The sequence below is a fragment of the Acartia tonsa genome, chromosome 1, assembly GCF_053477335.1.
Source record: "Acartia tonsa isolate MP-2025a chromosome 1, ASM5347733v1, whole genome shotgun sequence".
Classification (NCBI taxonomy): Eukaryota; Metazoa; Arthropoda; class Copepoda; order Calanoida; family Acartiidae; genus Acartia; species Acartia tonsa.
Genome location: NC_137260.1, coordinates 9,567,553 through 9,855,127, shown reverse-complemented (window position 1 = coordinate 9,855,127; position 287,575 = coordinate 9,567,553). Strand labels below are relative to the sequence as shown.

At 32.5% G+C, this 287,575-nt stretch overlaps 5 protein-coding genes across 10 annotated transcripts; 2 read left to right on the top strand and 3 right to left on the bottom strand.

Moving 5' to 3' along the window:
- Positions 1 to 28,712: 28,712 nt before the first annotated feature.
- LOC145324289 (uncharacterized) lies at positions 28,713 to 36,163 on the top strand. The gene is made up of 6 exons (XM_080166939.1): positions 28,713 to 28,816; positions 33,909 to 33,983; positions 34,686 to 34,764; positions 35,087 to 35,146; positions 35,555 to 35,635; positions 36,042 to 36,163. The coding sequence occupies exons 1-6, from the start codon at positions 28,763 to 28,765 to the stop codon at positions 36,161 to 36,163; spliced, it is 471 nt and encodes a 156-aa protein (XP_080023065.1). The 5' UTR covers positions 28,713 to 28,762.
- Positions 36,164 to 36,387: 224 nt separating this feature from the next.
- Positions 36,388 to 41,008, top strand: LOC145324186 (uncharacterized). Its single transcript, XM_080166841.1, has 8 exons — positions 36,388 to 36,430; positions 36,712 to 36,819; positions 36,950 to 37,158; positions 37,273 to 38,415; positions 38,896 to 39,049; positions 39,700 to 39,812; positions 40,347 to 40,474; positions 40,930 to 41,008. The coding sequence occupies exons 1-8, from the start codon at positions 36,388 to 36,390 to the stop codon at positions 41,006 to 41,008; spliced, it is 1,977 nt and encodes a 658-aa protein (XP_080022967.1).
- A 15,702-nt stretch (positions 41,009 to 56,710) lies between these two features.
- LOC145312705 (uncharacterized) lies at positions 56,711 to 58,387 on the bottom strand. The gene is made up of 2 exons (XM_080151966.1): positions 57,254 to 58,387; positions 56,711 to 56,907 (listed from the first exon to the last, which is right to left on the bottom strand). Exons 1-2 carry the CDS (start codon positions 58,270 to 58,272, stop codon positions 56,865 to 56,867), a joined length of 1,062 nt encoding a protein of 353 aa, XP_080008092.1. The 5' UTR covers positions 58,273 to 58,387; the 3' UTR covers positions 56,711 to 56,864.
- A 45,187-nt stretch (positions 58,388 to 103,574) lies between these two features.
- On the bottom strand, positions 103,575 to 106,670 carry LOC145312695 (uncharacterized). The gene is made up of 2 exons (XM_080151957.1): positions 106,096 to 106,670; positions 103,575 to 105,447 (listed from the first exon to the last, which is right to left on the bottom strand). The coding sequence occupies exons 1-2, from the start codon at positions 106,101 to 106,103 to the stop codon at positions 103,575 to 103,577; spliced, it is 1,881 nt and encodes a 626-aa protein (XP_080008083.1). The 5' UTR covers positions 106,104 to 106,670.
- A 7,901-nt stretch (positions 106,671 to 114,571) lies between these two features.
- Rsod (superoxide dismutase family protein Rsod) lies at positions 114,572 to 276,130 on the bottom strand. Of its 6 annotated transcripts, XM_080152001.1 has the most exons (8): positions 275,584 to 276,130; positions 189,662 to 189,817; positions 189,562 to 189,606; positions 184,166 to 184,280; positions 183,789 to 183,866; positions 163,152 to 164,551; positions 125,503 to 125,762; positions 115,668 to 117,116 (listed from the first exon to the last, which is right to left on the bottom strand). In XM_080152001.1, the coding sequence occupies exons 3-8, from the start codon at positions 189,591 to 189,593 to the stop codon at positions 115,693 to 115,695; spliced, it is 3,309 nt and encodes a 1,102-aa protein (XP_080008127.1). In that variant the 5' UTR covers positions 189,594 to 189,606; positions 189,662 to 189,817; positions 275,584 to 276,130; the 3' UTR covers positions 115,668 to 115,692. The 6 variants fall into 6 exon arrangements, 1 of the variants encoding a protein (XP_080008127.1); XR_013877096.1 differs by lacking the exon at positions 275,584 to 276,130 and adding an exon at positions 114,572 to 115,274 and having other exon boundaries at positions 115,501 to 117,116; positions 189,562 to 189,817; XR_013877099.1 differs by lacking the exon at positions 275,584 to 276,130 and adding an exon at positions 114,572 to 115,263 and having other exon boundaries at positions 115,501 to 117,116; positions 189,562 to 189,817.
- Positions 276,131 to 287,575: the final 11,445 nt, after the last annotated feature.

Here is a 287,575-nt window from a genome sequence, read left to right as displayed (position 1 = left end):
AAGTGCCTAAAAAGCAAGGCTTGTTAATTTGTTATGTAAGAAACTTGGGGTATAGTCCCTTTCGCGGCAACGCCTCTTGAGGGACGTTTCTCCGTACTTTCACAGTATATTTTCTCCTATTTCTAGCAATAGACCTGCGGGGCCAATGGCCTAACCCTGCGGGACAATTACCTAACCTAACCTAAAATAATCTAAATATAAACCATTTGGAAATACGACGATCGCCCCTTAAGAGGCGTTGCCACGAAAGGTACTATACCCGAAACTTGTTAAAATGTATCCATTTATTTGTAAAAAAAAGTATGCCATTTTTTAGTAGCACATCTTTTCTGCATAAAATGTCTTATTCGTTGGTCTGTATACAAGAGTGATGTACTCTTACTGTCATGCAAATATGTTTCAACTCACAAAAAATAATACAGTATATTTTGTGTTGGGCAAATTTTGTTTAATGTGTGTATACCATATTGATGGATGTAGGATAAAAGTTGTACTCAATTTAGGTAGCTTTCCCGCTGTCATTTATTGGTCAGTTTGTTCATCTAGTGGGAGGGGAAGGGCTGGGGTAAAGGGGGTGGAATAGCCATCTGTGTGTTTCATTTTATTAGAGACCATGAAAATCTGGTGTAAGATCCAAGTAATAATATATTCATTATAATATTATGCTATCTTTCTTTAAATTCTCAAAGCTAAGCTACTATTTGATTTAACAGTCCTTGTTTTTTGTTGATTTGTTGTAAATACTCATTTATAATTTTTTTTATTACAAATAAAATAAGTTAAAATTATATTAGGTAAGCAAAGTAACTTGTGGACTGAAAAACAAGTTTCCAGTATGGCTTCGAAACCGATCAATGTCCGCTGGATTAAAACTGGTTCTCAGCCATACTGAAAAATCTTGTAAAGCATCGTATTACAGACAATTTTCCATGAATACTAAAACAAAAAAATCACTTGCATACCTTATGTAATTATAACTTTAATTGTAAAAAAATAACTTAGAAAAACTTACAGGGTAATGAAAATTATTAACTGCTTTAAAATCAATCGAGAATATTCAACTAGAAATAAAGTATCGAGTCAAATGCCTTTTTAAGTCAAAAAATAAGTGCTACTCTTTCCTTTAAATAATTTTCGACGTCACCCTGTATTTCATTCATAGAAAAATTTGCCAATGTGAAATGTACAAATGTAAAAATTTAAAAACTTATGTATTTCTCTATTAAGTACCGGTGAAATAAATTTTATCAAACTGTTAAAATTATAGAAGTTAACATTTTTACCCTAAATCATAATCAAATAATTTTAACAAGATTTCAACGTCTTGATCATTAAGTGTTAACCAGAGTTGCTTTAAATTTTTAATATTTTTATTTAATTTCTTTTCAAATTTTCTTTTTTTAGTATCTAAGCTACTCTATAATTCACTCAATTTTATGTCTATCCGTCCGTACCGCAATGGGGTAAATGTGATTTGTTTAGCTTCTAATAAAAAATGAACGGGTCTGTCAGTCATGCAACAAAGTATGAAAATTAAAATTATGTTTAAAAGTTTCGTGATTTTTCTTTCGAATATATCTTATCTTGTTTAAACAAAATGCCTTTTGTTCGCATTCTTACCCAAGGACGTCCAAGAGGGGGTTAAACTTTACCCCAGCCAACAGATTTCAGGGGGGGTAATTACCCCCCCTCAAGCAAATTTTAGGGGGGGGGGGTAGATATACCACACTTTTCTGGGATCTTGCTGTGTCAAGTATCAACTGTTGGGAATATCAAAGGATGACTCCATGCAAAATTTGAGCCGGATCCGGCCAAAACCGGCCGTGAATTTTATGAAAAACCGTTTTTTTTCGGTTTTTAGGGGGTATCTGTAAATCGATTCAGCTGGAGCAAAACCGGTTAGAGGTACAAAAAATTTTACTTCACATGAAATTTAGCCAATGCAATTGCCTACAAAATTGTACTTCATCATCAACTTGATTGGACAACTCTTTCCCCTCCTAAATGTCCATTAAAACCTCGGAAACGGCAAAAATCGCCAAAAATCACGCCTTCGGCGGCAAATAACGGCTAAACGGTCAGCCGGAGGCGAATGAAACATAAATAAAGAAATGTCTGCCTCAAAAAGTTGTTCAACATCAAAGGGTTGCTTGAAGTCTCTAAAACGACTCCTTCCCCTCCTTTAAGGGGAAAAACTGAAAAAACGTGATTTTCAAAAGTATGCCCACTTCGTGGGTGTGGGGGGCACTGAACCCGTCACCCCAGGGTCACCAAATATAAAGTCTAGGCGGCCCACAATGCTGAATTTTCACCAAGTGAAAGTCTTGTGTCATTATCTTTTATGAGAAAAAAGTTATTAATTAATTAAAATTTCAAATTGTGATTTTTTGATGGATTTCTTTGATGAAATGACAGGCTGGTCAATTTTTAGGCCATTTTTTTGCAGTTTTCGGCCCGCCACGCCCAAACGGTTTGAGATAATCTCACTGGACCTTTTGCCCGACCTAAGCCTGGTTATTTGTAAGGTCTAAGAAAAAAAAATCCCGGATTGGATGAAGCACGACGTCGCTGCGTGCCGTCAAAAATCGCTGGTCGGCTCATTTTGCCCCATCAAACCCTCACCTCGTGCCATTTTTCTGTGTAAAGATTATAATTATAATCTTTTGCGTAAGTCTGTTTTTTTTTCCTAGACCTCACAAATAACCAGACTTAGGTTGGGCAAAAGGTCCCGTGAGATTATCTCAAACCGTTTGGGCGTGACGGCCCAAAAACCGCAAAAAATGGCCTAAAAATTGACCGGCCTGTCATTTTATCAAAGAAATCCATCAAAAAATCACAATTTGAAATTTTAATTAATTAATAACTTTTTTCTCATAAGAGATAATGACACAAGACTTTCACTTGGTGAAAATTCAGCATTGTGGGCCGCCTAGACTTTATATTTGGTGACCCTGGGGTGACGGGTTCAGTGCCCCCCACACCCACGAAGTGGGCATACTTTTGAAAATCACGTTTTTTCAGTTTTTCCCCTTAAAGGAGGGGAAGGAGTCGTTTTAGAGACTTCAAGCAACTCTTTGATGTTGAACAACTTTTTGAGGCAGACATTTCTTTATTTATGTTTCATTCGCCTCCGGCTGACCGTTTAGCCGTTATTTGCCGCCGAAGGCGTGATTTTTGGCGATTTTTGCCGTTTCCGAGGTTTTAAAGGACATTTAGGAGGGGAAAGAGTTGTCCAATCAAGTTGATGATGAAGTACATTTTAGTAGGCAATTGCATTGGCTAAATTTCATGTGAAGTAAAATTTTTTGTACCTCTAACCGGTTTTGCTCCAGCTGAATCGATTTACAGATACCCCCTAAAAACCGGAAAAAAACGGTTTTTCATAAAATTCACGGCCGGTTTTGGCCGGATCCGGCTCAAATTTTGCATGGAGTCATCCTTTGATATTCCCAACAGTTGAAACTTGACTCAGCAAGATCCCAGAAAAGTGTGGTATATCTAGGGGGGGGGGGGGGGGTATAAAAAGTTTGTTGCGCGCCTCGCGCGCCATTTTACACCCCCCCCCCAAAAAAAAAAAAAATTACCCTTCCCTTAAACAAGTTTTAACCCCACAAAATAAAAAGCTTAGACGCCCCTGTTCCCCTCCATGATTTGTTTGTGCTTCGCTACTTGTGGATGTTATCATTCTGGTTTCTTTAGATTTCCTGTTGCGATTTTATTCTTGTTTTTTTAAAATTAATTTGCTGCGAAAGGATTAACTATTTTTTGTACGTTTAATATTGAAATTAAGTGCGTCATTTCAAATTTTTACGTCAAACGCCATATTTTGTGGCTCCTTAGAAACAGGAACTATTTTTCAACGAATTTTAAATCGACTTAAGTAATGATTTGCGTATTTTTAAATACAAATAAGCAATTTATATAACTTTTTGGAGAAAAAAAATGTTTGTGTGTGTTGTCTGTGTTTGTTAATTTGGCATATCTAAGTCAATTTTCAAAAGAATTTTCAGTCGTTCTATGCATATATTATATGGTTGCCTGTCAAAGTAGTAGGATGATGTATGTTTAAAACTTCTACTCTATACATACAATGGGGTCTTTGTGTTTGAAGTCGATGGGACAGTTATTTTTTTATTTAAAAGGAATAAGTTTTTATGAAAACTAATCTTGTTCTTTTTTCGGGTATAGTCGCTTTCATGGCAACGCACCTTTAAGGGCGATTCTTCGTATTTTTCACAGTAGCTTTTCTCTTATTTCTAGCCCCTGCGGGAGGCGGGGGAGGCGGGGGCAATCACCTAACCCATTAAAACCTAACCTAACCTAAAATAACCTATGAAAAGCCATTTTAAAAATACGACGAATTGCCACGAAAGAGACTATTCCTCTTTTTTCAATTCAAATGAACTATTCCAGGCTAAAGGTAGGAAAGGAACCGTTGCTTTACTGCAACCTGGGTAATAGCATTAAATCCTTGTACGAGCCGCGTCACAACAAATGATGTAAAAACTCTAAATGTGTTAAATGTGCAGTGGTAAAAGTAAAACGTTAGGAAATTGTCTTCGCCTAAAAACGGTTGCAACTATGTATTTATTCTTAACTTAAGACTTCTCTACCATGGGTCATGCAATAAAACAGTTATTTGTCTGTACAGTAATCAGGATTAACTACAAATGGAGGGAAAATTTGAGGAATCATCATACATTTTTTAAAAACTCAAATCATTGAACATCAGTCTGTGTTCTATAATCTGCTTCTTTTTTATGCAATTATTTTTCATTGATAGGGCTTCGTATTTTTTCAACACAGCAATATATCAATATTTACACAGCAATCTCGCTACAAAAGAGCAGAAAGCAATTTACTATCAGATAAAAAAGCTGCCCACGACTGGAACCAGGTAGTTATCTAAGTGTTACATCTATACATTTATTTGTATTTATTAAATAGAGCATATTCTAATATAAATACCATAAGAGATTTAAAAGTTGTTTAAATCATATTACATCAGTTTCTTAAATAATCTCTTCTGTAGATTAAAAGTATTGGTGGAAAAATTTGGACATAGCTAGTATATACCAACCAATCAATATTTAGTAAATTGCCATTGCTTTTCAACCAACGGATTAGTACATGTGTTGCTAAAACTTTGTTTACCAGTACCTACTACCTTTGTAAATATCTGTCTCTGGAACAAAATATTATTTCCCTCAATCCTCCTTAAACCCTGATCAAAAATACATAGCTTGTTAAATTGAAAATATAATTTCCTCTATCTTTAAAACATTCTATAGAATACATATAATAATATTTCCGGATTTGGAAGCTGAAAAGATACAACTCTTTGTGTATTTATAATTTTTTTGCATCTGCAAAAAAATCACAAAACCTCGTAGTTCAAGTTTGCAGGGAATACGAAAACATTATTCAAAAACATATAAACAGTCCGATATCCATTAATTGTGGGGTATCTAAAACAGCTAAATAGCCATATGAATATTAATTATTTTCCACACTTAAATTCTATTTCCAACATGAACATCAGGAAATTAAACGAACAGACAAAGTATACTTTAATGTGGGGTGCGATTGTTCAGTTTAGAATTAAGTCTTTTTTCACTTAACAGCATATTAGATCATGTTTGTTCAAGGGAATCTTTACAAAGAAATCTCAGAAGATTTGTTAAATATTTATTCACAAAGATTTTACGGATTGGCAGTATAACATATAGTAAGAAGGACAGTTTGATGGAAAAGCTTCGCAGCAAAACTTATAGTTGAAACTTTAATTAAACATGATTTTTATCACATATCAAACAATAATGGTTTGAAATATTAAAACTTAAAATATTTCTAAAATTTTACATTTTAATTTGTCAAACTTTTCCACATCTTTTGATGGATTTTGTAAAATGGAAACGTTGTAAGGTGCAAAAGGATCAATGAATGTTCAGGTAAAAGAGGAGGACTAATTTGCTTGCGGCTAAGGATTATGATTAAATTGCTGATGTGGCTTCAATAGACACCTCAATCAGATGTTCTTTGGAGGCTCCTGCGCCTTTGGATCTATAAAAAGAAAGTGCGGCATTATGCAAATGAATAAATACCAAAAAATATTTGGTAATTTTAGCTAATTTTTTCGTGATTTTGGGGGGGCAACACATTATTGTTGTTGTTGTAGCCCTAATTCTCTGAAGTTAGGACTCAGATGCACATGGAGACTTGAAGTTAGAATCCTTTGGCCAATCTTAGATTGGTAAGCTCTGCGCAGAGCTGATTGTTATTCTATGTTACACAACGTAGTAAAGATAACCTTTTTATCTGTCGCCCTAATTATTTTAGGTTTTTTTCGCTTGTTGTCTATTCTTATCCCTGGCCTTTTTGTGAATGTGGATAAAACATTTTCATAATTTGCCACTAAAATGAACCAAACTTGTGTCTTCCTGTAATAAAACCAGCGCATCCCTAGATGTCAAAGATGTATAAAACTTTCTTAGGCTACATTTTCTTTTATCTTTGTCCAGAACAATGAGTAATACTCGATGGTCTATATATTGATCTATTGTCTTTGCTCTAAACAGTAACCGTTTGTTTTTATGCTCAAAGTTCATGCAATAAGAATATGTTTAAGGACTATATTACTTTGTAAACTTATAGTTCCTTTTCAAGTTAATATGTCTATAATTGAGCACAATTTATGCGCAAAAAAAAAAAAATTTAGTCATCAAACAAATTTATTTAATCAAATTTTAGAAAATCTTTTTCTACATTATTTTAAAGGAAAATCAAATTATCATTATTTGATGAAATTCAAAACTAAATGTAAATTTTTATCGAACGGGGAAAAATATTTATACCGTCATACAATTATAATGATAATTTTCAAAAAAAAACAAGTGTCATATATTTATGTTGTGATGTCATATATTTAAGTTTGCAGACATATGTTAGTTGTTACTCTTAATTACTCTTTAATTGCTCTCAGAAAGAATAAAGAGAAAATATATTTAAGTCAGTTGATATTGAGAGTCCTAACACAGAACATTATCTGGTTTGGGTTCGAGTCTTTATTAAGACCAATACAGCTATTCACAGACATCCTACTACTTTAGATAGTTGGTATAGGCAGATATTCTACCCCTTCAAAGTGCATAGTTAATTAATACATTGTATTAATTAAACAGACAGTCATCCTGTTGATTGGTGTCCTGATATACAGACAGACATCCTGCTACTTCAGAACTATCCAGCTTTGAATAATCAGTAGTTTTGACTTATTAACATATTTAATCATTTCTAAATATAGTATAAATATATAATCTTATTTACTCAAAAACTGCATTTAATCCAATATAATAAATACTTAAAAATCTGTTTGCATTTTGAATTGAACATTAAGTCTACTCTATCATTAACTTATGTAAGTCTGTCTATATCACATTTGGCGCAGTCTTATTGTGCTACGTGTTATTTAGACCTGCTGCTGAGTTAAGGGTGGGGGAAGTGGTGTTTAATTTGAAGTCAATCACTTTTTGAGATATTTTTTTGTCTCGGATTTTTCACAGTTTTGTTTTTCACAGTTTTGTTTTAATTTTTATATTTCTAACTTGATTTATATTTCAGGTTTCTGTGGAATTTCATTCTTTAACTCTTTTGATCTAAATTTCACGGCGGATCTAGTTCCAGTGCTCGGATATGGCTGATGGAGAAAAAGGAGAGCGGGGTAAAACTGAAGGCAAGCGTGGACGGCCGCCTAAACGTCCTCGGGAGAATGACAGTCAGGATGATGATGGAACTCCCGAAAATTGGGAGGAGGAGGATGCTGTGGCTGAGGATGCTGGTGCAGGTGCCAATGCGAATGTGGAGTTGGCGTTGGGCGAGGTGGAGAATGACGTTGTGCCTGAAAGCATAAAAAAATATGTTAGGGCAATGTTGCAGGAGCATACGACTGTCAAAGGTCAGGTGGATAAGTTAACGGCGGCGAATAAACGGCTGGAGAATAAGGTGAAAGAGTTTAAGAACTCTGATGAGCATAAGAAGTTAGGTTATGATGTTGATTTGGCTACTATTAAGAAAAAGGTGGCGCAATTGCCAGTGGATGGGGATATTAGCGGTTTTTTGTATGAGACAAGTATGGGGGCTAGTGTATCTGCAGTCAAAGCGACGGGAGATGATTCGTTTAATACATCTTTCATTAATCGTTTGAGTGTGGAGGCTAAATTGGATTCTACAAATTTTGAGGCTAAAAGGGTGAAAAGTGCTCCTGGACATTTGAAGTTTTCGCAGATTGAGTTTTTGGGTCCTGTTGGGAATGGAAATTGGATGAATGTTCGTGAGAGTTGTCTGACCGAATATGAGAATCAATTGTTGGATATATTTCCTTTAATTGAGGAAAGGGCTGAAGTGCTTAAGGCCTATAAAAAGGTGGCCGGCGGTAGTGTAAGCCAACAGACTGTAGAGGAGCAGTTTAAGGAGTTTTGTCTTGTATTAGGAGTCAAGTGGGATAGTGATTTTGTGCGGGATGCTCCATTTTGGGATGGAAACATTGATTTTGAGGATTATTTCTTATCCTTATGGAGGGTTGCTAGGTTCGCAAAGTTGGAGGATCCTATGCTTTTCAAGGATGTCCTGTACAATAGGATTTTTGAGTGCAAAGGGAAGAAGATGGGGAGGCTTATTACGCCGGAGGCTAATGCTTCCTTAAGTGCTTTAGGTTATTACCTGTTGATAAGAAGGTTGGTGATACCCTTTGCTGATACAGAGTCGGCTACCGAATTCTTTTACGCCCTGAAACAAAAGAGTGGTCAGAATGTGGATGTGTTTTTCAATGTTAAGTTGCAGCTGTTTAGGCTTATGCATCCTGGTCAAATTTCTAGACAATCTTGGCGTGATTTTTACAATAATGTGGCTAAGAATTTGCTGTTTTCTGATTTAGCTAGAGATATGGCTAATTTCATTGAATCTATGCATTACCTGGAAGATTACAGTGCTTTCTTGACTTATTTGATTCGCAGAGGTCAGCATTATATAAGCTGGGCTCGTTCTGGACACGTGTCACCTGAAAATGTAACGTCCTGTTATTCTCAGGCTATGGAAGGGTTGAGGCTAGAGGATTCTAGGGAGGTAAAAGCTAGGCCTGTAATCAGTGAAGTGCATGTATCTGATATGGAAGGCAGGACTGAGATTGGCGATAATAATGCGTGGATTGAAGGGGATGATGATATTCCTTGGGATCAGGTTGAGAACGTGATTGGGGCTCTGAATTCGAAGGCTAAAACTATGATTTGTTGGTATTGTGGGAAAAAAGGTCATGTAGTGGCTAGTTGCTGGCAGAAGAGAGACGGCAAGCCGCCAGCTCCTGATTCTCGCATAGGAAAGACCAAAGCTAAGTTTTTCTCAGCCGGTAGCGAAAAGAAAGAGGGTCCTGGAGTGCCTAATAATAGGGTAATACCTGAGCAGTTTCTGAAGAAGACAGTCAATCAGGTGGGGCCTGTTGTGGATAGGTGGGGCAATCAGGTGGGGCCTGTTGTGGATTCTGAAAAGAGCAGAGATGAGAAACAGTATGAGGCTATGATTGCTGACATAGCCAGAAACAATTTTCAGCAATATCCTATGTAATGGATATGATTGATTCGATGTATAAATCTCATTTTAGGATGAAATTTATAGATCGTTCTTTTATTCATATTCATTATATAGGCTATAGTACTGTAAATAGTTAATTTTGCTGTTTTGTATTCACATTATTGCTCTCAACTTTATAAAGTATTACTGTCTTGTTTATTCTTCAGTCAAGGTGTGATCGTGTTAATGAAAACATTATATATATATATTTATATATATATATATTTACTATATATTATATTTTGATAGGTACCTATGCAAGGTAGAATACTTCGAGAGGTACTTACTTGTATAAGAAAAGGCTTGGAGTGTAGCTGTGTGATGCTGGTAGTCTGGGAGATGTACAGGATTTCATAAATTGAACAGTATGTTGGCGGCTGGTGACAGATGGGGGGCTGACTGCTGTGTAGTGGAATGATGTATATCTAAAATATATGGATATATTAATTAATTATAATGACTAGTGTTTTCAAGAGATTGTGGAGTTTTTGAAGATAACGAAAATGCCTATTTGTGCGGATTTAGAATTTCTTGTGCCTGGGGCTGATATTCCGGTGAAGGAGTTAGGAATTATTGATACAGGAAATAATTTTAATTCTTTGACATCTAGAGAAATTCTTGATAAACATGGAATTGAGTTTTGTCCTGCTAAATTATCAGCGTATTCAGTAGATTTAAAGAAAGTTAATATTATTGGATATGTTGAGTTGAAATTTAGATTTGCTGGAACTCAAGCTGTGTTTACGGAGATATTTTATGTACCTGAGGTGACGAGTAGGTTGGTAAATCTTGGATCTGATTTCCTGAAAAAGAATAAAATTAATATTTGTTTGGATGAAGATAAGTTTGAATTTTGTGGGGAATCTGTTCCTATTAATTCCTGTTTACAGAAACAGGTGGTGGCGGAGATACAGAAAATTCCTATTTTGTCCGGACGAATGAATTCTGAAATTCCATCTAAACCTACCTTGCCAGGGATAAAGGAGGGGGGTGGGTTTGGAGAGTTATATTCAACGAAGTATAATGTGAAGTTGCTGGATAAAACTATTTTTTATCCTGGAGGATCTACCGTTGTGGTGCATGTGACTGGATTAAAGAATGATGGGCTTTGGTACGTGTCCCCTAATTCTTCTAAGATGACAAGTGGCAATGGGATTATGATTATTGAAGGGGTGTATCAGCCACGGAAAGATGGGTCCTGCGTGGTTAATGTGGTTAATGCGTCAATAAAACCTATTACCTCGCTGAGAAATGTGAAGATGGGGCATTGTTTCATCATGGATAATCAAGATGTCACCTGTAATAAAACAATTAATGAATTGGATAAGCCAGAAAAGTTGTCGGGGCAAAAAATGCATGAACGGGTACAGTTTATTATTCAAAAATTGAAGTTAGATGAAAACCAGATGATTAAGGAAAATCCAGAATTGAAACCCAGGATTATTAAAATTTGTTTGGAAAATTTTGATATCTTTTCAATGAATGATTCAGATATTGGTGATTGTAGATTAATGACATATAATATAGAATTGTTACCTGGAGCTAAACCTGTGAAGGCCAGAAATATTCCTTTGAATCCAGAGTACGATGCTAAATTGAAGGAACAGTTAACCAAATGGCTGGATGCTGGCATTATTGAGGAGGGTTTCTCGGATTGGTCTAGTCCTATTTTTGCTGTGAAAAAGAAGGCTGCACCTGGAGCAGAGGCTAAGTTGAGGTTTGTCATCGATTTCCGCAATCTGAACAACGTGACTAAGCGGGTGGCGTGGCCGCTGCCACTGATCTCGGATAATCTGACGAAGCTGGGTTCTGGCAAGGTGTTCAGTACTCTTGATTTGACAGCTGCCTACCATTCGATGACTATGGATGAAGACTCTAAACCGTTGACAGCTTTTAGTGCAGCAAACAGGATGTATTTGTTTAACAGGTTGCCATTTGGGTTGTGTAATGCACCCAGCCTGTTCTGTGCTCTGATGGATAAGGTGCTGTCTATCCTGCCAGGTATGTATGGATTCTGTATCAGTTATTTGGACGATCTGATCGTGTTTTCATCAAGTCCAGAGGAACATGTAGAGCATCTGCAGGCACTGTTTCAAGTTCTTAGGCAGGTCAACCTGAAATTGAATTTAGATAAGTGTGATTTATTGACTAGAGAATGCCATTATTTGGGGCATATTATTAGTGCCGATGGATTGAAAATGAATCCTGCATATTTGGAACGGATTAAGGATTGGGGCAAGCCTAGAACAGGGAAGGAGTTGCAGAAATTTTTGGGATTTACTAATTATTACAGAGGATATTTTGCTGATTATGCCAAGAGGTCGTGCATGTTGGATAGTCACAGGAATGACACTATAATAAAGTGGACAGAAGAATTGAACAGAGTATGGACTGAATTTATGGAAATGTTCAAGACTGAGATGTGTAAAGGCTATCCTCAATGGGATAATCCTAATCTTTTTATCGTGGATGTAGATTATAGTTCTCAGTATTTTGCAGGGATAATTTCGCAAGAACAGGATGGTGTGGAGAGAGTGTTTGGTGTCTGTAGTAAAAAGTGTAATGCTGCAGAACAAAATTATCCTTCCTATAAAGGAGAATTAGGTGCATTAGTATATGCATTAAAGAATTTTTTACACTTTTGTAGGTTTCGTGAATTTTTGGTTCGGACAGACAGTATTTCACTAGTGCATTATAAACGTTGGGCTAAAGGATCAATAAACGGCGTCACCTATCGATGGATAACTTTCTTGCAAAGTTTTGACTTTGCAGTTATCCATCGACAGGGGACTAAGCATGTGAATGTAGATTATTTGTCGAAAACTGAGTTAGATTGTAAGGACCATCGACTGAAGAATTGTCAGGAGTGTAGAGAGACAGATAATAAAATTTTGGATCCTTACCTGGATGATTCACCATTTCTGGATCAAATCTATTCTATTATGCAGGTACATTCTGCAGAGGATGAGGCGGATGTTGAGTTTGTCTGGCAAAGTAGTCTTCAGCAGGACGAGATCCTAAATGAAATAAGGTTATGGATATTGGAAAGGAGACAGTTGTCGTCTTATGAGAGGGCGGAGCTATCGGGCAGAAAAGAACTATTGTACAATCTTATTGGCCATATGTATGTGCTAGAGGGGGTTGTAATTTTCAGACAGCCTTTGGCCGAAGGGGGTTTTGTCGAGAGGCCTGTAGTGCCTCTTTCTTTATACAATGATATATTTGATTCAGCTCATGGTGGATATGGTTCTGGACATAGAGGTGTGCAGGAGACAATACGTAAGATAAATGAGAGATTTTTTATGCCTGGCGTGAACAAGTTTGTGGAATCGAGAATACGAAGTTGTATTACATGTTTGAAAAAGGCTGGAAGTAATCCTAAACATGTTTCACCTATAACTCATTCTGTTCAAAGTAGTGAAGTTTTTGCTAATATGTCAGTGGATCTAGTTGGACCTTGGACTCCATGTTATCATCAGGGACAGACGGTTAAATTTGTCTTAATCATGGTTTGTCTATTTTCTAGATATGTTTTTACATGTCCGTTGGTTGATGCTAAAACTGAAACAACTGTAAAGGCTATATTGGAAAATTTTGTACCTACCTATGGTTTATTTAGAGCTTTGAGATCGGATAGAGGTACAAATTTTACAAGCAGTGTGTTTAAAGGCGTGATGAAAGGATTGGGGGTTGATACTGTCCTAATTCCCCCCAGGAATCCAAATTCGAATCCTGTAGAGAGGCAAAATCAAAGTTTGTATGCTGCTTTGAAAGTAGATGAAAATCATGGAACAAAGGATTGGGCTAAAAAATTACCTTTGGCTACGTTGGTGATTAACTGCTCCAAGAGTACTAGAACTGGATATTCTCCATTTTTTCTAGTTTTTGGTCGGCAGCCACGTATTCCCCTCGATTTTCTATCACCAGTCCCGTCTGTTGAATCTTCATCCTCGCGGTCGTATTTGGAATTTCTGAAAAATATGGAGGATGTAATTAAGAGAATTTCTACAAAATCCAAGTTATATTTAGAGGTTCAAAATAAACACAGAGTACAGAGGGAAGCATTAAGAGTGACAGATGTTTGTTATGCTTTCTTTAATATTGTGAAAACTGATGTGTCCAAGAAATTACAGTCTTTCTATGGAGGGCCTTTTATTGTAGTTAAGAAATTTTCGGATGCATTGTATGAGTTGGCACCTTTTGGGAATAATCCTATCAAGAAAAATCAGGTTGTGGCTAGGGATAAAATTCGAAAAATTCATGCTCGAACGGAAGTTTTAGGGGAGGAGGTTAATTTTAACGTTTTTCCTTTACCTGAAATTTGTCCGTCCGATGAGATATTTTTGGAGGTTGACAATATGCCTGTAGAGAGAGAAACTGTAGAGGAGAGAGAGAGTGAAGATGTTGTGTATTTGTCATCTGAAAATGATGGTTTTGAATTGGCAGAGGAAAGACAGAGTGACGAGATTCAGGAGAAGGGGAGTGAGGTTGAGGTTGATAATGACAAAGTTTCAGGGGATGGAAATAGAGAAATTATACCTGTAGGTGAAGGAGTAGAGGTGGGAGTGACAGATGAATCTGTGGTGCCTGCTCCTGTAGTTGAGGGTAATTTTGACGAGGTTGAGCTTCCATCGGAACAGTCGTTTTTGACTACGGCGCCGCCGCAATCTTCACCTGAAAGATTAGTTACAATTAAGAAAAGTGGATCACGGGTGGCGAAATATTTATGGGACACTGGGAGGAGGTTAAGATCTCAGGTAGGGGGTCCTGTGGTACATGTTCAGATAGGAACTCGAGGACGGAGAAAGTAGGGAAAGGAGAGCTGATAATAATTATTTTTGAAAAAAAAATATTATATAAATACATATAAATATTTAAAAAATATATTATAATAGGAGTTCATGAATTGTTATTTGATTATTTTAATAACAAATATGTGCTGACAAAGCTAGTAGGTAGAAAGTTGTCCTGCAATGAAAGGCTAAATCAGTTGATATTTGCGGGTGAATTGGTGAACAGTTATCAGCTAATAATGTCTGGTCATAATAATAAATTCAAATCAGGTAAATATTTTTTAATTTGGGGATTGTGTTTGATACCCTGTGGGGCTGATGTGATACCTGTGCTAGTAAAGGAGTGTGTTGGCGACGGTCCTGAGTTGAGGGCTTCAGAATGTACAGTATTTGGTCAGCATGAGTTTAATGGAACAATCAGCGGTCATCTGTTAAAAAAAGTGGGAGTGAGATTTTTGCCCGCGGTACAATGTCACGTCGATAGAACGGTTCACACCTGGTATTGTGGCAAATATAGCCACCTACATTTAGGGGCACCAGCTGTTGTTAGTAGTGATGAGTTAATTTCTAGTGAAGATTGTAAAAGGATGGAGGAACAGAGGGTATTAGACATAGATGGACGACGGTTGCCTGTAGCGTTTTATGACCGGTCACTGACTTATTTCATAAATGGTACCATCCTGTATGATGATATGATGACGTATGGGATTGACCCTCAGTGCAGAGGGGATGGTATTTATTTAAATAATACATTTGTGCCTAATACTTTTCAAGAAGTTCAGATTACAAGTTATTTGAAAAATATACAAATTTCAATGTTACCTGATAACAGTTGTTTTCTTGAGGATCAGTTCATTGGTGCACATTGTCTGGAGTCTGATCTGCGGCTTGGGCTTGATCGAGTGATAGTTCACAATAAATCACAGGAAGATAGACGTTATTTTAGTTATTTTCGGACTGTTGAAATTGTAAATTTAACTTTGTTTACATTTTCTAATATGGCGGATGATGCTAATAATCAGGGTGGCCGAAGTTGGTTGGCGATTTCTCCACAGTTTTCGTTGGGATTGAAACTGGGGAAAAAAGTGGAGTTTTCTGACTTTCTGACTGACTTGCATTACTTTCATACCAACGTTCCTGATGTATTTTTGTGGATTACAACTGCTAAAAAGAATTTTTTTCCTTGGATGCGAAAAAAGGAGGAGGATGGTGCTTTATTATTACAGTTAACTTCTTCATATCATCAAGTGGAAAGGATTTTGCAGGCAGAACAGGGGTGTTGGGAGAATAATTTGTTTCATTCCAACATCAAACAAGTCGGAAATTTGTTGGTACAACATCTAGGGGAGATGGAACTTGTGTCTGTATGTAAAAAAAGATGGTTGAATGTGACTATAGGAGCAAATTTGCCGTGTTATCTTGGTCATTTTTCTTTGTTTATGGATGATAGAATTGTTGCTGTAGAACCATTCACAAGATTAGTTAAAAATGTTTCCTTGTTGATGGTTGTCGAGTGTAGGAAAAATCCAGTATTTGTGAGAGTTAAACCTGGATTATATCTAGGCAACAAGGGGGCAGGAATGCAGCTGGTTCAGACTAAACGGCTGGAGGATAGTTGGTTGAAGGTACCATTGAATTTTGAGCATCTGCTGGATAAGGGAGAGAAAGGACAGGTGTTGGAGTCTGTGGAAGAGGCTAAACTTTCGGAATTGGCTGCTAACTCAAATGCGTTTGTTGTAGAGGTGACAGAAGATTGGTTTGTACATTTGTATAATTCTTCAATTGATTGGTTGACTAATAGTTGGCAGCATTTTGTTATGGCTGTGATGGGTGCTGCTGGGGTGGTTATTGGATTGCTGTGTGTTGGTTGTTTAGGCAGACTGTGTAACTGCGTTAAATTTTCGCGTTATCGGGAAAACAGTAATTAAAATTTGGCATCCCTGATAAATGTAATTTATGTAAAGTATTTCGTTTCGAATGTCGTCTTATATATGAAAAATGTTAAAATATTAAAATATTAAAATGTTAATATTTAATTATTGATTATTATCAGGAAATGGAGACGGAAACGAAAGGCGGTATCAGCGGGCGTCTGGTCGGCGGGAGGAGCGTGAACCGTCTGTTGAGATGTTGGATGCTGGTAGATCTAATCGGCGGCATGTTGTGTATAGAAGAGATGATAGGAGGCAGTATGATGTAGAATCGCCCAGGTATGAGCCTGGATATGATGATGAGGACGATGTTGGCAACGTGAGTCTTGAAGTTGAGCTTGATTCCAGGGATCGTCTGCCTAGTGAACAGAGTGGTTCAGAGGTAGACAGTTGGATTGAGCCTCCAACGGACAAGCCTGGAAAGGTGGCAGATACTGGTTCTGGTGAGGGACGGCGCAGGTTTGGTAAGTTTGTGCCAAATCAGGCTGCTGGGTCGATCAGGACTAAGGGAGCTAGCAAGGCTTATGATGATGCTGGGGAAGGTACTTCCAGAAGGGGAGCCAGCAAGGCTTATAATGATGCTGGGGAAGGTACTTCCAGAAGGGGCGTGGTCAAGCGGCCTGCTGGGGCAGATTCTCTTGGGCCTAAACAAAAGAGGGAGTTACCAGATTTACGTGCTGAGGTTGAGAGAAATAAGGCTGAACGCAAGAATGACAGACAGGGCTTAGCGCCGCTCAGTGATGAAGATATAGGTAGAATCAGTAATTCTGTTGCTGTGACTCTAAAGCCTATGATTGAGGAAAAAATTCGTGAAGCTGTAAGAGAATCAGTCAAAAGTTTGAACACTGCACAGAAACTTTGGCAGACGGACAGTCATAATCGGGTTAAAGATATGTTGGCCTCGCATAAGAGGGATCTAATGGACTGTATAAGGAAAGTCGATACGGAGATGCAGCAAATGGTGGCTACTACTGCACAGCAAAAGGCTTCTTATATGGTACAGAGTGTACAGACAGCAATGACTGATAATTGGGAAAGTAGTTCAACCAAGTTGGGACAGCAGGTGGGCCAACAGGTGGAAAGTGTTTTGGCAGGACAGGGAACTAAGGTTCAAGAGGCTATTTCTGAGATGGCCAAAAAAGAGGCTGAAGTGCAACGGCACCTGTCTAATATTTTTAGTGAGCTTAGCGAGATCCGGCGCAGAATAAACAATGACTTACCGGCGGCGGCATATTGGCAGTTGCAACAGGCTGGAACTTCTGGTGGTGCTGAGGCTAACAACGGGGTGATGTTGGTTTCGGGAGGTGTTCAGGTCACTGGTGGTGTTGATATGGAGGTGGCAATGCCAGCAGATGGACCAGCGGTTGCTGCAGAGGTGGCTGTTGCGAATGATACCGCCTCAGTGGTAAATGATGCTGTGATGGTTGCTGTAGGAGGGCCCGTAACTGCTGCAGCGGGTAATGCTGTCATGGCGGCAACAGTGGGTGTCTCGGCTGAGGTTGGTGGAGGGACGCTGAACACTCCTCCTCCAGTGGGTGAAGGAGAGGAAGGACTTGAGGCCGGGGTTAATTTCGATGTAGGTTCACCCAGTGAAGACATTGATCCCAGTTTATTGGATCAGCCTGATGGATGGTGAAACCATGCTTAGCTGGATGGTTTCAGAAGGGGGTAAATGTCATATATTTATGTTGTGATGTCATATATTTAAGTTTGCAGACATATGTTAGTTGTTACTCTTAATTACTCTTTAATTGCTCTCAGAAAGAATAAAGAGAAAATATATTTAAGTCAGTTGATATTGAGAGTCCTAACACAGAACATTATCTGGTTTGGGTTCGAGTCTTTATTAAGACCAATACAGCTATTCACAGACATCCTACTACTTTAGATAGTTGGTATAGGCAGATATTCTACCCCTTCAAAGTGCATAGTTAATTAATACATTGTATTAATTAAACAGACAGTCATCCTGTTGATTGGTGTCCTGATATACAGACAGACATCCTGCTACTTCAGAACTATCCAGCTTTGAATAATCAGTAGTTTTGACTTATTAACATATTTAATCATTTCTAAATATAGTATAAATATATAATCTTATTTACTCAAAAACTGCATTTAATCCAATATAATAAATACTTAAAAATCTGTTTGCATTTTGAATTGAACATTAAGTCTACTCTATCATTAACTTATGTAAGTCTGTCTATATCACACAAGGATGACAACATCCATAAAAGCGAAGCACTGAAACAGTAGGACAAACGGACATTAACACTTATATTGTGTCAGAACTGAATAATCAGAATATAAATGTATAAGAGTCGAAGCAAAGTTGTAAGTAAATTTGTTGATAAACTACTTTATGCAGGATTATGTTTATGGACATACTTACATTTTTAGGACTTAATTATAGAGTTGCTTCGCTAATAACATTATACTTTGTTGTCCCAGGAATCGATATACCAAAAATCAGATCAATCGGATATTTAGATCACATAAAAATTAGTTGTTTAAAAAGTAAAAAAACAACATGTTTAAAATGGACGTACGGACATTTTGGTAATGAATATAGAGTTGCTACGCTTTCTAAATCGTACCTAATTACTACAGGAATCACCATGCAAAATTTAAAATCGATAGGACAATTCTAACTTGCCTAAATTAACGAAAAAAGATATCCGTTACGAACGGACGTACGGACAGACGGATAGACCCTAATTATAGAAAAGCTTCGCTTTTAAAAACATTTTATACTTTTGTAATGTTACTATACAAATGGATATAAAATATACATCGATATTGTGACAGTGAAAAAAACTGTCATCAATTTAGGTTGCTAACATGGACATCACTTATTGGTCAGTTTGTTTATCTAGTTGGAGGGTAGGGTTGGTAGTGTGAATAGGGCACTTGGCCATATTTTAGTATGACGGACGCTCTCCCATGAGTACTGCTAAAATTTAAAATTGTAATAATTTGTACTAGAAGTTCCTATATGGTTCATATATGTAAATATCTTACTTGAAAACAGGCATAAAAAGGCCTAAAAAGAACATGTTTATTGGCTTGAAAAGATATGCCTTGCATCATGTTAATTGGAGTGTGAGCTTAAGATAATTACATGAAGTTTGCTTGTCAAAGTGAGTTTGTGCTTGTCATAAATATATATAGATATATATTTAGACTACCACTATCTTAGAAGTGTAGCTTTTAGGTAAAAGTGATGTATGTATGTTCAATTTATTTGAAACTTATCTGGCATCTACAGGGTATAAAAGGGATCGTTATTTTAGCCAGCTACAAGTTTCACTTTATTAGAGTACATGATAATCTGGTGTAAAGATCCAAGTAATTGTAAATCAATTACTATATATTGATTTTCTTCGTAGGCGTTCACACGATTGTGGTTTGGGGGGAGGATCTAAGGAAAGTCCACCCCGTCCCCCCAAAATTTTACCAGGGGAAGTTTTTAATTTAGAGGAAAGAGGCAGGGGGAAAAGGTTGTGAAGGGCGTGTATGTAGATTCTGTAAATTTATAGTCTGTGGTTTTCAAAATTATCCCCTTCAGGTAACGAAGCCACTCTTCGACTAAGTCTTAAGGCCAAATTCTATAAAAAATTTCAGATTTTTTCCTTAAGAAGATAAAAGGTTTTTGTAAACAATAACTCCTTAGCTAACCTGACATAATTTTTTTTTTCATGTGCATATTTAGAGAAAATTACTTTTTTATAACAAAAAAAAATACTTTTTCTGACAATTACCGAAAAACGGCAAATAACGGAAACCGCCATTTTCGGCGGTTACGGCGGTAAAACGGCGGTAAAACGGCGGTAAAACGGCGGTTGGCGGCGCCAATTTATATTTTTCTGTTTCTGATCACAATAAAAAAAACAAAACAGTAACAAGCCCTTTTCACTCCACAGGGGGAGCATAGGCCGCTGACAATTTGTCAGTGTTTCTGTAACAATGTGGCTTTTTATGGATATGGGATAGGGTTGTCAGCCCTAAGCCCTATGATTGCGGTGTAAAGCATCCATTTGCCCATCAGACAACCAACCCTTTGATTGCACGACCTTTGTCTGAGAAGTCCTAACTGTGCATGGTAGTGAGTTGCGCCTGTTTTGGGCCAAGGCATTCCCCCTACTCTAATTATTTATGTCGCGCACCTGACATAGCAGCAGTAGGAACCATTTTTAACGTCTTTAGTTATGACGCGGTGTCGGACCGAGATTCGAACCTATCACCTTCCCGACGACGAGCGGATGCGCTACGTGTTGAGCCCGTGTTGATCACAATAAAAGACTACATAAAAAATTTGGTTGGTCTATAGCTGTTTTGAAATTCGGCGGCTGGCAGTTTACAAACGGCAAAATTACAGGTCAGTCAAAAATCGGTCAAGGAGTGGTCAAACGGTCATGACCTTACTACTCACGGAAGTTTATTAGTGCTCAAGGATGTACCACAAATTTTTTTTAGGTTTCTAGCTGTAATAGAAGCCACGATATACATGATATGAGTCCATATTAAAAGCAGGACATAAAATCGGTCAGGAAGCGGTCAAACGGTCATAACACCACTATTCTCAGATGTTCATTGATATCCCAGTAATCACCAAAAAAATTTAGGTCTCTATCTTATACACAAAAGTCATAATGAAGAAATTAAGATTAATTTATAATTTTTTCTAAATTTTGTGCCACATAACCGACTTTGACCGGACGCCACGACCGACACAAACCAGATATCCTTATAAGATGAACTCTTGCCGACGTATTATTACTAAACTTAAAAAGTCATGAAGTCACAACTCTCTATCTTATCTACAAAAAAAATGACATTGAAATTTGACCCCCCCCCCCCCCCCTTGATCTGTAATAGTTAATATTTAAAGAAATCAGAACATAAGAAAAAAGAGAGAAAGAAAAGGATATTCCATTTAATATTCAGTAACTCTATTCCTATTAAATAAATGATCTGTATTATGTAGAAAGTCCCAACTAAAAAAAACCTATTTATTAAACGTTTTTCCGTTTTATTTCTAGTGGCAGATTCACCAGCATATAGTGGCTTTATCTAATAAATCAACGTAACTCACTAACTCCCAAATCCCCTTTAAATTGAAATGGCATGACCAGGGGCGTCCAAGCTTTTTTTATTTGGGGGGGGGGGGGTAAAATTTTGAAAATACAAATTTGGGGGTGGGTAATCTTTAGTTCATAGAGGCATTTTTTTTATTTGGGGGGGGGGGTAAAAATTGAAAATCCAAATTTTTTTGTGGGGGGGTAATCACCCCTTTACCCCCCATTGGACGTCAATGGGCATGACTTTAAACAACTGAAAGGTTTTCTTTATGTTAAGAGTTTTTAATTGTTCTTTAAAGACAAGCTTCCTATGAAAACCAATCTTACAAATAGTCACGTTTTTACTTGTAAACAGGGAAAAAATTTATTTTTCTATATATAAATAAATATATATATAAATTCATTTCAAATTTCATCGAAAATGTTCTTAATATTTTATGAAAACAACATATTCCCTTCTTTTTAGTAGCGAAGCTACTCTATAATTTGAAATGTCCGTCTGTCCGTCTGTCCGTCTGTCCGTCTTAGTTTGGGGGAAACGTGATTTTCTCGGCTCCTATAAAAGATAAAAGGCTGAAATTTTTTGACAACATTTCCATTATCCAGGAGCACAATTAACTATAAAACATCAATGGCGATAGGACCGCTTTTTATCAGGTTTTAGGCTATTTTTGTATTTTTCACATTTTTCTCCATATCTTTGGTGTTTATGGTCCGATTTCCAAAATTTTTTCAGTTATAGAATCAAAATTAAATTTCCTATCGTTTCAAGAAAACAACTATGACGGACAGACTGCCTTTAAGCAGGTTTTAGGCTATTTTTGTATTTTCACATTTTTCTCCATACCTTTGGTGTTTATGGCCCAATTTCCAAAGTTTTTCAGTTATAGATATCAAAATTAAATTTCCTTTCGTTTCAAGAACACATCAATGGCGGTCAGACTGCCTTTTTGCAGGTTTTTGGCTATTTTTATATTTTTCACATTTTTCTTCATATATTTGGTGTTTATGGTCCGTTTTTTTTAAATTTTTGTAGTTAAAAATATCAAAATTAAATATCCCGTTGTTCTGAGCATCCAGTATGTAATTTACTTTGACCGTCAGTCTGTTAGTCATAGTACTGAAATATAAATAAATATTAAGAATTTAAAAACAAATGTTGAAAAGGTTTCGTGATTTTTTCCTAATATACATGCTTTTGTCAACTAATATCTAAATTCTTATTTAATTGTTTATGCTTCGCTACTTATGGATGTTGTCATCCTTGTTTCATATTAATGTTATTTTTCCCAATTTTTAAAATAATATATTAAACAAAATAATACTAGAGCAACCAAAATTCCGTAAGCTTAATTAATTATGTGATATGTTTTTCTCGTATTCATTCGAATCCGGTTCTCATCCATACGAAAAAACTATGTCTAGCATCGTATTATATCCAGCGCTCTACGAATTGGCACCTCGGGGCTATAAAAACTGGTACTAATCTTTTAAGTACATTATAATAGTACATAATAGTACATTTTATTTCCGTGAAAGCTGTTTATAATACGATGCGACAAATAACTATTATACCAAATGAAATAAATGGAGTTGCTACGTTTGCTAAAAGAAAATTAAAGATTGGGGGTCAATTCAGGATCCTATTTTGTACAATGTAAAACATTAACCAAACAATTATTAAACTTTTTGAGCTGTATTTTAGTGGTAATTCGTGTACTTTTTAAAATTAGTGTATATTCTTGATCTAGTCAGTGTCTAACTGTCATCGAAACCAATGACCTATACTACGTACGTAATGGATGTAGAATATACGTGGATATTATGACAAGGGAAAATGGAACTAATTTATTAGTTAGTTCGTTCATCCATTAGGAGGGGAGATGGAAGGGGAGAATCTTTATTTTAGCCCGCTGCATTTTTTACTTTATTAGAGAACATGAAAATCTGGTCTAAGATCAAAGTATTATTAAATCCAATGTGTACGTTAATGCTGACGGACAAAAACCTTCCATTACAATTTTATAAAAGCTACACTTTCAAAAAGGAAAGCTGTAACTCTAATGTAAAAATTTCCAAATAATATTGATCAATCTATCTAGAAGCGAATTGATTTAACATTACATAAGGCTACAAGTATGCACGGATTAGGGACAAAAATAATAAAAAAATATTGATGATTAATTTAGGTGATAATATTCATAAATTGGTAGAAATTAGTAAAAATACTATTTCAGAAATCAAGTAAAAACTTGTTTAGATCAAAGATTCTTAATTTTGGCAATTTAATTACTTTTTCCCTTTTTTTTTATACATTTCTATAGTTAGAAATAGAAATAGTTAGAATTTAATTACTTTTTCCCTTTTTTTTTATACATTTCTATAGTTAACTATAGAGATTAAATTTATATTTATGGATTTTCTTTAGATAGTAAATCAAAATGTATGAAAGTCTTATATGGAAATATATCATATCCTATAATTTTTTAGCTTATCTTTACCCCTGTCTGGGTATAATATACATGATTTTATTCCCTTTATGCTATGACTAAATATTTTTGTGTTTTTCAGTTTTTTGCTTTCTACCATTTACAGGAGTTGTTGTCCTTTTAAGGACCATTATTATACAAGCACTGCTAATCTACAATTAAAAATTCTGTTCGTTTAACCTTTTAAAATTTTTTAATAAATAATAGTGCTACGGTGTATTTCAAATTAAGGGGGGGGGGCGTAATGACATAAGCTCTTAAACCGTGAGCAAAATGGTCTAAATATTGAGCTAGACCCTTCAAACTTGGTATATAAGCTTAGTCCTATAGGTATTACATCTAAATGGCAAAAAAATCCAAAATTTTTTATTTTTAGGTTAGGTTAGGTAAGAAAAACCCTGCGGAAATGGGGTTTTTAGGCTTTTTTGGTCTATTTTGATGTGGAAACTTGCCTTAAATTGTTTTTTCTTAGGGTTTAAACTTAAATACACTGTATCTATTCACATGGACATTATTTAAGATGATTCAGCAAGTCGTGGACCGACCCCAGGGGGCTAGGTGGGTAGCCCGCAGGGGTTAAGTTCATTTTTCCCAATATATTTGTTGTGATACATCAAATTATAGGTTTTTTAGGTCAAGGAACTCAAATTCAGAGCTAAAATAAGCATTAGACTAATCTGAAGCTAGCCCCAGCGGGCTTAGTTGGTGGCCCGCAGGGGTTAAGTGCATTTTTATCAATATATATCTTGTTATATATCAAACTATAGGTTTTTTAGGTCAAGAAACTCAAATTCTGAGCAAAAATTAGCATTAGACTGACCTGAAGCTAACCCCCCCGGGCTAGGTTGGTTTTCTGCAGGGCTTAAGAGCATTTACCTAACCTAACCTAGAAACTTACTTATATTTTTATAGGTTTCTTTCTTGAATAAACTGTGTCTATTAATGAAGACTTTATTTAAGATGATCCAGCAAGTCGGGGACCGAACCCAGCGGGCTAGGTGGGTGGCCCGCAGGGGTTAAGTGCATTTTTTCCAATATATATGTTGAGATACGTCAAATTATAAGTTTTTTAGGTCAGTTAACTCAAATTCAGGGCTAAAATAAGCATTAGAATAATCTGAAGCTAACCCCAGCGGGCTAGCTGGGTTGCCCACAGGGCTTAAGTGCATTTTACCTAAGCTAACCTAGAAACTTACATTTATTATTTTTTTAGGTTTTTTTTCTGGAATAAACTGTTCATTCATGAGGACCTTATTTCAGATGATTCAGCAAGTCGAAGACCGACCCCAGCGGGCTAGGTGGGTGGCCTGCGGGGGTTAAGTGCATTTTCCTTAATATATATGTTGTGATAAATCCAACTATAGGTTTTTTAGGTCAAAGAACTCAAATTCAGAGCTGAAATAAGCATTAGACTAATCTGAAGCTAACCCCAGCGGGCTAGATAGGTAGCCCATAGGGCTTAAGTGCATTTTACCTAACCTAACCTAGAAACTTACATTTAATATTTTTTTTTAGGTTTTTTTTTAAAATAAACTGTCCATTCATGAGGACCTTATTTCAGATGATCCAGCAAGTCGAAGAACGACCCCAGCGGGCTAGGTGGGTGTCCCTCAGGGGTTAAATGCATTTTTTTTAAAAAGTATGTGTTGTCATACATCCAACTATAGGTTTTTAAGGTCAAAAAACTCAAATTTACAGCTAATAAAAGCATCAAACTAATCTAACGTTAGCCCCAGCGGGCTAGGTGGGTTGCCTGTAAGTCTTAAGTGCATTTTACCTAACCTAACCTAGAACCTTACTTGTTTTTTTATGGTTTTTTTCTGGAATAAACTGTGTCTTTTATTAGAACATTATTTAAGATTTAAGACCCCAGCAGGCTAGGTGCGTGGCCCGCAGGGTTAAGTGCATTTTTAGTTGTCATACATAAAATTATAGGTTTTTTAGGTCCAGAAATTCAAAGGGGTAGTTTCACGAAATGCATTTGAACTTAATTTAGTGAACTGCATATTTTTTCCTGGTTAATTAGTTAAACTACATTTATATGGCATATATTTGAAAAAATTTAAATTTTGATAGTACAATGTTAGCGGTGGAAGAATTTAATTTGCTAATGGGATACAATATTTAAATTTTATGTATACCACATACCACGAAAAAACTAGCATCAGGTTGCTATTGTGTTTTTTTTTAGCTCCAAATTGACTTAAAAAACCTATAGTTTGATGTATAACAACACATAATTTGGAAAATTTACCTCTGCAGGCCACCCACCTAATCCGCGGGGGTTAGGCTTAGGTCAGTCTAATGCTTAAAATAGCTCTGAATTTGAGTTTCTTGACATAAAAAACCTATAATTTGATGTATGACAACACATACTTTAGAAAAAATGCACTACACCCCTGTGGGCCACCCACCTAGCCCGATGGGGTCGGTCAATAACTTGCTGGATTATCTAAAATAATGTCCTCATTAATAGACACAGTTTATTCAAGGAAAAAAACAAAAAGAATTATAAGTTTCTAGGTTAGATTAGGTAAAATGCACATAAGCCCTGTGGAAAATCTACCTAGCCCGCAGGGGTTAGCTTCAGGTAAGTCTTATGCCAATTTTAGCTCTGAATTTGAGTTTCTTGACCTTAAGAACCTTTATTTTGATACATAACAAGATCTATATTGGAAATAATGCATTTAACCCCTGTGGGCCACCAACCTAGCCCGCTGGGGCTAGTTTCAGATTAGTCTTATGCTAATTCTAGCTCTGAATTTGAGTTAACTGACCTAAAAAACTTATAATTTGACGTATCTCAACATATACAGCATGACCCTCAAAAAAGTATTTTTAAGCATCTGCAGCCCTTATTTCTCAATGAATTATTAAAAAATGCATATGTCCTTGTTCTCTATAGTATTCCACGTAAGTAGATATAAAAATATTTTTTTTACCCCCATTAACACCGGAGATTTTTAATGCTAAAGTTTTGAAAAAGTGACTGAGGAAAAAGTAACTTTTAACTAGATACGACTTTTTTTAGCAAAATTAAGCTAGAAATCCTTTTATTTTTGTTACTAGCAAAAACTTTATACAAAAATGAAATAAAAAATTTAGTTTTTGAGTAAAAAGCATTTTTTTACACATATTTTTTGAGTCTTTTTAGTTTAATGATATTTTGAAAAACTTACTTATTAGGCAAAATTGTTTAAGATTAAAAAACCAAATAAATCTCTATGAATATAGCAAAAAAATTGTTTTTGTTTCACAATCCTAACTTTAATAACAAAAAAGTTAAAAAGAAAATAAAAATAAAACATAATGATTTTTTAGTCTAAAAAGCTTAATTTACCCCTTATTAAATAATTGAGATGTCAGAAAAGTAGGCGGAGCAACTGTCATAATTAATCCTTTTCTATAAATAAGGGTTAATAAATAACCTAAAATTTGCAAATAATCAATTCATTCAGTAGTATTTTTTGCCATTAAAAATTTATATTTTTTGGTGGAATAAAAAAGAAATATTTAGTTAACTTGTTTTTCTTTGTGTCTCATTATTCAATTGCCAGAAAAACATAATATAACCATCCAAAAAATAAGAGAAACAAAAAAAAATTCTTTTTCTCAGTCACTTTTTCAAAACTTTAGCTCTAAAAATCTCCGGTGTTAATGGAGGTAAAAAAAATATTTTTATATCTACTTACGTGGAATACTATGGAGAACAAGGACATATGCATTTTTAAATAATTCATTGAGAAATAAGGGCTGCAGATGCTTAAAAATACTTTTTTGAGGGTCATGCTGTATATTGGAAAAAATGCACTTAACCCCTGCGGGCCACCCACCTAGCCCGCTGGGGTCGGTCCCCGACTTGCTGGATCATCTTAAATAAAGTCCTTATGAATAGACACAGTTTATTCAAGAAAAAAACCTGTGAAAATATAAGTAAGTTTCTAGGTTAGGTAAAGTAAATGCTCTTAAGCCCTGCAGAAAACCAACCTAGCCTGGGGGGGTTAGCTTTAGGTCAGTCTTATGCTAATTTTCGCTCAGAATTCGAGTTTCTTGACCTAAAAAACCTATAGTTTGATATATAACAAGATATATATTAGAAAAAATGCACTTAACCCCTGCGGGCCACCAACTAAGCCCGCTGGGGCTAGCTTCAGATTAGTCTAATGCTTATTTTAGCTCTGAATTTGAGTTCCTTGACCTAAAAAACCTATAATTTGATGTATCACAACAAATATATTGGGAAAAATGAACTTAACCCCTGCGGGCTACCCACCTAGCCCCCTGGGGTCGGTCCCCGACTTGCTGAATCATCTTAAATAATGTCCATATGAATAGATACAGTTTATTTAAGTTAAAACCCTAAGAAAAAACAATTTAAGGCAAGTTTCCACATCAAAATAGACCAAAAAAAGCCTAAAAACCCCATTTCCGCAGGGTTTTTCTTACCTAACCTAACCTAAAAATAAAAATTTTTGGATTTTTTTGCCATTTAGATGTAATACCTATAGGACTAAGCTTATATACCAAGTTTGAAGGGTCTAGCTCAATATTTAGACCATTTTGCTCACGGTTTAAGAGCTTATGTCATTACGCCCCCCCCCCCTTTAAATCCTCCTGATTTTTAATTCTCCGAGCAACTTTGCTTTGCTCTTTAGTTTATATATCAATTAGTTTCCGTGATAGTATAGAAAAGTTATACCCCCCGTCCCCTCCTTATACTTATTTTTATTTTTTTTTAATTGAGGGAGGGGGGGTGCTCGCTAGGTATTTTGTTGGATATAGTTATAATTTTGCAGATTATGAATGAAAACTAGGAGAAAAAAGATAAAAAATTTAACTTTAAAATGATGGAGGAAAAAGATGATAAATTTGGTGACATCTGTTTGACAGGAACACAGGTAAATACCAGGGATCTAAAGGGATAAGAAAATAGCAGATAAATTGATGTACATCCCTAATGGTGTTACAAAAAAATACCCTTTGTGTAGAGTACATTTGGTAGTTGAAATGTTTGGATACTCAACTAAATGAACCCACCAATCAAACTTTTTAAAATTTGTTAAAAGTAAATGGAGAAATTCACTAAAAAATCATTATTATTTGATTCTTTATTTGTCTTAATTATTTACATAAAAAGTTTACATTTGAATTATAAGAGTTATTATAACAATATCAAATTGAAACTAATCCAAGATATTCTCTTGTAAAAATAAAGTGTCAGTTGATTGTAAAGCAGAAGTAAAAAAAGAGAGAGAAAATTGCCGTCTAACATAACAAGTGTACATTTAAATTATAAATTTCAAGACTAATTCAACATAATATAATATCTTCCAAAATATGTCAAATTATACAAAAAAATAGAACTTTAAAGTGTCCTAGAAGGAAAAATAAGCGTCATTGAGAAGGAAAAAAAAATTATGATACAAATATTAGGTCAATACTAATCCTATATATACTCTCATTAAAATGTGTCTAATGGATACAGGGCTGAACTTAAAATTGTCAAAGTGGGATAAATAAATGTGGCCTGTTAAATGAAAACTGCATAATGCTTTAATAGGCAGATCACCAAAAGCTCCACCTCATGAATATTGTGTAGGATGTATAGTTATACTGACCCTCTATTGTATGAGGTAACTTATCTTGTGGGTCTAATGTCACCATGTGATTAACAGGCTAAAATTCGCATTTCCTAGAGAAAAAAAAATAAATTGAACAGTCCTATTTATGATAAATAATCCTGCACAGTCCTTTTATAGCAGGTCAAATGAAACATTATCCTTTACATTAGATTGTTCTAAGAATAACTTTAAATCAGTGTATAACAGTAAAGTTACACGGATATTTTAACGATATTTTGGTGTTACAAGCCTGACTAACAGTCACTTTTAAAATCACCTATTAGCTAAACATTGCTCACACCTCGAACAATTATTCATCTTATAATAGCCTGTAATATTTTAGGGTAATGTCGGTTGTTTCAAAGTTTTGGTTTTAGCTTATTTAATCATTGTTTTTGTAGAGTAGTTTTTGCTACTAATATTAGTTGTTTAATAATTTCATCATATATTACACAAAAATACTTGTGCAATGGGTTAAATAAAATACACACTGACGTACAAAGTGAGTTATATACCTGATCATTAAAAGACAGTTTATATGCCTTCAATAGTTAGCAGCCATATAATATATCCTTTGAACATACAGATTCTTTTTTTCCCTTATAGCTATAGACTGAAAAATTAAAGTCAAAAGAATCTTTACAAGAAACTCATAGCTCTAACAAAAATAGCAGCTGAATCAATTCGATTTTCCTTATTAGCGTTACAGACAGACGCACGGACTGTCGAACAGACATTGTAAGTAATACAGCTTTAATATTAAAATGAAGAAATTAATCCTATATTTTTATGTGATCATCTATATAAAGTACAGAGGATTTTAAACAAAGTCCATAATATTTAATATAAATTTTTCATGAAATTTATAGAGAAAAATTAATAAAAATGTTTTTATAACCATTATTATTGAATTCCATTGTATTTTAACATAGAATTTTATTTTTACCTTATAGATAAAAGTAAGAAAATTGACATTTTTGACAGTTTTGCTATGCAATATCAGTAGATTTTTTTATCAGAATATCCAGTTTTATTTATTCTAGTTGTTAATCTACACTAAAACTATTGTATGTTCGAAAGTAATTATGTCACTGTGTTACATATCTGAGGTGGATTCTTAAAAAAAATTAGTGAGGCTCGCTAAAAATTTTTTTTTAAATCCTCCAAAATTGCATAAAAAATCTACAAAAAAAAAGAAATCTTAATTACCCTTTTATGTTTTTAGTAGCGAAGCTACTCTATAATTCACTTTGTCCGTCCGTCCGTCAGTCCGTCAGTCCGTCAGTCAGTCCGTCAGTCCGTCAGTCCGTAACGCTATGGGGGAAATGGGATTTACTCAGCTCCTATAAAAGATAGAATGCTGAAATTTTTTGACAACATTCCCATTATTCAGGAGCACAATTGACTATAAAACATCATTTGCGGTCGGACCGATTTTTAGCAGGTTTTAGGCTATTTTTATATTTTTCACATTTTTCTCCATATCTTCAGTGTTTATGGTCCGATTTTCAAAATTTTTTCAGTTACAGATATCAAAATTAAATTTCCTGTCGTTTAAAGAAACAATCATGAAGGCCAGACTGCCTTTTTAGCAGGTTTTAGGCTATTTTTATATTTTTCACATTTTTCTCCATATCTTCAGTGTATGGTCCGATTTTCAAAATTTTTTCAGTTATAGATATCAAAATTAAATTTCCCATCTTTTAAAGAAGGCAACCATGACGGCCAGACTGCCTTTTCAGCAGGTTTTAGGCTGTTTTTTTTATATTTTTAACATTTTTCTCCATATCTTCAGTGTTTATAGTCCGATTTTCAAAATTTTTTCAGTTGTAGATATCAAAATTAAATTTCCCGTCTGTAAAGGAAATAACCATGACGGCCAGACTGCCTTTTTGGCAGGTTTTAGGCTATTTATAAATATATTTAACACTTTTTTCCATATCTTCAGTGTATATGGTCCGATTTTCCAAATTTTTAAAGTTTTTAAGGATTTAAAAATTAAATTTTTTGTCGTTTCAAGAAAACAACCATGGCGGCCAGACTGCCTTTTATCAGGTTTTTGGCTATTTTTATATGTTTTACATATTTCCCAAGATCTTTGTTTATTTTGATCCAATTTTCAAACTTTTATGGGATATCAGTATCAAAATAATTTTCCCCATTGTTATGAGCATCTTTTATATAATTTACTTTGACCATCGTCATCATACAAAATAAAACAAGGTTTCATATTTATCTTATCCAATAAATCTATTCTTGATTTTAGTAAAAACCTTTTAAATCTACCTGTACGTATTCCCATCTACGATTTTTTGTGCTTTGCTACTTATGGATGTTGTCATCCTTGTTATTTAATTTTTTTTGTAGATTTTTCATGCGACTTTGGAGGATTTTTCACTGCCTCACTTTTTTTAGTAAGGCAGTGAGCCAAAAAGTTTTTTTGAGAATCCACCTCTGGTGACAATAACTGACTTGTTCTTTTATATATCTCTGAAGCAGTACAATAGAGTAAATATACCTAAACTAACCCTAAATGTAGTTCATATGTAGCTAGTTCATATGTTCTATCCATAAGGAAAAAGGATCTACCTGTAGATACAATTATCCACATAAAAAAACTGTCTGTTATTTTTTAAGTCGACTCAAATCAAAAGAAAACGAGCATATACAAAAATGAAATATGCACTCTAAATTTAAATAAAGAATATTTATTAATAAGCAACAGTAATTTGATTTATAATTTATATTGTATAAAAACCCCAATCTATCTAGTTTGTTTATTTAATTTTAAGCATTTACAATTTATTACGTATAACTTAAGATAAATATCCTAAATTACTCAAATTTTGTATGCCTCTTTTAAGAAATGAGAGTGTTTTTTTCAAATCTACAAAAAAAGCATAGATTAAAAAAATGAACCTCAATAAAAATGGTAGATATAGTGTGACAAGGATGAAAACATCCACGAGACTTAACAAATCATGGAGTAACCATTGGTAAGTAAATGTTACATCAATCATCTACAAATGTTTCAAATCGACAGGACAATTCTTACTTGTTAATTACTGATACTTTTTTCTCCAATCAAATGTAGATATAACGCCACGCATAATCTTTTATTTTTCTACTAGCGGCTACGCCCGAGTAGCATCTAGGGGCACTTAAGGCAATACTTTGCAATACAATTTTCAAATAGTTTCAATTAGTTTGCTAAGGCGATTTCAACATGATTGATCTTAGATTTAAGTAGTAAAAACCATAAGAAGCATAAATTAAATATATCAAAGATAAATAAATATTTCCTCAGATTCTTAAATGTTAAAATGCTTTGTCCAAGCTGATTAAATATCTACAAAAAGACAGACATACATCATGTTACTTTATTAAAAGGATTACTTAATACTCCTACACATCTTCGTAGTATTGTATGCACGTATTAAATATGTAATTTAGTAAAGATAGATTATACCAATTTGACCTCTTCTCACACAAATATTAATCTCGATCCAAGCTTTAAATAAGAAGAAATATTTACCTCTCATCTTTTACAGGTCGGCAGCAGGGAGAGAGGGGACATTAAAATGTTTATTACATTTTTCCCCAAAGTTTAATTATAACGTCTTCTTATTCGTTGGCTTAACATCTTTAGGAACTATTGTTGAATTTTAATGGGTTGGTTAATTAAGTTTAGTGTCCATACGTTTTAACCACTAATTATAATCTAAAGAAGGGGTAATTTTGTGTATCATCATTGGGGATGTACATCAGTTTATTGGACATTGTCTTATCTCTTTAGATTCGAAAAACTAAAATAACTGTAAAAATAAATAATAATAATCAAAAATTGTTATATTAAGAATATAATTTTCTTACATAAAGAACCAGGATATAAGATTTACGTGTCTTTACACATAATATTAATCAGTGTCGTGTACATTATGGGATAAAACGGACGTTTAGGCAAATAATTATTAAGTTAACACTTTTAATTAATGACTTCTTATCATATAAAAACCACTTTATTAGCAATGTATCTAATTATCATTTGACAAATTAACATCTTAGTAGTATACCTCTGTAAGATTGCGTGATTTTTTTTGTAGTAAATCATCATTTCAATACAACTGTATACATCTTTTTGTACTTTTCTCATGGGATCGAGTCAATACTAAAGACATTAAAAATGGTTTCTACTGCTGCTATGTCAGATGCGGGAAATTAATAGTTAGAGTAGGAAAATGTCTTGGCCCACAACAGGTGCTACTCATTACCATACACTGTTGGGACTTCCACACAAAGGTCGTGCAATCAAAGAGTTGTTTGTCTGTTGGGTGTTACTTTTTGTTAAATTATTCTATATTTTGCCTAGGTGCCGTCAATGCGAATAGTAGTGAAGAACAAAGCATCTGCTAAAGAAAAGTTCTACACACTAAACACTAAAAAGGTAAATAACATTTGGGTTTATAGGATAAATTCGAACTGTCCGTCCGTCTGTCTGTCTATAATAAATGAACTGAGTGGGCATCCATTTTGTAATTTACTTTGTCCTTCTGTCAGTTAGTTCTTATGACACTGAAAATCTTCTCGATAACTGACTTCGTCCGTTTTTGCATCTATATTAATTGTTTGTGCTTCGCTACTTTTATATGTTGGAATTCTTGTTTGATTTTATTAAATAAACATATAACTTTTCATTTTAATGTCCGTGAAAATATGTCTATAAATTAATACGATTCGATAAAAACTATTGTAAATTGTACTTTGGGATTTTTGAATACTTTTTTGAAATGAGGGTTACAATGTAAAATATTTTTCTTAGGTTGCATTACAAATACACATGGCTTCATTGAATAATGATTTTATTTAAATTTATACTATATTTTGCACAGAAATTAGAATTTGTTCTATTGGGATTAAAAACTCATCAAAAATCAATCAAGAAAAAACGAATTTTATTAAAATCCTAATACTTAGAGGAATTATCAATATTTTATAATCAAAATTGAGTTTATAAAAAAATATCTACATTTAAACACTGATGAAATTAAACTAACTTATAGAATAACATACAACCATTAAAGTGCACCTGTCTTTTAGGCCTTTATACCTAGCTTCTTTTCATTTTATGGGAATTTTTTATTTTTAGGAATCATCAAGTACCACACAAGGAAATGTTCGACCCAAGACTTCCAAGACTCGTCCGTCCAGCAGCAGACCTATGCTAGGTAAGGATTTCCCACTTTTGCTTCGAATCCAATCAATATCTAGTGGATTAGAACCGGTTCTCAGTCATACTGAAAATTATGTAGAGAATCGTATTATATCAAATTTTCGAATAATATCAGGGGGCTAAAAAACATGGTTTTAATCCTATAACTGTTCATTTTTATATCCGCGGAAACCTGTGGGTTGCTGAGGCTTATAGTGGCCAAAATATTATTTATAAAGCCACATTATTATATTCTATACATATTCATTTATTTTTACAAAACTATTAGTAAGTGAGTCCTTATATGAAGTCCTATATGTTTTAATCTTTAAAAACAGGAAAAGGACCAACACCAAGAGGAATGAAACATAGTGTGGAGTCAGAAAATACATTTTCAGGTAAAATTATAAACTGGAGCACAAATCAAAAAGTCCTTTCGAGTTAAAAAATGTGTTTAGTTCATTTCAATTAATTTAATCTAAACAAACAAACATAGAAACATAGAAAGAAAATTGTAATGTTTTTTGGCCTTTTCACCTCTTTTAATTTTTCTTTTTTTAGGACTGAACCTAAGCATTTCAGAATATCTTTTCTTGTTATATCCTATTTTATAAAGTAGTACTTTTTTTTTGTCTGTAGTGAAGGATCTCAATAACTGCTGAACCGATATGGTTCTCCTTTACAGTGAAGATTTGTATATTTATAAATAAATCTGGGTATGGTTTTAGGCTATTATGCCCTTCCATATCCCTAACATATAGCCCCTAGATGCTATGGGCAAATACACTAGTATGGTTATATTTCAGGTAGCTTTATAGATGAAGAAGATAGTGAAAGCACCCATGATCATGATCCACCTTCTAAATCATTCCATGCTCCAACCTTAGGTTATTGTTAGAATTGTATGAAAAAGATAGTTCCCTACGGTTTACATGATGGAGTTACTTACAATGGCTTTTTGAGACGTACTAAATGGATCAGCTTAAGCTCAAATAGCTTTAAAACAGCCCTAAGATATTTATAAAGCTTCCCTGGAAAGTATAACCAATTTAGAATTGTGCATAAAGAAAAATACATTAAAACTACTTTATATTATAGATAGGATTGTAGGATAAAGAAATTATGAAAGTATTTCTATTTTGATAACATTTTTGGTTAAGAAAGGGATATCCAAGCATGGATAATGTTCCAGTTGATAAATATATGTATTAAAAAGTTAATATTTAAAGAGTTTGAGGTTATAATGGTCCAGTTTTCTTCTAAAATAAATATTCTAACAATACAAAACTTCAGGACACCATTTTCATGATTATATAAATGATGTTATTGATGAAGTTTTGGTTGGGGAGAATGAACCCAAAGATAAGATGAATGCTACCTATGATAACTTTACAGGAATTTTCATTTGTCATTAGAATGAGAGCTCATCTCTTTTAATTGTTAAAAAAAAGTCTTTTTTTTTATGTGGAGGTGGGGGCCGGGGGGGAGTTGGATGTAATCTTTTCCTATATATGTAAGAAGCTTCACTGCATAGAAGAACCAGATCAGTCAAGCAGTTATTAACATTTTTCAGTACACAGACTGACATCCTGCCTCATCTCTAGAATAATTATTTTTCTTCTTACAATGACAAATAAAAATGACAGGTAAAGATGAGACGGGTAGCTCAAGTGACAGAACAGGTAAAGTTATTCAGAAGCTTTTACATAAATTTTTACATAAATTAATCTTTCTATTTTCATTCAAATTTTTATGAAATATCAATAAGTTAAAATTCAATATGATTTCCTAATGGCTGAATTTGATTGCTTGTCAAGTTCTTAGTTTATCAATAAAGAAAAAAATTACTTATCATCTTTTAACTTCTTAGGTTATCTTAGTATAACTCTGCAAAAGTTACAACAATAATAATCTATAACCAACAACTGTATACATATTTATACTAGTCTTGTTATGTGTGTAGGTAAATTGTGTGACATGGATGATGATTATAATGTACCAGACCTTCCAGTAGATTCTCCTCCATATTACAAATATCAAGAGGATGAAGCTGATGACTCCTGTGCTCAAGGTGAACACATTTTTAGATAAAATTCTTTTCATGTCCAGAATGTTACTTCATTGTGCACTTTAAAACATTTTTTTTAATAGAGGTAAAGGGAGATGATATACAAAAATTTATTATTTATTATATTCAATAGATCTATCCTCTGGCCAAGAAGACGATTTTGAAGCTGATAATAATTCTAACAGAAAAGAAGATGGTGAAAACTTAGAGGCTTTAGGCGCAATACTCAGCAAACAAACTAAGCATGTTGTTAATAATTCTATGTATTATGAATTCCAAGTTCCTGAAAAACTAACAACTAAGCCTAATCAAGATGTTGTTGTGCAAGAGCCAAGGCAAAAGGTAATACTAACTTGTAAAAATCTAAGAATTAAAAGTTTGTAATGAGTCTGGCTCAATGATCAATGATTTTATTATATGTAATTATTATATGTAAATCATAAGTTTTTACTTTAGGAGATATCTACAAAGCATGAGTTCTTTGAAGAAATATCAGTGGAATCAGAACGTATTGCCAATATGGTGAAGTCAACTTGCTCTTTGCAAAGAGAAGAAACTTTTGTTAAGAGTTTAACAAAAACTGAAGATAAATTGGATGGTGATATAACTGCTGATGAAGAATTAGAACAAATTAAGGTACGATTCAGTATGCAGAAAGTAACAGATGGACTTGCCAATGACCAAGGTGTTCTTGTTACAGAGGTGGATAGTGGAGCAAGCAACCAAAGCACTCCTCTTGAATATAAGAAATACTTATATGATTATGATGAGGAGGGAGATGATAGTCCCAGGGCTGAACCTGAAATGCAGCATTTGATGCATGAAGATACTTGTGTGAATCCTGACATGTTTCAGAATGACTCTGAGTTTCCTGCTCCAGGGAATGAGGATATTTCTGAATCTGGAGTTGGAATTACTGAGGATAGAATTAGAGAGATATTTTTGACCTCATATACTAAAGAAGCCAAAGAGGATAATGAAGCAAGTGACAATTCAGAAAAGGGTGATGATCAAGACATAAATGAAAATGAAGATGAAATTGATTCAAATGAAAAGGAGGACATTGGATCTTCTAATGAAAGAGAAAACATTGAAGAGTTTGAAAAGACCAAAAAGCTTGAGGAAAAACTTAACAAAGCTCTTGAGAATATTGAAAAAGAAGAAGTTGAAAAGGATGATGAAATGTCAGAAACTGAATTGGAACAACTGAAAGAGAAATGTATGAATCGTATGAAAAATGCTGAACAATTATGTGAATACGCAGATGGACCTAGCATCAAGGATTTCAGCTCCAGCAAAAGACTGCTTGACTATCTGGAGAAATCTGTTGAAAAGGATGAACAAACGAAATGTAAAGTAAAGACAGCTGCATACAGCATCAAACCTGATGTTCCTAGAATGGGAGATCTTCTTGCTAAATCTGTTGCTGATCTATCTGAGGAGATTCTCAAGCTTAATCTTGACTTGGAAGAGGAACGGAAGAATAATGAGACTCTTAGGATTCAGTTTGATCAAAGTACTAAGATATCTGGGGATACTGTTCATCAGTTGAATAAGGAACATGCTATGAAGCTGGAGGCACAAAAGAAACAATATCAGGTATTATATGATATTATATTGCTTAGGTATTTTTTGAAAATTTACAGTAGCTGTCATGAGTCATGAGTCATGTCTCATGAGTTAATTTGTATAGAAAGGTATTAACATTAGATATGATATGATATGTTTTATAGGGTATTAGTCAATTTTAATAATTACTGTTTTTTTATTATACTTTTACCACATGATCATATTATTTTTTAAGCACTATATAATAAACTAGCGGCTTCGCCCCTAGAGGCCTCTAGTGGCATTTTAAATTTTTTTTTGGTTCAAATATTTACGATTTTTTGTGATTTCTCTTGGGAGGGTGGTGGTACCCTCCACCAAAATAGTTTTAACCCTTCCCAGTACCTATGAGAAGCTACCCTGTTAAAGAGAGCCATATCGGTTCAGGGGTTAGCGATATCCTTCGGTACACACAGACAAGCAGACAGCCTGTTACTTTATTATAAGGATATCAATGATGTTATCTTTAAGGATACAATCAGTCGCCATCAGATATTTATAAATCAACTGATAGCTGACAAGAAGGTGATCAGTGAGAAGTGTGAGCATATGGCTAAGGAGTTGGCTTTCCTGGAAAGAAGAAACAGGGAGAACATTAAGGAAATGGAGAGTCGTCATGCCATAGGTAGATAATACTGAAGCTCTTTATAGTGCTTATGAAAAAATGACGTCATACAATAATTATGACTAATGATAGGGTGATACACGGACTAAATTATCAAAGGCAGGCCAGTATACATATTAATGACCAATGGTAGGCCTGTATGTAAGTCATTATTAATAGGCAGTATAAAAAGCTTACATAACGCTTCTTAATTTCACCAATCTTTTATTAGCCTGTATTTCCAAAGTAAAATTGTTTTGCATATCTAGATTTACCTCTAAATAAAGCAAATTGTTTGTCTAAAATCTTACTTGGACCAATGTAAAACTTCCCTGTCCAGCTGTTTACAAGTTCGTAGTTGACTGTCTGACAGAGAGACAGACAGACAAACATATATTTAAGAATAGTTATTTTTACTTTTGGTAAATTTTCAATAAATTCGAGTAAATTTTGTGTATAACATATTTTAATTCATGTGATATGTGGTCTATTGTAGTCTAAAGAAGCCATTTTATGCAGACAAAAGACAGAAAAATTTAGTTCTTGAAATATTGGGTTAAAATTTGATATTTGCAAGGTTGTTCAATTAGTGATTTAAATATTAAATTCGTTTCCAAATATTTTAAAAATTAAATGTAAAAAACGTTTGGACCTTTTATTCTTTTTTTTAGAACTATCCAAGATGAAGCAAATGAATGAAAATTCCAACAAATTAAAAAGAGAAACTTGGCTTAATCAGAAAACAAAGAAGATTAAGGAACAAACTGTTAAAAGCCTTGAACAGGTAAATAGTTTGGTTCATATAGTTGTAATTCTAAACCCATATATAACCTTCAAAATAATTATTGTTTTCAAAGGTCTAAATTTGAAAACCATTTTGGAATGGCTATTTAGTATTTCTTTCATCCGTGAATTAGATTGGACTTAAATTATTGTTAAATTATTGCATCCATATTCCTTACTATTCGGCTAATAAATAAGGAAGACATTTTTTTTGAAATTGTCAAACGTTGTGTTAAAGTCAAATTGACAAGAACAAATATAGAATTTTAAAGTATATACAATATCTAATTAAGTTGATTGAAACTTCATATGGTTCAATATAACAATTTTATCATGATAAAGTCTTTTCCACTATTCATGGAGATAAAGCAATACCAAGTTTTGATTCATTTATATATATATAAAAGTCCACTTAAACAAAAGAGTGTATGCCTGCCTCACATTTACCCTCCCCCCCCCCCCCCCCCCCTACTAAAGCTCAAATATGTCTAGCAAATTCCTTTGAACGCCCCCTTTAAGAAATTGCTATTTTCAGGAAGTTGAAAAACTGATGAGAAAGCATAATATGGAAATATCTGAGTTGAAGTCCAAGCACAAACGAGAAATGGAAGAACAAGAACAAAATTTAAGACATGAATTCAAGAAATCTTATGATCAATACAGGTGCGTTTTTGTAGCGCCGCTACGTTACAGCTAACCTTTGTCTGTCACAAGCAAAAATTTAGTTGTGAACATAAAGCTCATAAAAAATAAAATGATATTCATGTTTTTAAAAAGATTTTTCTCTAAGGTTATATCCAATGAAAATAAATTTAACTGATATTCAATTCATCAAAGAACTTTTCCTTTTTTGAGGAGGAGTGTTTAATGATGTATATATAGTAGTGGCTGCATATATAGAATCTAGGTTCTATTTATCTATAGAATTAATATAATATCCCAAACCATTCCAGGGCTTGAGTAAAAAAATAGTCAGCAACCTATTAAGTATTGATTAAGCTTCAGACAAAAAGAAACCTTACTACTTTATATTATTGGATTATAGAAGTCAAAAGGCAAAATCTGATTGACATATCTTTTATTAGTAAATACAAATTATAAATGTGTGATCATTTTAGAGTGACAGTTGAAAGAGAAAAGAAGGAGATGATTGAAGAAGAAAAACTTTTACAATTAAACAGGAATAATAACAGTTAATCATGGATTTTAAGGAATAAGACAATTGCCAATATATTGATGTACATGATGAAACACAAAACTACGCCTTCTGTTGATTTAAATTCTTGGTTGGAATTCCCAAAGTTGTTAATCCAACGAATAAGAAAACGTTATTGTAAAACTTTGGGAACTAGTATTATTAACATCACATTGTCCCCTCTCTTTCTGACAACTAATACAATTAATTTCTAAATTCCAAAATTATATTTGTAGATGCAATTGTCATATAGTTTCTTTTTGTGGGAGTTCTTATTGCGCTTTGTATCAAAGCATTTTAAAATAAGAATTGTTGTTAACTATTTTGATTATTAGGTTTAGACAACAAGCTGAACAAATTCAAAATATGCATGAGGTAAAATCTTTAAAAATATTGTCCATAGATAGTCTACAAAAACAAGATTTAACATTGTTGATATACAAACAATATTCTATTATATAAAGTAGTAAGGTCCTTTTTGTATGAAGTTTAAGATCTTAATAACTACAGAACTGATTTGGTTCTCTATTTTAGGATATCTTTCCATAGGTTCCTTAGTGGTATACTCTATCTCATTTTTAGTATTAGGTCTTGAGATGGTTTCTGGCTATATTTTAGCCCCTTTAAATACAGCTCACCTAGATGAAAGGGGCGTAGCCGCTAGTACTGTTATAAAGTATTAGCATTAGCAAACTAGGTCCTATCAATGGTAATTTTGTATTTTTATTTGATAATTTTAGGATTATAAAAGTATAAAATTAAGTGTTTATAAATGATTATTTTAGTCTACTATAGAAATTTTTTGAGAATGCGACCTTAGCATCTAGGGGCTCTGTATTCAAAGATGTAAGAATAAAGCAGTAAAATAGCTTAAATCCAAACCAAGGCTTAAATCTAAAAATAACATAGCCTAAAACCAGGGACTCGAGATCTATGTGAAGCTTTCCTAAAAAGGAGTTCAGTAGTTATATAAATCATGAGCCTCAGATAAAAAAAAACCTTACTACTTTATAATAATAGGATTACAATAATATAATTCAATATTTGTATTTAGGATGAGGTAAATAGGCTAAAGGATGAAATCATCAGGGAAAGAGGAATGAGAGAGGAGGAGAGAGAGAGATGGGTGAAGGAGACAGAACAAGTAAGAAAGATTGCGCGAGAGCGGGCTGAGAGTGAGATACAGACCATGAAGGAAGATTTGGAGAGCACTAAGAGATCTCTGCATAAGAGACATCAGACTGAACTCAAGAATATGAAGTCTACGGAAGAAACTGATAGGAATGGATACTTAAATAATTGAATTAATTTGTTGGGGAAAGGTTGGTTATGCTGTTTTTGGGTATAGTCCTTTCCATGACATCGCTCCATATGGGGCGATGATTTTCTATAGCTCCTTCAAGGAGCTATAGCATAGCCTCTTATCATATGGAGCGATGTGATAGCCCCTTTTAAGGAGCGTTCATATCGCCTCTTATGATAAGAGGCTATGCTATAGCTCCTTCATGGCCTCTTAATAGCTCCTTTGAAGGGGCGTTAATATCGCCTCTTATGATAAGAGGCTATGCTATAGCCCCATGATGGCTCCTTTATAGCCTCTCCATCGCCCCTCCGTAGTCCCTTACCTTAATTTATATAACAACCCACTTGATGGCCCCTACATCGCTCCTCCATCGCCCCTTCTCCAAATTTATATTACATTGTACTTTGATGGCCCCTACATCGCTCCTACATCGCCCCTTCATCGCTCCTACATCGCTCCTTCATCGCTCCTTCTCCAAATTTATATTAAATTGTACTGTGATGGCCCCTACATCGCTCCTACATCGCTCCTTCTCCAAATTTATATTAAATTGTACTGTGATGGCCCCTACATCGCTCCTACATCGCTCCTTCATCGCTCCTACATCGCCCCTTCATCGCTCCTTCTCCAAATTTATATTACATTGCAACTTGATGGCCCCTACATCGCTGCTACATCGCTCCTTCATCGCTCCTACATCGCCCCTCCATCGCTCCTACATCGCTCCTTTTCCAAATTTATATTAAATTGTACTGTGATGGCCCCTACATCGCTCCTACATCGCTCCTTCATCGCTCCTACATCGCCCCTTCATCGCTCCTTCTCCAAATTTATATTACATTGTACTTTGATGGCCCCTACATCGCCCCTCCATTGCCCCTCCATCGCTCCTACATCGCCCCTCCATTGCTCCTTCATCGCTCCTTCTCCAAATTTATATTACATTGTACTTTGATGGCTCCTACATCGCCCCTCCATCGCTCCTACATCGCCCCTCCATCGCTCCTACATCGCTCCTTCTCCAAATTTATATTAAATTGTACTGTGATGGCCCCTACATCGCTCCTACATCACTCCTACATCGCTCCTTCATCGCTCCTACATCGCCCCTTCATCGCTCCTTCTCCAAATTTATATTACATTGTACTTTGATGGCCCCTACATCGCCCCTCCATCGCTCCTACATCGCTCCTTCATCGCTCCTTCTCCAAATTTATATTAAATTGTACTGTGATGGCCCCTACATCGCTCCTACATCGCTCCTTCATTGCTCCTACATCGCCCCTTCATCGCTCCTTCTCCAAATTTATATTACATTGCAACTTGATGGCCCCTACATCGCTCCTACATAGCTCCTCCATCGCTCCTCCATCGCTCCTTCATCGCTCCTACATCGCCCCTTCATCGCTCCTTCTCCAAATTTATATTACATTGCAACTTGATGGCCCCTACATCGCTCCTCCATCGCCCCTTAATAGCCCCTTACCTTAATTTATATAACAAAGCTCCTATATGGCCTCTCTATCGCCCCTTAATAGCCACTTAATTTAATTATATAACATTGCCCCTACATAGCCTCTCCATCGCCCCTTAATAGCCCCTTACCTAAATTTATATAACAAAGCTCCTATATAGCCTCTCCATCGCCCCTTAATAGCCCCTTACCTTAATTATGTAACATAGCCCCTACATAGCCTCTCAATCGCCCCTTAATAGCCTCTTACCTTAATTTATATAACATAGCCCCTATATAGCCTCTCCATCGCCCCTTAATAGCCTCTTACCCTAATCTATATAACATAGCCCCTACAAAGCCTCTCCATCGCCCCTTAATAGCCCCTTACCTTAATCTATATAACAAAGCTCCTACATAGCCTCTCCATCGCCCCATAATAGCCTCTTACCTTAATTATGTAACATAGCCCCTACATAGCCTCTCCATCGCCCCTTAATATCCCCTTACCTTAATTATATAACATAGCTCCTACATAGCCTCCCCATCGCCCCTTAATAGCCCCTTACCCGATTTTATATAACATAGCCCCTAAATAGCCTCTCCATCGCCCCTTAATAGCCCCTTACCTTAATTTATATAACATAGCTCCTACATAGCCTCTCCATCGCCCCTTAATAGTCCTTTACCTTAATTTATATAAATAGCCCCTATATAGCCTCTCCATCGCCCCTTAATAGCCAATTTATATAACATAGCCGCTACATAGCCTCTCCATCGCCCCTTAATAGCTCCTTACCTTAATTTATATAACATAGCCTCTCCATCGCCCCTTAATAGCCCTCCATCGCCACTTAAAAGCCCCTTACCTTAATTTATATAACATAGCCTCTACATAGCCTCTCCATCGCCCCTTAATAGCCCCTTATATCCTCCTTCAAAACAGTTATACACCTTCCCAGGATCTATTGGAAGCTACCCTATAAAGGAGAACCATATTGGTTCTGCAGTTAGCGATCTTCTTTGATACATACAGACAATGATCCTGTTACTTTTTATAAGGATTAAAAATAAAATGGCCTAAAGCCATCTCATTACCCATAGGAAGCTTCACTGTAAAGGGGAACCATGTCGGTTTAGTGGTTAGCAAGGTACAGACAGACATACATACAGACAAAGATCCTGTTACTTTATTATAAGGATTAAAATAAAATAGTTATTAACCTCCCCAGGACCTATGAGAAGCTACCCTATTAAGGAGAACGATCTCAGGACCTTCACTGTAAAGGAGAACCATATTGGTTCAGCGGTTAGCAAGATCCTTCGGTACAGACAGACATTCATACATACAGACAAAGATTCTGTTAATTTATTTTAAGAAATACAGATAAAATTGTTATAAACCTTTCCAGGCCTAAAACCATCTCAGGACCTAATTTCTGCCGTTGACAACTCGAGTTAAGTTACTATATTATTTTTACAATGTTTAACTTATCTGTTATTATTGGCTGACGAAAAGTTTGGGCAAAAAAAAAATTTATTCTTCAATGAAATATCTCTCCAGTATAATTTTGCCAAGTGCTAATTTATTAAGAATAAAGTTTGCCACAAATTTACCAAAAAATCTCATTGTCATTTCGCCAGGGAGGATTAGGATAGTTCCCAAAGTGTTATAAGTTGGCTTATCCAAGAGTGCTGTCTAGTCTCCAAAGTTTTATAATACCGTTTTCTTATTCGTTAGATTAACAACCTTGGGGACTTTTTATTGTTTTGTGATTGTTTAGTTCATTAAGTTGAGTGTCTAAATGTTTCAACCACTAATTCTAAACTAAAGAAGGGGTAATTTTGTGAATCATCAATGGGAATAATTAATATATAAACATACATATATATACAGTGTTTTTTTTATGAGAACATTTTTGAAAGCAATTTTACCCTACTTATAGTTATCAGAATTTAATGATTAATGGCTTATTCTCTTCGTTTTTTATAACCATTAACAGAAAAGCAAAAAAATATTTCAGTTTTTATTTAAAAAGTACAGTAAATTCAAAATTTCAAAACATGGGTGTCAACATCTAAAATAGTTATTTCTCGCATCGTATTATAAACGGCTTTCCGCGGATATAGAAAGTACAATTATGAGATTAAAACTAGTTTTTTTAGCCCCGAGGTGCAGAAGGCACCGGCTAAAAAAACTGGGTTTAATCTTATGATTGTACATATCTATATTCGTAGAAAGCTGGATATAATACGATGCTAGACATAGTTTTTTCGTATGGATGAGAACCGGTTCCTATCCACCGGATTCAAATGAATACGAGAAATGGTTTTAGCGCATTTTTCTTATGCTCAAATCTTCTACCCTTTCCAAGAATGGAGGGAGTACATTGGGGGGCCAGTATTCCCTCCCTGGTTGAGATATGGCCTTCAAATTTCAAAATGTTCTAGTACATGTCACAAGTAGTATCTATATAAATTTTTAGCTCAATATCTCAACTTTGAAGCGTTTTGCAGCCATTCTTGCAAAGGTAGATTATAAGAAAAATGCACTAAAACCATTTTTAGATGTTGACACCTAAGTTTTAAATTTTTTAATTTACTGTACTTTTTGAATAAAAACTGAAATATTTTTTGCTTTTCTATTAAAGGTTATAAAAAAGAAGAGAATAAGCCATTAATCATTAAATTCTAATAACTATAAGTAAGGTAAAATTGCTTTCAAAAAAGTTCTCATAAAAAAACACACTGTATATATGTATATATATCATTTTATCGACAATCGTCTTATCCCTGTAGATCTCTGATTATCAGAGCATTTTTGAAATATTTTCTGCTTATTTTTTGGCTGCCTTTGGCAAAATAATTTTTTTTCATAAAAAATGTATACAAAATTATCGTATTAATTTGGTAAATATATCATTGCACTTGAATTATTTTTAAGTCACTAACGGCTAATCCCATAGATGACCCTAGGAGTACTTTAATGAATAGATGTGGTGGAGAGGGGGGGGAGGGGGAAGGTTAAGAATTTAAGGGAAGTGATACCTTCCGGGGGCTGAAAGTGTTAGTCCCCTCCCCAAAATGAAAACTTTTCCTGCGAGTAAAATAAGCTTCAATGTAAAGGAGAAGCATATCGGTTCAGTTGATACTGATAAACATCCTGTTACTTTAATGTAAATATTAGTTTAAGGATAGTCTGTATAATCTCAGGGATAAAGGAAACATTAGGCAATTTTTACAATAGTCTCCAAAGTTTTATAATGAAGTTTTCTTATTCGTTGGCTCAAAACTTTGGGGACTTTTGTCATATTTTGGTTGTAGTGTTGCAATTTTGTGTATCGTTATTAGGGATGGATAAAAATTTATCGGCCATTGTCTTATTCCTTTAGATCCTTGGTATAATCAACTGAATAACAGTTCCAACAACAAAAATTAAGATATTGCTTCGCTTTTTATGGACAAATATCCTGTTATTTTATTATAAGGAAAAAAAATAAACTATCTTAAAATCATCTCAGTACTCAGCGGTTAGCAAGATCCTACGGTATAGACAGACAGACATACATCATATCGGTTTAGCAGCAAACGAGATCCTTTGCTACAGACAAAAAAAAACTTTGTATATCGACTAGCGGCTACGCCCCCAGCATCTATTGGCTCTGTATTCAAAGGGGAATGAATAAAAGCCTAAAGCCTTCCCAGGACTTAAAATAGAATAGCCTAAAACCATCCCTCGACTTAAAATAAAATAGCCTAAAGCCATTACAAGACAAATATTAAGCTTACCTGAAATAGAAAGCCCAATCTGTTTAGTAGTTATTGAGATCTTAAGTTTCAGAACAGAAAGCCTTACTAACGTGGACAAACACAGGATATTTCGGACAAATGTCGGAGTGGACATTATATAAGTAAAACGCAGAAGTGTCTATAATATCTTAAAAATTAGGTTTCAACAACATTTGTTTAGTTATTTCTACACAGGTTAGGTTAGGTTAAGATATAAATATACAAATAAGCCCCCTGCAGGGGTTAGGCATATAAAAAAACATATTTGACAGTTGTAAACAATGTGAGAAAAAAATATGTTTTAGTTTAATGAAATGTTCTATCTGTTTCAAACCTTTGCCTTTCGATAGAACTTACCTACTTTGGAAAACTGTTAGACTGATTTTAAAATTTCAGTCTGTGAGAAAAGATATTCAAGATTTTTTTGTTTTGAAAGATTTTTATCTTATAAATAAAATAAAAGACACTCCTGCGTTTTACATAAGCAATGTCCACTCCGACGATTGTCCCATTCCTAGGTTTGTCCACTCCAACGTTTGTTTATGTTTTACTACTTTATATAATAGGATAATATGTATTCTTCTTTTATATTTCTCTTTTCTTATTCACTTGCAGCTGCGCTCTTTTTAATGTAAGGAGGCAGAAAAATAGCCTAAACCAATTAGGGGCTTAAATCTGAAAATGAAAAAGCAAAAAACCATCCCATGACCTATGTGAAGCTTCCCTTAAATGGAGAATTTAGTCAGTTTATGAAATTTTTAAGCTTCAGACCAAAAAAAATACTTTTTTTGTTAAAAGAGAGACTTTTCTACAATTAGGGCTAGTCCTTTCGTCATTGCTCTTCTCATTAAGTTAAGCATGTGGTTTTCTCTGCTATTGTTAAAGATAGACTGTTGAGATTTTTAGTGAATATTCCCATGACATATGTATATCCAGTCTATAAATTATTTTGTCTGTCTCTCAATTATGCTTCAAAAGACTTAGGTTTCGTGATAATCTTTGAGTAATAGCATATTCTCTTAAAGTCTGCTCTATAACTTACTTTGTCTGTTTGTCCATTATATGATCCTTATTCAATATTCTATTTAACTAAAAAATTTCATTCTCTTAGTTTATTTTTTTTCTTTATTTCATTATGTTATTATATTATTTATATTTATTTTATTAATTCATTATATTTTCATTATAATTTTCCTTTTTAAATGCGAAACTTTTCTATAGTAAGGATTGGTTTGTCCGTACGTCCAAACGGTTAGACGACATTTTCTTTAATTTAGACATGTTATAAATATCCTATCGATTTCAAACTTTGCAGAATGATTTCTATAACAGTTGGGTACAATACTATATTCATTACTAGAAAGTATGTACGTCCATTTTTTTTGTATAATATCATTGTCCCATTCATCTGGGTTTTGGAGTAATGTTTCTTAGGACAACAAGGTTTAGTATTATAATCAAATACTAAAAATAAAATTATGCCCTTTTACTATATTCTATACTAGCAGATTCGCCCCTAGCCTCAGGGGCTTTGCCCCAAGAGGTGATAAAATTTTTTTTTGGCGAAATTCGTAATAGGACCAAGAAAATCTTCAGCAAAAAAAAAAATGGGGGGGGATTTTTTTGTTTTTGGGGGGGTTGGGGGTATCCCACCCCCCAAGAAAATAGCCTAAAACCACCACAGGACCAGTAGGTATATTCCCTGAATAGTAGAATATAATCGGTCCAGTGGTTACCGAGATCTTAAGGGACTGACAGACGGACAGACAGACGGACAGACAGACGGACAGACAGACAGACGGATGGACAGACATCATTCTACTTTGTATTATAGATTTACGCTAATTTTAACAAAATTTATGTTTGACCTCCTGATTTTAGAGCTTTGCTTTTGTGAATGTTGTTATCCTTGTTATCTTGCTTTTTTTTCCTTTTTCATAACCTATTATATAAAGTAGTAATCTTTTTTTTGTCTGTAGAAAAGCTAACCGCTGAACCTATATGGTTCTCCTTTACAGTGAAGCTTCTTTTAAGTTCATAGAGGGTTTATAATTATTTCGAGGGAGGGTATCTCCACCCTCCCGGAAAATTCACCCCAAGAAAAATATTACCCCATCCCCTCAAAAAATCTTTTTAACTTTTTAAAAGCAAAGCTTTTCTATATTAAGGATCAGTCCGTACGTCCGTAACGGTTAGCTATTTTCGTTAATTTAGGCATGTGATTCCTGTAGTAGAAAGGTACGATTTAGAAAGTCTATAATCATTATCAGAATATCCATACGTCCATTTTAAGCATACTAATTATTAACTTACAACAAATTTTTATGTATCAAAATTATCCGATTAATCTGATTTCTGGGATACTGATTCCTAGGACAACAAAATAGAATGTTATAAGCGAATCATATCTATAATCAAGTCCAAAAAATGTGAGTACGTCCTTAAGCATTTTCCTGCATGTAAGCAATTTCTCAATAAATTTACTTACAATTTTGTTTCGAATTTTAAATTAATGTTCTGACTATTCAGTTCTGACACTCTACATTATTAATGTTCATTAAAGGACGCCTGCAAGAAATAACACGCTTTAACTGCTAAAAGACTGCCACAAGAAGACCCAATACCCCAAATTATAAGCCTTCAGCTTCAATAACAAAAAAGTTCTAGGCATTTCAAAATAGCATTTTATGTACAATGGAATTTTTGAAAGATTTCCAATGCTCATAAAAGAAAAAACAATATTAAATTACGTTGCCTAGACATAAAATTATAACCTTATCTTTGTCAGAAACTTAGATTGCCTGTAACTGATTACATTTTTACAATAAAAACACCACATTTCATAGTCAAAATCTATGAAAAAAAATCGATTTAAATTGCATTTTTAAACGAAAATCATAGCGGAAACAAAGGGGTAAACTAATACAAGCTTAGCTGTGATTGGTTGTTAAGCTGATTCAGCCTTCTGATTGGCTACAGTACATTCGGTACAACGCAAGTAAAACTTATTTTTTTTTAATGATTTTGACTATAAAAATGGGTATTTTTATTGTAAAAATATAATTAGTTACTGGAAACCTAAATTTATGACAAAAATAAGCTTATAATTTTGTTTCTAGGCCACGTAGTTTAATTTTAAAGTTTTCAACATGAGCATTGCAATTCTTTCAAAATTTCCATTGTACATAAAATGTCATTTTAAAATGCCTAGAACTTTTTTGTTATAGAAGCTGAAGGCTTCAAATTTGGGGTATTTGGTCTACTTGTGGCAGTCTTTCAGCAGTTAAAGCGTGGTATTTCTTGCAGGCTTCCTTTAAGCCATAAAGGGCCTATGTTATATAAATTAAGGTAAGGGGCGATGAAGAGGCTATGAAGGGGCTATGTTATATAAATTAAGGTAAGAGGCTATTAAGGGGCGATGGAGAGGCTATGTAGGGGCTATGTTATATAATTAAGGTAAGGGGCTATTCAGGGGCGATGGAGATGCTTTGTAGGGCCTATGTTATATAAATTAAGGTAAGAGGCTATTAAGGGGCGATGGAGAGGCTATGTAGGGGCTATGTTATATAAATTAGGGTAAGGGGCTATTTAGGGGCGATGGAGAGGCTATGTAGGGGCTATGTTATATATATTAAGGTAAGGATTATATAAATTAAGGTAAGAGGCTATTAAGGGGCGATGGAGAGGCTATGTAGGGGCTATGCTATATAAATTAAGGTAAGGGGCTATTAAGGGGCGATGGAGAGGCTATGTAGGGCTATGTTATATAAATTAAGGTAAGGGGCTATTAAGGGGCGATGGAGAGGCTATGTAGAGGCTATGTTATATAAATTAAGGTAAGGGGCTATTAAGGGGCGATGGAGAGGCTATGTAGGGGCTATGTTATATAAATTAAGGTAAGGAGCTATTAAGGGGCGATGGAGAGGCTATGTAGGGGCTATGTTATATAAATTAGGGTAAGGGGCTATTCAGGGGCGATGGAGAGGCTATGTAGGGGCTATGTTATATATATTAAGGTAAGGATTATATAAATTAAGGTAAGAGGCTATTAAGGGGCGATGGAGAGGCTATGTAGGGGCTATGCTATATAAATTAAGGTAAGGGGCTATTAAGGGGCGATGGAGAGGCTATGTAGGGCTATGTTATATAAATTAAGGTAAGGGGCTATTAAGGGGCGATGGAGAGGCTATGTAGAGGCTATGTTATATAAATTAAGGTAAGGGGCTATTAAGGGGCGATGGAGAGGCTATGTAGGGGCTATGTTATATAAATTAGGGTAAGGGGCTATTTAGGGGCGATGGAGAGGCTATGTAGGGGCTATGTTATATATATTAAGGTAAGGATTATATAAATTAAGGTAAGAGGCTATTAAGGGGCGATGGAGAGGCTATGTAGGGGCTATGCTATATAAATTAAGGTAAGGGGCTATTAAGGGGCGATGGAGAGGCTATGTAGGGCTATGTTATATAAATTAAGGTAAGGGGCTATTAAGGGGCGATGGAGAGGCTATGTAGGGGCTATGTTATATAAATTAAGGTAAGGAGCTATTAAGGGGCGATGGAGAGGCTATGTAGGGGCTATGTTATATAAATTAGGGTAAGGGGCTATTTAGGGGCGATGGAGAGGCTATGTAGGGGCTATGTTATATATATTAAGGTAAGGATTATATAAATTAAGGTAAGAGGCTATTAAGGGGCGATGGAGAGGCTATGTAGGGGCTATGCTATATAAATTAAGGTAAGGGGCTATTAAGGGGCGATGGAGAGGCTATGTAGGGCTATGTTATATAAATTAAGGTAAGGGGCTATTAAGGGGCGATGGAGAGGCTATGTAGAGGCTATGTTATATAAATTAAGGTAAGGGGCTATTAAGGGGCGATGGAGAGGCTATGTAGGGGCTATGTTATATAAATTAAGGTAAGGAGCTATTAAGGGGCGATGGAGAGGCTATGTCAACATCAAACATCAACATCAAATATTTATTTCAGTCAACATATTAAAATACAGTGATAATGACAGATTAAGAATATTTACATATAGCATAAGTTTATATAAATCATTGATACTAAATAATAAACATAAGAATATGTTGCTAGAGGCAGGATCTAACGCAAACATAGAGTGCAAGCTAAAGTTATAAAGTCAACAATTTTTAATTAGTAACCCTAGGAACATGCGGTGAAAGGATCAAGCCTTATACCAAAAACTAAATATAAAATATACAGATGTACTTAAGTGAATGGAAAAATTAAAAATTTAGTGCTTTTTTTATAAAACTCAGGAGCAAAAGAATAAGGTTTAAGGTTAAATGTTAAAAAGTTTTAAAGATTACAACAAAGCATAAAAAAGAAGTTGACGGCGATGTAGTACGTTTAAGACCTAGCAAATTTTGCTTTCTAATTGAAACAATTTTGATCACAGAATAATAAAATGACAAGAAATAAGTTAAGGTAATATTCTAACCAATAAGTTTAAATTGCATTTAAATGGCAAATATGACAAAGAAGTCTGTTGCAGTTTGTTTCAATATTTTCAATCAATGTTTTTTTCAAGTGTTTTTTAAATAAATTATAATTTGGCCTATTTTTTAGATCTTTTAAAATTTCTTCATATTTATTCCATGTTTTTGGTAAAGAAATAAAAGGCAATCTAGAAATTAGTGCAAGTCTGGAAAATGGTATAGCAAAGTCAGCATGAGTTCTTAAAGCATAAGGAATATTTCTATCTTGATTCAAAGTCCAATAATTGCTTATTCTAAATGATTTAGGCTGCAAATCCTTTATATAGAGATACATAAAATTTAATTTAAAATAATCCACAAGTGCTGGAAATGGCAAAATACCCAACTTTTTAAATAAGATTCCTGTGTGAGAATTATATTTGGCATTAGAAATACATCGAATAGCTTTCTTTTGTTGCTTAAAGATGTCATTAATAAGGCTATCATATGTTGAAGAATATGCTATAATTCCATAGATTAAGTGACAATGAAAAGTTGAATAATATAAGGATCGCATTGCTTCAGGATATAATATTTTTTGACATCTGCGTAAAACAAACAATGATTTTGAAAGTTTTGCATTTAATTGTTTAATATGGTACCTAAAATTGAGGGCTGGATCAAAATAAACCCCTAGAAATTTTATAGCAGGTATTTCTGATTCATGGTTGACAAATTCTAATTTTCTAATGAGTTGATCATTAGGGGAAGGGCAGTCAATATTATTTTCATTAATGTAGATATTTATTTCATTCCATGGAATTAGATGAGGGGAGGGATGAAAAATAGTAAACTTAGTTTTTAAAGGATGTAGAGACATTTTGTTAGTGCGAAACCAAGTAGAGACTTTTTGCAACTCTGAATTTACAAATGTGACCAAATCTGCTAAATTCGGCCCTGAGGCAAGAAGGGTAGTGTCATCACAAAAAAGTAAAGAATATAATAAAGTGGACTTTGGTAAATCATTTATGAAAATTATAAACAAAATTGGGCCAAGTATCGATCCTTGTGGTAAACCTAGAGTAATTTCACTTAGTGTTGAACTTATTGAATCAATACAAACAAATTGTTGTCTATCTGTCAAATAGTTTCTAAACCAATTTAGAGTGGACCCCCTAATTCCTATCTTTTCCAATTTTTTACACATTATGTCTACAGGAACCATATCAAAGGCTTTGGTTAGGTCGCAAAAAATACCAATTGTATATTCATTATTATTCATTGCAGTTGAAATTTTGTTAAGCATGTGAATCATAGGATGAATTGTACAATTGCCTTCCTGAAAACCAAACTGATTAGGGTGAATAATGTCATGCTCACTTAAATAGTCTTTCAATTGAATTGAAACTAATTTTTCCAAGATTTTGCTAAAAACCAACAATAGATTAATTGACCTGTAATCATTAAGGTTTTCAGGATTTCCACCCTTTTTAAAAACTGCAGAAACTTTAGCAATCTTAAATTGAGAGGGGACCAAACCATGCCTAAGAGATAAATTAAAAATATGTGCTAGTGGCTTAGCAATTAGCGGCAAAATTATTTTTACAAATTTAGTGGATAGACCAGTAAAATCTGTGCTAGATTTGCTTTCAAGATGGCTAAAAATTTGCATGATTTGTTCAGGGGAAGTTAAATTGAAAATAAAATTTGCTTGGACCTCATCTAAATAACTGTCAGGGGGGCGATCGGTTGGTGGAATTGACTGCTGAATATTAGTAGTTACACTTGTGAAGTGTCTATTAAAATTTTCAACAATTAGTTCAGTTTGATTTATAATATTACCATTTATATTCAAAGATTTGGGTGAAGAATTTTTAGCCCTCCCACTCTTATTACATGCCTCTTTAATAATTTCCCAAGATTTTTTAAGATTGCCTTGATGTGAAATAAGTAGCTTACTATAGTGAAGTTTCTTCATGGCTCTAAGTAGTTTATTATAAAGATTCTTATATTTATCAAAAATTTGTTTATTTTCAACTGAACGGTGTTTAGAATAAATTGAATAGAGTTCTATTTTTGTTCGCCTGGATTTTAAAAGACCCTTTGACATCCAAGGTTCTATTTTATGTATGTTTATATTAAAGCGAACAGTTTTTTCTTCAAAATGGGCATCAAAAAGGGTGAAAAAAATCTCATGAAATTTGTCATAAGCTATTTGTGGGTTTTGTTGCTCGTTAAACGTACTTTGAAAGTTAGCCTGTTCTAAAAGAGTCTTAAAGGAATTTATATTTTCATTAGAAAAATTTCTGGTTTTTATAAATTTGGGCCTATTTACAACTTTAGAATTATTCAAAAAATGAAAAGGTGCATAGTGATCAGAAATATGTGTAGTTATTATCCCTGATGAATAAAAGTCATTTAAACTGTTTGTCCAGATATGATCTATTAACGTTGCGCTACTACTATTAGCATGGCTCGAAATTCTTGTAGGGTGATTTATAATTTGTAAAAAACCAGAGGCAAACATGTTATCAATAAATTCTTGAGTTTTTCTATGATTTTTATATTGTAGAATATCAATATTAAAATCTCCTAATATATATACTTTGCTATTATAATCTGAAAGTTTAGACACAACATTTGACATTATGTCAATAAAAGAATCAAGTTGCACACTTTGAGTCATATTTTCTATTGGAGAAGGAGACCTATAAACGTTACCAATAATAATCCTAGTTTGATCTGGTAATTCTGTTTCAATAAATATAGATTCAAAAATCATTTCATGAAAAATAGAAACCTCATCTAGAATTTTATATTTTATAGCTTCAGAGAGAAAAAATCCCACCCCTCCCCCCCTTGATAGAACTCTATTCTTGTTAATCAATTCATGGTAGCCATTTAATTTAAAGAAATCTTTATTAATTGTAGAATGTATTTCTTGAAGACCAATAATATCAAACGAGAATTTGTGACAGGCTAATTCATTCAAAAATTCTTGGAAATTATTAAACTTGGAAGCAAGACCCTGAATATTTAAACTAAGCAGAGAAGTAAGTTTAGTATCTTAATAAAGGTACTAAGAAAGAGAGGGAATGTCTGATTGAGCCAATAGGAGAATCGCATCGGAATTTACATTGGATCTCATTGGTTGAAATTATGTACACATTTTCCTACGAAGGCATGTTTTTTTTCATTTCATACATACATAAAAGTCAGCTGTTAACAGTATATTTTCTTAGTAGAAAGCTTTGCGGAATCAGAATTAATTGCCCAAAAATTTCATTTACAATTTGAAAGCTTGAAACAAAGTTGGATTCTTAAAAAAAAAGTTAGGCTGGCAACTCGCTGGTGAGGCAAAATTATTTTTGTGAAAAATCCTCCAAAATCGAATAAAAAAATTTACAAAAATGAAATAAAATCTTAAGAGGGTTATTAACATATGATTTTGTTTAATTTTTGTAGATTTTTAAAGTGTTTTTGGATGATTTTTCACAAAAATAATTTTGCCTCACTATCGAATAGCGAGTCTATCATTTTTTAAGAATCCACATCAGCTTGAGTCGAAAGTAAACAATACTTTTGTCTGCTAGGAATGTTCTCTCTTAGATTTGACGAAAAAAGGGTTCAGAATATTCTTCTACTCTTCTATTTCTATTAGTATCTTTAAAGCAATTTGCAAACTCATCTTCACTATAATATGCACAATTTAAAAAGCAATTTTCGTAAGGAGAATCAAATATATTAATATCTTCATTTCCAATGCCATTTTCATTTTGAAATACTGTATTAAATTTAAATTTATTATCGGCCAGTATACTACCCAAACCTAAAAGGTTATCATCCTGGATCATGTTTGAGCCCTAGGAAAAAGTCACGCCAGGTACGTACGTCCACCGCCACCGCCTTCATTGCTCCTGCAATAAGAAAAGAATTAGATTCAATTTTAAAAAGCAAAAGTGCTAAAGAGAAAATTTGTTTAAGAGAAAAAAAGTAATTTAAACCAAAGGCGGGCCCTAACTTTACAATAAAAATAAATTTAAATAATAAAATTAAGAAATATATTAATAATAAAAATATATATACATTAAGTAAGTGCAAAGAATGTATTTTTGTAATGTTCATGCAAGAAATGTTAAATAGATTTGTTATATATGGGATTTTTAAATAGATAGATAGATAGATTATTAACATAATAAGATGTGTAATATCTCGGGTTGTGTATCTGTGTTTACTTAGGTATAAAAAATGAAAACTTATCACTTTTTTTTGTTGGTATCAACCACAGCTCTGGTGCCAGCCCTGCGTGAGCCAATGGGAGGCGGTTGTCGTTGGCCTCCTCGCATCTCTGCTGGAACTGGAGACCTGCTGCCCGTCCTGCCAGGAGACCTGCTGCCTGTCCCGCCAGGAGACCTGCTGCCTGTCCCACCTGGAGACCCGCTGATCTCTCTGTCCTCGCCACTCTCTCCACTCTCATCAGGTGTCTGCATATTATCGCCATCAGTGCCTCTTTTTTTGACAATTGAAGTCAAATTTTCGGCTGATTTAGAGCCGGCTGTGGCACATGAAGCAATAATCTCTTCAACTGGGCTAAACACGTCCTTTACTTCAAATTTAACTTTATCATTAGCCAGGAGACAAAATCGAATATGGCCGTCGATGGACCAGGCGGCTTTGACCCTAGCATCTCGTTTTAGGTTTGTTAGCAGGTTATGGTTGGATCTTGTAAGATCTGGAGTCACAGAATAGTATAAAATACCTCTGGTAACCTCGGCGTCTGTAGGGGTAGGCATGTGGTTTCTTTTCAGCCTCAAAAACAGGTTTCTCAGGTAACGGGATTTAAATCTGCAGATAATTGCAGGAGGTAACAGTAAATCTTTGTTTTTTCTCGACTTTGTTGGTCCGCCTAAAAAATGGGCATTTTCCAGGGTAGAAAACAAGCCAGGAACAAAATCAAGTTGAGCTACTGTTTCTAAATTTAGCTCCTCAACTTTGTTGGGTGTTGAACATTCCAACGTTGGTTTCACTAATTTGTTGTATACGTAGCGCATACAGCCTCCATCCACCCCGTAGGTTCTAATGAGTTCTCTTGGGACACTTAGCCCGCTGATACGCACGCACCAATTGCGCGCGTATTGCTCGCGTGCATTTAAGGATGTCCTACATTCACTAATGTCACTTTTTAAACTTTGAATGTCTGACATATCACAGTTTTCTTGCAATGTTTTAACTTGTTCGACTAATTTGTCGACAATGACTTTTAGAGACTTTAGATCACTCATAATGAAAAAAAAAAGTGCAATTAATTTGTGTAAATTAACACTAAAAAAGTGCAAGAGAATAAAAAAGAATTTCCTAAGAACTCACACAAAATTTAAAGTACAAACGTATAATAGTTGTGTGTAAACAATAATAGCGTCCCCAGTAACAAATCTATAAAAACAGGTTGTATCTAGTCGGTCATTTGTGCGTGTGTTCACAAGCCATAAAATAATTGCCCAATTACTTAAAAATACTTCACTTTAACGAGTAGTGATTGTCCCAATTAAAAGCTACTTTTGGTATGCTATCCTTGCAATTAAAGGAATAAAGGGGAGGTATATTTTTATTAAGTTAATTTATTTCACTTAACAGTACATTTTTACCCCTTCACACACTTTTATATTACTGGATATAATGCAACATTTCCTATAATAGGGGCTATGTTATATAAATTAAGGTAAGGGGCGATGGAGAGGCTATGTAGGGGCTATGTTATATAAATTAAGGTAATGGGCTTTTAAGGGGCGATGGAGAGGCTATGTAGGAGCTATGTTATATAAATTAAGGTAAGGGACTATTAAGGGGCAATGGAGAGGCTATGTAGGAGCTTTGTTATATAAATAAAGGTAAGGGGCTATTAGGGGCGATGGAGAGGCTATGTAGGGGCTTTGTTATATAAATTAAGATAAGGGGCTATTAAGGGGCGATGGAGAGGCTATGTAGGGGCTATGTTATAAAAATTAAGGTAAGGAGCTATTAAGGGGCGATGGAGAGGCTATGTAGGGGCTTTTTTATATAAATTAAGGTAAGGGGCTATTAAGGGGCGATGGGGCGATGGAGGAGCGATGGAGGAGAGATGTAGGGGCCATCAAAGTACAATGTAATATAAATTTGTGGAAGGAGCGATGAAGGGGCGATGTAGGAGCGATGGAGGAGCGATGGAGGAGCGATGGAGGAGCGATGGAGGAGCGATGTAGCAGCGATGTAGGGGCCATCAAGTTGCAATGTTATATAAATTTGGAGAAGGAGCGATGAAGGGGCGATGGAGGAGCGATGTAGGGGCCATCAAGTTGCAATGTGATATAAATTTGGAGAAGGAGCGATGAAGGGGCGATGTAGGAGCGATGAAGGAGCGATGTAGGAGCGATGTAGGGGCCATCACAGTACAATGTAATATAAATTTGAAGAAGGAGCGATGAAGGGGCGATGTAGGAGCGATGGAGGGGCGATGTAGGGGCCATCAAAGTACAATGTAATATAAATTTGAAGAAGGAGCGATGAAGGGGTGATGTAGGAGCGATGGAGGGGCAATGTAGGGGCCATCAAAGTACAATGTAATATAAATTTGGAGAAGGAGCGATGGAGGAGCGATGAAGGGGCGATGTAGGAGCGATGTAGGGGCCATCAAGGGACTAAGATATATATAATAGTGAAGGGGCCATGAAGAGGCGATATTTAATTAAATAGCCCCTTGGGATAAGAGGACATATCATCTCCTCTTTAGAAGGGGCGATAAAGGAGCGATAAAGGATCATTTAATCGCCTCTTAGGGCAAGGGGCTATCAAATCGCTCCTTTCAAGGAGTCATAACATCGCCTCTTGTTATAAGGGGCTATTAAATCGCTCCTTTCAAGGAGCCATTACATCGCCCCATGTCATAAGAGGCGATCAATTAAAATCATCGCCCCATATGGAGCGATGTCATGGAAAGGACTATACCCCTGTTTTTTTTAGGGTAAACTAAATTTTAAAATAACACAAACAAATTCAAAAGATTCTTTACCTTATTAGATACTACCGAAACCCTGGAGGTGGGGGAGAGTGTAGTCGACCCCTGCCCCTTTAAATTGAAGTTTAAAAAAGAAAAAGTTTCTGCACGAAAAGAAGTCTGCAGTAAGTCATACAGAGGATCCGCTTAGCCGGAATTTAACATATTTTTTTAAGGGCAATTTCTAATGTAAGGGTGTTGGTACCCTTCCCAAAAATAGTTATAAACATTTTCAGGACCTATGAGAAGCTAAATTGTGAAGGATAACCATTATATTGGTTCAGCAGTTAGCGAGATCCTTCATAACATACACACAGACACACAAAAAGATCCTGTTACATTTATATAAGAATTTTAAAAAGTTGTACCTTTTTGTAAATTGTTGCCATACCTCAAGACTTTGTTGTATACCAAATATAGTTTTTATGAAATGTTTTATTTCATGGGGCGATATTAACAAAAAAGCACAGAAACAGCACAGGACAATCAGATTAAAACAATATTTCCCCCCATGATTAATTAATATAATGCATTTTCCATACTGAATAAGTATCTATCATACAGAAAAGAGTTAGAGCTAAGCTTGAAAACAAAGTTTGACAAAGAATGGAAGGAAAGAGAAGAGGAACTGAGAACAAAGCTGTGCAAAGAAAGAGACCTTGAAATTGACAGGTATTGTTTAAACAGAGATTAACAACAACAAAAAAGGATGATAGAGAGGGAAACTAAGGATAAAGATATATGGATTTTGAAAGAATCATACCATTCTAATCAAAAGCGTGGAAAAGGGGGTATAGACGAGTGTATCCAGCCTGTGAGCGAAGTTAAGGGGTATATACACCTCCCTATGTCTACACACGACAACCATATAAACTCCAAATGACAAGGGTCTACATACAACCTTAAGATTCACAACTTTAAGAAAGAAATAAAAAACGTCACACTCACACTGTTGAAGTTAGGGGCTGTGTGAACAACAAAATATCATTCCTCGCTCTAGAAAATGGCTGAGTACGTCACTGATTCTACACAGAGCGTTTGAATTTGCTTTAACTTTTGTGTCAGAACCTAAATTGGAACATAGTAACTTCATTTCTCTTTTCAATAAAATCTAAAATGCAGCCGTTTTTGAGAAAATTATATTTGAAATTTCAAGTTCAATTTTCATCCCCTAGGAGTTACCGCATAATCATGACAAGAAAAGCAAAGATTATAGTTAATTAATGAGTTAATTCATGGCCATTTTTATCAGTTGCATTGCTAAGGTCACGAAAATTCAGCCTTAAATAAATCATATATAGAGAGGTTTTATGACAGACTTTATAAAAGCAAAGTTGTTCAAAATTTTAAATAAATAATATTTGTTTTTCTTGTCATGATTATGCGGTAACTCCTAGTGGATGAAAATTGAACTTGAAATTTTTTAATCTAATTTTCTCAAAAACGGTTGCATTTTACATTTTATCGAAAAGTGAAATGAAGTTACCTAACCTAGGGTAATGAAATGCACTATGTCCCAATTTAGGTTCTGACACAACAGTCAAAGCACCTTCATACCCGCTGTGTCTAATACAAATGATAAAAAAAATTAAAGTAATCATTTCAAATTTTCCATACATTTTTTTTATTTTCTATTGCTAACATTTATTTCAATTATATTATCATTTTTAGGGTTATTGAGAACCTAGAAATTGAGATGAAAAAGACTCGCGACGAAGCTGAGAAGAATTTTGACCTGAGAATCAACAGGCTCTGTAATAAACATAATAATGAAATTGAAGAAATGGTCAAAGAGATTGAACAACTAAAGGTAAATAGGTGAGACAGCGGAAAGTGTCATGTATGACGTCATAAATATACATCTAAAAGAAAGGATGAGAGGAGAAGTGGGAAAGGAAACCCCTAAAAAAGAAATGGATAATAGAACTATTTTATGATGACGTCACACGTAACACTTTCCGCTCTCCATAAAGTTTTCAGTTTCTTTGCAGGAATCTATCAGCATTTCGTTAAGGTCATTCATTTATGTCTGTTTGTGCCTTTGTGAAATTATTTTGTTTATTCAGTAAAAACAAAATATGCATATATCTGCCTGTTTACTTCTATGCTTGTTTAAATACTAATTTTATCTACTTTTCTTAAATATGAATGTCTGCAGTACTATCAAATATTTGGATCTAAGCTGTATTCTTTTTCTTATAGAATTTATTGGCTTTCAAATCGATTAACATCCTCTGGATTAGAACCGGATCTAATTCATACTGAAAAATGATGGATTGCATCTCATTACAGACAATTCTCCACGAATATTAAAAAAAAACTAAAAATTGAAACCAGTTTTGTTAGCCTGGAACTTCATCCCTTTGGGGTTGAAAAAACTGGTTTTGATCTTACAATTTTTAATTTTGATATCAGCAGAAAGTGATAAATAACAAGGACAAATTATATTATAGGTAAAAGTGGCGGAGCTAAGGGAGTCCAATATAAAGCTGGAAGATGGAAATCATTTGCTGGCTTCCCTCAATAACAAACTTGAAGTCAATGTTAAAGGAAAATTCTATGATAAAAAGGACTTACTAGTAGTGATGCTTCTTAGTGTGTCGGCGTATCAGAAGTATACTTAAAATACATATAAACTACTTTTAATGCTTTTAATAAAAATCGACTTATCATTAGAAATTAGCATGGTATTTAGTTCTTAATATAAATGGAAATTTAATAAAGTTAGTCATGTCAGAGTTTTTTTGGCATGCGTTTAATTAAACTTTTTTTTAAACACCAGAATATCTGTATGGATATCAGTGTTGGTAAAATTACAGAACTAATGTTTAATAAGAGTAGAAAAAGAAAAAAATATGAAAATTTCTTGAACAATTATTACAGTCAAATAAGTCTATATTGCAAAGTTCAAGCTCAAATTTAATAACTCTAAGCTAAGATTATTTTATCATAGAATGTTTTCAAATAGATCTAGAAGAGAGCAAAGTACGCATGGAGCAAGAAAGAAAAGACATGGCTGAGGTTATCAAGAAAGACTTTGCTAAACAAATTGATAATCTTAACAAAGAGAATGAAAATCTTACTGACAAGATCAACACTCTCATGATAAAACACAGGAATGAAATAATAAGAAATATGATAGAAAGAGTAAGCCTTCAATATAGAGCGAGTGGGGACAATGAGCTGTTTATTAAATACATTAGTTCCTAAAGTTTTATAATAACGTTTTCTTATTCGTTGGCACAACAACTTTCAGGATTTTTTATTAAATCTTTATTGGTTGTTTGTTTCATTTAGTTAAGTGTCCCAACGTTTTAACAACAAATTGTAATTCACAAAAGGTGTAATTTTATGTATCTTAAATGTGGTTGTACATTAATTTATCGGCTATTGTCTTATCTCTTTAAATTCCTAATAAAATGCAAGATGTACATGTATTTGTGTTACCAATAAACCACAGAACAGCTTTATAAAGACTGTAAACATTAATTCTCTCCTTATAAAGTTTGATCATTGATCTACACTTTTTAATTTTGTTTATTTTGGGACTCCGATGATTATTATTCAACTTAAACAGGGGTGAGCTACAAGCAAAGGCTCAGGAGCAGCGAAAACTACGCCTTGACTTTGAGAAAGAAATTGAGAATCTAGAAAACAAAGTTGAGGAGGTAGTGAGCAGGAAAGAACACATGATTGAAGATATTACTGAACAGCATGAACTGGCCATTCAGAAAATCCACCAACTTGAAAAGTTGATAAATCAACAAAGCTGTAATGGACTTCATCAGAACAAAATTAAAAAGCCTGGCTCCAGTAAATCTATTAAATAATAAAAATATCTAAATAATGGGATAAAAAAATTAAATAATCAAAAATTATTCAATAATCTCGGTTCACCCCCCCCCCCCTTGTTTTTTTTATATGCTTTGTATACTCCTGTTTTGTACTGTTTGGAATAAATCTTATCCCTAACTTTTTATTTTATTTATCGACTTAAACCTGTATCATTGCTATAAAAATCAATATTGCCTCTTTGGTAGGAATTTAATCTTGTTATATGAAGGAGAAGTAAGTTTTTTTTCTCTGTAGTTTAGGATTTTCAAAGCTACTAAACTGATTAAGTTCTCCGGTATCAGGAAGTTTTACAGTGGTCTTAGGATGGTTTTAGGCTATTTAATTTTTGAATAATTCTAAGGATGGTTTAATGCTATTAATCCTTTCCCTACCTCTTTTAATAAAAAGAACCTAAATATTAAGGGAACAACTGTTAATTCTAAATATTGTTGTACCCTATTGAACTAATCATTAAAGATAACAAATTTTTATTTTAAGTATTAACTACTGGCTTAAAAAAAGTTTTCCTTTTGTGTTATATACATCTCCCTTGGCAGCAGGGAGGGAGGGGACATTGTGTTATTTATTACACTAGTAACCAAACTTTATTATTCGTTGTCTTATAGTTTCTTGGCGTTTTTTTGAATTTTGATTGGTTGGTTCATTAAGTTAAGGGTCCAATCGTTTCAACCACTAATTAAAATCTTCCTAAAGGGTATTTTTATGTGTGTAATCATTTGGTAAGTCATGTGCATCAATTTCTTTTTCATTGTCTTATCCCTTTAGATTCTTGGTGTGTAGTATGATTATTCATAAACACTCCCTGACTTTACAAAAACTTTTGAAAGTTATATCTCAATAGTAAAAGAAGGCGCCATGAATAAAGTGAAAAAGAATTGAATTTTTGGTCCTTATAAAATTTTTTAGTGCTTATTAATTCAAATTAACAATTAAATTTAACACATATAATCATCATAAATTTTGATATTGGAAAAAATTTTAAGACAATAAAGTTTTTGACCTCTTATGATATAATTGCCTTTTTTATGTAGTTTTAATTTTGCTTTGTTTTAATTGCCCAGAATAAACTATCATATCTGGCTCTTTGATTCGTGATGTGTTTATGACCAATGATTTTAAAATTAGACTATGAATCATGCATGATAAAGTTATAAAAAGGTTATGTTTATACAATACAAACAAATTAAACTTAGTGTAAGAGCAAAATCCAAATGAAAACATAACAGAACGAAATATTATAAAAAAAAGTCTGTAAAAAAACTTTTAAAGTTTGGTTTGAAAGAAATCTATATTTAATTAAGACAACAACAAGTTAAAGTTAAACTATTACAAAATCATTTTGGGAAGGTTTGGGGAAGATACAAAAAAAAGTCTCAAAATGTTTTTTTTCTTTGGGGGGCGGGGCAAGGAGGTTAATTTTCATTTGGACGTCCTTGACCTAGAGTTATGAGATATTCCGTAATAAATAGTTTCTTTAATAAACTTAACCTTTAACAGTTGAGCCCGTTTCTGGACCTTTATAGTTTGCGGAGAAATAGGTGTTAAGCCAACCCCCTCTCCCTTCCTATAAATTACTATTATTCTGACAGAGCTAGTGGGCTAGAACTTTATTTGTATATTCTTAAAATTTGCTTAATACCTGGAGGAAAAGAAAATACAGTATCATACCTGGAACCCTCGACCGCGGCTTAACACGTATTACATCCGCTCATCGTCGAGGAGGGGATAAATTCGAATCTCGACTCACACCACGATATAACTAAAGACTAAAAATAGTTACAGATGTGCGACAGATGTGCGACATTGATAAGAGTAGGAGAAATACCTTTGCTCAAAACAGGCGCAACTCATTACCATGCACAGTTAGGACTTACAGACAAAGTCCCTTTATATATACTTTTATGTTTTTTTTCTGCTGTATTTTATGAGCACAATGATACAAAGACATGTATGATATACAAAGGTTTATTTTTGATGAATAATTATGCTATGCAAACTTGATGCCAAATTTATATGCAACTTTTTATATATTTCTTTTTGCGTGACTAACCTGTAATTGTTTTGTCCTGTGGTCTTTGTGCAGTTTTACACTATAATAGACCACCTATGATATGACAATTATAATAAAATTTTTATCAAGCAAACATATTATCAACTGCAGTGTCAAAAATATTAGTTTACGGAAAATGTCTGTACAGAAAATTGAGGTATATATCTTGTTACAATAAAGGTAAATTTCTTATATTGAGATTTTCGTAGTGACTTACGGATATTTATTTCCGCACCTAAAAAGTTTTGCTATCTAATCCAATAAAAAATCTATATAAATTATGATATTGTCCCTTTAACTTTTGACAAATATGTAGTCTTTTAAAAGTATTATCTCTGTCGTCTTATTTTGTAGGATTATCATATTTTATTATTGATTACATTTTATGCTGACGTCAATTTGTTGATCTTATATAGATTTAATTTGATAATTATTATATTATCAAAATCAATTCTAATCCAGTTTTGTCCAAGAAAATCCAGAGAAGATCTTTATTAAAAATTCTCATTGAATTAATTTCTTTTATTTAACTATTTATTAATAGAAAAGTTACTGAAAATAAATTATATCCTGCAAATCGATATATTATTATTTGGATGTTGCAACAGTTTTTCATGTACTCTAACAAATTGAAACTTGAAAGCTGGCTAAAATAAAGACCTTTCACTATCCAACCCTTCACCCTATCTCCTCCCCTCCTACTGGATTAACGAACTGACCAATAAGCGATGTCTCTGTTAGCAACATAAATTGACAAAATTTCCCCATTTTCATAATATCTCAATAATAAATATTCAAAACAATATCCAAAAATAGCGAAGCATAAAAACATGGATTGACAATATTTGACATTGAATTATGAAGCAAATGTTCAGTGGTCATTGAAAGAAAAAGACGACCATATGAAGAGAAAATATTAATACTAATTAAAAATAATCAAGATATATTTATATGTCAATTGTTTAATGACCTACGGACAGTCAAACTAAATAAGTTGTATATTATATGCTCTTTAGAAAGGGGTACCTGAAATTTTAAAAACAGCAAACTATCTTTAATGTCAGCAGAGAAAATGTAAAACTAAGTTATATGCCCTTTCATCTACGAACACAGAATTCCAGTAGCACGACGGAAAATGTAATTACCTACAAAAGTTTTGAAAATCGTACCAAAAACACCAAATATGAATAGAAAAGCGGCTAAAATGCTGCTTTAAAGAATATACATACTGAAATATTACTTTTAAATACTTTTAATGGGTATGTTAACAAGAAAACTCGTGTTTCTCATTTTCTTCATAGCGTTTCGAACGGATGAACAGACAAAGTGACTTATAGAGAAGCATTGCTGCTAAAAATAGAGGGAAACGTTTTTTTTTTTATAAAATTACCACTCCTAGAGGTGCTCACTGTAAAACAATAAAGTAGGGTAGCTTACAAATGTTATGTTTAAAATTATTTTAGAGAAAAAAGTGTTTACCATTGTCCCCTCACTGCCTAGATCTGACCAAATGAACATAAACAATTGTCTTCCAACTGAGATTTGAAATTGTTTCATGTTATGTGTGGTGCAGGCTAACCTATCTGAGGATCTGTTTCTACTTAAAAATCATACTTCTAAGATTATGGTTTATTAGAAAGAAGGTTATGTACAAAGAAGATCATTATGAATTCTTTAAAAATACAGATATTACTTAAAAGAAAATTTATAGTGTTTTCATTTAACTTTATATTAATCTTATTAATCCTATTGTTCATGATAAATATTAGCTTTTACAAATTATGATTTTTTTTTAAGTTTTGGTAGCGAAGGTACTCTATGATTTACATTGTATGTCCGTCCGTCAGGACTTTCATTCAACCGTAATGCTCAAGGGAAAATTTGTTTTTCTAAGCTCTTATTTATGAGAGACTGATGTTTTTTTTCTCTCTAAATGTTTGTATATATTGATATGTAAAGGTTTCGGGATTTTCTATGCTTATCTTATGTTTCTCTTTTTGTCGTCTTTCCACTCCTTCTTTTTTATGACGACTAAACGCCTGCTTTATAACTCACTTTGTTCATTTGTCTAACACTGCTTTTTGTGCTTTAATGTTGCCATCAATAATTTTAGTATCAGTATAAGTATACTATCAATTATTGAATTCTAACATATTATATGATGCAATGTTCTAGATCTAAATAATAAATGTGTATGATATACAAAGTACATGGCTATATTTTGTTGCTACTGCTTACAACGAGACCCCTTCATTGCATATGAATATACGAAACTTTTTATCTTAGAATTTGTACTTTGAAAGGATAATAAAAACAAAACTTATCAAGTCAAGAAATATTAATCACTAAAAAACATCTATTTACCTTTAATATATATTTTTTACAAATTAAACAGTCCAATTTTTTGAAACATTAAATTCAACTTCAATTAAAAATGTATTTTTTAAAATACTTTTTAAAGGGTTAGGTTAAGTAAGTCTTAAGAGAGCGCCACCAGAGTAATACAAAATTGTAAATAAACTCATGAGAAAAAATTCTGTATAGTTTAAAACAGGTATTAATTTTAACATAAAGCTATTTTTTCTCAATCTTTCTCTTTATCAAAATTTTATATGATCTATAAAAGGTTAAAACAAATTATGTGTCTTGACAGAGATATAACTTTTATAGACATGTTAACTTTATATTTCTCAAAAACTCTCAATAGATTTTGAAAAGTATTTTCATATAAAATTGATTATGATGAATAAAAACACTTATATAAGTGTAAAGTATTGATGTATTTCAATTATATTTCTAAAGAACTAAATTAAAAATTCCAAGAAGCAAATTACATATTTTATACAATAATACAGCATAAAGCAAATCTGAAAACTGCTAGTAGTATCATTATATTTTTTTAAAGCAGAACATTTTTAGTTTGTCTAATAAGCAATAAACTGATGGTATTTGCCATTTTGGGTAGGCTTTATATGAGTCCTTGGATGGTTATTAGCTTTGTAAATCCAATCTCTCCTTGTTCTAATCCATGGGCATAAGATTCTAGCACAGCATCTACTGGCCATATCCATTACAATGTTTTAATATTGCAGTTCATTAATATCTCAAGCACAGCTTTAAGAGGATGTAATACAAAAGACAAAAAAGGGTCTTATAGTTTCCTCAGGGGGGTACAGTTAAATATTTACAGACATAAACATGGAAAAAATTTAGATAAAAAGCTTTTTAAAATAGTTGGATAAATTGGTTCACCAGGTGTAAATTTTGGTACACCTCTTTAAATTTCTTTACTTGATTTTCATTCTTCTATGAAGATAGTTAAGACTGTCATGGGTGACTTGTAAAGTACCTTTTATGTTTTCTAAAAGAAAAACTAAGAAAAAACCCAGCCAAAACAAAATTCAAAAGTTTGATGTGTTTGAATGAGTTTGATTGGCTCCCTGCTGTTAAGATAGTTACCTAGGTCAAACAAAATCCTACGCACAAACTCAACAGGAATATATAATTGAGATACAATTTTTTTACTCCAATTATGTTTTTTAATCAATACATTTATCTCTTCTATATCTTTTTTCTATATACAATATTGAGACGTTAAAAATGGTTCATACTGCTGCTATGTCAGGGGCGCGACAGAAATAATAAGAGTAGGGGGAATGCCTTGGCCCATAAACAGGTGAAACTCACTACCATGCACAGTTAGGACTTCTCAGACAAAGGTCGTGCAATCAAAGGGTTGGTTGTCTGATGGATGTTACTTAACCTAATATCCTTGGGTGTTACAGTATCGCATCCCATTACATGTAGATGATGCTCTGGATTCTCTAGATGATCACTTAAAATCGATTGTAAATCCTGCCCTTACGAGGTAATTTATTATTGTTTTAAATAAAGTTATATGAAAATACTTGATCTATAAAATTGGTCGTTTGCGAAACCATGAATCTATGATTTTAGAATAACAAAGAATGCCAATTTTTTTTTTTGGTTTAAAATCTTCTGAAATTCACAACAATATTGAGAAGTTTTAAGGCTCCTCTACCTATAAACAAAATGATCCTTGTTATGTTGTAAATTCTATTTTTAGATGAATTTTTTACATCATTCAGGGTCATTAAAAAGTTAGGTTAGATAGATTAACAATTATGAATATTTATTATTAATTCCATTGATTATTTATTTTGAATACCAGATAATAATCATAAATAAAAACAAGGATGACAACATCTATAAAAGTGAAGCTCTGAAACGGTAGGACAAATAGACATTAACACTTGTATAGTGTTAGAACTGAAGAATCAGGATATAAATGAATAAGAGTCAAAGCAAAATTGTGAGTAAATTTGTTTAAAAACTTCATGATACAGGATAATGTTATTGACATACTTACATTTTTAGGACTTGGTTGTAGAGTTGCTTTGCTTATAATATTGTACTTTTTCGTCCCAGGAATCAGTATACCGAAAATCAGAAAAATTCGATAATAAGATCACATAAAAATGTGTTACTAAAACAGTAAAAAATCAACATGTTTATAATGAATGTACGGACATTGTGGTAATGATCATAGAGTAGCTACGCTTTCTAAATCGTACCTAACTACAACAGGAATCACCATGCAAAGTTTGAAATCGATAGGACAATTCTAACATGCTTAAATTAACAAAAAAAGCTTTCAGTCCCGGACGTACGGATCGACTCTAATTAACGAAAAGCTTCGCTTTTAATAAGCTTATTTATGATACAATCAAAACCCTTCTTCATAATTCTTGCCCTAATGTCTTTATTGAATCCTCATATAATTTATGGCATGTTTATATGAATACTAATAAACAATTATCACATTATCACTTTAGTAATAAGTAATATTTTTTTGGAAATTAAATTTTCCACAAAAAATGCTGTCCATTTAAGTCTTAGATTTCGTATCTATTATTATGCAGTCGCATGCTAGAATTGTTTAAACAAAGAAAAACAATACTTTATTTTGTTATTACAGAAAATAAAAAAAGTTTTTGTTTTTTAAATTTAATTTAGAAGTAAAGAGTGTTTGTGATGATCTTATGAAGTAATTATTTTCAGTAAAGATGCTACTTGCCATTAATCAAAATAAAAGTTTATTTATGGCCATAATTTAGAATTCTTTAAAAACATCTGAACATCTAACTATATTTTTTTCATGGATCTAAAGGGATATAAGTCAATAGCTGATAAATCGATAAACATCCGAAATGTTGATACACAAAATTACCCCTTCTGAAGAGTTGATTGTTGAAACATTCGGACACTCAACTTAATGAAAAAATAAATCAAAATTTCAATAAAAGTCCCAAAATTTGTTGAGCCAATATATAAGAAAACGTTATTATAAAACTTTGGGGACTAGTGTAATAAACTGCCCAATGTACGTCCCCTCCCTCCCTGATTTTTTCCTGTTTAACCTTCAAATAATATACATTATATATGTATTTTTTTGTGGAGAGGCTGTCCTCAAATCAACTTCTTAAAGTGTTATTTTAAGAAGTTGATAGACAACAACTGCCAGTTTAATTTTTAAATTTTCTATTAAAAACTTTATAGAGAGGGTTTGTAAACAGAGAGATATAGAACAGACTAAGGGCTGTTTATTAGTTTTCTTATTTGTATGCCGAACATCTTTGGGGACTTTTGCATTTTGATTGGTTGGTTAATTAAGTAGAGTGTTCAAACGTTTAAACCATTAATTTTAAATTGGACAGAAGGGGTAATTTTGTGTATCATCATTGGGGATGAACATTAATTTATTAGTCATTGTCTTATCCCTTTAGATCCCTGGATTATATAACTTCCATAAGCCAATCCTATAAACCCTGCAAAATTAAAGTTCTCATGGGTAATTTAGACACACCGAATTACCTAGGAAATATGATGCTAAGCTTTTACAGGTTCTAATTTTGTACAGTACTTATTACTTGAAATAGGGATCAGTCTCGAGTTTATTAACTAAAATTACGTAGGGATTATGATGCTAGGCTTTTACAGGTTCCAATTTTATACAGTACTTATACTTGAAATAGGGACCAATCTCAAGTTATTATTTGAAATTAAAAAAAAACAGTTTTTAAAATCAAATTTAAATTTTTAGAAGCAGTATCTCAGAGGTAGTTATTTGCCTTTGTACTTTTTAAACTTGCACACATTCTCGGTTAACTAATTCTCTGTAATCAGAAATATATCTCATAAAACTTTGATATTAAACAATTTTACCAAAATTGATTGAGTGATGTTCATACGTTTTCACAGATTTTTGAATTGAAATAATAAAAAGTGCTACAATTTTTGAATAAATCTGATGCAATTGGAATTATTTAAAATGCTAAATTGAATTTCAATGAAAATAATTTTTAATATTATTAGTTTACTTATCAAAATTTTCGGTTGAGGATTAGTTGTTTAAAAATGTATCCAGTTGATAATCGCAGCTAATTCATAAATGTTATTACCTATAAAGAACATCATAATTATAAAAATCTAACAAATTATAAAATGATTTTGACATTGTTGTCAAAACACTGAAATACATAAAAACTTGGATGACCCCATCAACATTTAATTGACCTAGAATTCTTCAAACAATTATCCCTGTTGAATCTTAGCACTGTATTGACACATAATGTTCTTAATTTACATCGACAATGACTTTGTCGAAATGATATTGATAAATTTATGATGACGAAGAACCCAATCGGTCTAGCTTAGCTTCATACTGATGACCAACGCTCTTCTGTATATCATATATATTCCTATATTCCAATTAAATTTAGTTTTAAAGTGATTTTAATCGATTTAATCATTCAAAATTTCATGCTCTAGCTACCCACTTCCTTTTTTAAGGGAAAGCACCAGAATGCAGGTATATAAAAAAATAATTATTTTATTAATTAGAAACAAAAATAATCTTTTCTGACCTTAGGTCTTTATAATGATTACTGTTTTTCATATTTTTCCTTATTGATGTTTTATTTTCATGTTTTATTATTGAAAATAATTAGTCATGATAAGAGCCATTATATTAATTAGGTAATTAAATTAATCGCTTCTTTGGCTCCTTATAATGTTCAAATGGCAGGGAGGGGTAATGTGAAAAACAATTGACGGATCTGAATATGTTAGAAGAGTTATTTTGGACAGGGATCTAAATGGACAAGACAATGGCCGTTAAATTAAACCACATTCCCATTGCTGATTTTCTCTTCTAAAGTGGATGAAACTTAACGTACCAACTAATCAAAATTTAACTAAGTCCCCAAACCTAACTAATAAGAAAACGTTGTTATAAAACTTTGGGGACTAGTATAATAAACACAAACAGCCCTATGTCCCCTCCCTCCCTGAATTTTGGATACATACCTAAGATATTTTAACTAATGGAATTATATGTACTTGTCTGTGTGAAAAATACTTAAATTTTGTAGTACTTATTAATTGATTATTCTTCTACTTCGCCATTTGTTTTAAATAATTCTTGTCTATTGATCTTTTTTAATGTTTCAATGTAGCGCCCACTGATTTTATCGTTTGGATACCATTTATATTCAGGGGCATAGTGATATTCTGTTTCGACTGTGACCTTTCAACTGTGATACTTTATTGGAATTATAATGTATAATGAGAACAATTATTTATTTGTTTATTTATATTACTTGTAGCCTAATAGTAGCTATTGTAGCCTGTGCGTAACTATTTGGATACGCACTATGCTAATAACGTGTGATTGGGGAAAGTCGCCACCCTCCTTTTCAATTTTAGTTTTAAAATGAAAAAGAATAAAAAGATTGGGTGGTTATTTTCTTTGAGGGGGTAGTTATACCCTCACCCAAAATAGTTACAAACCTTCTCAGGACCTATGAGAAGTTACAATGTAAAAGATAAATATTTAAGTTCAGCAGTAATCAAGATTCTTAGGTACTTAAACTTAAACTTACAGACTTCCTGTTATTTCTATATAAGGATTAAAATTAATTTTAGGATTATTTACATCTCTCACTCTTGTGGCTACTTACTATAATAATGATTAAAAATAACTTTATTTACCATTTACATATCCTTGCATGCCTAACTATTATGGCTACTTACTATAACTATAATTAAAAATAAATTTATTACCATTTACTTATCCTTGCATGCCTGACTATTATGGCTACTCACTATATTAATAATTAAAAATAATTTTATCACCATTTACCTATCCTTGCATGCCTGACTATTATGGCTACTCACTATAATGATAATTAAAAAAGATTCCATTACCATTTACATATTCTTGCCTCTCTGACTTATATAGCTACTCACTAAAATAATGATTAAAATACCTTATTTACCCATTTACCTATAATTGCATACCTGACTATTATGACTACTCTCTAAAATAATGGGAAACTTATTTACCATTTACATATCTAATAATAATTAAAATTAACTTTTTTTTACCTATTTACCTATCATTGCACGCCTGACTCTTATGGCTACTCACTATAATTATAATTAAAGATAATTTCATTACCATTTACATACCCTTGTTTCTCTGACTATTATAACTACTCACTATAATAATAATTAAAACTAATTTTATTTATCCCATTTACATGTCCTTGCATGCCTGACTATTATGGCTACTCACTATAACAATAATTAAAAATAAATTTATTTAACCCATTTAAATATCCTCGTTACTCTGACTCTTATGGCTATTCTCTATAATAATAATTAAAAATAACTTTATCTACCCATTTACCTATCATTGCAGACTTGACTAACATAGCTGCTCTCTAAAATAATGATTAAAGATAAACTTTATAGTGCATCTCTGACTATTGTGGCTACTCACTATAATAATAATTAAAAATAATTTCTTTCCCATTTACATATCAGTGCCTCTCTGAGTATTATGGCTTCTCACTATAATAATAATTAAGAATAATTTACATATCATTGTAGCTCTGACTATTATGGCTACTCACTATAATAATAATTAAACACAATTTCATTACTATTAATATATCCTTGTATCTCTGACTATTATGCCTACTCACTATAATAATAATTAAAAATAATTTTATTACAATTTACATATCATTGTATCTCTGACTATTATAGCTACTCACTATAATAATAATTAAAAATAATTTCATTACTATATACATATCATTGTATCTCTGACTATTATGGCTACTCACTATAATAATAATTAAAAATAATTTCATATAATATTTACATATCCTTGTATCTCTCACTATAATAATAATTAAAAATCATTTTATATAATATTTACATATCATTGTATCTCTGACTATTATGGCTACTCACTATAATAATAATTAAAAATAATTTTATATAATATTTACATATCCTTGTATCTCTGACAATTATGGCTACTCACTATAATAATAATTAAAAATAATTTCATATAATATTTACATATCCTTGTATCTCTCACTATAACAATAATTAAAAATCATTTTATATAATATTTACATATCATTGTATCTCTGAATATTTTGGCTACTCACTATAATAATAATTAAAAATAATTTCATTACTATATACATATCATTGTATCTCTGAGTATTATGGCTACTCACTATAATAATAATTAAAAATAATTTCATTGCCTTATACATATCATTGTATCTCTGACTATTATGGCTACTCACTATAATAATAATTAAGATAATTTTATTTACTATTTACATACCCTTGTATCTCAGACTATTATGGCTACTCACTATAATAATAATTAAAAATAATTTTATTAACCCATATTCTTGCATGCCTGACTTTTATGGCTACTCACTATAATAATAATTAAAAATAACTTTATTTACCCATTTACTTATCCTTTTATGCCTGACTATTATGGCTACTCACTATAATAATAATTAAAAATAATTTTATTACCATTTACATATCCTTGCATGCCTGACTATTATGGCTACTCACTATAATAATAATTAAAAATAACTTTATTTACCCATTTACTTATCCTTGCATGCCTGACTATTATGACTACTCACTATAATAATAATTAAAAATAATTTGTTTATGTTCCAAACATGAACATTGAACATTTTAAATTTTGGTTCATCCGATGTATATTTCTTCTCAGTATGGCTTCGAAACCGATTAATATCCACTGGATTAGAAACAGATCTTATTACATAAAATTTTCCAAGAGTATTGAAATTTAAGGAATAAAATTAATACCAGTTTTGTTAGCACAAGCCTTCGGTCCCTTCGTAACTAACAAAACTGGTTTTAATGTTTAAATTCTAATTTCAATCTTATAATTTTTATAATTCAATTTCATCATTTTGTATGAAGTATAAAATATTTATCTTTATTATAGACAGCTTTTCGTGGATATTATAATTTAAAATTATGAAAATAAAACCAGTTTTGTTAGTCCCGAGGGGCTGAAGGCCCTAGCTAACAAACTAGTATCAACTTTATGATTTTTATTTTAATATTCGTGAAAAATTGCTTGTAATACGATGCTATACATGATTTTTCAGTATGGCTGAGAACCGTTGCTAATCCACCGGATATTAATCGGTTTTGAAGCCATACTGGAAAAAGTTCTCTGTTGTTATAATACTTTTTGCTAACCTAAAATTACATTCATTTACTTTACAAAAACAAAGTCAACATTTGTTTACAACAATTTTCGGTAAAATCCTCTTATACAAACAAAAATGATAATGTCACCCACCTCCCCTAAACTTAGGCTATCTCTGTCAAGAAAGACGTTTGCTTAAAATGATTTTATTATTATATCATTATTAGAATAGCATAAAAAATCAGAAATGGAGGGAATATTGGGCTGTTTATTGCAGTAGTCCTCAAAGTTTTATATAAACGTTTTCTTAATCGTTCTCTTAACAACTTTGGGGACTTTTAATGAGTTTTCATTGGTTGGTTCATTACGTTGATTGTCCAATGTTTCAACCACTAATTGTGAAATACAGAAGGGGTAAATTTGTGCAGCATCATTGTGAATGTATTGTACATCATTTTATTGGCCATTTTCGTATTCATTTAGATCCCTGATTGAAATTAGATGTATGCTTTTTGATATAATTTATTAAATGTCATATGGTCGACTTTGAACTTGAGTTTCAACATGGAATATTTATTTCTAATTGTCATAACCTTAAACAAAGTATGTATAACCTTGCGGGAGGCCTTTACTATGAGGGACCTATACCTACGGTCCTAACCCTGCTGGATTTTCTGAACCCAATAAAACCTAATATAAGTTAAAATACAAAAAAATACAATTTATTTGAAAATAATGGGGGGGATGATAGTTCTGTGCCTTCTAGGCACTTTTGGGGAAACATTAGAGTAAAACACTAGATGGGGAAGGGGTTAAGTAACTGTATCTCCCCATTGCAGTGTCCTTGTCCGACTCTCAATTAAGTCATTGAAAATCAACCAATGGTGTTGGTTATATTAACTCAGCAAAGTAGCAGAAAAAAATTTGGCAGCAGACATAAAAAGGCCATTTAAAAAGGGAGGTAGCTAGTTATCTGTATATACATGTACCATAGATTTGTTAGGGAAACATCCAAAAATTTCAAATAGTAAGTCGGGTATGCTGTGAGTTTCTAAAGTCGAAATAAGTGAATAGTCCAATTTTGTGTTTTATACATGTATTGGTAAGAAGCTTGTAATTACTGTTCACTTCTTTTTGTTTTAGGTAAAGTGTTTTCGTAATGAAGTTAGCATAGAAGTGAGATTTTAAAATGTATTCAGTATTTTGTATTTATACCACTAATTGTAAACTACTGAAGGGGGTATTTTTTGTATCATCATTGGTGATGTACATTAATTTATCGGGCATTGTCTTATCCCTTTAGATCCTTGGGTTTTTAGCCTAATTCAAGCATACCATAACCTCTGTGGCATCGAATCTACCTGCATTTTTGCCATATTAGATCTAATTTAATTTTAAAAAGGATACCAACATCCATAAGTAGTAAAGCTCAAAAGTTATAAATGGCCTTCTGAAAAAAATATATAGAGCAGTGCCATAAAAATAAACAATAAATTTGATGAAATAAATTATGAGAAAATCACGTTTCCCCCATAGCGTTACGGACGGACGGAGACGAAGTTATTTAAAGAGTAGCTTTGCTATTCAGAAGGCTTCTTTATCAATTATTCTTGGCTGGTATGTATAAGCATTTTTGTTATCCAGGGTTTGCTCATAAAATGTGTCATAAATTTCATTAAAAGTCAACATTTCCCTACACAACGATATTTTTTTCCATTCATTAATTTTTTTTCCAAAAAAAACTTTATTCTTTTTATAATAATTTTTTTATCGTAAAAATGACTGCGATATTTACACTTTTATAGTGCCTATAAAAATGACGTCATACTGTTCTACAATTGGTCTATTAATATGTATACTAGCCTGCCATCTGGTAAGTTAGTCTGTGTATTGGCCTATAATTGGTCATTTGTATTGTGTTACGTCATTTTTATAGGCACTATAAAGATCTCAGACTTATAAAACTAAATCTCTTTGGAAATAGAGATTCTGCATATTACTGCCCATTTTAATGAAACTTTTGATTTTGTTTTTAACAAGGATGACAACATCCATAAAAGCGAAGCACTGAAACGGTAGGACAAACGGACATTAACATTTGTATAGTATCTGAACTGAATAATCAGAATTTAAAAGTATAAGAGTCGAAGCAAAATTGTAAGTAAATTTGTTGAAAAACTGCTTGTAGCAGGATAATGTTTATGGACATACTTACATTTTTAAACTTGATTATAGAGTTGCTTCGCTTATAATATTGTTCTTTGTTGTCCCAGGAATCAATATACCAAAAATCAGATCAAACGGATAATTAGAACACTTGAAAATTTGTTGTTAAAAAAGTAGAAAAATCAACATGTTTAAAATGGACGTATGGACATTCTGGTAATGAATATAGAGTTGCTACGCTTTCTAAATCGTACCCAACTACTACAGGAATCAGCATGCAAAGTTTAAAATCGATAGGACAATTCTAACATGCCTAAATTAACGAATAAAAGCTATCTATCTCGGACGTACGTACAGACCGACCCTAATTATAGAAAAGCTTCGCTTTTAAAAAATTTCTCGTATAAATTTTAGTTTTTTAATCAGACGATGATTAAAGTCCTTCCACAGATTAAGACGTCATACGATAGAATAGCCAATGAGAGGCCAGCATAAATTTTACCATCGGTCAAGTGTGTACTGGCCTTTCATTGGCTATTCTATCGTATGACGTCATAATCTGTGGAGGGACTTTAATTATCTTCTTTAAATCACTCTCTTTTTAAAAATGTTTTATCTATTGAAGCAATATCTAACTTTCTAATTTTTTTTTCGGGGGGGGGGGGGAGGTTTATGGATGTGTCAACATTCTCTCCAAGGATTTTGACATACTTGCCCTCCCTTTTCATCAATATAAAAAATCTACTCCCTCCCCCCCCCCCCCCACCCCCAACCTTAAGATATCTGAGCACGTGCAAGTTCCTAATTTATTTATTTGTGAATAATTGGCTGTTAGTCATGTCATCAGCACATTTGCTACCACTCAGGGAGGGAGGGGACACTGGGATGTTTATTATTCTAGTCCCCAAAGTTTTATAATTACACTTTCTTATTCGTTGGCTTAACAACTTTGGTGGCTTCATTGAATTTTGATTGGTTGTTTCAATAAGTTGATTGTCCAAACGTTTCAACCCCTGATTGCAATCTACAGAAGGGGTAACTTTGTACATATCATTTGGGATATACATTAATTTATCGGCTATTGTCTTATCCCTTTAGATCCCTCCCATTTGCTACCACCACACTCTGTCTATCTATCTATTTACACTATCTAACTATAACCTTATTTTCTATCATCAATCAATCCTTTTCTTTTCCACAAGTTGGATGTTGTTTAAAAACAGGATAAAATTTAAAAAATATTTAAAGCACTGAATAAATGCAGATTATTGCCAACTGAATTATTGGCCTAAAGTTGATCTAGTTATTTTGAAATGAGTGATTATCGCCTTTAAAAAAATTCAAATTTTTGGAAATATTTTACTTATTTATATAGTAAATCTCTAAAGATATTATAGTTTATTTCGTGTTATTTGTATTTTTACTGACATAGATTATTAAAAAATCTGGCAGTTGTATCTTTAGCAGTCAGCAAAAATTTTGCAGCTAAATGTATCGTTTCGTCGCAGCGGCTAAGTGTGTCTTCGCGTAGCTGCAGCTAAAATGTATGGACACTTTTGAAAGATAATGATCGGACTGCGCCAGTTTTTGCAGCCATTATGGGAATACACATGCTAAAGTGTAAGCACGCTAAAGTTGGAGATTCCTGAACCCTTGGCCAAGCAAATTTATTTGCATCAAAGTTATCCACAAGTAAATACATTACATCATTTTGTCCTTGGCATTAATAATAGTTTCCGCCATTGTTCAAAAAGATGCAGAAGAATAGTATATTTTGTCCTATTGGGTTCTATAATTGACGTTTCTGTGTCTGATATTTATACTAAACCCCGAACCAAATCTGAATTTTCAAAATAGCAGCTTTATTATTCATTTAGGATAATTTTACAATAAATATGAAATGTAGATGCCTCCTTTGGTTACAAAATTCCACTGTTAATTTTTTATTAATCAGCACCAATGAAGCACCAGATCTCAAAAACAGCATTTGGGGGAAATACTGGTGAACCAAAAAGATATGCAAATCAAAAACAAATCAATGGAATTTTTTTTCTTCAATTTTGAATTTTCTCCTCTTTTAAAGATTGATATTGATAATTTAACAATTTTTTAAGTGTTCTATGCATTAATTATAATGAAAAACAGTATAAGGTAGAAATTAATGATTTTTCTAAATAAGAAATATTTGTAAAAAATAAATTTGATTCCTATCACTTTAGATGACAGCTGCTTAACCAAAGTCCAATGGATGTACCTTAATACATGCTAAAGATAAAAATTACCCTCAAAAGTATACCAAAAAAATTTTGATGTTAAAAAAAACGTTTTTAAATCTTGATTTTGAGGATGATGACCTTTCAGATGCTCCTATTGGCGGTGATAGTGAGCCAAATGTTATCTAAGTACATGCCCATTACAACAACTTGTCTATTAACTTATGTACCATTTTTTGTAGTCATAGCAGTCAATTCAGATTTGCCCAATTTTTTGGTTCGGGGTTTATAAAATGTTGAAAACTATTGAAAAGTACAGTAAACTCTAACCCCAAAGTTTGGTATCCTTGCAGTATCTACTCATTAACGCTACGCAAATCTAAATCAATTTTGCAGGGGTGTGGGTGTGTTCCTTGTGTATAATTGTGTGTGTGTGTGTGTGTGTGTAGGACTATTCCAAGAAGACAAGGAACGGTCTGTCAGTAATGCAATTGTGACGTCTTGTATATATGTATTTGTTTTTGTTTTGTACAATTATGAATTCTTGGTACTTTCCCTCAGATTGTCCTTCGAGTACTAAACCCTGCCCCCATATTTTTAAATAAATTGAAAATACCTAAAACCTGCTGGAGGACACAACTATGCGGCCAGATCCAAACCTGAGATGTCCTAACCTTGCGGTGGTCAAACCTGCAGGGATAAAAAGTAGCACCGTAGTACTCTATATAACCTAACCTAACCAGACCTAAAGTCAGAAACAAAAAGAAAAAAAACTACTTCTTTTCCCTCCTCATTTCATTTCAAAATAAGGGATTGGGTGATTCTGTGCTAAAAGGCACTGTCATGGCCACATATATTTATGGTCATGCATTGACTTTTGATAACCACATAACTCTAAGATATTTTGCTAGAGACACACAGCCAAGACCAGGACCAAAAACAACATGTTTGAGTATAGATTTATTGACCAAACTCTATTTACAAGATCCTGAAATAACAACGTCAGTTAGGTATATTATAAAAATATATATGATAATCATTTAGGTCTCAACTAACGGCTTGAACTTAGGTTTACTTTAATAAAAGACGAAGCTCGATGTTAAAAATTTTGGGGTTAAAACTCAACAACCAAAGATATATTAATTGAATTAATTTGCTCAATACTCTTAATAAAATGTAGCAAGGTAACTTTTTAGTATATACATAGGATCAATTAAGAATAAACTTTCTAGAATCACAATTAGACTCTTTTACTATTGTGGCTAAAATGCCTTTGGGAAACCTAGTCATATTTGCCCTATATGCTCATACTTAAATTCACGGGTGGGTTCCTACGCACCTGAAGTGTGTTTTGGTGTAGCACCTGGTCTACTACTGAAGATATTCACTCTCTGGGCTTACAGAAGCTTTATCTTAGTCTCACAACATGTTTCTCTTTCTTTGTTTCTATCAAAAGTAACATTTTAGAAGCAGACAGAATTTCCCCTCACCTCACTAACGGAAAAAGAAAGAATGTTTGTAGGCCCATTTTATTGGGATAAGAAATTTAGCAGAAGTTGATTCTGAACTAGAAGAACAAAAAGCGTCTCTGAAAAGAGGACAATACAGGCACCTCGAGAGAAAATGCTGAATTTATTAATCAACATTGTTTTGCATTTTAAACTTTCTATATGTATAAATTATTCTACGGACGGACAGACAACCATTGTTGTAGAGTTGCTGTCGTACAAAAACTGCATATCTTTATGCACAACGTTTTAGTATATTTGTTAAAGTTTCATACATGAATTATAAATATTGAATAAAAATATTGTTATATTCCCTATAAATATTATAATATTCAATTATTTCAAGCACTCTATTTTGTTCCAGTAAATATAAATTTTAACAAAATTACAACATCTATGTGTGTCTCTACATTGCAGCTAAAAATTTGAGTCATGTGAAGAAAACGAAGTTGCTGGTTTCGTCATATTTTTACAGTAGCTTTTCTCCTATTTCTAGCCCCTGCGGGGGGCTCTAAACCTGCGGGGCCAATAGCCAAACCCTGCGAGGCAATCACCTAACTGTACTTAACCTAATCTAACCTAAAATAAACATTCATAAGCTACCGTGAAAATACGACGAAACCCGCAACTTCGTTTCCTTCACATGACCCAAAAATTCATGTAAATTGTGTTTCAGCTATTTACAATAGTTAGTGTTAACTAGTGGCGTTCACAGTAATTCACCAGAGGGGTGTTAAACCATCAGGGTGTGAAAAGTGGGATAGGCAGGCCTTTCCAATTTCAGTCTTAATTAAGGGCGGTATTGATACCAATCTACACCTCCCTACCCCATGCCAATGATGTAAACTATTTGGTCCACTTTGTTGCTTTTATTTGCTGGGCCACTCTAGACTCTTCATTCTAAGAGGGAGTGGAAAATACGGAAAAAATAGCCTAGAACCATTCAAAGACCTAATTTATAAATAAAATAGACTGAAGCCATTCCGAAAAATGAATTTGAAATTAAGCAAGTCTGAAGTTTGTTTGATTGCTTGGCTGTTTTTAAAGTCTTGAAGGTTCCCTAAAATAGAGAATTCCTTTAAGTCTTTAAGCCTGGAAAATTTTGGTTCCATTGGAATTCAACCCACGGAATTCAGCCCAGTGGGATTCAACCCAACGGTATTCAGCCCACACGGGATTCAACCCACGGGATTCAGCCCACACGAAATTCAGCCCACATGGGACTCAACCCACGGAATAAAGTCCATACGGGACTCAACCCATGGAATTCAGTCCATACGGGACTCAACCCATGGAATTCAGTCCATACGGGACTCAATCCACAGAATTCAGTCCATACGGGACTCTACCCATGGAATTCAGTCCACATGGGATTCAACCCATTATATAAAAAAATTTAAGAAAATAAGAATTATTTGCTAAAAATTTGTTTCTCAAATTTGAAAAAAAATATTTGTTTTTAAAACTGAGAATTAAGTCCACACGGAATTCAACCCAATATATATATAAAATTCTTAGTTTTAAAATAAATAATTTTTTTTCAAATTTGAGAAACAAATTTTTAGAAAATAATTCTTTTTTCTCAAATTTTTTTATAAAGCGTATTTTATAAAATAATTTCTACAATAAAAAAATTTACATAAACTTTTTCAAAACTAAAGATTTTGTTCTCAAATTAAAAAAAAAATATTTTTTTTTTCAAACTGGTAATTTTACATATATAATGGGTTGAATCCCGTGTGGACTGAATTCCGTGGGTTGAGTCCCGTATGGACTGAATTCCATGGGTTGAGTCCCGTATGGACTGAATTCCGTGGGTTGAGTCCCGTATGGACTGAATTCCGTGGGTTGAGTCCCGTATGGACTGAATACTGTGGGTTGAATCCTGTGTGGGCTGAATTCCAATGGAACCAAAAATTTTATAGGATTTATCCCAAAATTATAATGCAGCAGCTTATAGTCCCTATAAAAAAAATGACGTTATACAATACAAATGACAAATGATAGGCCAGTATACATTTTACCATTGGTCAATATTTACTGGCCCTATAATTGGTCACTTGTATCATATGACGTCATTTTTTATAGCAATATAAAATGCTTCTTTTAAAATAAAACATTACAAAGTGCAAAATCAGTTAATTTTTCCTAAAACAGTTAAAACTAGAATGTTAAAACACATAAAAAAAGGGTAAAAATATCAGTTTATTATTTTTCTGCATTTGAAAAACACCAAGCTAACCTCTTATCCTTACACGAAGATTACATATTTTACTTACCAATAATACAACCTTGTCAAATTTTCAATTGCCACGAACTATAGGTAGAGAGATAAGAAAATGTGCCAAAAAATTTAAATCTAGAGTAATGAACATACCGAATATACGTGAATATATTGAATAGGTGGGGAGGGGATGTGGTAAAGGTGATGAATAGGGTGAAGGTATTGTTATTTTAGCCAGTTGCAAATATTACTTTATCAGAGTACATAAATATCTGGGGCAACATCTAAGTAATAAAATATAGAGTTCGCTTGATAGCATGGCTGCAAATCAAGTCTAGTTTGTCGTTCGGTTGTTGATCTCTACTAGACTTGCACTTTTTATGTAATTTCAATTGTACAAAGCATACAATTGAACATATTATTCATAGTTGAATTGGAAGAAGAAAATTAAAAATGGTTCTAAAAGTGAAATAGTAATAACTGTACCTGGTTCTTAAAGATCATTGAACAGGGGTCAAAGTAAAGAATATGACATTGACCAGGTTTCAAAAGAAATGGTAAATTTCATATCCTTTCCTATAAAGTGAAGACGAAGAAAGTCCCTAAAAAAATCAGCATGTTAAGTCATAAAAAAGAGGGATTATCCATCCTCCTCTCTTCATACCGAATTTTTAAGACGTCATTGAAGGACTTTCTTCGTCTTCTATAAAGTAGTAAGTATTTTTGTCTATAGCTTAGGATTTCAATTACTACTGAACCAATTGTGTTCTCCATTTTAGGGAAGCTTCACAGACAGAGATCCCGGGATCAATTTATTTAAATAGCTTTAAATAGACCCATCTTTTGCAAAGCCCCTAGTTTTGAAGGAACAAAATAAAGAAAGTAAACATACCTTAGAGAGTTAAAATACAAAAATTTTAAATTAAAGATATTTTTTTTTTAAATTTAAATATACTTTATCCATGATTATGCAATGTGCAAAGTTTAGGGGAATATATCTCTGAGAGCTCACTGTTGGAGTGAAAACAAACATTTCTTCTTATTCCTGACGAAACCCAAAAAGCTGCAAAATTATTGAATTACAGCGAGCGCTGCAATTTTTGATGCAGAAAAAAAAATATCTTAATATTACGTCAATAGTTATTGCAATTTATAATTACACTGCTTTGAAAAACAAACAATTAAATCTAAAAATATGTATTTTCGTGGAACAATTTTTAAGCTCTTTATAGTGCCTGTAAAAAAAATGTCTTCGAATTACGTGATATTTTGAATCATTGACTAGTCTCATGTAAAATTATTCGGGATGTTTCGGCCAGAAGTTTTTTTTTAATTTATCCCTTTTTTATGGGCACTGTAAAGAGGATTAACAATTTTAGCAAATTAATATCATAGATGCCTATTGTATTGCCATTTATAAATCAACTTTTCTTTATAGATTTATGAGACAAAGTTTGAAGAATCTGTATATAGATATTTGATCAGCCTATCTTAAATAATATCCGAGGAAATGAAACAATACACAATTGTTGAAAAGAGACAATCCACAAAAAAAACATACAATTATTGTCAACCATCTATTAAATCCTTTCCGTACATACAAAAGTTTGTTTGAAAATTTCTTCAAAGAAGAAGAAGGATGACAACATCCATAAGTAGCGAGGCATAAACAATTAAATAAGAATTTAGATATTAGTTGAACTTGACAAAAGCATGTATATTAGGAAAAAATCACGAAACCTTTTCAACATTTGTTTTTAATTTTTTAATACTTATTTATATTTCAGTACTATGACTAACAGACTGACGGTCAAAGTAAATTGCATACTGGATGCTCAGAACAACGGGAAATTTAATTTTGATATTTTTAAATACATAAACACCAAAGATATGAAGAAAAATGTGAAAAATATAAAAATAGCCAAAACCTTCAAAAAGGCAGTCTGACCGCCATTGATGTGTTCTTGAAACGAAAGGAAGATGCTGTGAGTATTGGTTTAAAAAATATGACGTAACAAAAAAAGTTAGCCAATGAGATGCCGTTATTGACCAATGGCGGCATGCGTAGTGGACTCTCATCGGCTAATTTTTTTTGTTACGTCATATTTTCTAAACCACTACTCACAGCATCCGAAAGGAAATTTAATTTTGATATCTATAACTGAAAAACTTTGGAAATTGGGCCATAAACACCAAAGGTATGGAGAAAAATGTGAAAAATACAAAATAGCCTAAAACCTGCTTAAAGACAGTCTGACCGTCATAGTTGTTTTCTTGAAACGACAGAAAATTTAATTTTGATTCTATAACTGAAATAATTTTGGAAATCGGACCATAAACACCAAAGATATGGAGAAAAATGTGAAAAATACAAAAATAGCCTAAAACCTGCTAAAAAGCGGTCCTATCGCCATTGATGTTTTATAGTTAATTGTGCTCCTTGCTAATGGGAATGTTGTCAAAAAATTTCAGCCTTTTATCTTTTATAGGAGCCGAGAAAATCACGTTTCCCCCAAACTAAGACGGACATACGGACAGACGGACATTTCAAATTATAGAGTAGCTTCGCTACTAAAAAACAGAAAAACTAAGAAATTAAATGTGTGGTGTTATCCTATTAGGAATTTTTAAAAGCGAAGCTTTTCTATATTTAGGGTCGGTCCGTCCGTCCGTCCGAGATAGTTAGCTTTTATTCGTTAATTTAGGCATGTTAGAATTGTCCTATCAATTTCAAACTTTGCATGGTGATTCCTGTAGTAGTTAGGTACGATTTAGAAAGTGTAGCAACTGTATAATCATTACCAGAATGTCCGTACGTCCATTTTAAACAGGTTAATTTTTTACTTTTATAATAACAATTTTTTATGTGATGAAAACATGCGATTGATCAGATTATTTTATTACTGATTCCTATTACAATAAGGTACAATATTATGAGCGAAGCATCTCTATAATCAAGTATTAAAAATGTCAGTATGTGCTTAAACAGAATTCTGTATTTAAGAAGTTTTGCAACAAATTTACGTATAATTTTGTCAAACCTTATATCTAAATATTTTGTATATTCAGTTCTGACACTCAACAAAAGTTAATGTTCGTCTGTCATATCGTTTCAGAGCTTCGCGTTTATGGATGTTGTCATCCTTGTTTTTTCTAAATTTATACCTCTGTCTAGCTCTAATCCATGCCCAACAAAGCTTTTATTGGAGTGGGGTGGGGGGGGGGGGGGGTGTATCTAACTTACTTAAAAAAAAAGCTGTAAGTAAGTTTAAATGGGACGTTATTTTTTTTCTTCAAAATACCTAACTCTTAATTTATCATTCTTTTGATTTCTGTATATTTTTGGTAACGAGCAATTAGGCTGTAGGTCTCTATTTACCACTTTTTCAACCAAAAACATGAAAAGTCCATTCATATGTATATGAGGATGGTGTGGGGTTATCTCAGCTCGAAGTATAATATTAAAACTATAGATATTAAAAGTTGAGAAGAAAGAATCTATATATGAGAGTAAAAAAAGCAAATGTTATTTTTATCATAGTTATGTTAGGTTTAAATATTAATAATTTCTTTTTAGACCTCATGAAGGAAATATATATTTTTGAAAGCCCTACAATCTTTTTTTTTATTTTGAGGTATTGTATTAGGAGCAATTTTAGTTTAAATTTTACTCTTTTTTATCTTACTGTAGTATACCCATTTTTATATAGTGGTAATAAGTTTTAAATTATGTGTGCGTGTTTTTCCCTGTATTCGTGTGTGTGTGTGTGTGTTCGTGTGCATGACAATAACCCCTATATAAAGAGTGAGTGTCCATATAATTTGCACTTTATGAAATGTGCTCATATTGAACAAGTAGCACCAAACTTGAAATTTATTTCCACGATTTTCTGCCAGCGACCTCTAGCAGGAATTAGGCATGGTCAATTCAAATAAATATTTGTCAAAACTGAATCGTCATGTAACAATTTAACATTATATTTTTAAAAAATTACATGCAAATCGTTATCTAAAAGCTTCATTTTCCCTAACTTTGATTTCTCACAACTATTCAGAGTACAGCTTCTCAGTAAATAGGTTATTTTACTACATTGTCTAAAATTACATCAACAATTGTTTAATGTGTACCAGTAGATACTTGACTTAGTTGGTTTCCTTGGTAAGGCTGTTTTGGTGTGTACCTGAATATATGTTTCATTTAATTTTCTCTTAGTGTTTTGAGGAGCTTCTAAAAAAAACAAAAAGCAGTATATTTCATAATTTACCCTTTACTGTTTTAATGTAAAACACATTTGGAGCAAACCTCCTGTTTTTGCTGGAATTGGAGCCGTTTAAAATTTACGGCAGCTCCTCATTTGTTTTGCATTGGATTAGAAATCTACAATTCGCTGGAGTCGGAGCAATGCCGATTAAAAAACATGGCAGCTCCACATCGCATGAATATAAGTCTACTGATAATAAACAATAACCTATCCCATTGTCTACAGAAGTGTTAACTAGTTCTGCACAGTGATGCAGTGATACAAATAAATTTTGATCCTGATTATTCTAAACAAAAAACTACATCTAGAAGATTTGCTTCCTGAGGTATGGTATGTTTTTCACATTGACTTTATTATCTGTCTTTCGTCGAATGTATTATAGTTGATTTCAACGGATATAAACAATTTTAGATTTTCAAATTGAATTTACAAATAAATCTACTCATTTTTTAGATAAAGAATTTTATTCAAATGTAACTCATATATTTTAACAGATGTTATTATTTCATTGTGTGGTATTCGGCAACCGTGAGCCATGCCTATGGCACCCCTGACCGGGGTTCGGGGAAGGGCCAAAGGCCCTCCCCCGAGTCCTGGGGAAGGGGTCTGCCGACCCCCTCCCTATGCCTAGAATTAATGATTGAATCTGACAAGCTTTATTATGGTTAAGCTGCATTGTTAATTCCCCCCACCCTTCCCAGGGATGGGGGATCATTATTGCCCAAACTGACTATTGTATATGTATTATAATGCTTTTATGTTATGATTATTTATTCCTATCTGTGTAGCTATTGTTTGTTGTATATAACTTTAGTAATCCTTAGACCTTCAATAAAGGAACAACTGAATAGATGCTGTTTGTTATTTAGTGATTGTTAGAGAAGCGTAGCTTCTCTATAGTAAGGTGTCCACGTCTGTCACACTGCCGTAGTCTTTTCGAACTCTGGTGTCTGCCATTTATCCTAGGCGGATACCACAATTGTATAAAAAGGCACAGGGCGTTTACTTGATTCATAAATAAAGAATATAAATATAAAATTGTATCATTTATTAGCAGGGCAGTTTCTATGCAAGTCCATGAAAGCGAAGCTTAACATATTACTAACATGTTAGTTATAAAAATAAGGACTTTTTAGCAATGACTATAGAGTTGCTATGCTTTCTAAATTGCCCTTCAATGTTACAGGAATCATCACGCCAGGTTTGATATTGATAGGTGGATTCTAAGACAGCTAAATCAATACAAAAGGTATCCCTGGCTGATGAAAAGACCGACCCATAACAAAGAAAAAATGGCTATTAGAATGCAGGAAGTTTTTTTATGTAAAAGACAACTTGTAGATAAGCGAGGAAAACGAAGCCTTATAGAATAAAATATAAGGTGTCTTAGAGTCTATTTGATGAAGGGTTGATAAAACATTACCATATAAATAGCATATTAAATACAATATTTATATCTAACATATGATATCAGTTAAGGACGTCCAAGCTTTTTATTTAACTGTATTTATATATTGCATGTTTATTTTCAATCTGTAAAACAAAATTTACATAAAATTAGTTTGTAGATTATTTGATGATCTTTATTAAACATTTATTATTGATAATTATATATTCATAAAAACAGTTACCAGAACAATAGACTATAATCAGTATAGACCAAACATTTTTATAAATTAGAAGATTTTTTTCTCGTCAAAAATCAAGAGAGTGTGGAAATATCTATCTTGTCAAATAAAGCCTTTCCTTGATAAATAAGCAGATCCATTGTAAATGAAAAGCCTTAGCGAGATCTTTCAGAACAGACACATAGAAACACAAACATCCTATTACATTAACATAATTACTTAAGATAAAAAAATTACCTCTTTAGAGCTATTATTAAGGCTTACTATTCTGGGGGGTTGTGAAAACTTAACTTAACCTAAGGAACCTTTTTTCCCCAAAAGTTTGTGCTTGGTAGTGTGGTAATACGACACCCAGACGGACAGGCCGTTTACAGAGTTGCTTCGCTGTGACTTATGATAACAAACCCCCTGCACTAATCCTATTATATCACCATCTATCTCATGACCGCTGTTGACCCCGCACCCAGCGGTCAAACTAGCCTGCCTAAATGTGGGGAGGGGACTCAAACATGCAACTATCACGAGTCCCTCACGCGCTTATATAACCGGGAGGCGTTGCCTCCCCTTTTACCACCGCTGCCCCCACAGCCTGTCTACCGTCGGGAGCTAAGCCCTAGCGCCCCACACCCCCTTCAAACCTAACCATTGTTATATTTTGATTGTATATATATAGTAAACATAACTTGTAAATATTATTCAGTTTAAATATATAATTTCTGTATGATTGAATCCTGCTTGTTTGTTTGGTAGAATACTTAAAGGCTAGGGCTCGTTGAATCCGAACTCGTTACCCCGTGGGCCGAGAACGCTCGGCTTACCAGAACTTGGTGTCAGCGTGTTTCAATCGAGCCTTACAGAAACTAGCCTATTCTACCTCTGATTGGACCCTTTGGCAAGTAAGGGGACAATCAGCCGCCAACTGACCCGTGAGACGGCCTTTTTAGGTCGAATTTCCATCATTTTGAACGCAATATGTGGGCCTCTGGCCTACGGCAAGCAGATTTAGCCTGCTAAAAGCGCCAGTTAAGACGCTTTTCCGTGTCGTGTAGGAGTAGCGCTAGGTGCGCAGCCACGGCAATCGGATAATTTAGCTCAGACGGCTACAGAACTGAGTCTAAATTGGCAAGTGTAGCTGGGACAAGCCCCAGGACACCCAGGCCAAACCTACGAGACAGACAGCTGGGTGCTGGTCTCCCTAAGAAGGCAATGTGTGGCTGCGAAGCTTCAGCACACAAGTAAGCCCTACCACTGCGACGGATAGCAGATTTTGAGCCACAGGCACGGCAGGACGGGACATTCCCTGCCGCTGCCTCCCAGGATTCGAACCCGAGGCGCTGCAGGACGGGCCATTCCCTGCCGCCATTTTCGGGATTCGAACCAGCGGCGCTGTAGGACGGGTCATTCCCTACCGCCGTCACCCCTCTGAACCTTGCAGGACGGACATTCCCTGCTGCCAGCACTTCCAGAATCACACCTAGAGCTCCTAGTGATAACAACACATAAGAGTGTATAAATGTCAACCAAGTGATAAAAATAAATATAAAATTGTTGACCAAGTGATAATTAATAAGCTCTAGTGATTCGAAGCTACAGTCTAAGCCACCATGGTAAGCGATACCACCATAGCTGCGGTTCGGCCACCACCAAAGTTTCTGCCAACCCCAGCCGAACGAGAGGCCCCCTTGTCTCAAGGGCAGGACCTCCACTTCCCCTGCCATGTCAGGGTGAGGTTTCCTACCCCTGACCCTGCCCAGCATGTACAGGTTGATGCCATGATTGATTCTGGCAACCGTGTACCAGGGTCTGCTGTAATTTCTGAGCACCTCATGCACGCGATGGGCGTGCAACGCATGTTGATTCCGGACAACACCCAGATCCTGACTGCTAATGAGGAAGGCCAGCCCCTCCAGGTAATAGGAAAGTTAAAAGAGTTATATATGGCAGTCTCACACACTCTTATACTCCATCTATACCACGTGACTGTGGTCCGGAACCTCTCACACCCTCTGAACCTAGGAGGGTATTTTCTCAAGGAGTTCGGAACTAGGCTCTGTTTCGACATGCAACCACCTTGCTTGTGGGTGCGTGGGGAGTTTATCCCACTCCGTGGCGTCCCCATTGACCGGGAGACAGCCGAGAGAGAGCTAAGCTATGAGGGGCCCCTGCCAGGCCCCCTGCCTGAGCAGCCGCGTGTGGTTGAGAAAGGCACACACTGGGTGGACGCTGAGCTCAACGCACACAAGGGAGCTAACCTGCTAGCCATGGGGTTGCCCCCAGTGCCCAAGGTGCCGAGGGAGAGCCTGCCAACAACGTTTCCTGAGATTGCCAGCCCTCCAGAACCAATCTTCTCCGCCGACACCTTTATCAACGGCCAGCCGTGTCCACCTGGCCCCCTCTACCTGGGACCTCCAGCCAGTCCACCAGCCAAGCCAGAGTCCAGGCCCGTCAAGTCGCGGTCTGATGTACCCGGAGCCACACTCAACTCTCAGGCCCCAGCCTCTCCCGGCGCCGTGCCCGTCAAGTCGCGGCCGGACGCCCACGGAGCCAAAGCTGGACCCAGCACTTTGGCCTCTCCCAGCGCCAAGCCCGTCAAATCGTGGCCGGACGCCCTCGGAGCCACACCTGGCTCCGACACGTCAGCCCCTCCAGAAGCCGAGCCCGTCAAGTCGCGGCCGGTGGGTCCCGGAGCCAAAGCTGACCCCGCACCAGCCACGTATAGGCTAAGCGCTGTCACTCCAACTGATGGCCAGCCACCCCAGCTCCGCACAGCCAAGCGGGTGGTCCTGCCTGGCCGCGGGGTTATGGCGGTCCCTGTTGAGCTAGTAGGCCATCGCACCAAGGATGCCATCCAACTAGCTGCCCCAGAACAGAGGTTTGGGGAGGATCTTGTTATTCCAGAGGGCCTGTATGCCCACAGGCCTGGCTCTGCCACTGTGTTTAGAGTACTGGTAGTCAATGAGGGGGAGGTGCTGGATGCTGGCCTCCCAGTGGCAGGGGAGCTGGTCAAACCTGACATTCTAGAGGTCTCTGATACGCCTCCCCCGCGTCTCCACTCGTTCCAAGAACCTGCTGAGCCTATAGACATGCAGGAGTTGTGGGAGGCCCTGGAGATGGAAGACAATGAGTTCCTACGCAAGGACCCCTTGCTCAAGAAGGAGGTCTGGACTATGTTGTCAGAATACAGGGACGTTTTCTCCAATTCTACCCCCGGCTGCACAGATGTGGTTGAGTTGCAGCTGCGCCTCAAGCCAGGGACCCAGCCGATCCGCCAGAGATTTAGGGATCTGAACCCGCGGCAAGAGGCTGAACTGGAGAAACAACTGGACACCTGGCTACAGGAGGGAGTTATAGAGCCGTCAGACTCCGCCTGGAGCAGCCCCCTGGTGCCCATCAAGAAGAAGGACGGGAGCACCCGCTGGGCCGTCGACTACAGAGCCCTCAACAAGTGTCTGGAGCTGGACAGCTACCCCCTGCCTAGGATCCAGCAGTTGGTGGAACGAGCTGGCGGGCACCGTGTCTACAGTGCTTTAGACGCGGTGGCCGCATACTACACCATCCGTGTGTCCGAGGACAGCCGGCCCTGCACCGCCTTCACCACTCCTAGGGGCTTGTATCAATGGAAAAGGATGCCCTTTGGCCTGGCTACGGCACCGTCTGTCTATTTCAGGTTTATTGCAGGGGTCCTAAACCCACTAGGCACAGCCAACCTCCAGTCATACCTTGACGACGTCCTGACCTTCCACCAGGATACCTGGGCCCACCTGGCCAGGCTCCGAGAGGTCTTGGAAGCCCACCGCAGGGGAGGGATCCGCCTCAAGCCAGCCAAGACCAAGCTGTTCCGATCCAAGGTGGATTATCTGGGCCACACCCTCAGCCGTGAGGGGATAGCCATGCAAGAGGACTATATTGACCGTATCTTGGACTGGCCAGCCCCTAGCACCCCCAAGGACTTGCTGGCGTTGCTGGGGTTCTTTGGATACTATCGCCTGTTCATCCCAGAGTATGCAGACCTCACCTACGAGATGAATCGACAGAAGACGGCCAAGGCCCTAACCTGGACGCCTGAGATGGAAGCCCAGCTGCTGCAACTCAAGGACAAGTTCCGCAAGGCCCCCATCTGAGCGCCGCCCAGGTTTGATTTGCCAGCGGTGTTCCAGCTCACCACAGATTTCAGCAGCCGCGCCATCTCTGCCATACTGAGTCAATGTCAGGAGGGCAAGGAGAGGCTGATTGCCGCCGTGGGGCGCAAGACAACCGACCCTGAGACGCGCTACCCGTCCTGGAAGGGAGAGATGGCCGCCATCATGTATGGGATCCGAAAATTCCACGGCATCTTGTCCTACCGCAGCTTCCAGATCAACACTGATTCCTCTGCTTTGCTACAGATGAAATCACTGAACACATCCACAGGGATGGTGGCCCGCTGGCAGGAGGAGCTAGCGGCCTTAGACTTTACCGTCTGCCACAGGCCTGGCACCCAGAATACCAACGCCGACGCCCTCAGCCGCCGGGAAGATGCCAACATGCCAACGGCTAGCGCCGAAGAATTAGCAGAGCAGGCTGAGTATATCCACCACCTTTGCCAGCTAGGGGAGTCCGCAGCTAGCCGGCCTCCTGCCGCCCGACTGGATCCAGTTAGAGTATTGGAGGCCCAGACACAGGACCCCCTCCTGCTCCGTGTCCGCCAATGGGTGGCTGATGGCAAAGCCCCAACCAAGGCTGAGCTGCGTGGCAAGGAACGAGACGAGCAGCAGTACGCCAGCCGCTTCCCAGCCCTGGGGCTTGACGAGCATGGCTGCCTCACCACCACTGACCAGACTCTGACAGGAGAGAGGACAAGATACCTGCTGCCTTCGGCCCTCCAGCAGGACGCGTTCTTTCTAGCCCATGGGACCCCCATGGCTGGGCACTTTGGGATGGACGCAACTATCGCCCGCATTGCCATGCACTTCTGGTGGCCCAACCTGGCCCGTGACGTCCGCCTGATGGTACAAACCTGCCCTGAGTGTGTCCAGAAAGTTACCAAGGAGAGGCTGAAGCAGGGGATCCACGTGCCCTCCCGCCAGGGGTATCCACAGCAAGTCCTATTCATCGACCTGGTGGGGCCACTGCCAGAGACCCCAGCTGGGAACCGCTACATCCTCACCTGCCAAGATGGATTCAGCCGGTTTGTCAGCCTCTACGCCATCCCCAACAAGCGCACCCTCACGGTGGCTGAAGCCCTGTTGCACCGCCACCTGGCCACGTTCGGATGCCCCTTGAAGATCCATTCCGATAATGGAATGGAATTTACCGGCCAGGTATTCCAGGAACTGGCCTCCAGACTTGAGATTGGCCTGACACATCCACCACCCTACAACCCGCAGTCCAACCGAGTGGAGAGGTTTCATAGGACGCTCAACACAGGCATGCGCCTGTTCCTGGACAGAGACGATAACAACTGGGAGCCACACCTGCCTGCCATCGCCTTCGCATACAACACCAAGGCCTGCAGATCCACTGGCGTGACCCCGTTCCTGGCCTTCTTTGGGAGAGAGGCCAAACTTCCGGTGGACATGGTACTACGGCTGCCAGAGACCGAATATGCTTCAGTTCCAGCCAACGTCCAAGCTCTCTTGCAGCGCTACTATGCAGTGTATGATGCCATCCAGCAGAAGGAGGAGGGAGCCATCAGGAGGAGCGCGGCAGCTTACGAAGGCACGGCCAAGTATGAGGTTGGAGACTTGGTCTGGTACCTGGCCCCCCGCCTGGTGCCAGGGAAGGCAGCCAAGATTACCAAGAGATGGACTGGCCCTTGGAAAGTAGTGAGGAAAGCTACAGAAGTCCATTATGTCATTAAACCTGCCTCTCCAGTAGCCAGGATCTCAGAAGTTACCGCGCATGTAGGCCGACTGCGCAAATACACTGGAGATGTGACTGCCCACCAGATCCCAGCAGACATCCAAGTTGACCTGGACGGCGACGAGGAGGCCACCGAGCTGCCAGTTGGAGCGGCGGCGCCCGCAGCTAGCAACCCAGGACAGCTCCCAGTGCACCAGCCAGCCGCAGCCGCCCCACAGCTTAGCGGCCAAGATCGTGACCCAGTAGAGGAGAACCTGCAGGAGCAGCCCAACGAACCACCGCCGCCGCCGCCCGCTCCAGAGCCACTCAGAGATGCCATCTGGAACCCTGACGCGGACATGGAGAACCTGCCAGCCAGCAGCGAGCCTGTAGGAGAAGAGCCAGCCACTGCGATGGAAGAGGCCGCCCCAGAAGAAGAAGAAGAAGAAGCCATGTGCCCCCTGCTGATGACAGCCATCCCCATCCGGGTAGGAGCTAGGAGACCAAGCAACCTGAATCAAGCAGGCGCCCCCATGGAGTTCTATGCACCCTTTGCCATCGCCATTCCACCCTTAGGAACCACCAGAGTCTGCCTAGGCCTCCGTGTCCAGCTACCGGCCGAGACAGAACTGATCCTGCAGACGAGGCAAAATTTCCAGCGGCGGGGCTTGGCCGTCGCCAACCCACGCCTAGAAGCCAACCAGGAGCTGACAATGCTGATCACCAACCACAGTCAGACCGAGCAACGAGTGTCCCAGGGAGCCTGTGTAGCCCGAGCTGTCCTCCATCGAGCTGTGCCCCAAGAACTGCCTGTCCGGCGCAGGCATAGGCTGTCGTATCCCCAGGTTCAAGGCCTGGTGGCTCAGGAGCCACGCAACCCTTGAAGGGGAGGTTGTGGTAATAAGACACCCAGACGGACAGGCCGTTTACAGAGTTGCTTCGCTGTGACTTATGATAACAAACCCCCTGCACTAATCCTATTATATCACCATCTATCTCATGACCGCTGTTGACCCCGCACCCAGCGGTCAAACTAGCCTGCCTAAATGTGGGGAGGGGACTCAAACATGCAACTATCACGAGTCCCTCACGCGCTTATATAACCGGGAGGCGTTGCCTCCCCTTTTACCACCGCTGCCCCCACAGCCTGTCTACCGTCGGGAGCTAAGCCCTAGCGCCCCACACCCCCTTCAAACCTAACCATTGTTATATTTTGATTGTATATATATAGTAAACATAACTTGTAAATATTATTCAGTTTAAATATATAATTTCTGTATGATTGAATCCTGCTTGTTTGTTTGGTAGAATACTTAAAGGCTAGGGCTCGTTGAATCCGAACTCGTTACCCCGTGGGCCAAGAACGCTTGGCTTACCAGAGTAGTACAATATACTAAATTGAAAATTATCTTTGCAACAAATAATAGTTGAAAACTTTGCTTTCTGGTCCACTACTTCAAATTGGCCAACTAACATAAAAACGATAGACCAGACAAGACAAACAACATGTAGAGTAACATTACTACAAAAATACATACAAATATGAATGATTAGTCTACATCTAATTTTGTCTATTGTTATGGCAACCTCCTTATCAGTGATTTTAAATCAGTGAGTCGTGGAGGAAAAAAATACAATTAAGTGTACTACAAAACATGCACAATTATGCTCGTAAGCAGCGCAGTAATAGTTGATTTTACATAATCTTTAGGTTGAAAAAATCAAGAGTAAAAGGGAAATTAGTAGAGAAGCAAATTTTGAGTTTAAGTCAGTGAGACTTTGGAAAACATATAAGTAAACTGTTGACTTATTTTTACAATGTTTTATACTAGAGCTTCGGCATTTGAAGGGATATGGAAGGGATAGAAAATAGCCTTAAACCATACCCATACTTTTAAAAGAATATCTAAAAAACATCCAGGGGCCTGTAAGAAGCACACTGCAGTGGAGGACCATATCGGTTCAGCAGGTAGCGAGATCCTACGTTACAAACAAAAAAAAGCTTTCTACTCTATATAATAGACACCTATATCTACTTTTCTATGATTTTTTCCATATGCTGAATAAATCATTTTAACAACAACTTTTCTATATATCCTTATAACAACAAAAATTACACAAAAAAATAACTTAATAATGATAAAATGGATGATTTACCTATATAAAATCCTCGCATCCATAAAGTTATAATTAAGTGTTTCATGACAAAATTTAGTTGAGTGCTGGGATTTAACAGTTGATTAGGCTAAATAGTATAACAAGGATGACATTATACATAAAATCGAAGCTCATGTATTTAGAAAAAAAAAATTAAAGAAAAATCAAAGAATTGCTATTCTTTCACATGAAAATTGTAACTTGTATAAGAATGTTTATTGAAAACAAAAGCAGCATATTATTAAATTGATCAATGGCCTATAAATTGATGTACAACTCAAATGATGATACACAAAATTACCCCTTCTTTAAACCAATCAAAATTAAAAGACCCCAAAGTTGTTAAGCCAACGAAAAAGGAAATGTTATCAGAAAACTTTGGAAATTAGTTTAATAAACAGCACAGTGAGATTTATCATTCTCTTATTAAACTTAAAACTTTTAAACAGATTGAGAGAATATAAACGTTATAGAATATGTTTTACAAATTTGTGTCTTGTATTTTTAAATTAATTCATTATATCTGTGTGTATTATTATTTCATGATAATCATAAAATAATAAAGTAATTTGTTTTAATTAGTTTTTTAATAGCAAAGCTACTTTATAAATCACTTTGTCTCACCGTCTGCCAGTCAGTAAGTCCGCAACTCTATGGAGGAAATGTGCTTTTCTCAGCTGCAATTCAAGATAGACGGCTGATCTTTTTGGTGAAGATTCCCTATACCAATGAGCATCCACTATGTAATTTACTTTGTCCGTCGGTCTGTTAGCCATGTTACAAAATATAATTACCAAAAAACATAAAATATGTGAGACATTTCTATTCTTGAATCTAATAAATCATCAAATACTCTTTAAATCTTCTTATTCTTATTTCCATACATGATGTTTCGTGCTTCACAAACTAAAGATGTTGTCATCCTTGTTTAAGTTCTCAACTGTAAAATAATAAAGTAGTATTTTTGTAAACAATACTTTATTTTCGCAGGTTTTCCTTCTATTCATTTAAAGCGAATTGTTAGGTTAGGTTATTGCCCCCCAGGGGCTAGAAATAGAAGAAAAGCTACTGTAAAAATACGACGAATCGCCTCTTAAGAGACTATACCCACAATTAAAAAAAATACTGTCCTTCTTTCCTAAAATACCATCTGAAATTGAATAATATTTTATTCGATTTATTTTATATCATCCCATCCCTGAATCCCTTTAAGCGATGCATGTTTTTGTTTACTTAAAAATTTGCCTATTTTTTAATGACTGCTGTAAATTTACTGAAAAGTGTCTGCTTAAAATCGACGTTTATACAAAACAAATAAAATTTTGATTCTAAATCGTTAGCAAGCCCTTGGACTTTTGACGCATGAGTGGTAGTTTAAAAAATAGCAGGGAGATTTTTCTAAGAATGATTTTTCTCGGGAGGGTGGAGGCACCGATCCCCAAAATATTTTAAAAACCTTCTTAGGACCTATGAAATGCTTCACTGTAAATGAGAAACATACAGACAGACAAACATTATTTTATCAATAGTTTATGAGCAAACGAATGAGAGGGCTTGTTCGTAAAAATAAGAAAATTAACATTTACAGTCAAATGGTCTCTCCCTGCCAGCTAATGATGGAAGCTGTTTTAATTTATGAATACTTAGCTCTGACAAAATATAAACAAATCATGCGAGAATGGATTCATTATTACTTGGATTTTACACCAGATTATCATGTTCTCTAATAAAGTGAAACTTGTTGCGGGCTAAATAACGATCCATACTATCGCCTACTTTACTCCATCCCCTCCTACTGGATGAGCAAACTGACAAATAAATAATATATCCACGTATATTCTACATCCATTCAGGCTCACCATTGCAGAGAAAGGGAAATAGGAGGATCTACTGCAGTTCACGGTAAAATATTGCTGGTAACGAATATTGCCAAAAATCTATGAATTGTAAAGGCTGCTAGCTGCCAAACGGCTGAACGTACAGATAATACCCGCACACCATTTAAAGCGGTATAAGAAGGCGCATTTCTCTGCACTGCGAGATAATTATGCATTATTGATTTATGGCTATTCCAGATTATTTGTAGGCCTTCTTATGCCGCCTAAAACAGTGTGCGGGCATGATCTTTACGTTAAGCCGTTTAGCAGCTAGCAGCCTTTTAAATTCCTAAATTTTTGGCAATATTCGTTACCAGCAATATTTTACCGTGAACTGCAGTAGATCCAAATAGGATATCAAAATTAAGATTTTTGGTTGTCTTAAATTCAAGATTTTTCTTGCTAATTTTTTTTAAAAAGGCTATAGAAGCAAAATTAAATCAATTACTTATTATTCATTATTTTTCGACAGATTTATGTTTGTTTATCCTAGCGGTTTTTTTATTATCATAATGTCAGCTTATATACATATCAATTGATGTATTACTACTTAGATGTTGCACTGGATGAACGAACTGACCAATAAATGCAAGAATAAATGCAATAAATGACGTGTAGTAATAGCAAGAACAAACAGCTAAATATTCTTATAAAGTGTATTAATTCAAGACAAGATAAACATACAATAATAATATTAAACTTTAAGGCAACTATTCACTTTTATGTTCGTGTCGTGTTGCAGAGCAATGTCTTGCTCCGAAACGGTTGACACAAGAACTAAAAGCTAAAATATAAAATACATGCATTGCTCTTAAGTCAGGAAGAAAGGGACTATACATCACATTTCTCCCTGGCTTTAACATGAACCTGGATTTCAAACTGTAATATTTCAGATTAAATATAACAATAGGTTTTTACATGTTAATTATCATATATATATTATGAGTAGCGTTGAACGCTTATTAAATAGATAATAATTGATCTGGTATGACACCTGCCATATTTTTTTTTTTTTTTTATATATTTTATTTCCAGATCTTTAAACACTTCGTATACATTTTTTTTTATTATTTTGGTTCCTTAGAACTCTTTTGTGTTTTTTTTATATTCCTTTTTTCTTTATGTGTTTTTTTTTCTTTTTAATATTTTTTTTTAAGAAAAAACATTGATTAACATATAATCATTGAAAAATGCATTGATTAACACATAATGCATTAATTACATAGTTATCATAAATGCATGATATAAAAATAACACTGGTTAACATATAACCATCAGATTTAAGCATGGTATTATAGAGCATTAATATGAAACATTAATTTTAAACCTTTTCGAGACTACTACTGCCTCAACAAATATTAAATACATAAAATAAAATAAAATATGAATTAATACACATAAACTATAATTATTACTTTCTTTTTCCAGAAGTTCTGCTCTTCTTGCCAGATTCTTCAATATCCATAGGCATGATAGCTTCATCATCATTCACTCCAAGTTTTGCGGTCTCATCACACAAGCCGTCTTGAGACATCCTTGCCTCAGTATCACCAAGCATATGAAAACATCTTTCAAATCCACTAGTAACCGCAACCGAAATCGAGGTTGCAACGTTATCAACCTCCTCCTGATTATCCAAAATCTTTTGATGCTTACGACTAACCTCCTCCCCAAATTTATCAAGCATCATCAATATTCCAGGCGTGTGTTCCATCCTCATTTCCTCCCTCACTTGTTCATCAACACGCCATTGCTGACCTGACAATTCAAGGTCCAGACAAACAGGAATGTTCGGATTTAAGGGCTGATCCATCTGAACACAAACAGGATCCCCAAACCGAGTAACCAATTTGAAATCACCCTCGAACCACTCATTTACTTTGTGTTCAGGATTAAACTTCCACTCAATATTGGTTGTCAACAAACTTGTATAAACTTTTCCATCCAACTCCAATCTAAGTTCCTTTACTACATTCTCTAAAGTAGTATCTGGATCACATAACAATATCTGCTTGGCTAGAGTCGGACGGAGACGCTTGCAGCGCATCTGCATTTCCCAGGTCAAAACTCTTGCGTCTACTTTATCATTCACCAGACTACCTGCGTATGTGGCACTCACCAGGTTATCAATTATTTCTCTTTGTCCATCCAATCTAACATAACGTATCTCAGCTGGCATCTCTCCACTGGTGATTAAACTCACCGAATTCACATTTACAATGCGTGGAATGTAGACAGATAAGTTCATGTATTCATTCACCTGAATAGAGTCAATAAACACTTTAGCACTCAAATCCTGTTCAGACTTTCCATCAAGCCAATCTTTCTGTAACTCGAACAAAGTTGTGGATGGCATTTGCTTCAGAATAAAGGATACTTTATTCACGACGTCTTTCCAATGTGCCAGGAGCCGGATAGCTGACACAACCTGCGTCTTCAACCTCAGATCAACGCTATTACCCACCGTTCTCAACACCGTCTGAAGGCTCATTTTACCATCTGCAGGTATGACGTCAATTTTTGAAAGTTGATGCCAATCCTCAAGTTCCCCCATATGTTTGATTATGGGTAACAATTCGCCCAACGTTTGACAGCTTTTTCTCTCATCTCCATCCAGGTATTCAATCTTAGCAAGCAACACCAAACTTGGTAAAATTTCGCAAACAAGCTTAGAGAGAAATATGGTTGCACTCAACTTATTCAAACTAGTTGTCTCATTCCATGACAACTTTCTGTTTATAGCTTTAGAATGCTCACCAGCCGCCATCAGGTTGAGGTGTCTTGAATTCTGGCTGGTAAAGATAGGGATCCTGTCCACAGGCCAGTCTATGGAGTTGATGCATCTCCCCATCTCTAACTGCACCGAAAGCATGTTTACTAAATTCAACTTAAACCTTGGTTCATTATCAATAAGACGAGCTAAATCTGCCAGTGGCATGTCCTCACTGCTCAAAAATATGTTCCTCGTCGCCCTGCCCACACTCAACGTGGGCAGCTCAACGCGCGACATTACCAACACCAGCCGAGATGCAGAGTTGCTGACCAATGCAGACACCGGTAGACCAGGTTTGACTTGATTTCCTTCATTGACAGATTGTTTGTGGCGGCCATCTTCTTCGTTGCTCAATAACTTTTGATTCATTGTTGCTGCCGTAACCAACCTGCAAAAATACAATATAATTAAATTTCAGCATCAGAATTTAAGATCTAGCATTAAATTCTTCCTCAGTAAATCTTTTTTTATGACACCATGAACAACAACAATACAACAATGCCAACATAGGAATTATACCTAACAACAACATTAACACAATCAAAACAAACTTAGCAAACAATGGTAGTATATCTTTGAACAAATGTTCTAAACCAAACCAAGGACCTGTAACCTGTTCGAAAAATGACAACTTATGATCAACAAAATCCAACTTAGAAGCTTGTCCATTAAAATCCTCAAAATCCTCTAACCCCTGATATTTAATAGTCTTATTAAAATCAGCAATAAACACCTTTTCATCGTTCAGAAAAATCTTTTGTCCCACATGTTCAGATTTTTCATTGGCAATGTGCAGAAGTTCGAGTCCCTGCCCCTGATTCCCAAGGAACAAATTGGCTGTCAACTTCAAAAATACCGGACTTTGCGAGCAATTTAACAATTTTATGTCCTCTACTGCAACAATCATTCTACTATATTCTTGTATTCCAACTGTCTCACCTTTATAATCCACCAGCAAATGTCCTACTGCACATCCATAATCCACACCTAACTTTACTGGAATTTCAACCGCTGTACACTTTTCATACTTAGCAATTTCTCCCAGGTATATAATTCTGAACCCATGATGCATCTGTACATTTGATCTAACTTCTGTTTGAGCACATCTAGAAATACTAAAAAGTTCCATCATCCTCTCATTCCTTTCTCTACTAGCCAAAAACATAGCATTCAAATCAAATCTAGCTTCCTGTTTTAACAAATCCCCAAAATAACTTCTAACAGCCGCCTTCGGTTCCTCTAAAAACTTGATACCCTCCAATTCTGTTACAAAAATGTTGAAATCCAGATGCTGCAAAGTAAGTTTCTCTGTTCCCATAATTTTAACTAAAATATTCCTTTCCAAGTTAGAAACAAAAAGTTGTTCATTCCACGTAGTTAAATTAAATGTATCTTGAAAAACTACCTTAAAATTACTGGCCAGTTTTCGTACTACATACGGAAAATATGGAGAAGTTGATGTTGCCCACAAATGATTTTCTTCAAAATTCGCCACAATCGTCTTTTTATCATAATCCATAACAACATTTCCCTTGATCAAAACGGGTGTATTTTTTACTAAAATATGCAAAGTCCCAATAGCAAAACCTAAATTGAACCACATATTGTGCGCGTATATTCCCAGTGTCTTGCATTGAATATTTTCACCACCAACATCCCAGAAAGGTGACAATGTTCCATTAACCGTGAAACTGTGAACAGTTGGCAAGTCTATGTTTACTTTAAAACTAATACCATCATGCTGATACTTGCCAGAATGAAAAATCCTTCTACATTCGTCCATACTCAACTCTACCTGTTTTTCATGTGGCACGTCTAGTACGTGCACATGACTCGCGGTGCCGCAAAACCAGCGCTCCAATTTTAGTCTAACCTCACAACTAATGGCTTCCGACAGTATAAAATCGGTTTCTGCTAACCCCAATAATTCCACAGATCTGACCGGTTCCATCCTATCATACAAACAGGCAGCTGATCTAAGTTCAACATTACTTATTTGAGAACAATCATAAGCTGCTAACCGTGGATCCTGTGACGTATACATACCACCAACAATAATCAAACAATAAGTCTGCATCACAACAACAAATAACAAAATATCCAAGTACCTGACTCCTCTATCATCCTTGGATTTCTTCACAGGTACTGGTCCAGCACGTCCACTCTTTGAACTACAAGCGTCAGGCGACCTCTTTCGCATACCACGATCTCCATCTCGTCTATTCCGGTCATGTCTATCACCACCGCCGCTTCCTCTCTTGTCATCACGCTCCCGACGGTTTTCGTGGTAATCTCTTCTCCTGCAAATATTATACAAATTATTACAAATATTATTTTTTAATCAATTTTGCGAGGTTCCTAGTTACTACATCTGCTACTGAATAACGTTCTAATCTGTCTTTTTCTCTGTTTTGTCTATCCTCTTCCAATTTTTGTAATTGTACTTCATTTGTAGAACCTTTAGGACGACCTTTAACAGGAATAGTCTCAGACATTTTTTGCAGTTTTGCATTATCTAACGATCTATCTAATTCATCCTCCTCAACATCCCTACCTCGTTTAACACTTCCCCTTCGTTGTTCCAAGTTTACAATTTTACTTTGCAGTTTTGGAAAAGTGTCCTCTAAAATACTCATCCGAGACTCTAACTCTCTAGCAGATTCCATGTTGACATCCTCTACACCCAAACTGTTGTCTACTAAACTATTATCAGAGGCATAATCTCCATGAAAAACACTATCCTTACTAATAGTAGAATATGTAGAGTCTAACTTAGTTTTGTCAGTCGTATCATTCGTATCTACACTGTCAGAAATATGAGTACTTTCCAAAGTATCACTAAGATCCTCAACTAAATCATCTAAATTTTCATTATCCTGAGATACATTTGACCTTTGCTGTGACAACCCAACACCCAAAAAAGATTTCTTCAAAAAATCTGGTGTTACCTGTCCATCCTTCCGCCTTCCAACCACCTCTGGACTAGCGCCACAACTATTCTCCTCTTCAGAAACGCCTGAACAAGTTAAATTTCTTAAAGTATTGGGAAAGTCATAGTTTACTTTCAAGGTATTATCCACAGAGAAAAACTCATCTGTAATCACTAAGTCAATCTTTTCATCTGGAGTCAAGTCTAAAGTACTCTCAATAACATATATTTTATCCCTTGGTACAATTCTTACCCCTTTGTCTTTCAATCTACACTTTTCTAGGGGTTGAACCTCGAACAAACTATCAGAAATTACTTTTGTCACTAGACACGGACCCACCCATAGCGAGCAGAGTTTACGAGCTACACCAATCGTTGTGACGTCATAATAAATATAACAATAGGAATTTATAGCTATCGGCCGACCTATCCTTTCTGTATTTTCTACCTGTAAATACTTCTCAGTTCTCTCTTGTCCAGTTCTCCAATTTTTGTCAAGGCACTCCAATAACTCTGAAAAATTCATATGTTTAATTTTCGAGCGGGTTAAAGGATCAAATGAGTCAAGCGGAAGCTTAGGGTTTCGTAGAAACATCTTGAAATACTGGGAACATCCTAACCTCCGATTGAAAGAAGTGTTCATACAAAATTGTGTAGCTTTAAGTTTATGAGCCCAATCTCCATCTTGAAAACGTAAATCAGTCTTAAGAAACGAATACACCGATTGGTTGTATCTTTCACTGTAATTCGAATTTGCTGATCTTGGAGGGATAAAAATTTGTTCAATTCCCAACCTTAAACAAACTTCCCTAAAAACTTTTGATTTGAAACTTTGTGCATTGTCAGTCCTGATTCTCTCGCATAATCCCCAAACAGAAAATAAATTAAACTTCAAACATTCAATAATTGTTTCAGCTTTAACATCCTCAATAGCAAACAACCACACATATCTAGTACAACTGTCAACTACTATTAAAATATGCTTACAAATGACTCCATTATATTCACACTCATTCAAAGGACCTAAAGCATCTATGGCCAACTCTGCCATAGCTTCCCCAGCCAAAGGAGAAAATTCTATATTATGATTATGTTTTGGTTTTTTACGTCTATTCAAACAAATGACACAATTTGCAACTGCCGCCGCTACATATTTAGACACATAGGGAAAAATGAAGTGACGATTAATCCTGCTCAAAGTTTCCAAATAACCCCTATGCCCCGCTGTAACATCTGCATGAGCTAACAAGAAAACTTTATTGTACATTCCAATAGGTACCACTACCCGTTCAATAAATTGAAATTCTTTCTGGAGCCGCATAGGTGAAGTCAAGATAATTAAACCATCTTTATAACTCAAATGTTCAAAAAATCTTAATATTTGTTTACCACGATAAGGCATTTGAGACAATTCTCTGGACGTAGGTTTGACATTATTTACAATAAATTTCCTCACCTCAACTAAAACAGGATCCTTCTCCAGGCTACGACTGAATTCTCTCGCCTTCAATCTGGATGCTATTTGACTGGCCGTCTCTGCTCCAATTCCTGCAATAAGACATAATTTAGGATCTTCCAATTGATATACAGTATCCAATATTAACTCTCCTTGTTCGTCTGTCGATAATTTAGATATCCTATCTTTACTATCCTTTAATGCAGTACGTGACAATATATCAACATTAGTATGCATCTTGCCCTGCCTATGTACAACCTCATAACTGAAGGTGGATAAAAAGTTTATCCACCTTATGGTGAGACCAACAAAATATCCGTTCTGCCTCCAAGTAGATAGATGTTTCAGTGCAGCTGAATCAGTTCTCACGATAAACTTCTTGTGTCTCAAATAACATTCAAATCTTTCAACAGCATTTACTAATGCACATAATTCTCCTTTATGACATAGCTGTAGATGACCAATCTGTATCCAACACAAATGGTTCAGCCTCCATCCTCCAATCCGGGAACGATTTACTTATTTCTTCACAGAACAATTCTCTAGTCTTTGTAAAGGCTTCCATACTTTTTTCATCCCATTCTATTTTACTACTGTTTCTGAATTTGTTCAATGGTGCCGTAATATCAGAAAAATTCTTGAAATATGAACCATAATAATTTATGAAACCAGTAAATCTTTGAATATCTTTACCTGTTTCAGGTACTGGCCAATTCTTAATCTTTTCAATATATGCTTGGTCCATAAATATGCCTTCTGCATTTATAATATGGCCCAGAAATTTCACTTCCTCTGCAAACAATGTACATTTTCCAAGATTAATCTTGAGGCCTGCTTCACAGAATGTTCGTAGTAGAGTATTCAAATGCTCCAGATGTTCCTCCACATTCATACTATATACAAGAACATCGTCCAAATAAACTAGGCAAAATGCCCTTAATTCAGGACTCAAATCCATTACTCTATCCATCAACTTTACAAATGCACTTGGAGCATTGGTCAATCCGAACGGAAGCCTCTTGAAGCAATATTGCCGTCCATTAGAACAAAATGCTGTATATTTCCTGACAGATTCCTTCAAGTGCATTGAATTATACGCTGAAGTAAGGTCAATAGACGTAAAAATCTTCTTTCCTCCAAGTTTGTCAAATAGCTCACCAATATTAGGCAAAGGGTAACAGATCTTCTCAGTTATCTCATTTAACGAGCGGTAGTCCAGGACAAACCTGACTTTCACCTCGTTAGTATTTCCAACCTTCTTCTTAACAGCAAAAATTCCAGAATTAAACGGTGAATTACATTCTTCTATCACATCTGTTTCCAACCATAAATCAATCTGTTCTTTTAGTTTCTCTGCATGATGAGCCAATGACTGCCTAGATTCATAGGTACAGTCATGCCAGAAATAACAAAGCAATCTTCTTGAAAACTGTGACCTCCAATCTGAAATTCAACATTCCGAACAACCCCATCAATCTTGATGCTGGAACCCTGCACGCCTGTTGCTTTCGAATCCGTTTCTTCAATCATACAATCAAGCTTTCTAGCCAACACTTGAGATATCAGGCAGCCTCTTGCATTGCCGCTATCAATTAAGGTCAGGATTTCCATGCCACCAATCTTCGTTGGAACGTAGACTTCAGCCGCTCCAGCCGCCATCTCAGAATCTTCATGAAACTTATAAACAGCTATCTAACCAACACCAGCAGTTATGAGGTTGTAACTATCCAATTGTCTATCAAATAACTATCTATCTGTCTACAACAAATAACAAAATAACGGAATAAAACAAATCACTCACCGACAATATTTCATCCACCAACAGAAACGTCCAAAATATCTCTTAATCCACAATCAACAAAACTTCTCTCCGGCCAACAGAAACATCCCAAAATATCTCTTAATCCACAATCAGTAAAACTTCTCTCCGGCCAATCTAAAATATTACAAATTTTTAGATGCCAATTGATGGATAAATCACTGTACATAAGAATTAATATCGATATTAATATATATATATGACAAATTTTTACAAGACTATTTTTCGAACAGCAATATATATATAATGGTAATAAAATATTAACAACATGAAACAAAATCTTAACAACTCACCATCAAATAAATAATGATGACAGTATCTCTCAATCACCACAAACACTCTTCTCAGCCAATCTAAAATAAAATACAATTATTTTAGATGCCATAAATAAATGTTTTCACTGAACAAATAAACTTGCAACACAATAAAAGAAGTTGTATTAAGAAATATGACATGATCAAATATTATCAATCACCAAGCAAATTAATCTTTCCAAATACCATAAGTTCAATTCTTTTGTAATTCAATAAAATATTACCTAACAAAACTATTATTGTCAGATTAAAACTGAGATGTATAAAAGGTTTAAAAGTCAAAATTCAACTAACTATATATCTCAATACCTGAGAGCACCTTCTTGCGCAGCTCTGCTTCTCTGCGCAGCTCAACTTTCTGCGCATGGCGCGCTCCACGCCTGATAATCATTGCAGCTACCTCTCTACACCACCCCATTTTGCGCATACCAGCTCTGAGAGATAGTGCAAATTTCTTTGCAAATATGTTCACTCCCCCTTTTTCTCAAACAAAAGAGACAGCTCCCCCATATCTGCGCATACCAACTCTGAGAGGTAGTGCAATCTTCTTTGCAAATATGTTCACTCCCCCTTTCTCCTCCAACAAAAGAGACAGCTCCACCATATTTGTGCATACCAGCTCCGAGAGACAACCCCTCCCTTCCTTCATAGAGAGAGAGACTACTCCACGATTATATCTAATGCATTATAACAATTTTGCTTCATGAAATTCTAAACTTCATAAAAAATTTTGCTGAATCAACATTACTTTAAATCACAATAACTGACTCAACTTTTAAAACAATTTTCCACATTTCATCAAAATTTAATACTTTTCAAATATCTAATTTCACATTTTTATCAAATTTAATTCAATTTAAAATTCAATTTAATATTTTTCAATAGCAATTTTACAAAATTGTATTCCTAATTCGTTTTTCATTTTCACTTTTTATTATTCTTATCTCTGTTAGACTCCACAACAGTCTGAAACAAAAATGAATTTTCCTAATTTCAACAAAACATAATCAAAAACTAAATTAATTATTTTGATTTCCATTATAACATAATCTCATAATTTCATATACGCTTATAAACAATATGTTATCTTTTCATAATTCAAAATAAACCATCAAAATAAATTATCACAAAATTAGAGTTGCTTCGTTCACTCTTTATCATTAATTTTGTTTTGTTGTTGTTTATTTACAATGCGCATAAATCAAAACAATGCCGCGTAACAAGTAGAAAATGGAATAAGGTTTTATGATTATAATACATACAAAACATTAATACCATAAAATGTCATCTATAATAGCATTATTCCATGCCTCGACTTCCGCTACAAGATCGTCTTCATAATCACTTGCCCCTAAACCATCGACATGCGCCACTTCCTTCGTATCCTCCCCTTCTTTCACCTCTCCTTCAATTTCACCAACCAATTTCTTTTTATCAATACTATTTTCATTCTTTTTAAAACTCTTTTGCCCCGTCTTATAAGGAACAAAAGGCTTGTTTCCCCACCGCAAAAAGTATTTTCCTTTAGGATTAGGCAACTTTTTATCTCTAATATCAAAACAATCCCTCATCATGTGACCTTTTCTGTTGCAATAATAACAAATAAAACCACCTTGAATTGCGCCAATTAAAGGAATAAGTTCAGCTGGTCCACCAAATTCATCAGCTAAATCAATTTCACATTGATTTATTTCATATGACAAATTATCTTCATCACTAACCTGATCAATAGTTACAGGATTTGACTTGGAACCAACGCCACCAACCATCGTTTTAGCCAAAGCCATCTGGTTTGTTGTACATCCTCTAGCCATTGACCCTGAAATTTGGTTAAATTGTAGCCCTTTAACAATCAATTGTGCTTTAACTATTAACTCTGTCTGAAACTTCGTTATCATTCGCACTTGTCCGTCACGCTCCAGATCCAACGCAAATTGACGCATCTGATTAGCCAAAAGTGGAGATAAGACCACATTACACACTTGAGAATAGAAATCCATAAACATATCATCAGTTGGTTTCGGATACGCACGTTTCCAGAAAGATAGTATCTTATCAAAAAATGCATCAATCTTATCATTCTCATGTTGCTTAACACTCAAATACGCATCTTTACACACATTTTTCATGTCGGGTGGTAAAAATGTCTCTCGCATCTTACACAAGTACCCCTTTAATGTTAATTGTCTATTCTCCATATCAGCAGGTTTTAGTGTATAACCACAAGCGGTTCTTACACCCACACATTTATCAAACAAAATTTCCTTACACACTTGATGATTAGTCATATGATAACGTCTAGTAGTCATCCAAAATCTCTCCAAATAATCATCAAAGAAAATCACATCATCGTCAACCGCAAATTCAGGCGCATTTTTTCTGAACTGATCATCAAGTTTAGCACACGTTTCATTGTACCTATGCACATTCTCCTCCCCCTGCGAAACATACAGAGATCTATCTGGTACATAAACAAGAGATTTACACCAACTAACCTGCGATTCACTCAGTCCAGCTTCAAAAAAATTGAGCGTATTAAAATCCTCCGCATTAACCTCAGAAAGGGCTGGCCACCACATGAGAACTCCATTGTAGATATTATCCACAGCATCAACCCTCGACAATTCCCAAAGTTTTATGATCTTATCTTCATTTCCCTGCATACCACCAAAAATAGGCCGAGAACCACTAGCAAACAGTTTAGGCTCCTCCTCTGATCCTCCAAATCCTCCAGATCCACCAGCCGTCCTCTGCCACGGCATAGAGTTATTTAAACCATTCTGCTGGTTATTCGACCCATTCTGCTGGGTATTCGAACCATTCTGCTGGTCATTCAAACTATTCCGCTGGGCAATCTTTTCAAGAATTCGCTGCTGGCCAGTCATAAACTCATCCACAACTGTCACATTCTCAGTCTTGATATCATTATCAACACTAGGCTCCACCACCTTATTAAGACGATCTTCCAAATCGTCCATCCGAGTAGCCAGTCCAGTAACCGCAGCAACATTAGTATCAACATTATCCGCCAATTCCTGAACTTTCGTCTCCAGCGGCGTCATCCGCCCAGTCAAATTATCCAGCTTATCCCCATTGGATTGAATATCACCCTGCAACGTGACTATCGACTCGAAGATGTACTCCAGCCTCTCCTCCGGAGACAGCTTCCTGAAATGAGCAATGTCCAACTTCATCGCTCACAAAAATTCCTAAATAAAAACAAAGTAAAGAAAAAATACAATTAAAAGAAAATCTGAGCTATAGATTCGTACTACACTACTGCGCCAAAATGACGTGTAGTAATAGCAAGAACAAACAGCTAAATATTCTTATAAAGTGTATTAATTCAAGACAAGATAAACATACAATAATAATATTAAACTTTAAGGCAACTATTCACTTTTATGTTCGTGTCGTGTTGCAGAGCAATGTCTTGCTCCGAAACGGTTGACACAAGAACTAAAAGCTAAAATATAAAATACATGCATTGCTCTTAAGTCAGGAAGAAAGGGACTATACATCACACTGAATTGACAAAAAAAATTCCCCTTTCAATATAACCAAGTATATCATGTATCCAGTTATATATCAGATAAGTGCTCTGCTTCGGCTGTGAGGAAAAATAAGATATACACTCCAGCTTGTGAAGAAAAAGCGTATACAATTAATACTTTGTAGTTTGTACATCTTGCTTTGGAATTAATCTTCAAAGGCCCAGATAACAGACCAACCAACCATTGCACTTTACTTTTAAAGTATCTTTGCCAATAACTATATCTTTATTTTCCTTACATAATATAAATTTTCCAAGAAAATGATATAACCATGTCAAATTTTGATTACCCTAAAATATAAAAAACAAGCGAAAAAAATATGTTGTTGTTTTTAAATACACAAAACAGATTTATATTTGGCGGTAAGTCTTTTTTCACCACCTGCACTGGATCATCCATTACCACCCCATATCACCTAGGATCTTAAGGAATAAGACTTTGGCCGATAAATATTATGCTTATGTACATCCCCAATGATGATAAACTCAATTACCCCTTCTGTAGACTAAATTAATTGAAAATTGTTGACAATGCTGTGAAAACAAATCAAGAGTTAAATAAAGTACCCAAACAGTTATACAAACCAACGAATGAGGAACTTTGGGTACCAACCAGTTTAATTTATAATCCATTGTCCACTAAATACCTTTTATTTAGTTATATCTTGGGTTGGAGCTCTTCATGGATAAAGCTCACCATTTAAGTAAACGAATAGAGGGACACGAGCTTTAAGTAACTTTACCCACGAGGTGGGGACCTTGTGCCGACTTTCAATTGGATCTTTGAATAACAGTCAATAGCGTTGTAAATATTTATTAGCTCACTAAGCTTGGAAGGTAGAACTATGGTTTTGAAAATAAACAAAGGGGATGGGGTAAATTGGTTAATTGAACTAGCGATATGTGAGCATTTTGATTTGAAAAAATCTTTTATAAAGGCAAGAATTTATAATTTTATATAAGTTTCATATTTTAGTTGCATCAAAACAAGTATTAAAAAGAAATTTGTGTTTTCTCATCTGGCAGGTCAAAACAGTTGAAAGCATCAATATTTACAAAATATAATGGTTGCTTAAATGGTTGGGGATTAAATATTAAATTCCTCCCCAATTGATGTAGTAATGGTTGTTAAAATGGTAATAATCGTGTATTCAGAATGCTCGATTAATCCTTGGTCGGTCTATTGATAAATGTTGGAATATCTTCTCATTGCATATGTTTTTCTTGTCATATTTTGTTATAAAAGTTGCTCTGCTAATAATTGACTATTGGTTCTTGTTGCATTTAAAATTTGCACAACTAAGGACAGTTTCGAAGATTTTGCATGCTAGATATAAAATAAAACTCAAGACATCCAATCAAAACATTTATTGTCATAAAATTGACAGTCTTCACATTCAAATAATACTTTCATGGGTTTTTGTAATACTTTAAACATTAAGAAATACCACATAAATTTTAGTTTTGAAAGAACAAAATAATTTCACACTTGAGTTTTAGCATATGTGTTAGAAATTGCGCAATTCTGAATAATTTTGCGTACAAGTTTTGCGTAAAAATTAACACAATAGCCGCGATTTTATGCACATCAGATGGGTTTTAAAAAGTTATTGAATACACATGTAGAATTGCGATATAATACTGATAATTAATTCTAAATACCTTATATGTTTTAGATTTTTTTGTTGAAAAGTACATAATATGAAACTGGATTTCTAACTTGTAAAACAAAACTAATAAAAAAATATTACAAAAAATAACCATAAGAGCAATCATGCACAATTTTTTCATACATTCTTTTTCAATACAATACATAAATTACATAATTTAAAAATGTCATATAAAAATAATAAAACTATAATAAACATAATATTTTCTTAACAGGTCATAAAAATCATTTACACTATTTAAGTAGAAATTTAGAACAAATTTAGGTGTTAGAAAAAAATAAAACTTTGAATATATACAATAAAACTTATTTTGATGTGCGCAGTCAAAATTTGTCCTAAATTACTAAATTTTACAGCAAGTATAAATAGTTAGGACTTTTAAAGATCTATTGTAATAAAATACAAAGAAATATTCTAATAGTAAAACTTCAACAGCCTAAACCTTTATCATTTTTTCCAGACATTAATTTTACCAAATGTATTAAATAGATTGCAATTTTCTTACAATATATATAAAAAAAACTTATTTAATCATAACCTTTAACTCTACACGAATTTCTTAAATCCCTCAAAAAAGAAGGGCATTTAAAATGTTTTCTTTACAAACTTTACAAATAAGTCTTTAAAAGTCCTAACCAATAAAATTATTGTATATCATATGAGGAAACATGAGAGAGGTTTGATTTTAGAGATTTCTCAGTCTGAATGAATTATTATGAAAACTAAACATAAATACAATTTTAACTAATTTGTCTTCTAACTAAAAAATTGTTCTTGAGTTTTATTTTAAAAATAAATTATTCTTTATAATGCTAGAGAATAGATTGCAACAATAATCACAGAAATAACTACTCCATTACTGCGCAAATGACTGCTAGAGTTTTCATAATCTGAATAGTTTGGGTTGCGGTTGTTGATACCGCGGCTGCTGCACTCGCGGTAGCCCAACTCCGTCTTACGCTCAACCGGCGGTACGTATCCAGGGATCTGTAGACTTGGCGTGTCCATGCGGCCTGTCCGCAGCAACCGCGAAAAGTCCTGTTCAATTTTGTTGGCATGGGGCCCGCGGAAATGTAGCAGAACCTGCAGACAACGTCCCTCATGCAGCAGCTTGGTCTCCCTGGCGTCAGTGAACAAATACCATTCAGGTACTCCAAGCACACCCTGCACATCCTCCATGAATTGTCCCAGGTTGAATCCGTTTCCAGATTTGACAACAATATACTTGATAATATCCTTGTCTGGTTCAATATTGGCGCAGGCCATCGAATGACCAGCCCCGTCGGGTCCGTGGATCACAATAGATTTGCCCAGCGCTGAATTATACCAGTCACCATGCAGGGGTAGGTTATTATCGTTGAATACATAAGCATGCCCGCCAATATCAATACGTCCATGACGGCCAGATAAGTCGCCGACTTCACAACGCAGCGGTGTTTCGGGGCTACACTCTTCCTCATAGAAACCGTGATCATTGGGGTCAGCCAGTTGGATAAATGTTGGATTCCATCTGTAGCCAGCAGCTGAACATCTTGCCCGCTCAAACTTAACCGAAGCGTCATGCCCAACCGGGTTAACATACACCGACCAAGCATGACCGCGGGTAAATTGTTGGTTAGTCTTGCCCGGGTATTTCAACCTCATTTCAATAATTGTATCAGTAGAACTGCCGTCGTTATACACAACCTGGGTAAATCTGATGTATCCCCAGGCAAATCCATTAGGATGGTGGAATGAGGCAATGGCGGACACTTGTCTGGCCTCGTCAGGATCCCATCCCCATCCAATAGTACTGCACGCCCATCTCTGGCCTTTATAGGCCTTGTGGATGACCACTGAACGGCCGACAATCGATTGTGACCCAAACATGGGAAGATTTGTGTCGTTAAAGATGCCTTTCAGCGCAAATCTATCTTTAAGACTTCCATATTTCCCACTAAGATCTCCAACCTCGTACTGGTCGGGAGTACCCTCAGCAGGCGCAGGACTGATAGACTTATCAATGCCCCAGGGGTTGAAATGCCCGCCAACTGCATCCGCGCTACAGGCAAACTCCAAATGCGGCTGAACTGGAATGTCATGCACGTGATAGCCGTCGGCAAACTGCTCCAAGCCGTCAAGTTCGACCAGAGTGGCGGTTTCGCTGCTGCCCGTATCTTGGATAAACTCGAGGCGGCCGTCGACTGGTGATGGGATGCCGTTTCCGAACCATTCTCTTGCTACTCCCTGTAATCAATTAAGTTAATTCAAATTTGCTTATTTTTTCACACTAAATTGATTCTTTAAGAGATTTAACGTCAAAGAGATGTAAATTAACAGATAAAAATCATATACTTCTTATACTAAATGACAAACTTATTGAAAATGTAATTTTTAATGATTATTCAACAATTATAGCCAAAATTGTAGTAATTTTGTATCACCACTGTGCTTAGTTAATGAACCCAGGCGTAAAGTTAAGATCTTGTTAAGGTAAAATAATCTGACACATATGTACTTTATAAAGTGGTATCCTAAAAAATTACAAAAAAATCAATAAATAAACATTTTCGGATATATATTGAAAAAGAAAGAAAGATCTTATTTTAATTTGTATATTATTAAAGATAAGTTAAAGTTAGGAGAGCTCCCATTAAATTTAGCAATGCTAAGGCTACTCCAACGGCTTCTTTCTATTTTCTGAAGTTAAATATCTGTTTTAATGTTTGAATACTTTTTTAAAGAGGTTATAGGAGCATTGCATATTTAAAAATATGCAACAATAATAAGGATTCTGTAAAAATATTTGTTGAATTTAAAGTTGTAAACAAAACAATGATGACAATATTCCTAAGCACAAAATATTGAAAATGCCAAGAAAAAAATAGATCCCAAAAAACAACTTGAAAAGAAGCTAATAAATTTAGAGAGGGTGTAATACTCTCCCATCCATGTCAATTTTACTCCTTGGTAATTTTGTGGAGTCATTAATCATCAAAGAAACAGCTGATATGTATGAAAAATAAAAACTGCTTGTCCTTTCATTTACAACATATAAAGTGGTTTTTAAAGTTTTATTTCCAGGGTTGTATATGTCCCAATTTATATTTGAATTATGGGATCTACTGCAGTTCACGGTAAAATATTGCTGGTAAGCAATATTTCCAAAAATCTATGAATTTTAAAGGCTGCTAGCTGCCAAACGGCTGAACGTACAGATCATGCCCGCAAACTGTTTTAAGCGGCATAAGAAGGCCTACAAATAATCTGGAATAGCCATAAATCAATAATTCATAATTACCTCGCAGTGCAGAGAAATGCGCGAAAAAGGCCTATTTTATATTTTACCGTAAACTGCAGTAGATCCGAATTACGAGGTGAACGATATTTAGATATTTGATACAAATCTTTTCTTTATACTTAAATAGTGTATTCTTAAAAAATAATGAATATATAGATTTGAAAGAAAAAAAATGAGAAAGAGTTCAAGTATAATTGCATTAGATAAAAGAGTGTCAAGCCATTCAGGCGCTATTATACACCATCTACTTAACCTAACTTATCTATTAGTGTTAAAGCATAATCAGATATAAAGTCTTTGACACTCAATTAACGCTTTGTTTTTGTATCATATGGCTACTTAAATTTTTTTTAATAGGAAAACAAAAAGAAATTTTCTCCGAGCGCTGAATTAATTTTGGCCAAAAAATGAAATCTTCTAAACACTTTTAACATTATTAGACTTAATTTTGCTAAAATTTATTATTTGTATAGATCATATTCAAAGAAATATCAAATATAAGTTTAATTATTTTTTAAGAAAATGGGTAGTTTCACGAAAGGCATTTGAACTTAATTTAGTGAACCGCATTTTTTTCTGGTTAATTGGTTAAACTACATTTGTATGGTATATATTTCAAAGAATTTCAATTTTCTACCACGTAGTTTTTAAAATATCAAGACTACGTGGTAGAAAATTGAAATTCTTTCAAATATATGCCATATAAATAAAGTTTAACTTATTAACTAGCAAAAAATATGCAGTTCACTAAATTAAGTTCAAATGCATTTTGTAAAACTACCCCTTTAAAGGGGGGAGGCGGATGTGCCACTTTCTAAAACCAAAACTAAAAGTCAAAGGAACTCAACTAAAAAAAGAGTTACAGGTCTGAGATTTTGCATGGCAGTTGCTTTACAGTGAAGAAACGGCGGCGCATCCGCCGAAAACCACCGATAAATTGCAAAAAAAATCGGCGGGAAACGGCGGTTTTCGGCGGTTACGCCGCCGTTTCTTCACAGTTCCATATTGTACCTCTATAAAGCAACTGCCATGCAAAATCTCAGACCTGTAACTCTTTTTTTAGTTGAGTTCCTTTGTTGACTTTTAGTTTTGGTTTCAAAAAGTGGCACATCCGCCTCCCCCCTTTGAAAATTCATTGAAAAACATTTAATAAAAGGTATGTAACCCAATTAACATTATTAGACCTAATTTTGCTAAAATCTATTATTTGTATAGATCATATTTAAAGAAATATTAAATATAAGTATTATTAAGAAAATTAAAATTTGAAAATTTATTGAAAACATTTATGAAACCAACTAAAAGGTGTATGAAAATACGATTAATATGTTCTTTAATAAAATTTTAACAAAAGGTTCTATTTTTATATAAAAGCATTATGCAATCAATATCTTAATATTAAAATCTTTATAAAAATGCACTAAAAAATGTAAAATCATCTTGCAAGAAGTTATATAAATGAAATAAGTTCTGCATTATTAAGAACCAAAATATTCTAATATCAATTCATCTATCTAGGGCCTAATCAAATAATATGATGTCTGTTTGTTTCTAGTTTGATTAAGTTATTAAAGTTCTTGGATACAATTTTTCTTGGTACGTTGATACGTTTTATTGGATATTGTCCCTTTAGTGATAACGCCTCTTGAGGGGCGTTTTGTCGTATTTATTCCTATTTCTAGCACCTGCGGAAGCTCTATCCCTGTAGGGCAATCAGCTAACCTAACTTAACCTAACCTAACCTAAAATAAAACTATCAAAAGCTACTGTGAAAATACGATGAAGCGCTCCTTAAGAGGCGTTGTCATGAAAGGGACTATACCCGTTTCATTTCTTGAAAGGTATGTTAAACTCTAAATCTAGTAGAAAAATTGCCATTAATAGAGAAAACTTTATTTTGATTCTTTTTTCTTTAAAACGTCAAATAGGGGCTAGTGGTATATTATTCACCCTTCCTAATGAACAAAGCCAAGTAGTATGTAAAGCAGTAACATAATAATGGCAACTATAGTATGGAGTAAGATGTGTTTTATATTTGAAAATAATTGGATTACTATGTAATTAGATCTACCATAGTTGAGACAACACCCGCACATTCAAATTTAATTTTTAATAGTTATTTCTTTTATCGTATTATAAACGGCTTTCCGCGGATATAGAATGTACAATTATAAGATTAAAACCAGTTTTTTAGCCCCTAGGTGCCGTAGGCACGGGCTAAAAAAACTGGTTTTAATCTTATGATTGTACATTTTTATATTCGTAGAAAGCTGGATATAATGCGATGCTAGACATAGTTTTTTCTTATGGATGAGAACCGGTTCCTATCCACCGGATTCGAATGAATACGAGAAAAGAACAAGGGATCAAGGAATAGTCATAGCTATTATTCAATAAGAAATCAGCCAGCCAAAGTTATATAAAAATCCCCTCTGTGCATATATTTATGGTCCATGTGTATTTTATTCCAGGGATCTCAAGGGAAAACACAATAGCCAATAAATTGATTTGCATATCCAACGATGATACATAAAAGTACCGTTTCTGCAAATTACAATTAATGGTTGAAACGTTTAGACCAATCAAAATTCACTGGAAGTCCTCAACATTGTTAAGTCAACGAATAAGAAAAGAATAGGCCAAGGAGTTAAAGAATTAACAACAGATTTTTTAACAAATTTAATTTTTCCATTATTTTTCCTAGATTACTCAATTTAAAATTTGAAAACATATGTCTGTACATAATTACAAATATAGCTAAGATGATTATATGTGCATACAATAAAGCTAAATAAAAAATAGCAATCTGCAAAAACAGAAGAACACCTTTTCTAACTAACATTAAATACAAAAAAACAATAATATTTGCTAGAGTTTTTTGATTTACCAAAAATGATTAAGTTTTACAATAGTTGTTTCGTCCCTATCCTCTAGGGGGAGGACAGATTTATCAGGAAAATAGCTTATTACCACCCCCAAGACATGTATAAACCTACCCTGAAAAGAATAAATCATTAGGACAAGCCATTTCCGAGATCTTTAGCTACAGGCATAAACCCCTTACTACTTTATATTATAGGATAATTTGCTTCGTCCCTAGCCTCAAGGGGATGGCAAAGGAGGTCAGGAAATGGCCTATACCCACCCAAAGACATTTATAAAGCTTCCCTGAAAAGTAATATCTTATCGGTAAAGCAGTTTCTGAGATATTTAGCTTCCAGTTGTATTTTGAGAACGTTAATAATGCGAACAGGGTCTTGTGATTCACTACCGACCCAAAATAAGATATTACAAAAATTAGCAACATATGTTCAAAAATACCCTCAACACTATTTGTTTAAATTTTTACAGTTGCAATTTTAAACAGATAATTGTTTGGGTCCTTTATCCATCTTTTTTTGTACTAGCGGCTATACCCCTAGAGGCCTCTAAATAGTCCTTGAGGGAGGATGGGGTGAGGCACTCCTCACACTTTCAATTGCAGCTTTTTTTTTAAATAAGTCCAATCAGGGGGGTTATTTTTCTCTTAGGAGGGTAGTGGTACCCTCTCGCAAAATAGTTATAAACTTCCCAGGGCCTATGAGATGCTACCCTGTAAAGGAGAACCATATAAATTATATGATAAGAGAGATCTTTTGTTACACACTGAGAGACAGAGATCATTTTACTTTGATATAATGATGTAAACTAAAGCTTGAGAAATTGAAAGAAAATTTATCTTTTTGGTACTCTTGGGACAAAAGTCATAAGATCTAATGGACACCTATTGAACAAGGGACCTAAAGGGACAAAAGACCTGCTGGGACAACAGACCTAATAAGACATAAAAAGTTCTACGGGGATTTTCATGGGTTTCGTCCATACAATTATTTTAAAAGTTTTTTGTTTGAAGCTTAAGATCTCAATAAATACAGAACTGATAGGGTTCTCTATTTTAAGTGGGCTTCACATTTGTCCTATGACGGTTAAGGCTATTATATTTTTTGTCTTGAGGTGGTTTTAAGCAATTTTCTAGCCCCTCTCGGCAACTTCGAATACTGAATTCAGAAAGTACTAGAAATCTTCCTTTTTAAAGAAAAATATCTTCACTACATGTTGTTTTATATCAACACCTCTCATAATTATCTATATCTGAATATGGGCAGTCTGATTTGAACTCAGAAAACCAAAACCCAAAACCATTTTCAGAAGCAGCCAAACCATTGATTAATTCAACCATTCCCTCCCCCAAAACCCATAATCAAAAATTATCTCATTATAAACTAATTAATACATATATAACAGGGTCTGTAGACGTTTTATAAAAATCTATGAATATTTTATGGATAAATTTTTGGAAAGAAAAAACTGGTGAACTAGCTTTTAGATTGTACAAATGCAAATTTAAAACAATGGGGTAAGGATTGAGTGGTGAAAAATATGAGGGTAGGCAGGGATGGCAAAATAAAAACCACGTGGTTTTAATCAAGTGGTTTAAACCAAAAAAAAAGCTAAAAAAACCAAAAAAAACAAGGTGGGATGGTTTTTTTAATACAAAGGCCTATCTTTCCAGTTATATCCTTATAATAAAGTAACAGGATGTTTGTATGTGTGTTTGTATGTTTGTACCAAAGGATCTCGCTAACCGCTAAACCGATTGGGTTCTCCTTAACAGGGTAGCTTCTCATAGGTCCCGGGAAGGTTTATAACTATTTTTTTGGGGGGTGGGACACCCCCAACCCCCCTCCGAAAAAATTTTTTAAACTTTTTAACTAAATTTAAAAAAAAAATGTTCGACCCCCCCAAAAAAATTTTTTTTTACTTTTTCTTACAAAATAGGTATAAAATAAAAAATTCAATCATTAAATTCGACTCTCTCCTCCTCAAGTGCCCCTAGAGGCCTCTAGGGACCTAGCCGCTAGTCTTTTTATAATGTAAAAAATACAGTCAAAAACATAAATACCTAATTCAAAATTCTTTTAATAGTTTAAATCTTTATACTAAAGGGGTAGTTTCACGAAATGCATTTGAACTTAATTTAGTCAACCGCATATTTTTTCTTTGTTAATGGGGTAAACTACATTTAAATAGCATATATTTGAAATAAATTCAATTTTCTACCACGTAGTTTTTAAAATATCAAGACCTGAAAATTGTCTTTTTGTGATATATGCAATTTAAAAAGACGATTTTTAAGTCTTGATATTTCAAAAACTATGTGGTAGAAAATTTAAATTTTTTCAAATATATGCCATATAAATGTAGTTTAACCATTTAACCAGGATAAAATATGCGGTTCACTAAATTAAGTTCAAATGCATTTCGTGAAACTACCCCTTTATACTAAATTAGAATACTTTAATTTGGATATTATTAAAAAAAACAAAAAAATTATAAAAACCAAAAAAACCTGGTTTTTATTAATAAAAACCAATAAAAACCGGTTTAAACCAAATAAACCACACTGGTTTGATCTTTTTTAAAAAAACCTGGTTTTTTCCCATCTCTGAGAGTAGGTAAAGATATCTTTCCCCTTATAAAATTTTATGTTTGTAAAGTCTTGATAAGTTTTGTTTTAAAGGAATTTTAACCCATCTAGCCTTCAAGTTCTTACCCTATGTCCTTTTTATTCTTAATCATGAAAGCAAAACTTTTTTAATTTAGAGTATGTCCGTCCACTAAACTTTAAAATTTCTTTAATAGATACAGATGATTGACAATGCACAATTGTCTGATATGCAAATTGCAAATGTATTTATTTTTTGGATATTACACCAAATTATCATGTTCTTGAATAAAGTGAAACTTGTAACTGGCTAAAACAACGAACCCCCATCCACCCCCTTTACCCAATAACTTCCTCTCCTACTGGATGAACGAACTGATAAACGAATAAATATTAATGATATGAACTTTTCTCTCCTTTTTTATCCTACCAAAATTTTAGAGCTATTCATTAATGATCTTATAAACTTGTATGGATCAATTTTTGCTCCCCACATACTGTGTGTTATGATTCTAGATAAATTAACTATATTCTAAGGGCAAAAAGTGGTCTACAGGGTTGGTTAGGGTTCAGGAATAGTGTTAGATATATTGGAAAAGAATTAGTCGATCAAAGCCGATAAAAATGAACAAGAATAAAAAAAAAACATCAAAAAAAGGAGAAACGAAACAGACAAAACGAGTTACAGAGTAGATGTTAAAGAAAGTAAGACTATGTAAAACCTTTTAAAAGGACCGACGTACCAAGTAAGTGGTTTGCTGGATGCTCTATGAACAGGGTATCTTATATAGCAGCCAAGAAAATCATATTTCCCCATAGCTTTACGGACGAACTGAGGTACTTATTGACCAAGGCGAGTAGTTATGTTATAAGCCCAGCAATAATCATTTATTTTACAGAACCCTTATCTCTATGAATGTTTAACCAAAGTTTTTATATTAAATCCCATCTTAATTGATTATTTAGAAGACCTTATATAATAAATTGATGAGGGGTTATAGATTAATTTTTCCTAACCAAGAGTTTACACGACTAGAAGGGATGGTTCCTCTTTATAAATATTTTATGATTTTGTTGTTATCTATAAGAATAAATTTATTATTACTTGGATTTTTCACCCGATTATAATGTACTCTAATAAAGTGAAACTCATAGCTGGCTAAAATATTAATACCTTCCCCAAACACCCCCTTTACTCCAACCCCTACTCTCCAAATGGATGAACAAACAGACCAATGAATGATGCCCACGTTGGCAACCTAAATTGACAACAGTTATTTCCCCCCTGTCATAATATCTACGTGTCCTTTCTGTAAAAGTTATCGACCTTTTAAGAACCAAAACTTTTCATATTTTTCTGATCCCTAATATATAACTTACTGATAGCTTAGGGTTAAGTATGAGTACATAAAGTTTAAAATCATTTTTCAATGCAAAAAGCAACAGCTTTTAAAATTAATGAATGACTCTTTAAAGCTATAGACTACGGATTCAAATAAATTTTGATATATTATCATTTAAGAGCTATTTTTTTCTTCAACTTATTATTACCAACTTTTAAATCCAATGGTAAAAAATTCCTACTTTTGCGGACAACCAACCATTTGCATTGAAGCAATTACCGTGAATAGTTATTAGTTGCGTCTGTTTTGAGCATAAGCATTCCCCTATTTAGTAAATTATTGTCGTCTATCTGAAATTGCAGCAGTAGATATTACTTGTTTCGAGCAGATTTTTTTTATCAAAACCCTTTTCTTTACTATTAAAAAATGACACGAAATCTTGAGATCCTTTAATATAAAAAATATCAATATCTTTTTAAAATAAGCACAATTAGAATTAATTTCCTTGTGTCTGTATAATCTAAAAATTCTTGTGCACGCCATTCTATTTCCTCTGTGCTCCGGTGCATGATCGTCATGCAGAACCACTGACCGACCAATAATCCCAGCTCCGCCCATCAGCGGCAGGTTCGAGTCCGTGAAGAATCTGCGGGTGGAGGTGAGGTCGATCCTGCGGCCAGCGACTGCCAGGTTGGAGTGCTTGTTCTCCAGGTCTCCAACTTCACATCTGGAGGGTGACTTTGTGTTCAGGCAGTTCTTGTACACACTGAAATAAAAAAGATAATCTATAAATTTTCATTCAAACAATTTTTAGGGTTAAATGTACAGTGAATGAGCGTTGACAACCCCCCCCCCCCCCATTACACTGACACTTAAACAACATAATATAACAAAATAATAAAAAGGGTTCAAAATAATTTGTTTTCATTGAATTTTGCATTGTTGGCAAAATAGTTTTAATCAGATAATAATTTTCCCTATTTTCTTCTACAAGTAAGATATTTTTTTTAAATAAATGAGCAACGACATTATCTAGTGTAATTGATGTAATTGTGGTATTCGGCAACCGTGAGCCATGCCTATGGCAACCCTGACCGGGGTTCGGGGAAGGGCCAAAGGCCCTCCCCCGAGTCCTGGGGAAGGGGTCTGCCGACCCCCTCCCTATGCCTAAAATTAATGATTGATTCTGACAGCCTTATTATGGTTAAGCTGTATTGTTAATTCCCCCCACCCTTTCCAGGGATGGGGGATCATTATTGCCCAAACTGACTATTGTATATGTATTATATTGCTTTTATTTATGATTATTTATTCCTATCTGTGTAGTTATTGTTTGTTGTATATAACGTTAGTAATCCTTAGACCTTCAATAAAGGAACAACTGAATAGACTCTGTTTATTATTTAGTGATTGCTAGAGAAGCGTAGCTTCTCTATAGTATAGGTGTCCACGTCTGTTCACACTGCCGTAGTCATTTGAACTCTGGTGTCTGCCATTTATCCTAGGCGGATACCACATAATATTACTTCAATTACTTCCAATTACATGTAACATGTGGGTACTTCGTTTACCAGATTAAAAGAAGATTAAGTTTCGATTGAAATATCACTATCCATGTTCATATGAGAAATTCAGTAAGTATTTCCATAAAATCACTAAATTTCTCATTCAATAGTTATTTTTTACAAAGGTATCTTTAAATTCTTTATATTCATAAACTATTTTTTTATAGATCTAACGGGGGGAATGATATACAGGCCTCCTTTATTTATGGACTAGCTTTATAATTCTGTTTTAAAATGTCAAAATTCCTAAATTTTGCAGCTTTAATATACAGCATGACCCTCGAAAAAGTATTTTTAAGCATCTGCAGCCCTTATTTCTCAATGAATTATAAAAAAATGCATATGGCCTTGTTCTCCATAGTATTCCACATAAGTAGATATAAAAATATTTTTTTTACCTCCATTAACACCGGAGATTTTTAAAGCTAAAGTTTTGAAAAAGTGACTGAGGAAAAAGTAACTTTTAACATGAAACGACTTTTTTAGCAAAATTAAGGTAGAAGTCCTTTCATTTTTGTTACTAGCAGAAACTTTATACAGAAATGAAATAAAAAATTTAGTTTTTAAGTAAAAAGCATTTTTTTACACATATTTTTTGAGTCTTTTTAGTTTAATGATATTTTGAAAAACTTACTTATTAGGCAAATTTTTTTAAGATTAAAAAACCAAATAAATCTTTATGAATATAGCAGGAAAATTGTTTTTGTTTCACAATCCTAACTTTAATAACAAAAAAGTTATGAAGAAAATAAAATTAAAACATAATGATTTTTTTGTCTAAAAAGCTTAATTAACCCCCTATTAAATTATTGAGATGTCAGAAAAGTAGGCGGAGCAACTGTCATAATTAATCCTTTTCTCAAATAAGGGTTAATAAATAACTTAAAATTTGCAAATTATCAATTCATTCAGTAGTATTTTTTGCCATTAAAAATTTATATTTTTTGTTGGAATAAAAAAGAAATAATTAGTTAACTTGTTTTTCTTTGTGTCTCATTATTCAGTTGCCAGAAAAACATAATATAACCACCAAAAAAATAAGAGAAACAAAAAAAAATTCTTTTTCTCAGTCACTTTTTCAAAACTTTAGCTCTAAAAATCTCCGGTGTTAATGGAGGTAAAAAAAATATTTTCATATCTACTTATGTGGAATACTATGGAGAACAAGGACATATGCATTTTTTTAAAATTCATTGAGAAATAAGGGCTGCAGATGCTTAAAAATACTTTTTCGAGGGTCATGCTGTATATTTTTCAGTAATTTCTGAAAAATGTCTTTTAAATATATACTTGTATGTTAATTGTGTGAAAATTTAAATACTTATAAACTTTACTTTCATGATTTTTATAAAATTAATTTTTACAAGTCAAAAGATTTGGTCTTATATAAAAATGAAATCAACTGCTTAAAGTAAAAAGGTCTTTCTTGAGATAATATAAGTAATAAGTATAATATACAACATAAGCATAACATTTTCATAAGCACTGGTTCTACTAAGAAATGCTCTTTTTGTAATACATTTTGAATTTCCTTCTTATTTCAATATTTTTAGTTTATACTAGCGCAATTACTCTACAACCAGGTTAGTCCAGTAAGCCCGTTGTTAAAATTAGTCTATAAGAATAAATGTCCGCAAAAAAGTAAATCCCTGTGACTTTTAAAGTGTTTGCAGGGATCTAAAGGGACAGGACACTGGCCGATAAATTGATGTATATCCTCAATGATAATACAAAAAAAACATTCTTTTGATTACATTTAGTGGTTAAAACGTTTGAACACTCAACTCAATTAACTTATCAAAATTGACCCAAAGTCCCCAAAGTTGTTGAGTCAACGAATAAAAAAAAAGTCAATGCAAGACTTTGGGGACTAGTGTAATAAACAGACCATTGTCCCCTCTTTTTCTGAAATGTGTGATATAACTGAAGTATCTTTTTATGATAAAATGAATGAAAATATACTTTTTAAAATTGCACTTACAACAAAGCTGATAATTTGTAAAATACAAAAAACGTGCATATTCGTAGTAGATATTGTAATCAAAGGCTAATCTGTCCCAGCAAGAGAAAAACTATCAAGCAATACAGTAAAAGATTTAAGATTATATGATTAATTTTGCTACAATGCAATGCGTTTTTTAAACATAGATAACATGTATTTTACCAAGCTCAATTAGGACTTTAAGACAAAGGTCGTGCTATCAAAGAATTGGTTGTCTGATGCGTGTTACGTAACCTAATACCCCGATATAAAAGGAGATAATTGGCTCTCTTAGTTATCCTGAGTTTTTGGACCTGACGTTTTGGACATCAGCCTCGCCCGTATGTGAATGTTAATAGGTGAGATTTACATCCTCAAACTTTAAGAATTTTTGATAAAAAAATGATTTATCTAAAATTTGTTGTAATGTAATGGCAGCTAAGCATATCTCCCACAGTTAAATACCTCTTTATCAAGACCCTATAAATAACAGATTTAAACCATGGTGTTCATAAAAACACGTTTATTTTTAAGTAAATGATTGCAAATCTGTATATGATCTGTGAGAAAAGTCAGGAAGGGAGGGGACAATGGGCTGTTTATCTATCTATAGTCCCCAAAGTTTTATAATAACGTTTTCTTGTTCTTTGGTTTAACAACTTTGAGGACTTTTATGAATTTTTTTGGTTGTTGATTTTACAAATGTATCAAACACTTATTGTTATCTACAGCAGGGGTATTTTTGTTCAATCATCAATGGGAATGTATCACAATTTATCGGCGATTGTCTTCTTCCTTGAGATTCTTAAAGAAAAGTGCTTCATTATCAAGTCAGTTAAAACTAAATTTTTTAAACATTTGAATATCCAAAATTCATTAAAATAAGAATAATGATTATATCTATTCAAACACCATTTTATTATCTTTGTGAAAAAATAGAATATTTTTATTTATTAAATCTACATATATTTATGTTACAAAAAAGACATTAAAAGTAATTAAGTATTACTAGAAATTATAGTTGTTAGATGTTGTTATGATGTAAAACAAGGATGAAATTGTGCAAAAGTCATAACAATTAAAACTACAAGCTAAATTGGTGATTTCCCTAAGAATGCCTTTTGAGCATTTACGCCCAAACCTTATTTTAGAAAAATAAAAATCAAGGAGTTTATTTTTTCCTTTGGTGCACTAACCAAACGGGACTACCCAGTACCAAATTTAACCTAACCTATCCTAAAAAAAATACCTTTCCCTCATTTTTTATTTGACAAAAGGAGGATGGGTTGTGTGCTAGACGAGACAATTTGAGGGAATTTACTCAAAATAAAACAGCGAAATAAAGTACCAGAAAAAGAAAATTGAAGATGGATAGAATGAGTTGGAGAGCCATGTTCTTAGATATACAAACAAAAAGATTAATCAAAGAGTAGCTGCACTACTAAAGAGGTGTTAATGAAGTTTTAAATGGTTGTTATGCAGCACGAGACTAAGTTTAGACGTTAGACGAGTTGTTAAGTTGATAACAAATTTACATTTCCAAGATTTGTACAGTATGTATGTTACTAAGAAAATTATTTGAATCCATATATTCTACAGCATTCAATGATGCACAATGATGTCCTCAGATAAAAATAGCAGGATCTATGTCTGTTTGTACCGAATTGTCTTGCTAACCGCTCGAGCGTTATGGTTCTCCTTTACAATGTTGCTTCCTATAGGACCTCAATTGAGTCCATGTCCCTAGAGCCCTCTAGGGGCGTAACCGATAGTAATACAATGAAACAATACAAAATTGGTTAAGCCAAACTAGTTTCTTAGATGCAATATTCTTTGTGATAACCTCAAATTAATGTTTAAAGTACACAACAATAGTTGCTGTACAAATCTTATAATAGGTCTTAGCAATCATTATGACTAGAGTTAAATGTCAAAATTTTAAATTATTTCCTTGTTTAAGAATAAGCAATGTATGTATGTTTATTTTGTGTATAATTTTTTCTTTTTGAACTTTCGTTTTTACATCTTCAACAGACAGTTGTTAGTTCTGGGCAGGTTTAAGTCTATTTTCGCGTAAAATAACTGTATTGGTTAGACAATAGACTAACACGATACTATACGATAGTATGTATTTTATAGTAAATAATTTATCATATTTTCATGAAAAAGAATTAATTTCAGTTCTAGGGGTGCAAAGCCATAAGTTTAAATTTGCACACGTAACAGAAATATGGACATACATAGATTTTAAAATCTTAATTTTATCTCCTTTAATAAGTAATCATTTGATAATTCAATTAAAAGATATGCATTGGTACGAAACCGAAAAATTCGTGGATAAGTTTATTCAGAGGAATGACCCTGCCTGTATTGACGAGAATATTATTTGCTCTATTTCTCAGAGTTTTTATTCCTATTCAATATTGCAATAAGGTATTCAATCATGTCTGTAAAAATGGACATAGAATTTACGTGGATATTATGACAGGGAAAAAATTGTCAATTTAGGTTGCTAACATGGACATTTTGGTCAGTTCTGTCATCTAGTAGGAGGGGAAAGGATGGGGTAAAGAGGGTAAATGGTGGGATCGTTATTTTAGCAAGCTTCAAGTTTCACTTTATTATAGTATATGAAAATCTGGTGTAGTATCCAAGTAATAATAAATCTATTTCTGCATAATGACTTTATATTTGATAACCAAAATCAACCCTTAAACAAAAACAAAATCCATTGAATGTTATCATTTGATTTTGAATTTTTAAACGAAGTATTAGCATGAAGAATATTACATCAAATTAATTCAAAAACCCAGACTCAAATTAAAGGAATAGTTTTATCCAGAGATCTAAAGGGACAAGACAATGGTCGACAAATTGATGTACATTCCCAATAATGTAACACAAAATCACCCCTTCTGTAGATTACAATTAGTGGTTGAAACGTTTAGACACTCAACTAAATGAACCAACCAATCAAAATTCAAAAATAGTCCATGAGGATGTTAAGTCGAAAAGATTATTTTAAGACTTTGGGGACTAATGTAATAAACTTCCGAATGTCTCCTCTCTTTCTGAGTTTTAATCACAATTTTAATTACATATTTAAATATTTTTGCAGAGGTGCTAAAACTCCATTGCAATGATGGCACGTTCAGTGGCAATGCTTTAAACACACAATTCTTTCTATGACTGTATTGTTAATCACGATGGTATAGTATAAAATTTAATATAATTAAAAGTCAAAATCCTACTTTAAATAATCCTATCTATAACCTAGCTTTTAAGAATGGATACTTTATTACTTTTTAAAAAGTGAAACCCTTAGCTGGCTAAAATAACTATTACCCCTACCCACTTCCTTGACCTCATCCCCTCCCCTCAACCAATGAATGGTGATCATGTTAGCAACCTAAATTGACGAAAATTTTTCCCCCTGTCATAGCATCCACGCATATTTTAAGTTGGATAAAAAGAGTTTCAACAAATCATTGCGGGACTTTTGGCATGTTAACCACATGTACTGGGAGTTAAAAATTTTGTCCTCTACAATCTCAATGTGTAAAACAAAACAATGGTTTGTAAGTTGTAAAGACTAATTGTAGCCCGTGCAATCTATAGGGTATCTAGCCATAGAATACGATAGGTAGACAATCTATAGGGTATCTAGTCATAGACTACAATAGTTAGACAATCTATAGGGTATCTAGCCATAGAATATGATAGGTAGACAATACATAGGGTATCTAGCCATAGAATAGGATAGTTAGACAATCTATAGGGTATCTAGTCGTAGAATATGATAGTTAGGCAATAAATAGGGTATCTAGTCATAGAATACGATAGTTAGCAATATATAGGGTATATAGCCATAGAATACGATAGTTAGACAATCTATAGGGTATATGGCCATATAACACGATATTTAGACAATCTATAGGCTATCTAGCCATAGAATACGATAGTAACCACAGGCCTTCGGTCCCCCTCGGTTAAAAAACTGGTTTTAATCTTATTATTTTCGTTTGATATCCGCGAAAATCTGTCTATAATACAATGCGATAAATAACTAATTCATTTCCGTTTTATTTTTGCGAAGTTGGTAAAACATAAACCAATTAATCATAATTGTTTTACAATAGGTATACACTTCAACTGTTGTATAATTAAAACATTAAAATAAACAAATAAATTAGAGAGTAAAACAAATAAACACAAAAGTTGTTAATGCAAGTTCATTGTTTTGCTCTAATATGATTGAGGTAAGCTATTGGTATGTTTGTCTGACTGCTTTTAATATAAATAGATTTTACTGGGATAGGGGGTGAAGGGGGGGGGGGGTAATAGAGGATAGCTTAATAGATAAAATGTTTGTTTATAGACTTAACATAAGTTTTACGGTGTTGCTTCATAAGACCTACACTCATAAGACCTAATTGATAGAAGACATACACTCATTAGACCTAATGTGACATAAGACCTACATTCATAAGACCTAATGTGACATAAGACCTACATTCATAAAAACTAATGTGACATAAGACCTACATTCATAAGACCTAATGTGACAGAAGACCTACATTCATAAGAACTAATGTGACATAAGACCTACATTCATAAGACCTAATGTGACAGAAGACCTACATTCATAAGAACTAATGTGACATAAGACCTACATTCATAAGACCTAATGTGACAGAAGACCTACATTAATAAGAACTAATGTGACATAAGACCTAATATGACATAAAACCTACTGACATAAGACCTTCAATCATAAGACCTAACCGCTGAACCGATATAGAACTCCTTTACAGTGTAGCTTCTCACTCTCAAGGTTTATAGCTTCATCCACCCTCCCAATAGAAATCGCCACCTTTTTAAAAAAAAACTTCAATTGAAAGTGGGGAGTTAAGTCGGCTATTTCTTCCTATCAGCATAGTGTATAGTAAAATAACATGAAATTTGTTGATTAAAATACCAAAGACTTATTTACAAAATAATAAAACTTCCTAAAGCAAAATTAAAACAATTTGAAAAGTCATAAAATGTAATTTGTTGACCAATTAAAAATGTTAAATTTTCATAATTGCATGTTAACTCTCAATTTGTGTTTTGAAAATGCATAAAAGACGGCGTGGCTTAAAAATATAGATTTACACGCATAAAAAGGATACAACTTGAAGCGAAAAAAAACAGAAGATACTATCACCTTTTACAACCCTTCTCCCCAATCCGATTTTTCTAAAACTTATACTCAATGGGCAGCTTTCTCCATATGGGACCTTTCACGGGCCCTACTTAACCGAACCTATCTAAACAAACATTAAATTAGCATTTAGGGGAAGGAGGCGGATGCTAGGAAAATAGCTTAAAACCACCCCAAGTTATCCATAAATTATGACTGAAAGCACAACAAATTCGCTTTAGCAATTTCCGAGATATTTTCAGATAAAAAAATGGCAAACATTATTTAATAGTTGTGGAAGAGCTTTTGTACGGCAAGTGTTTGAGAAAAATGTGCAGTGCAATAAAAATCAGTGTCGGCCATATAGCAATAACATGCACTTTAACATCTTTTTTTCGGCACTCTTGCAATAAAAGCAGGGGTGTCAAAATATTTTTCCAGTATGTCTTCTATCCGATTAATATCCGTTGGATTAGAACCTATTCTCAGCCATACTGAAAAAACATGTATAACAACTTATTACAGATACTTTTCCACAAATAATAAAATAAATAATAGAATTAATACAAATTGTGTTAGCCTGGGCCTTCGATACTTTTTATAATGCTATTCTTTTTCTTTTGGAACTTATGAGTGACAAAATATTAAAATAAAGAAAAACCCTTCCTGTTCAAGAAGAAAGATGTTTATGTTTATTTGATTTGTTCGTTTTAATGATTTTAAGAAAGTATTGAGCTAATTCAAAGTTGTTTTTATACCTATGTATTACTTCTTTAAAAATTTAAAACTTCAAATAGGATAAGAAAATATTTAAAATATTACACTTTTTCGTAAAGCTGATAATTGCTGCAAATTTTAAGTTGGTCAATATAAACGCCAAATATAATTGAGTATAATTCTATGTGTCATTGGAGTATACAACCATAAAATACAACTTCACTTTTAGGCATGCAAACTATTTTTAAACGATCTTATCAAACCCCATTTTTAAGTCATTAAAAAGGGTTTTCATAATATCTAAAAAAAATTGTAACCATTTATGTTAAACTTCTTGTTTTTCATTCTCGAAAAAAACATACCTGTAAAACAAAATTATGTTATTTTTATGTTTTAATATCTAAGGTTTTAATTGATTCATTGAAAACAAGGATAGTAAAATCCAGAATGAAAGGAGACTGTTTATTACATTAGTCCTCAAAGTTTTCAATATTGTTTCATTGTTTATTGGCTTAACAACTTTGGGGACTTTAGAATTTTGATTGATTGATTCATAAATTTGATTGCCCAAGCATTTAAACCACTAATTCTAATCTACAAAAGGGATAAATTTGTGTATCATCATTGGAGATGTACATCAATTTATCGGCCAAACCCTGCATTCATATGTACAAAAATAGTAGAATAACAGACTTACAAATTAAATTAAAGAGTATCTTCGGTGCTATAAATATATTTACAGCAAAATATTCGAATTTGCAATAAAAAATCCGCGAGCATTTTTCGGCAATTGTAAATGTTAGTTTGCAAAATCTTTACATATCTATGCAGCAACTGTAAAATAGATCTTTTCAGGCCAATTTAACCATTTTTAACCACCTCTTTCAAATGCCTATTTTTTTGGAAACCGAAAAAGAGGAAAAAGATATAGCTTTTTTATATGTATAGGCTTGTATATTATAAAAGGGTTATGCAATGTGCACCACTTTAAAAAAAAGTGCTTTTTAAAATTATAATAATATTTTTTTCAAATAAAGCTCAAAATATTGATCTGGTTTTGTTATTTTTTTATTCAACAACATAACATACAGAAAAGCGAAGACATACAAACATTAACAACAATAATTTTAAAAAGCAAAATATAAATATATCCCAAAATAATTCGATTAACATACTTCGATAGACATACTTGAATATATGTGTAGATGTTTCGCCTAAATTAACATACCCAATCAACCCAGTAATCTATTTCTAACGGTCTCTTTATTTTAAATTATTTTCAACCTACTAGATTACAACTGTATTATTGAGAATTGATAAATATTTACAAACAAACAAAACCAAGACAAACATACTAAGTAAATACTTAGATAATTACACTTAAATCAATCTTGTTGGCAAACAATGACAAGGTAGGTTGAATCAGGAAGGGTGGGGACATTGGGCTGTTTATTACACTAGTCCCCAAGGTTTTATAATAACGTTTTCTTATTCGTTGGCTTAATAACTTTGGGGACTTTTTTGTTAATTTTGATTTGTTGGTTCAACCAAATATTGTAACTTATAGAAGGAGTAACTTTGTGTTTCATCATTAGGGATGTACATCTACTTATCGGCCATTGTCTTATCCCTTTAGATCCTTGAGGTTGATAAGTCTGGATACATTGCTTTGGAATACTTTAAGAAGCAAAGCTACTCTATGACTCACATTATCCATGTGTCTGTACTAGCTTTTAGTTTTAGCATAATTTTTTTGCTGTTAATTAGCTGCATTTTTTGTGAAGATTTTTCTTACCGTAACGTATGAGATTATGAAATATTTTTTTTATGTCGGTACTACTTTTCATTTCTTATTTACATACCTTCTAATGAAGCTGAATTTTTAAAATTCCTACTTAGTAAGAAGTGATGTTTACCTGAAGAAAAAATCTTTTTAATAATTTCGGTACAACACATTTAAGACAATATTAAAAGAAGAAAAAATTGAGGGAATATAATTTTATTAAGAATGTCTAGTTTATGATTATAAAAAAAGTTAATTGATAATAAAATAAGTAATCGCTTTGCAATAAGTTAAAGGCAGAATTTTCCTTATTTTTCTCATTAACCAAGAAAGAGGAAATCCTAATAACGATAAAAACTCGGCAAAGTTGACTTTACTAAACTCCACGGAAGGGTTCATATAAACTAAATAAATAATTATGAAACAATGCTGACACTGTTGGTTTTTAAAATAAGATATTTTTATTGATATACTTTTTATAAACTCAAAGTCGAATGTTCCTAAAGCTTTATGGCTAGTATCTAGAAATTTTATTATCACTAACTTTTATTTATATTCGATTTTTAATCATCTTATTAAAAGTGTAATAAAATAGATTATCAGAACTATTATTCCTTTCTTAGAAAAGTCAACAAGAAACTGTGGCTGTTAATAATTGCAAAAAAGAATTTATGATTGTCTAATCGGTGCTTTGCCTTCATTATTGGACAACAAAAAGACTAAAGAGTGAGGGTTCTTTACAGAAACTAGATTTTAGTCATAAAATTGAATTAGGTAGAAAAGCAAAAATCAAACTAACAGCTTTTATTCCTGTTTATAAAATCTGATGTATAGATTAAAATTGCAGTTAAAACTATTATACAGTAATATAAAGATAATAGTAGTTAAAGGGATAATTTTAATTTTCTATGCTAGATTTAAAAGTAAGTACAGAATTTGGTACTTATTCAATGGAAGCTAAATTTATAACCTAAACTAGATTATAAAACGACTTATTTTACATTTTGCTGTTTTATTCTTTGTTACAAAGCTCCCTTTACAATCACCCTGAGACTTTGGCTTCTAGTCATGATGGGATTTTGATTATTTACAAATAATAATACCAGCCAGCATTTATGTTAGTTCAATGCTGCAAAAATCTTCCAATTCAAAAATTGAAAATCTTTAAATATTTCGAAAGTGCACTTTAAAAAAAGGGTGGGGGTAGGGGAAATCTACCCTCCACTTTTGATTAAATTTTAAATAGAAAAAGTAAAATAAAACTTCATTTTATTGGGAGTTTTTTAAAGTGATTTCTTTAGAAATGGTGGAGGTGCCCTCCCCTCCAAAAAAATAGTAATAAATCATGCTTCAATATAAAAAAGTCCAACGAATAGCAGAATCTTAAGCTACAGACAGATACAGAAAGAGAGAGAAACATCCTGTAACCTTCATACAAGGATAAATAAAACTGTTTATTCTTAAAACAATCACAAAGATAACAATTTATGGTTTATTTATTTATGAGTTTTAGGCAGAATTGTTTTTCTTTTGATGATATTGCCCTCATTAAAATTATGCTTATGGTTATCTAAAAAGCTAATAAAAATTCTTGGCATTAATGTGGGAACTTATTTTTGGTTTGTATTTGTTTTAGACTTGTCTTTGGAAGAATACAAACATATAGATAACATGGTTACTATAATGGATGTAGAATATACGTGGATATTATGACAGGGAAAAACTATCGTCAAATTAGGTAGCTAACATGGATCTGACCTCTATTATTGGTCAGTTTGTTCATCTAGCTGGAGGGGAAGAGATGGAGTGAAGAGTTTGGAAGAGGGAATCGTTATTTTAGCCCGCTTCAAGTTTCGTTTTATCAGATAAAATGGATATCTGGTGTAAGATCCAAGTAATAATATATCCATTATTTATTACTATAGTATCCTTTAAAACTAACATAAAATTAAGAATAATGTATAGTATATTTGTCTTCTTAAAATATATATAAAGTAACAAGAATATTAAGTTACTTCTAAAAGCTCTAGCATTTATGAAAATTGTTATTTTAGAAAACAAACATGTATATAGCAGATGCGCAACTTATTTATTGCAATTTTGTAGGCTTGCCCTTTATACCAAGCTTAAATTGTGAAAAGAGTTTTTAAAAATGACAATCTGCAAAGATAGAAATGCAGAATGCCGACAAATGTTATAAGCAGAATATGTTTCACACACCTTAGATATATTTCAATCTGTTTATTTATTTTTGGGGTCTATATTAATTTCCAAATATGCTTACATTAAAGTAACATGATGTATGTGTGTCTATATGTGTGTATTGTAGGATCTTGCTAACCGCTGAATCGATATTTTTACTTAACTTTTTAAAGGTCCTGAGAAGGTTTATTACTGTTTTTGTGGAGAGTACCCTCCCACCTAATCTATTTTTTTTTTTCTTTTCTTAAATGAAGTGCAATCTGCATTAACGAGTTAGTAAATACAAAACCCTTATCAACTATATTCATCTAAATTTCAGACATTTTGATGTTGTGAACATATACAATCTCGTTTTCATTGCATGCATTTTAAAATTTTATCACCATTTTAACAAAGATTTGCCAACAAAACAATAAATATTGGCAAAAAATTAAATGGCAGATTTTTTGCTAAATTTGCCACATTATATCGAATTTGGAGGCACGATTCTACCGTTCTTGATTCTTAAAATAGATGCAAAAAATTATTGATTTTTTTGCAGGTTTTATTATTTAAAAAAATAATTTCTGTATTAGGCTATGTTAATGAATTTTCGATATACTCTATTTATACGAACAAAAAAAGGAAAGATATGCTAGTTATGTATTGAGTTGTATTATAGAAAGATTTCCGCGGATATTGAAATGAAGATTAATGAAGGCTGAAGGCCCGGGCTAACAAAAATGATAATAATTGTTTGATCTTCATTCTAACATTCGTGGAAAACTGTCTGTAATACAAAAATATTTTCAGTTTGGCTGAGAACCAGTTCTAATCAAGCAGATATTAAACGGTTTCGAAGCTGTACTGGAAAGTTACTTGTTACATCAAGTAATTAGGTGCTATGACTAAAACCTATCACTTAACCTAACCTAACTTATGAACGAATTACTTTTCATTTTAAAACTTTTAGTTTTGCATTAAAAGACACAGCTATGATAGTAAAATGCGATGTCTTTTTGTATTTCGTTCACATCACTCAAAATTTTACTGTATTTATAAAAGAGAAGCCCTCCTATAATTAGGGTCCCTCCGTAAAAACAGTAAGATCTTTTTGTTAATTCAGGCATGTTTGAACAGTCCTAATGATTTCAAACTTGGCATGGTGATTCCTGTAGTAGTTACGACTTAGAAATCTATAATCGTTACCAGAATGTTCGTATGTTTATTTAAAACATGTTTATTTTAGCTTTTTTGACAACAAATTTTATGATCTTTTAAATACTAATTCCTATTACGACAAGGTACAATACTATACGCGTACGTACCATCTCTATAGTCAAGTCACAAAAAAGTATGTCCTTAAACAGTATCCTGTATGTAAGCAATTTGCATCAAATTCACAAACAATTTTGTTTAAACTTATACATTTATATTCTGCTTATTCATTTCTGACACTCTACAAGTCTTAATGTTCGTTTATCCTACAGATTCAGAGCTTCGTTTTTATGGATGTTGTCATCTTTGTTTTAATTATTCGAAGAATAATTTTCCTTAGTATGTATTTAACTTTAAAACAAAAAGGAACGTTTAAAAATAAATTTGAATAATTTACCTTATGCCTCAGAAAAAATGCAAAAATACTAGAAATAGAAATATCAATTATTCCTAAATATACAATGGATTTAATGTATATGGACATAGTTCTCATAGGAAGATCTAATGTAATGAAAAAAACAAGAGTATACATTTACAACATTTGAAAGATATGAAAGGTTTAAAAACACACACAAAATTGTATTGCATTATTTAATTTTGAATTGATCGTTTTTTATCCATTTTTATTCATGTTTCAATAGCAAAATTGCAAAAATACTTATTCTTAAAAGCCAATTTTAAAAATTGCCCCGGCAAAAGAGAAGATAGAATAAGTAACCATGGATAAGAGGGGTTGTTAAATTGACAATAATTAAACTTTTAAATAATTGAAATAGTTATAAACCTTCCCAGGACCTATGAGAAGCTACAGTGTAAAGGAGAACCATATCGAATCCGTGGTTAGCGAAATCCTTCGGTACACACAGTGACCCTTATACTTTATTGTAGGGACACAGATATCCTGTTACTTTATCATAAGGGTAGTCTTTATTGAACATTCTCCATATTTTTTGATTATTTACCGATGCCTTTCTTCCTTGAAGGCACACAAACCTTTTATTCTAAATGGTTGGAAATTAATGGCTCTATTCTTGAATAGGGGCATAAAAATGGTATTCCATCAGTGTATCCAAAAAATCAACATGCTACAGAATTATTTGTATATCTAGTCAACACATGTAACTTTTCTGTCAGCAAAATTAACCAGAATTTTATTCATTGCGAAAAATTGAATTTTTTAATCTACTAAAAATTCCAATATACTTGTTAAATATTAGTATTCCTTTTTATCATCGGTTTTTAGCTGAATATTTTTTAGCATTTTTGTTTGGTACTCGCATAAAAGAGCCTTTACGATATTATTGTTTATCTTAAATGAGTGCATTTGTGAGTAATAGATTGGGTGGCTTGGGAAGGAGGGAAGGGTAGAATAACCCCTACAGGGGCAGGGGGAGGGGGGGTATTTTACTGTACACATGTCATTGGGGTTAACGTTAATAGGTCCTAACTCATCTTACTCAGAGCCTAATGTATTGTAATGTACCTTCTTAAAGAGCGTACATAATGACAAATGGTTTCTAGAGTGGTAGATTGAGATTTTAAGTTTAAATATGACTTTAGGAACAGCCTATTCAGTATGGCTTCAAAAACCGATTAATATCCGCTAGATTAAAACCAGTTTTCAGCCAAACCTAAAAATGATGCAGAGCATCGTATTAAACAATTCTCTACGAATATTAAAATAAACATCATAAAATAAATGTCAATTTTTTTAGCTCGGGACTTCGGCACCTTGGGGTAACAAAACTGGTTTTAATCTTATAATTGTTAATTTAAATATCCGCGAAAAGCTTTCTATAATACGATGAGATTTACTTCTGTGATGTTGATATTCTATCAATAAAGATCTTGCTTAGTTTCCAAGACATTTGTATTTATTTAGAGGAGAAAGAAGCAAGTGTTTTAAAACATTCATAATTTCATGTAAAAAAAATATAAAATAATTTTTCTTCTAAACTAACAAAAACTGCAATAACAACATCTGATTTCAAAGGCACTAAAATATTTACTTTTATCATTATATTATAAAAATGTAGAATGAAAAGACAAAAGTTATGTCTGAAACTAATTTTTGCTGGTTGAACTATTGGTTGAAGTTTAGTTATTACTTATTTTACCATAAACAATCTGACGGTTATCTCTAGAGGAGTAATAAACACATACCTAAAAAATTAAAGATTGATTTTAGATTGATTAGTCTTTTATGTTAAGTCTATTGTATTATTAAGCGTTTTAATAGTCTTCTATGTTAACTCTAATAGTGTAGCTCTATTAAGCAAAGTCGCATAAATTTTAAATAATTTATTTGTTTATAAACATGAAAATATTTAGTTTTTTTTATTTTATTTTTAGTAACATAAAAAGATATGCTACTTATAGCAGCTCTGAGTTACTAGATTCATCAAACGTTTAAGTAAATTTTAATATGTTTTAATGTGATTCTTAATTCTTCTAAAATCTTTAATGCATCTTTTAGAACGGTTGAAGCGGTCTAACATAAATTTGAATATAGAATATAACTAAACTTCCCTGAAAAATGTGGAACGATCAGTTTACGAGATCTTTCGGGATATACACACATCTGACTACTTTATAGAACATGATTATACCAATTTATAAGGTTACATGTATGCCTTTGAAAATAATTAAACTTGCCATTTATGCATTTTTTACTGGGGAGTAAATTCAATAGAAAATTGAAACCTTGTATTGACCTAAAATTGAAGGCATAGAAAATATCTAATCTGATCCAGACTACAGATAAACAAATAATAGGGGACCATTTCAAGGCACCAATCTTGTGTAGGCTTATGACTAATCCAAGTACCGCATTTAGCAATCTACTACTGAAAAAGTGTCTTTGAAAAAATCTGTATACTTCTAAAATATTAGGATAATTAAAAACAAAATTAAATTCTAATTTATAAAAATAAATTTAAAAAAACCTCTGTCATTAAAAAGAAACATTTTTTGGGTTTAGTTAAGAAATAAAATAATTATTGCGGATGTAAATGAATAAACAAATAATTAATATCCAATATTGATCATGATATAATATATAATAATATGGCCCAACTTTTAACTCTTTTTGTCGCTGGACAGTTGATTCAAGAACAGTGTTCATTGAAACATTTTAATGAATCTCAATCCAAACCATATTAAAATCAAAATTTACTACTACAAAAAATAAAATAAAAGAATGCCTTGTCTGAAAATATGCACAACTATTTGCCATGGATAGTCAGGCCTTACTGACAAATAAACAAAGAGTTGGTTGTCAAAAATAGTCAAAAAAGAATGGTCTTACTAGCTAAAACGTGTCAAATGCTGATGTGATGAAACACCGCTAAAGAAAAGATGTTTTTGCTAAAATGGCGCTTGCAAACATGATTCAAGCTTCAATAACTTTCAATGCTAACATGTTTTCTATGTACCATAATAAAGATATTCATCTAGATTGTCAAATATTGTTCAGATATAAAATTTGCTAACATATTATTAAAAAGAACAATGAGGTACTATATAACGCCTTTTCTTTATTCAATACTAGCAGCTTCGCGCCTAGGGAAAGCAAAATCTGCACAATTTAGATAGATTTATTTTAAGGGAACAGTTTAAACTTCAGTGAAAGCATTAGAAACACACAAAAATCCTGTTACATTTTTGTTAAATAATTATTTTAAGGGGGGAAATAGTAGAGTTAGTTTAAATATAAATGCTTATATTTTTTGATCTACCAAAAAAGGAATTTAGAATTATGGCAGAAAAAGATATGCTGCTAATAATAAAAAGCTATAAAGAAAAATGTATTATATTATTTATACAAATTGAATATCTATTTCTAATATGCATTTCTTTGAAGAGCAAATCGCAAAAACCTAGCAGAAAAAAGCCTCACATATCAAAGGATACAAAAAAATTATGCAACATTTTTTCTTTAAAAAAAGCAGATATACAAGATAGAATGAATGGTCGCTTACAATGTGTTTGTGTTCAATTTTTTTTGTGTGTTTGTATATGTGAAGAAGGTTTCTTGTGGGAGTTTTTGTACTACACAAAAATACTTATGCAGGATTGGTTAAATTGGGTTGGTTTTTCAATAATGAAACTTCAACTAAATAATTGACATAAAGTTGGAAAAATCTACAAAAATTTAAGAAAGCTAAGGTGTTATTAATTTAAATGATAAGCCCTTATTAATCAGCACAAGTAACTTTCATTAAATTCCATTTAGTCAACTAATGTATTTAATTCTACTTCTTTGTATGAAGGAACTTTTTTTGTGTAAGGTTTTTTGTTTAAATACTGAATATGGAGCACATATCATTTCTTAGCACAATTCTAAATCTCAAAACATTTTGAAGCTTTAGACATGTTTGTATGTTTCTATTTTGTTTTGCCAACATTTTTAAAAATTATTAAACAATGTAAAACTAAAATGTCTTTTGAGAGAAAAATTTAAAAACGGTTATCATGCAGTATAACAGAATAATAGTTATGTATCGCATTGTATTATAGACAGCTTTACGTGGATTATAAAATGAAGTACCGGACTACAAAACTGGTTATAATTTTAAAATTTTTATTTTATAATTTGTGGAAAATTGTCTTGAATACGATGCTAAACATTTTTCAGTATTGCTGAGAACAGGTTCTAATCCAGTTATTGATCAGTTTCGAAACCATAATGGAAATAATCATATTTTATTTTTTTTGTAAAATATTATAAAGACTAAGTTTATATGGTAAAGTTTCTTAAATCCAGTTGAATTCTGGATTCCATATATCCAAAAAATTAAAAATAAAAAAGGACAAAACAGCAGAAAAAATTATTATTTGCCTTCACAATATTCCGATGAATGTAAGAATCAAAGAAAGGATTCAATTATTTTCCATTGTCTTATACTTGTATGTTTGTATCCAGTAAAGTCCAAGTATGGTAAAATTACACACTATTGTCTTATCCTTGTATGTTTGTATCCTGTAAAGTCCAAGTATGGTAAAATTATACACTATTGTCTTATCCTTGTATATTAGTATCCTGTAAAGTCCAAGTATGGTAAAATTATACACTATTGTCTTATCCTTGTATGTTTGTATCATGTAAAGTCCAAGTATGGTAAAATTATACACTATTGTCTTATCCTTGTATGTTTGTATCATGTAAAGTCCAAGTATGGTAAAATTATACACTATTGTCTTATCCTTGTATGTTTGTATCATGTAAAGTCCAAGTATGGTAAAATTATACACTATTGTCTTATCCTTGTATGTTTGTATCCTGTAAAGTCCAAGTATGGTAAAATTATACACCATTGTCTTATCCTTGTATGTTTGTATCCTGTAAAGTCCAAGTATGGTAAAATTATACACCATTGTCTTATCCTTGTTTGTTTGTATCCTGTAAAGTCCAAGTATGGTAAAATTATACACTATTGTCTTATCCTTGTTTGTTTGTATCCTGTAAAGTCCAAGTATGGTAAAATTACACACTATTGTCTTATCCTTGTTTGTTTGTATCCTGTAAAGTCCAAGTATGGTAAAATTTTAGACCATTGTCTTATCCTTGTATGTTTGTATCCTGTAAAGTCCAAGTATAGTAAAATTACACACCATTGTCTTATCCTTGTATGTTTGTATCATGTAAAGTCCAAGTATGGTAAAATTATACACCATTGTCTTATCCTTGTATGTTTGTATTCTGTAAAGTCCAAGTATGGTAAAATTACACACCTATTTGGCTCACATACTTCAACACAGACTGTCACACATTCCAGGGATGTAAAGGGATGAGACAATGGCCGATAAAATGATAACACACAATTTATCCATTTTGTAGAATACAATTAGTGGGCGAAACATTTGGATTCTAAACTCAATTAACAAAAACAATCGAAATTCAATAAAAATCCCCAAAGTTGTATAGCCATTGAATAAGAAAACGTTGTTATGAAACTTTAGGAATCAATGTAATAAACAGCTCAATGTCCCTTCACTCCCTGGTCTGACATTCTATGTTCTCATAATACAGAACAAATTGCAATTTTAAATAATAAAAATCAAATATTACAAAAGTTGTAAAATGCTGATTTTATACTCAAAAAAGAAAATATTTTGCAAATGGATTTATTATAATTTGGATCTTACACCAGATTGTCATGTAATCTAATTATGAAACTTACAGCTGGCTTAAATAAAGGTCCAACCAATCCCCTCCCCTCCTACTGGATGAACGTGCTGTCCATGTTAACAATCTAAATGGACTACAATTTTTCCATTGTCATAATATCCATAATACTATATCCATTCATATTTAAAAAATTTAAATTCATTTCACAAAGAAAGTTTTAGTTTTATATACTTTTCAATGATCATAGCTTTTTTCAAAAGAAAAGGATTTGATCGTTTTTGAATGCATCCAAAATGTTTTGAGAACAAATTTGGGTGTTTTCATGATCACAATAATCCTTAAAAAGATAACAAGGAAGCATTCACAGAATTGGATAAGTATACTAGAAACAAGACAAAGTATACTAGAAACAAGACAAAGAAAAGTCAAACATTTCATCAAATAAAAACGCCCGAGTTAAAATAGGTGGGTTTGGCAATTTAACCTAAGAAATAATAAATGTGAATTATTTGGTCCATTTTTTATAAAAAAAACGGGCAAATTATCAGTGAGGGAGGGGACATTAGGCTGTTTATTATACTAGTACCCAAAGTCTTATAATAACGCTTTCTTATTCGTTGGCTAAACAACTTTGGGGACTCTAATTGAATTTTGATTCATTTAGTTGGATTTCCAAACGTTTCAACCATTCGTAATCTACATACGGAGTAATTTTGTGTAGCATCATTTGGGAAGTACATCAATTTAACATCCATTGTCTTATCCCTTTAGATCCTTGGTAAATTTCTCTCTAAGCGCAAATTTAATTGCATAGGAAAAAAAAGATTTTAATAGTTTTCCTTTTACACTTTTCATTTTTAAAAGAATTAGTGTCCCTGTTTGTGCCTTAAAAACATAAAGGAGAGTAAAATAGATTGATAGGGTTAGAAAAATCTAGAGAATCCGGGTATTAAAAAAGATTTTTATAAAAGAGCAACTTTAAAATGAAATTAAGTTCTATGTGTATAATTTTCATAATAGCTTCTTTATAGTTTTAAGCCCAGTATTCTTTTCATTATTTTAGGAAGGGATATGTCATACTAAGATAAATAAACAGAAAAAGCAGGTAAATCTCCACCATTTTTCTATAAATTAAAGTTTGAGATCTTTTCCCCTTTCTACATGTCGAGAGGCGTTTTGTGGACAAAAATGCATATCTATTTTTCTTAATCTATTCAAATCTATCCATCTATCCATCCATCAATTCAAATCTATTGTGCTTGGGTTAGTTTATTTTTATTTGTACTTAACTCTAACAGTTTATAAAGAATGTTTTTGCAATGTAATTTTTAAAATTGTAATGGGAAAAACATTTAACATGAGATTAATATACATTCACAATGATGAAAAATAAAAAAATAAACTATTGGTAGAAAAGTTTGAACACTCATTGTTTGGAACCAATCATACATAGTTTTTAAGACAGCGATTAAGATTACGTTGTTATAAAATCATGGTTACAAGTTTAATTTAAAGTCCAATAAACCATTTATCATGAAATTAACAAGTATTTAAAATATAAGGTTTTTTTCTGTTAAGGTATGAACATTATGTTTAAGAATAGAGGGAAAATGCATCAATTAATTACGGAGTAAAAAGACAATAACAAAGAAAAACTTGAATTTTTTGGCACTTGAACTACATTTTTTGCAAAGTTATGAATAAGAACTCTAATTTTGCACATTAGTTAAGAAATAGAGAGATATTTCAACTACAGAAAACCTATTTGAATATTGAATTATTCCTTTCATTCTGTTATATTCATATATTATCACCAAGCAACCCCTAATTATTTTGTTTATATAAATAAGTTTGATAAAATTTCAAAAACAATAATTACCTTTTTAAGTGAAAAATAGGTACTTAAATTGTTTTCAAGCTTTATAAAAAATGCCAGGTTTCAAACAATAACATCCATAAGTAGCGAAGCACAAAAAATCTTCTTTCTATCTTAAAAAGAAGCCGTGAAAATCACAAATCCTTCTTAACGTTACGGACTGATTGTCAGACTGTCTAAAGTGAATTAAAGAGTAGCTACGCTACTAAAAATTTAAAATGATAAACTATTTTCGTATCTATTCTTTTTTCCTCCCACCAAAACTATATAATTTAGAATTGTGTTATGCTTATAAAACCTAAAAATTAAATAAAATGATTCTGCGAAATATTTCATTTTTATCCAACCTTTACCTTGTTACATGACATTCAAATAAGTATCACCAAAAAAGAATCACACAACCAAGTTTTATTCAAGAAAAAAATGACATGGGGCTTTTTACCCCTTTGAAGTTCCTAGGCGTAATAAAATTATTTCATCTCATTTTATTTGAAATATATTATCACTAGGGTTGAAGGAATAGTTAACTTTCAGCAAAAATGCGATGAATAAAATCAATTTTTTTAAAATTTATTGATAACGAAGGATAATATAAATGTAACTTGAATAGGATTTAGAAATATACAGCAAAAAATAAACGTAATGTTCTTTTGATTAATTCGAAGATAAAAATAAAAAAAATACTATTTTTAAAAGTCTCCCATTTCCCTGTTCCTCTAAACTTTTTATTCGTTGAAAATTGTCTGTAATATGATGATATCCATGATTTTTTAATATAGCTGAGAAACAGGTCTAATGCAGTGAATATTAATCGGGTTCGAAGCAATGCTGAAAAAAAGTATTACTATTTAACAGATTAAAAATCTAAATACATATACCATACCCTAGTCAAAGAGTATCGACGCTGCCATGAAAAGTGCAGGTTGCGTTTGCCAACCTGGCATGCTCAGCGCAATACAACATGGGAAAAACGTTGAAAATTCAGCAATGATAAATTATGCGCTGCGATTTCAATTTATGATACGTTTTTTATACGTTTTGGCAAGTAGCTGATTGTATCGCAATCAAATTGATTAGAGCCCTTTTGTATCATATGTATGCTGTATGTAGTACGAGGGTTACAAATCTTTGGTTTATACAACTATAGTTTACTTTTTTGTACATTAGTTGCTCCGACCCTAGCTTCTAGGGGAGGCCTTGGAAGGCTGGAAAAATAGCCCAAAACCACCCAAGGACATTTATGAAGCTACTCTGAAAATAATAAACAATTAGGACAAACGGTTTCATAGCTTTAGCTTTAGACAAAAAATAACTACTTTATACTAAAGGATGTAAATGAATATATTGTACTTAAAACACAAAACAAATTTTATGGCATTTTTAGAACAACTTTTTTCAAAGTCATTTCACAACAATACTAAAATGTCCTTATTATTTTCAAGTATAACAGGCAGATATATAGGTTTCTAGAATAAGTGTATGCTGATAAAAAGTCTGTATAGCTTTTAAACAGGATGTATATAAATAGCTGGTAAAACTGAACTAAGATTTCCACCATTCAAAAACAGTCACTAGCTATTATTTTATTGCCAGTATTCTATTATACAAAAAAAAATAGTGTTATCGAAAATAATTGGATACAAAAAAGTAAATTGTGTTTTATGTTAATAATTATGTGGCCATATATTTCATATGTGCCAATCTGAACTATGTTGCTTTCAATAATGTTGTGTTATCAAATCAGTAAAAGCTTACAGAACTGCAAATTTATTACTAAGTAGTAATACCTGACAAAAAAATTAATTAACGTCTCAATTATCCCTTAAAATTAAAATTACTGGTAGAAAAGTTTGTACAACACAGTCAAGATTGAAGTAAGATACCTCAAGATTTAAGCCAATGCAAATATTGAGATAAGGAGTCTTTAAAAAAAGCTTTGGGCACCAGTGTAATTTACAGTTCTATGTATTCCCTGCTAATCCCATCTCCCTACCACATTAATTCATTTTTTTTCATTTTTCCATTCGCTTGTTTTTGCTATAATGCGTTGTGTTCAGTTAATTGCTGAATTGAATAAACATTCCCTTTCTATAAGACATTCCAGTACATTCATAATAGAGTGTGCCTGTTTTACCACACAAAAAAAAACATATACACGGTGTATTGCTTAATTCAACCCACTTACCATTCACATAAATTAATGATCAATATTTTATCAGCGGTTTAGGAGTTAGCTGCATTAAAAGTTATTCAATCAAACTTTCGAATATGGTATTGTTCTATTTATATTTCCAAAATCATATCCAATGAAAAAATAGGATTTTAAGGTATAATTTGTTTAAAACTGGAATATTTTTTCAGATACAACACTCCCAAAGCCAATGAAGAAAATAAGATATTAATTATGTCAATGGCAAGTGGGTTAAATTAAGCAATACCTTTGTTCCTTTAAAAAAAAACGCTGAATGACTATATTAAAACTTACTTAGAAAAGCTTCTACACATTTTAATTATCTTTTATAAAGTTAAAAACAAGATAATTAGTAAGGAAATTAAAATATCAAAAATACTTAAAAATATAATTAAACTAATTATAAAACAAATATAAATACATGTATGTATGTACGTATTTTGATGATTGATTTAATTAGGGGTGTATAAAAATATATGTAAAAACTGAAATTCATGTTGTATTACCGTAAATTCAACTAGAGTATTCATATAATCTAAATTATATTGGATAATAGCAAAACATTCTTCGAATTAATAGTTGATTTTTTTAAAAATAATATCTAAGTACTTATTTAAAAGGAAATCAAATTTTCACAGGCAGAAAAGTTAATGAAAAATATTCTCCTATCAATATAATAATTTTTATACAAAACATGTACAGCAAATTCAAAAAACTAACCAAACTTTTGATATTGGAAGGCAACCTATCCATTCTGTGTGATCTCCCGCTTTTTTGCAAAATAAAAACAAATTAAATCTAATTAAAATTAATTTGCACAGTGTTCAGAGATAGAGGGATCATGGATAGGTAGGTAGAAAAATAAAAAATGAATAACATAGATAGAAAATTTAAACACATGTCCCAAATCTCAGATAGATGATATTTATCTGTAAATAACACTGATACCCAAAGTTTCATAAATTAAATAACAACGTTATCTTATTCGTTGACAAAAAAACTTTTAGTGTGAATCTTGATTGATTGATTCCAAACTATGCGTGTCAACTATTAAACCACAAAGAGGACTATCCACGAACAAGAGCAAGTGATTCTAAGCATCTTCCAGCATTGACCCATAGTATTTTTTTAGTAAATATACTAGGTTTATGTTTAATATATGCTTTATCGACAAAAAAGTTAGGTTTCACCATGGTTTTATATGAAAAAAACTTTGAAATGTTAAGCATTGTTTGGTGCAATATTATCAAATGTTTTGATGAGTTTAAACTGTTGTTTAAAAGCTTTGACACAAAAGTATATTATTGTGATTAAAAATGTATATTTAGAAAAAGGGTTGGTAACTTGTAAACAGTTTACTAATTGCACTTTTGCAATTTACAACATTTGATGCTTTTTTGCAGTGTTATTTTATTTTGTCATTTGAACTCAACAAAGCATTTGATGATATTGCTTTAAAAATTGCTTTACATTTAAAAGTTTTTTTTCATATAATACCATGGCGAAACCTAACTTTTTAGTCGATAAAGCAAATATTAAACATAAACCTAGTATATTCACTAAAAAAATACTATGGGTCAATGCTGGAAGATGCTTAGAATCACTTGCTCTGGTTCGTGGATAGTCCCCTTTTAATCAACACCAATTTATTTTTAAATTCTAAATATAAAAATAAAGAAAGTATAATCAAACTTCTATCCCTTTAAACCAATAAACATTGGAATTTATTGAAATATGCAAAGAATTTTAAGCATAACCTCAATGCTAACTATTTTATCTTATATTGGCCTATACCTATTTCCCTGATAAAAAAGAATGAAAGAAAAATGCATGGAATTCCAACCATTACCACAAGGCAAATTGGTTGATATACCTCCTATTTCCGAATATGTACTACATTACGTACAAGAAAGTAGATAAATATTAACATTGTTTATAATAATTTTATGGATGATAACAGACTTGGGGAATAACTTTTAATTTTACTATATGGTTTACTATCATCTTTTCTAGGGACGATTTATCTTGGGAGGGTTATTATGCCCTTCCCTTAAAATAGTTATAAACCTTTTAAGGACCTATGAGAAGCTACTATGTAAAGGAAAAACGCATATATAAAATAATAATAAAATTGCTCTTGATCATGTGATTGCCAATAAGCAATAACTAAGTAACATCTAAAGATTGTATAACTGACAGAATATAAGAAAAACACACAAATAGGTGTACCTCCTCTCATAAACAATCCAGAAAATATGATTTTCAAAAAGTAACTAATTTCCTTTGAAATCTATATCATATATTAGTAAAGTTTCAATTGGCTAACCATAGCAAAAGGCATATTACACATAGGAGTGCACTTTAAGAAATGTATTAGTCACTCAATTATTAACCAATTAAATGATATCACTTTTTTAAAGATGGACAAGCATTATGAAAAGAAAGAATAAAGTCTATGAACAACAAAATCATGAATTACTTTTTGAAATTGTTTATTTTTTAAAAACCTAAAAACACCAGTTTATAGATTAAATTACTATCCATACTGCAAAATAAGATCCAAATGGGTTTCAGGGAGGGAAAATTGTGCTATTCATAACACTAGTCCCCAAAGTTAAATAACGTTTTCTTATTCGTTGGCTAAACAACTCTGGAGACTTTTATAAAATGTTGTCAAACGATTCAAAAACTAATTGTAATTCAAATAAGGGGTAATTGGGTTATCATTATGAGGGATGTTTATCGATTTATAGGTCATTGTCTTATACTATTAGATCCCTGTTTAGCTTCTGGTTGTTGCACTTCATATGGATATATTTGTCCCTGAGAGTTCAATATTTTTGTCTTATTTTTAAGAGTGATGCATTTGGATTAAACGATAGGCATTAACTGATAACATCTTCTGGGCTCCCTCAGATTCTATTTCAAATCCGTGCTTAATCCATTAAAATTTTTGTTATAATACATTTTTAATATGTTACCATAAAAGCAAAGATTACAAACCTAAGCTGATGATTTAATAAAAATTGAAAAGTACACAGTGTAAATGAATTTATTAAAAGTTACCTAAATATCATTTGACGATTTTACTTAGTTATTTAAGCTAATTGTTTTTAAAGGCAAAGTAAAAAAAATAAGTATCCACTCGAAGGGGATGACTTCAAATCTTGACCTAACAAAGCATCATAAATAAAGACATAAAAACTGCTTCAAACAGGAGAAGACCTTGGCCATAAACAGGTGCAGCCCTGCAAATTATCAATATCATATATAAAAAAAAGTTGTGCAATCAAAAGGTTATGGATGAAAGATACACAAATAAAAGACCTCGTAGTGTATCCTGTCCTCTAGACATAGGTTATCAAAGTTAAGTATGGCAGGTGTCTATCTTGAATGACGAATGAGAAAATAAATATTCCCACACCCTAATAACAATGTTGAACTTGAAAACTGTATAAAAAAGTTCTTGACTCATTCATTCATGTTAAGATTTGCACAAGTAATTGAAAGCAAAGAATCATTTCGATGTTTATACATTACAGAAAAAATGTATTACATAAAATCAAATAGGTATAACATTAGGAAATATTAATTGCAAGGTAGATTTTTAGGGAAAGTAATAATTATCTTGAGATCAAATTGTTTCTTTACCAGAAAAAAAAATGTATATTTGAGAATAATTTTATTACTGTAATAATTTTTGTTGTTTTCTAAAAGAACTACTTTTTGAGGGACCAACTAGGTTACCTACAAGAAAAAGGTAGTCCTACAAAATAACAAAACTGAAAAATGTTTTAGTTTGAGGGCATATAAAACCATAATATGTAATATCCACTTTTCATTTTGTCTACTGATTTCTTGATTTTAATTAATTATTCATACTCAAAAAAACTGAATAACATTGTATTTTAATATCTGAAAATATCCTTAAATTTTACTGTATAACCAATTTTTAAAATTTTGTTTGTCTTATTTACTATGTAATGTATAATGTACATTGTACCATACGTACAAGGCAATTTCTTGTAGTTTTAAGGGGAAATAAAAAAAGATTCAGCAAAAAGATATAAATAATTTTGAAATTTTAGCATTTAAATACAACTGAACTAGGTATCTATTTAGTAGATCAATCCTATTCCAATTTTGTCTAGAAAAATAGTAATACGTGTTTTGAACTTTAAATAACATATACCTGAGCTGGATCTTTAAATCATTTTAGTTGAGCCAGATCGGGGTGAGCCAACTTTCTACCAATGAGAGCACAGCATTTTATGAAATGCCGCGCTGTGATTGGCTGAAATTCGGCTCACACCGATCTGGCTCACCACTAAATGATTTAAAGATCCAGCTCAGCATTTCCATGCATTGTTTAGCCGCTAGTTTTATATTTTATACGGACGATGCTGCTCTCCATGACACCCTAGCGTCTGGTCCAACAACCAAGAATAACTAAGGGGAGCCAAATTAGAACATCCAGATAAAGGTTGTGCTTATAAATTAAGATTTCCAAACAATTATCCCACTCTCTGAATATGTATATATGTATTTGTGAGTAGTACATAAAAGAAATTAAAGCTGTCAACTCATCTAACAAATGATTCCACATGACAATGTCACTTTTTGCAAACATGTGCATGTGTGTGTGTGTGTGTGTGTGTGTGTGTTCATAAGTATGTTGTTTTGTTATACACAAAAAATGATCTTAGTTTTTATCTGGGCAAATTAGATTAGGTAATAGTTATTTATCACATCGTACTATAGACAACTTTCCGCGGATATTAAAATGAAAAAAAATATTAAGATTGAAACGAGTTTCGTTAGCCCCAAGAGGTATTAATTTAATTATTTGTATGTTAATATATTTGTAAAAACTGGTTATAACACGATGCTTTACATGATTTTTGAGTTATGACTAAGAACCGGTTCTAATCCACCGGATATCAATAAGAGATTAATCCTTATACTAAAGTAACATGATGTTTGTTTGTTTGTTTGTCTGTACCGAAGGATCTCGCTAACCGCTGAACCGATCGGGTTCTCCTTAACAGGGTAGATTCTCATATGTCCCGGGAAGGTTTTTAATTATTTTGGGTGAGGGTACCACCACCCTCCTAAGAGAAATAAAAAATCTATTTTAGAAAGAGAGTTCAACGCAAACATAAACGTCAAACGCAACATAGACATATTTTAAATATAAAAAAAAACATTTAAAGTGCTACTAGAGGCCTCTAGGGGCGTAGCCGCTAGTAATTTTTTTCTAATAATAAAAGTTTGTCTCTCTATTTTAGTGGTTGATGCTACCCACAGGGTTTAGAAATATCGGTAGTAATGCAAGAACATAAATATTTATATCCAGGGAGGGAGGGGACATAGAGCTGTTTATTACACTAGTCCCCAAAGTTTTATGATAAAGTTTTCTTATTCAATGGCTGAGCAACCTTGGGGACTTTTTTTGAATTTGATTGTTTGGTTCATTTAGTTGAGTGTCCAAACGTTTGAACCACTTATTGTAACATCATTATTTTGTGTAACATCATTAGGGATATAGATCAATTTAACGTCCATTGTCTTATCCCTTTAGTTCCCTGAGTTTTATCCAAATGAAAGAAACCCTAGAAAAAGAGGTTACCATCAATTTGTCATACTTGCTACTACAGAAACAAAATTTTTTTAAATCACCCAGGAGCGAAATAATGATACTGAAAAATAAATTACAGAGCAATTATTTTTGCGTAGGTGATCTAAAGAGATAAGACAATGGCCGATTAATTGATTTACATCCCCAATGACGATACACAAAATTACGGCTTCTGTAGATTACAATTAGTTGAGGACGTTTGGACACTTAACTAAATGAACCAACCAATATAAATTCAATAAAAGTCCCAAAGGTTGTTAAGCCAGCGAATAAAAAAACGTTTTCAGACTTTGGGGACTAGAGTAATAATTTAAACAGCGTAAGGCGTCAAAGAGGTCACGTGTTTGTTATAGTAGATGTAGGTGCTGATACAAGTAACTACATCCAAGAATGATTTTGCTTTTAAAATCTTTATCCTTAATGAATGCCACAATACAAAATAGCACAGAAGGTAACTCTTTTTAACATGTTTAGTCATTAATCATGAACTAATTTACAGTCATAAGACATTTAAATGTAAGGGTATTAGCAGAGATTATAGGATATGTTAATAGAGAAAAAAATTGAAAGTTTTACTCCACTCACTCTTTTCTAAAATTACCAGATATTGACTCTTCCCAATTTTAGAAATTTTACTATTGACCAATTACTGTAAGACTGTAAGTATTTTCATTAACAAAAGAAAACTTTATTTTTAAGTAAAAGCTACTGCATGGCAAATCCAACTGCACAAAATAACCATTATTACAATATCCTATTATATACCTGTAGTTTTAAGTTTTTATTAGTCCTTTAAGATCTCGCCAACCACTTACTTATTTGGTTTCATTTTAGGAAAACTTTCCAACTTTTTAATTTAGGCTATTTTATTTCTATGTAAATCAAAGTTTTGGGATTATTTTAGTATATTTTTCTGGGCTTCCCTACCCTTCTATATAAATTGTTGTAATTTATAGAAGTGACTTATTAACCCTTAACGGTCGGGGGGGGGGGGCGTTGAACGCCCCCCCCCCTCCGGTTTTTTTATCTCATTTTCTGTGTGTGAAAGATGAAGAGCCCAAACTGCTTGACTTTTTAAGTATGGGTATGACACATAACTGAGAGTTGGAATTTTTTGAATATCTCCATCCTGGCGGGCACAGGATGCCAGCAAACCTGGCAGGGTCATCCAGGTAAAGAGCAAAAATATTTTTTTGACTAAAACAAAGCATTTTATCATACCAAAATACTAAAAAATCCTCTAGTAGTACATCCTTATATGAAATACAGGTGTTCAAGTCACTTTCAGGTTCCAGGTATGATCCTGCAGGTCCTGATCCTCCAGGTCTCCAGAAATCTTGAAAAGGCTCCTGTGGCCGCAATTTTTGACTTAGAGACTTCAAATTTTAAACTTAAGCTTTTCTTACATGTCTACATAACGTATTAAAATTTCATGAAGATCCGCCGCCGTTTTCCCGCCGACCGCCGACTGCGGCGGCTGGCAGCTGCCAAGTACAGCTGCGGCCGCTGAAATTTATATTTTGATATTTCTAATGTAAAATTTACATAAAGATAAACATTTTCTGGAAAAAAATTTTTCTTCTAGCCTCAAAAATAAGAAAATTACAGCCGTTTGAAATTTTTAAGTAAAAAAGGACCTAAAAACAAAGGTTGTTAAATAAAAGGGTGAAGGAAGCGAAAATTGACTTAGACTTATAAAAGGTCGGAAATTCATTATCAAACAGAGGACTTGCACAAAAAAAATTAGCCCTCTAGCTCTAATAGGAACTGAGATAATAAGGGGGGGCGTTGAACGCCCCCCCCCCCCCCCGACTGATTAAGGTGCGGCAAGGGGCCCGACTGTAAAGGGTTAAATATACCAGCGTTTAAAACTTTTTCACATTAAATTTTAATAAATATTCACTTTTTATCATTATTTAAAACAAATTAAAATAAAAGCTTTTTTACCTTTTAAAATATCTAAGTTAAAAAGAGAACTAAAAATAATGTACATTTACAAAGATAAACCTAATGTATTTTTAATCTAATCTATCTAAAAAATCTCGGAAAATAATGATTTAGTAAAAAAATCCATGAATTTTGATGATGTGATAAAATATTTAGATAATTAGTAACTGTCTGAAAAATAAAAGGGTACTAGTCAGGAATTAGGAATAGGTAATTGAAAGCAAAAATAAAGTTAAAAACTATTCGTTATGTAAAGAATAGTGTTTCATAACTTCGTATTATAGACAGCTTTTCGTGGATATTAAAATAAAAAATCATAAGATTAAACCAAGTTAAACCCAATGGGCCAAAGGCCCGACCAAACAAAACTGGTATTAATTATTCGTGGAAAATTGTCTGTGGGACTATGATTTCATGTTATACGTGGTTTTCCGCATTGCTGAGAACCGGTGTTAATTTGGCAGATATTAATCGGTTTCGAAGTCATCATGAAAATGTTGAAAAAAATACATGGTATGTTAATATTTATTCCCTTATCCCTGACTTATAGAAGCTGAGCTTTACTGTACACAGGCTGCAAGTTTGTAATCAAAAAATCCATTTTCAAAATTAAATTGTTGATTTATGTGAAAAAAACTTTATGATTAATGATTTATTTTCATAGGAATTAGGGAGTCATTTATCTTTTTCTCAACATTTAATTTAACTACACGTCTCAACTTTGTATTATTTGTTGTTTTTTCAAAGGTTTTTTAAAAGCGAAGCTTTTCTATAATTAGGGTCGGTCCGTCCGTCCGTCCGAGATAGATAGCTTTTATTCGTTAATTTAGGCATGTTAGAATTGTCCTATCGATTTCAAACTTTGCATGATGATTCCTGTAGTAGTTGGGTACGATTTAGAAAGCGTAGCAACTCTATAATCATTACCAGAATGTCCATACGTCCATTTTAAACATGTTGATTTTTCTACTTTTTTAACAACAAATTTTCAAGTGTTCTAATTATCCGTTTGATCTGATTTTTGATATATTGATTCCTGGAACAACAAAGAACAATATTATAAGCGAAGCAACTCTATAATCAAGTCCAAAAATGTAAGTATGTCCATAAACATTATCCTGCTTCAAGCAGTTTTTCAACAAATTTACTTACAATTTTGCTTCGACTTTTATACTTTTAAATTCAGATTATTCAGTTCAGATACTATACAAATGTTAATGTCCGTTTGTCCTACCGTTTCAGTGCTTCGCTTTTATGGATGTTGTCATCCTTGTTTTTATATGATTTAATAATACAATTGTATAAATAAAACAATAATCTATTATTTTGGGAATTCCTACATATGTACACTAATGGATTTAAGATATTCGTGGATATATTGACGGGGCAAAAGTTAGTCGTCAATTTATCTTGCTAGTATGGACCTCATTTATAAGTCAGTTCGTTCATCCAGTAGAAGGGGAGGTGATTGGATACAGGGGGGATTGGGGTATCATTATTTAGCCAGCTGTAAGTATTACTTTATCATAGTACTAGCGGCTACGCCCCTAGAGGCCTCTAGTGGCACTTTAAATGTTTTTGTTTGTTAAAGTTAATTTTTTATGTACGATACCACCTTATTTGACGTTGAAGTCTCCCAGATTTTAAGAAAATTTTCAATTTTTTTGTCATTTCTTTTGGGAGGGTGGCAGTACCCTCCCCCAAAATAGTTATAAACCTTCCCGGGACTTATGAGAAGCTACCCTGTTAAGGAGAACCCGATCGGTTCAGCGGTTAGCGAGATCCTTCGGTACAGACACACACACAGACATCCTGTTACTTTAGTATAAGGATATGAAAATCTGGCGCAACTTCCAAGTAATAATATATCGATTTGTACGCTCCATAGTAGTGAAGTTACTTCATAATTTCCTTTGTCTGTCCGTCCGCCAGTCTGTAACGCTGTTGGAGAAATGATAATTTCTCGGCTGTTGTTTAAGATAGATTTAAGAGTATCAAGTTTCAAAACTTTCAAAAGACAAGGGTCAACAGGGGTATCTCAACAATTAACGAAAAAGAGTCATTTCCTGTAAATATTTCGTTAAGTTTTAAAACTACATGGTAAACAACTAGCATACATTTGAGTATTTTCCAACCTTTATACATATACAATACAAATACATCCCACAAAATAAAATTTAAAAAATTTGAAGCATAATAATTTCCATCAAAACTAATGAATATTTAAAAATTGAAATACATTAATTTGAATTGGATTTTAAATATGAAAAATAAAGGGCAATTTCAGACATCATTTTTGACATGCAAAATATGTTCTATAAGACTTATTTCCCTATAACTAAAGTGTATTTTAATCTTGGAAGAAATAACTTTTACTAAGATATTTTTAGTAGCGAAGCTACTATATGATTAATATTGTCTAGTCAGTCGATAACGCTATTTGATTACCTCGATTGCTATTGCAGATAGACAGCCTTAAATTTTCAGATACATATGACATAAGTTATGACAACGTAACATCTGCTATATAATTCAATTTGTCCGTTTGTCCATGATTCTTTGATTATATTTTGAAATATAATTCTATGACTACTTTGTCAACGTTTATTTCCTATCTTAAAACTTTTCAACTTTCAAATAAAATGGTTTTATGTTTACTTGTTATTTTTGGTTGGTGTATCTCATATAAAATTGCCTCAATATCCCAGTTCTATTAAGAAATATATTAACCTGGTGGTTTTACATTTAACTTCTCATAAGAGGTATACATGCAAGTCTACTAATAAAACTTTATATAATAGAATATCAAAAAGAACATATTATATACCTATTGCTATTTTCAATAAAACTGTTTTTTAAGCATATTTATAAGGTACCTATTGATATTTTCAAAATTATGAATACTGAAATAAACAGATGAATCTTGCCCTATAAAAAAAATGTAACGATCATAGGCAAGTTTCCAGCTATTTTTACCTTGCTATTTCTACGATAAATTGATAGAATTTCCAGTATAGCTTCGAAACCGATAAATATCCGCTGGTTTGGAACAGATGCTAAGCCATATTGAAAAATCATCTACCGTATCATATTATATCCAGTTTTCTACGAATATAAAAATGTACAATAATAATCTTTTGTTACCTCATGCCTTCGGCATCTCGAGGCTATTAAAACTGGTTTTAATCTTACAATTTCATACTTTTATATCCGAAGCGATAAATAACTAATATCTGTACTATCTTTAGTAATTTTGTGAAAACACTGGAATATGATAAAACCTGTCAAAATTAAATGTGGCTATAATTTAACAAGATTTTTTGTATTGGTTAGAAAAAAACTATAGGTATTCAATATAAATTCTTAATAGAAACGTAGTTATTTTTAATGACAAAGTTACTCAACAAATACGTTGAAGTCTGATTCTGTTTTCCCTATGCGTAAATAGATCAAAATGGTTTTTATTCATGTTATGTCAATCATGCCAACTATCATTAAATAGACGTAAAAAAAAACAATGTAAATTTTATGTTATTGGAACGCTTTTAGATGCAACTGGGGGTTATAGTTTTAATGCAATAATATAATATACTAGTGGTGGCGTGCACAGAGATTCACTAGTAAAATAAAGCTTTAAATTTCTTACTTTAGCCCAAGTCACATTCTAATAATCATAAATATCCTTGTTAATTTTGAATTAGATTGAAGCCTTTTTGTTTAACGTTATGGCTTTTTTTGTGGAGCCAGCTATCAACATCAAGTACTAAAGTAAATTAATTCATATGAAGGTTATTTTTTAGCGCTAATCACCCTCGAGCATAATTGAGTCAAAATATTGTTTTAATCTTCCTTATATAGGCCATTTATGTTACACGGTAAAAAAATATTGAATTATTTGGTAATAGTCAGTTATAAAGTAAAATATTTCTTTATAAAAAATTTTAAAACACTATCAATTATTTCTTAAGAGAAATAACTTTAGTTTTCTGGTCAAATAAGATTATTTCAAAACTGATCATTCATTATTATTAAATTACAAACATTAGATGATTCAAATTGAGCAAAGGAACTGTTATTTAGAGGGAGAAAAGCTGGGCTTCGCTATTTTTTAATGTAGTCATTCTTGTTGGATGAAATATGTTTGATGAAAACAGTTCTTGTACATTTTAGCTGCGGGAAATAAACAACATGTTAACTTTTTTAACATAAGAAGTAAAGTGTTTCTAAAAACAAGAACAAAACTTTATATGAAAGAAGCACATAAAAATGAAAAGGGCAGCCAAATGTTGTTTAATTTGTTTAACGCGACTTAAAAGCAATAAATGATTGTATGACAGCAGGGTTTAATTCTTACCCATAAAGCATTGATATAAAATATTGTTGTAATTTTATCTTTTTTTAGTATGGCCCTTTTGTGATCGCACCAAAAAGAAATAAGAGCACTTGGAGCATTACAGATTTTATCAGTATACTATTTATCCAATAGAGTTAACTTGGAGCATAACAGATGTTATCAGTATACTATTCATCCAATAGAGTTAACTTGGAGTATTACAGATTTTATAAGTATATTATTTATCCAATAGTGTTAACTTGGAGTATTACAGATATTATCAATATACTATTTATCCAATAGAGTTAACTTGAAGCATTACAGGTTTTATCAGTATACTATTTATCCAATAGAGTTAAAGCATTACAGATGTTAACCGTATACTATTTATACAATAGAGTTAACTTGGAGCATTACAAATTTTATAGGAATACTATTCATCCAATAGAGTTAACATGGATTATTACAGATTATATCAGTATACTATTTATCCAATAGAGTTAACTTGGAGCATTACAGATTTCAGATATCAGTATACTATTTATCCAATAGAGTTAACTTGGAGTATTACAGATTTTTTCAGTATACTATTTATACAACAGAGTTAACTTCTAAAAAGTATCAGTTTCTTCTTTACAATGTAGCTTCTCATAGGTACTTAGAAGTATTATAACTATTTTTGAATATTGTACCACTATCCTCCAAAGAGAAATCGTCCATAAATGAGGCCTATAGGGGCGTAGTCCATTTTTTCACAACAAAACCGGTTCATTTTAGCCTCTTAATAGAATATTTCTATTTTTGATTAGTCTATAATTTTTTTAATTTACTCTATTATTAAATTGTACTTTAGTTAGGAATGTTAAAAACTCTAAATGTTTGCATATATACAAGCAAGGAAGGGACAACGACTAATAAAAGTCAATGTTTTCTCCAAAATATTGAGGGCAGAATTCCCACCCCCCCAAAAAAAGAGAAAAAGATCATTAAAATTAATATTGCACTATCCCTACCTCCCTGGTATACTTAACATACAATTTCACATTACAAGCACTTAAGTTTAGTTAAATTAGACCCTTTATAAGACATTTCAGCATGCAAAAAGGTAATAGCGGTTCTACTTAAATGATCTTTTTGAAATAACTGGGTTTAGGGTCTTTCTAAAAAAACAAATTAGCAATCTTACAAGCATCGATTTTCTTTAATTTTGTCAATAACTTAATTTTTTGTAAAATGTGTTCTACAAAACAATTTTATATAAAAAATATTTAATACCAAAGTCACAATAATAATATTTTAGGTTACATACAATTAAAGTTTTAATTAACAGATGATAAGTTAATTTATAACTATTAATGAAACAAATTCAATTAATAATATACATGCTCACTGAATAAAAAAAACACTTACCTTTCATCGCTGGTAATATGGTAAGGATTAAAATGTTTGCCAGCACTCAGACACCTTCCTGTCCAGTTAAAGAAATCCTTGCCAGGTACATCCTCATGGATATGCCACTTATGCCCCTCAGACGCGTTCTTACTTCCATCACTGTACAGCAATCCTTCCACATAGATAGACGTGTCGGCCAACGGATTCTTAACGTCCTGCCGGAAAACAATCCTACCGGCAATTGGGTACACGAAATTGGCGACGGCTGTGATGATATCTGAGTCTTTAAGTTCAATATTAGCGCACACCCAACGGACTGGTTTCGGGGAATGATGAATAACAATACTGCGACCAATAACACTTCTGGATCCAAATAAACTGAGGGAAGGATCGGTAAACCGTCCGGAAAGTTCAGTTTTATTTCTCAGGTCGCCGTATTTACCGCTTAAATCGCCGACTTCATATTTATCGCTGCTGCCGCCGGCTTCTGGACTGGTTGACTTGTCCACGCCAAATGGATTGTAATGGGCACCGGTTGCGCCGCAAGGCGCATCATCCGGCGTCCGCCGAGGCGGTACGGGGAACTCATGGATGTGATAACTGCCCGCCTCTCCGGATAAACCTGCCAGGTCAATGTCCACCAGAACAGGATGGAACTTGGAGGCCTGCGTGAAGGATATATGACCTCGGATTCCGTCATGTCGGAATTTTGACAGGGCAACTTTGGGTTTCAATTCGTGAATTTCAGCACAGGCAAAAAAGTTGTCCTCTTTGGTTTCATCATACAGGGTCAGGTAGAGAACACGGCCTCCGTCGCTGAGGTCAGGCAGCTCCATGTTCAGGTCATTCAGGTACGATTTGGAAAACATGTTTTCTTGTTTGGCCACTTTGACCTTTCCAAATTTTCCTGTCAGATCACCTTCCTTACATTTCTCTGGATTTTTCTCTGAACACCCTTCAGCATTTTTACTATCAGGATCATACAAAATCTGTAGGAAATTACAGCTTTCTCTGCGCTTGTTATTACCCAAAATATCAGTAATGTAAATTTGCCATCCATGTGACGTAGTAGAGCCTTGTACAACATGATACAGATTGGTAAACAGCTTAACTTCTGTGCTTCCATTCACTGTCAGACTGTGGAAGTGAACAGAACCAGCGACAGGTGACGTGAATCTTGCCTCGTGGACGCGGACCTTTGCTATGCTACCAGCCGGCAGGATGGCCGCACAAATACGCTCCCTGCCAGGACCCATGATAACCAAACTGGTGCCCCAGATACTGTCAGGTCCTAGTAGAGTCACATTTTCTAGTTTCTTGACTATGGAATCTTCACTGGGTAGGGTCAACTTGCCAGCTAATTCTTCCAGGTTAATGCGTGGCCTCCGACCCAAGTAGCGGCTATGGCAGTAGTCCTCCTGAAATATAAAAAAATATTAGTTTGGGTGGTACACATTAATTCAATCAATGACCACAGAGAGAGAGAGGGGACAATGGGCTGTTTATTACACAAGTCCCCAAAGTTTTATGATAACGTTTTCTTATTCGTTGGGTTAAAAAAAATTTGGAGACTTTAATGATTTTTTATTGGTTGGTTCATTAAGTTGAGTGTCCAAACATATCAACCACTAATTATAATCTACAGAATAGATAATTTTGTGTATCATCATTGGTGATTTACTTCAATTTATCGGCCATTGTCTTATCCCTTTAGATCACTCTTTCCTTTTAAATTTGTACGAAATGTGTCTTAAACGGTAGTTAAAAATACATCAAAAATGTTACTTCATAATGAATGAAAATAAAAATTTAATTGTATGAAAGTTTTTGCTATAAACATAAACAAGGAAATTAAAAATGGCGCAAAGTTTAAGTTTCCTTCATACAAAAAAGGCATAAATGTCTTTTATGTTAATGAGACCATTTAGAGGTAATCAAGGGGGGGCGGGAGGGTGAGGTTTGATGACATGACGTAAAGTTGAGTATTTTTCCCAGGGATCAAAAGGGATAAGACAATGGGCGATAAATTGATTTTCATCCCCAATGATGATACACAAAATGTTTGAAACGTTTGGACATTAAATTTAATGATCCAACCAATCAGTATTGACTGAAGTCCCCAAAGTTGGTTAGCAACAAATGAGTAAACGCTATTATAAAACTTTGGGGACTAGTGTAATAAACAGCACATTGTCCCCTCTCTCTCCCTCTGATTTTTCCTCCTTTCATAATCAATCAGATATAGATTTTTCTTCTTTAAACTTACATAACATATGGGTTTAAATGGTTTTTAAAAGTTTAGTATCAAGATCAAGAAAAATAGCCCACTATCTATCTTTATAAAATAGTTTACACTTAAAAACCAAAAGCTATTAACTAATTTCCTTTGGTAATTCATTTACACGTCAAAAATAGGTTTCAAACTAAAACGAAACATATATGTTAAATATATGCTTTAGAAAATACAAATCAAATAGTTTTGTCTTTGGATTAGAAGACCTACAGTTTTGTCCAAAAAAAATATTTCAACTTAACCCCCGTATTTTTTTGTAATTTTTTCTTTATGGCAGCGACTTAAAATGGATTTTTTCAACCTATTATCTTAAAGAGAATTACATACATTTTGAACAATAGAAATTTACAAGCTTTTTGGGTGTAAACATTAAATGCTTCCTTTTCGAGATAAAGGGATAATTAAAATAACAGACAAAGATTTGAGTATGTATCAAGCAATATTTCATTTAGTTTATATAAATGACTAGCAGCTTCACCCCTTGCATCTAGAGACTCTGTATTCGAAGGGACAGAGTGGCTAGATGAATAGCTTAAAACCGTCCCAAAATTTAAATCTTAAATACATCAAATATGGTAAAACCATAAAGGACTGTGTGTTTAGCTAAGGATCTCGCTAAAAACCAACCCCCCCCCCAAAAAAAAAAAAATGAATCATATCAAGGAAAAATAGCAACAATCATCCAAAGTTTTTTTTATCTTCTTAAAACTAAACTAAGTGTTGGGTCGACTCCCACAAACCCACTTCCCTCTCAATGGCCCTAAGAGGCCTTACGGGGCCTAGTCATTATTATTAAATATCATCCTATAAGATAATAGTTGCAAAATTGGAATTCTATCCAATTTTTTAACCTAATCACCTATCCCCCAAATCCTGGCTTCCTGAAAAGTGTACACGATGACTTTCAAAAATATTCTAAATTTATTATAATTGATTTTTTGTTAACTACGCTCATAAATCTTTGAAAAAACAAATAAGATATGTTGTTAAGCAAATAACTTGCTTTTTATGTGATTTTTATTTGCATAAGTTGCAAATAAAGATTTTTAATATAATTTTTCAACAAACTAATATTAATAAACAGCATAAATATTCCTAATTGAGATTTGGTTAAGTTTTACTTAAAGAAACGTGAATTGAATCTCAAAATTAAAAAAGCCTAAAACCACATTGAGAACTTTATGAAGCTTCACTGAATTGGAGAAAGCAATCAGTAAAGTAATCAATCATTAAAATCTTAGGCTTCAGACAAAAAAAACCTAACTAATTTATTTATAGAATTAGGTAATAGCTATATTCTTAAGATGAAATTTGCTAATGCTGAAAAGTTAGCTAACATTTTAGTTGAATTCAAAAATATTACTTCAACCTTATATAACTTTCGTGGATAGATTTTCAAATCTTTTTGAATTAGGTTTTTATTTTCAACAAGAGTGTTTTTTTTACTTTTACTTAAAAGAAAAAAATCTATTCTTGGCGGTCTTCTCCAAGGGTATGGATCTGTGACAACAGTTTTTAAACCTCCTGTTAATAAGGAGACCTCAGTTGTATAGAACACAAATAAATGCAGGGATCTTGAGGGATAAGACAATAGCCGATAAATTGATGTACAATCCCAATGATGAAACATAAAATTACCCCTTACATAGATTAAAATTAGTGGTTGAAACGTTTAAACACTCAACTAATTGAGCCAACCAATCAAAAGTCCTTTAAGTAGTTAAGCCCACTAATAAGAAAATGCTATTAAAAACTTTGGGGACTAGTGCAATAAAATAGCCCATTGTCCCCTCTCTCTCATAAATGAATGCGTTAGTTAAGGTTCTTCTTTTATTTGATGAAGTGGGATGGATTAACTTCAAGCCCCAAAGTGTCCTAACGTTTAAGCAAAATTTTCTCTGTATGATTTTTAGAGTAACTACGTTAGTAAGATCAATGTTATTATTTCGATAGCTACTAAACCGATTGGGTTCTCCATTTTAGGGAAGCTTTTGTGGTTTTAGGCTATTTTCTTCTTTAGATGGAAGTCATTGGATGGTTTAAGCTATTTAGATGATAGGGGAAAACCGCTAGTCTTTGCATAGAGTAACATATCTTGCTATTTCTAGCAAATTATTATTTGCTGTTCTGAATACTAGCACATAAGGTTGGTATAAAAGTATGGGTTTACAAGATTGATGAGAGACATGTAGTTAACTAGGAATAGACCAAATATTCTATTTTTGCTAGTAATAGTTTATTAGTTATTTGAATGTAGAGCATTGTTAGAGCGGGAGGGTTCTAAAGGGTTAAACAAGTAAACGATAAACTGATGAACATCGCCAATGATAATACACAAAATTACCCCTTCTGTAGATTACAATTAGTTGTTGAAACGTTTGGGAACTAGGGTAATAAACAGCCCAATTTCCCTTCCCTCCCTGAAGAAAAGGCCAAACAGATAAGGTACATATTTTTTATTTTTTATTTAATTTTTTCCAAGTCAAAATAAAGAAATATTTCTAGAGGCTACGCCCCTAGATGTCCAGATATGGAAAAGTCTAACCCCTCCCCAATTTTCAATTTGAGATTTAAAAAGAAAGTGAAAAAAAATATCTTTTTAACCCTCTCCCAAAAAACCTAAACAACCTTTCCTGGACCCTAGACCTATAAGTAGCTTAACTGTAAAGGAGAACCATATTGATTGAGCGGTTAACGAGATCCTTCGCTACAGACAAAAAAAACTCTTAATACTTTATATTAAAGGATATGTTTTTGAAATTATATTAAATTAAAAGACATTACAAATAACTTAATTTAAATTATGCTTACTCCTTCATTATTAAAAGCAATATCAAGTCGATGTAATATCTTTCTAAAAATTATGAAAAATTCGAATATCCGGCACAAGTGTATAATAATTTGTTACCCCTAGTGGATCTTATACTCAAAAAAGCTTTGTACATATTACAATCATTTTTTACGCAGTTAAAATCTTAATAACATTGTAATATCGCACCTTGTTTAAGTCGTACTCTTGTGTAAAATAGATAAACTAGCGGCTACGCCACTTGAGGCCTCTAGGGGCACGGAAAAGTTTCCTTGTCATTATAATTGAAGATCAGCTGTTTACCAAAAATATGCGCTGGACGGCGCTTTATTTTTTTATTTTATTTTTGGCGATTTCTCTTGGAAGGGTAATGATACCCAAACTAGCTTTAAACCTTCCCAAAACCAATGAGAAGCAACGCTGTAAAGTAAAACCATATCGGTTCAGTGGTTAGCGAGATCCTTCGGTGTACATCCTTTTATGTTATTAAAAGGATTTGCAATATATAAATTTTAGAAAAATCGCAGAAATCTTAAAGAATTTTAATTATTGGTGAAATTACTTCTGAAGAAGAAATTTTTTATCATTTTTCTATCTAGTTACAGAATTGAGACAAAACTTATTGTTTCTTTCTTGTGACTTGAAGTTCCATATTATGTTTTAACTGTTTAATATCTTTTCATAGGTTTATTAGACCCTTTTGCGAATTGTCTGAATTCAATTTTTAGACATTTATTAGTTTATATAACAATAGATATGAATAGATTGAACAGTTTAAAAGAAATGTTTCCTATCCCGTATCCCTTATGTAGATTACAGTTAGTGGTTGAAACGGTTGGACACTCAACTAAATCAACCAATCAAAATTCAATAGAAGTCCTCCGGGTTGTTCAGCCAACTAATAAGAAAACGTATTATAAGACTTTGGGGACTAGTGTAACAAACAGGCCAATGTCCCCTCCATCCATGCCCGTATCCTTGTTTCGACACTTGCCATATAAGGTGGATGCGCAAAATCAATGATTAGATATTTCCATTTTTCATGGGGTAGTTTTATATGGAATGTAAGCAAATGTTTGTTAACTAAAAATTAAATAATTCATTATCATATACATGTTGGTTGTATTAAAGAAAATATCAAGAATTTCATAATATAAAAGTGATAACCCACCCCCGGGATTTATAAAATTGAAGAGAAAAAAAGGGAGGGGTTAGTTTATTTCTTTTGTATACCGCTAGACCCTAACTATGCGGTGCTACCAAGTGCCCAAAATGACCTACCTGTCCTAAACAAACAAACGACCCCCCCTCCACCCCTTAATTAAACATTATTTGAAAAAAAAAGTGGTTGGGAGGGAGGTATCAATGCTAAAGAGTGTATCTTATTAGACATCGTCTATAAGATAAAAATAAATTATATTGTTTGTTTACTTTTCTCTTGATTTAAAATTGTTAGACACAACCCCTAAAAATAAAAATGCCCTGAAGCTAACACCATTGGACATTAAATGTTGCATAAACTTTAAGCTGAAAAAATTTTAAAAAAAGAAATAAATATATTAAGTATAGATGTAAAACCTAGACAACTACCAGGATCCAGTGTTTGGGACCTTATTCGTCTGCTAGCAAAAAGTTGTCTGTATCGACTTGTCTGTGTCAATATTTCCAACCCACCCCCCCCCCCCTATTGTTTTACTTTAATAAAAAAGATATCCGTGTAAAGTGAAAATGTCAAAACAGGTGCTAAATTTTTAAAAATAGTTTTGGGAAAATATGTTAAATACATAAATTCTTAAATTGTAGAATCTTAATTTTTGAAACGCAAAGTAAGCATTTGCAATGAAATTATTACGATTATGGTAGATTTTTACCATTAAAGATTAACTAGAATAGCTGACGATGATATTTCATAATATGCTAAATATAAGATATCTTTTTAAAATAATTTATAGTAAGGAAAAGTCTTATTACAGAACTTGCAATTGATATGGTATAAAAAATTAATAATTTAAACACTATGAGAATGACAAGTTTTATACCGATAGAAGAACTATAAATAACAATACGAACTATCCGTTATGAACGAACCCTAATTATAAAAAAGCTTTGCTTTTAAAAATTGTATAAGATCTAAATCTTATTTTCTATTTATTTAAAAATCTTTCAATGTATGTTTTGCAGACTGAAAGGATTTAAATTGATATGCAGAATACTTAAAAGATTGACAGATTTCCATTTGCAAATTCCATTTTATGCAGACTATTTTACTAAAAAGGTTAACGCGTAATTCAGCAGAAAAATTTGCTAAAATAGCAAAAAAATTGGAGTGAGACAATGCAACCAAACAAAAACATCATTGAATGTATCGTTATTAATATATATAATAGTTAAAATCAAAACATAACATTAGAGTAAAACACTAAATGAAGAAAGGGTATTTCCCTATCGCAATGACCATGTGCCGACTCTCAATTGTATCTTTGAATTTCAACCAATGGTAACGGAAAAAATTTACACAGTCAAGTAGCAGAAAACAATTTGCTAGCAGACGAAAAAGGTCATTGAAAAGGGTGGGGAAGTAGTTATCTGTGTATACATCTATACTATAGAACTGTTACTATTAATCCTATATATCAATAATGAAAAAAAAAACAATTAAAATTGACTTCTTTTAAGTCTAAACAAAAACAAACATTGAATAATTTGAATCAATTTGAATCAACTGTATCAATCAACAATAAATTCTGCTACTTTGAGTTTTTTTGCTACAGTACCAATACACCAAGTTAAGCATATGCGACTTAAGACAAATTACTTTTAGCGCCTTTTAATGTCTGTCTACACACTTACAATAGACTTGGCTCTTTAACACAAAAATTGCAATGGCGACTTTTAAATTTTTGCATAATCATTTTAGCAAAATAAACTTTAAGTAAAATAAATTAAAAAGTACATTTATAACTTTCTCAAAAGTGTTGGAGCTCCTTTTTAACTCTTTTGATTAATTAAAAGGATTAACGTTATTCCAATTTAAGTAAATCATCAAAAATGCAATAAAATAATATTTTGTTCACTTAGCACATTTTAAAACTTTTGCTAGAATAAGCCTGAAAAGAAATTACGATCGTGAATTTTCATTTTTGAATTCTAATAATTAAAAAATAATGAATTGATTTTTAAAAATCCTTTTTTATTCGCAAAGAATAGACAAGTGCGCGCGTATAAAAAATGCAAAAATAAGTAGTGTCATCCTACGTCAATAAGTATTTTTTTCATTCATATTATAATAGAGATACGAAAATTAACTAAAAATATAAATGTTTTAACAAACAAGCTGCAGATATTATTAAAGTTCGTTTCTTATTAACAACCAAATTTGTCTTTTAAACTTTTTAATTATTTGCTATTGCCCATTTCCATACTTCCAAAAAAGAAAAAAAAGCTGGCATCTTATTCTATAACTAGCAGCTATGCCCCTCGAGGCCTCTATGGGAACTTGGGGTAGTGGGGAGTTGAATTCGACCCCATTAGAAATAGTAAAAGAAAAATCACCTCCCTAACATTTTTTAGGAGGGTACACCATCCCAAAATAGTTATAAAACTTCCAAGGAACTATGAGAAGCTAGATTGTGAAGGAGAACCATTTCGGTTCAGCGGTTAGCGAGATCCTTCGGTACAGACACACAAGATCATATAAATAAGGATCATTTATTATCTTTTATCTAATTTTTACTTCAAAACTAACAAGCTCTAAAAATATGTTTACTTTTTTTAAGTGAATGAAACGAAGTTTTGGGTTTCGTCGTATTTTAACAGTAGCTTTTGAAAGGTTAATTTAGGTTAGGTTAGATGATTGCCCCGCAAGGTTAGCCAATTGGCCCCGCAGGGTTAGAGTCCCCCGCAGGGGCTAGAAATAAGAGAAAAGCTACAGTGAAAATATGACGAAACCCGCAACTTTGTTTCCTTCACACGACCCAAAAGTTTTAATAGGAATAATTTAGCTATCTGAACGATTCAAATCATGTTATTTTGTGTGCACATCCCTCCCTCTACTTCGGAAAAAGGCCTCTAGGAATGAATTATGACAGTCGTAAATCAATCAAATTGCAGAGGATTCTAAAATTTGTCGTAAAACAAGGATTACAACTTCCAGAACATAATAAAATTATTAGTTATTCAAACGAACAAACATTTAGTTAAGAAACATTTCTACTTGTTAATTTAGTTCATACCCAAATATAAATACAAAAAAAAACTTATGTAATTCTTTTTAACAATTATGTATCCTTATACTAAAGTAACAGGATGTCTCTCTGTCTGTTTGTCTGTGTGTTTGTATGTTTGTACCGAAGGATCTTGCTAACCGCTGAACCGATCGGGTTCTCCTTAATAGGGTAGCTTCTCACAGGTCCCAGGAATGATTTTAACTATTTTAGGGGAGGTTACCACCTCCTTTCCAAGAGAAATCACAAAAAAATCGAATTTCTTTTACGCAGAGAGATTCCAACGCAACATAGCTAGGTATCGTAGAGACTTGAAAGCAACATAGTAGGTATCGTAGAGATTTGAACCAAAAAAAAACAAACATTTGAAGTGCCACAAGAGGCCTTTAGGGGCGTGGCCGCTAGTGGAATAAATAAGGGAATCAAAGTTTACTAGAAATAATTTGCGTGTCTTTATAGTTAGCGCACACCAGGAGCTAACCATTGTCTTTTTTATTTTTACATTTTTTTGCCATTTTAAAGATGTACAAAAAAGTCTTAGGTTTAGTCATTATAGTTTTAACTGAGTTTAAAAGCAAAGTTGAAATTAAATTAAGCTTCTCCCTTTTATTCCAGAAAGTATGAGTTAAAAAAAGCAGAATTCCTGTATATACAAGAATTAAAACAAAAAACATATAAATTCTTCCAAATGAAAAAAAAATAATTGACAATCTATTCGAACGTAATTTGACAATTCCTGTAAGATTAGCGGAGGTAAGTCTGATCCTTCAAATCTCTAAAACGGCTTTTCAAAAAAAAACTAATTAATACAAATTCACGAAAAGGAAATTCCACAAAGTCAAGCTGAAGGAATGTTAAAATAAAAAGTTTGATTGTAATAATGTTTGCTTATCTGTGCCAAATAACTTCAATATTGTTCATACGAAACAGAAAAATAAATCAAAACAAGGATGACAAGAAAGCAAAATAAGTAAAAATCCAATGTGGCCTAAATTTCTATCCTTATTGAATAATTACAATCCTATAATACAATTGTATCGGAAGCTAAAGATTTCGAAAACTACTGAACCGATTGAGATCTCCATTTTAAGGAAGCTTCTCATAAATCCCTAGATGGTTTTAAGGTATTTAATTTTCATAAGTATTTATAAACAAAAGCAACACCCCCCCCCCCCTCCCTTACTCTCCTTATTTCTGTTACACGTCCAACAAAGAAGTAATATATACAACTTTTAACCTTTACTTAATTAGTAATAAGTATAGTTTCAAATTCGCAAGTCCTGTTTCTATAAATGTATTTACTGTTTTGTAGGGAGACAAATTGTGCTGGTCCTTGCCAAAGTTCGTAATTAATGTAGCAACAATAAATCTTTATAACACACTGTGACATCATTTACTAGGGGACAGTAGGGCCAATCTATGGAATTAAGGAGTAGATTCGCTTATAACTTCAAATAGAGCATGTTAAGAATTAGTCCGTCCAAAATTCCCTTAACTATTGTTGTTTCTTTTTTTATTAACTGATTTAAAAATACATATGTAAGTCTCTAAAATCAAATAACTTGTATAATAAAAGAACGGGGTATTTTTTGACAAAAGTTGATTGTGTCAATTTGTCAAACGTGCTTTTTTTTACTAGCCACTCCGTCTTTAGCATTCTAAACGGTAGAAAATAGCCTTAAACCAATCATAGAATAAACCAACCAGATACTTTTGCGAAGCTTCTTGAAATGGAAATCTCAATTGGTTTTGTGTTTAGCGACGTATCTGAAGTTACATATAAAAAAATACTTACTACTTTTATAATAGAATAATAATATGAATTTATGAAAATTGATATTTAAAATTGTAACGCATATTCTTTTAAATCCAATAACCCAATACATTTTTAACTGAAAAAAATCGACATAAATACTATATTCAATTTCAAACACATAGAGAATAATATTTCTGTCATTTTTTAAGCAGGGAACAAAGGACTCGTTTTCTTCATTTTATTAAACAGAAATTGATGCAAATATGAAAATTTAAACAAACTTTTAACTACTTTCTTAAATGTTAATTATACTCAGTAATAAATTAGTATCCTAGCTTTATTGCGAAAACACTTTTTGTTTTGTGCTACGATTCTATCATTAATCTTTTCAGGATTAGATAAACATAATTATACATGGTAATGGTAGTCTCACTATTGCAGAGTGTATTAGTTTCAGGGATCTTAAGGGATAAGACAATGTACGATATTCTGTAAATTGAAATTATAGGTTGAAAAGTAAGTACGCCAATGAAATTATAATTAAAGTACACAAAGTTTATGAGCCAACGAATAGGAAAATTGGATAATAAATTTTTGGTAATTCAACAGAATAGGGACCCTGTTTTAAAATAGACTGTTTTTAAATGTGCAGAATATATAGAAGTTTAGATATTTGTTGTACTGTTAGACTATTTACTGGGAATCTTGATCATGTGACGGTTTTAGACGATTTTAAATTATTTTCATTACAAATTCTAAAGCTAAAGTTTGGCATCTTTCATTTTATAACACCCATTCTATAATATATATTTTATTTTGCAGCCAATAAAAAAATTTATATTTCATAACTTTATTTTTATGCAATCAGTCAACTAATCATCCCATAGCAGCATCACGGTTGCAGGCATAAGTCGGTGGGAGAAAAAAATCTTTTAAATATATTGATGTACATCCTAATGACGACACACAAAATTACACTAATGTGGATTCAAGTTATTGGTTGGAACGTTTACACACTCAACTTAATAAACCAACCAATCAAAATTCATTTAAAGTCCCCAAATTTGTTAAGCCAACAAATAAAAAAAACATTATTCTAAAACTTTAGGAACTAGTGTAATAAAAGCCTATTGTCCGGTAAAGTTCTCTAACTAGAAACCAAAGTAACATACCTATTTGTTTGGTTTAATATTTTCAAGTAAACCAAAATTACTTATTCTTTTTATTTATCTAACCCTTGTATTCCTGAAGGGCTGGCTTGCAGCCTGTTTGCTATTTTAAATTGCATAGTCATAGTCATCATACATACCCTTGAGCTAATATTTTTGCATTAGGTAAGGGGTGGGTATTTTAAAAACTAAACATCCCCTATAAGTGAAGTAATCTGTGAAAACACAATGAAAGGTATTTAATAAAACCTATATAAAAAAAGAGCTTTAAATTTTATAGCAAACCTGTTAACTTTAACGTCAACAGTAATCCCAATAGCACTATATATTCTTAAAATAATTAACTTTTCAATTCCCACCACATTTTTCGGCAGTTTGCCTCAAAGTGTCTTGTACACCTATCAGGTTTCATTGGGCAATAAGTAGCCCCGTATGGTTAGGGAAACGCATTTGTAGGGTGGATTTTAAGAAAAAAATACCACTTGCCTCATTCTTACCGTGAATGTTAATAGGAATCGTCTAAAATCGATCTTTGCTATTTTTAGCCTCTTGAAGATATCTGTGTATGTACTGGTTTTAGAGTTTTAATAAACTATATAATCACATTACAATTAATGGATGTTGTATCCTAGCTACTATGCTGTGACAGTGTGTAATAAATGACCTTCAGACCAATCCTAAAGTGTTTTTTAAATTAATATTCTTGTCTCATACCCCTCCCCATATGCAAAGTCATCTTCATCAACTTTTTAATTGAATATTTAGCTAACCATATACATTGTACATATTTACCACAGATAAAGGAAAAGGTAGAATTGCCTAAGTTAATTCATACAGGAATGGTTTATAGCAAAATAGTAACACACCTTAATAAGGTCCTAGGGCACTAAAAAATTTAAGAAAGTACGAAAAGTTATAATAAAAAAAATTGGAAATATGTGTGACTTTACAATTTTCATTTAAAGTAATCAAGCCCGAAACGAGGGCAGCATTCCAAAGTTTAGATCAAGAATACACGAACTCTTCTTGAGAAGCTCTACAACAAAAGCTAGCAATTTTTTATAAATGAGTAGTAAAAAATCGCTTTTGCCTATTAGGCAGGACTCGGCAGCCGCGACTAAGCCTCAAATTTAACCTGATTAGCTGCTTTGAAATTTATTTTATTATGAGGGATTGACATATTTCATTAAAATTGTTAAAGAATGATTTTCCTGAGGCTTAAAGGCGGCTGATGCGCCGAGCCCTGCATTTAGGACACATAAAGTGTATTGTTTAAAATAGAACCATCCCTTTATCTTTACATAGGCATTAACATACTCCTCACTTGCATATATGTAAATACTACAATTTAATACATTCAAAAGGTTAAAACAAAAATCTTCTGTCATAAGTTTTAAATAGAAAATTTTTGAAAGGATTCAGAGTCTTTAATTTTTATATTATCGGGTTTCATATGATTTAAATATCCTAATATATCAAGGTTTTTTTGTCTATAGCTTAAGATATCAATAAATACTGAACCTATCGAGTTGTCCTTTTTCAAGATGCTTCACATAGATCCAGGGCTTTCAAGTCTTCGTATAGTTTTAGGCTTTTATTCTACCCATATCTTCCCCTTCAAAAACAGAGCCCATAAGTTTAATATAAACTAACAAATATAAGACTCTTGAATAAAGGTTTTTAAGCTTTATTATTAACTTAATGTTTATCCTAAAAAGAGCAGCTAGTCTACACAGTCTGAAATGTAGAAAACAACATCATCTTTTATGGCACACAATTGTGGTTGGTATGATTGCCCCTAGTCAGTCAAGCGGGGATAGCTTACTGCAAGATAAAATTGTTTATCTAGTCTAGAAAATAATAACTTATTCACTATCAAAAAATACATATAGTGGCAGAATACAGGGAGGAAGGGACATTAGGCTGTTTATTACACTAGTCCCAAAACTTTTATAAAAACGTTTTCTTATTCGTTGGCTTAACAACTTTGGTGACTTTTAATGAATTTTGATTGGAAGGTCCATTAAGTTAAGTGTCCAAACGTTTAAACCACTAATTGTAATCTACAGAAGGGGTTATTTTGTGAATCATCATTGGGGATATATATTAATTTATTGGCCATTGTCTTATCCCTTTAGATTTTTGGACAGTATATCAATTTATCTCCCATTAAAATATCCCTGTATGCCCATCGCAGACAAACCATAACAAAATTCGGGCGCTGCAATTTTTATACGGTGGATAATTTGTTTTGGGGATAAGCTGAAATTTTAAAATAATAAGTTAGATGTATGTATGTACAATGATATATTTCTATAAATACACATATAATGGACGATAAATTGTTGTACATTGCACCCTCAATATAGATAAACAAAATTACCCATTCTGTAAATTGAAATGTTTGGGTTGAAAAGTTTTGACTGCTTGGCCACAAAATTTAAATGTGATGTAAGTACCCAAAGATTAACAGAACAATATCTCCTTTTCCCCTGTATTAAACATCTTCAGCTACTTTGAAGTTTCATTTGAAAGAAAATTATTTTAAAAAGCAACCTAGTCTTTTTACAAATCATATGGAAAAATTCACTTTAAAATCTTTCTATGTGCTTCTATATGTTTCTTTTCAATTAAATGATAAACATGATAATAATTAAATATTCGATAATATGTTAGAATAGGAAAATTGACATATTCATCAGATTATGTAAAGCCTAATTATATTTTGTAAAAATATTTAAAAATACAACTTACTAGCGGCTACGCCTCTTGAGACATCTAGGGGCACTTGAGGAAGTGGGGAAATTAATTCGACTAGAACCTGTGAAAAGCTACATTGTAAAGGAGAACAATATCGGTTCAGCAATTAGCGAGATAATTCGGTACAGGCAGACAAAGATCCTGTTACCTTTATATAAGGAAACCTTATTTAAGCAGCAGTGTGTATTTTTTAATATAATATCCCAAATAAATGAAATTGAACCCACAGTGCATATTCGCAAGTTGTGCGTGAAAAGAAGACGCTCCCAAACAATAGTTTCAACCAAGTTGTGGGCGCTGATTTTGGACATTTTTAAACAACATGAGTTTTGCTTTTTGTTTACACATTTTTTAAATATTTTGTGAATCTTTTGATTAAACAAACAAATATTAAAGATGAGTAAAACATAATGTTTTGTTGTAAAGTAATCGAAGATTAGAATTTTATTGAATCATTACTTTGATATCATTGTTTATTAAGCAGGGCTGTTTATAACACTAGTCCCCAAAGGTTTATAATAACATTTACTTATTCGCTAACTTAAAATTTTTGGGGCCTTTTATTGAATAATGATTGGTCGGATTTTGGTGTCCAAACGTTTCAACAACTAATTGTAATCTAAAGAAGGGATAATTTTGTGTATCATTATTGGGTATGTAAAAAATTATATTCATTTTTTAAATCTAAAATTGTTTGTCTCTAAAAGAGTGAGTATTTTAATTTGCTTGCCTCTTTCTGTCACGGGTATTAAGGGATAAGATAATGGACGATAAATTGGTTAACATTCCCATTGTTGAAAAATTGTCCATTTGTATATGTTTGTGGGAAATGGAAAACAATTAATATTCCTAAAATGTCTTTAAAGTTTTAAAGCCAACGAATTAGCAACTTTAGTATGGTTTGGGTTAGTACAATTTAAAGTTCAATTGTCCCCTCCATCCCTGAAACACATACACATCAATGAAGATGGGTATACATGGTGTACAAACATTATCGTAAAAAATTAACCTTCAGCTAAATATTTGTTTAATGAAAGTAATTGTAACTAATGATAACAAAATTTGCGGAGTTATAATTTAAGAAGGAAAATTATTTTATCTTCAATTCAATAATCCTAATATATAAAGGAAGGTTTTTTGTCTGAACCTTAAGAATTTCTAAAAATACTGAATGAGTTTTCATTTTTAGGGTGGCTGCACATAGTTCCTGGTTTTAGGCTATTTTGTTATAGATTTAAACCTCGAAATTGTTTTAGGCTATTTCTAGACTTTTTCTTACTAATCCCTTTCAATAAAGAGCACTAAATTGCTAGGGGCACAGTCGATAGTATCTTAATAATATAGCAAAGTAAAAAAATGGATTTTAGTTAGATTAAATAAACGTGGAGCGCTCAAAGCACACACATGACCGAATCTGCGTGCAATCATGCGCGTAAACAGAAACACGACGCGCTCAGCTCAAATTCTATCCGTCTATCATGTATGTTTTTTCCATGTAGCAATATTGAAGTATAGAAAAATAATTACTAAGATCGTTATTTTCTATGGTGACTTAATTGCGTTTCAAAATGTGTTTAAACGTAAATCTGAAACTGGCCCGAGTAGCAGTACAAAAGTGTCTCAACCTACTCTATGACAAGGAAATCTAAATCAATGAAAATTCAAAAAAAAATGATCGAAATGAAATTGAACAAAAAGTTCTTTTTTTCTAATCCTAGGTTTTGATTTTTACAATAATGTCAATGCACTTCCAGAAAACTGGAACACAGACCAATTTATCAATCCATATAAAATATTTTGCTTGCTATTTATTTTTTGCTTCAAAATAAGACGCATTTCTTAATACAGATATGAAACTAACAACCATAAACCTTTATTACCTTGTATCATCCTTTTATTCAATGAACACTATGTACATAACTTACAAAAAAGGCTTTTATAAACATTAGGTTTGTTCGAATGTGTGTAAGTGACGGATAGCTTTGAGTGTTGAATGAGGCATGTTTTCAAATTTGATAAGAAGATTCCTAAAGCAATTAAGTATTATTTGGAAGCATAGCAACCTTATACATACCTTTTTTGGACAACATTTTCATTCAATTTTGATTCCAATGATGATTCGACATAATTTCATGAGTGAGGCATCTGTATTTAAAAAGTCTTTATGAAGCATTATATATTCAAGCAAATTGAATGTTTATGGATGTTTTCATCCTTGTTAACATATAGACATATAAATATATATGTATTGTATATGATAAAGAAATAAGACTTCTTGACCCGTGAAATTTGTGTAAGAGACTAAAACAAATCTACAAAGAAAATTACAATAATAATACTTATACATCAAGAGATATTTATTCTGAGAAAAATTTAAACGCCAACAAGATTTCTGCCTTCTAAAAGTAAGTTAATTTGAAATTAGTTATGTATAAAAGCATTTTAATCTTAGGCCAATAATTAAGATTTATTGGAGACCCACTATAATTAAGTTTTAATAATACCAGGAAGGTCGAGGACATTATGCTGTTTATTACTCTAGTCCCCAAAGTTTGATAAGTTTTCTTATTCGTTGGCTCTACAACTTTGGGGAATATTCTTGAATTTTGATTGGTTGCTTCATTAAGTTGAGTGGCCATTAATTGTGATTTTATGAAAGGGTTATTTTTGTGTATCTTCATTGAGGATATACATCAGTTTATCAACCACTGTCTTATCCCTTTAGATTCCTGATTCAAACAAAGACATACAAATACTAAAAATTACATCCAATAAAGTAGAAATAAGGAGAGGAATAAAAATTTTAAAAATGCATAATAATAATACATGCACTTTTACAGCCACCAATTAAATTTTATTATCAACCCACATTTAAACCAAATATATATAACATACACATAGATGCATATAATACAAACAATAAAATATAATTAAGAATGACACTTTAACCAATAAGAGTGATAGTAAATAAGAAACCAAGCTTTTTTATATTTCTTTTAGAACATAAAAGGACATAAAAGAAGAACGCCCTTTTCCAGCCTAAGGAGTATAATCTAATAAGTGCATTTTTAAAGCCCGTACATAATTTTTATTTGAAACCCACAATGAAACCAAGACACAAAATAGCCCAAAATTACATTGTATTGTGAGTATGTAGCCATAGTTACTTAGTGTTTGACCTAAGTAGTCATGGAGAGGGACGAGATACTTCTGTATATTACTAGGGCCAAGCTCCAAGTTCTTATTGGAGCTACTTTATTACCTCACCATCGCTTAGTATGTCAGGTGTTCCAAATTAAGTAACGTAATAAATGACGCTCACCGCAGAGGAGCTTTGCTAAAGAGTTGTACTGATAGTGAACGTGACTAGATTATCCAAACTACTCAATAATCAACCTTCTCACACAACCAAGGGGAAGTTGCGTGAATATATTGCGACTGAGAAATTCAAGTTGGCATATGGAGGTTTGAAATCGAATTCTAAACATATCGTAACTCAGATCAATAAAAATTAAAAAGAAAGATACTTTTAACAATGAGACTCTAAAAAATGTCATATTTTACTAGTAATATATGCATTTTAAAGCCACTAATTAAGTTTTATTGACAACCCAAATTTAAAACCATGTACAGAGGGCCCATAAAATAACAGTATTGTAACGAAGGACACCTTCAAACCAAAGACAATAAAAAGTGTGAAAGAAAACAAGGTATCTTGTGTTGTAATATGTGCATTTTAAAGCCACTAATTAAGTTTTATAAACAAGCTATATATTTAAACCACCATGCATGCCAATATCACAGTTGACATGGTACAATCACGCTCTTTAAAAAGTTCGCCCAAAGAGGTAAGTAAAGATACTCCAGAAAGGTTTTCTTTAAAAGGTATCTTGCATTTTAGGTACTTTTTATACATCTTAAACAAAATAGAAAGGTAAATATAAAATATTAAGAGCAAAAATATTTTTAGTTATTGTTTTAGCTAGATATAAGGTATAACCAACAAGCAAAATAAATATAAAATAATATTTTGGGGACAAATGGAGAGGTCGTCAATTTTACGATGTGTTGCCCCCCAACGACAGCTGAAAAACATTTATAGGTTTCGTGTTTTTTTCCGAATTAATTTCATTGTTGGTATAAGCTGTGTTTTAGCTCTTATTATACATTAATTTTATGTTCCCATAATTCCAGCAGTTTGCTGGCGTCACCTATTGTTGTCAGGCAGACACCGGTAACCAAAGTTTTATGATTGTTTTATTTATTCGTTTGTTCAAAGACTTTGGGTACTTTCATTGAATTTTGATTGATGGATTCCATCTTGTAATGTGTAAACTTTATAAAAATAATTTTACAGAAAGGGTATTCATTTTTTTTATGATAAAGGATGTTCATCAATTTATTATCAAATGTCTTATCCCTTAAGATCCCTGATTGTGGTTGACTTTCAAGATTAGCTGGAATTGTTTTATTATGTGCTTGACACTTTATAAATACTAGATAGATATGTACACATAAAATGATAGGAAAAATTTTAGCAATTTTACTTTTGGCAAATATTTTATTAAAACAGTAAAATTAGCTGAAAACTTTAATTAACAATAATTTGTGTATTCTAAAGCATTTTCAAATCAAAATGTTCTCCAAAATTTTAAAACCTATTTCGTTTTTTACTTTTAAATAATTGTTATAGCTTATATTTCTAAAACTACATGTTAAAATGATAAATCAAACATTATAAAAATTGTTTTTTTGTATTCCTTTAAAAATCTTATAAATTTTAGCTAAAATGTAATTCTAACTAAGCACAAATGCACATTTAGTCCTTTAAAATACAAAACAATAAAATTCACTTTTAAATGTGTGTAAAATAGCAGAGAGTTAGGGGATAATGGGCTGTTTATTACACTAGTACTCAAAGCTTCTTATTCGTTCGATTAAAAATTTTAAAATTTTTAAAAATTTTGGAACTAGTAATGAATTTTGATTGGTTGATTCATTAAGTTGAGTGTCCAAACTTTTCAATTCCTAATTATAATCTAAGGGGTAATTTTGTGTATTATCATTGGGGATGTATATAAATTTATCGGCCATTGTTTTATCCCTTTAGATCCCTGATAAAATAGCAAAACTTGAGTAAACTTTTATGGAGAGATGGTGCAAAATAAAATAAATCTTTGCATCTTTTTGAAAACAGGATTCTTTTGACCAATAACCTATGTTAGAATTCAATATTGTCCAATAAAATGTACTGATTGGCAAAACAGATTGATACTCAATAAATATAATCACAGTTATTTAAACCTGTTCTAGATATGTTTTTTTTTTAATAAATTTAAATAAACATTTACTATTTTGCCTCCGGGGATGGCTGATAACAGCGAAGGAAGCCCTAACTGTTTATAATGAGTTATGCCTATTTGGGCCAAGGCATTCCCCTTAATCTTACTAATAATTTCATACATCTAATATGTACTACATCCTTTAATTCGTAATTCGTATCTTTTATAAATGTATGTATAAAAATTGGTAAATAGTTTGTTTCATGTTTACCTCGAAATAAATTATGTAAAAACAACTACTATATAAATATCTAACCATTTTAATACCGTACTATTTTGATTATAAAATTTACTCTAACTGACCTCAGTATAGTCAATAGGAAACTCATAGATGCCCCAGGTATAATCTCCTTCTGCACCCTCGCTAACTTTCAGGTCAACCTAAACAAATCATATTTGTCAATATTGGACATGTAGGAAGATTCACTGCAAAGGAGAACCATATTAGTTCTGCGGAGATCCTTACTACACACAGAAAGAGACATTCTAGTACTTTTTATACCTACTCTTTGAATATGTAAACCAAAATTTAAACTGACATAGTCTTAATAAATATATGTGTTATAACCTCCAAAGTAGAAGCTATCCTATAAAGGAGAACCATATTGGTTCTGCGGTTAGTGAGATCCTTCAGAATAGATAGACAAAAATCCTGTTACTTTATAATAAGATGTTTTTACCTTGACTGCTGCATCATTCTCGCTGTACTGTCTGAACCTGACCTCTCCAGTGACTCCATGCTGAGATATTTCTGCCAGCAACTCCAGGTCATCACAAGCTGATGGCCCAAGGAACCTGCAAAAAAAATATATTTGAATTGGTGGAGATTTTTTTCCTTTAAGAATGTTTCAGCTATTGTGTTTACACATTATGACGGCGTTATCTTATTTGTTGACGCAGAAACTTATTCTATTGAATTTTAATTGGTTAGTTTCGAACTAGCAGTGTCCAAACTTTTCAACCAACAATTCTACATAATAGATTTTTTAGCTTATCGTCAATGGGAAAGTAACACTATGAGTTAAACTTTTTCTGTATTTTCAATCTTAATAGTTTTATAGATTACTCAATAGTGATATTACATGCTTATTAAAAAAAACTATTGTAATGCTAACAGTCTTTATTACATATATAAAGAATTAAAAGGATGATTAATTGACGCCAAGATTTATTTCATAGATTTATAAAACGTGTACTATTGTGATAAAATTCTTATAATGTAGGGTTGTTTCTTTGTCTATAGCTAATGATTTTGCTAACCGCCCAACCGATATGGTTCTCATTCACAATAAAGCTTCCTTATTGGGTAATGAAAGTGTTTTTGGGAAACGAGCAAAAAAATATTAAAAGAATAGTTATGAAAAACAAACATCTTCTCGATCTTAAAATTTCCTCGAGAACAGACGTACGACCATATAGAATTAAAAAGGCAGATGCGATACTAAAAAATATTAGATTTTATATTTACAAATGTTTGAAATTATCTTTAACTGCCGTATCAGATTGTGTGTATTATAGTGAGATATTCGGACAATAGACAAAAGTTAAATGGAAAATAAACACATTAAACCATCACACAAAATAAACAATTGAGAAGTGTTTACAAAACACACACAAAAAAATCAATTAGGATTCAGAAAAAATAATATACTACATACTAGAGGCTACACCCATAGAGTTCTTCAGGTGGGGTGAGGAAGTCGACCCCCCCCCCTCCACACTTTCAATTTTAATTTAAGAATTTTTTTTTTAAATGAGGGTGTCATTTTTTTAGAGATCACTTTTCTTGAGAGGGTGGTCGCACCCTACCTTAAAATAGTTATAAACCTAAGTTTCGTTGAAAAGAAGAATCATATCAGTCGAGTGGTTAGCGAGATCCCTCGGCACAAACGAGTCACCCCTCTAAAAAATCCGTTAGAAAGCAGTTCTTCAACTACTTATTATTGCTGTTTTGATTTTAGCTTTTTTGTTAGAACGCCTGTTGAAAAATAAATATTCACAACATATTGTTTTCAACCTTTTTTCTTTCTATTTACACAGAGTAAATATTTGTTGGTATTCAAATACTTTTTTAATACCATCATACTCAATAATTTAAACAAATAACAAAGATATGTGTATGTCCTTTAATTTTTTTTAAATATTCTGTTTTAGGACTTGCTAATATTATATAGAGATGATTCTCTTTTAACATTGTACCTTGTTGAGCTAGAAATCATTATTCCCAAAATCCGATGAATAGGATAATATCATATAAAATTGAATATAAGGGCTTTCTGGTAAAGATTATTGAGTTGCTAACCATTCAAAGGGTTCCTAACTTTTAAAGGAATCATCAAATCAAGTGTAAAGTTGACAGAAACAAGAATGACAGCATCCATAAAATCGAAGCTCTAAAACGGTAGGAGAAATGAACCTTAACACGTGTACATTATAATGCAAGCTAAGAGACATATATATTAAGATATATAAGTTTTCCGGAATTTTAATGTAGGGAGTAGATTTGAAATCTGCATCAAATTTTAAGGATTTTTTATAAAATTCGTTTTTTGTATAATTCTTTATCTAAAAGCGGAAATACATTTTAAGTTAATTAATTTTGACCAATAGGATAGTTGGATTTTAAACTACCTGCGCTCTAATTTGTTGAATGATGTACGACATCCAATCAGAGCGCAGATTTTTTAAATCCACCAATCACGGATGCCAAAATTAATTAACTTAATTTGTATTTCCGCTTTTATATAAAGAATTATACAAAAAATGAATTTTATAAAAAATCCTTAAAATTTGATGCAGATTTCAAATCTACTCCCTACATTAAAATTCCGGAAAACTTATATCTCTTAATATATATTATTTATCTTCATCTAAATATACAGAACGTGCTATAATTGTAATCAATATAAAAAATAATTGAAAGGAAACTATATATAAGCTGAAAGTAGGAGGTTTTTACTATATTTTTTAGTATTATGTTTATTAGAAAGAAGGTGTATCAACTATTTTTTTTATAGCTAGCCGGTTCTTTTAGTAAGTAGTAGATGTAAAATTTTTCATAGAATTCAGATATGCAATCGGTTTTTTTGTAGACCTCTTATTTTTTAAGTAATTTAAGTTTTAAAAAAAAAAATTAAGTCGATTTTAAGGTACTAAAATGCAACAAAAAAAAGAAAGAAAATGGTCATTATGAACAAAAATAGTAAGATCTTTAATTTGACACCTTACTTTTTCAATTCTGTCAGGTAATTATTGAAAAAATCGATTTTTTTAAACCCACGAGAATAAAAACTTTGAACTTAATTTTATTATTTCACAAATAAAAAAATATGGGTTCATATATACCATTAGAATCAGAAAAATATTACGAATCCATTGTAAGCAAAATTGAAAAAAAAAGTTTACAATATAGTATATAAACTACAATAAAAGGAATTATATGAAAATATCATATTATGTTGTACAGGCAACGTCTTAATTCTTCAATTGAGTATAAAAATGGGAAGGGGGTAAAGAGGGGGTAAAGAGGGGGTAAAAAAGGGAAGACAATAGTGTTGTCTGAACAAAAAAAATAATTGGCCATTTCTGTAATTTTTTAATTTTTTAATTTTTTTCAATTTTGCTTACAATGGATTCGTAATATTTTTCTGATTCTAATGGTATATATGAACCCATGTTTTTTATGTCTGTTTGAGAAAATATTTAGGTCTAAAGTTTTTATTATACCGAGGTTAAAAAAATAGATTTTTTCAATAATTACTCAACAGAATTTTAAAAGTAAGGTGTCAAATTAAAGATCTTACTATTTTTGTTCTTACTGACCATTTTCTTCTTTTATTTTGTTGCGTTTTAGTACCTTAAAACCGACTTAATTATTTTTTTTAAAAACTTAAATTACTTAAAAAATAAGAGGTCTACAAAAAAACCGATTGCATATTTGAATTCTATGAAAAATTTTACATCTACTACTTACTAAAAGAACCGGCTAGCTATAAAAAAAAAGATACAACTTCTTTGAAGAAAAAATCGTATTAGAGCCACCATTTAAACATCATTTAAATCATGTAGTAAAGATATTATAAAAGACGTTGATTTTTTTGAAAAGCCTTAAATCCTACATTCTAAAGTAACATAATCATTGTTGTTATGATGCTAAGCAATATATCGAAGACGACTGGACAGATTATTCCATTTTTTTTTGGAGGAAGTTTCGTTTTATTCCAATTGTTTCAAGGGGCTTTCTTTGGAGGCTTAAAACTTTTAATTGATCCGTTCAACAGATATCAAGCAACTTACAAGCGGACTAATCATCACGCCTTCAACTACATTATCAGTTTATAGAATTTGTCTTTTATATATACATAAATCTAGAATCTTAATAGTATTTGTCTTGATAATCAGGGAGGGAATACTAGTCCACAAAGTTTAATAATAATGTTTTCTTATTTGTTGTTATACAACTTTGTGGACTTTTATTGAATTTTGATTGGTTGTCTCATTAAGTTGAGTGTCCAAACGTTTCAACCCCTTATTGTAATCTATGAAAGGGATAATTGTGTGTTTCATCATAGAAATGGGTCATTGTCTTATCCCTTCAGATTTCTGATTGATAATACCTGTCCCATAAAGAAAACAGGGTCAATTGTAAAAAAAATCCCCGAATGTCCAATATGGTATTAACAAAAAACAACCAAAAAAACCGCAAAAAAATAAATTGAGAAATTATTGTAATATAAGGAATGTGTAATTTTCAGCAATTTGTTGAAATTGTCTGTCATATATTCAATTCTAGATTTATTTTAGTCAAATATTTTCTAGCTTTTCATTGCTGCGTTACTTATATGTATACCTATTAGAGTAAAACACTAGAGGGAGAAAGGGTTAAATAACTGTATCTCCCCATCGCAACCACCTTGTGCAGTGCAAACCTTCTATTGGGTCATTGAAAATCAAACAAGGGTGTCGCTTATATTAAGACAGCCAAGTAGCAGAAAATTATTTAGAAGCAGACGAAGGAGGTCTTTGAAAAAGAAAGGAAGGTAGTTGTCTGTATATACATTATATTTAGATTCGCAACGAGTGGCAAATTTGTAAAAACACCATCTTACAAATTCTTAGTCCAGTTTTGGAGCTGTTAAAAAATGTTTCGAGTATCTCAATTTAATGTGTTGAAAAAAGCACTTCAAAAAGAGGGAATAAAAAAAGGGATGCAATATAAATAAATCTGTATAGCTTTATCTTATTAAACTTATACGATGTAAACCAATTCAAAATGAGTAGTTTAATAAAAATTCAAATAGGTTTTAAGTTTATAATTTCTTAAATGGCGAAGCTACTCTTTAACTCATTTAGTCCGTTTTTCCGTCCGTCAGTTTGTCTGTCGGTTTGTTCGTCGGTTTGTCTGTCGTTATGACTGTCGTTATGACTGTCGGTGTGTCCGTCCGTCTATCCGTCCATCAGTCCGTCGGTCTGTCCGTACGTCTGTCCATCAGTATGCCCATCTGTCTGTACAATCTATTAAAGATATTTTTTGTGATGATTCACCTGCTTAACTTTTTCCCTTTTTTAGAGTAATGAAATAAAAAAATATATTATTAGAGTACTCTAACTAAGTAAGCTCTCATGTTATGTAAATAAATTTTATAGATTAGAATCAACACTTAACCTATCAATTCTATCAATACCGTATTGGTCAAGTTTTATTTATATATATCAATTCTATCAATTTTATCAATACCGTTTTGGTCAAGATTTAGAGGAATATATCAAGTTGGACTTTTCTTGAGTAAGGAGGGGACATTGTGCTGTTTATTACACTAGTCCCATAAGTTTTAAATTAACGTTTTCTTATTCGATGGCTTAACAGAGGATTTTTATTGAATTTTGTTTGGTTGGTTCATAGAGTTGAGTGTCCAACCGTTTCAACCACCAATTATTATCTACAGAATTAGTAATTTTTTGTATCATCATTGGCGATGTACTTCAATTTATCGGTCATTGTATACCTATCTATTTGTCAATTATCCATGTATCTATCTTCACATTTCATCAATCTATCTATCTAAGTAAAACTTACCCCGCTATCAAGAATAATGTTAATATGACCATGTTTGTGGTCTGTCTGTGGTCTGTAGGGTGACAGATTATTCTGTAGCAACCATAGGACTGTGGTCTGCCTGTGGTCTGTAGGGTGACAGATTATTCTGTAGCAACCATAGGACTAGTCTGTGTTGGCAACTGTATACTCCACCATAGATCTTGTCTGCATGAAGTCTGTATGATGTAGGCTACGAATTATTCTAATTCAACCATAAGTCTCCATGGCAACACACCTGAAAAAATAAAATTTTACATTAATGAGTTATTCCAAAAAACAGCATTTCACAAAGTCTATCGAAGTTTTGGGGGTAATTAAATGAATGTAGAATATAGGAGGTTATTACGACAACGGAAAAATTTGTCGTCAATTTGGCAAGCTAACATGGAACTCGTTTATTGGTCAGTTCGTTGACCCAGTAGGAGGAAAGGGGATGCCTGCTGCGTGTTTAACTTTATTAGAAAACTTGAAAATCTGGCTTTAGATCAAAGTAATTATAAATCTATTGGTTATTGATAATAATTGCGATTGATTGTTTTAGGCTCTAATGACTATTTGAAAGTATCATCAAATTACAATACAAATTACATTTACAAAGAAAAAGCTTATCACACAAAAATAGCTCTTTGGAAACTATTTTGTAATAGTTAAAATTAGCATTTTATAGATGGTATGTATTCAGACTCGTCTAAATGAAAAAGTTGGTCTATAAACTATTAAAATGGGTTGAGAATAATAAACTCATAAAAATGTAGCAGCTAAAGCCCAACGTAAATCATGCAAAGAACCTTTATATCATAATTTCACAGTATCCCTTTTCTTGGAGGTTGGCAAACCAGACCCCCGCCCCCCTCCCTTCCTTCTCTTATTTTTTAAAGGAAATCCTCATAATTCTCTAAAAACTTAGGTTAGGTTAACTTGGGATAAGGCGAAAGGGGGGAGGCGGTTGAGGCACTTTTTGAAACCAAAACTAAAAGTCAAAGGAACTCAACTAAAAAAAAGTTACAGCACTGAAATTTGGTTAAGAAACGGCGACTGATCCGCCGATATCGCCGATTTCTTTTTGGTTAGAAACGCCAGTTTCACCAACTTTTCTTCACAGTTACACATTCTACCTGTTTAAAGCGACTGTAATTCCAAATTTCAGTGCTGTAACTCTTTTTTAAGTTGAATTCCTGTAGTTTTGGTTTCAAAAAGTGTCACAACCACCTCCTCCCTTTAATAAGGGTTTAGAGATTCACTACAAAATACTGGGCACTGCCCATAATTCAAAAGTAATGTATAATATAATAAAGCATATATTTTAAGTTGAATCTATATAAACTTTACTAGCGGCTTCGCCCCTAGCCTCTAGGGGCTTCGCCCTATATAGTTTTGGAAAGTCAACCCTCCTTAATAGAAATATTCAAAAAATTATTCTTTGTTTAATTACTCTGTGGTAAAATTAAACCCAGGTTGTGCGCTTTATGCACAAAAATTTTAATTTGTACAAATTAAACCCAGGTTGTTTGACGTATACACAAAAATTTCAATTCGTAATAATTAGACCTAGGTTGTTCGCATACACGAAAATTAAAATTAAAAGAAAATATTTTGATTTTTTTTTCGGGAGGGGGGATTCATGGGGGCTTCGCCCTGCCCCATGTTGCAGTGGGGTTCCCCCACCCCAATTACTGGTTTTTGTTTTTAAAAAATTAAAAAAAAAAATAATTTTGGAAGTGGGGATTTTTTTATTTTTGGGGGGGTTGGGGTGTCCCACCCCCCAAGAAAATAGCTTAAAACCACCAGAGGACCAGTAGGTATATTCCCAGAAGGGTAGAGCCCAATTTAATCAGCAGTTACTGAGATTTTACAAAAAATGTAAAAAAAAAAATTTTGGGGGTTGGATTTTTTTATTTTTGGGGGGGTTGGGGGTGTCCCACCCCCCAAGAAAATAGCCTAAAACCACCACAGGACCAGTAGGTATATTCCCTGAAGAGTAGAATCCGATCGGTTCAGTGGTTACTGAGATCTTAAGGGACAGACAGACAGACGGACAGACAGACGGACAGACGGTCAGACGGACAGACATCAAGCTACTTTGTATTATAGATATAGCTTAATGCATATAAAGCACCATCCACCATATAAAAAGAACATAATCATTATAAAATTAAAATGGATATAATAATTAAGGATATCTTCCTTTTAGATTGTTTAAATATTTAACAATTGCAATAAGATGCTCCACCACACTGTAACGAAGAGCCATGTCAGTTTAGCAATTTGCGAGATCCTTCGGAACACAGGCAGACAGACATCCTGTTGCTTTTACATAAGGATAATATAATGATTGTAATGTACAAAGTACTTAAATAGATCGCCAAACTTATTTCCTATTTCTGAACAGCTAAAAAATGAACATTTTAGTTTCATAAATTAAATTTTTATAATAGATTCTAACAGTTTAAACTGGATTTGGAGGCCTTTAAGTTTGTTAAGACATTTTTTGTAATTGGTCTCAAGTTACAAGCTGTACAAGTCATGGAATTGAACATTGTTCTTCCGCAATTGTGGTCTTGGTTTGCCAAAATTAGTTGAATAAAACATTGCACACACGTAACCTATGATTAATACGGATAAAGAGATATGGCATTAGAAAATAAAACTTATTTTCAGGTTTAGAACAATATCACCATCTAGGGAGGAAAGGAATGGTTTTGCATAAATAAAAATTAACATGAACTTCTCCCTCCAGATTTTACTTTTTTCATCGATACTATTCTATAATTGTCTGCCTGTCAGTAAGTCAGTCCTTCAGTAGATAACGCTAGGGAGAAATGCGATTTTCTCGGCAGCTAAAGAAAACTGCTTCTTTTTTTAGTGAAGACATCTCTTATCAGAGCATCCAGTATACAACTTACTTGGTATGTAAGTCATGTTTTATTTTTATTTTTTACTGTACTTATATGTCTGTTTGTTAATCATTTTAATTCTTGTTAATCAACTGAGGGTAGAATGGTCTATAACGCCTTGGTCTGCAGATGAAAAGCGCAAATCCGCATAGATATTCACATGTAGATTAGGCCAATAAAACATTCATGGTCTAAACCCCAGGCCCTTTTTGGGGTATAAACGCTTCACTATGAGAAAAAAGTACACTGATAATGGAGATTGATTAGATTTGCATCTAAAAAAAAGTGGGAAAAAGAATCCCACTGATAAAATGTACTTATCATCGTATTACGCATAGACCGCTTTCCGCAGATATTTAAATGAAATATCAGATTAAAACCAGTTTTGTTACTAATTTTAGGTTTTTTTTATATTTGTGGAAAATTGTCTGTAATACGATGCTATACACGATTTTCCAGTATGGCTGAGAAGCAGTTTTAATCCATATTAATCTGTTTCGAATCTATACTGGAAAAGATTCAATTTTGATCATTAAATAGTTAATAGTAAAAGATGCTACAAATAACTCTTATTTAAAACATTTGAACATCTGAAATTAACAGAATTTTTTCATGGTAAAATTCCATGATATGATATCTCGGTGTTTGTAGAGTGGTTAAAATTTAACTAATATACTATGAAGCACGATTATCATATCATAACTATTATATACCCAATATAACTATTATATACTCAATAAACTTTTTATATACTACATTTATTAATACAAGATTAAGAATACTCATTGCTGAATGAAGGACAATTTTATATTATAAAATTGCGTTACAAGATTATTAAAAGAACAGTAATATATAGATTTTAAACGAATTTCAGGGATTTAAAGGGTAATAAGTTTAAATTTAGCTAATTAAGTAAATCATAATTATGGTCGTTAATTTGTACAACTTAATAAAGATTTAATAAATAGGAATTAAAACTATTAAACCCACGAATGAGACAACGTGTTTATAAAACTTTAATTTACAGTCCAATGTACTCTACTTTCCTACTTAAAAGTTCACAATTTTTAAGTAATTTCTTAATTAGATCTTTCTAATGAAAAGTTGGGGATTTTTGCCTTTTATAGACCTCAGGAAAATGGAAAAATGAAAAAAAACTAAAGAAGAATGTTTATTGAGATGCTCCGTATCTAAAAATTGTAAATAAATGCGTGCAACCCATAAAATGTTGAAACTTAAGGACCACTAAAACAGACACTAAATTGGAAATAAACTCCTTTTTTGGCGCTTTTTATGTCAGCTAAAATAAACAGAATTACTATAAAAGGTAAATCCCACCAGTCCTAATATTGTTTTTAAATAATAAGGATGAAAGAATATATATTTATACCCAGCTGTATTTGGAAGATATTAGATCTATTATTTCATTGATTTTAATTCATTTATTTCTAGTTATTTAGGCTTGTATTCTAGATTTTAACCTACTTTCCCTTTTTAAAAGCGAAGCTTTTCTAAAATTATGGTTGTTCAGTCCGTCCGGAATGGTTAGATCTTTTCGTTACTTTAAAAATGTTATAATTGTCCTATCGATTTCAAAGTTTGCATGAAACTTAAAAAAAATTTTAGACTTATAAATTTATATTCTGCTTATTCAGTTCTGAAGTGTTCGTTAATTGTACCGTTTCAGAGATTCACTTTTATGGATGTTGTCATCCTTGTTAAATCATTTACAAGATGTTTCATAAATAAACCAAAAATAGCTTAAAACCAGAACAGGACCAATCCAAAGCTTCCTGAACATTTTTGTTCTAAGAATTCATCAATTTTAGTATTCTGTATAAAATTATGAGGCTTCCTAACATAATGAAAGTTTATGAGCAATAATCAAATCAAGATCAATCATCTAGAAAAAAAAGTATAAAATGTACAAAATTGCTAGAAAAATAAGAATAGATAATAAAAATATCAAACAAGACAAAATATATTTAAAGTTTATTAGTGGTTTTAGGCTATTTTAAGGCTTAGAGGTTAAGCCAATAGTTAACTCTATAGTGACAATTGTGTAAAACCTCACAGATTAAATCAATGTATGTTAAAATCTTAAATACGGTAAAGGCGTAAAGGCATTTTTAGCATTTCAGAGCTTTAAGCAAAACTAAACGGTCTATCTCTTTTTCCATGATACTTATAAACTCATTGTATATATTAGGTTAGTACTAGCTCTGAATACATAACAGCTATAGCACAGTGTAGCTACTCTATAACTAGCTCTCTGTAGCTATAGTGTATGTACTTTATAGCTATATTAGGTTAGTACTAGCTCTGAATACATAACAGCTATAGCACAGTGTAGCTACTCTATAACTAGCTCTCTGTAGCTATAGTGTATGTACTTTATAGCTATATTGGGTTAGTACTAGCTCTGAATACATAACAGCTATAGCACAGTGTAGCTACTCTATAACTAGCTCTGTAGTTATAGTGTATGTACTTCATAAATATATTAGGTTAGTAATAGCTCTGAATACATAACAGCTATAGCACAGTGTAGCTACTCTATAACTAGCTCTCTGTAGCTATAGTGTATGTAATTTATAACTATATTAGGTTAGTACTAGCTTTGAATACACAACAGCTACTCTATAAATAGTTCTGTAGCTAGACTTCGTCCCTAGCCTCTAGGGGATGGTAGGTTTGGTCAGATAAAAGCCTAAAACCACACCCAGACCTATAGAAGACCTGAAAAGTTCAATCCATACGGACCAGTAATTTCCGAGATTCTAAGCTTCAGACAAAAACCCTTACCACTTTATATGATAGGTTTAGGTTATACTAACAATGCTCTTTATATATGTAGCTGTTCCGCTATTATTATATTGAATAATTTTTGCTTTAATTCAATCTAATTTTCTACTTTGAACAAACTTTTCCTTGCACCACGATACCACTGCACCGTCTTGTTGCTGCTGTTATTATTGGGCTACCCATTCAAAGTAATTAATCTCAATTTAAACATATTACAATATAAATAAAACAACCGAGCTAAAATTGCTTCATTAGCTTTCATAAGAAACTTAATTATATATTTATAACTTCAATATATATAAGATAAAGGTTCATTTAAATGTTGTATTATTTTATTATTTGATAATTATTAAAGCATATTAATGAACACTAACATGCAATACAGCAATGCATCTAGTCTCAGTAATATTAATTTTCACTATAGGTGAAACGTTTAAGGACAAATATTTCTTTATAAAATAAAATTTTTGAAAAGAGGTCATTGTCAAACAGTTCTATCTTCTGATAAAATATCCCTCCCCACTAGTTTTATCATAATGGATTTATTAATACTTGGATCTTCCACCAGACTATTATGTACTCTTTAAAAAATGGCTATTGTAGCCGGCTAAAAAAAGATCCCCAACTTCATCCCCATATCTTCTACTGGATGAACAAAATGACCAATAAATGATGTCATGTTAACAAGCTATATTGACGACAATTTTTCCTCTGACAATAATAACCACGTATAATATATCTTACACCCATTTAGACAATGTAGAAAATAACTCAAACAACTAAAATTTCAAATTTCAAGTGTAGAAAGAAAGAACTTTACGGGGGTAAGGGGACATTCAGCTATTTATTTATACACTAGTCCCAAAAGTTTACTTTTTTCGTAATCTTAAAAACTTTAAGAACTAAATTGAATTTCACTGATTGGTTCACTAATTGTAATCTACACAAAGTTTAATTTTGTGTATCATCGTTTGGGATGTACATCAATTTATCGGCTATTGTCTTATTCCTTTAAATCTCTGGAACTTTATTATTGGAAGCTATTAATTATCATTTTAGACAAACTTGCAGATTTTTTCGAGTATTTTAATTTTGTTGAAAATCAAGACATTTAAATCATACAATTAAATCATTTACATCTCCCATTCCCCTTATTGTCAGGGATCTAAAGGGATAAGACCATGGCCGATAAATAGATGTATAACCCCAATGATGATACACAAAATTATCCCTTCTGTAGATTAAAAATAGTGAATGAAATGTTTGAAAACTTAATTTAATGAAATAACCATTAAAGTCACCAAAGTTGTTGTAACGTTATTGTAAAACTTTGGGGACTAGTGTAATAAACCCCTTTTTCTCTGGATTAATGTAGTGTCAGTATATGAATATAATAGCATGCAAATTTTAATTTGGTATGGTATAAAAGTTTTAATAAAAAGATGACTATGTTATGTGTACGCTGAATTAACAAACAGTAATGTAATGATCTGAGGGGATACAAAATACAAATTTTTTTAACCACCAAACCCCATACTCCCTATCTTTTTAATTCAATTCTAGCCATTGCGAGGGGGGGGGGGGGTTCTCATCATGGAGGACACTATCCCTAGGGGTACTTTCACTGCAGGGCTCTTCTAATCCTTTAGTTACCTAAAACTAATCCAGAAAAAACAAAAATATTACTTTTTTAAAATGTTGTTTGGAGGTCCAAATACAATAAAAGGTAAACTGAAAATATCTGCAAATATATTAAACCAAGCTGAAAAGATACAGGGGCAAAATAATGTCCTTCATTTATAGCATTCGAAAAAAGCATAAAATTTTCATTGCGAACGTAAATGAAAAGTAATCTTAAAAAGTATACAATGAGACAAATGTGAATTTGTATCACCACCTCTACAAACTATAAAGTATGTGTGGGGCAACATTGCTGGCAAAGAGTATTACACTGTAAACTACAGTACATCCAGTGTATATCAAGTGTTACACATATCATAAGAAATAAATAACTTCAATTCATAAAGTATAAAAAAATAAGTTTTGTATTTTTCGAGACATGTTTTGTCTATGTTATTTGTTTTATGTTCACTATGATCTGAGCCTTACTTTTTGGAAAACTTTATAAGATCCTAGGAAGGTTTTAGGCTAATTTTTTTTATTCCTTTTACACCTGTCGAAACTACCAGTTGTAAATATCAAAAATTATAATCTATATTGATATCATAATTTGCAACCTGTTTGTATAGCCACCACATTATATCAGGGATCTAATGGGATAAGACAACGAAAAATTGATGTACAATGTACATCCCCCAATGAAGATACACAAAATTACTCGTGCTGTAGTTTACAATTAGTGGTTGATAAGTTTGGACTCTTAACTTAGTGAACTAACCAATTAGAATTCAATTAGGTCCCTAAAGTTGTTAAGCCTACGCATAAGATAAGGTTATCATAAAAGTTTGGGGACTAGTGTAATAAACATCCCAATATTCCCTCCCTCCCTGACATTATATAGTATCCAATCATGATTATATTCCCTCCCTCCCTGACATTATATAGTATCCAATCATGATTATATTCCCTCCCTCCCTGACATTATATAGTATCCAATCATGATTATATTCCCTCCCTCCCTGACATTATATAGTATCCAATCATGATTATATTCCCTCCCTCCCTGACATTATATAGTATCCAATCATGATTATATTCCCTCCCTCCCTGACATTATATAGTATCCAATCATGATTATATTCCCTCCCTCCCTGACATTATATAGTATCCAATCATGATTATATTCCCTCCCTCCCTGACATTATATAGTATCCAATCATGATTATATTCCCTCCCTCCCTGACATTATATAGTATCCAATCATGATTATATTCCCTCCCTCCCTGACATTATATAGTATCCAATCATGATTATATTCCCTCCCTCCCTGACATTATATAGTATCCAATCATGATTATATTCCCTCCCTCCCTGACATTATATAGTATCCAATCATGATTATATTCCCTCCCTCCCTGACATTATATAGTATCCAATCATGATTATATTCCCTCCCTCCCTGACATTATATAGTATCCAATCATGATTGCCTGTATTTAAAATACAATTAATGTCTGTATTCATGGATAGCCCCGAGTAAACATCAATAATACAACTTTTTATTCATTTCACAAGACCTCCGCGCTGCAAAATTAGAGAATAAAGGATTTAGAGTCGCAATTCTGTTGCAATAATGGATTTATTATCACTTAGATCTTACACCAGATTATCATGTACTCGAATCAAGTGAAACTTGTAACGGGCTAAAATAATGACCCCTCCACCCCCTTTATCCCATCCCCACCCCTCCTACAGAACAATAAATGAGAGGGGGAATTGCAACCTAAATTGACAATTTTTCCCCCGGTATAATACCCAAGTTTATTCTACATCCCTTGTTGCAATATTTGACCATAAGTAATTCTTTTCCTTTCTGATTGGCGGATTTCTTAAAGCAAATAAATTCATCATACTTAAAACATTTAAGTAAAACAATAAAGGAGAAAGTTTCCCTATTTTGACTTTAAATTGGGTCTTTGAATATAAGTCAATAGCGTCGTAAATATAAACACAGCCAAGTCGCTACATAATAGTAGAAAGAAATATGCTAGCAGACGAAAAAGATACTGGTAGTTATCTGGATAATAAATCTATACTTATACATTAATACTTAAAAACTGTATTTATTTGATATTGTCCTCTTACGAGTTAATAAATTTCTACGGCTTTAAGTCTAAAAATAACCTATAGATAAGCTTTTTTCATCCTGTATAGATCTAGTTTATAACACTTCATTTGCTTTAGATATTTAGATATGGTTAAAAAGGAACATTATGTTCCTAATAATGCATATTTTAGTCTAAGTCATCCAAGTATTTATCTTTTTAGTATTTAACAAAACATTAGATATAGATCAACAATTTATTATGATGCATTTTAGAACTTAAAGGCACAGATTTAAATTACTAATATAATGCAATGTAACACTAACAATTATTCTAGTATTTAAAATACTTGTAACTTCGACCCTAACATTTATGTAATTCTTAGAAGAGAGGGTAAAGAAAAGTAGCCTAGAACCACCAGCAAGATATTACAACAAAAAATCTTACTACTATCTATTATAGCATTTTAAGTCTTAGAAGATTATAAGACCTAATTTTGATTTATTAAAAACAAAACCTTTTTAAATCGATTAGGATAAGCAATAATTATTTTTTTTATGGTAATTTTGATTTTTTAAGTTCAGTAGACATAAACGAAAGTATAAAGAAACATCGTAAATAATCATTACCTATAATCGTAAGTGACAAAAAATCATTACTAATTGAGTAAATATATAAAAAGGATATGATTTTTGGTAAAAATAATGATTATTTTTATGCTGATGATTTTAATATTGTGTACAAAAAAAATGCTATAGAATTGAAGAAAAAAGATATCCTTGATTATTAATGAATAAAATATACAAAGTATCCAAAATTAATGAAAAGTATACCAGCTAGGTAGAGGACATTAGACTGTTTATTACAATAGTTCCCAACGTTTTACAATAACATTTTCTTATTCGTTGGCTTAACACTTTGAGGACTTTAATACTTTTTGATTAATTGGTTCATTAGGTTGAGTTTCCAAGCGTTTCAACAACTAATTGTAATATACAGAGGGAGTAATTTGTGTATCATCATTGGGGGTGAACATTCATTTATCGGCCATTGTCTTATCCCTTTAGATCCATACAAGTAAATGCTGGAAAAGGGATAGGTTAAGCAAATATTATTTTGTCCTCACTTGAGCATAATTAATATTTTGTCAATTAAACGATATTCAAAGAATCTGAAAATTGAGCTAAAATAGATTTTTATAATGCCTAAGTAAATTATACTACTTTTCAGTGTGAATTGTAACGGTCATATTGCACACAGTTCCATTTTTAGTAATCGTTGCATCTTCATAAGTTTATATCAGATTTATATAATTTTTAGCTTATGGAAAAAATAAAAAAATCATCATTTATATTACTATTTTGAGTTATCAGTACCTTATTAGGAACTAAAATTAACCCCCCCCACCCCACTCTTTTTAAAAATATATTGAAAGTAAGGAGTAGAAGGGGGGGGAGGAGTTCTCTTTTATTTGTTTATTACAATAGGTTAGGTTAGGTTGGAATATATTAGGTAGCCCCACAGGGATTGGTTTTATGAAAGGGGTAGGTATAGGGAAAAAACTACTCCCCCCCCCCTTATTTTCAATTCATAAGAGGGGGGGGGGGGGTTCGGTCCTCAACAGGCACTTGGTGTAAGAGCACCACTATCATGCTGAAACTCACTTAGATTTTACAATGAGTTAGTTCATACTACACTAAAACTAAACTAACATTTTAAAAATCTCTGAATCTATTGATAAACTTATTTTTGTTTTATCCATCAGCTATCTACTTTTTTCATCCCTCAAGGTTTTAGTGGTTCCTATAATTGTTAGTTACCAGGAAATCACAGCAATAATCATTCTTATTCAGAGCTTTTTTGGTACTGTTATGTTAAAAAATAAATGGTCCTTAGAAATTATGTTTGGTTTGCATAAAACAAAAAATACTTCTCTGCTTTACTTGTCTAAATTATTCCCACAGTTCACTATGGATTAAAATAATGAATAAGTTGAAATTTAAAATTATAACAAACATTTTCAGGATATAACCCAGTAAGACATTTGGTTAAATAAGATTATTTTGAAAGAATATTCATTTTTATACAGTTATTTTCAAAATATGACAATTTAAAGAAATACAGTATCCTATATATCATTTTCATTGTTTTGTGCATAGTATGTATCTCGGTAAATCTTAATTGTTATTGATTCTTAGCTAATTCTGGAACTATTTTAACTTATTTTTTTACTTCTATCAAATTCTCATTTTATAAAAATTAATATAAGCTTGTGTTTTTGTTCAACTAAATCTATTTTAACCCATTGTGAATGTAAAGCTATTGTGTGTATTATTGTTAAAATATTCAGAATTCAGTTTTCATTAGTTCACATCCAAAGTTTACAAAAAGATTAGTTTTTTTGCTAATCACCAAAAACGCCCTTAATTTTGCTTTTTATGGACTAAGGCAAATGTATTTTTTTGTTTAAAAACAAAAAAAGACTAAAAAATATCTAAAACTTCAATAAGAGTTAGTCCTAACTTTCACAAACGCTATTCAATAATAATCATAAGATACATACGTTTTACAATGTTATTTTCAAATTGCGACTAATTACAAATTAATCTGCCAAGTTCTAACTGAACTGATTTATGGACATACCTAAAATTTATATTCCATTAGTATTTTTGATACCATTATTTTATGACAGGCAGAGGATTTAATTAGTTTTTCTATGGATATCACATCCCTATCTCTATGCTACGTCTACTGTCCCCAACGGGGAGGTGACATTGGGTTTTTATTACGCTAGTTCTAGAAGGTTTATGATAACATTTTTTTAGTAGTTAACAACTTTTATTGAATTTTGATTGGTTGGTTCATGAAGCTGAGTGCCCAAACGTTACAACCACTAATTGTAATTTACAGAAGGAGTAATTTTATGTATTATTATTGGGGATATACATCAATTTATCAGTCATTGTCTTATCCCTTTAGATCCCTGAACATCCAAGACTCACGTAGAGGTTCTAAATGATATTAATTGTCTTTATAAATGTTTATTAAATTCATAATTATTAAATATTTTTGTTATTTCCCACAATTAATCAAATTAATCAAGATTGTTTAGTGTATTTTTCAATACTCTAAAGTGGTCATTTCAACGTTCTATTCTGTTGTTTTTTATATTTTTTTTTATAAAATATTGTTAGAAAATCTTTATTCTGTACAAATTTTATATTACTAGCTGTTGCGCCTCTAACATCTAGAAGGGCAGAAAATAGTCTAGAATCATCTTAAATAAAAGATTAATAGCCTAAAATAGGAGAACTTAATCAGTTCAGTATTTATTACAATCTTAAGCTTGAAAAAACCTTAATCCTATAATATAAAGTAGCAAGGTTTTTTTGTCTGACGCTTAAGATCTCAACAACTACTTAACCGATTGGGTTTTCCAATTCAGGTAAGCTTCATATAGCTACTGTTATGGTTTTAGACTATTTATTTCAATATTTAAGTCTTGGGATGGTTTTAGGGTATTTTTCTAGCCCCTCTCTGCCAATTTGAGTACAGTTCGCCTAGATGCTAGGGTCGTAGCCGCTAGTACTTTACATCCTATTATATAAAGTAGCAAGTTTATTTTGCCCAGGATGGGTTTAGACTATTTAATTTTTATATATAAGTTTGGTTTTAGGCTATTTTCCTACTTCCCTTACTCCTTCGAATACAGAGCTCCTAGATGCTAGGGGCTCATCCGCTAGTAGTAGGATAAAGTAGATATAATTATAGCATCATATTTATTGGGTTTTTTTTGGAAGGAAGGAGAGAGAAATGGTGTAAAGCTCCAAAGTTAAATGGAAAATTTAAGAAAAAACATTCCTTAAATGCATTTCTCTGAATCTAAAAATCTTTTTTACTTTTACAATACATGTGTTGACTTTTGAAGAACTATTTGCTACGTTTTTCTAAAATATTTATAAAAAAAAGTTCATAGTTATTTTTTCAAAAGATATTTTTTTTAAATGCACATTAAGCCAAATATTCCCATAATTATCAAACTTTATGTAGATTTTGTAAAAAAAAATAATTAAAAAACGGTTGCTTTGTTTACAAAATATGCATTATATGTCATTGTTTTATATTTTTAATAGTAAAACCTCTCTATAAACAGGAACTTCTGTATGTCAGTTTTTTTTATAAAATTAATTACCTGCCGAAAACTAAGCCAATTATTGATGATACAATTGTTAGCAGTTATTTATGGCATCGTATTATAGACAGATTTCCAAGCATTTTAAAATAAAAAAAATTAAGATTAAAACAAGTTTTGTAAGCCCAAAAGCCCGATGGTCTGGGCTAATAAAACTGGTATAGATAATTTTTATATTCAAATTCGTGGAAAAATATACTTAATACGATGCACTGCATGATTATTCAATATGGCTAATAACCGGTTCTAATCCAGCAGATAAAATCGGTTTCGAAACCATACTGAAAAAGTTTCCTCTATTTTAACAAATTATTTCTATTCTTAGCTTTTCTTGCTGCGCTGAATTTAAATGTAATCGTGCTTGTTAATATAAAACTAAAAGTGCATCACATGGTATTTAGTTTTTGTTTATAAATACTTATAAAATATGTTTTTACAGAATATTAAAATTAGCTATTTTTTGTTTTATATTTAATTAACTAAGGAGAGTTCGTTTGGACACTAAAAAATGCACATCTTTTTAAAAAGATCATATTATATTATTCTCATAAAGTTGAGATTATTTAATCATAGTACTTACTGCGCTATTTTGGAAGTTCTGTAAATTAGTCATAATGTATGAACACCTTAGGACATGACAATACAAAACATAAAATTCTAAAATGCTTGAGAAAATTGCTCTGTGACAGTATGGTTTAAAAATGTTATTGATCTATAAGTTTCAAGCACTGGCACAGCTTTACATCGATCAAAGGCCATAAAGAGTAGAAAGGAGGGAGGGGACATTGGGCTGTTTATTACACTAGTTCCCTAAGTTTTAAAATAACGTTTTGTTATCCATTTATGCTTAACAACTTAAGTTAGGCGTCTAAACGTTTTAACTACTAATTGTAATCTACAGAAGGTGTAATTTGTGTTTCATCATTAGGGGATGTACATCAATTAATCGGCCATTGTCTAATTCCTTTAAATTCCTGTATAAAAAGAGGGGTTCATACTTTGTAAAAAAGCTAATTTGGCATAATATTTACAGAACGTCCAAAAAATGCAATTTCAAGAAAATAGTATTCATTAATGACCCTCTCTAAAAAAAACAATTTATGTTAAAAGTAACCAGAGTTTTCCTTCTAACCAACGAATGAGAGAACGTGATTGTATAACTTTAGATACCAGTATTTTACAGTCAAATACACCCCTCTTCTTTGAGAATATGAGATTACGAGATTACCTTAATACACCATCCTCTAACACCCTCTCTTTTTGACAAAGGTATCTTTCAATTTAATCAGGCAAAAGTCTTATACGTAATAATAGAATAATCATGCCATGACTTCTAGCAAATTTAACCATTTTTGATATATTAATAAACAGCAATGTAACAACAATGCGTTTAGCTTGCAAAAACACAGATTCAGTTGTGTCAAACAAATTTCAAGAATCCAGGAAACAGCCTGTAGTTGATAAAAAGGGAATTTGGCATAGAAAATGATTTTGAACAAAGTTAACAAATCATGATTGCTGCACTTAAAGGGAAAAGGGTAAAGGTATTTTAAAGTAGGGATCTAAAAGGATAAGACAATGGCCTGTAAATTGGTGTACATCCCAAATGATGATACACAAAATTAACCCTTCTATAAATTACAATTAATGGTTTGAACGTTTGGATACTTAATGAGCCAACCAATCAAAATTCAATAAAATTCTCTAAAGTTGTTGAGCCAACGAACATGAAAACGTTATTTTTAAACTTTAGGAACTATAATAAACAGCCCAATGTCCCCTCCCTCCCTTATCTCCCTTTACTTTAGTTCCTTCTCATATGAACAACTTGGCATAAATTCATTTTTTTGTATGAAGTTATTTTTATCAATTTAAGTTTGTTCATGTCACAAATTATCATGGAACATAAAAATAATAATAATTAGGGTATTTTCAAAAAAAAAAGTGAGTAATTTTAAATTTTTTTATAACAAGTTATTAAATATCAGCTAATTTAATCGGATCTTGGTTTGGTATATGATTCCTTGGACAACAAAGTATACTGTTATAAGCAAAGCAACTCTATAATCAAGTCCTAAAAGTGTAAGTATGTCCATAAACATTATCCTGTATTAAGCAGGTTTTCAACAAATTTACTTACAATTTTGCTTCGACTCTTATACATTTATAGTCTGATTATTCAGTTCTGACACTATACAAGTGTATATGTCCGTTTGTCCTACCGTTTCAGTGCTTCGCTCTTATGGATGTTGTCATCCTTGTTTTTTATTTGTCTATGCTTGGCTTATATGCTTTCAAAATTGCTTTACTATGTAACAATTAATTTTTCTTTTATATCATAATACGATGCCTCTGTGTATTTCGTTAAGATCTCCAAACGGCTGGAATGATAAAAATCCTTATACTAAAGCAACAGGTTGTTTGTTTGTCTGTGTGTCTGTACCGAGGGATCTCGCTAACCGCTGAACAGATCGGGTTCTCCTTAATAGGGTAGATTCTCATGGGTCCCGGGAAGGTTTACAACTATTTTGGGGGAGGATACCACCACCCTCCCAAGAGAAATGACAAAAAAATTGAAAAATTTTTAATATATGGGAGACTTCAACGTAACATTAAGAGGTATCGTACGTAAAGAATTATCGTAGAGCCTTTAACTAACATAAAACATTTAAAGTGCCACTAGAGGCCTCTAGGGGCGTAGCCGCTAGTATAAGATATTTCGCATGTGCTTTTTATGTACCTAGACTTTTTTAACTAAAGAAAAAAGATATAAATAATTTTGATTAATGTTAAACTTTTACACAACAATGATTTCAAATTTTAACATTAAAAATCTAATTTTTTAATATTTTAAAAACATAGCTACTCTTTGATATAAAACTAGGATATCTTCGAGTCATTATGAACTTTCTTGCTCATTGGCTGATTAAAAAAAAGCATAAACTGAAAAAATAAACTTAATGAAATAGCTATGCTGTGATTTATAGACAAAATAAGCATAACAATAAAAAGGATGTATACTTTCTATTTTTTTTGTTGTAAATTATTGAACTACGTTTTATCATAATTGCAATTTTTCTTTTAAACTTTTTTGAAATAATGTCAATTCCAATGTTTTGCTAATTGTTTGAATGTGTTTGCGACATCCAACATGTTTCTAATGACCCGGGACACAGAAAGGAAAAGGGAAGGTGTTCCTGCAAAGCCAATAAAAATATTAACAAATTTAACTTTTGTAAAAAATTAACCAACAAAATTATGACAATTATGGCATCATCTAATGTGAAATTACAGACTTACCATTTGATTGCATAACTTTTTCCTTGAAGACCTATCTGTGGATGATATTTAGTTATGGCCTATTCTTATACCTATTATTATACTTCATGTTAAGTGTCCGACATAGCAGAGGTAGGTACAAATTTTAAGATCTTTCTTTCAATTATATCAAGTCTTGGAAAATTGTCAATATTTTACGCTAAAAGTAAAATTAAAACTTTAGCTGGAAATGTCTGAACACCATAAGGGAACACAATATTTCATTTTAATTTGAGGAAGTAGGATTTCAGAACCAACATTCTATATTTTTATAATTTTTAACTATTAAATAATCTGCTGCCAAACCAATTCCATCTTTTTAGACACATGAAATGGAATATAAAGAAAAAATATTAATACGAACTTGTATTTGATTTTACTTACATAGGAGAATTTACACAAACAACATTTAAAAATTTAAAACCTTCTCACAAAGTTATATTTAACGTTTCAGGGCATTTATCTATAACATTAATCAATAAATCATTGCTTTAGCATAAAAAAAAAAAAGATTTGATTTGTCATTAACTAATAAAGCCCTAATACTTTATTCTAAGATGTGCATTTATTTTCTTTATTCATAAATATAAATATGTGCTATTGAGAAGATTTTTTTATGGCATTCGAAAATATGGAGAGAATTATGTTGACAATTTAAAGTTATATGGAAGGGGTAGGGAACAGATAATAAAATATAAATTTCACTGGTACCCAAAGTTTTCTAACAACGTTATCTTATTAGTTGGCTAAAAAATTTGGTACATTATTGCAGGGGCGTCCAAGCTTTTTTTATTTGGGGGGGTAAAATTTTTTTAAGGGAGGGGGGTAATTTGTGTTTGGGGGGGTAAAAACCCCTTTACCCCCCCCCCGGCCCCCCTTGGACGTCCTTGCGTTATTCGTTGACTCAGACCATGTAGTGTCTCCACTTTTCAACAAGTAATTTTAGGGATCATTTTTGTTTATAATCATTGGGGTTATACATCAATCCTTAAGAAGCCTGAGAAATGTATTATTTATTTTAGAGAATAATTTGTTCATTTTCTTGGTTGCTATCATCCTTGATAAAACATACATGGGGCATATAACAAGACCTAATTCCAGATCAAGATGGTATGAATATGGGGGAGGAGAGGGGGGGGGGGGTGGCATAAGAATCCCAGTAACAATTGAAAATAGGCTGGTGGATTTTTTTTGATAATTCTAAAAAAGCAAATTGCCATCTGATTTTTTTACTATATAAACTTCAAAATTACATATGTGCTTAAAAATACTCCTACAAAGTCTAGACTTAACTTGTTGAGCAATAGTTATGCTGTAAAAGGTAGATGGAGTGGTGTAAATACAGCATTTGTAATAATTAGATGCTTGGATTTTAAACCCATTGATGAACAACAAACCTGTAGATGGTAGGTTTAGCAATATAAAGTAATGATTAAACATCGTCTATGGGCCATGACTTTATTTTTAAAAAACATCACTTGCCTGACATAGCAGCACTATGTAATATTCTCAAAAGTATGTCTGTCTGTGTGTACTGAAGGATCTTGCTAATAGCTTAACTGAAATGGTTCTAATTTTCAGTACTGGAAAAGTTCATAACTATTTAAGGGGAGGGTTCAAACACTATCCTGAGAGAAATCAACATTTGAAAAAGTGATCCCTTCCCCTCAATTATATATTTAAAAGTGGAGTGCCTCCCTCTCTTATAGTATTCTATAAGTCAGGAAATAAACCTTCAACAAATAGCCATTTGGTGTAGCTATAATATTTTCAATGCAGTTATGTTAAAACACCACAGAAATAGATTTGTTATTATGATTTCATTGTTATTTGAATGGTCTCTAGACATGGAATAATAGAATATCATATAAAAAGATTCAACATCTAGTTGGAAAATATCATCTTATATCATGCAAGTTAGAATAGGGTATTTTTGAATTTAAAATTTAAATTCATAACTAGATGTAAAAGGTATTATTTGTATGTCTAATTTCAAGAGTATGTCTTTATTACTTTTATTTATTGTCTACATTTTTCGACAGTTTTAAAGCAAAGCTTTTCTATAATTAAGGTCAATCCGGAACAAATAGTTTTTTTGTTAATTTAGGCATGTTAGAACTATCCTATCGATTTCAATTTATGCATGGTGATTCCTAGTAGTTATGTACAATTTATAAAGCGTAGTAACTCTATAATCCTAGCTTTTATGAATATTATCATCCTTGTTTTTGATAAAATTGATATTTTGAGTTTAATAATATATAAAACTAGAAGTCTTTATACATATTTCTTAAAGCTTTAAAAAACATTTATTAAATAATAAATCTGGTGAAAAAGTATCCGGCCTATTGTACGACACATAACGACCCTGAAATATGATTCTCCTGATATATTCAGGATGTTAGAAACAATTTGGGATAATTTTAGCCAATTTTGCATCACAATAAATGTCAACTAAACTTCCCCTCCTCTCCATTCCCATATCTCTTTCTTTAAACTCTACTCCACTATTTCAACAGGGATAAAGGAATATTTATGACACACAATGATAAACTTATCAATAACATTTAAATGAATTATTATAAAACTAGCGGCTACGCTCCTAGCATCTAGGAGCTCCGTAAAGGAAGCAAGAAAAGTAGGAAAATAACCTAAAACCAAACTTAAACTTGGATATAAAATTAATTACCCTAAAACCACACAGATGCCTATAAGAAAATTCTATAAAATCGGTTCAGTAGTTATCGAAATCTTAAGCTACAGCCAAAAAAATGCCTTACTACTTTATATAATAGGATTGACAGAGATGTTGGTCCCAAATATGAAACGTTTTAATTAAATATTTTATAACTACTTTAAAGGAATCAATTTGATAAGATTGTTGAAATGTTAAGAGTCAGTTACTTAATAACTATGTCGTTTTAACTATTTGATAAACTGTGTACCTTTCCCTTTATCTCTGCACCCTTCCCTTTCTTAGTTTAATACGATAACTCACAAAACTCCCATTATACCCCCCCCCCCCCCCACCTTTCCACTATAGCTCATATCCCTACGTTTTAAGGCCTATCTTTATATAGGCCTTCCTTTTACCCAAATCAAGCCTTCTTTCTAAGAATGGTGTTCGTACAATATTCATGAATTTGCAGGGATTAGGCAATACTAAAAGATGATACACAAATTTTTATCTACAGAATGGTAATCCCTTCTGTAGATTAAAATTATTGGTTGAAACATATCATTCTCAACTTAATAAACCAACCAATCAAAATTGTGTGTGTATGTATGTACATGTATATATTTTTGTATTTTACTGGGTTTGTGTACACTATGACAAGCATATAAATACTGATAAATTAAGATCTTATTAAATTTTTAATTAATTACTATAAAGTTGATGTCCATAGTAAAATCGCCATATAGTTTCCAGTGCTACTATGTCAGGTGCGAAACAATATATTATGGAAAAAGTATGTGCCAATTTAGCATCAACTAATTTGCATACAAAATAATAAATAACACTGTCCAACGAAACGGTTGATTGGTAATACCTACCTAATTTTCCAGGAATCCTAATGTAGGTAAAAAGAAATTTATATATCCCAAAAAAAGGGCCCCCGAATAGGAGAACTATTTTAAAAGATATCACTAACTTAGAAGACACAAAATAAAGAACCTGAATCATAGGTAATGAGAAATTATATTTTTTAGAAGAATTATTACATTCCTACAAATGTGTGTGTGTGTGTATATGAGTGTGTGTGTGTGTGTGTCTGTGTGTGTGTCATTGCGCTTAGTTTAGAAGATTAATCTGTCATAAGCTTTTATGTTGAGATTCTAAATAGATGGAGATACAAATTGTTCTACCCCGACTCTACATGTCAAATTATTTACAACATAAAGAGAAAAAAAAAGACGTATTAAGTTTTAAAAAACGGCTATAACATGCTAATCTAAATAAGTCTATAAAAGAGGTTTGGGGGGGGGGGGGTGAGGGGGTAATCATTCTCTCCCCCAAAACCTTGTAACATTATGAAAATTTTCTTAGCGCTTCACGCCATTGTACAAAGCACTTTTTAAATTTACCCAAAATGTCATCTAGTCTCTAGGAAAGAAAAATAGCCAAAAGCCACCCTCAGACATAAGGCTTTCCTAAAAAGCATAATCCATTCTGATCAGCAATTTTTGAGATCTTTGTCTTTAAACAAGAAAGACCATATTACTTCATATTATATAAATGATTTCAGCTCCTTCTTTTGGATAGTTGTAATAGGGTCAAAATTTACATTAGGGCTTTAACCAGCAGGGTAAAGGCTCTCCGTAGGGTTATTAAGTAAATAGATTACAAGATATCCGTGTGGTCCACTTGGTAATATGCATGATTCTACCAATAAGGACTCTAGTTGGATAGATGTCCACTGGTAATATGCATGATTCTACCAATCAGGACTCTAGTTGGATAGATGTCCACTGGTAATATGCATGATTCTACCAATAAGGACTCTAGTTGGATAGATGTCCACTGGTAATATGCATGATTCTACCAATCAGGACTCTAGTTGGATAGATGTCCACTGGTAATATGCATGATTCTACCAATAAGGACTCTAGAGGGATAGATGTCCACTGGTAATATGCATGATTCTACCAATAAGGACTCTAGTTGGATAGATGTCCACTGGTAATATGCATGATTCTACCAATAAGGACTCTAGTTGGATAGATGTCCACTAGACTATAAAAGTTTTAAAGATTTTTAATCAATATAATAGATTTGAAATCTGCATAAAATTTTAAGGATTTTTTATAAAATTAGTTTTTTATATAATTCTTTATTTAAAGGCGCAAATACAAATTAAGTTAAATAATTTTGAGATCTGTGATTGGTGGATTGAAAACTATCTGCGCTCTGATTGGAGAAGCTTTAGTGACGTACATCATTCAACCAATTAGAGCGTAGGTAGTTTCCAATCCAGCTATCCTATTGGTCAAAATTTATTAACTTAAATCGTATTTGCGCCTTTAAATAAAGAATTATATAAAAAACGAATTTTATAAAAAATCCTTAAAATTTTATGCAGATTTCAAATCTATTATATTGATTAAAAATCTTTAAAACTTTTATAGTCTAATGTCCACTGGTAATATGCATGATTCTACCAATAGGGACTCTAGTTGGATAGATGTCCACTGGTAATATGCATGATTCTACCAATAGGGACTCTAGTTGGATAGATGTCCACTGGTAATATGCATGATTCTACAAATAAGGACTCTAGTTGGATAGATGTCCACTGGTAATATGCATGATTCTACCAATAAGGACTCGAGTTGGATAGATGTCCACTGGTAATATGCATGATTCTACCAATAAGGACTCTAGTTGGATAGATGTCCACTGGTAATATGCATGATTCTACCAATAAGGACTCTAGTTGGGTAGATGTCCACTGGTAATATGCATGATTCTACCAATAAGGACTCTAGTTGGGTAGATGATTTTGCTAAAAATGTTCTAATTGCTTCAGGCAAAAGACCTCAGTTATACGAAAGAGTGTTCCTTCATCCATGCTAATTTTATTGAAATGAAAAAGAGAAAAATAGTAAAATAATGGGTCTTATTAGAGGAATCTAAAGGGATAAATCAATGGCCTATGAATAGATATACATCCTCAATGATGATACACAAAATTACCCGTTCTGTAAATTAGAATTTATGGTTGAAACATTTGGACAACCAATCAAAATTAAATAAAAGTCCCCAACGTTTTTGAACTAACGAATAAAAAAAAAATTAACAAAACTTTGGGGACCAGTGTAATTAATAGCCAATTGTCCCCTCCCTCCCTGGTTTTATTATATGTATTTGGTGAGATTTAAAATCAATCTAAGTCCTACACACGATAGATGAGTTACTCAGCAAATGCTTTTTAGAAAGCTCTATCGTATAGGAAAATTTTGCAAAATTAACGATCAAATTAATCATCGTTAAAATGTCTTGCTATTTATATTTCTCTTCTCAATATTGTAAGAACACTCTATATATAATGAGGAGATAAGATCATCCCTTTTAAATATATTGTGATTGATGAAAATATATATAGAGAGCAGACATTTGGTAAACATAATATTTGTAAAACATTTTTCTTTAAAAATCCGCTAAAAAATGTTTTAAAAATCGGCCAAAAATATTAATTAGGGCAATAAAAATATACTTTAATGATTTATATTAATTTCTTTCTTTAATTTGTATTATTAATATTTAGTTATGCTAAATGTATTATATTTAAAATTTGGATTTGGAGTATTTCGGACGAGTAAAATACATTTAAGATATTGTAATACACTGAAATAATGAGGGTAGGGTAAGGGTTGTTTTTTCCTAATCCCAACCCCTACGGGGTCCTTAACCCTGAGTGGTACACAGTACCCAATGCAACATAACATAACCTAAAGTAATAAACACACAAACTAACACTAACACCAAACCCCCCCCCCCCCCCTTTATTTTCGATTTATTTAAACGCCAAAATAATATATTTTATCTTGAGTAAGATGTCAAAAGGTTGACCTTTATTGTCCGAAATGCCCATGTTTGTCCAACCCAAGAACTACCTATGGGTTATAAATCAAGTAGGGTATATTTAATGCAGCCAAGAATATTTAATTGCTTATCTAGTCCATGATACATATCTACCTAGCACATTTATTAGTACAGAAGCTTTTATATAACTTTGTTTGACTGTAATCTGCTAGTTTAAAGTCTAATTGTCTAAAGTTTTCAATAGAAAATAAACTCTTTCAATGAGAACCATTACTATAAACTTTTTTTCTAGTGTCAATTTCTAAAGTGTCACCCTCCTTCAAATTGGAATAACCTTTCCCATAACCTATGAGATGCTACCCAGTAAAGGAGAACCATACAGACAGAGACACAGAGATCCAGTTTCTTTATTGTAAGAATGAAGTCAAGAAAAATTAAAGGTTTCTTATATCAACTCTAGATTATTTTATAATCAGCTGATCAATAATTTGCAAATTATGTACAAAATTGTACTAATTTCAATATCAAAATAGAATTGTAAGTTGTACTCTACACCTAAAAATTTTAGCAAAGTACGCCGCATTTATAAATATAGTAATGAAATGGACCTAATACAAACCATTAATATTAATCATCTATGTTCGACTAATTTATACAGGGTTTTAAATACACATTAAAAAGAGAAATATTAATAATTTTTTTTTATTCTTTAATTAAAAAATCCTAAATTGAAATTTGTTGGTGCAACTACTAGTCTATAACTATATATCATCGTTATCATTTCTTTTAATTTTAAGAAACCTACAATTTTTTTGATTTATAGACCATCACTGCTGTCAATACCCAATGCTAACAGTCGTAAAATTTCGTTACTGTATAGAAATTGTTTTTTCTTTTCCATAATATATTAAGCTTGTTAATGTTTCAATAGTTATGGAGAATTTAAGGCGTTGTAGAGACGATTAGTTGTTTTTAGCGTAGAAAAAAAGCCTCTTTTTGAAGACTTAATTTGACCTGTATTTTTAAAAGCATAGATTTACAAAAAGGACCTAAAATGTTATCCATTGCGAACCAAATTGAAATAATGATGAAAATTAAAGAGTATAAAAAGAAGGGTGGAGTGAAAATGTAAAAGAAATGGCCCCAACTTTACATATCATTATCTCTCATAACATATCATTCTCTACGCTCCTTATTCTTTAGTCGCGCATCTAATCTTTAGAATTGCCCGTTCGTTCTTCCGTAATAATTAATTCTTAATTAATGTTTAAATCGTTATATTGATTCAAAACTCGTGTACAAGAATATCGGAAGTATAATTATAAATATTGATTTTACGTTATTCAGACTTGACCAAATCATCTGATTGTTTTGAAACTTTGAAATTCAAAATAATGACATTCTGTCTGTGTCAGGGATCTAAAGGAGATAAATTGATGATATACAAAATTAACCCTTATGTATATTATGTGGTTGAAACGTTTGGACACTTAACATAATAAACCAACTAATCAAAATTCATTAAAAGTCTGAAATGTTTAGGCCAACAAATAAGAACAGGTAACAATAAAACTTTGTGTATAAACAGCCCAATGTCCCCTTCCTCCCTGGTCTGTATGCCTTGGTAATGTCAGGAATAAAGGGATAAGGTAAAGTGAAAAAATATTCGTTCCTTAAAATACTTATGTGAAATTTTGTCTTTGAAGTAGTTGGTATCTTTTAAAAATTTGGGGCGGTAGTGAACCAGGAACGTCCAAGCTTTTAATTTGAGGGGATTAAAAAAATATGTTTCAAAGTCTTCAGGGGGGCGGGCGGCAACCTAATGTAATTTTAAACATTTTTAGGGGGGTAAAATGAGGGGTATGAAAGTATTACCCCCCCCCCCCCCCTGGATGTCTATGAGTGCATGTACATATATTTTTTTGTGCTATTATCCTCTCCTTCCCTGGGTAATGTTTATTTAAGTTGTATAACGTGAGTAAGATTATTCTGTATTTATCATAAATCAAACATAAGATAGTTATCAAAGCACCCTGCCCTAGAAATATACAGAGACATTTATATTTATAAAAATCGAAATCGATTCAATCCGCTGGATTAGAACCGGTTCTCAACAATGCTGAAAAATCATGTATATCATCGTATTACAGACAATTTTTCACGACTATTAAAATAAAATCATAAAATTGATACTGGTTTTAATAGCCCCGAAGGTCCGAGCTATATTTTAATCTTTAAATTTTTTTATTTTAATATCCGTGGAAAGCTGTCTATAAAACAATGCGATTAATAAATATCATGAAACATCTAACATATATAAAGAATTTTGGTACTTCTTGTATTTGTCTCAACTTAGGAAAAACTATTGTGGTCTTTATCAAAAATAGTTATTCTTCTTTGATGATAACTATTACAGCGTATTAATAGAAAATATTTTTTCCCAAAAGTGATATGTTTTACCCCTCTAGCTCATTAAATTATCAAAAAATACGAATATCTACTCATCCATATTCTTTTTGTTTTTCCTAATATTCATCCCCATTTCATATTTCTAGTTCTAAATTATACCCAACGCCTACCTTTACCAATACCAAAGTGTCTATCCTGATAATCCTTACATAAAAGTAACAGGATGTCTATTTGTTTGTATCTGTGTGTCTGTATCAAAGCATCTCGCTAACCGTTGAACTGATATGGTTCTCATTTACAATTCAGCTTCATATAGGTCCTGGGGAAGGGTTATTACTATAAGGATACAACAACCACTAGAAAAAATATCCTTAACCCAAAATTGTTTTATTCTTTTTATATCTAAAATTGAAAATTGGGTGGGGGGACTTCCCACCCACCCCCACATCAGCACTGTTTGCATAGAAGTTTTCCTTCAGCAGAAAAACATTATTACCATAAAGATTATTAAATACGGTTTAAGGTTACATGTATGGCTAAAATTATCTTTTTTATTCTATTTCGTCTTTGTGAGCTTATTTCTAATTGGAGGAGAAATTATTTATTTCTTTAACACATCCCTCTATGTTCTGTTTTGATCAAGAATTAAAGATTTACCTTATCATGGACAACTATAATTAGCTTTCAAGATGTAAAAACCTGAAAATAAAAAAGGAAAATTATGAAATATTTCACATTACAGAAAATGATTATATGAAATAACCCTGACAGTAATAAATTGTGTTTCAATTGCTTTTCTTTTTATTGGGTTTACATCCATATGTAATTTTCATTATTGCATTTAGAAATATAGATAAGGATTGTAAAAGTTATATGGATTTTTTGTGAACCTTAAAAAAAATATCCAACAATGATGTTTTTAACACGTATACATTTTATAAAAAGGTTAAGCATAGAGGTAATGAAAATATTTGCCTAAAACCTCTTATTTTTTTACTTTATCCTTATTTGAGATTACACAAGCATATTTTAGTTACATAAAGTTGTTAAGAAATTAGTTTTCTTTGTGGTATTTAATTAGTTTTACTTTGGCAAAACCAGGGATCTAAAGGGATAAGACAATGGCCGATAAATATATTTACATCCCCAATAATGATACACAAAATTACCCCTTCTCAATAGATTAAAATTAGTGGTAGAAAAACATTTCGTCGCTCAACTCAATGAACCAACCAATCAAAATTAACTAAAAGCCCCCAAAGTTGTTGAGCCAACGAATAAGAAACGTTGTTGTAAAACCTTTGGTAACTAGAGCAATAAACCGCCTAATATCCCCTCCCTCCCTGGGCAAAACTATTGCAAATATACAATGAAATAACAGTACGAACTACATATGCACAATAGATTTAAAACTAGTAATGCCAGGGATCTTAAGGGATAAGACAATAGACGTTAAAAGTATATGCATCCACAATGACCATAAACAAAAATACCCCTCTTCTAGATTAAAACTATTGATTAAAAAGTTTGAACACTAATGGAATCAATCCATCAAAATTTATTAAGAGTGCTCAAAGTTTTTGAGCAATCGAATAAGATAAGAGGTGGTTATAAAACTTTGGGTACCAGTGTAGTATACAAGTACTCCCTTCCTATGTGATAGCGTCTTAAGCAAAACTTTTAATCTATAATACAAAGTAGCTTGATGTCTGTCCGTTCCTTAAGATCTCGGTAACCACTGAACCGATTGGATTCTACTCTTTAGGGAATATACCTACTGGTCCTGTGGTGGTTTTAGGCTATTTTGTGGGACACCCACAACCCCCCCCCCCCATTTTTTTGGGGTTTATGGGGAAACACATAAAACTAATGGCAGCACCAGTAGTACTTAATTTTATTACCTCTTGGGGCAGAGCTCCTAGAGGTCAGGGGCGAAGCCGCTAGTGGGTGGCAAAAAAGTTGTGATTTTGAAGCATGAAATTAAACGAAAGTATGGAATAATCAGGAAAGTTGTCCTCTAATATTTTACCTCTATTTTAACACGAATGAAAGTGATATTCTAAAAAAGTGAAAGAAGCAATTTGGTACAATTACTTTCTGTTGTAAAAAAATGTTTAGCACTTCTTTAACTCAATTTTTCTGTACAAAATGGTTATTAAATAATTTTTTATTGATTAAACATTTCAATTTCATAAATCAGTGAAAATTGAATGGGGTAAATAAAATGTTAGAAATCAATTTGATCCAATAAGGCTTAGAAATATTAATACTGGAACCGATTCTCAGCCATACTTAAATATCATTTATAGCATCGTATTACAGACAATTTTCAACAAATATAGAAATAAAATGCATAAGATTAATCCCAGCTCTGTTAGCCCGAATCTTGGGCCCCTTGGATCTTACAAAACTGATAAAAATCTAAATATTTTTCATTTGATATCGGCGGAAAACTGTTTATGACTCTACAACCAATATTTGAGAGAATTTGTATTTTTTACAATGTGGTTTTTAAGAAGAACAATAACGTAACAACTCATAATCAAATGTTTTTTTAAAACTTGGTAAAAACTATATTACACTTTATATATTAGTAGTTTTCTTTACATGACTGAGAAAGACAATGAAAAGTTGTTATATCAGCCGTCATGCACTGTGTGCTACCTATAAATAACCTTTATGTCGACGCAAAATGCATTAGTAAGTTATCATCTAACTGCATTTTCATTTATCATACAAAATTGCAGTAATACAATACGTTTTTTGATATGCAACTACTATAGACTGCCTATTACCACAAAGAACTGAAGGGATAAGACATTGGCCGATAAACCAATGTACATACCCAATGATAGTACACAAAATTACCCCTTATTTAGATTATAATTAATGGTTAAAACGTTTGGACATATACCTAAATGAACTAACCAATCATAATTCAATAATAGTCCTAAAGGTTGTTGAGCCAACGGATTAGAAAACGTTATAATAAAACTTCGGGGACTTGTGTAATAAACAGTTCAATGTCCCCTCCCTCCCTCTCTGCATTTTTATACCTGTGAAGAGCTCGCTAATAACTTCATCAATTGAGTTCTTCATATTAGGGAAATTCAAATGGAAATTTTAACCAAAATTTTGTAGGACCATTGGGGCGGAGCCGTTAGCATTATTTGAGATTTTCTGTTTCATAAGTTTTATGCTTTGCTTCTTATACAGGGTGTTTCAAATAATACTGTATTTTCTAATTTTCTCATATAACCAGAAGTAATACAGAAAAAAATAATTATACATCCTTGATCTCTGTATAAAAATACATTAAAATTAGAATAGGTATTCTGGTTGTATCAGAAAAACCGAAACCACAGTTTTATTTGAATTACTCTGTATACAAAATATGTTGTTGTAATAGTGTTGTAGTATCTTTTTTTTATAGAACCCGCCTGAGATGCAATGATAAGTTATCGCCGTGTCACTTTTTTCTTATTTCTTTTCATGCAAACTAGAGTGTTGGGTGTGCAAATCCTCCGGAATCTAAAGGATAAGACAATGGCCAATAAATTAATGAACATCCCCAATAATAATTCACAAAATTATCACTTCCTTAGTTTACCCTTAGTGGTTGAAACGTATGGACAGTGACACTCAATTTAATGAACCAACCATTTAAAATTTAATAACAGGCCCCAAAGTTGTTAATCCAATGAATAGTAAAACGTTATTATAAAACTAGTGTAATAAACAGCCTAATGTCCTCTCCCTCCCTGTAACTAATCCCTATTGAGACAAAATGAAATGTATTTCTGTATTGTATTAAACAATAGCATGTCGTATTTGCTATTCATGAAAACAAATAATTTTCCAGTATGGCTTCAAAACTGATTAATATCCGCTGAATAATAACCGGTTCTTAGCCATACTGAAAAATCATGTATAGTACCGTATTACAGACAATATTCCATGAAAACTAAAATAAAAATCAAAGAAGAAATACCAGTTTTGTTATCTCGGGTTTTTGGCCCCTCGGGAATAACAAAAAACTATTTATAATCTTATAATTTTTCATTTTTATATCCGCGGACAGCTGTCTATAATATGATAGATAAATAACTCTAGCTTGTAAAATAGTTTTCTTCTAGTGCCGCATCCCTTGAAATTAAGTTCTGTCTTTGCACATAATTTTTATAGGTTGAAATAGATTCATCATGATAAGAGAGATGAAGGAGAAGGGTTTTTTATCTGTTGCAGATTATGAGAGATTATTAGAGCAATTAGATCACAGCAGATTTAATTATTGGCAGATTATGAGAGATTATTAGAGCAATTAGATCACAGCAGTTTTTTTTTTATCTGTTGCATATTATGAGAGATTATTAGAGTAATTAGATCACAGGAGTTTTTTTATCTGTTGCAGATTATGAGAGATTATTAGAGTAATTAGATCACAGGAGTTTTTTATCTGTTGCAGATTATGAGAGATTATTAGAGTAATTAGATCACAGGAGTTTTTTATCTGTTGCAGATTATGAGAGATTATTAGAGTAATTAGATCACAGGAGATATTTTTATCTGTTGCAGATTATGAGAGATTATTAGAGTAATTAGATCATAGGAGATATTTTTATCTGTTGCAGATTATGAGAGATTATTAGAGTAATTAGATCACAGCAGTTTTTTATCTGTTGCAGATTATGAGAGATTATTAGAGTAATTAGATCACAGGAGTTTTTTATCTGTTGCAGATTATGAGAGATTATTAGAGTAATTAGATCACAGGAGATATTTTTATCTGTTGCAGATTATGAGAGATTATTAGAGTAATTAGATCATAGGAGATATTTTTATCTGTTGCAGATTATGAGAGATTATTAGAGTAATTAGATCATAGGAGATATTTTTATCTGTTGCAGATTATGAGAGATTATTAGAGTAATTAGATCATAGGAGATATTTTTATCTGTTGCAGATTATGAGAGATTATTAGAGCAATTAGATCACAGCAGTTTTTTATCTGTTGCAGATTATGAGAGATTATTAGAGTAATTAGATCACAGGAGATATTTTTATCTGTTGCAGATTATGAGAGATTATTAGAGTAATTAGATCATAGGAGATATTTTTATCTGTTGCAGATTATGAGAGATTATTAGAGTAATTAGATCACAGCAGTTTTTTATCTGTTGCAGATTATGAGAGATTATTAGAGTAATTAGATCACAGGAGTTTTTTATCTGTTGCAGATTATGAGAGATTATTAGAGTAATTAGATCACAGGAGATATTTTTATCTGTTGCAGATTATGAGAGATTATTAGAGTAATTAGATCATAGGAGATATTTTTATCTGTTGCAGATTATGAGAGATTATTAGAGTAATTAGATCACAGCAGTTTTTTTAATCTGTTGCAGATTATGAGAGATTATTAGAGCAATTAGATCACAGCAGTTTTTTTTAATCTGTTGCAGATTATAAGAGATTATTAGAGTAATTAGATCATAGGAGTTATTTTATCTGTTGCAGATTATGAGAGATTTATGGAGCAATTAGATCACAGGAGATATTTTTATCTGTTGCAGATTATGAGAGATTATTAGAGTAATTAGATCACAGGAGTTTTTTATATCTGTTGTAGAATATGAGAGATTATTAGAGTAAGGGGGTAGGGAGTTTGTACAGTTATAGGAAATGGAAATTTAGTATCAAATTTTGCCCTGGCCGTTTGGGCTTGTTTTTATGGTTATCAGCCTAATTCTTTTTGTAAACTCTCTTATATGATTGGATCTACATGTAAAACTTTGAAAATTGAATTTTGGTACTTTCTTTCTAGGGGCTAGTGGGGCAAAAGACCCCCCCAAACACTAAAATTTTAAGTTATGCGTTTTTTTAAAAGATATCGAGCTGTATGGAACCTTTTATACCATAGATGAGTTGATTAGCCACCCCATATTTCATTTTTGCACTTCTAGGGACTTTTGGGGTAAAAAAAATTTTTCACAGTTTTAAGCTTACAAGCCCCTAGAAATAAAGTGTAAAAATGAAATATGGGATGGCTAATCAACTCATTTATACATCAATTTATCGGCCATTGTCTTATTCCTTAAGATCCCTGATAAAATAACTATATCCAAGCTTTAAGATACAGAATAATGAATGTAATTAGCTATAATATGAATATGAGGACCATATAATATTTATAGGGATTAATGTAAAGAGAAGCCACGCTATTATAAAATTAATGAATGTACTTAGGATAGATATGAATATAAAGACTATGAAATAGTCCCATACTTGTATACATAGAGGTCCTACAAATTTACAAAAAAATATTTTAGATTTTCAAGAAATGGGAAAAAAGCTTGTTTTTACCAAAATTAGTAAGTTTATTATGAAATAGTTAACATAAACATCTCAGAATTTAATATTTTAATTATAAGAAAAACCAGGGATCTAAAGGGATAAGACAATGGCCAATAAATTGATGTACATGATACATCTTCAATGATGATACTAAAAATTACCAATTTACTAAATGAATCAACCAAAAAAATTCAATCTAGTCCCCAAAGTTCTAAAGTCAACGATTAATAAAACACTATTATAAAGCTTTGGAGACTAGTGTAATAAACTACCCTATGTCCCCTCCCTCTTAAAAATTTGGCTATTCTATAATAAAAAAGTTTAATTTTATTTTGTGAGACCTCTCCGCAAAGTTGTTGGTACCCTGAAGTTTGAATTGCACTACTTGATTGAATACCATCAATCAAGAGGCAGGGATTCAAACCCAGGGATCTAAAGGTACAAGACAATGACCGATAAATTGATATGCATCCCCAATGGTAATAAACAAAATTACCCCTTCTGTAGATTGAAATTAGTGGTAGAAAATTTTGAACACTCAACTTAATAAAACAACCAATCAAAATTCACTGAATTCACTTCATGATCCAACTAATCTAAATTCATCCCAAAGTTGTGAACCCAACGAATAAGAAAACATTATAATAAAGATTTGGGGACTAAAAATAAACAACCCATTGTTCCCTCTCTCTCTCTCGGATTCAAACCACACAATAGGGTTACTAAAAGTGACTTTCCTTTTGTTTTCCAGAATATTTCTATTATGATTACTCTAACATTAGAGTGTGTTTCTAAGAAACTTCAAACCATCCAATCTGATTTTAAAATTACTTTTTCGAAAGGGGGAGGGGAATTTTAATTTTCTTTTTTAAACAGTTGTAGGTTGGTGGTAAACCTGTATAAGAAAGCTTACCTGAAAAATAAAGAAAACCATTAATAAGACGAAAACCATCTGAAGATTAAATGGATAAATAAACATACATATATTCCATTTCTGTTTGTTGTATTTAGGGCTTTGCAAAGATGGGGGAGGGGACAGAAAAAAAGCCTAAAACCATCCTTGGACCAAAGTACGGCTTATCTTTCGTGGAGAACTCAACCAGATCAGTAGTTAGAAAGATCTTAACGGACAAATAATTAAATCTTACTACTTTAAGTAAAATGATATCTTTAGCGTTGTAATACATTTCTGAAGTATGGAATTTTTCTTTTAATTTTCTAGGAAAATACGAAGAAAAAAATAATGAACAAAAATCCTCTAAGATAATATAAGCTAAGTAGGATTTAAAATGTAATCCTTTGTATTTGAAAATAAAAGAAAACATTACAAAAATTTTAGAAATAATATATTTTTATATATTGCCACTACTAAATCCTTCATAATAAATCATTAGTTATCATAAGAAAGGGACATAAATACAGAAAAAGATAATAGTAAAAATCTTAATATTTTTTTTTGATTTTTACTAAATAATGACATTTATGAACAAGAATGTTTTATAAGCATAGATCGTATCCTATTCCTAACGATCTTTTTGTAATAAACTAGTTGACGTACTGTCGAACATTTAGACAGACGTACAGACAGACCCTACTTCTTTAGATTTTTCTGATAATTTTTTAAGAAGAATCCAAATACTAAAACACACAGAAAAAAAAAGAACTTGAAAAGATTAAAATTTATAATCCTAGTTTAGTGGCCATCTGGTATTCAATAATTGAGATAAATAGCGATCATTTCTGACTTAATTCAGTGAGATACGCGAATTAATGTTTAGATCAGCTATTAGACACAGCAGCAAAAAATTGTATGAAAAATTTGAAGAAACGAGGCGGTTTGTGCTTTAGCAATAGTTTTTTAACCCATTGCGTTTGACAATATGAAGGAAAAGACGGGAAAGTATTATATCCACTTTATCATAATTCATACTAATAATGATAATTAAATTGGTCTATTGCATTAATCCAAGTACATTATAGCTATACCAATATAGATATGTGCATTTCTGTACTTAACTGTACAATTGCAAATTTTACATTAAAATCTAAAATAAATAGAAATGAATTTATGTTTCATGAACAGTTGTTTAATTATCAAAATATTGACATATTAAGTACTTAAAGACAGGACAAACATTAAATATTTATCATGTTAAAAAGTGTATTATATTTTATGTTTATTAATTTATAATTTTTTAGTAAAAATTTTGTTCATTTTTGGAGCTTTAGATTTCATTGCGCATTAGAATTTGTATATAATTGAGATTTTTGGATAATTATTTTTTCTTAATCTATAAATTAGAAGAGCTGAAATTAAAATAAAGTGAAACAATATCTAGCCTTGAAATAGAACTGAAGCAAAAAAAATGTCTGTAAAATCTTTTAATGAAAATACCAAATCCTATGAAAAAAACTTTCCTTCTTAACAATAGATCTGAAGAGATGGGGCAATCAACGATGTATTAATTAACATTCCCAAAACCTTCTAAAATTATAAAATAAAATTATTGGTTAAAATGTTTCAACACTGCTAGAATTGTAAACAAAACTTTTGGTGACCAGTATCCTATTTTATAAAGTAGGAAGGGTTTTTATGTCTGAAGCTGAGTGGCTGTTTAATTTTTATATTTTTTGGGATGCTTTCAAGCTGTTTTCTTAGCCCTTTCTATCCCTTTGAATACAGATACCCTAGATGCTAGGGGCTCATCTACTAGTAATTAATAAATCCCATTATATAAAGTAGAAAGCTTTTTTGTCTGTAGCGAGGGATCTCGCTAACCGCTGAACAGATATGTTTCTCCTTTATAGTGAATCTTCTTATATTCTTTTTTTTAAAGTAGAGGTATGGTTTTAGGCTATTTTTTCCCCTTCCATATCCTTTGGATTAGAGAGCCCCTAGATGCTAGGGGTGCAGCCGCTAGTAATTAATAAAGTATCGAGCTTTTTGTTTGTAGCAATGGATCTCGCTAACCATTAAAACAATATGGTTCTCCATTAAAGGAAAGTATCGCATAGGCCCTGAGATGGTTTAATAAATAAGTCTGGGTAATTGTTTGGTTCTAAGCTATTTTTCTGCCCTTCCATATCCCTTCGAATATAGAGCCCTTAGATGCTAGGGGCGCATCCGCTAGTATATTACATAATGTAAGTATGAATATACTAATATACCAAAGTAGGAGTGAGAACAAAACATAATGATATATTATAGAGAAGATTTTCTATAATATTAAGTGTTAATACAAATATTAACACTAGTGTGGTTTAAATAGTGAGGCACGATTTTTACATTTAACACATGGTTAATTTCATTTTTATGGTTGAGACAAAAATATATTTCAATGATAGATAAGTTTAATTTATGTACCTTAATTTCTCTGAAACGGCTTTATAACCAGTGGCGTGCAGAAGGGGTGTCAAAGGGGGTCGGCATTCTAGTATCTCAATGAATATAAAATATATACGTGGATATTATAACAGGGGAAGAAATGTCGCCAATTTAGGTTACTAACATGGACATCACTTATTGGTAAGTTCGTTCATCAAGTACAGGGTGGGAGGGGATGGGGTAAAAAGGGTGGATGGCGAGGATCGTTATTTTAGCCGGCTACAAGATTCACGTTATTATAGTACATGATAATCTGGTGTAAGATCCAACTAACATTAAATCCATTAGTGTTTTATTGGTAGCAGAGATACTCTAGATTCTAACGCGAGTCCAAAAATCTGTCAAAATAACATTATACCCACATTTATTAGTGGAGTTTTGTTAAGGCATGTGAAATTTTTACATCTAAAAGACATTTACCGTACTATTGATGCGCATCTTTTGGAAATGAACATACCTGTTTTATTTTATTATTGCAAAACCTTATTTAGATTTGTAGATCATTATTTTTTATGATCATGGCTATATAAAAATTATACAAAATCTACACACACACACACAAATGGACTTATTATTACTTGGATCTTACACCAGATTATCAAGTACTCTAATAAAGTGAAATTTGTAACTGGCTAAATTAATAACCCCTTGTCCCCTCCAATCCATCCCCTTCCCTCGAAATGGTCAACAAATGATGTCCATTCAATATACATTAACAGATATATATTTATTCAAATATTCTAATTGATTGTCAAAGACTTATAATAAATTGAGGAATTTTTTCCTATTGACCTAACCATGCTAAAAATATATATTAAGGTTTATATACCATCGATATTAAAGGATATGACAATGAACATAAAATTGATGTATATCCCCAAAGATGACAAATAACAAAATTACTCTTCCGTAGATTAGAATTATAAGTTGAATCGATAGATCACTACTAGTTTGAACGAGTCAAAATTAAAGCACCCAAAACTATTAAGGCAACGAATAAGATAAACTTGGTTATACAACTTTAGGTACTAGTGTAATTAACAGTGCAATGCTCCTTCTCTCCCTTTGATTTGACTTGATTATGCAGGTAAATTTAAAAAGATAAACAATTACTTTAAAAAAAAAACGTCTTCAATATATCAAAGCTATATAATTTTTACATACTTTAGAATTTATTTGATCAATTGATAACATTGATATGATAAAAAAAAGCATAGTAAATTGCAAACAAATTAAAGGGTAGCTTTAATGCTTCGCAAGGGTCGACAAACCCCCCCCCCCCCCCAAAAAAAAATGTGTTAATGAAGTTTCCATGATACGATACCTTCACGAAAACTATGTTCTTGAACTAAACAACATCACTCAACATTTTATTCATCAGTTAGATACGAGAATGGATAACAGAATATAAACAAAGATATTTCAATGGATATAGAATACACGTGGATATTATGGCAGGGGAAAAGTTGTTGTCTATTTAGGTTGCTAACATGGAAATCACTTATTGGTCAGTTTGTTCATCCAGTAGGAGGGGAGGGGATGGGTAAAGGGTGTTCACTTTTGTCCTCATAGAAATGATACTCTAGTCCCAGAACTACGATATTACTTTTAGTAAGGGATTTTTATGTGAATATCGATAAAAAATAAATAAGTCTTGTTATAAAAAAAATTATTTCAAACAATTATTAGGTGTAAAATCTAAAGCAATATCACCAATTTTGTTTTTCATATATACAAGGTGGGGCGAATAAGACCGGACAAATTCTAACTTCTAAACAAATTAACATAAAATCGTCAATTTTAAAGATTATATTGAATTTAAAAACTGGCAAGCAAAATAGGTATATGACTTATTAGATTATTCAATAAAATCGCCGCCAGCCTCAATCACCGCCTTTACCCGCCTTCTGAACCGCCCGCAGGCCCTGGTCACCATGTCCCTGTCCAAGCTGGCGAATTTCTCCTTGATAGTGGCAATGAGGGAGGTCTTTGTTGTATAGGCACGTCTATTGGTGCATGCTTCAAAGAAGCCCTAGGCCTAAAAGTCCATTGTATTAAGATCGGGCTGCTGGGAGGCCCCATTTCCTTAGGAACGTGAGTAACCGCAGGATCCAAATTCACCCAACTTTAACGCTACCCTTTGACACGGAGGCTCTTATTTGGACCACAGTTAAGCTGGAACAACGTTCTATACCTTTTTGGAAATGGTATGAAGATTCAGCTAGGGTTGTCAGCGCAATTCATAGTCTAAAATGAGTTTTTAAGTTCCACATGGGTCTCTAACGTCGAGAACCGAGAAATTTTCACGATTTCACACAATTTTTGACATCTTTAAATCTGCCACGTTTCACTTTGCCGGAGTACTACAGCCAAGCCACTTTAGATAGAGAGCTCTAGTCTTTTCTAGTGTCTTACTTATGTATCTAACAGTATCCCCAGCAAGTTGCATAACTCTACCTCATCTACAGATGGGCTGAGATCCGATTTAGTGGGCCCTAGTCGAAAATCCAGATTATTCCACCGGCGCATTTCGAATCTGCCTTGTTGAACATAAGCGCGGCCAGCTCGGAGTACGAGCCCATCTTCGTCCAAAGATTTTTTTGTGCTAAAAGGTCATTACCTAAGCTTTTAATAGTGGGGTCAAACGTCTTGATCGGTCAAGTAGTTTTGGCGCTATGGCCGTTTAAAGTTTGTCCGGTCTTATTTGCCCCACCCTGTATATATATATTGTCCCTCTAAATATACGGAGATCCATTCGTGTACATAACTGTTCATTTTCTGGGCCCCGACATGAGAATAAACATTTTATGGCCAAATGATGTTTTTCTGTTAGCCAGGGGTTGTTATGAAGAGGGGGGGAGTCATACACATTTTACAACTCACGATAATTTCAAATGTTCGGGGTAGAAAAATACCGATGTTATTTTAAGTTAAAAAGTTATGAAATCAAATGGAAAAAATAAGGAAAGTCTTAAAGAAATAAGATGTAAAATTAATGTAGATTAAAACTAATAGAAGTATAAATCTACTAATAAATTTTTTTTCTAAAATCATCAAGTCAGTACAAAAAAAAAGGTGCTTTTAAGTGGTGGAAAAGTTTAAAACCATAACTTCTTAATAATATTTTTCCAACATCCTAACTATCTATGTAACTTTTAAACACGGGGCTATTTTCTATCCTATTTAGTGATGGGTTTGAGAATATATTGTTTTTTAACCATCATGTAGCAAAACACTAGAAAAATAAAGAAAAACATAAAACAATTTTGTATTTCCCAAATGGTTTTCCTCCAAAATATAAACCAAGAAAGATTATTTCAGTATGGCTTCAAAACCGCACCGCTGGATTAGAACCGGTTCTCAGCCATACTGAAGAAGCAAAGAATAGCATCGTATTACAAACAATTTTCTACAAACATTATGATAAAAATCATAAAATTGATACCAATTTTGATTGTCAGGGTCTTTGCCCCCTTGGGTCTAACAAAACTGGTTTTAATCTATTTTTCATTTAAATTTCCGTGAAAATCTGTCTATAATTCGATGCGATAAATAACTATTTTAATATAAAAACTGAAGATGTTTGTATTTTTGTTTAACATAAAGGCTTGAGCGACAAATACTGATTTTAAGCATAGCTTAACTCTCTCTGTAAAGTTAGGGGCGTAGCTGCTAGTCCCTTTCATAAAATAGTAAGATGCTATTGCTAAGTAGATTATTAATGCATTATTCTCTGCATTATTATGATTCCTGTAATAAAAAAAATGGCTACTTTTTATAGTATTGAACAAGAGAATAAAGAAGTTTTTGAGTAGCGAAATTCTAAATTATTGGAATATATCCAATATTTAAAATTACGTTTGTTGTGCAAGGAATTCAAGATATAAGACAATTGGCGATAAATTGATGTACATCCATAATGAAGATACACACAAATATCCTTTTTGTAAATTACTATTACAGGTTGAAACGTTTGGACACTCAACTTAATGAACAAATAAATTAAAATTCAATAAGAGTCTCCAACGTTATTCAACAAGAAAAGTTATTGTAAAACTTTGGAGACTAGTTTTTTAACCCATTGTCCTTTCCCTCCCAGTTTGTTGTGTGTATGTGAAAACCACGTTTAAGGATTGGCCTTTACTGTTGACACCAAAAACGTACTTTTATACAGGCAGGTCTTTACAAACGATTCTTAAAAGAAATAATATTTAGCAATTCAATATCAAAAAAAAAAATTTCGTAAAAAAAAATTTAAAATACCTTATCAATTCTTATAAAAAAAGTACTTTTCCGCTAGTTAAAAGTTATAATAATGGGAAAAGCACTGTTTTATTGGATCATATTAAACAGTAAACCCAAAATATTCTTGAATATCCCATCAAGTTTATATGCTCTTAATGGAAATAATAAAAAAAATAAACTGGACAGATGAACATAATATTTGTAATATTGTATGTCTATGTTTAAGCTGGAAAAACACGTGAATATCATACAATTATTCATTTAGTGTAAAAGAGAATGGTGTTCACATAAAACAAAATGCTAGAAAAAGTTTGCTAGGTTTCTTTTTAAAACTTCAATAGAAGTGATAGTGAGTAAAACTATTTTTAATAAGCCTATTTGTAGCATATTTCACTATTTTATCAAGTACTAGCAGCTGCGCCCATGGCATCTTGGTCTTCAGAGGGTTAAGAATAAATAGATTAAAACCATTCCAAGGCTTAAATCTTAAAAAATAGCCTAATACCATCCAGGGACCTATGTGAAGCTTCTTTTAAAGGTATAACTCTACCAGTTCTGTAGTTATTGAAATCTTAAGCTTCAGACAAAAAAAAAATACTACTTTTTATAATAGGATATCTAAACTATAAAAAAATACTATTCTTTTGAATATTTTTTGACTAAAATTTGAAAACACTAAAAGGCAGCAGAACATTTGAAAGTTAGAATCGTGAATCCAACTTAATTGAGATGTATTCTTAACTTTGAATAAAGGGAAGCTCTTAGAGATAAAATTATTAAAATCCCATCACAAGTAACATTCCTTTATTGGAAAACCAAAATATTTTTTGTTGATTTGAGAGTTTAAGTGATAGATAAATGCTGACGCGCGGTTTAAACATGTTAGACTTGGAGATGTGACATGAATTAATTTGACTGATATAAAGTAGTAAGCTTTTTTGTCTGTAGCAAAGGATCCTCTTTAACGTGAAGTTTCATATCTGGCCTTGGGATGGTTTTAGTCTTTTTCATTTAAATAGATAAGTCTGGTTATGGTTTTAGACTATTTTTCTGCCTTTCAATTTCCCTTCGACTATAGAGACCCTAGATGCTAGGGGCGCATCGCTAGTACTCTATTTATAAAGGACCTTGGCTACCAAACTTCTATCATAAAATAAGTATATGGAATCTCCTCTTTAACAGATATTGTTTAATATGCAAGACTTTGGGTTATAGCCAACACATACATTAACATGTAGGAGTGGAAACTTTATATTAACCATGGATACAGGGACACAGTAAGTAAAGATGATATTGTTTAACCAACACATATATTAACATATAGGAAAGGAAACTTTATATTAACCATGGATACAGGGAAATAGTAAGTAAAGATAATATTGTTTAACCAACAAATATATTAACATGTAGGAGTGGAATCTTTATATTAACCATGGATACAGGGACATAGTAAGTAAAGATAATATTGTTTAACCAACAAATATATTAACATGTAGGAGTGGAATCTTTATATTAACCATGGATACAGGGACATAGTAAGTAAAGATAATATTGTTTAACCAACACATATATTAACATATAGGAGTGGAAACTTTATATTAACCATGGATACAGGGACATAGTAAGTAAAGATAATATTGTTTAACCAACACATATATTAACATGTAGGAGTGGAAACTTTATATTAACCATGGATACTGGGACATAGTAAGTAAAGATAATATTGTTTAACCAACACATATATTAACATGTAGGAGTGGAAACTTTATATTAACCATGGATACAGGGACATAGTAAGTAAAGATATTGTTTAATCAACACATATATTAACATGTAGGAGTGAAAACTTTATATTAATCATGGATACAGGGACATAGTAAGTAAATGTAATATTGTTTAACCAACAAATATATTAACATGAAGGAGTGGAAACTAATATATTAAGGAAAAATATCTTTTAAATCTTAAATAAAATACTTTCAGATATAATGAACCCATGAAAAGTTTATTTTTTACATAATCAATACATTTTAACAAATTTTTAGGTATACTTCTCATATCCAAACTTGATTTAATTTGTTGTATTTCCCTAAATAGTGGGTTAACAACTAGTACAATCTTGACCGAAACAAATTCTGTTTACACAAATGACATGAGGTTTTTCACAATGTTTCTGTAAATAATGACTTGGGAACTTTTTAGGTAATGTTATAACCCCTTAAATGTACACACGTGGCTGTGCCCCTAGCATCTAGGGGATTTTTATTATAAGCATACATACCTGTAAAAGAAATAATAAATTAATAATATATACATATAACTTTCAAGTAAATACAGAAGTCACCGAAGTTTTATTATAACGCTTCTTATTCGTTGGCTGAACAACTTTGGAGACTTTTAATAAATTTTGATTGGTTGTCTCATTCAGTGTCCCAATGTTTCACCTTCTACTGAAGGGGTAAATTTCATCATTAGGGATGAAGATCAATTTATCGACCATTGTCTTATCTCTTTAGCTCCTTGTAAATACTTAAGATCTCTAAAACATAAACATTAGTTCTATAATCATTTGGGAAACTTTCTGCATACATTGAGCAGGTTTTATGCCATTTTCTAATTTTAATTTACATAAACATTTACAGGAGTAGGGGGGGGGGGGGTAAGGACTAAGGCCCTTGAAACTAGGGACACCATCATACAAAAATGAACAAGAAATGTATGTAAAATGTAAACAATAAAACAGAAATAGTCTGTATTTATACAAGAATGAAGAAATTGATAGTTGCTGCAGGGTAATCCTTCCTTAGGGCCAAATATATTTAAAGAATTCCAGTTTTAAAACATAGATCATGGAGTATTAAGAATGTTAATAATAGATTAAGCAATTGCGGCGGTGTGTCTAGCTTTAAGGGATTTTTTTAATCCAAAAAATCTAAAATGTTGGTTTTCATCAATATGCAAAATGAAAAAGGTAGCTGCCCAATAAAGTATAAAATAATATCCAAAAAACGCATTAGTTTTAGCTTATATTCAAAATTTTGATAGGATATGATTTCAGATAGGAAATAAGACTTGAAAATCTTCTTTGGAACTGAATTTGAGAAATAAACAATGTCCACTGATTTTATAAAGGTTAAATAATAAAGATTTATATTTTTAATGAACCCAATTTCTGTGTTTTAATTAATCTTTGATAGGCAACTTAGAATGACGGAAAACACGAGGCCAAAAAATTGTTCCTTCAAAAAAGCTTGAGATTTATTTTTTCTGTAATACTTGAAATAAAGGGATGTTTTTAAAAAAAAACTTTAAGAAGATGAAAAGCATTCTTTTTTTCTGTATAATATTTTAAACGTAAGGATGTGTTTGTTGTCGACAAAGAAATATACGATTTTTAGAAAGAAATCAATTCTTTTGACAGGCAAAAAAGTCCACAAACACCAGCGATCTAAAGAGATAAAACAATTGATGTACAGTACATCCTATATGTTAATACACAAAATAACTCTTCTGTAGATAATAAATAGTGGTTGAAACGTTCGAAAACTCAACTTAATAACTAGGGTTGGGCCGGATACTTTTTTGGCCGGACACCGGATATCCGGCTGATTTCAAATGCCGGATATCCGGCAAATATCCGGTTATCCGGCCAAATTACCGGATATCCGGCCGGATAACCGGCCAAATTACCAGATATTAAAGTAGTAAAAAAAAATTTCTTCAGAAATCTTATAGAAATTTACATAAAGTTAAACTTATTTAGAAAAAATGTTCTTCTAGCTTCAATAATAAGAAAATTATAGCCATTTAAGATTTTAAAAAGCAGAGATTTTTGGTGTAAAGTATAAAAAATTATAGAGCCGGATATCCGGCCGGATAGTTTAAATATCCGGTATCCGGCCACACCGGATATCCGGCCCAACCCTATTAATAACCCAACTAGTCAAAATTCAATAAACGGTCAAAGTTGTTAGGCCAACGAATAAGAAATCGTAATTATAAAACTTTGTGGACTATTGTAATACATAGCACCTTTCCCCCTCTACAAACACGTTTTCTGAAAAATATTTCGTTTATTAAAAGAAAAGGAAGGTTTAGCTGTTTTACCAAAATAATATCTTAATTTATTTTGTATAAACACCACTGTAGCTATACAAGCTTAGAATCCGGAAGCAAAATAAAAACATTATGAATCTGATTATTTCTTAATTTGATGGCACCCGTGATAACAAATTAAATGGCGGTCCTCAACTCGAATTTTTGGGTGGGGGCTTTTTTAATATAACGGCCAAGGACAGGGGTATATATGATCCTATAATATAAAGTAGTAAGGCTTTTTTTTGTCTGAAGCTAAAGATCTCAAGAATTGCTGGTCCGTATTGTTTGTACTTTTCAGGGATGCTTTGCAAATATCTTGAGATGGTTTAAAGCCATTTTCCTTACCTCTACAGCCCTCAGGCAAAGAGCGAAGCTACTAGTTTAAACTAAAAAGTAAAGGAATTTGTTGAAATTCAACAAACCTATGTTATTAAGGATAAAATGTATTATAAATAAAGATTTAAATTGATATAAAGATACAAAGAAATCCTTAAACTTTACACATAATTAAGACTGGAAATTATAATATTTTGTTAACTGTAGTTTAAAATTTTTATGCCTAATAAATAAAATCATTAAGAACATAATAAAAAAAATATATATATTAAGACACATATATGATATTCTAGACAGAAAAACAAGTGAAATACTTTCCATAAAAACGAAGATTTAAAATAACATATTAACGTTTTTTATGTTAAATACTTTGAATGGTACGAGCGGCTGTGCCTCTAGCATCTAGGGGCTTTGTATTCGAAGTAGTAAAATCAATCTTTGATATAAGAATTAAATACCTAGCATAATACCATTCCGGACCTATCAAAAACAGAAACAGAAGGGGTAGTTATGTTTATCATCATTGGGGATGTACATCAATTTTTCGGCCATTTTATTATCTCTTCAGATCCCTGGTTTAATGTAATACCCAAATACAAGAAAATCTTCGCTGAAAAAATTATCCCTTTGTAAATCCAGCATGTCGGCTATGCGTTTTAATCTTCATAAAATCAATTTTTCCGCAATTTTGCAACGCGTCTACCATTTTTTTTGCCGCGTAACATATTGTGCGCATTCAGAGAAAATTTGCATATCCCACTCCTTACACAATATTTTTTGGCAATTTCATTTGGAGATTGTGTGACCTATATTATACTCCAACTCAACTTCCAAATAATGTACTCTAATAATGTGAAACTTGTAGCTGGCTAAAATAACAACCTTTACCCCACCACCTCTCCTTCCACTATTTTCAAAATTGTTTCAATTGCATTGGTATTGATTTAAGTTAATAAGTTATGAAAATTAGATTTTTTATACCAATTGACATTTTTAGTAAATTTTTGAAAGCTGAAAAATGGTGGTTAAAATGCACATGTAAAAATAAATCAATTGGAAAATACTCCTTTTATCCTGTCCAGAATCCAACATATGATGCATATATTACTACAACAATACTTAGTGCTTTCCCTCAAAGTGCTTATCGATCACTAAATCCCCCCCAACAAAAGTATCCATAGTACCCAATATTACCTAACCTGAAATAAAGTACCCAAAAAATTACCAACCTCTTATGTAAAATGGATTGGGGGGGGGGGGGGTGGGGAGGTGTTACCGTTGTTCTAATAACCACTTTAAGAGAAACCGTTGAATATCTTAGTTCGGAAGCTCTTTGCTTCGCGGATTTATTTTTCAAAAATTTTCTTTGATACGAGGAATCTATGCATATGTTTAACCAGTTAATTCGAATTTACAAGAGAAATATAGAAAATAAAGATAAAAGGTTTAAAAGACAAAAAACTAAGATGACCACATTAAAAGAATTATTAAGAAAAAATAATTTGTAATATTAAAAGATTAAAGAAATGTGATCAAAAGACTAAAAATGATGTAGCTATTTTTCATGTATTGAAAAACGCAGCTACCAAATAACTACCAGTACAGTTGACACCAGGGTTCTTAAAGATAAGATGATGTACCCTGAATGATTATAAACAAAATTATCCCCTCTATACTTAAAAATTTCTAGTGAAATAAGTTTCGAAACTTTCAGCTTGTTTGTATTAACCAAAAAAACATTTTTATAAAAGTCCAAATTATTTGGGGACCAGTATTATTCTTAGTTTTATTTGACCCCCATGTGCCCTGGTTGCTAGGAATTTAGGATATTAATTTGATAACATTACATTAATGTTATTGTTTTATAATATTACTTTACTATTGTAAATTTAATCCTATTAAACAAGTAAGATTTTTTGTCTGCAGCTTAAGATCACAATAACTACTGAACTGATTGGGTTCTCTATTTCAGGTACGCTTCACATACCTCCTGTGATGAATTTATTTTATTTCTCTTTACTATTAATTATCGTAACCCTGTATTCCTAAGTACTGTGTCCACATAAATGTAACTGTTGTTCTGCCAATTATACTTTTATATCCTCTTTATTCCTGCTATGGTTCTATCCCTGTATCCCTGACAATTATCTACCATTGTCCTATCTCTCTATTCCTGAGTACTGTGTCCACATAAATGTAACTGTTGTTCTGCCAATTATACTTTTATATCCTCTTTATTCCTGCTATGGTTCTATCCATGTATCCCTGACAATTATCTACTATAGTTCTATCTCTCTATTCCTGAGTACTGTGTCCACATAAATGTAACTGTTGTTCTGCCAAGTATACTTTTATATCCTCTTTATCCCTGCTATGGTTCTATCTCTGATCCCTGACAATTATCTACTATTGTCCTATCCCTCTGTCCCTGAATACTGTGTCCACATAAATGTAACTGTTGTTCTGCCAAGTATACTTTTGCACAAACATGCAGTAGCCAGGGACACGGATATGTGTATTAACAAATCAGTTTTAGAATTAAAATTTTATCATAAAAATATTTCAGACAAAAGTTTCATGAATATTTCAGTTTTTAATTTACAGTAAAGGAGTTAAAGAGTCCTTCCGAGAGTCCACACACTCCCGAGAATAATTTTGTCTCCTTAAAATCTGTTGTTAGGTTATATTGGGCCATAGCAAGCATTATAAAAATCAGGTTGTTGCCATCGAAGTCTCTAGAGGGTTAGAAATCGGCAGGAATTTAATCAAGGATGTTAGGATATTAAAAAAAGTTTAAAGGAGTTAATTCTTAACCTTACTGTAATTTTCTTCAGTGGTAAATAGATTTCTAATCAATTTAAAGATTTTTTTCATCTTTAACCAACAAGTGATTACAAGTCCCTGTACATGCTTGCAACAGCCAGCAGTTTTGTGGTTTCAATACGTTATACACAACTTTTTTTATAATAAAGCATTGGTGTTTTTTAAAAACAAAATCCGTCAAACTTTTCCTAAAAAGAATTTTTTAAAGGTTGTGATTTCAGCACCTTTTATTTATATATATTTATTGACTTCATAATAAAAATGGATTTATCTTGTAAGAAATTTAAAGTAATTCATCAGTTAGATTGTATGAACATATTTAGATTCGTCTCTTTTGTCTCCTTTTTACTATCCCTTCTTTAAATGTAACAGTAGGGGCCTTTGTTGATAGATTAGTATAAAGAATAAATTTTGTTGATAGATTAGTAAATAGAATAGATTTTGTTGATAGATTAGTAAATATAATAGATTTTGATGATAGATTAGTAAATATAATAGATTTTGTTGATAGATCAGTAAATAGAATAGATTTTATTGATTAGCAAATACAAAAGATTTTATTTTTAGATTAGTAAATAGAATAGATTTTGTTGATAGATTAGTAAAGAGAATAGATTTGTTAATAAAATATAGATAGATTAGTTAATATAAAATATTAACTGAATTGAATAAAAACTAAAGGGTCATTTTGTCAAAATAAATGTAGATAAATTTATTTTATAGTAGCCTAACAATAAATCCTAACACTTAAAATTTACTTTCGAAATGTATCTTTTTAATAAAAGACTTACAATATAGATTAAATGGGCGCTTTAAAAACACCATGCATTGCTTTACTTTTTTATAAATATTACCACCCATCTTTGTATCAATAGATGTTATCATGAATGTAATGTGAATATTAGAACATTTTTCACATTTTCAATCTTAGATAAATGTATCTGATATCCGACTTCTTGGAATCATATTTTGCTGGTCATGGAATCAGAAATGTACTAAAAATAGAACAGAATAGATTGTATTTGGCTTTTTTAAATTTTACCCCAAGCCTTTTTGGGAATTTTTATCATTCTATATTTCATGTATAAGTTGAAATCAAATCAAATGATCACAGTGAAAGGTCAATATTAGATATTTGTGAATGCTAGGACATCACATTATAATTTCAAAGATAAATGAGTATATCAATGATTAAGCTAATCTAACTATAGCACTGGGCTATTTCAATCTTAAAGGGGTAGTTTAACGAAATGCATTTGAACCGCATATTTTTTGCTAGTTAATGGGTTAAACTATATTTATATGGTATATATTTGAAAGAATTTTAATTTTCTACCACGTAGCTTTGAAAATATCAAGACTTGAAAATCGTCTTTTTGTGATATATGCAATTTAAAAAGACGATTCACTAAATTAAGTTCAAATGCATTTCGTGAAACTACCCTTTTTAAATATAGTTAACGAAGTTTGGCTTATCAGCTTATCAGTAAAGTTGCAGTCTGACTACAATTGTCGAACAAGCTTAATTTTAATCATTGGTTAAGGAAGTGTAAAAATAAAGACTATCTATCCTATCTAATTTTATTCTTAAGCTTTCTATGAAGGAATTGGTGGACATACCCTATAAAAGAAATAGAGATTAACTTATAAAAAAGTTCAAAGTATATATCAACTTCTAATATTGTACCTTTTTTAAATGTCTAACTTAATTTGTTATGGCTTCTAATTCTAAATGAAGACATACCTAAAACAAAACAAAAATAATATATTTATTTATAATTTTGGGAAAGGCTAGTAAATACACACGTACACAGACAGACAAATCAAACCACAATAAAACAGTACAATTTACAATATAATACATTCCTTCTTTTAATTCTGTATCTATACTATAATTATCCTACAGAAGTATATAAAGATATAAGTATAGGTAAACAGGGTATAAATTAAATATTTTCAACAGGGCTTCAGATTAATATCCGCAGGATTAAACCTGTTCTGAAAAAGCATATACAGCATCAATTACAGACAATTTTCCACTCTTATCAAAATAAAAATCATAAACCCATTTACTCCTCTCTACAATCCCAGCCAAATTAGTATAAATAGACATAATACATGAGAATAATGCACTTAATTTTATTTGTTTTGTTCAACAACAAAAAATTGGTATAATTCTCTTTGGGCCTTTCAATGAAAGAAAAGGAAGGGTATCTTTTATATGTATATGTTTTAGATTCTAATATGCATAGCTTATCTATTCTGATTATTTTACGTACATATGTCTGGCGGTTACTCGCAAGATTATTGAGATTACAGTCCAATTTTAATTTTCACTATTTTTTTACCAGAGAGAGGGTGTTCAATGGGTCGTTTATTACACTAGTCCTCAAAGTTATATAATTACGTTTTATTTTGTTGGCTTAACAACTTAGGGGACTTTTAGAGAATTTTGAATGGTTGATTCATTAAGGTAAGTGTTAAAAGGTTTCATTATTGGGATGTATATCAATTTATCGGCCATTGTCTTATTGAACCCTGATTTTTTACCAATTGTAAGTCCTTGTGCTACTTTTTTCAACCCAAAAATTTGAAGCCAAAATGCCCCAAACATTTTCTTATATGTACTGAATAGATTTACTAATATAAAGAAGACCTATGAAATATGAATGGAGAATAAAATATAAAATATGTCCGTCATTGATTAATAGTAGTAGAACAAGGGGATAAAAGGGATAACTCCAATAGTTCCTTTACCAATAAGAATGTTAAATGATAAAAATTATTATCAAAACATATTTTTAAAAATGCAATAACTATTTTGGGGATACCATTCCCCAAAATAATAATTAATCTTCCCATAACATATGAGAAGCTACATTGTAAAGTAGAACCAAATCGGTCTAGCGGTTGGCGAGATCCTTTGGAACAAACAAGACACGCGGACATTCTGTGACATTTTTTAAGGCTAATAATGTATTTTTTCCTTATATTCTAAAATCAATTTTTGCTATACTTGTAATCAAAACAGGAAAATATACTATGTTTAAAAAGAAACTTTTATTTTTGACAATAGGAGATGTTAGCGGCTAGATAGTATTTCCTTAAAAAATATACATATAACCATCCCTTAATCCCATAGTCCATGTATCCAGTATGAAATATTGTTAGATAATGACTCATCAAGATCTAAATAGACATTACTAAACATAAATACACAATATTTCTAAAGATCTTTTATTTAGTTTTATAAAGCACGGCAAGCCCCCCATTTACACAATACAAAATTAGAGCAATATTTTTAAAAGCAAAGATTTTCTATAATTAGGATAGGTTCGTCCTTACATTTGTACGTTCGTAGTAACGGATAACTCTAATCCTTAATCTAGGCATGTTAGAATTTTCCTATCGATTTAAGAAGCGTAGCAACTCTATAAATATTGCAAGAAAGTCCGACGACCATTAAACATGCTGATTTTAAACTTTGACAAAAATTTTTGTATTATATGATCTGATTTTTTGAACAAGGAATCCTAGTAAAAAAAAGGTAACATATTTTAAGCAAAAATTGTCTATAGTCAAGTCCTAAAAATGTCCTTAAATAGTATCCTGAATGTAAGTAATTTAGCAACAAATGTATATACAATATTGTTAAAACTAAAAAATATTCAGTTAATAAGTTCCGACACTCTCGTTTGTTCTATCGTCTGTTTTTAGATCTTCTACGGATGTTGTCATCCTTGTTTTCCTAAATTCCAATTTTAAAAGTGCATCTTTTACACTGTGTCCTAGCCTTTATAAATTAAGTTTATAATGTAAAGAATGTTCTTCATACTATTTTATAAAAAAGTTTAATATTGACCTAAATAGTGCAGCAGTAATAATAAACTTTTTAAAGCAAAGTGGAGTATAAAACTGTAAAAAAAAAGATAATTGTATATGATTTCAATTAATTAATCACTTTTAAAAGTTGCTATATAGTAGCTCCTCACATAGTATCTATATTTATCTTTTTAACGGGGAAAAAAATGGACAAAGCCATGCCATGAGCTTCCATAAAATGGAGAACTTGATCGGTTCAGTGGTTAACGAGGTCTTACCACCTTAATAATTTATATAACAGGATAAACAAAGAATTTTCAGTTATAATTCTGAAACTTGACGTAAGGACACACCTAAAAACAGAGTAGCCGCACTGCACATGAAGTGCGTTTTAAAAATTCAATGAAAAGCCATTCTACTTAAAATTGTATGATATCATTCTGATCAATGGGCAAACTATAACTTGAAATCTACGTATTCTAAATGGCCATACCAAATTTAAATTAGATCTTTGTAATTCAACGAGCCCTTTCAGAGTAAAAAATCCACAAAAGTTTATCTTTTATGCATTTATAAAGTGTATGTATCATAAATATCTTTCCACATAGCTCTCAGACCAAAATTAGGTTTTAAGCAAACATGATTTACACTTTTCCCATATGGCTTCGTAACCGATTAATATCCGCTGGATTAGAACCGGTTCTCAGCCATACTAAAAAATCATGTACAGCATCGTATTGCAGACAATTTTTCACAAATATTACAATTAAAATCATAAAATCAATATTAGTATTATTAGCCCTGGGCTTCAAGCCCCTCGTAGCCAATAAAACTTGTTTTAATCTTTAAATTTTTTATTTTAATTTCCCCGAAAAGCTGACTGTAATACGATGAGATAAATAACTATTTCGCCTTCTAAAATTAAAGTTCCATTTAAAATCTCATTTTGTGTGTTGATAACAAATACAGCAAAATAGTGTTTACAAAAATGCAACAAAAATATCCACTTTCCCAGTAAAAACTTTTTATGAAAAGTAGAAAAAATTAAGGAAAAGTAACTTATAAACTCCAACCTTAGATATTTTAGAATATGGTCAATTTGTAAGTATTTTTACACTTAAGGATAGTCGGCATTTTAAAAAAAAAGTTAGGTAAAAACCATTGGATTGTTTAAAAATTATCTTTTTTTTAGGAGTAAAGTTAAAAACCTAACCCAGGGATCTAAAGGGATAAGACAATGGCCGATAAATTGATTTACATCCCCAATGTTGTTACACAAAATCATAGAGAAAAAAATAAAAGAGAGGAATCGAAGCAACTAGAAGACAAAAATAGGCAGTGGGCCTAGAGGCCTACTTAGCGTGGTTGCCGCGCTAAAATTTATTGCTATTCCACTACTTTTCAAATGGGAGGATTAAAAATTATTTAAAAAAATATTTTTTTACTTTTTACTATTTCCATATTTAGGGCAAGAATATTAGATTAGATATTTTCGTTTTAATGTTTTAATTAAAAATTACATAGAATTTTATTTTTATTTAAAAAAATTTGTTCATGAAAGATGAATCCTTCTATTTCTAAAAAGGGGGAAATTTTTTTCATAATGAACATTCAGCTGATTCTGACCGCCCACGGCTGTTTGCTAAATATCGCTTTTCTTTTTATTCACATAATTATTTATGATTGACTTACAAAAAGCCCTGGGCGGTTTTTGATTTTCGTCTGCTTCTAAATTTAGGGATGGGGAAGTAGTATTTTATCATGAAAAAGGGGTGAGTATTCATCCTCTTATCCTTTTTCCTTATGCACAAAATTAAACAATCTGTAGATTATAATTAGGGGTTCAAACGTTAGGACAGTTAACTTAATAAAGGGACTAATCAAAATTCATTAAAAGTCCCCAAAGTTGTTAAGCCAACAAATATTAAAACGTTATTTTAAAACTTTGAGTACTAGTATAATAAACAGCCCAATGTCCCCACCCTCCCTGCTTATAAGATATCTTTTTTGAAAACCTAACCTTTGTTGAACAGAGGTGTGCCTGTGTATGCATTTGAATTACATTTGATCCATCTAATTGTAATTCTACGTGCGCGGTATAAAAGTATGATATATCCATCCACTATCCACTATACTAGTCCAATATTCATGCAGTACTACGCATTTGTTACTACAGCAAAATTTAAAATTCTTAAGATATTTATTTCATTTTGTAAATCATACATTTGAATTTATTACATGGCCTTTTTTATTACCAAAAAAATGTGTATAGCCTTTGTAATAAGCAAAAAAAATACTACTACTTTTAAAATTTGATGTGCATGCAGTTATTACAATTTTTCATCTACTATAATTCAAAGTATTAAGGTTTTTTTTGTATAAAGCTTAAGAACTAAATAGCTACTGAACCGATTGGGTTCTCTGTTTTAGTCAAGCTTCACATAGTTCCAGTGATGGTTTTAGGCTAATCTATTTTAAATTTAAGTCTTGGTTTTAAGATATTGTTCTGACCCGATTCTGCCCTGTTGAAGTCGGAGCACCTTAAAGGTGGTAGGACATTTTTCACTATTTTGTCAGTTTTCAACAAGTTGTTATCTGCAATTACAATTGAGAATCCTTATTTAGGCCTTAATTAATACAATATTTATACAAGTTATAATCTTATGTTATTTTGAAAGGGCATCAAAAAAACCCATGCATCTTTCAAGACTTCATTTAGAAGATTTATATTCTTAAAATTGCATTTACCTTCTAATTTTATCATATCTTTCAGTTAGGGTTTTGAAAGGCTAAATTTTGGCAATTTGAGATCGTTGAATTTATAGTTTAAATGACAAAGTAAAACAAATTGGACTTTTTAAAACAAAGCAGCTAGTCAGATGGACAAAATAGAAATAAGCTTATTTTAGTACTACAGAAATTAATTAATTATTAAATATATATTATTTGAATTAAATATGTCTTTCAAAGTCTTAATACTATAAAATGTGCAGCCAAAGAATTGCAAAAAGTAAATAGAAATTTTAGGTCATAAATCTTGCTCAAAGCATCCATTTTAATGTTTAAAAATTATTTAGGTTAGCTAGTAACTAGTTCACCCTAACCTTAACCTTAATATTGCATCTGGTACAAAAATATTAATGAATTTTTTTTTTTAATGTACTCAAGCTTTAAGTTTCTGTTGGTATTTGTATAATGATAAAGAAACTTAAAAAGACCATTAACGGTTAAACTATTTTGAGGGAGGACACCACTACCATCCCAAGTGCCTTAAGAGGTCTCTAGGGGCATAGCCGCTACTTTAAAGGGTATAATCTAAAAACTTATACACCATAATAAAAGATGAATAAATAAGCAAAATGTATAAAAGAAATTTAGCAAATATTTAAATATTATATAAAGAAAGTTGGGTCATGGCAAGAAAACCAAAATTTGCGAGTTTCTTCGTATTTTCACAGTAGCTTTTGAAATGTTATTTTAGGTTAAGTAAATGTTAATGATTGCCCCGCAGGGGCTAGAAATATGAGAAAAGCTACTGTGAAAATAGGACGAAACCGGCAACTTCGTTTTCTTTCCATGATCCAGAAAGTTATTCAAAAATTTAAAGAATTTAGACTAATATTTAAAAAATTTCTATTATTTATTTTATTTATAAAAGTTAAACTTAATAATATAAATAATAAATATTCTTCTTTATAGAAGAACTATTTGAAGAATTCGCACGACAACATTTTAAGAATTCAACAAGAAAAATTATGTTCAAGACAACGCAGCAATAACAAAAGCAAAGTTCATAAAAAATAAGTTATTGAAAAACGCATTTTAGCATATTAAGAGAACATAATGTTGAAAAAAAAACAGTTACACAATTGAAAAACAAAATTTTAGCAAATGTGATTTATCGTTAGTGTAGTCTTTAAATGCAGAGACATTACAAACAGACGGAAATATCATAGATATAGGGTATCTTCGCTCCTAAATAGTGTTGAGTGAAGATGTTAAATATTAAATGGTACATGAAAAGGAGCATCTCACAAAGGATCTGCAATCAAAACGCCAAAAATTAAATTGTACTTGAAAAATCCAAGAAAGGTATTGAGAATAGATAATTTTGATGAACTAATCCTTATATAAAAGTGAAAGGGTGCGTCTGTCTGTCTGTGTATAAAGAAGGATCTCGTTAACCACTGAACCGATTGGGTTATCCTTTACAGTGAAGCTGCTTTTATTTCATGTAAAAAGAATAACATTAAATCATTTATTACGTCGATTTCAAGTAAAAAGTCATTTGTACTTCTCAATTGTATTACTTCTGGACTTTTAGTTTAATAAATAGATCTAAATAGTTGAATTACAAAATATTTGAAAGAAAATTTATAAAAACCTTCTATGGTAAAGGCCCAACAAAGTTTTTAATAATATTCACAAAAAAAGATGGAGGGGGTTTAGGTGGTCATTTATAAATATAAGTAAAAGAACAGCGGTTTTTAACATGTATTTAAAGTCAAGATCCCAAATAACTTGTTGAAAAAGCCAAAACATAAAAAGACAAAATTATTACAACACCTTTAGCCGCCTTAATTGAGTCTTTTGTGTGGTGCACCTCTTAAGGACTCAATTTGTATTTGGATAATCTAAAGAATAAAAAATTAAGTGTTATCCTATTGATCTAATATAAACCTGCTTGTCTTTAAATATGATGACAAAAGTGACTTTGCCCCTAGCCTCTAGAGTCTTTGCCCCAAGAAATAATAAACTGGATTTTATCATTTTCTGTGAAGAAAAAATATCTCATTTTAAAGAATTTTTGTGAATACATCTATATAACAAATAAAATATATTTTTTTGGTGGGGATTTCTCACACCAATAAAATTGCTTAAAACCACCACAGGACCATTATGTATATTCCCAAATCAGTAGAGACCAATCGGTTCAGCGGTTACCGAGATATTAAGCTTCAGTCAAACGAAAGGACAGACAGCCATCATTCTATATTTTATTATATATATCGTAACTCTTAATTAAATAAAAATCAAAAATCAAATGCAATCTGAAACAGTTTGATGACAAAAGTAAATAAAGGGGGTCTATGGTTTGACATAATGAAATCTAAAAGAAAATGCTCGAACATAGTGGATGACATATTGGTTTAACAAAAGAGTTTTTTTCTATATTAAATAAAAGACAATTTAATGAAGTTGTATAAAAGGGTATGCCTTTAAAAAGATTTATTAAGTACTTCAGACTCTTGTTTTGGAGTTGATTTTAAATTAAGATATGCTCACAGGAAGGGAGTTTAAATCTAATAAGGATAGTTTTATGGAGGATATTTATTCTATTTTTTGAGAAAATTACAAGGGCCTTAGTAATATTTCCAGTATGGCTTCGAGACTGATTAATATCCGCTTGATTAGAATCGGTTCGCAGCTATACTGAAAAATCTTGTATAGCATCGTATTTCAGACAATTTACCACGAATATTAAAATAAAAATAATAAAATTATTGCCAGTTTTTTAGCCACGAGGGGCCGAATGCCTGGGCTTGTAATTTACATTTTGATATTCGCGTAAAGCTGAATATAAAACGATGCTTTAAATAACTTTTCCTTATGTAAAACTTTTGTATGAAAAAAAACTCTTTTTATTGTACATATACTAAAATTTTTTTATCTATTCCTTCTCTATTTCCTAGAATATGAAAATTACAAGCCTGCTAACTTCATCCAACCATTAAATGAACATACACATTTTTTACTTGTTTAATTTTTGGTCCAATTATACGTTCTTTGTTTGATATACTTTATTAGAAGAAAATTAGTCTTGATTAAAGCTGATCCTTGACCCAGTAAAAGGAACTTACTCGATTTTGATTCAGATATTTGTTAGATTTACTGCAATTGGAAAAAATATCGAAAAAAAATATTTTAATAAGAATGTGCAAAAGAATATAAGGCTCGGCAGCCTTAGTCACAAAATATATTTTTTTTTCTCCAGCTATATGGGCAGCTAGATACCAAGAATGGATATATTTCTATGTACTTAGTGAACCACGCAGCAAGCTAAAATAACAATTCCTCCATTTCCACCCCATTACAGCATCCCCTCCTTCCCTACTGGATTAACAAACTGACCAATAAATGACAGGGGAAATCAAACCTAAACTGACCTCAATTTTCCCCTATCATAATATACACGTATAATCTATAACATTCATTATAACAAGGCCGTATTAAGTTATCTTAAATTCTCATTAATCCAGCCCCTTCTAAAAAAAAGAGGCTGCCGAGCCTTGTTTACAAAACGACTAGAATATAAGTAAAACATTTTGAATTGCATTTTTAAAATTATTATTTGGCAGGAAATAAAAAAATCTATGAGTATCCTCTTAAGGTCATGTTCTGTAATTATGCCATTAGAATAAGATTCTAAACTATACTTCTTGTTACTAAGTTTAACAATATATTTTTTGAACATGTTAGTACATATATTCCACCATTTTTGTTGGACAAGGAAAAATATTTTTTTATTTGTTATTGTTGTGAAGTTTTTGTTTAAAAAAATTTGTTCATTAATGTTCACATTTTGTGCTTTAAAATTGTTAAAAGTATAATTAAAATCTTTTTCATGATAAGAGTTATATTTTCCTTGTTTTTTTCAAGTGTGTTTGAACTTTGAGAATCTATGTATTTGTCCTAGTTAGGTTTAAGGCTATTTTCACTAAAAAGAATATTTGCCCAATTGATAATTACACTATTCCGAGACATCAAGATTTATGTAAATAAAACAAAGTATAAAATTTATAGGACAATTCCAACAAGTCTAAATTAGGGAAGAGAATTAACCGTTACGGACGGACCGATCTAGTCCTATATAAAAGATTCACTTTTAATAAAGACGCAGTAATAATAGTAGTTAATTTTTAAATATCAATTTTTGAAGAGCTTTAAAATACTAAAACCTTTTGTAAAAATCAGTTAAATACAGGTTGAAATACTTAGAATTCTTAACTTCAACACACACAGACTAAGGGGGGGGGGAAGTTTGTACACTTATAGGAAATGAAATTCAGTACCAAAGTTTGGGAGGGTCGTATGGGCTTGTTTTTAAAGTTATCAACCTAATTCTTTTTGTAGGCTCTCTTATATGACTTGATATACACGGAAAACTTTGAAAATTGAATTTCGGGACTTTCCTTCTAGGGGCTTGTGGAGCAAAAGACCCCCCAAAACACTAAAAATATGAGTTCTGACCTTATTTTTAAAGATATCGACCTGATTTTTTATTTATAATACTTTTTTAACATACCCGAATCAATGAACCATTACAGATTTCATTTTGGGACTTTCCTTCTAGGGGCTTGTGGAGCAAGAGACCCCCAAAACACAAAAATATGAGTACTGGGCTTATTTTTGAAGATATCGACCTGATTTTTTTTATAATACTTTTTTAACCTAACCGAATTAACGAACCATTACATATTTCATTTTGGGACTTTCCTCTTAGGGGCTTTTGGAGCAAGAGACCCCCCAAACACAAAAATATGAGTACTGGGCTTATTTTTGAAGATATCAACCTGCTTTTTTTATATAAAAATAATATTTAAACATAACCGAATCTACGAACCATTACAGATTTCATTTTGGGAGTTTCCTTCTAGGGGCTTGTGGAGCAAGAGACCCCCAAAAATCATAAAAATATGAGTTGTGGGCTTCTCTTTTAAGATATCAACCTTATTTATTTATATAATAAAAAAATACTATTTTAACATAACCGAAACTACGAACCATTACAGATTTCATTTTTGGACTTTCCTTCTACGGGCTTGTGGAGCAAAAGACCCCAAAAACACTAAAAATATGAGTTCTGAGCTTATTTTTAAAGATATCAACCTGATTTTTTTTTATGAAAATACTATTTTAACATAACCGAATCTATGAACCATTACAGATTTCATTTTGGGACTTTCCTTCTAGGGGTTTTTGGAGCAAAAGACCCAAAAAACACTAAAAATATGAGTTCTGACCTTATTTTTAAATATATCAACCTGATTTTTTTAGGAACACTTTTTTTAACATAACCGAACTAAGAAACCATTACAGATTTCATTTTAGGACTTTCCTTCTAGAAGCTAGTGGGGCAAAAGACCCCCAAAAAATATTTTTAGAGATATTGAGCTGATTTTTTTCATGAAAACTTTTTTCACGTGTTTGAACTAATAATAGTAGCCACTAATAATTTCATTTTGGCACTTTCCTTTTAGGGGAAAGTAGGGTAAAACACCTCCAAAACAAAATAAATTGAGTTCTCAGGTTATCTTTAAAAATAAGCTCAGAACTCATATTTTTAGTGTTTTGGGGGTCTTTTGCTCCACAAGCCCCTAGAAGGAAAGTCCCAAAATGAAATCCTTAATGGTTTCTTGTGATGATTTGTAGAAATACATATTTTGTTATTATTTAGACCATCCTGTGATGTGGCCATTAAAAGATCATATACCTACCTATGGAAGGAGTTCTACATGTTGAAGAGGCCGACGTTCTTGTCCAATATGAAGGAGGACTCTTCAATATAGTTTTATGTTTGTTTAAAAGATCAAATATTTAATACTGTGTTTTATATGTCTTAATTCAATATATCATGTTGCTAATATCTTTATCATTTATATACATTTGGTTTATTATTCTATACCCATTACAGAGTGAGTATTTCTGGGGTTTTAATTATGTTTAACTGAAGATCTCATGTGTATTTTAGAGTGGGTAAAATGGCATTGATCCTGTCTACCTGATCTGTTGATTACACTGTTGTTTGGGTGAGTTTTAGCTATTTCATTGAATATTTCAATGGTAGCAGCAAGAAGCAAGAGACGATCTACGGCACGGTGTAATTAAAAGTTCAGCTTAGGCATATCAATCACTCTAAAAATTAAAAGATTTGACCAAGTCCAAAAGCAGAGGGGTATTGACCAAGATCAAAGTCAGAGGTGTGGCTAAGGTTATGTTAAATTAAAAGAATAAAAAACCCCAGAAATAAAAATGGATGCTAATAATTTTGAAAAATCCGGCGCGGTTGGCGGAACCGGGGAAAACGACGGCGAAAAACGTACTGATAATGTTCTTGAGGGAGGATTACAGTCAAAAAGTAGCGATACAATGGATAAAGATCAAACCGGCCGTGTTGACGGCGGCTTGACAGATGACAGTGAAAACAATAATAATAATGGAAGAGTAGAGGGCGGAGGCATCGGTGGGGGTGCAAGGCCTAAAATTTATAATACAGCTCCTTATACGGATAACCCAAATACTTATGAATTTGATGAATTTCGCATGCAAAGATTTCTTGAATTTGAAAGATTTTGCAGACAAAGACCAATTGAGCAGGATCGTTATGACAGACAAAGACCAACTAACTTTAATGACCAAAGACCAAATGAGCAGGATAATTATAACAGACAAAGACCAACTAACTTTAATGACCAAAGACCAAATGAACAGGATAATTATAACAGACAAAAACCAACTAATTATAATGATCAAAGGCCAATTAATCATTATGAACCTATTGGACAAAGACCAAATAACTATCAAGAACTTCAAGGACAACAACAACGTTCCTATGATGACTATACAAGACAGAGACAGGACGTAGGTAACGAAAGACAGAGTTACAGACAACCTACAGAAAACGACAATTTCAGACAAAGACCATATGACTATTACGACAGTCCTAGAAACAGATACTATGACAGCTACGACAAGAAAGGTAGAAACACTGTCCCTGTGCCGCTTCTAAATGAGTTCAGTGATTTTAACACTTGGGTATCTTGTGTTAGGGCATGGTCCAACGCAACGGAACTTGCCAAAGACCAACAGGGTTACCTTCTTGCGTCTGAACTGCCGAGAGAATCAGAAAAATATGGTAAAACTCTAAAAGATGATTTTTTTAAAAGCTGTCCTGCAACGGAACTAATAAACAATGAATCCGGTATCGAACGTGTAATAAATTTCCTCAAAACGCGCGTATTTATAGATGAAGAAAAAGAACTATTTGAAACAAAGCGACAAATGACCAATATTAAGCGCCGTAAAAATCAAGATATAAATCAGTTTCTCATCGAATTTGAGAACATTAATGAAAAGGCCAAACAGTTAGATATTAACATAAAGAACGACAAACTTTTAGCATTAACTTTGTTTGAATGTGCAAATCTAGATAATACAGAAGAAACCGTAATACGTGGCGTATGCAATTTTTTGGCGCAAGATGGCAAACGGTACGAAACCGTTAAACGAAAATTACGTGAAGTCTGTTCGAAATTAAATGATAAAAATGACAGAATTAATGAGGAAATAAACCTTACTCAAAATTCTAACGGAGAAGACGACATTTCGAATCGTATCGAAGAAGTCTACATATCCAGAGGTTGGAAACCACCAACCCATTATCAACAATACCAAAACTCCTCATATAAGAATTCACGAGACCAAAATAGGAAAACATGGAACAAAAACAGCGGAAATAACACAAAATCCGGCAATTTCTCTCAATTAAGAACGAAAAAGAGAAATCCCTTGGGCCCAGATGGAAAACCAATGAGATGTAAACTCTGTGATTCAACCACACACTTTATGGCAGATTGTCCTGATTCCGTTGAAAACACGAAAAAGAACGACAATAAAGGGAATAGGCAAGGAAAATATGAGAAAGTGTACTTAACCAGAGTAAATGAACAAGGTATAGAGGAAGAAAAAGAGCTACTCATGGAAAGAACAGATGAAGAAAGTGGAGAAGAAAGTGTAAATTGTACTGTGCTTTGTTCTGACAACAAAGAAGAATTGAATAATTTTACAGCTGAGGCCATAAACATGGCTGCCCTGGACACCTGCTGCACTGCAAGTGTGACAGGAGAGAAATGGATGAGAGTATATCTACAAACATTACCAGAAGATTTGAAGCAGAATGTACAAGGACCTATTGAATCAAAGAGAACCTTTATCTTCGGAAACCAAGGACGACTAAAGTCAAAGGCCAAATACACTATTCCAGTAAAGATTGGAGGGGAATACAATGAAATCATTATAGATGTCATTAGCTCTGATATTCCTTTACTTCTCTCTAAAGCTGAAATGAAAAGGTTAGGAATAACCTTGGACATGAGAAATGATAAAGGATCCATTAATGGCAAACCACTTGATCTGCACACAACAACAGCTGGTCATTACATAGTTGACCTTCTGCAAAAGAATGAAGCTCTAGATGAAGTCAATATCACCGAATTAGAAACAGATGATGAAAAAGAACAAATTAAGAGATTGGATAAGATCCATAAACAATTTGGGCATAGACCAAAGAAAGTGCTTGTCCAAATTATCAAAGATGCAGGGAAATGGAATGAAAAGTTTGACCCTATGATAAATAAGATCATGGAAAAATGTGAAGGATGTCTATTGCGCAAGAGAGTACCAGATAAGCCAGCAGTTGCAGCACCATTATCCAGTGACTTTGGACAAGTGTTGACCATTGATCTAAAAGTATGGAATTTTCACAAGGGCATCTACATTCTGTACATGATTGATCATTTCACGAGATTCCAAGTAGCAACAGTTGTCAGAAACAAAGAACCGGAGACAATCATAAAGGCCATCACCACAAAATGGCTACCTATCTTTGGTAAAGTTGACAAGATTCTGAGTGACAATGGAACAGAGTTCTCAAATGAAAGCATGCGTGAGGTGGCAAGCGCGTTAAACATCCAGCTTCTGACTACAGGGGCACACAGCCCCTGGCAGAACGGATTAAATGAGAGAAATCATCATATTACAGATAACATAGTTAGGTCAAATATGAAAGAATATCCTAATATGTCACTGGAGGTCGCTCTAGCATGGGCCATAACAGCTATAAACTCCTTGTCAAATGTGAGAGGTTTTTCTCCTTATCAGCTTGTGTTTGGGAGGCAAATCAAGCTTCCAAACATTCTGGATGATCCCCCGCCAGCCTGGGAAGAGCCAGAAAAGAGCAAATCACTCTTAGAAACACTTGAAGCCTTGCATGCTGCAAGGAAAAGCTTCATAGAATCAGAAAGAAGTGAGAGGATAAGAAAAGCACTAAAGGCAAAGATAAGGATTGCAGACACAGTCTATGAAAATGGAGACATTGTGTACTTTCACAAGGAGGGAGAAGACAAATGGAGAGGACCAGCAAAGGTGGTCTTCCAAGACAGCAAGGTGATATTTATCAGATTAGGAGCCTCATACTACAGAGTTAGTGCTAATAGACTGCTCAAAGCAGGACCTGAGTTGGCCAAACAGATCAAAGCCAAGGAGGTCATAGAATCACCTGTCTCAGAGAATGAAGGAAATGATAAAACTGAGAGCACTGACAAAGATGATACTCAAAGAGACAACAATGAGGAGAAAAGCAGACAATCTCAACTTGATGAAACTCTAAATGAGCATGAACAATGGATACAACAAAGAATGGATGAGCTACAGATTGACAGGCTGAATCGAATTGACAAAGAACAAACAGGAGACAACTTTCCAAATGAACAGCCAGAAGAACCAATGACAGCTGACAATGACACAAATAAAGATCATGTTGTTGAATCACAACAAAACTTACATGAACAGCCAGAAGAACCAACAACAGCTAACAGTGATACAAACAAAGGTAATGTTGTTGAATCACAACATAGTTTAGACAACAGCAAGAACAGGACTATTGAGAATGCAGCAAAAACTCGAAAAGACAGCATAAGCAAAGGCAAGAAAAGAAAGAAAGTCAATCAAAGACCAGCACCAGCTTTCAATGAAGATGGTACGATTCAGAATGCGAATCAAGTGCTCAAGAGGAAAGACAGAATTGAAATTTTTGAAAATGGAAAGTGGGAAAAAGGATCCATATTGAGTCATGGTGGAAAAGTTGGAGGTAGAAATGCTGGCTGGTTCAACATAGAACTAGACAATGGAGACGTATTCCATGACGAAGTATCCAAACGCCAGATAAGATATGAAGAAAAAGAGGTGCAAGAAGAAGACGAAGTACTTTTCATCATCAAGTTAGACTCTGGAAAGAAGATGGAGGTAAACAGAATAAATGACAGAAAAATAAGACTTGAGGATGAGGAAGAAGCAGTTTTCTTGACTTTACCTGAAGAAATTCTGGCAGTAATGATTCCCAAAGAACAAAGGAACACACCAGAGGTGATGCAGGCAAAGTTTGATGAACTCAACAAGTTGAAAGCTTTTGACACCTTTGAAGAAGTAGATGATGTAGGTCAAGAAAGGATAACTACAGTATGGGTTCTGACTGAAAAAGGTGATCAAAAAAGAGCAAGATTAACAGCTAGAGGTTTTCAGGAAACTGGAGAATTCCCAACTGACAGCCCTACTGTGCAAAAAGGATCAGTTAGGCTGATACTGGCCCTTGCAGCAACCAACAGTTGGACTCTAAAGACGGTTGATATTTCAAGTGCCTTTTTACAGGGTGACAAAATGGACAGAGAAGTGTTTGTCAAACCTCCAAAGGAGGCAAATGCTTTAGATAAACTGTGGAGGCTAAACAGATGCCTATACGGACTGAAAGATGCCAGCCGTAAATGGTATTTCAAAGTACTAAACAAGCTCAAAGACAAAGGCTTTCAAAAGTCTTGCATGGATAAAGGTCTGTTCTTTTTGATAAAAGATGGTGTTCTGATTGGAATCGTAGGCATACACGTCGATGACTTTCTCCAAGCTGGAACTCCTGAATTCGAGAGGATTATGGAGGAAGTGATTAAAGAGTTCAAAGTGGGCAAGATGGAGTCTGGAGAATTCATGTATACAGGCTATTACATGAAACAAGCAGCTGATGGTATAACCTTTCACCAAAACAAGTACGTGAGAGATGCAAAGATTCCGCAACTTGATGTAAAAAGCATGAAAGACAAACAGAGAGATATGACACAGGATGAGCTGACTCAGTTGAGGCAGATTACAGGTATGATCAACTGGGCAGCCAGAGCAACCAGGCCAGACATTGCTTTTGATGCCCTAGAACTCTCCACAAAGTTCAAAGGAGGGAAAGTAGAGGATCTGGCAAGAGCTCAAAGTGTAGCTCTAAAGATGAAGAAAGCTGAAGTGACAGTAAAAGTGTCAAACCTACTAAGTTGGGAAGACTGTCAAATCTGGGTATTCACAGACGCAGCTTTCAGAAATCTGAACCAGAAAGTTGATAGCGCTGGTGGTTATATTGTTTTCTTAGTCAACATCAACACTGGACATAGTGCTGTTATTGAATGGAAGACAAACAAGCTCAAGCGCAAAGTTCACAGCACCCTAGGGGCAGAGACCCAGATTCTCTATAATGGAATAGATGCTGCGCTAGGCTTCAAAACACAGATCAAAGAAATGACAAAAGGAGTAGTGGATCTGAAAGTGAGGGCAATCACTGACAACATGTCAGCAAAAATTGCTGTATACTCCGAATCAGATGTTTCAGAAAGAATGCTCAGAGCTGACATAGTGATTATCAAAGACATGATTGATGATGGAAGAATACTAGAGGTTTGCTGGGTGGCTGGAAAGGAGATGTTGGCTGACATACTAACCAAACGGGGTGTCATCAAGGTTCCTTTACTAGAAGCCTTAGAAACTGGAAAACTGAGTGAAAATACTCTGAATGCGGTCTTAAATAGAAACTAAAGACCAAACACAATCCTTGTAAATATGTATATAACACAATCACCCAAAAATTAACAAAAGAACAAACACTATGTTTATTGATTTATTTAACGCGCATTCCCTTGAAGCTTTATTGTGGTAAAGAAAAGTTACGATGATTTGGCAGATTCGTAGAGTAAGAATCAAATGCAACACAAAAAATGGAACGCGGCATTTTGTGCGCATTTCACAGCGATCCCGCGAACCCGGAAAAGAAATAAAGTGACAAAAACCAATTTTTGTAGCGGACGTGGCTTTTTTTAGTGCAATTCATAACAAAATTCCAATTAAAAATCACACGTAAGAATAGGATTTCAACAGTTAAAAAAGGTCAAAGTTCATTTTCACTCATCAGTCTATATAAAAATTGCAAAAACAATCCAATTAAAAATATTACTTCTATTCCAAAAATTATAATTACAAACAAGTTTCCTGCTTATTGTAAGAAGTTATAGAAAAATTTTTTTGTGCTGATGACCAATATTTCATTTCAGATAAACGATTTTTCTTTGACCGCAATGGCGAGCAATGCCCAAGATATTGTGTTCGCGTATCACGCAATGCCACAGCGCATTTTTGACGAGGAAAAGACCAGGATTAAATGGTTCTCTCTATGGAATTATGATCTCCAAACCACAACCAAGACAATCAAACAAGCAGTGGCAGATCAAACTCAAGCTAAGAACATTGTTGTGTCTGCGTACCAAAAGTATGCAGCCACCATCGACAACGAGGTCATTTTGGACCACATCTTTCAAATTCTGGAAGTCTGGAGAGGTCAGAAAAAGAACAAAGTTCTGTTTGGCACATGCCTGTTTGAGCCTGAATTCTCACATGCATGGGAAAAAGTGGTCAAACTCAATGATGGAATCAGACTCTACAACCTGTGCATGGGCATGTCGCCACTAAACCTACATAAAATGGCCATGACCACAATTTCTGAGACTGATTTCTCTCTGAGAACAAAACCAGGATGCTACGCGGATTTCCAGCTGGGGTTGGGTGTAGGAAAGTATCCATCCCCAGAGATGTTGATCAGACTCAAAGGCCATCTGATAACAGTGTTTGATAATGCCTTTACGGGCAAGAAGGATCCAGATGGTGCAATGGCCAAAACCGTCAGAATCAAAATTCCCCCCCCCCTAGCTGCATCTCCAGGGTACATGATAAACCCTTTTTTTAAGCAATGTCTTCAAGACAGAAACCTGGTCAGCAGAAATGAGGAGGAAGCCTTGGCTGAAAGACTGACATTTAGTCAATGGAAACCCACTGGTTGGAAATATTGGTATCTATACAGGTATGGTCATATGGAGACCAAGGAGGATAGAGAAGCTGCGCTACAATATCACCTGGAAGAAATTCTGCAGTCTTCTCCAAGACCAACCTGGGGGCAAGAGGAAATACCGATGGAAAATCTGGTCATTGAAGTTGACAACGATGCCTGTGTGCCAAAGAAATCAACCTTGGAGGATGAAGAAAGAGTTATCCGGGCTGTAAACGAATCCAGTGATAGCGAGTCCAGCAGTGACTCCAGTGATTCCTCTGATGAGGATTCTGAGGACAGCTCTGATGAGGATGAAAGCTCCAAAGGAGAAAAAGAAAAAAGAAAGTGTAATGAGAATCAATTGTTGGCAGAATATAAACGTGCGGCTGAGGTTAATGAAGAATTGGCTGATCAATACAAACAGGAATTAAATATTGTCAAAGTACAAGTCCAAGAACAAAAGGCAGCAGCTAGAGAATGGCGTAAGCAGGCAGAGCAGGCTGAGCATGCCAGGAAAGAAGTGTTTGCGAGTAACAAGGCCATGGAAAGGCAAATTTCGGTTCTGGAAGAACAAGTGAATAGGATGAGGAAGGAATATAAGTTTTTGCGTAGTTTGTATGAGGATGGCTCTAGTAGACGTATCACCGGTCGCCGCTATGCCAAGGAGGAGGATTGGGCAATGGATGATAAATAGGCCATTCATAGTTTTAACACTGTCTATGCGGTCAGATAAGTTTAGTGATAAAAAGTCCAAATGATTTTCACAAGTCTAAAGTGCAATGATAAAAAGAACAAAAGAAAAAACAATTTGTAATTAGTGTGATGATTTGTAGAAATACATATTTTGTTATTATTTAGACCATCCTGTGATCTGGCCATTAAAAGATCATATACCTACCTATGGAAGGAGTTCTACATGTTGAAGAGGCCGACGTTCTTGTCCAATATGAAGGAGGACTCTTCAATATAGTTTTATGTTTGTTTAAAAGATCAAATATTTAATACTGTGTTTTATATGTCTTAATTCAATATATCATGTTGCTAATATCTTTATCATTTATATACATTTGGTTTATTATTCTATACCCATTACAGAGTGAGTATTTCTGGGGTTTTAATTATGTTTAACTGAAGATCTCATGTGTATTTTAGAGTGGGTAAAATGGCATTGATCCTGTCTACCTGATCTGTTGATTACACTGTTGTTTGGGTGAGTTTTAGCTATTTCATTGAATATTTCATTTCTTAGTTCGGTTATGTTAAAAAAGTATTATTTTAAAAAGATCAGGTTGATATCTTTAAAAATAAGCTCAGAACTCATATTTTTAGTGGTTTTTGAATCTTTGCTCCACTAGCCCCTAGAAGGAAAGTCCCAAAATGAAATCTGTAATGTTTTCTTAATTTGGTTATGTACTATTTTTTAAAAATCAGGTTGATATCTTAAAAAATAAGCTCAGAACTCATATTTTTAGTGTTTTTTGGGGTCTTTTGCTCCACAAGCCCGTAGAAGGAAAGTCCCAAAATGAAATCTGTAATGGTTCGTAGATTCGGTTATGTTAAAATAGTATTTTTATATAAAAAATCAGGTTGATATCTTAAAAAAGAAGCCCACAACTCATATTTTTTATGATTTTTGGGGGTCTCTTGCTCCACAAGCCCCTAGAAGGAAACTCCCAAAATGAAATCTGTAATGGTTCGTAGACTCAGTTATGTTTAAATATTATTTTTATGTAAAAAAAGCAGGTTGATATCTTCAAAAATAAGCCCAGTACTCATATTTTTGTGTTTTGGGGGTCTCTTGCTCCACAAGCCCCTACAAGGAAAGTCCCAAAATGAAATATGTAATGGTTCGTTAATTCGGTTATGTTAAAAAAGTATTATAAAAAAAATCAGGTCGATATCTTCAAAAATAAGCCCAGTACTCATATTTTTGTGTTTTGGGGGTCTCTTGCTCCACAATCCGCTAGAAGGATAGTCCCAAATGAAATCTGTAATGGTTCGTTGATTCGGGTATGTTAAAAAAGTATTATAAAGAAAAAATCAGGTCGATTTCTTTAAAAATAAGGTCAGAACTCATATTTTTAGTGTTTTGGGGGGTCTTTTGCTCCACAAGCCCCTAGAAGGAAAGTACCGAAATTCAATTTTCAAAGTTTTCCGTGTATATCAAGTCATATAAGAGAGCCTACAAAAAGAATTAGGTTGATAACTTTAAAAACAAGTCCATACGACCCTCCCAAACATTGGTACTGAATTTCATTTCCTATAAGTGTACAAACTTCCCCCCCCCCTTATCTACAATTCAAACTTAAAATAGTTATTTCTCGTATCGTATTATAAACGGCTTTCCGCGGATATAGAATGTACAATTATAAGATTAAAACTAGTTTTTTTAGCCCCGTGGTGCCGAAGGCACCGGCTAAAAAAACTAGTTTTAATCTTATGATTGTACATTTCTATATTCGTAGAAAACTGGATATAATACGATGCTAGACATAGTTTTTTCGTATTCATGAGAACCGGTTCCTATCCACCGGATTCAAATGAATACGAGAAAAAGGATTCCCGTTTCATAGGAGATATGGAAAAGTAGTTGAGCCAAAAATACTGCAAAATAAAAACTATTTATCTTCAGAAAAAAAAATAATAGTAGCTACTGCCCCTAGCATCTAAAAGTGCTCAGTATAAAAAGGAGTAAAGACAGAAAAATAGCCTAAAACCATCCAAAAACTACGAGTAGCTTAAATGAAATACTCAATCTGTTCAGTAGTTATCAAAGTCTTAAGCTACAGACCCAAAAATCATTACTACTTTATATAATAGTTAGAATGATACAATAATATTTCTGACCAATAAATTTGTTTTTTTGGCTTTTTACTGTTCGTTTTATCCTAACATTTCTTCTTTATCTAAATGCCTCAAACCAATACGCCCCAGGAATAGGTGGACAATACTAAATCTCAAGAATAATAAAGCAAATTCTTTTGCGCAACCTTTCTATTGGGTCATTGAAAATCAACCAATAGTGTCGCTTATATTAACACAGCCAAGTAGCAGAAAATAATTTAGAAGCAGACGAAAGAGGACAAAAAAAATTAGGGGGGGTAGTTGTTTTAATATACATCTATACTATAGATCTGTTGTCAGTCAGTAAAAGATCATTCTATTCCAGTTTATTTTTTCTGTTCTATCCAGCATATTTGGTAGAGATACCATCCCTAATCAACGTATTTCTGTAAATACAACCTACTACTTCATGTTCTCTAAGTATACCTATAAATTATTAATTCCTGAATTCTTCTACTTTAGGTTCTTTCAACATACCTACAAATACAGAAAAAAAAACATTAAAAGTGGTCAGTCAGCATAAAGTAGCGAGAATAAAATTTTACTATCATAAAAGTGAAAAATGTGTAAAATATTTGGTATAGAAATGATACTTTGGAAACTTTTTTTTACATAATAAAACGAAATTCAGCTATAAATGTCCATTCCTCTTATATAAAGTTGTCTTTAAAAAAGACGAAAATTTTTAATACAAATAACTTTTTAATGTAGAAAAACACGGTCTCAGTGAGTTTAAGATAGTAAAAAGGGGTTGGTTAGGATGGTCAGACTTAATATGTTTGTTTTAACATAGGGAAAAAAGTTTAAATAAAAAGGATACCATGCTAACAGGGATAAGGTAAAATAATCTATGTTATTTTTTAGCTTTTTTCATGGATCTAAAGGGATAAGACAAGTGCCGATAAATTGATGTACATCAAAATTACCCCATCTGTAGATAAAATTAGTGGTTGAAACGATTGAACACTCAACTTAATGAACCAACCATTCAAAATTCAATAAAAGTCCCCAAAGTTGTTCAGCCAACAATAAAGAAAGACTTTGGGGACTAAACAATATCCCTTCCTTCCCTGCAATTTTTAGCCATGTTATGTTATTTTCTCATATGTAGAAATGCTAGGTAAAAAATTAAAATCTCATTTTTTATCAACCCTTTATCCCTGAAATATGGTTTTGCTACTCTAGCTGTAGGCAAACCCCTATTCTGCAGGGTGCATAATTAATTATTTATCTATGGTTAGATTATACTATCTATATATTATTTTATAGATGGTTGAAGAATATTATCCCCTATTTATATAATATAATATTATATAGATATTAAACTAAAGATTGTGAAGCAAATTAATTTAAAATATTTGAATTTAAGTGACTCGAGGGGAAAAAAACATCCTATTTTCCACGGATATAGAATGTACAATTATAAGATTTAAAAACCAGTTTTTTAGCCCCTAGGTGCCGTAGGCAAGACTAAAAAAACTGGTTTTAATCTTATAATTGTACATTTTTATATTCGTAGAAAGCTGGTTATAATACGATGCTAGACATAGTTTTTTTGTATGGATGAGAACCGGTTCCTATCCACCGGATTCGAATGAATACGAGAATAGTTATTTCTCGCATCGTATTATAAACGGCTTTCCGCGGATATAGAATGTACAATTATGAGATTAAAACTAGTTTTTTTAGCCCCGAGGTGACGAAGTCACCGGCTAAAAAAACTAGTTTTAATCTTATGATTGTACATTTCTATATTCGTAGAAAGCTGGATATAATACGATGCTAGACATAGTTTTTTCGTATGGATGAGAACCGGTTCCTATCCACCGGATTCGAATGAATACGAGAAAGATTATTATTATTAATCTTATTTTTGAGGAGTTATCTTGAATGTGAAAATTTATATCTTCCATTGCATTGACCTAAATACCAGCGGAATAAAAAAACCTCGCAAGCACAGGGATAAGATATTGGCCAATAAATTGATGTATATTCCCAATGATGATAAACAAATTTACTCATTATGTTGATTAAGATTAGTGGTTGAAACGTTTGAACACTTACCTTAATTAACCAACCAATTTAAATTCAATAATAGTCCCCAAAGTTGTTAATCCAACAAATAAGAAAACGTTAATATAAAACTTTGGGTACTCGTGTAATAAACAGCCCTATGTCCCCTCTCTCTCTCTCTCTCTCTCTCTCTCTGCATAATACACCTGACCAACTTGTGTATTTTAAACAAATACGTAAATTTGATTTGTGATGGGGGAAAAAACTTTTGTGGGTGTGCTCACAAATGTAGGGTATGAGGTATCAAGTTTTCAAATTGTTTTCAAAAGAAAATATTGCTTCATACAGTACCTACCTATTAACTATTTGTGTGAGATAATGTTTGAAGAATCACCCACGAAAAGGAAAGTGTAACCCTAAACTTTTTTTAAAATTAAAGAAGAAAAGTAACAAAGAAAGAGAAAGAATTTTTTTTTAAATATATACCTATAAATATTTTTTTTCGTTTTCTGACTGTAAGGGTGTTCAAACCCCCTCTCCCCCCTCCCAAGAAAACAGCTTAAAACCACTGCAGGACCAATAGCTATATTCCGTGAAGAATAGAACAATGCTTTAGACGAACAGACAGACGGTCAGACATCGTTCTACTTTGTATTATAGATGGATGTAAAAAAGTTTTTATTCAAGAATAATACCTTTAGACTACGCAAGTGTCATTTTAAGACAGGAATTTTGACATGGGCTTTTTGTTTGTACACCATAAAGAACTAGAAGCTGTGGGGGAATGCTTAATCACCTGAAAAACTAATCTTATATGCGCAGTTCCTCATCAACTCGCAAGTTTTTTTTTTTAAAGACAGGTGTGATACTTTTTGCAACCAAATCTAAAAGTCAAAGGAACTAAACTCAAAAAAAAAGAGTTGAAGCAATGAAATTCTTGGTCTGTTTGGTATATTTTTAAAAGGTACAGTGTGTGGAGCTGTGAAGAAATGGCTGCGGAACACCATAAAGAACTAGAAGCTGTGGGGGAATGCTTAATCGCCAGAAAAACTAGATGCGTAGCACCTCATCAACTCGCAAGTTTTTTTTTAAGACAGGTGTGATACTTTTTGCAACCAAATCTAAAAGTCAAAGGAACTAAACTCAACTCAAAGAAGCTAAAGAGTTGAAGCAATGAAATTTGGCCTGTTTGGTATATTTTAAGAGGTACAATGTGTGGAGCTGTGAAAAAATGGCTGCGGAACACCATAAAGAACTAGAAGCTGTGGGGGGATGCTTAATTTTAAATGCGAAGCTCCTCAATTATTCTCAAGTAGGATAATAAGTGCAATGAGTATAGATGTATAACCCAGACAACTACCTGGCCCCGGTCTTAGGGACCTTTATCGTCTGCTAACAAATTGCATTTTGCTCGTTTGTAGCGATTTGGTAGTGTTAATAATTAAGATGCTATCATCTCATATTCAAAGATCCAATTGAAAGTCGCGCAGGGTCCACGGGGTGGGGACTGGGGACACTTATATAATCCCTCCCCCCTCTATTTTTTTTGCTGTAATAGAAAAATATTCCAACTATAGGTCAACTAACTCTTATCCTGCATTGTCAATTTTTCAACTGCTCAAAATATTTCTGAATTAGCTATTATTATGATACAAACAAATGCATTAAATTTTATAAGCGGCTTAAATATAGAAATAATACCCTAAAACCATCCATTCAAAATCAGTTCAGAAGTTTTTAAATGCTTAAGCTTTAGACAACAAAAACCTTACTTCTTAATATGATAGGATAGGGCATGTACGATAAAATATTTTTAAAATAACGATATTTCTTTCTCCTCTCATTAAAGTCTCCTACATAAATACATCATACATACGTGCATAAAGCCTTATCATAAATTTTCAACTTAATTACCTTACTAAGTAAATTAGCATATCATATGTGAATTGTTTTAGATTAACACATTAACCACCTACATATATTTTATCGATGTTCAATAATGGAAAATTTGAAAGTCAAAATCAATATTAAAATTGTTTTTTATTCTAATTTCGATGCAGGGAAAAGACAATGGACAAGTAATTGATGTTCAGAACCAGGTCACCTCTTCTGTTGATTAAAATCATTGGTTAAAAAGTTTGTACACTGTTAGTTTTAACCAAAGAATCAAGATATTTTTTTCAGAGGTTTTTGAAAGAAGAATGCCGCGTTTTTTAGACATTTTTTAGACCTGTCGTCTTCGTTCAATCAATCATTATTATGCTTAAAATGCTTCGTAGGATTTAAACAGAGTATACAACTTCAAAATTTTAAAAATATTATTTTAGCCATTTGTATAATGTCTAATAAAGCTCTAAAAAATGCATAAATTAATATACAGCAAAAATGGATTTAAGATTATTTATTTTTCTTCTATAAAAGCCAGAATGTCATAATATCTTTTTTTAGGAAAGACATACTGAAATTATTGTCTATTATAATCTTGTTTCTTATATATAAGAAATAAACTCATAAATTACCCATTTGATAAGTTGGACTAATTCTCCCCTGCCTATTTGTCTCCTGCAGGGAAAATTGTCACTAAAGTAATGGCTTCAACTAATGAGAGTTTATGTTTAACAAGGTTTAGATTAGTTTTTAGGGTAGTTGGGCGGGTGTATACCAATTATTACTTAATTGTTCTCCCATAGAGAGCATAGATTAATATACATCCCTTTCTTTCCCCAAATAATTACAAGCTTATCATAGGTAAAATCTACGAACAATATCGTCGATTGTCTTTTTCATTTTATAAAGGTATTTTGAAAAATCGCCAATTATCTACAAAAAATATTAATTGATTTTTTTACAAATTCAAATAAATATTTCATTCAAATTAATTAAAAATAGATTTAAAAATAATCCTGAAAATAAATGGTAGCCTATATGTATGTACTAAGTACTTATATTTTGAAACAATGACAAAAAAACTTCTATAAACAATAAGGTGTATTCAACAAAAATTTCATAATTATGGAAATTTCGGAGTGTCCAAAAATATATTGTATCATTAGTGCAAAAACACAAGGATCTAAATGGATAAGACAATGTAATGGCCGTAAATTGATGTGTATCTCAAATGATGATACAAATAAATACCCCTTCTTTAGGTTACACTTAGTGGTTGAAAGTTTGGACTCTAAACTTAATGAACCAACCCAAAAAAAAATTAAAAAGTTGTTTAGCCAACGAATAAGAAAACGTTATAATAAATTTTGGAGACTAGTGTAATAAACAGCCCATTGTCTTCTAAATTCCTGGCAAAATAATCTTTTTTATTTAAAAAAAAACTTTAATAAAAAAAACATTTTTTGATAGTTGTACTGTTCTTATTTTTATTTTATTGCATTTGTAATAAATAAGTCGGGTATAGTCCCTTTCGTAACATCGCACCTTATGGGGCGATTCTTCGTATTTTTCACAGTAGGTTTTCTCCTATTTCTAGCCCCTGCGGGGGGCTCTAATCCTGTGGGGCTATCACCTTACCAAATATAACCTAACCTAACAACCTATAAAAAGCCATTTTAAAAATACGACGAATCGCCCCTTATGGGGCGGGGCGATGTTACGAAAGGGACTATTCCCAATAAATCTTTTTTTATAGAATCGTTATTTATATTGAAATGTATTTAAAAATCCTATACATACATATGTTGTCATCTTCATGTCTATTAATATGATTTAAATTTCCTTAAAACAACTTAATAGGCAGACATCCTCCAAATATTATAATCTATTCCCATATTAGCTAAAAGAATCCTAAGGATGAACTATATTGGATAATCACAGTACAACATTGACCTATCTATAGCTGTAACTTTACTGTGATACTGAAGAATTGTGTAGTATGCATAATGAGACAACTTCCATACATAAATAATATTTAATTATTTCTTAAAACAATAAAACAACCAGACAAAGTGTAGAACTCAGGGAAAAGAGAATTTCAACTTTTGTTTACTCTCAAAAATATCAAAAGCCCTTCAAAGTTTAGTATTTACATAAAGATTAGGCGATTGATTTGAGTTATTTATTTAGTATGATATTATCAAATGATAGTCAATAAAGAACTGAAAGCTTCGCCCCTTGCCTCTAAGTACTAGAGGAAGTGGGAAAATTCTTCCACTTCAAATATCCTGGCCTATAACAAGAAAAAATCTAAAATGTCTATACAGAAAAACAACACCAAAAATGACCAGTCATATTCCGAGATATTTTGCTTCAGACAAAAGCATATGTTGATTATGTTAGGCATTTACTCTATATTGAAAATCTTGACCTATATCTAACTGATCTGTTGACACAAAAAAAGTCATATGCCCCTACAAAAACTATTTACATTTCCTTTTTCCCGTGTTACCGCACACAATGTGTGTAATATACATAAAGCACACAAGAATGACATAAGTAGCACAAAAACATCAATTACAAAAATTATAAAGCTCTTTATTCATAGCTGTTCCCAGCCATTTTTAGGCTTGTTCTAGCCGTCAAACGGCTGGTTATATTAGTCTTACATATATTAATTGTTTCACAACTTTTATGTGAAAAATTATCAATTTAGTCTTTAAAACTAAAAATTAAAAGCACCAATGAATTAGCATATAATTGTTATGTAGCAACTCTACAATTGAACAGACACACATAATGACACATAGGCAGACAGACACACATAATGACACACAGACAGACAGACACACATAATGACACACAGACAGACAGACACACATAATGACACACAGACAGACAGACACACATAATGACACACAGACAGACAGACACACATAATGACACACAGACAGACAGACACACATAATGACAGACAGACAGACACACTTAATGACACACAGACAGACAGACACACATAATGACACACAGACAGACAGACACACATAATGACACACAGACAGACAGACACACATAATGACACACAGACAGACAGACACACATAATGACACACAGACAGACAGACCCACATAATGACACACAGACAGACAGACGCACATGCATCATCCTATAATTGTGTCTGAGTGACTTCGACTTCCGTTTCAGTTTGAAAAACCACATTTATATGTTTTTACGTTGTATGTTTATATTGGCAATATCTGCAAAGTTTTAGAACTTTAAAATTAGGCCTACGAAAGGTTTTATCTGTTTTAAAGTACTTCAAATTCTGATCTACGAAAAAATTTTTAATTTGTTAAGGTAGAAAAATATTAGGTATTTGAAGCCGAACAAAATTAATCAAAGTAAACCCTCGTTTTCAGAGACCAAATAAACGCGGGAAATTAATACTTGAAGAGTTACTACACTAATGAGAGCAGGGATGGATGGGACATTGGGCTGTTTATTAAGCTAGTTTAAATATTTTTTATAATAACGTTTTCTTATTCGTTAGCTTAACAACTTTGGGGACTTCGAATTTCGAACTTTTCAAGCACTAATTGTAATCTGCAGAAGGGATAATGTATCATCTTTGGGGATATACATCAATTTATAGGCCATTATCTTATCCCTTTGGATTCCTGAAACAGTGGCCATCCCCACATCGTATATAATTGAAAATTGATAATAATAAATACAAAAAAACACACACACACAAATACACACAAAAAAAAACATATATCTTTTTAAAATCGTGGATAATTTTAAATTAATAAATCCTGGTATCTGTATTTCCAATCAGAATCTTAATATTTGTGTAAAACAGCGAAAAGTGAAATTGTTAAGATTAATAAAAAAAAGCAAGGGATAACAAAACTGGTAGTAATCTAATGATTTTATTTTAATATTCGTGAAAATTGTCTGTAATACTGCTATACACGAGTTTTCAGTATGGCTGAGAACCGGTTTTAAGCCAGTGGATATTGCTAACAGTTAAAAGAAAAAATCCTAAACGAATGGACACACACACAAAAAAAGTTGAAGTTAAAGAATAAAGATGGCAGTGGATGACTAACTTATGGTTTATTCGACAAATTAATTTAGAGTGACTGACTAACTTATTGTTCATCAAAGATAATGTTATAGAACAGTAGAACTATAAGTATAAAAAGTATAAATTGGATAACATGCATAGACATCCAAGCTTTTTTTTGGGGGGGGGGTTAAAAAATTTTAGGGGGGGGGTAATTCGTATTTGGGGGGGGTAAAATGGCGCGCGAAGCGCGCCGAAATTTTTGTTTACCCCCCCAAAATTTACATCCGGGGTAAAATTTTTGGGGGGGGTAATTTAAATTTTATTAAATATTTAGTATTAAAAATGCGCGCAAAGCGCGCAAAAATTTTTATTATTAGAGATTTTTATTTTGGGGGAGGGGTATTTTAAATACCCCTCCTAAATGCCTACAGCACCCACAAAATCGTTTGGGGGGGGGGGTAATCTCCCCATTACCCCCCCCCCTTGGACGTCTATGATAACATGCATATATTTTTCCAAAGAAATCTTAATTTGTCTGCAACTATTATACCAGTAAAAACTATCATATTTTAGTATTGAATATTGTTATTGTTATCAAAATAGTTATTGATAAAACTTGCTGTTAGCTATTTTTGAGACGTCTAAATTTAACTCAATTATTGTGGGCAGTGTTTTGTACACACATTGATCAAGCTTCTGTTTTAATCAATTAGAAAACATAGATAGATAATAGATACCCACCAAGATAGCTAGATAGATATTATATATCCTTGGACCACTCCTATAATTTGGTAGCCTAGCCACAATTAGTATATACAACATTTTGATAGCCTGGTCAGTTATTTAAGTTTAACATTTTCTTATCTAACCCAAAAAAATAAGCTATTCTATCTTTTGTTAATAAAAATAGGTTAGCAATTCCATTATTTAAATTGATCTATTATTTCTTGGATCCTAAATCAGATTTTAATGTAAAAGTGAAACTTGTTGCTAGCTAAAATAACAACCCACCACCTCAAACACCTCCTTTACCCATCCCCTTCCCTCCTAGGGGATGTATCAACTGCCCTCTAAATATGTCTATGTTAGCAACCTAAATAGAAGAAAATTTCCCCTGTCATAATATCCACGTATATTCTATATCCATTATCATTTACAAAAGCATAGAATTTTTTTACAAATCTAATGTAAACTTTTATTTTTAGAATAAAACATGTACTGTGCATACTGAAACAATTTAAAATGCAACATTAATCTTAATTTTAGTCCAAGCTATTATATTGTACAGATATCTTTTTCACTTTAAAACACAATGAGCTAAAATTTAAATTTGCATGCATAAATATCTTATTCTTAATATTTATTCATCGTATCGCATTATAGACAGCCATCCGCATATATTAAAATGAAAAGTTTTATTATACCCGAGGAGCCGAAGGCCCGTGGTAACAAAACAAGTGTAATATTTTAATATTCGTAGAAATCTGGCTATAGTGCAATACGTTAAATGATTTTTCAGGATTGCCTAGAACCAGTTCTAATCCAGCGAATATTGTAGGTTACGAATCCATTCTAGAAAAATAAAAAATAAACATGAATATTTAACAAGAATAGGTCAATGATAGATTATTCTAACCTATAATCAGTACTATGTAGCTTCAAAATAATGGGGGAGAGGGGTTGACTTTTATAATTTTGTATTTCAAAATAATTTTGTTTATATCAAATTTTGACCAAAAGTACATATTTAACCACAAAGTATTGTGTTTTGTAGCATTGTCGGATTCGGACTTGTGCATTTAGACCTTCAATAGATAGATATTCCTTTTTTAAACGTTTTATTTCAAATTCACGAAAAAAATCCGCAATTCTCCACATAAAAAAAAATCCTGGAAAATAATGGTTTAATAATTAGAAATTCAGACAACTTATTTTTGATTGCACAACCTTTGTCTGGACTTTATATAGGATGAGCCAGTATATGTCAAGGATCTAAAGGGATAAGACTATGGCCGATAAATTGATGTACATCCTTAATGAAGAAAAACAAAATTACAAAATTAGTGGTTGAAACGTTTGAACACTCAACTTAATAAACTAACCAATCAAAATTCTTTATTAGTCCCTAACGAATAATAAAACGTTAAAGTTAATGCAATTCATTGACTAGACTCTTAACTGATAATTTCAGCTGTATATTTGGCTATCCTCTGAGGCGTTACGGACTGACGGACAGACATTTTAATGTTGTTTCGCTACAAAAAAAAAGCGCATGGGATATTATATACAGAGTATGGTATTATTTACTGAGCTGTGTTTGTGTGTGTTGTTGTGTGTGTGTGTATGATTAATTGTTAAAAGTTTTGTAAAATAGAACTACAAATATAAATAATCAAGGATTAGAATAATTATTGTGATAAATAAAACAATTTAATTCATTTTTGTTGTTCTTTTTTAAAAGTTTACTTCCGTAACTGCTCTATCCTTATAATAAAGTAACAAGATCTTAGTGTGTATCTGAACTAAAGTATCTCGCTAACCGCTGAACCGATATGGTTCTCCTTTACAATGTAGGTCCTGGGAACGATTATAACTATTTTGGGGAAGGATACCACCACCCTTCTAAGAGAAATATAACCTAAAAAAAAATTACACCCACCCCCCCCCCCCACAAAAAAATCGAATCCTAATTGCCAGTTATTAACTAATCTATGTTATTGAAACTAGACACCCCTCCACCTCCCCAGCCCCCAACGCCCCTCTAACGTTTTTAATTAAGATAAAATCATACAACTTTGAAGTTATCATATATCATTGTTTTTTTTATCAGAACCAATTTCTATGTCCAATACTAAATACAAATATTCAACTAACAATACTATATTATTCAAGCTTCAATTATTTAAAAAGAGGCACAGTGTTTAAAAAAGATTTTAACATGTATCTTTAAGAGAACATTTTATAATATTTTCTTGAAATTAAAATTAAAATTGAAATTAATTAAGGTATTCATTCTTATTTGAATTTTTAATCTAGATTAGTAGATTGGTTAATCACAAATGATTAATTTCTTAACAGAATTCTAATTTATTTTAGTACATTTAGAGTAATCAATAATATATACAATATACATTTAGTAATAAAAAATAATCACAAAATAGCAAGAGAATCTATTGACCTTACTTTAGGTACTTAAAATTGTAATTATAGTGTATGTCAATGTCAATATGAATTCACTTAGAAAAAATCAAAATAACAAACTTTAGGTAACAATATTAAAGTGCTAAAAAAATACAGTAATTGTAATATTCAATGTTATTAAATCTGAGAAAGAATTGGAAGCAAAAAATAAGAGTGCTAATTCACATTAAACTAATTCTTAAAAATTTTGTCAAAATCAAATATTTAAGTTTAAATAAATTTCTTGAAACTATCTCTTTCCGTGTAAGTTCCATAGTATAGGGAAGGGCAGTAAAGCAGTCTAAGGTTGCAATGTAAAGTTATAGCTATATATTACAAAAGTAGGGACATTTTATTTTTAAAAAAACTATTTTAAATATTTTTTAGGAAAATCATTATCATTAAAAAATAATGGGGCATTGGGCTGAATATTACGCTAGCCCCCAAAGTCGTATAATAACGTTTTCTTATTCGTTGGCTTAGCAACATTGGGGATTTTTATTGAATTTTGATTTGTTGGTTCATTCAGTTGAGTGTTCAAACGTTTCAACCCCTTATTGTAATCTACAGAACGGGTAATTTTGTGTATTATCATTGGGGATATATCTAGGATCTAAAATTTTAGAGACAAATATTTTTCTTCATATTATCTATCTCTCCCAGATAGGTATATATTCTAGTAAGCCAGTCAGTGCTACCAACAATTTACATATTCATATTGAATTCAAATGGTCCAAAATAAGATTACTATGTATACATATACAAAGATAAAGGTATAATTAGAATGGTTCAAAATAAGGTTATTATACATACAAGTAAAAAGATAAAGGTATAATCAGAATGGTTCAAAATAAGGTTACTATGTATACATATACAAAGATAAAGGTAAAATTAAAATGGTTCAAAATAAGGTTACTATGTATACATATACAAAGATAAAGGTATAATTAGAATGGTTCAAAATAATAACCTTATGTCCAGCATGACTCTGAAACTGATTAATATCCAGTGGATTAGAACAGCTTTTCAGACATACCGAAAAATCATGTAAAGCATCGAATTACAGACAATTTTCCACAATTTTTAAAATAAAAATCATAAAGATGATACCAGTTTTGTTAGACTAGCCTTCAGCACCTCAGGGAAAACAAAAATGGTTTAAATCTTAAGATTTTTCATTTTAATATCCAAGGAATGCTTAGTTGCTTACCTTCTAGCCATTACAAAAATTATATTATTGTTATCTTCATATTTTTCATAGTTTTTGTAGCGAAGCTTCTCTTTAACTCCATTTTTTTCAATTTTTCAAGACACGTATGCTTTTAATTTAATATTAACGAAGGATGTACAGATAAAATGAAAACAAAATTAAACTGAAATGTACCCTCAAAAATCACAACCCACAGACAAATGTCTGTGCACACCACTGATGAAATATTGGGTTAATTGGCACTGTATAATAGTTATTTGTAGCATCATATTATAGATATTAAATTGATTTTTTAGTCCCCAGGAGCCTAAGGTCCAGGCTAATAAAACTAGTATCAGTATTTTATTTTTACTTTAATATTTTTAGAAAACTGGCTATAATACTATAAGATACATGATTTTTCTGTATGGATTGAATCTGATTTTATTCCAGCAGATATTAATCGGTTTCGAAGCTTTATTTAATCTCTTATTTGAAAACATCTGATTACATTTTTTACTTCTTATAATCTTCTAAAGCTTGCATACAGCAATGCAAGTTTTTTTTGCTATTCCGATTTTTTTTTATGGACAGTCATTGTTCTTGTTTAGTTTTTGAATAATAAGTAGGCCAAAGAATGAATTGAAGAAAGATTGGTTATGAGGATAACATGAAGAAGGAACGGACAACTAAGGATTCAATATTTCATATTTATTGAATATTTCGAATTTGTATTCCAGAATGGCTTCGAAACCGATAAATATCCGGTGGATTAAAACCGGTTCTCAGCCATAATAAAAAAATTATGTATAGCATCGTATCATATCCAGTTTTCCGAGGATATAAAAATGTAAAATAATAAGATTAAAACCAGTTTTTTAGTCCGTGCCTTCGGCATCTGGGGCTATAAACCGTTTTAATCTTATGATTGTACATTTTATATCCGCGGAAAGCTGTTTATAATACGATGCGATAAATAACTATTTTCAAACTAAAGCATGAAAATTAAAAGCGAAAATCGGCCTAATATAAGGATTCATCAGTTTTGTTAAGACGATACAAAAATAGGCTTATTGGAGATTTAAATTTAGTACAATAAAATGTACTTTCAAATATTAAATTCTGATTCCCTACCCCTGTCCTGCAGTTATGTCCATAGTGTCCATATATATTGTTAAGATTGATCATCAAAAATTCATTAAAAGTTAATTAATACCAGCCTAGTCTTAGGCTTTCAAAATAAAGGTTAACTTTAGACTAGGTTATATTAAAAAATAAAATAATGAATAAAACAGTTTAGGTAGGTAGAGAAAGATTAAACGGAGATTAAATCTAAAAATTAATAATAACTAATTATTTTTCCAATATAGAAGTATATAAAAGGTTTCTATTATTTCACATATGTACCACACAAAAAATATTCTGAAAAAAGCTACTTAAACCTAGGTTAGGTTAGGTTAAGGTTAGTAGAACCACACAGGGCTAGAGCCCCTCGTGGGAGCTAAAAAAAACAAATTTTATTTCAATTTTTAGATAAGGGGTCGAGGTGAGATTTCAGTAGACCATTTTAAAGTAAAGCACCCAAGCTTTATGATGAAGTTTCATGTAATAAAGTAGTTGAACAAGTTTGTGTTTGTTGTTTTGAGTAAAATATTTCAAACTGCTAAAATAATTTGCTTATAATATTAAGTAAAGGGAAAAAATTTGAATTTATTCTAGAGAAATAAATCTAGCAAGAGGTTGGATGACCTCGCTTAAAATTTAGAGGGGCGAAGCCTAACCAATTACATGGGAGCAAAATGAACGTTATAGAAATAAGGATTATATTTTATGGCTTCTTTTTAATTTTGATATTAAATCTAATGTCTTTAAGTATCAGATATTGAAAAACTAAAAAAATAATATAATTTGAAAGTTTCATAAAATATATACTTTTAAAAGGGGGGGGGGGGGGGGAATGTGACACTTTTTGAAACCAAAACTAAAAGTCAACAAAGGAACTCAACTAAAAAAGGAGTTACAGGTCTGAGATTTTGCATGGCAGTTGCTTTATAGGGGTAAAATATGGAACTGTGAAGAAACGGCGGCGCAACCGCCGAAAACCGCCGTTTCCCGCCGAAATTTTTTTGCCTTTTCTCGGCGGTTTTCGGCGGTTGCGACGCCGTTTCTTCACAGTTCCATATTGTACCCCTATAAAGCAACTGCCATGCAAAATGTCAGACCTGTAACTCTTTTTTTAGTTGAGTTCCTTTGACTTTTAGTTTTGGTTTCAAAAAGTGTCACTTTCGCCCCCCCCCCCCCCCCTTTAAAGGTCGTCAAAAACATTAAAACAATTCTTTCTGAAAGGAACTTTTAAATCTATTTTCAAAATTAGAAGGTTTCTTAATCTTTTATAAAATAATAATTTATGCAAGATTTATAAAAGTGTTTGGCAGCCGCAATTTCATTAGTAAGCTAAAATTAACTTAAATTGAATTGAAAAGCCACACAATGTTTAAGATTTCAGACATCGCAGATGACAGTTGAAAATAATTAAACCGCAACCGGTATACACAAAAATATACGCGGGAGATGAACCTTGATTATTATAACAGGATATTTTTTATCTTTAAAGGTTTCTAATTTTAAACAATTTCTTTTAAAAAGGCTCATCTAGAAGACAAACAGACAGAGAGACATTGTTGTACTTTGTATTATAATATATTTAATACATTATTCACAAGCAAACGAATATTAAATCATACTAATTAACACCAGTATTCTAAAATATTATCAAAAATTTCTGTACAATTTTGCATACTTTCAAATTCATTAATAAAATTAATGAAAGTATTATTAACGCAAATTGACCATCCAATTTTAATGATAAATTAATATTTTACTACAAATTAGCCGCTCTCATTTTTGGTAATTAAATTAAAACTTATTAATGAGGCATTGTAGTTTTAAAGTGGTGAAAATAAATTAATAATTATCAAACAAGGGATGACGCCATTGAAAAACTTTTTTATATCAAATAAGTATGTTTAAGTGTAATAAAAATAATACGAAAAACTACAGTTGTCCGGAGAAAAAAAGGGATAAGACAATGGCCAATAAATTGATGTACATTCCCAATTGTGATAATATCAGTGGTTAAAACGTTTGGACAATCAAAATTCAAAAAAAGTCCCCAAAGCTAACGAATAAGAAAACGTTAATATAAAACTTTGGGAACTAATGTAATAAACAGCCCGATGCAATATTCCCTACCTCTCTAGGAAAATTATCTTTAAAAGTGATATTCTTTCCGAAAACTTTAAATCTGATTCTTGGTTAATTAGTTAATGCGCTTTACATTTTAGAGGTAAGAAAGGTTGGACTTAAAAAAGGGTTAAAAATAATATTCTCCAAACATTTCTTTAATACTGTTAATCTAACCAAAATATAAATTTTGCTTATCAATATTATGTAGGGAGATTAATTTAACCTTTTGTACTATACTTTATTTTCTGAAGAAAGCTATTAAATAGATTATTTTAGTTTTCTCAATAACCATATATTTTAGGCTCTTTTCAAAATTATGTTAAAAAACAACATATAAAACTTAACTAACGTCTACAAAATATCCGTACCATCATGATCTGTATAGCTTTATACTAGAAGGGATATGGGAGGGCAGAAAAATAGCCTAATACCAGACCCAGACTTTTTTATAGTCTAAAACCACCCAGGGACCTATAAGGAGCTTCACTGTAAAGGAGAACCATATCGGTTTCAGCGGTTAGCGAGATCCTTCGCTAGAGACATAAAAAGCTTACTCCCTTCATGAAACTGAACCTTAGAAAACATATAAAACTTGTGATTTACATAAAGATGTTTCACATAAAGATATTGAGAGAAAAAAAACTAAATAAACTTACCTTAAGAAGCTAATGAACTATTTAAATAAGCCAACGCTAGCACTATTGCCTATTCAGAACAGACAGTAACAGATGAAAATAAGATCAAGATCACTCAAACTTGTTTTTATAACCAACTCTGTAAGTGTACACGAGATTATTTTTCCGGCGAATGACAATTCTAACAATTTTTTGGTGATTTTACTATTTTTAAAACAAGTTATCTGGATATTTTTAAATAATAAATTATAACTAAAGTCACTATTTGTATGTTTTTCAGTCACTTATTTCAAAAAACTAATCAGATTTCACAAAAATATGATTAAAACTACAAAGTCAGCTGTTTAATCACTCGCAGATTTACAAACAATTGTCTGCTAATGCTAGAAACATCCGATTTTATGGGATTTAATTATCCCTTTCCAGACGAGATGTCTGTTTTTTGATAATGTTTAAACAATAACCATGCAAGTTTGTTTAAAAATCAGCTGATTTCACTTTTAATTTAACTGTTGTCTGTGTATGTATGGATGAAAGAGAGAGTGGGAACGCAGCCACTTTCCAAGATAAACTACTGGACCAAACTCAAACCTATGCTGAGCACCCCCGTACCGTACCGTACATGGCTTGCCTATACTGCCTGAATAGGCCTACGTCCACACACACGCTGATGGCACGCACATGCACAAAATTGGCGCGGTCCGAATTGCGTCAGAAGGCATGATGTTATAGCGGGCGGCGTCACAGGATACTTGTGTAGGCCTATATTATACCATGCCGGGAAGGTTATAAACTGTGACGCAGGGTGTGCGTACGTCAAGACACACACACGCACCACACGCACGCCCACAAGAGTCATGCAATCTGTATTATATACTTGTAAATATTATATGTATCTATTATTTTGCTATATATCATCATAATTGATATATAATGCAGGGAGAAAATATTTTTAAAGGCGAAACTTCTCTATAATGCTGTAGCCAACAGTATACATCAAGAACGGAAATAAGCACATGAAAAAAAAATATATTGCCTCCAATATTTTTAATGGCAAAACGAAAAGTTCTATCAAAAACAGCTTGCTAATGCACATTAAGATCAAAAGACTCTTCATATTTTATAATTTGAGTAGCAAATATGTTAGGAGTAAAATAAATATCCTATACAGCAGAGGCGTGTAGAGGGGGGACGGTGTCTCCACCACCCATACAAAATTAAGGGGTATTGGAAACCCCCTATTTATTTTTCTCTCTGTTCTATTTAAAACCTATATTTTTCTCATCCCATTTCCGACAAGTCATTTCCCCTTTCTAACTATTTATATCGCGCTGACATAGCAGCAGTAGCAACAATTTTTAAGTTTTTTGTCAGGCCGATATTCGAACCTATCACTTCCCCGACGACGAGGGGATGCGCTTACATGATACTATATTTGCTGTTTTTTTAACCCTTTTTGAACCTAACCTAAACTTTTCACATTTTATTTCTCGTTAATCTACAGTTGCAAATTTATTGAAAAGAAATGAAGCCAACTTTTGATTACCTGTACATAAATAAAAATAAACACTACTTATATAGTAGCTGCGCTGGATATGTCATGATTTTGATTTGCGAAATGCTAAAATTTCTAATGGAAAATGGCTGTAGGAAGATTTTAAGAATTTAAATGTGAAATTATTTAATGATTAACAAGAAACTTTACTGAAATGTACATCAATTCAGCTAGAAATAAAAAATATTTAGAAGCAATAAAACATCCAAAAATTAGCCTAAGTGGGTTAATAGAGCCAAAATCTTCAAGAGTAATTGGTTGATTTAAAGTTAAAGATTGTAAGAATATTTATTAGTGTTCCACTTCAATTCCCTTTCAATCGTAAGATTATTAATTTTGATAACCGTCCCAATGTCTTGTTTTTATTTTTGTTTTTGGGGAAAGAAAACTTATTTTAGGTAAGCTTAGATTAAACTATGGTTATGAGCTCTCTGCAGGGGTTAGAATACTAGACAGCTTTCCGCAGATATCAAAATAAAAAATTAATTAATTAAAGATTAAAAACAGTTTTTTAACTTCAAGAAGCTGAAGGCCAGGGCGAACAAAACTAGTATAAATTTTATAATTTTGTTTTAACATTTGGGGAAAATTGTCAGTAATACGATGCTATTTTTTAGTATGACTGAGAACCGGTTTTAATGCAGCGGATATCAATTAGTTTCTAAGCCATACTGTAATAAATGTTACATTTTGGTAGAAAGCATCGTGTTCTAATCTGAAAGAAATTCTTTACATATTCCATATGTTACTAATTACACAAAATCAAGGATAATTATCACCACAGTAAGTTGTAGCGGAGCTACAACAACATTTTTATTCAAATTTCTTAAGGTGTTATGTTATACAGTATGAAGAAAGGAAATTTTTAAGAAATTGCCATTATAACTTTTTTATTATATATCGTTAATCTAATTGGTCTAAAGTTATACTGCATTTAAAGTAAAGAAAACTAAAACTTTCATGATTTTGATTTTGTCAAAATATCACCGATTATGACATTTTTCTTCCATTGTTGCCACTTTTCGTAAGATCCTTGAGGGTCTGAACTACTGGACATACTCTGGTTATATAGTAGCTTCGCTGCAAATAATTTCTAGAGCATGGCAACTCTTTAATTAATCCTTTTTCAAATTCTCTTTTTGTTTTTGTTTCTTAGATTATTACAATGACAGCATGATCGTTTGAAACTAACATATGTATACAGGGAGGAAGGGGACATTGATTAATAACCATGTTATCTTATTCGTTGTCTTAAAAACATTTATCGAATGCTGATTGGTTGGCATTAAACTACTAGTGTCAAAGCTTTTCAAACAAATTAAAATTTTATTTGTAATTTCAGGGGTGATTTTGGGGCTTTATATAAATTAATCGTCCATTGTCTTATCCTTGAGATCCCTGGTATCAGGGGCGTGCAAACACCAACAATGCCTAACATCTAACCATTCCAACCCTTTAAACAAGGAAAAATACTGAGCACGCGTTTGATCATCAACATAATATATTATTTTACACATAAATAATTGAAATGTACATAGAAAATTTCTCGGTAATACAGATTTACCTTGAGCAATGAGAATTTTGTTGCTCGCAGCTGGCTAAATAACCCATCTACCCCCATCCCTCCCCTAATACTGGATAAACGAGCTGAACAATAGATGAGGTCTATAATAGCAACCTACATTGATGACAATTTTCCCTGGTCTTCTAATATTCTTTATCCATTATATTAATGGACAATGACTTGTGTACTTATTGAAATTATAACGTGGTATCGCTGTTACCAAGCTAGGTGTGTTTTAATGAAATCAAGTTTAAAAGCTCATTGTAAAATTATAAAGTTATGTCTGTTACATTGAATAATAGTTGTAATAACAAAAAGTACATGATGTCTAGTCGCAAGACATGGATAAGGCAGTAACAAAAAAGGGTTGTAAAAATATATCCTGCGTTTAATCTTGGGAGGGTGCTAGTAAACTCCAACAAAATAGTTATAAACCTCCTCAGGACATAAATGAATCGACACAATAACGAGAATCATTTCGGTTCAGAGGTTATCCTTTGGGACAGACAAACACAAATGTTTTTTTTTATTTTAGCAGAGTTTGGCCAATATTCATTTATCTGAAACTTTTTTGGAAAAAAATTTTCTGTGTCCCTATTTTTGTCTAGCAACAGTCTACTGCAAGAATTAGGGGATTAGAAAAAAGATAAAAATTAATCTTTAGGATTTGGTAAATCCAAAAGTGATCACATTAATCAAGCTTCCATAGGAAAGAAATATGTTTTTTTCATAATTCCTTTTAGAAATGAGATTCTACTCTATATACATGTATATTCTAGTACATATTTACTCTTTATATAATACTTGTAACAAAAAATACATATAGAATTTATAAAACAATTTTCTAATTATTTAATGTTAGATTTTCAAAATGCCTGAAATCCTAGCACAAAGTTGTAATAAATGTTATTTTGACCTCTCCGCATCTCCTTAACAATGATGAATGTACATTATGTATAAATAAATAAAATGGATACAGACTTGCTTCATAGATATTTTAATCCAATGGCATTTGAGGAATTAATGCCCTGTTAGAAAACAATCTAGGTATCAATTACAAAAATATGATCCATAATTCATTAGATCTATTAAATAATTATTTCTTTAGAATTATAAGACAAAATTTCTGTTTATAGTTTATATTTATGGAGGGTTAGACAAACATTTCCATTCATAGTTTATTAGATCCATTGTAAAGGATTATAATTGTATCCATATTTCATTAGGTCCATCGAGTATCATTATATTTTTAGGGTAATCGAATAAATATTTATCTCCATAATTTATTAGTTTATTTGTATATGATTATATCTGTTGGATGATTAGACAAATCAAGTGGAAAACATTTTAAGTATACACTTTATACACTTACTTCAATTCAACAACAAAATTTAAACAAGAACAGACATAAATGGTAATACTTATAAAAAAGGAACAGTAAAGTGTTATACAGTACCTAAGAATAATGGAAGCAATCAAGGAAAGAACTTAGAATGATTTAAGGCCATTCTCTAAATACATTGTACTTCCTTACAAAAAAAACCCGATTTGTATGGTATTCTTAACTAGCTCTGTTGTATTTAGACTAAATACCTATAGATTTAGGTTATTAATGATTTGGGTATTTAAGATGCTTAAAATATCTTAATTATGGCTCTGAATATTTTTAGTTAATTGTTGTGCCTAACGATAAACCCTCCAAAGTCAAGGTTCTTAAAGAATAGTTAAAAACTAGAACAAATAATATAATAAACATATGAATATCCTTCTTTTTACTTTCGCTACTCAAACAATTCTATTTATTGCTTTAACTCTTTAGAAGATGATTTGTAGCTTTACTTTAATAGAAGTTGTCATCAATGACAAAGTTCTTAAAACAAAGCATTATAAGTCGGACTAAAATACACGACCAAGCTAATATTGCTTGATTCACTTCTACAAAAGACAAAATGAATTGAAAATGATTGCTAAAATCGAAATATATCTTCATGTCTTAGAATAGTGTATTTTTTTAAAATAGGTTGCAAAAACATACTAACTTTAAAATACTAAAATACACTGTCATTAAATCAAGATCGTTGTTCTGGTTGATATTGTGAAAATCTTTTATAATCTATTTTGACAACATTGATATTGATAACAATGAATTCAAAAGTGAAAAATGCTAACACAAAAAAACAATATAAATTATTACCCGTTCAATGGACATTCGTGCTCTCCTACTCATGAGTTGTCGTTTAACTGTCCTTGTCACAAATGTAATTTTCTTTAATTCTTTAAAGGAGACCAGAAGAAAATACATCGCTTCAATCAATATAGGGTATTAGGTATTTTACTTGTGGCGGTCTTTCAGCAGTTAAAGTGGTGTATTTCCTGCAGGCTTCCTTTAATTGGCATTACATGATTTTTACTGTATTACACTTTCTTGTAATGGATATTTTCATGTTTTTTTACAAACTTTGTTTGTATATATTTATTCTATTAATTGATTGTTTTGTATTCTATTTTGTACGTCTAAATTCTAGATTATAATGGTCTATTCAAAACAGATTTTCTGTTCATATTACCAGGAATCAAAAGGAATATACAATGGCCGACAAATTGATATACATCCTTTTTTCCTTCTGTAGATTACAGTTAGTGGTTGAAACGTTTAGACACTCAACTAACCAATCAAAATTCAATAAAAGCCCCCAAAGTTGTTAAGCCAACCAATAAGAAAAAGTTATAATAAAACTTTGGGGACTCGTGTAATAAACATCCCAATGTCCCTTTCCTCCCTGGTATATTACATATCTATAATACAAAGTAGAACGATGTCTGTCTGTCCGTCTGTCTGTCCGTCTGTCCGTCTGTCTGTCCGTCTGAAGCTTAAGATTTCGGTAACCACTGAACCGAATGGGCTCTACTCTTCAGGGAATATACCTACTGGTCCTGTGGTGGTTTTAAGATATTTTCTTGAGGGGTGGGACACCCCTAACCCCCCCAAAAACAAAAAAATCCCCCCCTTAGTGGAGACTTCAACGTCAAATAAGGTGGTATCGTACATAAAAAATTAAATTTAACAAACAAAAACATTTAAAGTGCCACTAGAGGCCTCTAGGGGCGTAGCCGCTAGTTGTATATATTGTGTATGTTTGTGATAGGAAAAACAACAAAAAAAATTAGAATTTTAACTTTCAAACGGTTATTAAATATCTATTTATTTACTTTCCAAATTAATCCAAAAACTCGTGATATCATATATCTTACTAGCGGCTTTGCCCCAAGAGGTGTAATTACATCTTCTATTACCTACCCAGCGGAAAAAATACGAATGAATCGCAAATTTTCTTACCTACCCAGTAAAAAAAAAGGCGATTGTTCGCAAATTTTCGCGAATAAATGGCGAATTCGCAAAATTCGTAAAAATTCTTTTTAAAAAATTGGGGGGGTTTTTTTTGGGGGGGGGGTGGTTGGGGGTGTCCCGACCCCCAAGAAAATAGCCTAAAACCACAACAGGACCAGTAGGTATATTCCCTGAAGAGTAGAATCCGATCGGTTCAGTGGTTATTAAGATCTTAAGGGACAGACCGACAGTCATCAAGCTACTCTTTGTTATATATAACCAAGTTTCGTTCAAATAATAGAATATGTTAAAAAAAGTTTTTTTAATTTAGGTTTTTCACTAGTTTGGGACTTGTGCTTATAAGTATTTTTTCTATGCATGATAATTCTTAAATTAGAGGGACTACAAAAAGATAAATAAAAGTAGAAAAATGGTATAGAATCCCAAATAAATTTAAGCCTAATTTTTAAATTAAGCAATTTAGAGATATGAAGTAACATACAACTTTCGACAAGCAAACAGTCATCCTAATATTTTAACTTTTAAGTAATTCTAAAAAAGTTATAAAATTTGAAAGACTCCCCTTGTAAAGAATAGAAACCAGACTACTATCAAAAACTCATAATAACTTCTGAGAATGGTTAATAATTAGGTAATCAGAATGTCAAGATTAATATTCAATATTTATACAGTATCAACTATTAAAACTCATAATAACTTCTGAGAATGGTTAATAATTAGGTAATCAGAATGTCAAGATTAATATTCAATATTTATACAGTATCAACTATTAAAACTCATAATAATAACTTCTGAGTATGGTTAATAATTAGGTAATCAGAATGTCAAGATTAATATTCAATATTTATACAGTATCAACTATTAAAACTCATAATAATAACTTCTGAGAATAGTTAATAATTAGGTAATCAGAATGTCAAGATTAATATTCAATATCTATACAGTATCAACTATTAAAACTTATAATAACCTTTGAGAATGGTTAATAATTAGATAATCAGAATATCAAGACTAATATTCAATATTTATACAGTATCAACTATTAAAACTTATAATAACCTTTGAGAATGGTTAATAATTAGATAATCAGAATATCAAGACTAATATTCAATATTTATACAGTATCAACTATTAAAACTCATAATAACCTCTGAGAATAGTTAATAATTAGATAATCAGAATATCAAGACTAATATTCAATATTTATACAGTATCAACTAGTAAAACTCATAATAACTTCTGAGAATAGGTAATAATTAGGTAATCAGGATGTCAAGATTAATATTCAATATTTATACAGTATCAACTATTAAGACTCATAATAACCTCTGAGAATGGTTAATAATTAGATAATCAGAATGTCAAGACTAATATTCAATATTTATACAGTATCAACTATTAAGACTCATAATAACCTCTGAGAATAGTTAATAATTAGATAATCGAAGTCAAGACTAATATTCAATATTTATACAGTATCAACTAGTAAAACTCATAATAACCTCTGAGAATGGTTAATAATTAGATAATCAGGATGTCAAGACTAATATTCAATATTTATACAGTACCAACTATTAAAACTCATAATAATAACCTCTGAGAATGGTTAATAATTAGGTAATCAAGATGGCAAGTCTAATAATCAATATTCATACAGTTTCAACTATTAAAACTCATAATAACTTCTGAGAATAGTTGATAATTAGATAATCAGAATGTCAAGACTAATATTCAATATTTATACAGTATCAACTAGTAAAACTCATAATAATAACTTCTGAGAATGGTTAATAATTAGGTAATCAGGATGGCAATTCTAATATTCAATATTTATACAGTATCAACTAGTAAAACTCATAATAACTTCTGAGTATGGTTAATAATTAGATAATCAGGATGTCAAGACTAATATTCAATATTTATACAGTATCAAATATTAAAACTCATAATAACTTCTGTATTAAATAGCATGTCATACTAATTTTATTTTCAAATTAATTTCATCGCCTGATTTTTTTTTTTTTGGTCCATTTACAGTACAAACTTAAGAAATCTGGTAGACAAACTTGTCTTATCGGTTGCATAGAATGAGACCTTGTTATTAGAATAAACAATGGCCTAATCAGCCATAAGATTTTGATTGTTTCATATTTACTAATCTTAATGTGTATTTGTATTGTATGAATAATTCTTTTTTACATATTCATATCTATTGGAGTAGTGGAACCCTCCAACAAAATAGTTGAAAATTTTTCCAGGCAATAGAAGAAGCTACACTGTAAAGTAGAACCATATCGGTTCAGCGGTTAGCAAGATCCTTCGGTAGAGACAGACAAACTGTTACTTTTATATCAGGATTAAAATAACACGCTAGAGAGAAAAAAAGTTATATTCATAAAAGAAAGCTAGATTTTAATCTAAAAAGCAATTGCGTATATTAAAACAATTAATTTTTTTCAGTAAATGATATACTTTGACTTTTTGTTTACGAGTATGAGATGCAAAATAAATAAATCAAAACCTTTTATTAAACTGAAAAAATCAGACAAGGTTGCGTGAATACAAAAAATCAAATTTCATATAAAAAATGTTCTTCAAAATGCTACATAAAGCTTTGAGTTAATTGTTTTTATGTATATGGTTTACATTTTCAAGAATCTTTTATCTTAATTTTATTTCAACATTATTATTCAGTTACGAGAAAAAAAACCATTAAAATTTTGGACTATAAATTATATTTGTTATTGTAAACAGTAAAATTCATGACACTGTATGATTTATACAGGAAACTTTAGTCTTGAAATAGACTAACTCAAAAAGTTATATCTTTTATAAGCAGTGGCGTTTTAAGTAACTTTTTAAATTCACAGTTGCTATTTTAGGGGGTGTTCCTTTGGCTTCGATCGAGACGCCTGTCATGAAGGTTAGAACTCTAGGGGCGTGTATAAATCCCCGTTATTTTACCTGGCAGGGGGGTGGATACACAATACACCCCACTATTTTGGATCTACCTATCAAACTTTGATTTCTTCTTGGATAGCAGAGAAGCTTTAAGTGTAAGGAGGGCTAACGTACAATCGTAAAATCTTGAATGTAGACTAATTAGTTAATAGCGTTGAAAAATAGAGGTATTATTTTCCCCTTTAACTTATATCATTTTACACGGAACAAAATATAAAGACTTCTACCCCAGGGTTTTCCTATTCATGGAATTTTGGAATGATGATGCCTAGGACAACAAGGCACAATAGAACAAGCACGGCATATCTATAATCAAATCCCAAAATTGTAACTATGTCTTTTTAGTGTATCCTGTATTTACGCAATTAGGCTACAAATTTATTTAGGGTTTTGTTTAGACTTACAAATAAATAATAAAATTCAGTTCTGACGCTCTACAATAGTTATTGTTCTTTTGTTCTTCCTTCTGATTTTAGAGCTTCGTTTTATATTGATATTGTAATTCTTGTTGGTCAATGAATATCAGATTAATACTTAGATTGAAGCTGCATATGACAGATTTAACAGATTATTGAGTTATTGTCAGGATGGACAAATAAAAACTACAGAAAAGCTACGCAACTAAAAAGCTGACCAATTGTTTCATAATTTTTGCACGAAATTGTTAAAAATATTGCTAGCGTACTGACCATCATAAATAAGGCGCACTTTAATAGTCAATTTTAAAAGTGTGGGATAATTAGCTACCAGGGATGTATGGATAGGTGAAGAGACATATAAATATTAAAATATTCAACTAGAGTGGGATAATTAGCTAACAGGGATGTATGGATAGGTGTATAGACATATAAATACTAGAATATTCAACTAGAGTGGTATAATTAGCTACCACGGATATAAGGATAGGTGTATAGACATATAAATACTAGAATACTCAACTAGAGTGGTATAATTAGCTACCAGGGATATATGGATAGGTGTATAGACATATAAATACTAGAATATTCAACTAGAGTGGTATAATAGCTACCAGGGATATATAGATAGGTGTATGGATATATAAATACTAGAATATTCAACTATAGTGGTATAATTGCCCATCAGAGATATATGGATAGGTGTTTGGACATATAAATACTAGAATATTCAACTAGAGTGGTAAAATTAGCTACCAAGGATATATGGATAGGTGTAACGACATGTAAAACTAGAATATGCAACTAGAGTGGGATAATTAGCTACCAGGGATATATGGATAGGTGTTTGGACATATAAATATTAAATACTAGAATATTCAACTAGAGTGGTAAAATTAGCTACCAGGGATATATGGATAGGTGTAACGACATGTAAAACTAGAATATGCAACTAGAGTGGTATAATTAGTTACCAGGGATGTAAGGATAGGTGTATGGACTTATAAATATTCAAGAATGGAATAGTTAGTTAGAATGGATGTAGTGTTGCAAGTCATTCAACAGCTGAAGCCATCATTATCTTCGATTGCCAAAAAATAAGGGTGCTAGTTAACTGCTGTACATTTGTAGACAAGCATTAGCCGCAGACAATCCGTTCTTTTTTCAAGAATACAAGAAGAAGAAGTACAATCTAGATGCCTGTAATGGTTTAGACTCTATAGTCTATGGGGGATGGGGGTTAAAACTCACATTTTCAGAGTGAAAAGACCCAAAATTTACCTGATTCGTGAAAAGTAACATGATCTCTGTCTATATGTGCCTTAAGCTTAATATCTCGATAATTGCTGGACCAATATGGTTCTCCTTTTTGGTTAAGCTTCTTATAGGCCCAGTTAAGATTTATGACTATATATATCGATAATAATTTATGAGAGAAATCGTCTTTAGAAAAGAAAACCATCCCCCTAATGGAAAGTGGAGGGTACACTTACCCCCACCCCTCCTCTGACCTTTCCCCGTGTGCGACTAGAAGCCTCTAAGGGCGTAGTCACTTGTAGGATATAATTAATAGAGTGGCTACGCTCTTAATAATGAGCTGCTTGCTAAAAACGCCCTTTAAATTGTGTCTAAAAATATAACTTGGCGAATTTTAACTAGCATTTAATAGAAAATGACGCCTTTTGGGATAGGAAATGTTTTTAGGAAAGTCAAAGGTTTAGACCATGTTGTACAAGGAAGCATTTTGTTGATATGCATTTTACCAGTTAATGTCAACTATTATATAAAGTAGTAAGGTTCTTTTTTGTCTGTAGCTTAAGACATCGATAACTACTAAACCGTTTGAGCCCTCCATGTAAGGGAAACGAAGACGAAGAAAGTCCCTCAATGACGTCATAAAAATGAGACAGGAGGAGTGGGAAAGATATGGATAATCCCTCGTTTTTATGACGTAAAATGCTGATTTTTTAAGAACTTTTTCCATCGTCAGGTAAACGCTACATAGGTCCTGGAATGGATTTTATTTTATATTCGGATTCCTTAGATGCAAGGGGCTCAGCAACTAATATAATAGAAAGTGTTCCTTGTTGACATGATATTGACATACAACTTTAATATATTTTTGTCCAATAAACGTTTAATAGGACTGTTTTCAGCATTTTTTAGAA

Excerpts from the sequence above, each read along its gene's own strand:
- Rsod (XM_080152001.1), bottom strand. The coding sequence starts at position 189,593 with ATGGTCATATTAACATTATTCTTGATAGCGGG. Across the intron at positions 184,281-189,561 it reads ACATTATTCTTGATAGCGGG|GTTCCTTGGGCCATCAGCTT; the intron begins GTAAGTTTTACT and ends TTTTTTTTGCAG. Across the intron at positions 125,763-163,151 it reads CATATTACCAGCGATGAAAG|TGTGTACAAGAACTGCCTGA; the intron begins GTAAGTGTTTTT and ends TTTTTATTTCAG.
- LOC145324186 (XM_080166841.1), top strand. The coding sequence starts at position 36,388 with ATGACAGGTAAAGATGAGACGGGTAGCTCAAGTGACAGAACAG. Across the intron at positions 36,431-36,711 it reads TAGCTCAAGTGACAGAACAG|GTAAATTGTGTGACATGGAT; the intron begins GTAAAGTTATTC and ends TTATGTGTGTAG. Across the intron at positions 39,050-39,699 it reads GGAGAGTCGTCATGCCATAG|AACTATCCAAGATGAAGCAA; the intron begins GTAGATAATACT and ends TCTTTTTTTTAG.
- LOC145324289 (XM_080166939.1), top strand. The coding sequence starts at position 28,763 with ATGATGGAGGAAAAAGATGATAAATTTGGTGACATCTGTTTGACAGGA. Across the intron at positions 28,817-33,908 it reads TCTGTTTGACAGGAACACAG|GTGCCGTCAATGCGAATAGT; the intron begins GTAAATACCAGG and ends TATTTTGCCTAG. Across the intron at positions 35,636-36,041 it reads ATTCCATGCTCCAACCTTAG|GACACCATTTTCATGATTAT; the intron begins GTTATTGTTAGA and ends ACAAAACTTCAG.
- LOC145312705 (XM_080151966.1), bottom strand. The coding sequence starts at position 58,272 with ATGAGTGATCTAAAGTCTCTAAAAGTCATTGTCGACAAATTAGTCGAA. Across the intron at positions 56,908-57,253 it reads GTTGATACCAACAAAAAAAA|GAGCAATGAAGGCGGTGGCG; the intron begins GTGATAAGTTTT and ends TTCTTATTGCAG.